The sequence below is a fragment of the Aedes albopictus genome, chromosome 2 (assembly GCF_035046485.1).
Source record: "Aedes albopictus strain Foshan chromosome 2, AalbF5, whole genome shotgun sequence".
NCBI classification, from domain to species: domain Eukaryota; kingdom Metazoa; phylum Arthropoda; class Insecta; order Diptera; family Culicidae; genus Aedes; species Aedes albopictus.
The window spans coordinates 448,238,229-448,482,021 of NC_085137.1; the positions used below are offsets into that span (position 1 = coordinate 448,238,229).

The 243,793-nt window shown below is 42.7% G+C and overlaps 1 protein-coding gene across 1 annotated transcript; it reads left to right on the forward strand.

The window, feature by feature from the left end:
- The first annotated feature begins 103,451 nt into the window (after positions 1 to 103,451).
- LOC109410008 (nascent polypeptide-associated complex subunit alpha, muscle-specific form) lies at positions 103,452 to 243,521 on the forward strand. Its single transcript, XM_029870000.2, has 6 exons — positions 103,452 to 105,338; positions 197,245 to 197,378; positions 230,330 to 239,557; positions 239,618 to 240,005; positions 240,067 to 240,707; positions 241,240 to 243,521. The coding sequence occupies exons 3-6, from the start codon at positions 230,333 to 230,335 to the stop codon at positions 241,549 to 241,551; spliced, it is 10,566 nt and encodes a 3,521-aa protein (XP_029725860.1). The 5' UTR covers positions 103,452 to 105,338; positions 197,245 to 197,378; positions 230,330 to 230,332; the 3' UTR covers positions 241,552 to 243,521.
- Positions 243,522 to 243,793: the final 272 nt, after the last annotated feature.

Consider the following 243,793-nt stretch of genomic DNA (forward strand, 5'->3'; position numbering starts at 1 on the left):
CGGTGGAAAATCTCCGACATATTTCGCATTGGGTATGCGTCTTTCTTTGTGATCGTGTTCACTCGTCTCGAGTCCAAACAAACTCTGATTTTCCTGTTTGCCTTCTTGCAATCGAATCCGCTTAGAGCCTCTTATAGTTGAGCCCTTTGTTCCGAAGTCAGTTCATGTTCCGTCTCGATGTTGTCAATTGCCTCCTGAGGATTTTGAGGCAATTCTAAGGTCGGAATGTCTAGAGTCTCGTCCTCTTCTGGTTGAGATATCCACGTCTGGGATCTTTCTTCGGATGGCTCCACTATCCGAACTGAAAACTGGATCGGCTCGGTTTCCGCTACTAATTCTTTTTCAACTCGAAGATAGTTTATTACCGTTTTCTCCTCCAAATCCGACGTCCATGTTAGCTCTAACTCCTCAATGCGGTTCCTAGACGATATCATCGGCCTTATTTGGAATGCCTTCCAGAAATTCATGCCCAGAATTAATGGTTTTCTAATTTCAGGCACTATCAATGTTGGTACGACCCTCGTTTCATTACCAAGTGTATAGGGAATGTTTACATACCCTAAACACGTATGCTCCGTGTCATCCGCTGTACAAATTTTTATATTGCTCTTAATTATTTTAAAGCCATGTGATTGTATAATGTTAAGAGCGCTCATCACGCTCAACCCCGCACCAGAGTCAAGAAGTGCAACGACTGCGGTCCCTAAAATTTCTACTTTTATGTGCGGACATGAGCTAGGATTGACCCTGACTTCTAGGACAGAATTCTCGAAATGTCCTAAATCATTTTGTCCGGGAATTCGTTCCGACAGCGAGGTGGATGGATTCCCCTTCATGCACCCCGCCTTTAGTTTGTCGAACGATTATTCTGTTGTCTCTGGTTCAAAAATGTATGGTCTCTGTCACAATTCCGTGTGGTCTTTCCTAAGTTTCCACATGCAAAACAAAATATTTGTCTTGGGCCTCTACACTCTCTAAAAATGTGTCCGGTCTTTCGACAATTCCAACATACAACAGTAGAGCTCTTCGTCGCTTGACGTTGTTGTGGCGGTCGATCAGTTGACCCTGACGGTTTCTGCGGTTGTGTTACCTGTTGTTGGTTCCTGGTAGGCGCTAATGGTCTTACAACTCGTTGATTTGACTTCATCGTGTTAACCGCAACATCCTCTTGACTTGAATAATCGCTCTCTACTTCCAGATGATGGAGTTCATTCCCATTACCCTGGCTCGGTCTATAAAATCCGGGATCATTCGCGTCAATCTTGTGATTGATCTCGATCAAATCTTCCAAGTCCTCAATCTCCAATACAGACAATTTTGATCGATAATGAGGGCGCATATTCTCCCAGATTAACTCGAAAAGAGTTCTCGATGAGAAGAGTCGCTGCAGACACTGGTTCAATTTCTCCACTTCAGTCACATAGGCGATGAAGGTCTCGCCCTTTCGTTGCTTTAGCTCCCTTATTTGTGCTCTGATTCCTCGGTCCCTATTCGGATTTCCGTATCTGAAGCGAATTTCATTTTCAAATTTCTTCCAGCTAGTGAGGTGTGCCTCCCTCGTAAACCACCAGTCGTAGGCTTCGCCTTTCAATCGCCGGTGAATGTTCATGAGTAGCTCCTCCTTAGAGACACCCTCGTGTCGTGCCAGTTTCTGAACTCTGCTAAGGAAATCCTCGACTTGGATCGACCTACTGTCCCCTGAAAAAATCAAATCCCAATTCTCAACTCTCGATTTTCGGTACGTTCTCCTACTGAGTTCCGATTCGGTTGACGATTGGGATCGTCTGCGGTTTCTGCCTTGTCGATTATTCCTTCGATCCTTTGATCTGACTGTTCTGCTGTACCTATCTGTATTCCTTTCATCTTCTGACTCACTGTGTATGTACTTCCTTGATCTCTCCTTTGACTTTCCCCTTCTAGGTATCTCAACACTACTTTCTGAACTATACCGCTTGCCCCTCCTTTCATTTTCTCTACTAACACTTCTTCTGTCATATCTACCTTCTTTCTCCCTACTGGTACTTCTCCGTGATCTCCGGCTCTTATTGCGCTCCGGCGGCCGTCTGACCTCCTTACTCCTCTCTAATATCCCTATTTTCCCAACTTCTCTCAGTGCGCTCCGGCGACCGTGCATCACTGCTTCTGCTAGAGTTCGACACTGAACGAGACTTGTGGCTCTTATTACACTTCGGTGGCCCTTCATCAACGCTTAATCTTCCTATGGTTTTACGCGTCTCGATACTATCTGATTGCTTTACTCCACCTTTTTGCCTTGCTTGTTCCAACAACCTGTCCTGTTTCCAAAGGATAAACTCTTTCCATTCTTCCTCTAACTCTTTCTGTTTCTCTCTAGCTTTTTTATCTTCAGTTTCCCTATTTTCATCGTCATTCACTTGACCTTTGCTTTCTTTACTCCCTGATTCTCCTTTACTCTTTTCTGATCCACCCGGATCCTTACCGGACTCCTCTAGCTCCATGAATATTCTCTGCTCGTAAGATTTCAAGATTTCCTCTATCTGCTTACAGACATCTAGCTGCTGCGTTTTCCTCTTCCTCGTTCTCTACGATTGCGCTGTGTGCGCAAATTAGGTAATGTCGAAGTCTTGAAATCAACGCGCGATCGAACCTTTTACTCAAATCTGAAGACAGCGTCTTTATCTTCTCCTCGATATTCCCAATCTCCGCCTTGAAAAAGTGCTTCCCTTTGCAACAAACCTTCGTTACCTTTTCTTCTTTCATTAACCGACGCAAGAATCTTTGCTTATCCTCTATCGTTTCTCTTCGATCGACTATCTGACCTCAAAGTTTGAGGTCAAAATCGACCTCCTCGGCCAGCAGATGCTCTGCTTCCGGTAAAATGTACGGAACACTCATTTTAAGATTATTCCTATTCCAAAACCAACAAAAACTCACCTCTCAATCAACAACAAAGTAATTCACTACAATTCAACAAAACTTACAAGATATCAAATTCAACCTAATAAAAAAAAATCAAATTCAAATCGCTATAAAAATTCAACCTTAAACAAATATAATATTCAGTCTGATATAAATTCAAATTCGACTCACCATAAAACTCAATCCAAGAAACGAACCACGCTATAAATTCAGAGATCTTCAATGTAATACAACGTAATAAAATTCAATGTCGACCGGAAAAGATAAATACAAATTCAAATTAGAAGCTGCAATATTATTTTGAAATTTAATTATTTCAACTGCTAAAATTTCTATACCGATTTTCGATTTTTGACGTTGGGTGCCAAATGTAACCGTTCAATGACTCACACGAGGTTTTGACAAACAAGATGGCTTTAGCGCCACTCTCGCTAGGCGAGAGACCACCTGTCTTTTCTGAATTTGCCCGACTGTTTCTGAGACTATTCCCTCAGGGGACTCGTGAACGGCTATATTAAAACGAAGAATGCCAACGTAACAACCTGTAGGTACGCCAAAACTCCAAATACCTTCCCTGGAACCTGTTTATACCCGAACTTAAACTCACTCAAATCTAACGTACGAAAATGAAGTACAGAAGCCTGAAAGATCAACCTACCAAAACGGAAACGGAGAAAGTTGAACGTAAAAGGGTGAATTCTCAAGGGAAAAGCCCAAAACGGAATCGACTGACACTCTCAGCACTTTAAATTCAATAACTACATTTATTTCTTGAAACTAAACTTATTCGGGTTGAACTTAAAGGTAACGGGGAGCAATAACACTAAGGGAAACGAATCATGGCCATGAACAAAAGTTTCCACGTACCTGCGCAGGTTTTTTGAAGCGGTGCGGTGTCTTGAAGTTCTCCGACGATGTCCTTGCCGCGGAGTTCCCGGCCGATGCCGGCGAAGACGGCTCGCTCTGACGATCTTGGTTCGACGTCCTCGGTAGCGATGGCGACTGTTGGCTTAGCCGCTGTAGCTGCTGCAATGGCGCGCAGTGATCCACGGTGAGCTCGGGTAGGATGGCCGAATTACGGTGCGGAGGAAGTGGTGGCTGGACGGAAGGCCTCCGATTTATTATCCACGAGAGCTTGGCATGGACAAAGTCGTGCTTCCCGGGTTGATCCTCCAAAGGTCAATAGGGACGCGACAGAGCCCAGCGACCCGGCTTCGTGTACTTAGATTCCTGCTAGGCCGAGCGGGGAATGCCACGTCTTCTACTTCCCAAATTCGGACCTGGTCCGGCGTACGCTGATTAGCGACGTACGGGGGACCGAGCTCTCGGACTCTCTCCACCGGGGTTTTTGACGTGTGGTGGAGTCGACGACGGTTTTTGGCGACCGTCGGAGTTGTATCGTTCGACTTTGACGACGAACCTCACTTCTCTCCGTTTAACTGCCTTGAAAGGCGGGCCTTAGCGGACACCCGAGCTCTATTCCGTCCTTCCTGGACGAGGTTGACGCCTGATGACGCCACGGAACCCCGAATTCGACTCCGCTTGTCGAGTTCTCACACTTGCACCAGCCCGTATAATAAAAAGCGCCTAAGCGCTGGAGAAAGTCCAACGCGAATAAGATTTTAAAGTTAAACAACACGAAAACACTAAAATACACTTAATAATTACCTTTTTATCTACTAAAAATAAGTACGTTGTAGAACGTCGCGAATAACGGACCCGCAGACCGGAAACACGTACTAACAAAACTGTAGAGCAACAGAGAAAACGTTTAGAACACTTAAACCAGAGAATACACCATTTCACTGCATTACCTTCGGTACGTGACTCGAAAGGTCCGAGATTCACTATAACTTAGCTTCAAAACTTAATCTTCAAAAAATGCGATCACTTCTACACTCCAGCCTTGTAGCGAACGAAATGACCGAGCTTAAGTCATTTTGTTTAAAAGAAACTTACTCTAACAATCCCCCTATTCATTTAGTAAATTGCGCCAACGAACTATTCGCATGGCGATTGAAATCAGTTGGCGCCTATCTAGGTTCGTCAAGAAGGTGTAATTGAGATACATATTTTCAGGAGCCATTACTGTACTCACTACGTCGTTTATGGCATATGAGTTAGCCGAGACACAAACCAAAAGTCGACATACATAATTTATTGCTAACACAAATCAGTCACGAACAAATTCAGGTTATATTCAGGATTTATATTTAATTCAAAACATTTAGTCAACTTCTAAAAATATTCTAATAAACTAAAACTAAATTAAGCGAATTCAAAAGCATTTTGCTTAAAAAAGAGAAAAACGTCAAAACCGCTTTTCTATCTACTCCATTCAATACAAGCAAATGCAATTCAACTTTTATTTTTCATTTTTATTTGTCAAGTGTGTGAATCAAAACCAACATTATTTTACTTAAAGAAGAGAAAAACGTCAAAACGTTACAGTATGCCAACCTACCTTGCATGAGCCACCGAAAGTTTGCTTCAGGTGTCTGGCTCCAGCACACAACTGCCGTTCCACGCCCCATTGTTCCATGTTATATGAGAATCCCAAATAAAATGGGACAACTATTCGTACACGCTAAACCGCTCAGCACTAAAGTGCATGATTTCCAGACTACACCAAAAATGTGTAACACTTACACATTCACAAAATCAGCTCCTGCGTCTGTAAAATCGTGAAATTCGCAAAAAAAATGTACGGCGATCTAGCTAGGTTTACTAGTGACCTTGGTAAATAAAAAAAATATCGACATTTCGCATCTAGAAGAGTGTACGAGCTGTTTTTGTGAATATGTAACTGTTACACATTTATGGTGTGGTCTGGAAATTATGCACTTATGAGTAGGTCTTACATATTTTAGGTGCTAAGCGGTTTTAGCGTGTAGAACGGCAGGCAAGTCGTGGGACTGTAACGACCCTGGCAGGAGCCCGGTCTTCAAGAAAACCGTAGTGAACAAATCACAGTGCAGGTAACGCAGTTGAACCTGAACCACTGTGACGCAGCACAGCTACTACATTGTCAGGCGGTTCCTGAGTGGGAGGACGGATATCGCTATCACAGCGGACGCATACAGAGTACCAATTGGGACGCAGATGGGTCCAGAAAAAATGCGGCGATATGGACGACGGGTAAATACCCCGTCCAGGAGTTGGTGTCTACTATATCTATGAGCCGTGAGCGAAACTTACTTGGTTTAGACTGCGTCGAGATGGTAGCAATGCTCTCGGGTGCGTGCGATGCGACCATGCCTAGGCGAGTTCACCCTTAGAAATGGGAGGCCACCGGCTTACTAGTGGACCGACGCGATTGCGGACCTGCCCCGCGCCTGCTTAAGGGCTAGGCGGCGGATACAGCGAGCACGATCTGAGGTAGAGCGAAACGAACGCGGGATGGTGTTCGCCACTGCTGAAGTCGCACTGAAGACAGAGATAAGGGCAAGCAAAATGCTTTGTTTTGAGGGTCTCTGTCAGAGTATCAATGCGAAACCGTGGGGTGATTCCTACTGGATCGTGATGGCCAAGACAAGAGGAGTAATGGCTCGTACAGAGCAGTGTCCAGGGATGTTGAAGGGGATCATCGAGGGATTTTTTCCGCGTTACTGGTTGGGGTCACTGATGAGGAATTTGCGGGGATAGCAAACTCCCTTAGCGTAGATAAGGCCCCAGGTCCGCACGGAGTTCTGAGCCTGGCCTTAAAAGTAGCTATTGCAGAGGCTCCAGAGATGTTCAGGTTTTCTATGAAGAAATGCCTGGACGAGGAAGTTTTCCCAGAAGCTTGGAAGAGGCAAAGCCTGGTTCTATTGCCAAAGGTGGGGAAACCACCCGGATCAATACGCTTGATAGACACGGTGGAAAAGGTGCTCGAAAAGATCATCCTCATTAGAATGTTGAGGTTCACCTAGGACGAAACCAGTACGGTTTCCGGAAGGGGTGGTTGACCGTAGACGCTATCTTGTCGGTTACAAAAACTAACGAGAAAGCACTTGAGTGTAAGAGAAGGGGGATTCGCTACTGTGCAGTAGTGACTCTGGAAGTAAGGAATGCGCTAGCTGGTCTGCTATTGCCGATGTGCTCTTGCGTCTGGGGATACCCGAGTACCTGTACAAGATTCTCGGAAGTTACTTCCAGCATCGAGTACTAGTTTACGGCACAGTGGTGGGTCGGAAGTGCTTTCACATAACCTCAGGAGTCCCGCAAGGTTCTATCCTGGGTCCGGTGTAATGAAATGTCATGTACGACGAGGTGTTGAGGTTAGAATACCCAGTGGAAGTGAAGATTGTCGGATTTACTGACGACATTACGCTCGAAGTCTACGGTGAATCGATCGAGGAGGTCAAGTTGACTACCGACCACTCGATCAAGGTTGTAGAGGCGTGGATGGGGTCCCGGAAACTGGAGTTGGGTCATCACAAGACTCACGGCATAAATATCACAAGGCAGGCTAGTCACCTATGTAAATATAAATTTTGGATGTAAACATGTGACGTCGTTCTTATCGTTTTTCACGTAGATCAAATTGGTGTGGAGTACTAGATCGCCTATGAACGATTTGAATTACGTCATCAAAAAACTGTCAGATTTCGGGAATATATCATCGGGAATATATCACCTTCTGTACACCGTGACAAGACTGAGATGACGGTTCAGTCGTCCTCTTTGGGCACGAAACATGGAGCCTATGGGCCCTTGGAGTTTTCGAACGGAAGGTGTTGCGTACCATCTACGGCGGAGTGCAGATGGAAGACGGGACTTGGAGAAGCCGAATGAACCACGAGCTGCATCAGCTGCCGAGAGAACCAACCATCGTCCATACCGCGAAAATCGGGAGGCTACGGTGGACGGGTCACGTCATCAGGATGTAGGATAGCAACCCGACTAAAATAGTTCTGGAGAGTCATCCGACCGGTACAAGAAGACGTGGAACGCAGCGAGCTAGGTGGGTCGACCAAGTGGAGGACGATCTGCGGACCCTACGCAGAGTGCGGAACTGGAGACAAACAGCAATGGACCGAGTGGAATGGAGACGGCTACTATGTACAGCAGAGGTCACCCCGGTCATAGCCTGATCGAACGAATAACAGAACCGTACAGTGCACACCCGCCTGAAACATGAAGCAACAAAGATCGGACTCACGGTGAATGCGTCGAAAACGAAGTATGTACATGCTGGCAGACGGAACCATGAACGACAGAGCAAGCCTGGGCAGCAGTGTTACGATAGACGGGGACACTTTCGAAGTGGTGGAAGACTTCGTCTACCTCGGGTCCGAGTCCTTATTAACAGCAGACAACGTTAGACGCGAAATACAAAGGCGAATCATCAGTGGAAGTTGGGCATACTATGGGCTCCACCAAATGTACCATGTACAAAACGCTGATTAGACCGGTGGTTCTACGGGCATGAGATCTGGACTAGGGTAGTAGACGTATTTTGGCCCGGAGCAGGTATTTTGGCCCACCTTGGGAATTTTGTTAATTTTATCATATAGGTCATATCTACACATCTTAGCAAATTATTATTGGAATTTTGGCAAATTATTCAAACATTCGAAGTGTTTGAACGTCGGGTGCTAAAGAACATCTTTGGCGGTGTGCAGCAGAATGCTGTGTGCCGGCGAAGAATGAATCACGGAGTTTACTGTACTCTACGGTGAGCCTAGCATCGGAAAGGTGGCAAAAACTGGAAGGATACGATGGGTGGGGCATGTTGTGAGAACGCCGGACAACAACCCTACAAAGCTGATGTTTGCAAGAGATCCGGATGGTACAAGAAGACCTAGAGGGCAGTGTGCAAGGTGGGTGGACCATCTGGCAATTTGGGGGAAGCGGCTGAGTATGGAGGACTGCTGCAGTCACGAACCGAGTGTTGTGGCGAAGAATGGTTGATTCAGTTTTATTATGATTGTAATGTAACGCTAAATAAATGAAAATAAAATGAACAAACTTGCTCCAGGAAGAACATTAGATGCAAGTAATGAATATAGCATGGAATCTAGGTGGAGAGAAGTTCCCTATTCCCATAATGTATTCGCCATAAAGATGCCGTAAAGTAAAAACCACAACAATTTCGCTAATCTGGCTCTCAGAACCGTTGAATGTTTATGCTGAAAGCTCACCATCGCGCAACGCTGCACTCAAGGATACAAAAATTGAAGATGACACCGATCTCTCTCTCTCACGCCCGAGTGGCAAACAGCATCAGACCAGACAGACAACAAAGAACATTTGGCGACGTCGGTCGGACTTCGATGGTGACCGCGAGACCACTGCTGCACCGCCGTCATCGTCTCCACCGCCACCACTAATGTTTGTGTGTGAGCTAGGTTATGTCGCCCGTCGAAGCGTGATGATGCGAATCTTCTGGACGTCCGCCCTGGCTTCCGCCATTCATGGCTGTTCGCTCGATCCGGTCCAGTTCTGGCTCACTGGGGGCTGAGGTCGGGGTTGCCGTTTTCGAAGAATGCCTGCCTTCCTCCTATGGGAGGTTGACGGGGCGCCCGTCTGTCTGTATCGTAGTGCTAGTGCGCGGGATCCCAACGACATGCGGGACCACACAAACCGCTCGCACCACTACTATGGAGGCAAGGCAACCAGCCAGTCAGCCAGCCAGCGAGCTAGCAGTTTAGCACACCCATCCATCGTCTGGTCGTCGTTGTCGCCGTCGCCGAGGACAGCGGGTGGGTGGCATGCGAATCTCAATATTCTCGAGCGCGCGCGAGAGTAGAGCAGCATTTCGATTCTTCGCGGAACGGAACGACGAACAAACGAAGCACGAGATGAGGATAAATTGATGTGTGACGCACGGTAGGAGAATATTGTCGTTCACACAAAAACACAGTTAAAGCGAAAAGCGAGCATCATACAACACTGAACAACGGGTTTTTGGGAGGGCTTGTGTGGGGGGCGATGCGGGGACCCAGTCAAGCGAAAACAGATTCTTGACGTCTCGTTCGTCGGCCGGCCGTTTGGTTAATAGTGCTGAATTGGTGGATGGGATTGGGTGTGCGAGCGTGGGGGCGTAAAGAGAGAAGCGAATGACGAATGATATTGCTTCCACGTGTGTTTGTTGAGGCGATAGAAATTTGGGGAAATCTGTATGTTAGTGGAAGCTGGTCATAAGGTTATTAAAGTAGGTAGTTCCATATAATCACATTTTTCAACAGAGGAGAACGCTCAACAGTTATATATCTTCATAATTTTCAAATTATTTGAAAAACATTGGTTTATTTATACACTAAGATCACACAGGTAGCGTGCTGGCTTCTCGGGTGGTTTTACCAATCCCTCTGTCTTCGGAAGGCACGCAAGGTCGAAACCACGTCTTTTTTTTTTCCTTCTTAACAGACACCCTAACAGGAAGGTTAGGGTAGTGTGGGGCTGAGGCCGTCTTCTACTACAAAAGTAAAAGCCAGAACTACTCTCTCCTCGACCCACTAAACATACTCATATGGTCACCAAACCCTACGTCTCTCCGGAACCACCAAGAACGTATTGCTTCAGAGAGGGGCTAGTGCACATCGCACCCTCAAGGTTAGCTGCGTAGCCTGCAGCAACGAACATCGATGTCTCGCTTTGGAGAGTTCATCACGGTAGCATGCTGGCGCTTAGCCACTTTCCCGAGTGTTCCTCGGAAAGCGGGCAGTGTGAATTCCGCCCAACAGTTTTGCAGACATCAAGAATCGATGCCTACGGTCAACCCGATCTGAGCTTCCCGTAAGGAAGGGTATCACTACCCTTCAGGCCCTATCAGATGCACCAGAAGGTTGCTGACAGCAGGGTCTTCACCTGTCCCGACCCTTGCCGGGGACTCCTTTCCAACCGCGTGCTCGGATCCAACCCAGTAGACCGACGCCACGACAGCAACGTCACCAGGACTTCCTCTCCGCGGCCACTTAATCGCTGTAAGAGTCGAATTCGACCGCAGGGCACCGGTATGACCTACGAAGCCGACTCCGAACCCCTGGACCACTTCTTTTACCACATCTGAACTAGCCATTCTCTGAGTCCACGCGCCACCTCCTCTGTAGCACCCATCCTCTGGACAAGATTGTCCGGAGTAGTGTCCTCTCCGCAAATCATGCACACGCTAAGACCGCTCAGCACCTAGAATGTGTAAGACCTACTCATAAGTGCATAATTTCCAGACCACACAAAAATGTGTATCAGTTACACATTCTAAAAAAAACAGCTCGTACACTCTTCTAGATGCGAAATTTCGATTTTTTTTTGTTTACCAAGGTCACTAGTAAACCTAGCTAGATCAACGTACAATTTTTTTTTTGTGAATTTCACGTTTTTGTGGACGCAGAAGCTGATTTTGTGAATGTGCAAGGGTTACACATTTTTGGTGTAGTCTGGAAATTATGCACTTTCGTGCTGATCTGTTTTAGGGTGCAGACACGCATTGTGCGAAAATGCGGGCATACGACCAAAACGAGTTCCGCCGTTTCCTCTAAACCAGCACACATAGGGCATTCAGGAGAATCCGCATGCCCAAAACGGTATAGATACTGTCGGAAGCAACCATGGCCTGAAAGGACCTGTTGGAAATAAAAACACAGGCGAGGCTTTGTTCTCCAAACCCAGGCACTGACTGATATCGCTACCAGCGCAGTGCCTCTCCTTTAGGTATAACATATTTACAATTTATTTCCATTTACCTACCAGTTGATACCTAGCTCTCCACTGAGCTGTGTGATGCACCTCCAAGGATGTACCTACCATTCAACAGGACCTGTGTCAGCTGGAATGTTACTTCCCCATGGCGCCTATTAATCCAACTATCTATCCTTTGACCATAGAGGCCATCCTGGCATTCCTGCGTATGCCTCTTATGCCGCGCATTTCGAAGCACTCCATGTCCTCCCTGATAAGGATGCCGATAGTCACCATACCAGTAATTACGCAGAGCGCGTCGTGTGGCACGGTACAGTACGCGCTCGCAACCCTCAGGCACATCAGCCTGTAAGTACGTTCCAGCTTACTACCTACGGTAGCATTCAGTGCTTAGCGCAGTGCCCCACGCTGGGTCGCCATACCTTAAGTATGGACGTAGCGACACTAGCCAGAAGCTTACGCTACGCTTACTGGCGTACACCGCAGAGCTATTGGACATCATCCGGGACAGTGCCGCAATAGCTGTGGAGGCTCTTTTACAGGCATAATCAACGTGACTACCGGAGGTGCGCTTATCATCAATCATCACGCCCAAAAGTGTTTAACGGAGCGCTTCGACGAGAAAGTGCACTCGCCTACACTGATCACCGCCTCCTTCTCCGACTTCCGGTTGTTCACAACCAGCCTGTTAGTGAATTAGTAAATGATTAAGCTTGCTTATGAGTAAATGAGTGAGTGAGTGAATGACATAGTGAGTAAGTGAGTGTGCAAGTGATAAGTTAGCAAATGAGTTAGTGTGTGAGTGAACCTGTTGAAGAGTGTAGAAGTGGATAGGTGTATGATGTAATGATTACCTCTAAACGTTCGCACCGTCGATTCTGTCCAACACATTTCCTGCAGCGCTACAATACTGGACACACATTCCTTCAGTGTATCGAAAGATATACGGAATCTCCCGATGATATTGTGAGATCAGCGGATCCAATCCACGCATTGATCTTCAAATAAAATCCCTCTTCATTGTTCGGGTCATCCCCAATTGTATCGGTTTGTATGCTCTTGTTGGTTTTCGTTGGTTACCCGATCTTCCCCAAGGTTGCTAGAATCCCAGCCGGTGCCACGCAGAGTTGCGCGGAGTTGCATGGCAAGAGGCTGAAGGACCTTATAAGAGGTCTGAATCCGCGTTGCCAGCCTTTACCGTGTCACGTTGTGCAGTTGTAGTCAATGGGAAACGAGCTCTTCATCAATCACCGAGACTATGACGTCCCATGACGTACTCATAGTCCGAGTTATCGAAACCTGGCTTTGCGTTGAAGTCGCCCATGTTCAGGTATTAGAAGGCCAACTCAAAAGGCAAAATCAAAAATTGTTTATGTTGATCTTGATGTAAAATTTTGAAATCTTATCCACGAGAGTTAACTGTTGACATTGACTGTGAATTTACTGTTTGTCTCGAATCTCGGCAGCATTGGTTGACGCGTTACGTTGGATCATGGTAAGGCTTCGCATCCTTGCACAGAATCTATGACCTTTGAAATTTGTCAAGTAATTTACCATACTCGAGAGAAACACAACATAGTTTTAACCTCATTAAAATTACCTGCATAAAAATCGAAGCTTGAATGGTCCTTCTCAGTTTACCTTCGTTGCCCGTACCAATCTCTGGTTTATATTTAGATTATGTAACCATCGACATTGTACTGCCCAGGGAAGCACACGCGCGAATCACATTCCTCTACCCACAACTCCACCTTCTCCTTTTCCACCGCTTTATCAGCAAAACGTAAATATCCCAACCAACCCAATCCCCCTCGACTTCCGTCTCCCGTGAGATCATTGGGAAAAGCGTGCGAGCATCGTTTTCCAAACTCGAAACTCCCCATCTTCACAAGTTGTTGTGTGTGCTTAGAAGTTGACTGTAATAGAAATTTTCCCTATTCGAAAAAAAAAACATGAACAACGTCAAACTTCCTACAAACAGAGAGCACGGCTCAAACTTGTTTTGATTGCGGCTGTTGAATGAAGCTTCGAAAAATACACTTGAGGAGAAAGACATCAATCGAACAGATCTCGGGCTATCACCCCACTGGCACCCAAAGCAACGATGAGCGCGAAACTGTTTTCCCTCCGTGTCTGCTTCCGACTCTGTGGCAGGCGCGCCGCCGCTCGCTCGCGCTCACAGACAGCAACCAGCGAGCGATTGCCGAACGGACGGACGGACGTCTTGTTTTTCAAGGCCAAATTTTACATCGTTCATTAACAGCTGACGACAAAACTCAGGCAGCTCAGGCAAATGTGTGGCGAGCGGTCGTCGTCTCGTTGAAATCTACTTCTACATACGCCACCACTACGTGCTTCTGTAGGAGTATTGTAGAAACGAGGTGGTACAAAATGCATATACCACATGCAAGGACTAGGAAAAGGAAATAAGTTATTCATTAACTAATAAATGTTCGTAATATCAACTCTGCATAACATTTTACTTGACAATGTTGCTGTGGAAGCCCATTGCTCATTGAAGTCACCGTCATCAACAATGTACAGTACCGACGTCCGCTGGCTAAGTAACCAAATGCCGTTTTCGCTGACATACAGAATTTCGAGGCAGAACTGAGAAGCAGGCTAAGCCCCAGTTGAGGTGGTACATTGAGAAGCAGAAGATATCTTACGAGCACTTCAGTTTTTTTTTCCTTCTCCTAGACGCGAAGTACCACATCACTGCGCTAGAATATGTCATACGGAGAGCTGGGGAGTAATTTCTCAATAGATCTGGTCATTTTGTTTGCTTCCCGTCAGAAGTACACTGCAGTGTTACAATGGACTGGGAAACGTTCTTGTGGGTGAAGGAATCCGTCCTTGTAGTTTTGATACCGGTTGACAAATACGAAGACTTGTGGATGATGTACAACATCTTTCATCCAATATCATCCGTCATTTGAAACAGAGCCATTCATTCAGCACGTTTCGCAACTTTCTCCCCGTTGGATGGTATAGTATCCACCGCACAATATAAAGTTGCAGGAAGCGTGATATGAGACAACAACAACGATGAAGATGCAGACTGACAGGAATCCTTCGGGATGTTTGCGCACTGCTGTTTCGTAGGAAACGCAAACACTCCATGACGCCAACCGCCGATGGCGGGGTGTGTCTCGACTTCGACGTTGTTTACCGGAAAGATGATGCCGTGGAAAGAAAACAATTCCAGCCAACCAGTAGCCCCTAGCGATGGCAAGGTGATCGAATGTTATTTTCCGAAGCTGAAAATGATGCACACTGCTTTGGGCGCTGGACATTTTCTGAGAAACAAATCCCCAGAATTTTCTTTAAACAAACTACTAAAATTACATGCAGATTTACAAATATAATGGATATGAAATAATCTCTGGTGAAATTCGGCAAAAAACTATACAAGGCATCCGTGAGGAAAATTCAGATAGTTTTTCCATTGAAATTTCACGATGAATACCCGTAAATCCAAGTAAGAATTACTAGAGGAGTTTCAGACGGAATCTATGCAACGAATCCCTAGGAAACCCTCGACAAGAATATGTGGAGGAACTTCAGATACAACCATCGTTATAATTTTCAGGATAGATCCGCGGAGAAGTTCAGGGTAAAATTTTGGAAGAAATCCTTTGAGGAATTTCAGTAAGAATTATTGGTAGAATTCCATTAGAAACCGTTTGAATGTATCGCTTGAAAATCTAGAAGAACTCTAAAGAGATTACTGAAAAAAAAAATCAAACGGATTCCTCAGATGAACTCATGGAGAAACTCCTGGATCACAATTAGGAGGTCTCCCTGGAATCCTTCGGGAGAAACTCGTTGAGAAATCCATTATGGGTATCTTGAGGTATTGCAAAAAGTACAGGCAGAGAAACTGAATCATAAGTTCTTGAGGAAATTTCATAATAAATTCTAGGTGAATTTTTAGAAGAACTCAAAAATAAATGCCTTGAAGAGTTTGAGGAGGAATCCGTGATAGAATAGCATGAGGAAACTACAGAAGAATTTTATTGAGAATCTTTAGTGGAACTTTTGGGGATACATACATACATTTATTTGTTCAACATCATTAAGACAAGACATAATCAACAATAGTACGCCATAATACACGGTTCGTGGCTCCCGCTCTCCATCCTCGGTCGCGCCCGATGCTCGCCAAGTCACGCTCCACCTGGTCCGCCCATCGTGCTCTCTGCGCTCCACGCCTTCTTGTGCCAACCGGATCAGTTGCAAACACCAGCTTTGCAGGGTTGTTGTCCGGCATTCTTGCAACATGCCCTGCCCACCGTATCCTTCCGGCTTTGGCCACCTTCTGGATGCTGGGTTCGCCGTAAAGTGCAGCGAGCTCGTAGTTCAAACTTATCCGCCACACACCGTTCTCCTGCACACCACCGAAGATCGTCCTTAGCACGCGTCGCTCGAGTGCTTGCAGGTCCTCCTCGAGCATGGTCCATGTTTCGTGCCCGTAGAGAACCACCGGTCTTATTAGCGTTTTGTATATGGTGCATTTGGTGCGTGGGTGAATCTTTTTCGACCGCAGTTTCTTCTGGAGCCCGTAGTAGGCCCACGCCCGACTTCCACTGATGATGCGCCTCCGAATTTCACGGCTCACGTTGTTGTCAGCCGTCAGTAAGGATCCGAGGTAGACGAATTCCTCCCCCACCTCGAAAGTATCCCCGTCTATCGTAACATTACTACCCAGAGGGATCCGGTCGTGTTCGGTTCCGCCTACCAGCATGTACTTTGTTTTTGAAGCATTCACCACCAGTCCGACCTTTGCTGCTTCGCGTTTCAGGCGAGTGTACAGCTCTGCCACCATTCCAAATATTCTGGCAATAATGTCCATGTCGTCCGCAAAGCATACAAATTGACCGGATTTTGTGAAAATCGTTCCCCGGCTGTTGAGCTTGGCTCGTCGCATCACACCTTCCAGAGCGATGTTGAAGAGTAGGCATGAGAGTCCATAACCTTGCAGCAGTCCCCGGCGAGACTCGAATGAACTGGATAGTTCACCCGAAATCCTTACGCAAATAGGCGCCAACTTAGGGAGGGGGGCAAGTATGGTTTTGCCCACCAATATTTGACAAACTTATTCCCTGGGTTAAAATATTTTTCAGTGCACCTTTTATAGCCAAGATGAGGCGGAAGAAGGTACGACGCCATTGTTATCGCCTTGGTGGTGCGGACGTTAGTATTGGTATCTCTAGAATGTTCTCATTTTGGGCGTTTATCGCATCGATGAACAAGGGGTGATACATCAGCTCGTAGTTGCCGCTCGAACACAGATGGCGCACAATTTCTCCTTCGTGACGTTCACGAACAATAATTATTCTTGGAAAGATGTCCAGTGTACTTGTTTTGCAAAATTATGTAGAACGATGTAATCGCAGGATAGGCTATGAAACCAATCAGAAATTTGCCTCTTCCCCAGGAGACCAGGATCCGGAACGCCCGTGAAAGTGGCCATAGGTTGTTTGTTTATTTTCGACATTTGACACCAGGGTGCATTCGTGTCGCATGGCCATAGGTGCTGAAACAACTACTAATGTTCCTTTTTTTTTTTAATTTACGAAAGATGATGTGTCGCAAGTTGGGTTCTAAAAACATCTTCGCCGACGGAAGAAGGATCCCGGAATGGCCCTGAAAGTGGCCAATGAAGTCCAATAGTTCTGAAATGATTTCTAAAGGATCTATTTTACAAAATCATGAAGAATATTGTGTCGCATAAAAAAATTGTCCGCTTCTCCAGGGGAACCAGGATTCTGGAACGGTCCTGAAAGTGGCCAAAAGTTCTGAAATGACTTCTAATAGACCTTTTTTTGCAAAATCATGAAGAATGATGTGTCGCAAGATGGGTTTCAAAAAACATCTTAAAATTGACCTCTTCCCCGACGGAACCAGGATCCCGGAATGGCTCTGAAATTTGCCAATGTGGTCCATAGGCAGTCAACATGACTTCTAGTCAACTAATTCTAATAAATAATAAAGTTTGATAAGCGGTGAACGTATATAATTCATGTTAAGACTTTTTGCCACCATTTGTATGGAGCCGCATCACTGTGCATTTTGGCGGTTTGATTGCGATTTATTGATTTAAGAATTCAGAAAGAACATGGTCGATCCAGGAACTTGTTGTAATGAAAACTTGGGCTTGCGTGCGAAATGGTCATTGCCAGAGAAAGCTCTCAAGAGAACGTCCAGTGGAACCATTTCGGAAGGTGTCCTATTTTGGGCACTTTTCTGCTATAACTCAGCCAATTCTGAACCAATTGACAAAATTTTTGGAATGCGATGATATACGTGAAGTATTTAGCCGAGTACAAAATTTCAAGTCAATTGGTTTGGAATTGGCTGAGTTATAGCGAAGAGTGCCCAAAATAACGGCCGCTGCCCAAGTGGTTCGCTACCCTACGTAGCTTTTTAGGGGGAGGAAGCGTCTGGGATTGTGTGGCGAGCCATGTATTAGGTATGCGAAAATATGCTACGAGGGGGAAGGGAGGAGTAAAAGATCGATCAAACAATGTTACGTCATTTATGGACGCTCCCCAAACAATAACTGTGGAAGCGCTCAGAGAACAATAACCTGGGAAGCAGTATTTGTCCCAGTGAGGACGTAATGGCAAGAACATAAAAAAATATCCCGTAAGGGATTGGTCGAGCCTTTCAAACTTCATTTTCCCCTTTCGTAAAATCTTTTGCATGGAATCCTGGAAATGTTTGTACGACTATAGTAAGAAATTCGCCATAAACTATCACGTAATTAACGGGCGTAAATTAAATAATATTTTTTTGCCTTACTCGTTCACTTAGTGTACTGGAAAGGCTATATGTTCACTCCAAAAACGACTTTTTGATAGAAGGCCTGGAGGGTCAAGTCACATATACCAATCAACTCAGCTCGACGAATTGAGGTGATGTCTGTGTGTGTGTATGTGTGTATGTGTACAAAAAAACTCACATCACTTTTTGGCAGTAAACCTCAACCGATTTTAATGACCGACGGTTCATTCGACGCGGAATCTGGTCCCTTTGTTTCCTATTGAAAATGGTTCGGATCGGTCCAGCCATTCCGGAGTTATGGCCATTTAGGTGTTCCGGACCAGTACCCTTGGAAGGGGCCATACATAAAAATGTAACAAACACATACATGCGACACATCAAACTGCGGCATTTTGGATAACCTGATGAACAGTTAGCAAGAAAACAGTCTCAGACCATATCTAATCCGGTAGTGTTCCGGAACCGGTTCCGGGTGTCCCGCCGCAAGTGAAAAATATAAAAGTGATTCAAATCCATGCATGCAACACATCAAATTGCGGCAATTTCGATAACCTGATGGACAGTTAGCAAGAAAATAGTCTCAGACCATATTTGAACCGGTTGTGTTCCGGAACCGGCTCCGGATGTCCCGCCGGAAGTGGCCAAATATAAAAGTGAACCAAATCCATGCATGTGACACATCAAACTGCAGCATTTTCGATAACCTGATGAGTAGTTAGCAAGAAAACAGTCTCAGACCATATCTTAACCGGTAGTGCTTCGGAACCGGTTACGGGTGTTCCGCCGGAAGTGGCAGTATATAAAAGTTGACAAAACTTTTGCATACGGTACATCAAATCACGGCTTTTTCGACAACTTGATGACCGGTAATTGAGGAAGTAGGCTTAGACCACATTATAGAATGTCAGTAGTGCCGAAACTAGTTCCGGGTTTCCCTCCGAAAGTGGCTAAATTTAAAATTGAACCAAACCCATGGCTTTTTTGATAACCTAATAAACTTTAGCAAGCAAATAGGCTCAGACTATTTAAGAGACTATCGGTAGTGTTCCGCAACCGGTTCCGGGCCAGAAGTGACACCAAACCCATGCATGCGATAGCTCAATTCACGACTTTTTAGGTAACATGGTGAACAAGAAAATAGACGCAAGCCATATCAGTGTTTTACGGAACCGATTACGGGTGTTCCACCAGAAATGGTCAGATGTAAAAGAGAACCAATACATGCGACATATCAATGACTTGTTCAGTAACAAGATAAACCTAGAGATAAACGGTTAATCAACAAATAATCTCAGACCATATTTGGGAGAACCGGTAGTGTTCCAAAACTGGTGACAAGACAAGTAACGTGTGGAAGTATAAACACTATAGATTCCATAGACTCCATAGACTAGATGAAGACAACTGTAGCCAAACGAACTGTCAGTTCGTGTAGCCAAACGAGCATGACGTCACGATTTCATTAGCGATAATGGATTGCGTGACGTCATATTCGCTCAGTACACTCTAAACTCATCGCAAAACACACTAAAATCGTATTGCTCAACCATGTCTCCACGAGTCTAGGTATCTAGAACTTGTAATAATATTTCGGAATCGGTTGCGGATGTTCCATCGGAAGTGATTTAATAGAAGTGAACCAAAATCACGCATGCGATACATAAAATCGTGGCTTTTTTAAAAAATTTGCCGAACGGTTAGCAAGATAATAGCGTCAGATCACATTAAATTTCGGCTTTTAAGGTAACCCGATGAACAGTTGACAAAAACATAGTCTCAGACCATATTTGAGACAACCGGAATCAGTTGCAGGGGTCCCACCGGAAGTGGTCAAACGCAAAATTTAACAAAACCTATGCAAGCTGCACATCAAATAGCGGAATTATAAAGGCGAACGAAATAAATATCAAAGCAATAAATCAAACTGTGGCTTTTTTGATAGCATGTAAACGTTGGGTAAGATTATAAGATTATATATGCACGAGAACAAAATCGTGACCAAAGCTATGTCTTCAAATCACATTATTTCAGATTCCTACGGTGTAAATGTATGATAGGATGGATCGACGTTTTATGGAAAAAAAAAATAATTTAATCGCATCAACACCTTATCAGTTTTCCAATCTTCAATCTCCTTTCCTTATGCTTCTAAAATTACTGCTCACAATGTGGGTGCGGCTGGTTGAGCCCTCACTTTTCTTATTGCGATTGAAATTTGAATGGAAAAGAAATTCAAGAATTTGAATGCATTTTTCTCATGTTACCCATGATAATAAAATACAGCCTAAAGTGTGCTGCAATAAACATTTGCGAAGATCACAAAGTGATCTGTGATTGTGAATAAAGTTAACCTTCTTCATGCATTAGCTGACGCTCACCCCGCTGCCGTAGTGGATGGAATGGGGTCATAATGACCCCAATACACGACTAGGGTTAAGGTGGTCAAGCAGTCAACTGAGAGATCTGATATTTTTAAGCTCTGTTTAGCTGTTGAACATAACATCGGAATATGTATCATTAATAAGTTTCGAAAATCGATGATGGCTTTGTTAAAATTGTTGCTTTTCTTTATGAAGTGTTTCCAGGATTCAGGAACATTTTGGCTAACGTCGACGAAAAGTTCATGAGTACATATTCGACGAGAAAGACACTATCACCACTAGGTGGATTAAGCTGGGGTTTTTGTAAATGGCAAAACACCAATCCAACAGGTCTGGCAATTCCTCGCAAGGTCGTCCGGCACCAAAACCGGATGGCAGTGAAATTTAAAATGCAAACGAAAACGTACAGTCAATTACATGCATAATAATTACAGTGTGTGTTGGTCTCCTCATAGCTCGTGAATTCCTCACCTTAATGCACACGCGACAAATGACCAAGCACCTCCTGCACTAAATGCATGTGTCAAGCACAATATAATCACCGCTTGCTCTCTTGCCGAACTCATTTCCATCACGGTCACCGTATTTGATTAAAATTCATTTTCCCTACGACGACCCATGGAACTCATTCATGCATTTTCATGACACGCACAATAGTAGGAGCAAACGTTACTCCGGTCACGCAGCATTCTGTTGAAGCCACTGACAGCTTGACACATGGAATCAATGAGTTGCAGGGCAATGTCGTCCCGTAATCCCACACCAATTTAACTGTTAAGCCATATTCAAGTCACGACGGATACCACTGCTTCCACGCATTTTTTCCCGCACAAAATATGCATCGGATGGCACAGTGTTAACTCCTTTTTGAGACCATAGATCGTGAGTTGATTTATCGATGTGCCCATCTGTGGGCCGGAGATGGTTCGAAAAGCCCGATGACGATCCATTCCTCGTCCATTACTCCAAGAAACGTGGAAGGATTGTTTACAAAACATTTCGTACGGGTCTCAGGAATCAAAGCGGTCTCTGGTTCAAATGTCAGTGGGTCACTTTGCCGCGCTGGCAAATTGATGACTTCGTGACAGAAATGACGTTTTCCTCTCTTTCGTACCTCACTCTCCGAACCGGCGTTGGCGAATCATGAGTTGAAACCGTTTCATCGAATCGAAACGTTATTCAATCGGCGCTGATGACATTCGCGAAAGTTTCTGCCATGATTTTGCTTCGCCTCTCTTTCGCGTGCGGCATTTTTATCCGGTCCAATCGTCGCACTTAAATGCAGCTCTTTTTCCGGTCGTTATTTTTTTCTCATTCAGTTTGAACAACTTATTTTTTTTGTACGTGCTGCTGCAACGGCGAGTCTTCATCGATGCTATATATAATCGCCGGCAAGGAGAAAGTTTCTCGGCCCCTCTGTGCCTCGACTCGGCAACCACCGTCCGTCGCCACGGCTTGCAGGGACGTGCGAGGCCACTCACAGCACCTAGTGCAACGGGCGATCGTGAAAGTCGTCGTCGTTTACGTTCCTCATATGTAGTTTACATTTGGGATGATGTACGTTTAGATAATCCTAAATAAACGTATAAGTATTTTAGTTTTAAGATGGTTCTAAAAACCTACTCTAGTGTATTTGACTAAAAAATGTTACTTGGGTTGTCCCCATTCGGGCTGTTCGAGCCCGTATGAAGTTGATCATCAATCGGAAATAGGTTCGGCTATGCAATCTTATTAATTGGAACAAACTATTTAATTTTGACCAACGTTTCGACACCGGGTTCGGTGTCTTCTTCAGGAAAAAAAACTGGTTGTTGATCATCAATATGATTCTTTTCTCGATCAGCCTAGACAGCCATGTAGTATCCGTAGCGGTTGTCTCAATTGGCTGAGAATAACACTACGGACCACCTATTCCGGTGGTAAAAGTCCACTAAACAGGTGAACCCTAATCCATGGTGTAATGCGGCTGTATACCTACCATGCCTAGGAATGAATGGCTAGGAGGGGGGAGGGGGGGGGTTGCTCTAATAAAAACCTAACTGCTAACGGAGCCTGTGGAGTACCAGTGCGCCATCTACAGTATTTTGTTCTTATTTCGAAAACCGGAGCAATGGTGCAGTAGAACTTGTGTTTCTCTGAGACAATCAGTTGCCCTTCAGGCTAGGGAGCGTCCATAAATTATGTCACACAAAAATGACCATTTTCACCCCCTCTCCCCATTGTCACACTTTTTGTATGATACCTCTGAAACTTTTGTATGGGATGTCACACTTTACTGAGCCCCCTCCCGCTAAATGCGTGGCGTAATTTATGGACGTTCCCCTAAATAAAGGTGGGATTATGAAGATGTTATTAATTAGTTTAAATTTTCTCCTATCGCAAGCAACACACAGGTTATATAAGAGTTATGACAGCACAAATTTTGGTTGTATAGAAGTTAATTTTACGTAATTCTAACATTGTGCTGGAATAACGTCAAATAAACTTCTATACAACCAAAACTTGCGCTGTCGTAACTAATATATAACATGTGTGTTGCTCGGGATATGGCTTCGCATTATACTAGTTGCACAGTGTATTCCGTGTATCTTCGCCTTTGTCATTTTCCAATCGATACTGATCTGGTGTTTATTGCTGCTATTATTTTCGCTGTGCTGTGATAGTAAAGAGTTTTATTTTTTGCCTAGTTTGGGTAGCGGCTATGGTTAGGAAAACTCAAATCCATCTTCAGCATAAAAGAACAGCAACGATCAATCTTTGCTGACTTATGCAAAATGGTACAGCCCAAGTGGCCTTAGACCAAGAACCTTACCTTCGTAGGGGAAATTTATATCTAAGAAACCTTGTGAACCCGGTATTTGCTACTTTCAGCAAAAATGAAATGACATACTCGCGTGTCATGCCACGAGCCTTTGCGCTTGTCAACAACGCAATCGTTGCTTCACTCGTCTCTGAATTAACCACCATAGATGTATGTGCTGTCACAAGTGAGGTATCCGTTGGTAACCTCAACAGGAAATACGTCTATTGTTCGGTTTATTTACCGCACGATGAACCATCCAAGTCATCGCACACTGTACTTCAGAAGGCCTTCCGCTGATTGATGGCTAATACTCACCATATCATCTGGGGCAGCTCAGGCATTACCTTGAGAGGCTCCAGTTTGATCAATTACTTAAGTAGTACAGATCTTGTATCACTTAATACTTATGACACACATGTGATACAAGAATCACTGTACAATTGCGCTTGAAATGAGTGCCACACTGATAATTCTCTCCATTCAAGACAGTCTTGTTAGAATTTTCTTGACACTGCGTACCGTTGTACGAGAATCACACTCGTATCACATGTCTGTCTGGGGTATAACATAGGCAACTACCCAAGCTTCATGGTATCTGCTAGAGATAAGGAGGCATGTGTCAGATGAAGAATCTTTATCTGATCAACGCTACCTCTTTTTTGAACATTTAAATGTTACTTCGCCAACATTGCGTTTCAGGGATCCTCGGTCAACAAACTGGGATCTTTTTATTGATTTGGTTGCGGCCATATTTCATGGATATTCACCATCCATTGACATTCCAAGTGATTTAGATGATGCCGTTGATACTACAACGACCTTCATCATGGAAGCTTAACCGTTCGTCGAATTTGCTCGAGAAGTTTCTTAAAACTCGGTACCCACCGAGAGACCACCGCTTCATATTGAAGAAGCATACCCTCTACGGTCTGTGAAGACCACAAGAGGAACCCCTGGGTGGAACTCTGATTTGGCAAAGCTCTGGAAACAATGTACAAAGAGTTGGAACAGACGACGTTCGGCTGGTTCGGAGGCTTTCAGGTCGGCTCGCAAGGCCTACAGGAAAGCTCTCCGGTCTGCTGAACGATCCGGCTGGAAAAACCTTTGTACGAATATTTTCAGTTTGAGTGAAGTCAGCCGGTTAAACAAAATTCTTGCGAAATCTAAGGATTTCCAAGTGAACGAACTTCGTTTGCCAAATGGCGATCTGACTTCCTCTGATGAGGAAGTTTTGTAATGTTTATTCAGTATACACATTCCCGGATGTGTACTGCCCTTCTACGCTCAATTGTCCCATGTTATATGGGAATCCCATATAACATGGGACAACTATGCGTAGAACGGCAGTGTAGATGTTTCATCTTTGGATGAACCTGATGTCTTCTCGTGTAGTTTAGTTAAGATTCTCTGGCTTCGGCTCGGAGTATCATAACTATAGGATATATTGAGTGGGCACTAAAAAGCTTTGCTCCTTTCAAATATCCTTGAGCATATCCTATTTTGCTTCAGAAAGGATTTGTTTATTTCAAACATGTTTTCAATAAAGTACTCGTTTGCAGTTTTGCTACAGGGTATATTCCTAAATTCGTGCGGGATATTACTATAAAGTTTATTTCGAAAGTGGGTCATGTGTCGTAAGAAGAAGCAAAGAGTTTCAGACCTATCAGTTTGACCTCTTTTCTTCTGAAATGCTTAGAACGCATTGTGGATCATCACATCCGTGATGTTCATCTGGCCAGCGTGCCTCTTCATGTGAACCAACATGCCTACCAATCTGGCAAATCCACGGTGACTTTTTTTACATAAGGTTGCTTACGACATCGAGAATGCATACACGCAAAAGCAATCCTGCTTGGGTGTTTTCTTAGATATCGAAGGTGCCTTTGACAACGTGCCTGTCGATGCCATATTGGAAGCCATACGGAGTCATGGTATATCTCCAATGATTTCCAATTGGATTCACCAAATGCTCAAAAACCGACATTTCTTCTCGACATTGCGTCAAGCAGTGATTAGAAAATTGAGTGATTGTGGATGCCCCCAAGGGGGAGTCTTGATACCGCTTTTGTGGAATCTCGTAGCAATTACGCTATTGAGGCAACTCAATAATAGCGGTTTTTCTACTTATGGTTTTGCCAACCTAACACCCAATAAACATTTTGGTCTGTATAATTTGTGTTATACACTACTATATAAGAACCAATTCAATCGTATAAACTGCACAAAACTGCTATATACGTACCAAAGTGGAGGCCATATACATACTTCTGATGATGTTTCGCGATTTCATATGATCATCATTACGATGTCCCGTATAATCGATCGAAAGAATAAAATACGACTTCGGGTAATATGTAATACGATGTCCGAAATTAGCTATAAAAATAGTTGACACCTAGCCTAGAACACGTCACCTCGAGATTGTGAGTCTAAGCCTATACCATTGTTCTAACTGATCTGTCTTGAGATGAGCACAAATTTTGGCCAATATAAGCTAAAGCTTTCTCAACCACCCATGAAACTTGCCTTTGTCTTCCTACATGAGTGCAGATATGAAGAATGGGCTGCAATTTTTTCTAAGTCATTGCGATTTCATTTATCACAATGCTGTACTGATATATAGTATACCTAATGATGAGTTGTCAATTTATATAGGTACAACTCGTAGCGAGTTGGATTAGCACTTATTACGACATGTTTTGTTTACAACATCAGTCCCGCGTCGTCGTCGTCACAGGAAAAGTTTACTGTTCATGAAGGAGTAATTGTGAGACAAATGTCTTCTTTCGGTAACTAGGTATGAACACTTTTATAGATTGCCCGAATATCATTATTGTTATTGGCAAACAGAATGGTTCCAGTCCCAAAATATAATCAGCAGCCGGCGGTGATGAGTAAGGCAAGTAGGTTGCGTTTTTCATTTTGCATCGTTGCGGTGCCGAAATTCATTAAGTCATTACGATTCCAACCAAACTTTACTAACATTATATATGACTTGTAAGCGTATGCAAACAGTGACGACTTCAATTAGCGCGATTTATGACTTGCTTTATACACAACAATGTTACTCCAACATAAATCGCAGCAACGATTAATATACAATTGGACTTGACATTATTTATCACAACATTCAACGGTTTTTACGATTTTGATTTCTGACAGAGTGATACACGATTTTGAATGCACTTCCCATTACGATCTGTGGTTTACTGGGCACTGGTAGTTGGTATAAGCATCAGCACCGTTTTAGACCTGATGAAAAGCGCTCTTCGTTGAGGGTTAGTGTCGCCAATATGGCCTTTCGGTTAATCCGAGTAAAACATCTATTGTTCTTTTTACGGAAAGGCGAAACCGTGATGGCGTTCGACCTTTGCGTCTCTTTGATTCTGAAATCGATGTGACTGAACAGGTAAAGTACGTTGGAGTTATTCTTGATTCCAAGCTGGACACCTCCCATTGAGTTCAGAATCAAGAAAGCTTGTATGGCCTTCGGGCAATGCCGGTGAACCTTTGGTACAACTTGGGGTCTAAAAGCCAAGTATATCAAATTGATTAACGCAACTTTTTCAACCATTGCATTGGTTTATGGATGTCTTGTGTGGCGACAAAAGGGCAAAGTAAGAACATTCCAATCAAAATTAGTCAATCTCCAAAAAAGTGCTTAATGGCAATGTCTAAAGCGGTCCCCTCAATTCCCAAGGCAATGCTCGAAACTCTCTTTGGCGTTGCTCCACTACACATTTATCTCAAACAAGAAGCACTTTCTTGCACTTACCGCTTATTGGTACTCGGTTTACTAGAGGAACCTCCTCTGAACCGCAAGTCAACACACAACTGGTTGTTTTCTTCTTCTTCTTTATGGCTCGACGTTCGCATTTGAACTTCACCTGCCTCTCTTCAACTTAGTGTTCTTTTGAGCACTTTCACAGTTATTAATTGAAGGGCTTCTCTTTGCCTGTCATTGCATGAATTTGTACATTGTTTGGCAAGTACAATGATACACTATGCTCAGGGAATTGAGAAAATTGTCCCGACCGGAACGGGAATCGAACCCGCCGTCTCCGGATTGGCGATCCATAGCCTCAACCACTAGGCTAACTGGAGACCCAACTGGATGTTTCTATCTTTGGTGAATTTGAACAAAGTTGTTCTTTCTCCAAGTGATCTTACAATTGCACGAAGATCCCTTCTCGGGAAGAGTCGCGAGAAGTATTTCAGACGGAATTGTATGTTGCATTGATGGCTCCCTTCTCAAAGGTCGAGCTGAAGCTGGTGTCTACTCTCGTGAGCTACGGTTACATCAGTCTTGGTAGACACTACTGTATCGTTTTTCAGGCCGAAATCTTTGCTCTTTTGTGTGGAGTGCATTCAGCACATCAGCAACACGATATGGGCAAAGTCACATACATCTGTTTAGATATCCAGGCTGCTATTAAAGCAGTTGCTTCTTTAGGTCGATGTTAGTTAGCGTTTGTCGAACTCAAATCGAATTCAGCAAACGCTGTTCACCTTGTATGAGTCTTGGTCATTCTTCCATCGCTGGAAATGAATTGGCTGATGAGTTAGCTGGCACTGGAGCATCACATGACTCTGAGCCAGCTATTCCGATATCGACGTTTTGGGTAGAGCTTCAGATTCACACCTGGGCTGCCATTCAGCAAAAAACAATACTGGAATAGTTTGGAGTCAGTCGACAAACAAAATTGTATTGTTCTGAGCCACCTCCAAGGGTGGCGAAGTATCTTACAAATCTGTCAAAGCAGAGTTGCAGCATGCTGGTCAAAGCATTGACTGGCCAGTGACTGCCGACTCAGCTATTACATGCACACTTAGAAATTCTGAAATTCGCACGAAACGGAATCACCAAAGAACGTAAATGTTTTCAAGACTATGAATCATAATTTGGACTCAATTTTACGTGCATCATGTAAGTGCTGGTTGGTTGCGTTAGATGTCAACAAATCCGTTTCACCAGAAAAGTAGAAGCAGTATCACGTTCATCAGCCACCTTCTAACTCGGTGAAATAGCCGAGAGGTAAGAGATGTGGCTCACGATCAGGAGATCCGGTGTTCGAATCCATGCATGGCATTATTTTACTTTTCTATGTTTTATCTGTCAAATCGATTTTAGCGATTGCTAGACGCTAAGAAAAAATAAGTTTTATTTTGGGGTGTCTTGAAAGACGTAAATTTACATGTTTCAACCTCTAAATTTGTGTTTTTGGAGATGCTCGTATATGTCAGGTTCAGCACATTTAAAATTACATGATATTTTCTAGGTGTGTATCTAAAACTTCAATATCGTTTGGAAATAGGAGATGGTAATTACACTACATTCAAGTTACCTCTACTTGATTTGAATAATAAATATTACTTATTTTCTTAAAAATAATATCGAGTGAAGTTAAACGTTTTTTAAAGCTCATCATATAAGTCATAAACTGTTCAAATTTCATTGCAATCTGTTCATCGAATTCGGAGATATAACAGTTCAAAGTTGGCTATCGGTTAATTATGCCTTTTTGTAGAATCCCTCTAACTTCTTGTACAATATCCCGATCTTTCCCAAATTTGGAACATTGATACACAACTACAACTAGTTAACCAACTTACAGTGGGAATTTTAGATTTTTTTGATGTACTTTCCGAAAAGTTACGTATAACTGCACTGCCCATAACTGCATAACAGTCACATTCGACAAAAGTAGGCCTTGTACAAAATGGAGTTTAAAGTTTGCAACATGCGCTAGTATGAAGACGATACGAAATTTCAAAAATTTGTCAATAATTTAAAATTCATCCTTTTGCAATGAAATTTTCTATAGCTCTTCTTGTATGCTGGACGAATAGTTAAAAAAATAATCAGACCAAAATATGATTGATATTACGCTTTGACACCAGTGTGTATTTCCAGTGTGACTGTTATGCGGTTACATTCATTAATTTTAGCCAATGAGACAAAACGACTTGGTATTTGTTTCACATTTTGCAGAACAAACTTAAAAAGTTCATTTGGGTGGATGAAAGTACTGATGATTGGGAGATGATCCCCGGTATTAACTCAATATTGGCAAAAAATGCAAATGTTACAATTATGCAGTTAGGGTAAAAGGGTATAATGCGCCCCACCGGGGCAAAACGCCCCTCTTCATTTTCTAGCGATTCAAGCGCTTTTCGCATGCGTGATCGATTAGAAATCTCAAATATTGAAGAATTATTGCCATTAAGCTGGTCCGTTAGTGGATTGGTACAGAAAAGCAATAAAAATATCAAAAAGTCTGAAATCGAAGCTTTTGGCGTAATATTTTACCCCTTGTGAGCTGACTTCATTGTAAACGAAGCTAGTTCTGTTCGCTTGTGTTACTTTGCAACTTTTATGCAGTTAAACACTTGATGAAAGACCCTCCTAGGATAAGCATGTGGTGGAATTATCCCCTGGGGCAGTTTTATCACGGGGCTGGAACGTTTTCAAAAAACGTTTCAAAGCTTCCATAGCCACCTCTCCAAAGGCAAAGTTCGCATGCAACACTTCTCTAACTTTAGTAACAACGATTTGCAGTGAACAATAGATGTAATAAGACGCCAGTTGCAGATATATTGCCATTTCTGCTTAGGGGGGCATATTATACCTGTTTACCCTATGGACAGTGCAGCTGTAGCTTGTTGACCAGTTTTTGAAAAGTGAAAATTTAGCCTGTCCCGATCATTCTGTCTATCGAGGGGTCTGAAGTTTTTAGAGTTTTGCTTCTAATAACACAAGTTTACAAAATAAAATGAAAGTCGTGAACTTCTGTCAACGACCAAAATTTTTGAAGCACAATTTAGTGCTGATTTCGAAATCGACCTTCAAAAAATTTAAAGTAGAACAGTTTTTGAGTTTTAGCTCAATATCGAGTTTTACAACTTTTCAAAATATGTAATTTACTAAAATTCAAATATATTGCGTTTTGTTCAACCAATTTTAAATCTTTTTCCATAAATTGAAGGCTGAATACAATACCATTCGATCATCTGAATATAGGTTTTGCGTCAGATTGATGAAATTCAAGATATTGACGATTTTTAGGGACAATCTTCTTAAATTTAAGCAAAATTTCCAAATTTTTTTGAAGAAATGTATTTTTTTAATAAGAAAAAAACAACTTAAAAATTCTTTCTCGACGTTTATTTGACATATCATATGTAGGCGAGTTACAGTAAAATTTTCAGCTCAATCGGAGCATTGGTTACGGAGAATGAGATTTTTGAAGTGAGCGACTTTGCTTAAAAATAGAACAAAAATCGATTTCAAATCATCAACCTTGTATGGAAAGTCGAAAAAATTTCCGCTCTACTGTAATTTTTTTCTTTCGCGTTTTCGAACTCAGGGCATGATTCTACACCAAAAATGATCATCAGCTTACCGAGTTCAAAAATGTTGTAAACTAGTGTAACAACTGAATCTTCATCGTTGCTAGTGAATCTCCCGTAGTTCGTATTTTCATGAATTTGTTCGTAATTTTTTCTCAACTGTAGCTTGACATTTTTCGGGAGAGCAATGTGCGCAATTTATCCTAGAGTTTGTTGCTGGTTACTTTGTATGATAATCAGCTTACCCTAACATGAGGAATGGGGGCTGTTGTGAACTGCAGTTGTTCTGCATAGAAAGTTATCAGAAATAAACCCTTCCTTCCTTGTCAGCATACGAACATACGACTCAAAGTTTATACCAGGATTGGATATTCATTCCTCCAGTGTGTCTAGGTGATAAGAACTACTGGGTAAGGTCAAAGATATTTCAAAAACTGTCTTTCCTTTCTTAAGGCATACGAAGATTTGACGGTTTTGAATGCGTTATCATTCAGTAATATGTAGGTAAAAAAGAAGGTAAATCTTTTTACAACAAAAAACTCCAGTCTAACCTAGCCCATGGTGCAGCTACCGTACACCACGTGTCAACACTTCTCCGATGTGATGACTCAAACCCAGACTGGCACAACAATGGAAGAATTGTTCTCCCGACTGAACTTTGAATAACATTAGCACGCGTAGTTTACCCCGTTACAGAGTGTGTACTGTTACTGTCATATACCCGGCTGGAATGCCTCCACCAGACGCAACGAAGTGAGAGGCCCGTCGCCACAGTAGTGCGGAAAAGCGTAGAATGCGGAAACCGGTGTAAGCTTGCCTCAAACCCAGACCACATCGAGCGCTCACTGCGGACGGACTTATGCGGACGGATGCGGAAGGAGCTCGTCTACCGGTGCGCGAGGTGGAATAAATTAATAATTTGCCTAGTGGCTCCACTGGAATGGGGTGGGGCGGTAGCAGGGCGACGGTTCCATTTCGCGAACATGACGCCGCCACCAGCGCTGTATAGGAATAGTTTTGAATATTTTCACACGCATTCACGCAATCCGTCGCCGGTTGTCGGTCTGTCGGTCGGTCGTAGTCACACACGACCGGCGGCGGTCCCAGCAGGAGCCGTCGACGAAGACGACGACTGCGACGAGGCGACGGACGCGCACCGTTTGTTTGGATGCGGTTGTTCATCAGGTCTGGTTTGGTTTGGGGTGGGCCGGGCCAGGCCGGGCGGATTTGTTAATGGCGTGAACTGACCTAGATTCCGGTTTTGCCATGATGCGGGCTCGACGCGCGGCGAAAATGAGGTTAATTGGTAGAAAGAACCATCTGACGTGTGACGCCACACATTATCGCGAAGATTGTTGACGATGTGCGAATATTCGCGGAAGGATTTGTGTCGACTTGTATTCGAAGATTACAGATTAACTCACGGTGTGCTGAGACACAAATTTCATAGATTTTTTCTAAATCTTATAGTTTTAATGCAATGAGTTGCAAAACGATGACTTTTTCAGAACGAGCGCTAAATCAAATTTGAACTATTGTGCAACAATAATGACAATGTCGCAACCTGCATCTATTGCGACAATCCACCCAATGCGACAAGGTTTGTGTATATATTTCCAAACCAATTTTCGAGGAATAACTGCAGGTCCGTGAACATTATATCAGTGTTGAAGAACCACCATCCCACAGTGTTGATTTTGGCTCATGACCGACCGACCATCGATCAGACTAAGGCCTGAGTTGCCTCTGCTGTACAGTGTACATAGTAGCCGTCTCCATTCTACTCGGTCCATGGCTGTGTGTCTCCAGTTCCGCACTCTGCGTAGGGTTCGCAGATCGTCCTTTACTTGATTCGACATCCTGATGACGTGATCCGCCAACCGTAGCCTCCCGATTTCCGCGGTGTGAACGATGGTTGGTTCTATCAGCTGCTGATGCAGCTCGTGGTGCATTCGCCTTCTCCAATTCCCGTCTTCCATCCGCATTCCGCCGTAGATGGTACGCAGCACCTTCCGTTCGAAAACTCCGAGGGCACGTTGGTCCTGTGCACGTAGAGTTCATGCTTCGTGCCCATAGATGACTACCGATCTAGTCAGCGTTTTGTAGATAGTTAACTTCATGTTACGGCGAACTTGATTCGATCGTAGAGTTCTGCGGAGTCCAAACTAAGCCCGATTTCCTGCCACAATGCGCCTCTGAATTTCTCTTCTGATGTCGTGGCCGGCGGTCACCAGTGAGCCCAAGTACACGAATTCTTCAACCGCCTCGATTTCATCACCATCGATAGAAATTCGGGGTGGCGGGCGTGGTGATTCTTCCCTGGAACTCTTTGCCATCATGTACTTTGTCTTTAACACATTAATGACTAATCCGATTCGCCTAGCTTCATTATTTAGTCGGATGTACGTTTCGGCCAAATTTCAAAGCCAAATCTCAAATTTACGAGCTACAGTATCGATATCATCAGCGAAACCAAGCAGCTGAACGGACTTCGTGAAACTCGTACCACTCGTGTTAATCCCCGCTCTCCTTATTACACCCTCTAACGCAATGTTGAACAGCAAGCACGAAAGACCTATGCCGTAACCCTCTGCGAGATTCTAAGGAGCTCGAGAGTGTCCCTGATATTCAAACTACGCTCATCACTCGATCCATCGTCGCCTTGATCAATCGTATCAGTTTATCCGGGAATGCGTATTCATGCATAATTTGCCACACCTGTTCTCGATCGATTGTATCACACGCCGATTTGAAACCGATGAACAAGTGAATAGTGGGCACGTTGTATTCGCGGCATTTCTGCCAATTGGTTACGACTGTTCTTGGTGTATTTTTAGGATTTTTCTGGCTTTTCAGTCCGATTGTGAGATCAAAAACAATCTTATGTTCTCTTACTCCGACGTTTCGATCCGTATCGGATCTTTGAGAAAGATCCGATACGGATCGAAACGTCGGAGTAAGAGAACATAAGATTGTTTTTGATCTCACAATCGGACTGAAAAGCCAGAAAAATCCTAAAAATTCGCGGCATTTCTGCAACACCTGGCGGATGGCGAACATCTGGTCGGTTGTAGCGCGTTTACCGATGAATTCAGCCTGATATTGCCCACGAACGCTCTTGCAATCGGTGATAGACGGTGGCATAAGTTTTGAGAGAGTATCTTGTAGGTAGCTCGACCGCGCGATATTTCCCGCAATCCAACTTGTCGCCCTTTTTTGTAGATTTCACACGCGATACCTTCCATTCATCCCTCCGGTAAAACTTCCACCTCCCAAATCTTGGTAATGACCCAGTGTAGTGCTCTCACCAGTGCTTCTTCCGCGTATTTTAGAAGATCGCTTGATAGTTGATCTGCTCCAGCGGCATTGTTGTTTTTTAACCGGCCAACCTCCTCCTCAATCTCTTGGTGGTCAGGGTCCGGAAGCCTTTCGTCCTGTGCACATACTCCAAGAACTGTTACCACGCCATGCAACGTCGCCATTGAGGTGCTCATCGTAATGCTGCCACCACCTCTCGACCACCTCACGCTCGCTCGTCAGAATATTCCCGTGATTATCTCGGTACATGTCGGCTTGTGGCACAAAGCCTCTGCGCGAGCAGTTCAGCTTCTCGTAGAACTTTCGTGTGTCCTTAGTGCGGTAAGCTCTTCCATCGCTACGCGATCTCGTTCTTCCTGCTGGCGCTTCTTCATCCGGAAGTCTGAGTTCTGCCTGTTCCGCGTCTGTCAATAACGTGCCTCATTCGCTCTCGTACGGTGTTGCAGCATTCTCGCCCATGCTGCATTCTTCTCGTTTTTCAACGGTTCACATTCGCCGTCGTGCCAGTCGTTTCTGTGATTCGGAGTCACGAAGCCTAGTACTGTAGGCGAAGTACTACCTATGGCGGATCGGATGTCCCTCCAGCCATCTTCAAATGTAGCTGCGCCAAGCTGCTCTTCCGTTGGTAAGGCCGCTAGCTGCTGCGCGTAGTCTTGAGCCACTTCTACGTTACGCAGCTACTCGATGTTGAACCGCGGCGTTTGACTTCGACTGGTGGTAGTGACTGTCGAAAGTTTTGAGCGCATGCATACAGCGACTAAGTGATCCGAATCTATATTCGCACTGCGGTATGTGCGGACATTGGTCATATCCGAGAAGAATTTACTGTCGATTAGAACGTAGTCGATTTGGTTTTCTGTTTGATGGTTGGGTGATCTCCAGGTGGCTTTGTGGATATCTTTGTGGGGGAAGAAGGTGCTTAAGCATCCGGACTGCCATACCATGGGAGGCTGCAAAGTTTACGCATCGCTGGCCGTTATCATTCGATACGGCGTGCAGGCTGTTTCACCCGATTACCGGTCTGTACATTTCCTCCCTTCCTACCTGCGCGTTCATGTCGCCAACAACGATTTTCACGTCACGCGGCGAGCAACCGTCCTATGTTTGCTCTAACTGCGCGTAGAACGCTTCTTTCTCGTCATCAGGTCTCCCTTCGTGTGGGCAGTGGATGTTAATGATGCTGTAGTTGAAGAAACGGCCCTTAACTCTCAACATACACATCCTTGCGTTGATCGGCTGCCACCCGATCACACGTTGTCGCATCTTGCCCTATAAATCCTGTTCCCAGTTCATTGGTGGTGCCACAGCTTTGGTAGAAGGTAGCCGCTCGATGCCCGCTTTTCCACATTTTCTGTCCAGTCCAACAAAGTTCCTGCAACGCCACGATGTCGAAGTTGCGGGGATGTAGTTCATCGTAGATTATCCTGTCACATCCAGCGAAACCTTGTGACTTGCAATTCCATGTTCCAAGTTTCCAATCGTACCTAGTCCTTATTTCGTCGCGTGGGTCTTTGCCGATTGTATCGAGTCGTATTTTCTCCTATGTTATTCGCAATGGGAATTTTTACGGGTGGCTTATTGGGCCTACGCCAACACTCCTGTCTCGCCGGAGGGCCATCGTGCCAGTTCTGTTTAACGTCCCAACCAACACTGGGACGATCACGCTGATGGGGCTACCACCTTGGATCTAGATGGGCGTGGTGCAGCATTTCTTACTCATCCGCTGGATGCCAGAACAGACGCTGCTTGAGTCGCACCTCCTTGGTGAACAGACGCTCTAGACGTACCTCCTCAATCTAGCTGAAGTCAGAAGGACAACAGTGCCCTGGCTACACTGCCAGCTAAGCACACAACTCTTAGCTGGCGGTCTTTGTCATCGCTTGACCCGTGGAAGCATGAGGTTGGAACTTGTGAGGACCAGAGCTATGTTGGACGCTCTCCTCAGGAGCCGTTCATAAACCACGTAAACTTTTTGGGGGGAGGGGGGGTTTAGCCAAAGTCTACGCTTCATACAAATTTTCAAATTTTTGTATGGACACAAGTGTACGAGGGGGGATGGGGGGGGGTCTGAGATGGTCAAATTTTGGTCTACGTGGCTTATGAACAGCCCCTTATCGGCTCACCGTTTTGCAGCCCATTCCTCAAGGATTTTTCCGAAAACCCTTCAGAATTCTTTCAGAAATCACATCCAGATATATTTCTTGTCGTTTCTCCAGGAATATATCAAGATATTCTTCATGGTATATAGAACATTCTCTACATTTCAGGCATTCTTTTTTAGATTCATTCGAAAACTTTAATTTCGTTAGAAGCTTAGTTTGGTGATTCCTTCAAGAATTCCTTCAGATATGTTTTAAATTTCTGCTGAACTCCCTCCAAAAGTTCCTTAAGAAAATGTTTCAGAACTTCTCCAGAAGTATCTCCAGAAATTCTTCGTGATTCAAAACATCCTCTTAGAATCCCTTCCGTCATTTATGTATAGATTTATTCAAGAACTCCTCCAAAACCTTTGTCTGTAGATTCTGTTCGGAATCCTGTAGAAATTATATCAAGGATTACATCAGAAGTTTCTGTGAGCTTCACTCCAAAAATTCCTCTAGAGTGTTCCTTAGCAATCTCTTCAGCGATTTTCATAAGAGACTTCTCCAGGATTTTTCCCTTGATTTTCTCCAACAGTTTTTACGACATTCTTCTAGAGCTATTCTCAAGGTTCTCCCAGAAACTTCTCCAAAGATTACTTCCTTTTTTTTTTGGTTTTTATTTCTGTGTATTTTAACTAATGCTAATTCTACACTTGTCAAGTTGAGGAAAAGAGACACAGAGAGGGGCCTTCCCAATCTTAATATTAGGGGAAGGATGACCCGGAAGGGGTCCCTTTCGAGCCCAACCATGGGGTCTCGCCATTTCGTCTTATCACTTATGAATTCCTCTCAAAGAATTCCTCCAGGTATTTTCCAAAGAATTCTGCATTAACTGCTCCAAAAATTACTTCAGAAATTGCTTCAGAGAATTGTGTTCCGGAATCTCTTATGGATTTTTTTTTCATTAAATCTACAGAGGTATCTTGAGGAATTCCTTTAGAAATTCCATGAGGGAACCCTTGATTTTTTCCCAGAAGATGTTTCTGAAGGAACATTAGCAGCATTAGCAGTACCAAAAATAAAAATTCCACAAAATTTCTTCAGTCACCCCTGACAAAATTTGGCAAGGGACTTCTGGAGTAGCCCTGGAAGTACATATTTACGAAAACATTACTGATAGTTTTTTTTAAGCTCTAGATGAATTTCTGAAAAAGAATCAATGAAAAAAAAACACTTGTTCATTTATTCATTCATAGAATAAACCACAAACTACTGAAGAAGTCTCTGGAAATATTTCTAGAGAAATTTCTGAGGAAGTTCCAGAAAGAATACATGGAGGAATGTCTGGAAGAATCCTTGAAGATTTTTTTTGAATAATTTCTGTAGAAATCTTTGGAGATATTCCTTAAAAAAATACCCTGGAGGAATATCTGAAAGAATCATATTGAAATTCATGAAGAAATCCAAGAACATGTTGCTGAAGGAATTCCTTAAGGTATACATGGAAAAACTGCTTGAGTAACCTAGAATGTATTCAGAAATACTAAGAAGAATTCTCTAGGAATCCCCTAGGAATCCCTCATCAAAATCCATTAATTTTCTGATAAAAATATCCGAGGAATTCCACTAGAATTTTTCAAGCTATTTCTGCTGGGGTTCCTTCAGAAACTGTTTCCGATTATTCCCAGAGCTTTTTTTTCAGGAATTCGTCCGCAGATTTCTTCAGGAATTTTATTCGAAATTGTATCAGATTTTATTAACAATTTCTTCTAACAACACCTCTAAGTATTTCTTCGGAGATTGGAATACGGCTTCCTTCATGAATTACTCAAGAGACTTATCCGAGAATGAGATTTCTCTGATGGAGTTTTCAGCGGTGCCTCTAGGAATTCCCCGGGTAGAGGAGAATATCTAAATCATATCTCAAATCGAACATTGTTTGCTGTCATAGCTCGATGTGATTTTGATGTGTTATTCAAAAATCTAATGAATATCGCACGAATAACTCAAAGTGATATGATATCAGTTTTTGTTCTGGTCGAAACAGCTGAAACTTTGATTATAAGAACAAGTTTAGCTCTTCTGCACGAAATGGAACACATACACCCATAGAGATGGCTCAATGTTAGTGAAATGTCATGTGCCCCTTTCTGAGCTGTGGAAACGAAGAATCGCATGCGTTTATCCCCATGTATTCCACAACAATGAGCGACTGTTGAGTGTGAGTGGTAAGCATTGCCGCCTGTGAATCTTAAGGTCGTAAATTCGATGCCGGAAGCTGACATTTTTTTTTTAGAAAAAAAAGATAAATCTTGTCTGCTATTGTTTTGAACTTGAAATATCTTAACGAGCTATTATTGAGTAGTTCACCACATTAGATTTAGCTTTTATTTCTGATCGTTTACCTCCCCAGGTAACCACTAAGCATTTGAATAAGCCGTGTATCAGCCCGTATTACGCATTTAAACTGCTTGCTGCCCTACATAAGCAGTTCGAATGCATAGCTGCCTTGAGTTAGCATAAGCTATGCTGCTCAAAAGCTTTCGGCTGTTAATTAGCATTTCAACTGCTTGAAGTGGTTTCACTTGGGAGCATACAGAATGCTTTTCAACTGCTCTTTAAATGCTAGGAGCAAAAAGGTTGGGAGATATGTTACGCATTTGGCAACACATTTAGTCTCTCTCTTACAGAGCTTATGCTTCTGTTTACAAATTTGTGCATCTTATTTGTTTCTTCATTTTCCCCTACTCATCCAAAAGCACCAAAGAAAACATTACTGCAGCTGGATTGGATTGGGAACTTGTCCATCAAAAAATCACCAATTATTTTTCATTTCGTCGGAAAATATGTGCCGAATAGGTGGATGCTTTGGTGGATCATAGGATTGTTTGAAAGAGGGAAGAAACAATCATATTCTACACATATTAAAAGAAGGGATCGTAATGTTCTACCACAATGAAATATCTCAATGAAAACAAGTTTTGGATGATGAATCTGAAGCTGTTATCGAATCATTGTTTATATTGGCGATTAAATCAAGGCACGCCACCGGGACAGCTTTAGCATCGTGGATCAGAAGCAACAGTATCCGAAGCAGATATGCTTAATCAATCTCCGGATCGCAAGTTCAAGCCTACATCACTACAAAAATCAGTAAAAAAGTACCACCTAGCACCGGCTGGAATATGGAAGGACGATGAAGCGGGGAAGTAGGCTGAGAGCAGACATCAATCTATTTTTGTTTTTTTTTTGCTCGACGAGGCGTTACGCTTCTTTGACATTTCGTCACGACGCGACGTTCCTGGAGGGAGAGCACTAAGACAGCCCGTTATTTTGCCAAAACCTGCTGTGAGGTAGCACTATAGGCGCATGTACGGCTAATTAGCATTAAGGACATAGTTGCTGGGGTTACAAAATGGCAGCGAGTATGGCCGCCACTCTCTCTCTTATACCTCTCTCCTCTCACCCTAGTCAACGAGTAGCGCGGAAGTAAACAAATTCTCAAAATTATACGTGCTAACCTTCTCAAAATGCACTTAGGTTGCTACTGGTGGTAGACAACTATATTTTTCGTCCGTCGGGAAGTACTACTTTGCATTTTTCACAGTCTTTTCACGATTTCGTGCCAAAATGTAGCACACACTGCACTTTTTTTTCTTCGCCTAGTGCGTCCCACCTTTTTTAAACCATTTTTTAGCAGTCTTCCAAACAATACAGCACTGTAATAAATTGATCGATTACGTGAAATTGTCCTCACTTTCGCCTGATCTACCGTTTATCGCGAAAAACTTACGCGTTTTCCACTTTTGTGGTCGAAAACCCGGATCAATTTACATCGCGGTTCGCTAAAACGGAAAAGCGTACCGTTAAACTGAGTGGTATTGTTCAACGTACGGTGAAATTGATTAAACCGCAGTTCATGTTTATCACGAAACAAGGCTGTTATTTTGTTAATCTTTTTAACTATTTTACATATCATACTGCCAATGTAATCTCAATAGATAACAGAACAATCGTTCGCTGTTTAGGAGTTGAAATTACATCAAATAATGTCACCCCATAACACGGTAGTTTTCTACGGTCAGAGAGAAAAAGTACGAGAGAAGAGAGGAGAGAGTTGTCATCAAAAACGTAAATAAAGTGGTGCACAATGGGATAATTGGTAAAAACATTGGGCAAAGTAGGAATTTAAATAAATTTTAAAATGTTTTATAAGAACAAATTGTGTTGGTGGGCATATTCAAGAAATCAAATGTGTGCCAAAATTCAAAGGTAAAACTGCTATTTTACTACATCTTATTTTGGAATGTTTTTGTTAGTTTATTTGACCAAGTCATACTGCACTGTGCGCCGTCTGTCTTGTTTGTTTTGAGTGGGTGGTTGAAAGGGTTATTAGAGCGGGAGCCAAGCTTATTATTTTGATCTCGAGTAACCTTCACCTTCACCTTCACCTTGTCGTTAAGGCTACTATAATGCTGAAGGAATGCTATTTTAAATGCTTACTGTTTACTTGGGTCTTATATCAATCAAACCAATATTAGTTTTTGCTCTTCAGTAATTCAATCAATAATAACTAAATATGCTATTCATCAGATTTTCCCACCTACTCGGGCTTCCACAGAGATTCCTTCAAAGATTTTCCCAGAATTCATGAATTGTGCTTACTTTTGGGATGAACGTGCTTTTTCGTTTACTGGCATCTCTCCAAGACCCCACCGGGGTCCACTATAGGATTAAGTACAAATATCGTGGTACCTATAGTGGACCCTCCATTTGATTTCCATGTTATCTGCCTCGACGCCGATGGCGCCTGTAGTGGACCCTCCTGAATGTGCGTATAGTGGAACCTTTCGAGTGTTAGCATTCATTAAATAATTAAAATAACAGAATTGTGTGGCCATTATTCTACCGTCTGCAGCATATTTGTCCCATGTTCTATGGGAATCCCTATTAACATGGGACAACTATGCTGCACACGGCAGTATTGGGCAATTTGTTTGCCAGGAACTGCTGCCTAGCAATGTAATTGATGTTCCCCCGTTGGAAGTTGCCTGGAAACAGTTGATTTGGGCATTTATATTTGAGTTTTTCTGTAGGGGGTCCACTATAGGCGCAGGGTCCATTACTAGCACACAATTGGGTTGTTTAGTGAATAAAATATTGTTATTTTCTAGAGCCTAATGAATCGAAAGAGCTCATTTTTCTGAGTATAACGTGATTTTATTGAATTCTAATACCAAGGTTGCGACCATTCATTTGCAAAGGTTTACATTCATTTGCTATTATCTCAGTTCAGAAGCATGATATCGAAAAATAATGTATGGATGAATTTAACCTTGTAGTTTTAACTGAAAGTTTGCCGAATAATATTGGGTTCGCAAATGCATACCAAAGTCGTGAGCGAGCTGTGAAGGCAACTTTCCACAGCGTGAATGAAATTTACATTCACCGCGTGAAGAGTTGCCTTCACAGCTCGCTCACGACTTTGGTATACGTTAGCGATCCCAGATAAAATTACAAGGTTAAATTCATCCATACATTGTTTTTCGATAGCATGCTTCTGAACTGACATAATAGCAAATGAATGTAAATCTTTGCAAATGAATGGTTGAAACCTTGTCTAATACCTTTGTTTTGATGGTTAAATTAACAAAACAGTTTAATTTTCGTGGATAGAATGACAGTTCAATCGATAAAGTGACAGTTTGACCCGAACAAAAAAATTTCCCCATACTAACTTAAAATGCATTTTAAAAATACTGCCCATATTCGCATAGTCGATGTAAGCACCACTGTACTTTTCAGCATACTTTTGGAATTTTTACAATGAATAAATATAAAGTTTAAGTTTTTTCCGCGTTGACATCTAACTAAGGGTTAGATCTTGCGATCTTTTGAATAAAACTGGTCACAAATCAGGCCAAACATTTCAATAGGTCCTATCTGCATTTGAGAGGCTCTCTTTGTTCGCTTTCTCTTTCAATTATTACAATGTATTGGTACACTTTTCAACTATTTTTGTAATACAAATCAAAAGACGATTGTTTTGACCATCGTTCAATGCAAGGAGACAATCATAATACAAATAAACAGCTGAGATATTAACGAAAGAGAGGGAAACCAAAGAGAGCCTCTCTTCTGCAGATAGGACCTTTAGACATGTTTGGCCTGAAATATGCACACGCGTTAGATATTGGCTTTGGTATGGTGGTATTGCCAATGGTGGTTACATCAACTATGCGAATATGGGCAGAATAGTTCCCGGACTCCAAAAGTTATGAAATTTTGGATTTCGACTTATTTTTGGACGCAGAATCCGATCATGAAATAATCCGGATACCCCTAAAGAACCCAATTCCTGAGTCAGTTACATTGGAAGTTTAAAAACAAATGGTTATGAGAATTCCTTTACTTTACTTGGGATGCAATTTGCTACATAAACAACAATTCTCAGCACACCGTGAACTGGATCGTGGATCGAACAGTTCCCCAATACAGGGTTACGCGATAGCGGTACAATCGCGCCAACTTAAAATTAGAATGTCTACCGAAAGATGATGGTGGCCTGACGTCAATGACGCAGATTGTTTGTTTTTGTTGTTATCAGGATTATTGAGTGAATCCACAAAGTGAAAACATTCCTTTGTAGTCTTGTCTAGATTGAAAGAAAAGAAGGCATCTATTCTTTCGTCACCATGGTCAAGGATCTTCAAGTCCAGAGGTAATAAATAAGCGTGCCAACAAAAGTTTCCAGTCATATGCCCTGCAACTTACCTACCAACAAGTAGCAACTGTATCTAGGTGTAGCTCGGTAGATTGTACGTACAGACTTCTCCACATTCTCCTGCATTCTCTTTTTCTCCCGTCTCATCGTTGCCGGTCTCCGTCGGTCGGTCGTCTCGCCATGCCCCGCCATGACCAAGCGTCGGTGATGTCTGATCGTTGCTTGGACGTTCAGCAGCGCACACAGTTGGCCAAGTGTTTGTGTTAACTTTATTTACACACCCCTGCTGAGCGTGGTCTACTGCGCTGCCGCCCACCCCTGCGCTCATACCATCCATCGCCCGCCACCTTTGATAGTCGTGACGCGGATGATGACTATTCAGACTTGGTTTCACTGCTTTATTTCACGGTAAATATGCTTGTGTATTTTTTAGCTGTGCCGTTTTTGTTGTTGTTGTTGTTGTTGGTGCAGAATGCAATATAAAATAATAGTCCTGTTCAATGACGGAGGTTGAACTTGCTCGAACTAGCTCGGAGTTGCTCCATCCTGCTCTTACCCATTTGTTGACGAATGGGTAAGAGCAGGATGCAGCAACTCCGAGCTAGTTCGAGCATGTTCAACCTCAGTCATTGAACAGGACTAATAATGCTTGTTGGTTGTGGGATCGGTGCATGTCGCGCCGAGACGGGTCGTTTACTGCAGGTTTTCAAGTTCAATATGCAAATTTCGCAATTATTTCAATTACATGAAATGTTGAGAAATTGTGGAGTCACTTCAGTGGCTAGTTATTGGGAGCTCTCTACGCTCGGGTAATGAGTAGGGAATTGAGATGAGTTGGTCGGGACGGTACGATGGTGTTCTACTATTTCAAAGTTTCGTACGAATATTTTGAACAAATGCTTCTTCGTTTATAAATAGCACCTCTTGAGATTCACGACCAGGTATTCTCTAGAACCTTTTTAGTACCATAAGTAGGACTCATGTAGTAAATGGTGAGTTTTCAGCAAAACATAGTTAAAATTTCGATCTAAAAGCAGAAGAGACAGAGGCTGAAATAGCGGAGTGGACAGAGAATACGAGAAGACGGACTTGACAGAGATGACACCAAATAACAGAGAGTACTGAGAACACAGAGAATACAGAGATTTCGAGGATAGAAGTGATGATTGCTATCATTCTCCCACGGCAGACCGTTGAGTACTCTGCCTCTGTACAAGTTCATACTGGGACATCTGACTATTTTTTGGAAACGGCTGTATGGCAGAGGGTTCACTTTGATGTGTCGTGTGTGGATGCCAGGCATATGGTGATAGATTGTATGTTGATTATTTCTGGACATGATGTGGCATAGTTTAGTTGTATAACTTGTAGGCGCTCTAGCGTGCGCAGCCTTTTCTTTTTTCTCACTCACTATCGTAAACAAACACGCGAAAGAAACAGATAATGGAGAGGGCACTTTGCCCCCTCTTTTATCTCGCTCTTACTTGCGTTCAACAAAAAGAACGAACGAGAAAAAAGAAAAGGCTGCGCACGCAAGTGTGTAGGCGTGTTATGATATATGGACACTATGCAGTGACACTGGAAAAAAGGAAAACGTCGTTTTTAAACAGTTTTGGATCTAGAAATGGCTGTAAACATATGAATTTTCATAACATGAGATGAGAAGAGAGCGAAACAATAGAGGTAAAGATACAAAGTAGGAGGAAAGGGATGCATCAAGGATTAAACTAGTAACCTTACTTTTCTGCATAAGAATCAGATGACACAGCAACTAAAGCAGCGAATTTGTTTATGGGAAAATTAAATAAGATAGCGAAAACAAGGAACACAGAAACATATGAGAAGCATAGGCGCCAACTTAGGGGGGCAAGCATGGTTTTGCCCCCCTCAATATTTGAAGATTTGTCGATTTTCCCATACAAAAAATCAGAAAAACCAGGCTTTGCCCCCCAATAATTTGACCAAGTTGGCGCGTCTGATGAGAAGTGATAATAATGATAACAGAAATCCATTTCGTGGCACCAGAATTCATATCGTTTATCTAGCTTTAGATGTTTGGGCCTCAAACTCTTTAAAATAGCCACAATCTTGAATTTTGAGCCACCATCTTGGATTCAAGACCGCCGTATTGGATATTCTGGTTGCCATTTTTGGACTCCAAACATCTTCTTCATACCAAATATACACATGTTGCATGGTTTCAGTTAATAAAACTCCATCAATGAGACGCCATCTTGAATTTGGAGCCGCCATCTTGGAAATTTGGCCACCATTTTTGGACTCAAGACATCTTCCCCATACTAAATATATTCATATTGCATGGTTTTAGAGCCTTAAACAGCATTAGACAGTCGCCATCTTAAATTTGGAGCCACCATCTTGGAATTAAAACCGCCATCTTGGATATTTTGGTCATCATTTTTGGACTCCGGACATCTGGACATGGTTATAGAGCCTAAAACATCATTAAACAGCCGCTATATTGATTTTGGAGCCGCTCTCTTGGATTTTAGACCACCATATTGGAAATTCTGGTCACCATTTTTGGACTCCAGACATCTTCCCCATACAAATTTACCCATATTGCTTGGTTTTAGAGACTAAAACTCTATTAAACAGCCGTCATCTTGAATTTTGGGCCGACATCGTGGAATTTCTGGTCTCCAGTGTTGATTTACACACAAAATTTGTCAACCATGATTTGTCGCATGATAAAGGGCCAAACACAATGACAACGGCAAAACGGAACGGAACGACAGGAACGGCAAGCACGGAATGTACTAAAACTGCCGTTGCCGTTGTGCCGTTCCGCTTTGCCGTTCCCAGCTCACAATGAGAACGGAAAAATCTTATGTAAATGAATGTTTGCTTGTTATTTATTTTGATTTGCTCGGTTTAAAAAATACAACCGCACAAATTCGCATTCTGGTATTTCTCCTGGAATTCATTCTGAGGTTTTTCCAGGTGATCCCCATGAGACATTCCTAGGAGTTCCTACTGGGATTCTTGCAAAATTCCTTCTGAGATTCCTCTAGGAGTTCCTTCAAAGATTCGTCCAGGAGTTCCTTCCAGGATTTCACCAGAAGCTCTTTCTGGGATTTCTCCAGAAGTTTCTTCTGGAATTCCTCCAGGAGTACCTTCTAAGATTCCTATAGGAGTTCCTTCCAGAATTCCTCCAGGAGTTCTTTCTGGGATTCCTCCAGAAGTTCCTTTTGGGATTCATTCAGGAGATTCTTCCAGGAATCCTCCATGAGTTCCGCCCGGGATTCCTCCAAGAATTCCTTCCAGGATTCCTCCAGGAGTTCCTTCTGGGATTTCTTCTGGAGTTCCTTCCTGAATTCATGCTCGGAAGGCCTCCAGAAGTACCTGCTGAGATTTCTCCAGGAGTTCCTTTTGAGATTTTTCCAGGAGATCCTTCCGAGATTCCTCCAGGAGTTCCTTCTAAGATTCCTCCAGGAGTTCCTTCCAGGGTTCCTCCTGGAGTTCCTTCCAGAATTATTCCAGGAGTTTTTTTTGGATTTCACCAGGAGTTTATTCTGGAATTTCTCCAAGAGTTCCTTCCTGAATTCCTTCGGAAATGCCTTTCGAAATACCTCCAAGATATTTCTTTCTAGAATTCCTCCAGATGTTCCTTTTGGAGTATCCTGCAGGATTCCTTCAGGAGTTCTTTCTGGAATTCCTCCAGGAGTACGTTATGGGATTCCTCCGGGAGTTATTTCTGGGAATCCTTCAGAGTTCCTTCCGGGATTCATCCAGGAGTGCCTTCCGAAATTCCTCAAGGAGTTGCTTCTGAGATTCCTCCAGGAGTTCCTTTTGGGATTCATCCAAGAGTTTCTTCCAGGATTCCTCCAGAAGTTCCGTCCGGGATTTCTCCAGGAGTTCCTTCTGAGTTTCCTTTAAAAGTCGCCTCCGAGATTCCTCCAAGAGTTCCTTCCAGAACTCCTCCAGGGGTTTTTTGGGATTTCTCCAGGAGTTCCTCCCGGAATTCTTCCAGGAGTTCCTTCTGGATTTTCTCGGAAGTTTCTTCTGGGATTCCTCCAGGAGTTCCTTCTAAGATACCTACAGGAGTTCCTTCCAGAATTCCTCCAGGAGTTCCTTGCGGGATTCATCCAGGAGTTCCTTTCGAAATTCCTCCAGGTATTCCTTTTGAGATTCCTCCATGAGATCCGTCCGGGATTTCTTCAGGAGTTCCTTCTGAGTTTTCTTTAGAAGTCTCCTCCGACATTCCTCAAGAAGTTCCTTCCAGAATTCCTCCAGGGGTTTTGTTCGGGGATTCAATTCAATTAAATTCACTTTATAAGTTTTTCAGTCGTTGGCTGGTTCATCTCATAGGACTATTGTTCGGGGAATCCTCCCGGAATTTTTCCAGCAGTTCCTTCTGAAATTCTCCAGATTTTTTTTCTGGGATTCCTCCAGGAGTTCCACCTGGGATTCTTTTAGAATCGTTTTCGAGGTTTCTCCAGAAATTTCTTCCGGGATTTTTCCAGAAGTTCTTTCTGGGATTCCCCCAGGAGTTCCTTTCGGGATTCCTCCAGGAGTTCCTTCGGTGATTCATCCAGGAGCTCCTTCCCGGATTCCTCCGGAAGTTCTTTCTGGGTTCCTCCAGGAGTTCCTTCGAAGATTCGTCTAGGAATTCCTTCCGGTATTCCTCCAGTTGTTCCTTCAGAGAGTAGTTTTTTCTGGGATTTCTTCTGGAGTTCCTTCCTGAATTCCTGCAGGAATATCTTCCGTGATTCATCCAGGAGTTCCTCCCAGGATTCCTCCAGAAGTTCTTTCCTAAATTCCTCCAGGAAATCTTTCTGAAATGCTTCCAGGTATTCCTTCCTGAATTCCTTTGGAATGTCCTTTCGAGATGCCTCTGGGAGTTCATTCTGGGATTCCTCCAGAAGTTTCTTCCGGGAGTTCCTTCTAGGATTCCTCCAGGAGTTCCTAAATTTCTTCCTAAATTTCTCCATTATTCCTGCTGAGATGCCTCCAGGAGTTCCTTTTGAGATTCCTCCAGGAGTTTCTTTCGAGATTCCTCCAGGAATGCTTTCCGGAATTCCTCAGAAGTTTCTTCCGGGGTTCTTCCGGAAGTGCCTGCTGGGATTCTTCCAGGAGTTCTTTCAGAAATTCCTCCAGGAGTTCCTTCAAGGGTTCCTCCTGGAGTTCCTTCCAGGATTAGTCCAGGAGTTTTATCTGGGATTCCTCCAGGAGTTCCTTCTCCAATTTCTACAGGAATTCCTTCTAAGATTCCTACAGGAGTCTACCTGAGGAAGTTGTTTCTGAGTTTTCTCCATGAGTTTCTTCCGGGATTCATCCAGGAGCCCGTTCTGGGATTCCTTCAGGAATCATATCCTGGATTACTCCAAGAGTTCCCTCCGAGATTAAACAAGGAGTTTCTTCTGGAATTTCTTCAGGAGTTCCTTCTGGGATTTCTTCAGGAGTTCCTTTTGGGGTTCCTCCAGGAATCCCTTCCAATGTTCCTCCAGGAGTTCCATCTGGCAATTCTCCAGGAGTTCCTTGTGGGATTCATCCAGTAGTTTCCCCTGGAATTCCTTCAGGAGTCTTTTCCAAGGTTCATCAAGGAGTTCCTTCCGGAAATCCTTTCAAAATTCAACCAAGAGTTTCTTCTAGGATTTACTGAGGAGATCCTCCCGAGATAAAAAAAACAGCATTTTTTTCTGGTATTCCTCCAGAAAGGAATCCCGGAAGGAATTCCTGAAGGAATCCCGGAAGGAATTCCTGAAGGAATCCCTGAAGGGATTCCTGAAGGAATCCCGGAAGGAATTCCTGAAGGAATCCCGGAAAGAATTCCTGAAGGAATCCCGGAAGGAATTCCTGAAAGAATCCCGGAAGGAATTCCTGAAGGAATCCCGGAAGGAATTCCTGAAGGAATCCCGAAAGGAATTCCTGAAAGAATCCCGGAAGGAATTCCTGAAGGAATCCCGGAAGGAATTCCTGAAGGAATCCCGGAAGGAATTCCTGAAGGAATCCCGGAAGGAATTCCTGAAGGAATCCCGGAAGGAATTCCTGAAGGAATCCCGGAAGGAATTCCTGAAGGAATCCCGGAAGGAATTCCTGAAGGAATCCCGGAAGGAATTCCTGAAGGAATCCCGGAAGGAATTCCTGAAGGAATCCCGGAAGGAATTCCTGAAGGAATCCTGGAAGGAATTCCTGAAGGAATCCCGGAAGGAATTCCTGAAGGAATCCCGGAAGGAATTCCTGAAGGAATCACGGAAGGAATTCCTGAAGGAATCCCGGAAGGAATTCCTGAAGGAATCCCGGAAGGAATTCCTGAAGGAATCCTGGAAGGAATTCCTGAAGGAATCCCGGAAGGAATTCCTGAAGGAATCCCGGAAGGAATTCCTGAAGGAATCCCGGAAGGAATTCCTGAAGGAATCCCGGAAGGAATTCCTGAAGGAATCCCGGAAGGAATTCCTGAAGGAATCCCGGAAGGAATTCCTGAAGGAATCCCGGAAGGAATTCCTGAAGGAATCCCGGAAGGAATTCCTGAAGGAATCCCGGAAGGAATTCCTGAAGGAATCCCGGAAGGAATCGAATTCGAACCAGTTTTACAAGCAGTTTGGTTCGCAATTCTGCCGCTAGGTGACGGTAGTGACCATGAAAAAATGAGCATTTCTTACTAGTTCTATCTCGTGATCCTGATGAGATAGAAAGTCAAAGTTGTTAGTAAGGTCATGGACATCATAATTACAAGCAGTTTGGTTCACATTTCATCAAGCAGATTATGAAGTGAATCAGACCTGAATCACTTGAATATCAAGTGAATCAGGATTCAATCATTTGAATATAAAGTGAATCAGCCCTGAGTCACTAGAACAAAAAGTGAACCAGAGCTTAATTACTTGAATATCAAGTGAATCAGACCTGAACCTATTGAATTAAAATGGCTTAGACCTGAATCATTAGAATATGAAATGAATCAGACTGAATCACTTGAATATGAAGTGAATCAGACCTGAATCACTTGAATATTAAGTGAATGGAATCTGAATTACTTGAACATGAAATGAATCAGACCTGAATCCCTTTATAACAAGTGAATCAGCTCTGAATCACTTGAACATGAAGTGAACCAGAGCTGAATTACTTGAATATCAAGTGCATCAGACCTGAATCACTTAGATTAAAATGTTTCAGACCTGAATCATTAGAACATGAAATGAATCAGACTGAATCACTTGAATATGAAGTGAATCAGACCTCAATCACTTGAATATTAAGTGAATGGAATCTGAATCACTTGAACATGAAATTAATCAGACCTGAATCACGTGAATATGAAGTGAATCAGAACTGAATCACTTTGATTAAAATGACTCAGATCTGAATCAATTGACTATGAAGTGAATGGAACCTGAATCAATTGAATATGAAGTGAATAAGAAGTGAATCACTTGAATTTGAAGTGAATCCGACCTGAATTACTTGAACATGAAATGAATCAGACCTGAATTACTTGAATATGAAGTGAATCAGAAATGAATCACTTGGATTAAAATGACTCAGACCTGAATCACTTGAATATGAAGTAAATAAGCCTGAATCACTTGAATATGAAGTGAATTAGACCTGAATCACTTCAATATGAAGTGAATCAGACATTAACCTCTTAAATATGGAGTGAATTAGACCTGAATCACTTGAACATGAAGTGAATCAGACCTGAATTTATTGAATATGAAGTGAATCAGACTTGAATCACTTGCACATCAAGTGAATCCGGCCTCAATTTTTTGGATTAAAATGTCTCAGATCTCAATCACTTGAACATGAAGTGAATCAGACCTGAACCTATTGAATATGAAGTGTATCCGACCTGCATCAGCATTGAATCACTTGAACATGAAATGAATCAGACCTGCATCACTTGAATATGAAGTGAATCAGACCTAAATCACTTGATTATGAAGTGAGTCGGATCTGAATCACTTGAATATCATGAATATTAAGTGAATCAGATTTGAATCTCTTGAATATGAAGTGAATCAGACCTGAACCACTTGAATTTAAATGACTCAGACCTACCGTATGCGTGATAATGTTTGCACCATCGTACAAATAAGGTACCCATATCACCTGTACACACAATGTCTTGGTTTTTATTGCATATACGTAAGCTCTAACTCATATCACAGTAGGTTGCGGGTAAAAAAATTCGATTTCTTAAGTTTAAAATTTGCACCATGAAGGGGTAGCAGCGGTAGTCGGGAGTTGTCCACGCGCAAATGTTAAAAAAGACATTTCAGGAGTGTTCAGGAGAACCGTAAAACAGTCTTAGACCGAAAAAAAGCAAGGGCAACTATTTCCGAAGGTGTCCACTGGTCGTCCAAGGTTAACATGGATTAAGAAAGCTATCGCTGCCACCAAAAATAAGATTTGGGTGAATTATATGCGCTCAATGAGAAAAATGGCAAAGAAACGCGAAATCAGCGACTTAACGGCATGGCATATCGAAAAGGAAAATTACGGTGGCCTTTATGATCCTTCGACCATAGAAAAAAAACTTACATTATTACCAATGGCATCCAGGAGCTACGAGTAGCGCCATATAAGAAAGTCTTGAATTTGGCCGAACGCAACCTCCGTTTTTTTCGATTTCCGAAAAACTATCGATCCGTATCAAATTCCAGAATCAATAGTTATTATCTGAGACGAGACTCGCGAAGAGAAAAAAAGCAACGTCAAGTGCAGCCCAACTGAGCTGTCAGTTGTAGCCCGTTTGATTACGTTACCTAAAATGAGTAAAGTATTGCTATCCGAGATAAATTCTGAAGCCAAAATTCACTCCGAGCAGCATTTTCTTCTCCTATACTGTCAAAAATTAATTGAAAACAAAATATGCCAATGATTACTTAGCTTGGCGATTGTGGGCGATGCAAAATTTTACCTCAACATGATTTTGTGCGTGAATGGGATTCAGTCACACTGCATGTGAGGTGATGCGGTCACGTACGTGTTTGAACCACCAGCCCAAAACATAATGTCAACACAGATAGGAAGAAGAAAAAAATAACAAAGTGGAGAAAAAGAAGACCGTCTTCGCGAGTCTCGTCTCAGGTTATTATAACTTTTGTTTGTGTGCCACTAGACTGGGTCAACAAAGTCGATTTTTCGGAACAAAGCTTTTTCGATTCATTTTAGCGTCCAAAACAACTGTACAAAATTTGGGAGCGATTGGTTGCTTCCCTGTATTTCGCTTTGTGATTGAAATATGTATGGAATTTAGTATGGGAAAACGTGCTTTTTTGCATTTTTCTCATAAATTGAAATTTTTCGTCTAAAACGATCTAACCAATGACGTTAAAGTATCCAGCTTTTTACGCTATGATGAGGGGTGATCCAATTTTGACAAATCTTGCCTACAGCCCTTGCAGCATCAGAGGTCATCAGAGTAGCCAAAAATTTCAGTTCAACGGCAGTAGAATGTCAAAAATTTTCACCGTTGTTGTTTGCCAGTCTTTCCTTGATTTTTTTTTTTTTTTTTGTATTAATCAAATAAACGCATTTTCATCAATTTTAGATTCGTGGTTGTCGCCACCATTACATTGGTAATACCGAATTCAATGGAACATATCATGAAGATAAAGGGAGGACCAAATGATTTTTTTTTTCAATGATCGCAACATCATCTACCCACACGACGGCAGATTGAACATTCTCTGCATTAAACGAATAAAAGATGTTGTAGTTATTCTTAAATCTTGAAGCGTGAAACCATGTGAAACTCGTCCTTTTTTTAATTCCGAGTTCCCAGTGGAAGAATTCAGAATTGATGCAGGCCAATGCAATTAGGCCAAATACCTTCTGGAACAGTGAAGTAGCGGAAAAGGGCAATTATTTTTTTTTACTGAGGGAACGCTAATATATTTGATACACAACTAGATACACAATTATTTTGGATATTTTATTACCTATTCGTCACTCGGACAAAATGATTATGTTAGAGAATTTCAATATTCAACATCCTAAATCCAATTTATGTATTTATGTAATTAGAACAAGAGAAAAAGTCGTTCCAATGTTGTAGGACTTCACTACCAATTACTATATTCCACAAGGATCTCATGTAGAATACTGATTCGGTAAGATAGAGAGAACGACACCAGGAATTAATAAATCGATCAAAGATTTCAAAAGGTCACCATGCCAGAGCCAAATGTACAGAATGTGTTTGTTGCCAACCAAGTTGGGATTGCTGTGGGTTGATAAAGTTCTGACCATTGGTACAAAATAATTCGGCTTTTCGGCGTCCTCTGCGTTTTCAATTCCTTTTGTTCCGGTATTACAAATAATGGCGGCTATCATGTACCTAAAATTAAAGAAAATGCTGCTAAATATTCAATTTAAACATAAACACTGAAGGAAAAACATGAAAACATCAACAGTGAAAATTTTTTACATTCTACTGCCGTTGAACTGAAATTTTAGGCTACTCTGATGACCTCTGATGCTGCAAGGGCTGTCGGCAAGATTTGTCAAAATTGAATCACCCCTCATCATAGCGTAAAAAGCTGGATAGCCTAGGATATGCCGACAAACTTTGCCGAAGACCGCAAAGTGATCCGACACTTGTGAAAAATGTTATAACGTACAGATTGCCCAGTGGTGCTTAACATTTAACATGTAAAGGAATAACATCAATAATAAAATCTCAATTTTTGGCCTAAGTTACCAAGCGAATAACTTTTTTCACAAGCATCGGATCACTTTGCGGTCTTCGGCAAAGTTTTTCGGTATATCCTAGGCAATACTTTAACGTCATTGGTTAGATCGTTTTAGACGAAAAATTTCAATTTATGAGAAAAATGCAAAAAAGCTCGTTTTCCCATACTAATTTCCATATAAATTTCAATCGCAATGCGGAATACGGGGACGTAACCAATCGCTCCCAAATTTTGCACAGTTTTTTTGGACGCTACCATAGGTTGGAAAAGCTTTGTTCCGGGTTGATACGATTAAATTTAAAGTTTCTCCATACAACGTTGACCCACTCTTCTACACCATTATGCAATGTCAAAATAAAAAAATAAATTCAAAAATTGTTAATCTTGACTTTGACACTACCACGGATACTTTTCGACATTTGCGCGTGGACAAATCACGAGCTAGGTTGCCACTTAGTCATTATGCAAGTGTAAAACTAAGAAAATCAACACTTTTTATTCACAGCCTACTAGGATATGAGTAATAGCTGCAATGCCTGCAAATAAAACCAATACATTGTCTTCACAAGTCAAACTGGAATTTTATTTGACGATGGTGCAAACATTATCACGCATACGGTAAATCAATTGAATATGAAGTGATTGGGCCCTGAATCACTTCAACATGAAATGAATCAGACCTGAATCTCTTGAATATCTAGTGAATCAGACCCGAATCACTCGGATTAAAATGACATACACCTGAATCACATAAACATTAACATTAAGTGAATCAGACCTAAAGCTATTGAATGTGAAGTCGATAAACTGCTTGTCATTATGATGTCCATGACCTTCCGAACAACTTTGCCGAAGACTTGAACTTTCTATCTCATCAGGATCACGAGATAGAACTAGTTAAGAATGCTCATTTTCCTATGCTCACTAGTGTCACCAAGCGGCAGAATTGCGAATCAAACTGCTTGCCATTATGATGTCTTTTACCTTCCGAATAACTTTGCTGAAGACTGTTCCTTTGCATATTTTCAGAAATTTGAGATATATCAGAACACATGTAGTTGATTTGAGGTGATGCTGAACTTTTCAAAGTGATGCAATATTCAACTGAGTGTTGCAGTACTTTTTCAAATGAGTCCGTACTTATGACGGGTAGTGTACATCTTTGAGGACACAACAACGTAAAACTAATTTAGCGTCTAGCAATCGCTAGAACCGATTCGTCAGATAAAACAAATAATAGTTAAATCTTGGCGTGTATGGATTCGAACTCATGTCTGCTGATTGTGAAGCATATCATTTACCTCTCGGCTATTTCACTGAGTTAGGAGGTGGCTGATGAATATGATACTGATTTTACATTTCTGATGAAATGGATTTGTTGACATCTAACGCAACCAACCAGTACTTACATGATGCGCGTAAAATTGGGTAAAATTTGTGATTCAGTCTTGAAAATGTTTACGTTCTTTGATAATTCTGTCTCGAGCAAATTTCAGAATTTTTAGGTGTGTAGAAGAGAGAGAGGAAATGATGAAGAACACAGACGTATAGGGCACTGCACTGTTTTGATTTTGTATGGGATTAGACGTTTCTTGGCCTTGTTGTTTACAAAATTTCTGTAAGAGTGAAACAGAAGAAGAGAATATCATGCAGTGCCCTATAGGCGGAGATGAAAGAGAAAACTTAGAAGATATGAAAATAAAGAAGACAGCGAAAACAAAGAAGGCCGAAAAATGAGAGAGAGAGAACAGAGGATAGAGAAATTGGAAAATTCAAAGAAAATAAAGTAGATAGAGAAGACAAAGAAGGCAGAGAAATTAGGGAAATAGAGAAGTAAAATGACAAAGTACAGAAGTAAGTAGTAGAGTACTGAAATAAATGAATATAGAGAAGACACAGAGAGAAGGAAAGTTTAGAAGACAGAAAACACAAAGGTCATCACGTTAACACCTTATACATGAAAATTGTGCAAAAGGCTTCAAAGTAGTAAGGTCAGTTCAGTAGATACTGTAATCTCATATTTTCCTCAAAAAGTGAATCAGTTTCAAATCACCAGTTTCGTCCGCTTCGCCAGTCCACATCATTCATACTCGATAACGATAAAACGTAACTTCCTGAATCGTGAAACACCGCTTAGGGTCGTAACATCCGAAAACAAGTCCACTTCGTTACAGAAACAGGTTGCTCAAGGGTTGAAAAACTCGTTTGCAGCCTCACCTCACTATCTAAAGGAGGCATAGAGGGACCGCAATATTATGACAACTTGCTTCCAGTCTATTACATCAAGTAAAGTAAGTAGCCAAACTCGCCTCACTCGGCTTGGCTTGGCTTGACTCGGCTGGTTGGAATGAACGAACGAGAAAGACAAGAAGTAGAAATTGCACAGCCAACGCTGATTTCTCTTTGCGCCGCGTCGCGTCCTACCGCACGCGCACTACTGCCTTGTGCATCTAAGCTTCCTCGCCTTCCTAATAGGAATATGGCAGGGAGAGCCTCTCGCGAGTCGCGACAGTGTACGCGCACTGCGATAAGTCATTTTCAAGTTGGACTTGACCAAAACAGACGACGAAAGCAAAAGGCTGGCAGGCGGCACTAGGGTGGCCCACATTTGGCCAACAACTGAAATTTGAAACTAATATCATTTTTCGTAATTCGAAAAGATTTCCATCCTGGGCGATTGCCGGCCATCACCTTGAACTGTGACCAGCTCAAATTTCTGGCGACTTCCTTTATTTGCTCAATAGCGCTGTTATGAGCCTCTGGGTCTGCCTTTGCTGCGATGTCCTTATGGGTTCCAATCCAGCGCTTGCTTGCAGATTTCGTTTATATCCCTACGTAGAGTGTGGCCGACCCACCTCCCTTTTTGCTCCCGAATTTCTGTCGCTATTGGCTTTCGATGACATCGACGATGGAGCTTCTCGTTGGAGATCCAATTGTGAGGCCACCATGCACCACGTATTATATACCGCAGCCGCAGGCATCTATTGATGATGACCTGCAGCCGTTAAGCGTTCTCCATTGATACACACCAGGTTTCACTGGCGCAGCACAGCAGCACAGATTTCACGTTCGAGTTGAAAATTCGCATTTTTGTGCGTCGACTAATCTGATTGTTTTTCCATACATTTCTTAAACTCGCAAAGGCAGCCCTCGGCTTTTTGATCGGTGCACCTATGTTGATCATGGTGCCACCATCGGCCACCATTTGGCTACCAAGATATTGGAAGCTTTCAAAATGCTCTACTGCTTGCCCAGCTACCGTGAAGCTGGAAGGGTTGACCGTGTTTACATCCAAGGATTTGGTCTTGTTGACGTTGATGGTAAGACCTGCCGCTGAGGAGCGATTGGCAAGATCATCGAACTTAATTTTCATATCAGAGCGCTGATGAGCTAGGAGAGCAACGTCATCAGCCAGTTCGAAGTCATTTAGGTGTTACATAGGAATGGGCTGCCACAACAACCCACGATTTGGTTCACAGTCAATTGCACCTACTCGTCGATTACGATGAGGAACAGTGGCGGTGCTAGGATACATCCTTGCCTCACTCCAGCAACGACTCGGATGGGATCGAACAAAACACCGTTGTGCAGTACTCTTCACAAAAATGCTCTGTACTGTGCTTCAATAAGGCCGATGAGTTTCTCTGGAAGACCCTTGCGCCTGAGGACTTCCTACATGTTTCCGTGATTGAGACGGTCGAAAGCTTTTTTGTAATCAATGAACACTACGTAGAGAGATTCTTGGAATTCATTGATTTGCTCCAAGATAGAGCGGAGCGTAACAATATGATCCACACAGGATCGTCCGGCACGGAATCCTGCTTGCTGCCGCCGGAGAGTTGCGTCAATCTTCTCCTGTATCCGATTGAGGATCACTTTTCATAGGACTTTGAGAACGATGCACTGCAATATGATACCTCGTCAATTATCGCATACAGTTGGGCACCTTCACAAAGACGCCTTGTATCCAGTCGGCCGGAAATGTCGCGGTTTTCCATATGTTGCAGCATAAAAGATGCAGCAGTTGTGCAGATACTACCGCATCAGCTTTGAGCATCTCATCTGATATGCGATCGACCCCCGGGGCTCTGTTCGATTTCATGCTACGAATGGGAGTTTCTATCTTTTGGAATGATAAACATTCGTTATTGACATGGGTAATGCGTCGAATCCTTGGCGGATCATGCTGAGGTGTTGGTGGCGTGGCTGGTAATTATAAAAGGTTCTCAAAGTGCACGAACCAGTGTTTCAACTAGTCAGTCAGCTGGGTCGTTCAGCGGACGGACAATATTCATCGCATATGATGATATTTTTGAACTTGTTACGACGTATCAGGTAAAGTCATAAAATGATGATGATGATGATATTGTTCTATGTACCATCTATTGTAGCAAGGCAGCTGCCTATAGCACTGGAATAATCTGAAAAGCGATTTGATCAAGATTGTGCTGTTGTTAGTGGTCAGTCATTCTCCTGTATGAAGGGCCAAACAGGGTTGTGCGGACCCGCAAGCAGAGACACTTGCGCGAAACCCGCGTCAGGAGAAAAGAATCTCCTTCCAGAAGAAAGTTCTCACGAACAACTGCAAAATCAAGCCCTCGATTGTCAGAATACTCCCAATAGATGGGGTCGAAGAGCCCGCCCTCAATCCACGAAATGTTAACAACAAGGAGGAGGCAGTACCAAGCTCCTGTCCAAATCGTTTCAATCGGGTGCCCTGATGGTCACTCCCTTTCCCAATATATGATGAGATATGTATATGTAATGTATGTCAGTGTGAGTTATGTGTATGTTCTGTTATACATTTGTTTGAAAAACAATCATAATCATGATTAATAAGCATTTATAAACAAAACATTCACCTGATTACTCCTGAAATAAAATGTGGATTAGCAACAGAACATTAAAAAAAGCACATCAAATCTCGATCCTGGAATGTCTGCTCACCACTGATCGGCCACTTTAGGCATGAAAACATTAACAAGATCGAAATTTGATGTGGTGGTAGATCTTACACCGCAACGCACCATTCTAAGGTGATCTACCCACGTTACGGGGCACGTATCAGGTAAAGTCATAAAAGAACACAAATTAACTTTTATTTGGTATGAGTACATCGTAGTAGATGATATTCTGATGTTTTATTACGATGAACTTTACTTATTTTCAAAAGCGTGCAAGTAAACCCGCAAAGCGTCAAATCAATTTGCATAATTGCGTACTGTGATGATTATACGACTTTGCTTGGTACTTTTCGTATTGTGTCTGTTTAACACGCATTGGTGTACGGATAGAAGCGCAGAAAAGTACAAATAAACTCGTTAAAGTGTGCATACAAACTCGCATAAGCTAGAAGTGTTTATGTTGACATAATGCGATTTTCTATGTGATAACAATGAAAGAGTTGCTGATGGACTATAGATGCAGTGCCAAAATGCTACAAGAAAGTGACCAGCCGTAATTATGGTTACAAAGTCATCATTATTTGTTTTGTTGGCTTGATAATCAACAATGGGAGGTACTAGCCAGAGAGGGGTAGTGAAAACTGTGAGGGAAATGGTGCTTCATAGTTTTCACTCCAGGTAGTCTGCCAAACGCGCGCAGCGCAGGTGAACCAAGTCCATTCCAACAAACACTGAGGTGAGTTAGAATATCATGATGAATAATCAGCTTGTTTCATAAGTAGCGTTTGGTGTTAAGTGTGAAGTGTGGCTCAACAATCCAAAGGTAATTAGTTCGATATCGAGCTGACAAGAATTGTTATTTTTTTCGAATATTACTAAGTCGTATAAGATGCTGAATATCGTCGCAATAGTGCTCACGGTGCATCGCATAAGATATCGCTTCAAGTCATATAACGTTATTATTGTTCCGTCAATGTGCGTATAGCGCCTCCACTTTTGTACGCATAGGGCACTTTTACTGCATCTTATGCGATGTAACTTTAACGCATAAAAGTACGTATAACATGAACATAAACTACATTGTACGTGTAAATTGGTAGTCTGGGCAAAACTGTCCAAACTTGTCTTTCACGGGCGTAGTATCTTAGTTCCTCAAAGGCGACGTGAAAAATTGTAGAGATGACGGTTGTCGCCGGTGTTTGCGGCTTTCTCGCATTCGTCGGATAGGGAGTCCGCCCACACACTTTTGTCTCGTCTACATAAGCATTTCACTTCCTTCTCACGGCTGTGGCTCCTCGTGTTTTCGCTCGCTCTATCGCGGCTTTGATGTTCCTTCGCCAGGTATCATCTGTGATTCACTGTTTTTTTCCGGGTACGTAGCTTACCCAAATATGTTATTCTCGCCCGTGGCGATGAAGGCGTTCTTGATGGCGCTCCATTGATCTTCTACGCTTTCACCTTCCGGAATATCCGCAGCACGATTCTCTAGCTCCTTGACGATGGACCTTTTACCGCTGCGTATTCCAGTCGGCGGTGCCCGATTTTCTCCTCCTTACAATGGATCTTTGTGCAGCTGGATCCCGCCGACGCAATGTTTGTTCGCACATTAAGAAGGCTCCGTCTCCATTTTCAGCTGATGCAGATGCGGAAGTTTTGATTTTTCGTGACGCCATCACGGAAATCCCATGTCACTTCGTGCACTGATCGATGAGGAAAGAACGGTCCATGTCATTATCGCTATGAAACTCTGCAAACAGCTCTCCGTTCTCGCCCACTTCTCTGAGACCATGAGGTGTTCATATTCCGAGTTGTCGGAACCAACCTTCGCGTTGCAGTCGCCCTAGAGCAGTATTCAGTTGGCTGTTAAAGTTCTCTTTGTCTTGCATTTCGGCAGCATCGGTTGGCGCCTGGTAAAGGTTTTGACCCCGTGTTCTGAGTCTGGCTACAATTATCCTCTCATTGATAGGCTCCCACTTCATGAGTGCAGCGTGGGCGTCAGTGTTGAGCAGGAAATCAACGCCACGGTGACGTGTTCACCTCGCAGGCCAGAGTATAGCAGAATTTGATTCGACGCCAATCTGTGTTCTCAAAGTTCGGCCAACGAACTTCTATCAATCCTAAGCTTCATACAGCTTCCTCATTGGCTAGTTGTGCCAGTTTACCCGGCTGGGTTAGGGTTAGTACATATCAGGTATCATCAGGGACCCTCTCGAGTCCCTTCAAATCTCGCAGAGGGTTGCGGCAAGGTGATGGTCTTTCGTGCTTGCTGTTCAACATTGCTATAGAGGGTTTAATTTGGAGAGCGGGGATAAACCCGAGAGGAACGATTTTCACGAAGTCCGTTCAGCTGCTTGGTTTCGCTGATGATATTGATATTATTGCTCGTAAATTTGAGACGATGGCGAACACGTACATCCGACTAAAGAGTGAAGCCAGGCGAATCGGATTGATTATTAATGTGTCGAAGATAAAGTACATGATGGCAAAGGGCTCCAGGGAGGAATCACCGCGCCCGCCACCCCGAATTTCTATCGACGGTGATGAAATCGAGGCGGTTGAAGAATTCGTGCAGTTGGGCTCCCTGGTGACCGCCGATAACGACACCAGCAGAGAAATTCAGAGGCGCATTGTGGCAGGAAATCGTGCTTACTTTGGACTCCGCAGAATTCTACGATCGAATAAAGTTCGCCGTAACATGAAGTTAACTATCTACAAAACGCTGATTAGACAGGTCGTCCTCTTGGGCACGAAACAAGGAATCTCCGTGCAGAGGACCAACGCGCCCTTGGAGTTTTCGAACGGAAGGTGTTGCGTACCATCTACGGTGGAATGCAGATGGAAGACGGGGCTTGGAGAAGGCGAATGAACCACGATCTGCATCAGCTGCTGCGAGAACCAACCATTTTCCATACCGCAAAAATCGGGAGGCTGCGGTGGGCGGGTCACGTCATCAGGATGTCGGATAGCAACCCGACTAAAATGGTTCTCGAGAGTCATCCGACCGGTACAAGAAGACGTGGAGCGCAGCGAGCTAGGTGGATTGACCAAGTGGAGGACGATCTTCGGACCTTACGCAGAGTGAGGAACTGGAGACAAACTGCCATGGACCGAGTGGAATGGAGACGGCTACTATGTACAGCAGAGGCCACCTCGGCCTTAGTCAGATCGGTAAGGTAAGTAAGGTATCTCCAGTAGGTCGGCTCCAGTGGCACTTTCTCCTCCATTTGGGAAATTTGGGCTATTAGTACATTCCAAGTTCTAATTCTTGTCCGTAGTTTCGCGCTCAGAGGCGTTGCCGTTGAATCAGTTCGTAATCTTTCATTTTTGATTTCTGTAACGATTTTTGGGTTTCGGAAACAGTAGGTTGTTGGCTGAAGGTCCTCTATCCACCGTGGTGGGGCTTCCAGCTTTAGTATAGCTTCGGGTAGAGAAGCATTGAAACTCAGCCGCTGGATTCCAGAGCAGATGCTGTTTGAGCCGCACCTCCTTGGTAAACAGACGCTCGGAACGCACCTCTTCAATCTAGCTGAAGTCAGAAGGACAACAGTGCACAAGCTGCATTATCAGCTAAATATATAAATCTCTTAGCTGGCGGTCTTTGTCATCGCTTGACCCGTGGATGCATGAGATAGGAACTTGTGAGGACCACAGCAATGTTGGTGGTTTCTTTTCGTCTCACCATTTTGAAGCTTACTGAAAGTCAATGCCTTGAAAATGCCGTCACATTTATTTTTCATGAAACTCCGAGACCATTCCCATCCTTAACTAATGGCATTCCATCAATCACATGCTCGGACTCAGGAGAAAGAGTTGTTCCGGAAAATTTCCTATTAGCTCGGACCACTCTAATGCGCCTGATACCAGAGAGCATCTCGTCGGGAAAAGATAGTGGTGCAGAGATGGTGGTGGTGGTGCGGAAGTTGTTCACGAGAGACGATCAGAGCAACAGCGCAGCGCGAGCGTTCGCTCGCCCCGTCGGTGTCGGTCGCGCGAGCTCACTATCTCTGGCTATAGCAAGAGCCAAACAAGTTTTCTTCCGCGCCGCGCATCCGCGCGTTTGCTCGTGCGCTGCGCCGCTACCTAGAAGCGCAGCAGCAGCAGCGGCGTGGTGTGGCGCTCTCGGCCGGCCGTCGTCGTTGCTCACTTTGATTCAAGTTCTTGTGTGTTGTTTTTTGATCATTCCCCATTCCTTACCAAGAAGAGGCCAAGAGCCCAGAGCATTTAAATTTTAAAATGGACCACTCTTCGGCATCGGATTCAATGTTTGGGGTGGTGGTATAGGTGAACGGGAACGGCTATGCTTCAGTCAGCGTAGTTGGGGATTCGATCTTCGTTCGGTGTTGGTAAGTGGGCACTTGAGGAATAAAACTGGTACCAAGGCATTTTTGCACGGCCTGAATGCTGTGTCCTCGAGTTTCGACGCAAAGCTGCGACCTATTTACCGGTAATGGACCAGCATTACATGAAAATCGTGATGGCAGAACAAGTTTGTATTATTTTGTCTGCTGGAGAAGAATCTCGTTATAATGTATGGGAATTTCAATTAAAATATTTGCATCTACCTACATATTGGGTAAAACCTTGGGTAAAGCTCAACCAATCTATGTGATGAGAATTTCATAAATTTTCCATTTTGCACAAAATGTCAGTAAAAGCATATAGCTGGAAGCCCACGTAGTCGTAGTGATGCTGATAGATATACAGCTTTCTAGGGTGATTGCACCTACTGGGATAGAAGTTCAGAAAAATTGTTGTTTTCCAAACCAGCGCTTGTTGTGGCTGGTATTACCACTTAAGTTCTTAGCATTGTATTTGTCAAGCATCCGGGGAGTTGAGGTCATTTCCCTAGGGTAGTGGATTGGTGTCAGACTCTGCAAATCAACTGAAAATGCACATGCTGACAGAAGGAAACAAGAGAAGAATATTGAGAACCTTATCGAATGGCAACGACCACAGCGACGAAGAGAAGATGCGGTTGGGAAGTCGGAACTGTTCCTCTATCAATTTCATCTGGAACACCCTCAAACTCCCCGATGCACTTGAGGATCATGGGTTTGGCATCGCAGCGTTACAGAATTAGACGAACAGAATTACCATGACCAAATATTACGACTTGCTGTCGTCTTAAACGCAACCAAGCATCCGGATAAATCTCTCCTGGAGAAACGAATAAGTTCTTTGACGACTACGGTAGTGGCAGTGGAGGTACTTTGGCTCGGGCATGTATTTGGCCCACCTAGGGAGCTTTAATACCTTTATCATATAAACTTAATCTTGATAAACTTTTATTGTTTTTTTGTGAACGATCCCTCAAAATAGTTTTTTCGTTATATGTATCTTTTTCTGGGGATTTTTGGTAATTTTCGTGTGTTCTACAAAGTTGTTCTTTGTTATGAAACACACCTTCTTCTGCTTTTTTATCATTGGAATAGCGCTCTAGGTGGAACAGAGCCTGCAGCTCAACTTGAGAAAACGTAAATAGATTTTCTCAATGAGTCTTTGGAGAAATCCCTAGTGGAATCATGGAACATTATAGAAATACCTGGAATTATAATAGGTCTCCTCCAGAATTTATTGAAGGAATTCCCCTTGCAATAACAACCACTAGCGTAGGCAGCCTTTTCTTTTTTTCATTTATTCTTTTTGATAAACACTAAGAAAAGCGGGATGAAGGAGAGGGCTAGTCTCCCTCTTCCATCTGTCGCTGTCTTGTGCTTATTTAGGAAAGTGAGAAGCATGCCAACGCTAGTATTTACAGCTGAGATTCCTTCAAAACTTACTGCTGTGATTCCTTCAAGGATTTCTACGAGGATTACTACAAAAATGTTCTAAGAATGTTCCCAGTAATTCCTATTGGAAATCACCTTGACCTTCTTTTAGAAATTCTTACTGGTATTATTACTTCAGGAATATTGCTGGGATTTATTTATAAATTTCTGGTAGAAACCAACAGGAACTTTTGCTGGAATTACGCAGGTATCTCTCGCAACAGATCATCCTGGAGTTCTTTCAGCTGAAGATACTTGAAAAATCCCAGCAGTAATTCCTTGAGAAGTCCTAGTAGTAATATCTGTTGCTATTCTAAGACATAGTCCTGAAGGAATACTTGAAGAAATCTCTGGAGACATAGCAAGAGGATTTTCTATAGGACCCCTTAGATAAATCTCTGGAGGAATCCTTGTAAGGATATGTAAAGGAACTATTGCAGACACCTTTGAAGCAATCCCAACAAGAATATTTAAAATAAGGCCATCATGCATTTGTTGAAGAATTTCTCTTGGATTGTCTTCGGAATGACTGTTGGGTTCCTCTAGGAATTGCTACTGGGATTGCTGATACCATCCAGGATTCTTCCAGGGAGTCCACTTGAGGTTCCTCCAGGAATTCTTCCTGTGATTTGTCAAGTGACTTCTCCAAGTATTTTTTCATGAATTCCTCCACGGATTTTTCTAAAAAATCCTGCAAAAGTTCTTCCAGTGGTTTCTCTATAGATACTTTCAGAAATTGCTCTCGAAATTCCTTCATAAATTCCGCCTCTAGTTCCAATGATTACTTTATAAATTATTCTTCAGATTGCTCCTGCAATTTTTGCAAGGATACTTCCAAAAACTCTTCTGGCATTTTCACTAAAAATTCTTGCTGGGATTCCTCCAGTGATACCAGTATGGATTTCTTTAGAAACTAAGTACTCCTACATGGAATCCTCTTCAGATTATTTTGGGAACTACTGCTGGGATTGCTACTGGAGTGCTGCTGGGATTCTTCTATAAATTTCAGACTGCAATCCTTCAGGATTTTTTCTGAGTTTCCCACCTGCAGGAAATCATCCAGGAATTCCTGGAAGATTCTCAACAGTAATAATTGGAGATGCTGAAAATGCATGAAATTTATCAAGAATTCGAAAAAAGTCAGTACGAGTTCATGAAGGAATCTCAGCAGCAATGACTGGAATACAATAAGAAATTCCTAGAGTTATCTTTCACAAATTCTCTGAAGGATTCATAGCAGAAAGATATTCCAGAGATTCCCTTGAGGAATCCCAGGAAGAGTTTTCAGAGACACCCCAGCAGGCTTCTAAAATTATTTGAGAAATCCTCTTGGAATTCCTCTAGAAATGTCTGATGGGTTCTCCTGGAAATTTCTGGAATATCTCCAAGGATTTCTCCTAGGATTCCTCCGCAGATTGCTCCGGTCATCCTTTTAGGGATTTTCCCAAGGATTCCTCCAATAATTTCTTTCTGAATAACCTTAGAAATTCCTGCACGGATTCATTCATGAACTTCTACCAGGATTTTTCCAAGTATTTTTTCTTAAGATTTCTCAAGCACTTCTAGATGATATTTCTGCAGTTTTTGCTCTTGGGAATCCTCCTGAAGTATTTCTAGCCGGAATTGGTGGAAGAATTCCAGCAACACTTCTTGTAGGATTGCCACCACGAAAGCCTGAAAAAAACCACAGTACCATTTCAGGACCAATTTCAACAGGAATTCTTAAAGAAATTTGAAGAGGATTTAGAGAATACGAAGAGAAATTCAAAGAAAATCACTAGAGGAATTCGGCAAAAAAAAACCCTGGGTGAGTTTGTGAAGAAATTATTTGATAATTTCGAAAGAAATTCCTGTTGGAAACATATGAAGTAATCTTGGTGGAAACTCAGCACGCATTCTTGAGTAATCTCCAAGGTGAATTTTTGGAGGTACCTTTTAAACATCCCTGTAGCAATCACAGAATGAACTTCTGCAGGAATCATTCACTCACTCATGTATCCTGAGCACCTCTAGGGGTACATCGGGCAACGTAAAAGATCTCTATCCTGGACTGCTGCTGGCGTCAGCCTTGACCTAGACCCAGGTCAGGTTCGCCTTCTTTGATTTGCTTGTTGAGGTATCGTCGCCGCGGGCCCCTGGATCTGTCTCTGCTGCGATGTCCTGCCGGATTCCAATCCAGCGCTTGCTTGCAGATTTCGTCTCCGTTCTTTCGTGGTGTGTGGTCGACTTCCTCCATTTACGTTCTCGAATTTCTGGTGATATCGGTTTTCAACGACATCGTCGATGGAGCTCAGTACTCGAAATCTAGTTGAGAGGCCACCAGGCCCGAATTATAAACCGCAGACATCGGTTGATGAAAATCTGTAGCTTTTGGTATGGTCTCTGCTGACACGCACCACGTTTCGCTGGCGTACAACAACATAGATTTCACGTTGGAATTGAAAATTCGAGTTTTGATGCGTCGACTGATGTGATTGGATCTCCATATATTTCGTAGATTCGGAAAAGCAGTCGTAGCCGTCTTGATCCGTGTTGATAGCCAACGATTTGGTCTTGCTGACGACGTTGATGGTAGACCCGCCGTAGAGGAGCGTTCGGTCTGCATGTTAGAGCGTCGTTGGTCTAGTATGCTCCATTGCAATGGACTGCCAAACTAGCCTACGATTTGGTAAACGGTCAATCGCCCCCACCATAATCTTGTCGATTACGATGAGAAGAAGTAGCGGTGATAGTACCAAACTACCCGGATGGGGTCCGACAATGCTCCGTTTTGCAGGACTCTGCATGTAAAAGCGTCGTACTACGCTTCCATGAGGTTGACGATTTTATTCGAAACTCCTTTGCGTCTCAGGGCGCCCCACAGATTATCGTGGCTCAGACGATCGAAAGCTTTTTTGTACTCAATGAACACCAAAAAGAGGAACTCTTGGAATTCGTTAACCTGCTCCAGTATAATATGGAGCGTGACAATATATATAACTATAGTTAACACCAGATCTTCCGGTACGGAACCCTCTTGCTGCTGCCAGAGAGCCGTGTCTATTTTCTCCTGTATCCGATTCAGGATAACTTTGGCACTGAACTTTAAGAACAACACACAATGAATCAATGCAGAAATCACGGCAGGTATCCTAGAAGATTTCCTAGAGGAATTCCTGAAGGAACTCTTGCAAAAATCCACCAAAAATATCAAGAGGAACTCTTGGGAAAATGAAGAAATCTTTGGATAACGTCTCAAGGAATTCCTGCTGAAATGCTGAAATTCTTGCTGAGATTGCTCCAGAAGTATGTCCACGTTATCATATACAAATTCATTCTGTGATTTCTCCAAGGATTTCTATAGATATTTCCAATGATTTTTCCAGATTTCTCTCTTTAGGAATTTCGCTTGAAATACTACTGGAAATCTCTGAAGGACTCACAGCAAAAAAATTTTAATAAATATCTGGAGGATTCACAGCAGCACTTTTGTAGGAATCTCAGTTGTAAATATACAAGACAAGAAACTTGCCCTCTCCTTCATCCCGCTTTTCTTAGTGTTTATCAAAAAGAATTAATGAAAAAAAGAAAAGGCTGCATACGCTAGTGGTTGTTATTGCAAGGGGAATTCCTTCAATAAATTCTGGAGGAGACCTATTATAATTCCAGGTATTTCTATAATGTTCCATGATTCTACCAGGGATTTCTCCAAAGACTCATTGAGAAAATCTATTTACGTTTTCTCAAGTTGAGATGCAGACTCTGTTCCACCTAGAGCGCTATTCCAATGATAAAAAAGCAGAAGAAGGTGTGTTTCATAACAAAGAACAACTTTGTAGAACACACGAAAATTACCAAAAATCCCCAGAAAAAGATACATATAACGAAAAAACTATTTTGAGGGGTCGTTCACAAAAAACGACACATATCTCTTATAATTAAGCAAATAAGGTAATAGTTTGTTCGGCAAACTTACCAACAATACATTTTTCTACAACTTTGCAGAAGAATCCAACACTCTATCTTCATTTCTGAAAAAAGTGAATTTCTGTCGCACTTTTAGGTGGATTAATCACAAGAGTGAAAATCTCAAAATAAAGGGTTCAGTATATAGAACAAATTCTTCTAAGACACTATACCGCTAAAGTCAATACATAGAGCTGCAAAAAATGGGTTATGGTTGTGTACCCCAGTATACAGTATGTGGCAGGTTCCTACGAAGATTATGTCCGGTGGCCACATCCGGTAGTTCCTAAACGGTCAAAAACTGTGTGGAAACAATGTTTGGTTGCAGAGATATAAGTTTTAGTGAAAATAGAGTGAGTTTAATAGCGAATCATAATGAAAAACACTCTGTGTACCGAAAAACAGCCCTTTTTATACGAATCTGACCCAGTGACCCACCGGAATAACTCCGGCCATAGGGACCATTCCGACGTTCTCTGTCCACTTTTACAAACTAGACATATGTACGAGTGTACTGTCAAAAAATTATTCAAATCCGTTGTGTATTCGCTGAACGGCGACATTTTTAGTTCATATGCGCTGACTCAGGCCGATACGGGTTAAGAGTCGCTCCAGAGTTGAAACGCTAAAGGCATGGCAAATCAAGATTCGACGGTTTGTGTATGATATGTTATCCCATGCCATCGAATGCTCGGAATTGCTTAACGAAGTCTGGTTTCACGCTCCCATCAGGCAGCTCCGTCAATGTCAACTGCTTGCAGTTAGGCTGTCTACAACTAAACCTTGCAGCCAATCCTGCATCGTCGAATATTTCACAGTCAAATCCGAATGTTGAGCTGCGACGGAATCCAGTACCAGAACTCCATTCCGTGACCATTCTTTTTAATTTGCATTAAACGTAAGCCGTCAATTTTCAATTTAACGTAAACCAATCAAAACAAATATTCGAATCGGTCTAGAAGTAGGTACATCAGAGTAATGTCCACCGTGATCTCAGATTGAAGAACAGCCACCATTTAGCTTGCCAAAATACAATCTTGAATCTCTATCCGTGGCACAGTCACCTGGTCAACGTGTGATCTATCTTAATATTGATGAACCATATAGATTACGCAGGCATTCTGCCGTGTGCAGCACAGTTGTCCCATGTTCTATGGGAATCCCTATTTACAAAGGAAAACTGTTGGCAGCATAGACCTTGTCACTCGCGTCGCAAAAAGCGTGTGTCTTCACATTCCCAAAGAATGGCATCGCTGGATAGTAGTACCGCGATAGTCAAACTTCTGTGATTCTCCTAGTTTCGTGACAGGACGGCCTCATCTTGGATCAGGCCGTTAGGAACTTCTTCATCGCATCCAGGCTGCATTCGCCACAGTTATTGGAAGTGTGACTATTTGAAAACCGGGCAAGGTCTCAGTAACAAGAGACCCCTTGAGCTGGGTTTCAAGGTCGGCTTGCTACCGGGTAAGCTGAGGGGCTACGCGAACAAGAAGTGTAGTGTACAGTCACCTGTCTAGGACTATTGTGGAGAAAGGACTTCAAATGCTTTTAGGGTAATCTAAGGTTTTATTTATTAAACTGGTCTATTGTGGTTTTAAGGGTTAGATCGGGTTTATTGAGCTCTACCTCTACTACTATCATTCTGTGTGGGAGAACTATTTATTGGGTTACGTACCGATACACTGCTACTGCTTGCTGCTGACGATCTTGAGGAGTCCTGCGAGCGCTCGCTGTTGCTGCTGACGGGACGATGAATTGTTTCGGTGATCAGGTGGTAACGGTGTTAACAAACACGACAGTTGTGATGTCTGACGTGTGCTGTCTGTCCTCTGACCGCGCGATAGGCGTCCTCCTTCTTTGATGGCAATGACATGGCTCATGACGGTAGGGGAAAAGCTCCTTGTCGTTTAAGGGAATTGCCCGAGCTTGTATCTCTTCCACTGTAGTGATCAGGATGATCGGAGGTGATGGAAATCCTTGACTTTTTAGGCGAAGCAGACTTCCGAGACTACTTTGCCGAAACGTGTGCTTGCTGGATGGACACGCCACACCAGCCAAGATGGCGAAAATAGCGACACAGAAACACTACCCCCATTGGCACAACAGTCCCATGTGAATAGGAATCCCTGCAAACATGGGACTGTTATGCGAATAGAGGCAGAAAAGGTCCTTGGAGAGTTTGGGAGGGATTAGCTAACCATACTATATTCTCAATTTAGTTGAAAATCGGAGTTTTCGACTAGCGAAGTTGGATTTTTCTCCAAATCCAAGCGTTGGACCTAACTTCGGAAGTGGTGCGCTGTATAGTAAACCTGGTCCGCTATACAGCGCACCACTTCCGAAGTAAGGTGTAACGCACGGATTTGGAGAAAACTCCAACTTCACTGGTCGAAAATTCCGGGTTTCAACTGCACGGAGAATACATCTAGTCAATAGGTTTCACTTTGTTATGTTTAAGCGCACAGCATACATGTCGATATATAGTTCATCTCCCAATTTTGTCGGTTACCATTCACTTTTAATCTTTAAGAACACTTCAAATTGCGATCTTGAGCACACGAACGCCGTTCTATTAGTGAAGCAAATAGCGCTTCTTACAAGTTTTTCTCCCCTCTCCATTTTCCTTGATTCCTTCGTTGGGGGGTTATTACCACCTGTTTAGTGCAATACGTCCCCTGGCCTACTTACATGTTGTACCCACAGCTTGTATGCAACATTACACCCTAGTTTTATACAGTTTTACAATATGGAGCAACGAAGGTAATCCTCTTCATTTGGGCTCGTATCAAAGGAGCAACAAAATCCGGACCCTTTTCAGTGGCAGATCATTCAGACAAACCCGTGCAACGTTGGCATGTCGCCCAACAGCCAAGCGGAACTTTTCATCGGTCTCTACGCTGAAATGTAGCAGATACCAGGTTCGGTGTTACAGATAGCCCTTCACGATCCAGTTGTCTAGCATACCCTTTGTCGACGTAGTCTAGTCATGTATCATCCTACCGATCAACGAAATCAATACTTGAATAAATCTTCTTCTCAATGATTTGGATGAGACGAAGGGCTTGAAGTTTGCTATACGGAAAGACGAAGTCGTTGTACTTGTAAATCTGACCGACCTCGAAGCGTTCACAACGCCTTATAATGGTACGGCGCATGATGTTCTGTACCCACTGCGCACTGGTCTTCACAGGCCATTTTCACCGACTGGCCTGGTATTCCGAAATCTTCTACCATGTATGTACATTTGCATCACCAGATCGTAAACTCGATGTCATTGTTGTCGGAGCACAGGAACAGCTACAGGTAGTTCGATTCATTACCGGCTGGGTCAACTACGCCATGAATTGTCCATCCCAGGGGTCCCAGGTGACATCGTGTCAGTTGCAAGCACTCAAGGGAGTAATGCATCGTCTTCTTTGGCACAATCAGACCTGCGTTATTCGAACCAAATCAGCATACAGGTACATGCATTTTGTATAACACTCAGTTTGCCTTTATCCTGCAATGGATACAGTTGTTTCAGCTTAGCTATATCAAATTACATCGTGGGAAATACGATGATCGTTAATATCGCCTGCATGTTGTTCACGTTGTATTTCGTTTGCTCCTGGACTGGAAATGCTGAAAGAAAACATCATCAGTTCGTCTTCCTTATGCAGGATCCCATTCGTCCAACGAGAGCTACAAGTTTTTGAAGTCCAATACTGTCCTGAACTACGAATTCCTTGTGGGTTTGTGGGTATTGACCAATTTGTGGTGGGTCTTCTTGTAGATGGAGCACTTCACCTCGGACTTGCCGGATAATAATCTAGCAAAGATTGTGTTCGCAAGAACTCCGGATGATACAAGACGTGGAGTGCACCGGACTGATGGTCTGATCAACATCGAACGAGGGCGAATGAGACGCGTTATAGACAGGCGCGGAACATGCAGAATCCAGTCCAGGAGGAAGAAGCACCAGAAGGAAGAACGAGATCGCGAAGCGATGGAAGAGCTATACTTCGTTAAGGACACACATACGTTCTACAAGAAGCTGAACCGCTCGTGCAGGGCCTTTGTGCCACAAGCCGACATGCGCCGAGACTATCAAGGAAATCTTCTTACGAGCGAACTGGAAGCGATGGAGAAGTGGCGACAGCATCCTCACGACATAGTTGTAAGCACCGAAGGTGGCATGGTAATAGAACTAGGAGTACGTGGGGAGGTTGAAAGACTTCCGGCCCCTGACCTCCAAGCGATTGAGGAGGGGGTTGGCCGGTTGAAAACAACAAATCCGCTAGAGCAGATCAACTACCAAGCGAGCTTTTAAAATAGGTGGAGATGCACTGGTGTGAGCATTAAACTACGTAATTACCAATCTTAGGGATAGAGCAGTATTACCAGAGGAATTGATGGAAGGTGTCGTGTGTCCCATCCACAAAAAAGGGGACAAGATTGCGGGAACTACCGCGCGATCACAATAGTGAGCGATGCCTACAAAATACTCTCTCAAATTTAATTTCTCCGTCTATCACCGATTGCAAGAGAGTTCATGAGGCAATATCAGGCTAGATTCATGAGTGAACGCTACAACGAATTAGATGTTTGCCCGCCATGTGTTGCAGAAATGCTGCGAGTACACACTTTGCTTGTTAGTTCATCGATTTTAAATCGGCTTATGACACAATCAATCAAGATCAGCTATGGCAGATCATGCACGAATACGACTTCCCAGATAAACTGACACGATTGGTCAAGGTGACGATGGATCGAGTGATTTGCGTAGTTCGAGTATCAGGGACTCTCTAGAGTTCCTTCGAATCGCGAAGAGGTTTACGGCAAGGGGATAACGTAATCAAAGTGTGACGTAAGTTATGTACACACTTAGTTTCATTCACCGAGCTCTGCTGTGCGGATCTCGGTTTCTGAATTTTAACCGAGACTCAGCTAACAAACTAGAAGGTTGCTTGGCAACGAGGCATGTTATACTGATTTTTAGCATTTATTAGCTGAGATCTCATGGAAACATTTAGCTGACTACTCGGCTGTGCAAATCTCGGCAAATGTAAACCGAGATTCGGCATTATAAATTAAGTGTGTACGTTCCCTAAATAATGAGGCAAATCAGATTGGTTATTCATTGATGTGTCGAAGACAAAGGAAATGATGACAGGGGCTCTAGAGAGGATTCAACATACCCGCCACCCCGAATCTCTAACGACTATGCGGATATCTAGGCGGTACTTGGGTTCACTAGTGATCGCCGACAACGTCACCAGCTGAGAGATTCAGAAACGTATTGTGGAAGGGATTCGAGCTTACATTAGACTGCGCAGAACAAAGTTCGAACCACATCGTCTACGTCGCGAAAATCTGAAGACTACAGTGTACAAGTCACGTCATTAAGATGTCGGATAGCAATCTGATAAAAATGGTTCTCGAGAGCAATTCAACCGGTGCAAGAAGAAGCTGGGTGGGTCGATCGAGTGGAGGACGATTTGAGGATCCTTTGCAGAGTACTGGAACTAGACCGAGTCGAATGGAGACGACTCCTACGTACGGCAGAGGACATTCAAGCCTTAGTCTGACCGGTAAGGTATGGTAAGGACGTTTCCGAAGTTGGAGAGAAACAGCAGTGAACCGAAATGTGTATAGTGGGATTTTAAACTCAGCTGTATTATCTGTGTGCTACTACATAAATGAAATGAATATGCGTTAAATGTGTACATATTTTTCATTTAGAGTTCACCACAACCAATTAACAGTAATACGCAATGCTATATGTACAGATTAGGTCATTCTGTAGAAAGCCATGCATATTGAAGACTGAGAAAATCTCCCCAAGTTATTCCACACAGCCTCCAGAGATACCTCTAATCCGGTTTGATTTCCGTCTGTGAAGCCACAAACCAACGACGATACCGGAATCGGCAAGTAATGATAGATCTGCCAACAGAGAATGATGCTCATAAAATAAACTTCCCCTAGAAAAGCGATAAAAAGCCCAAGTTATCCACGAGCGAACCGAGTAATGTAGAGTGGAAACCCCCCCCCCTTCTTCCCTCACCTGACCCACGTCCAAACCAACCTTGGTGTGGATCAAAACGAGTTTCTTTGAAGCATTGAAGAGGAAAATTGAAAGCAACAGCAAAAGTAGCACCAGTTCACCTATCACATCACGAAGAGCCGGGTGAAAAGAAGCAAAGCAAACCAGAGACAGAGAGAGAGAGCGGAAAACAGCGTTTTGATATAAAAATTATAACTGTATATTCACAGAGAAAAACGAGTTGAATGCGCTCTCAGGCCCCCGATCACATGAGGTTCCTACTGCTACTCGGGTCTTCCTTTCAATCCACTTGAAGTTATAATCAACCACCTTCTGCGGTAGTAGTCCGAATCGTCTGAACAGGATTCATAGCTTCATCTAAGGTGGAAAAGAGGCGCTCTCCGCCCTCCCTCACCAGATCAATTACTCCTCACAAAACTTCACTCCTCCCCTAGTTGCAGTGACTCAGAGGATTTTAGCAGTGCAGGCGCTCCAAACTCGCTTGCACTTGTTTGAACTTGCTTGTTGGATCCAAACGACGACGACTTCAATACACAGGCAAATGCGGTGGTGAAATTGCATCAAACACCAACCAAACACAAACCAAAAGCCGAAAGAAGCAAGAAATTGTATCGTTCGTTCGTCTATTTCTTCTCTTCTACCTATAGGTATATGGTGAGGTTGATGGTGGAACGTGTGCGTGTGCAGCAATAATAATCGGAGCTGTGCATTTGCTTATGTAACTCACGCAACGATTTTTTTCTGCCCATAGACTCGGTGTCTGCGGTAAATGAACAACTGCATTAGAAAGAAAGTTGGAATTTGACGAGTATTCGTTTTGGTCAATATTTTAACATAATTTAGCAAACAAATTGCCACCATAATAAAACCAAAATAAAATTATCTTGGTTACATGACGGTCCTCAATACATCTTGAAAACAACTCGGTCTTGAAATTGTTGCTCGGACGATCTTCCACAGACCGCAAACTATCGTACTTAGAGGGTCTTAGAAATCGTCACTTGATGTCGTCACAGTGGACACTGATGAGCTGGGATGTGACCTTATTCTTCATTTATCAACGAGGTGAGGTGGGGTGTACGGATACAGAGGCCTAGAAAAATAATAGGATTCAGTAGTCGGGAACTGTGACCCTCTCCGACGCCCACGAAAGACAAGAGACGGCTTTCCCTACTTAACCCTCAACCGTTGCCATTGACGCCAAGTTCTGATATGAGGCATCCGTAGTCCGAACCTTTTCAGATACTCTTCTCCATGCCGTAGGAATGAATTCAACCCAGTAGGTTAACGCCACGGCGACGGCATACAAAGGAGTCTTCCGCGTAGACAACTTTACGATAGAAGAAGTATGGAGTACTACCACAGGGCACATAACTGCGCAGCTGACTTCCGAATTTAGAGACCATCTTTAAGTTGCGATAGCTGATGAAACAGCGTTCCAGTCATAAAAATCACTACACATTCTACGACCAAGATTGCCTGCTGAAAAAGCTGGAAGTCGCACTACTTGAGGCTGCCGTATGAAGTTTGAGATTCTAGGACTGAGCGAAGTCCGTTGGCCAAACTTTTGAGAACACAGATTGGTGGATTGGCGTCGGGCCAAATTCTGCTATACTCTGATCTACGAGATAAACACGCTCCTCGCCACCATAGAGTTGATTTCCTGCTCAGCGCTCATGTCCACGCTGCGCTCATGAAGTGGAAAACTATTAATGGGAGAATAATTGTAGCCAGATTCAGAACACGGGTTCGGAATCTTACCATTATCCAATGTTACGAGCCAAGCGATGCTGACGAATTTCAAGACAAAGAGAACTTTTACAGTCAACTATATGCTATCGTATATAAGGTTCCAAAAGGTGATATCTAGATCATCATGGCGACTTCAACGTGAAGGTTGGTTCCGTCAACACGGGCTATGAGCACGTGATGGAGATGGGACACCATGGTCTCGGAGAAATTAGCGAGTACGAAGAACTGTTTGCAGAGTTTTGTGGCAACAATGACATGGTGATTGGGGGATCGTTCTTCCCTCATTTACCAGTGCACAAAGTGACATGGGTTTCCCGTCACGGATAATCAAATCGACCACATCTGCACCAGCCGGAAATAGCGACGGAGCCTTCTTGACGTGCAGTGGAACAAACGTAGCGCCGACATTGCGACCGACCATCATCCCCTAATCGGCGATATCCGGATGCGCATTGCGAGGATCCTTCTACAGGAGGAGAAAATCGGGCGCCGGTCCAATACACGCCGACTGGAAGACGCTGCGATGAAAAGGTCCTTCGTCGAGGAGCAGGAGAACCGTGCTGCGGATATTCCGGAAAGTGGAAGCGTTGCAGATCAATGGTGCGCCTTCAAGAAGGCTTTCATCGCCACCGGCGAGAATAATTTGGGCGAGTTATGCAACCGGAGTAAGCAGTGGATCACAGATGACACCTAGAGGAGCGAAGGAATGCCAAAGCCGCGATAGAGCGAGCATAAAAACACGAGGATCCAAAGCCGGGCTACGGGCTACGACAACGCTATTAGGAACTCGAGAAGCACGTGAAGCGCAAATGCAGGCTGGACAACCTTGCCAACAAAGGCGAGAAAGCCACAAGTACCGGCGATATTTGTCTCTCTCCTCTACGATGTCTCACGTCGCCTTAGTGGGACTAAGATGAATGTTACGATGCCTGTGAAAGATACATCTGGACAGCTGTTGATCAGCTGAACGCTAGTTTGAGCACTTTGAAAACCTTTTCCAAGTCTTGACCACGCCATCAACACCTCAGCATGATCCGCCAAGGGTTCGACCCATTACCTGTGTCAACACCGACGCTTTATCAGTGCAGGAGATAGAATCAGCCTGTATCTGTGATCTTCGAGGGACTCTCTCCACGTCATAATCCTTGTCTTTTGTGTTTTTTCGATGAGGAACTTGCGGGTAATGCAAAGCCCCTTAGCATAGGTAAGACCCTTGGTCCGGCCGGACCTCCAAACCTGGCCTTAAAAGTCGTTATTGCAGAGGCTCTTGGGATGTTCAGATCTGCTGTATATCATTGCCTGGATATGGGAGTGTTCCCAGAGGTTTGAAAACGACAGAGCCTGGTACTATTTCCAAAGAAGGGGAAACCACCAGGAGACCCGTCGGCATATAGACAAATATGCTTGATACACGCTAAGAAAATGTTACTCTAAAATGAGTAAGATTCACACAAAACTGAGCTAAACTGGAACAGCTCAAAAAATGAGTAAATTGCATTTCCAGCGATAGCGCTGGCCCAAGTGCAAAAATCCAACTGGTTTAAGCCGTATAATATTCTTCGCATCATCAAGAATATTATACGGCTTAAACTGATGAGATTTTCGCACTTGGGCCAGCGCTATCGCTGGAAAAAAATTTACTCAATTTTGAGTTGTCCCACTTTAGCTCGAAAATGAGTGAACTTTCTGACCGTGTAGACACGGGGAATGTGCTCGAGAAGATCTTGATGCATACTGACGGTGTAAATGGTTTCCAGTTCAGCTTCCGGAAGGAGAGGTCGACCGTAGACGCTATCTTGTTGGTTACAAAGACCGCCGACATTGCACTACAGCGTAAGAGGAGCAGTAGTGACCTTGGATGTAAGAAACGATTTGAATAGTGACAGTCAAACGACTATTACCGATGCATTTCTGTGTCTGGGGATACCCGAGTACTTGTACACGATTCTCGGAAGTTACTTCCGGAATAAAGTACTAGTTTACGACCACAGAGGTGGGTCGGAAGTGCTTTCACATAACCTCAGGTGTCCCACAAGGTTCCATTCTGGGCCCGGTGTTATGTATCATGTACGACGAGGTGTTGAGTCCAAAGTCATCAATTCTTAGTGCTTCCGGAATGTGAGTGCTGTGTGAGTATATCGGTATATAGGCGAGTATGCGGGTGCTCCTGATGAAATTGAGAGATCTGCAGCTCCACGTACCTAGCTTCTAATCACAAGACTCTCTTCGTCGATGGGGTCTTCGTCATCGCTGCCTGTGGTTTTACTACTTGCTCGCAGTCCATGGCACCAATCCAAGAAAGGAAGGAAGGAACTGGGGTTGCCTTCCCGGATACTACGGTTTTTGCATCGGCGATTCCTTAAATTTCAGCAACAAAAAGCTATATGTATATGGTGGTCACTGTATGATTCGTAACAACGTGAAGTATGTAGTATTAGTACTTGTGACTTCTAGTTCACATCAGAAAATCAACTACTAATCTGGATAAACGATGATTTCAACTGTGTTTATCTAACATTTCATGCAGTCATAAGTAGAATGCTGCATTTATAGCGGGAAACTTTCCGTTTAAAAGGGTCAAAGTCGCCATAATCAAAGTGTTTTGAAATGTTGTTACTCTGATCCAATCCAACATGGCCGCACATTCGCCAGTCCACCAGCAGGCCCGCACATGTTTTCATTATCACCAACAACCGCACAGCGTGTGGGGCACATAACTACATACAGCCAAGACAAGACATCCAGCTAGTGAGCTAGCCAGCCAGCCAGCAGTTGTTGTTATGGTGTTACATCACTGACGTACAACAGACGTGCTCGGGTAATACTCGGTGGGTGCTACCAGCACTGGTAAAATACGCCGCGCATAAATACATGAGACGATGCGTGTGAGTTTCGCATGGTAATTCCATGTGGATCACCTTGCGCAGCCAATCCACCCGAAGCTCATTACAACGAAAATGGGGCTTTCGAAGCGAAAATTATTCAACCAGAAAAGAAGGAAAATCGGCGCTGCACTCGTCCGCCGCGGCGTCGTTTTCATTCAATCCCGCATGCCATGCCCCATCTGGCCTAGCGTCCGTCACGTCGCGTCGGTCTGCCATTGCTGGCCTCTGGCTTGCCGGTGCGATGTGACCGAATGCAGCGCAGCTAGAAAGAAGGAGGCCATACCGTACCAACAACCAGTTTCCAAATGCCCAAAGTAGGCCACGCTTCACCTTTTCCTCCTTTTCTCTCGCTCGAGCGAGCGAGAGTCGACTTGGATTCGACGATTCGAACGACGATTGTGACTTTGTATTGACGATGTGTGTTGCTGGCTGCTTATGCTCAATGTATTCAGTCGGAGGTGATGCGGTTTTGTTTGTTTACATTATTAATTTTCATACTGAATTACAGTTCCTACCTAACCAGGCTACAGACAACGGGACAATGCGGCGCTATGTGTAAACAATGTTTTTGCGGTTGTTTTTCTGTTATTGTTTGTCTAGTTTGCAGGTTTTATCTTTCTGACGGAGTTGTTGATTCATCCAAGTAGGCTCTCTAATCTGTTTGAAGGAAGATTGACCTTGTGGTATGAAAACAGAGGACTGTTATGGTCTTCTTGTTTTCTTACCCCGCATTAAAATTATGCTGCTGTGTTGAAAGATAGGTTGTCAGCTTGAGCCCTACGCTTGAGCCGCTGTTATGCTGGCTACGAAAACATTGCATTGGTGGAATAGGGATGCCAGTTCCTTGTATGAAAACGGTCTGAATATGACGACTATGAGTTAATTATTTATGTATGTAGTTCGTAATACATTTTATGCTTAATATTTTTACGATTTTTGCTTGTCAAAAATACAACGTTTTCAGTCGTTCACATGCAAAATTTCAGTATTGGAAATAAGGCTACGTTCATATTCATTTCAATAATATGAGAGCAATTCCATGGAGGCGCATGGTTGTTTATTGATATCCTTAACTTGAGAGTCATAGAATGAAATTTAGAATCAACACATGCCGACTGGAAGACGCTGCGATGAAAAGGTCCATCGTCGAAGAGCTGTTTTTGTCTTGATAATGAAAATCGGTCTGTTTGGTTGAACCAGGGATGCCAGGTGAAATTTTCAAATGTCTTCCCAAGGCACGTTAAAATGTCTTCACATGTCTTCACATCCCATATTGTGGCTTTAATATAAAATTAATGTTAGAAGTCAAAATTTATCTCACCTATAAAATGAAGGAATATACCGTGAGGTCATCCAGCAATAATGCATGGTTCTCTCCAGAATTTCCATGGCAATTTTAAGGAGTTTTCCCGAAAATTCCTAACCAAGTTCCTCGGATTTATTTTCACGTGTTCTCAAAAAATCCGGGAATTTCTCTAGGAATTCCTTTGCGAATTCCTCGGAAATTCTCCCAGGAAGCCCTTGCGAATACCTTCAGAAGATCCCTGAGAATTCATCGTGGAGTTTCTCGGGAATTCCCCCAGATCATCCTCGGAAATTCCTCCAAGTGGTCCTCGAGAATTTCCCCAGGAGTTCCTCGCGAATTCCTGCAGAAGATACTCAGCAAATCCTCCTGCAGATATTCGGCAGTTCCTCCAAAAGATCCTCAGGAATTCTGCCAGAAGATCCTCGAGAACTCCTCCAGGAGTTCCACCGGAGTTCTTTCATAAGTTTTCCGAGAATTTCTTCAGGAGTTGAGTTTCCTAAGAATTCTCCCAGGAATTCTTCTACAAGTTTATCCAGGAGTTCCTCGGAAAATTCTACAGGAGTTCCTCGGAAATTCCTCCAGGACTTCCTTGAGAACTCCTCCACAAGCTCTTCGGGAATTACTCAAGGATCTCTTAGGGAATTCCTCCACGAGATCTTCGGGAACTTCTCTAGGAGTTCATCGGGGATTCATCTACACGCAAAACAAGAAAAGCTACCAAAAATTGAGATATGCCTCTTCTACCAATTTAGGGTTTGGGTACTAGTAGTGGACCCCCTAAGCCATCGAAATTTACTTCTGCTGCTTTTTAGCTATGTTAAGGCAGTGGATTGTTCCAAAGTGGATTCTTTTAATAAGTTTCACGTCCCCTCTTTATGTTACGACCGTCAAACATACAACATTAATAACTATTTCCAGTGAAATACGCATTTGAAAATACGCATCGATGTTGCCTATAATGGACACCACCGGGGTCCATTATAGGATTGTTTACAAATATCTCGGCGCCTATAGTGGACCCCCCATTTGATTTCCATGTTAGCTGTCACGCCACCGACGGTGCCTATAGTGGACCCTCCCTAAGTGTGCGTATAGTGGACCCTTTTGAGTGTTTACATTCATTAAATAGTTAAAATAACCGATTGTTGCGGCCACTGGGTTATTTGTTTACCAGGAACTGCTGTGTAGCAATGTAATTGATGTTCCTCCGGTGGAAGTTGCCTGGAAATAGTTGATTTGGGCATTTATATTTGAGTTTTTCTGAAGGGGGTCCACTATAGGCGCAGGGTCCACTACTAGCACACAACCCCTATGTATTAAAAACATACAGAAAATGTGATAAATCATAATCCATTCGTTGTATTAAGATGCGCTACACGGTTCCATAGCTTCCATACCACTACACACAAACACCTCCATTCAAACCCGAGAAGTTGAACCGGGTTGCGTCTAAAAATAACTTTCGCTTCGCTGCTGAGCTTCGCGTCCTATTGTCTACATGGAATTTTCCACTTGCAAACAGCAACCTGCTGGATACGGGCTTTTCAGTGCACAATGGGTCTAGAGTCCTATTTACGAAGACAAAAATGTTTCTGCCAAGTTCTGTCATTTCTTTTTTTTTCATTATTGTGAAATGATTACGGCCAATCAAGTGTGGCTTATCCAAAAATCTGCTGATTAATTATTCTCTATACAATATCAGAATGTTTTACAAAGTTATAGCAAATTTACAAAAATAAAACATTCGATTGATTTGATTGATTTGTCTTCATTAAAGAGACTTTCAGCCCTTGGATAAAACATTCGAATCATTAGAACTTTTCGAAAAGTTTTCAATAAATTGCAACTTTTTTGCCTTTGGTCATATTTTAGTCGAGTCCAACGATACATGAAGACCAATACATTAGTCACAAACTTTCAAAATTATTTAATTCGGTTCGCTTAGTCCTAAGGTACAGTAATTTGATAAACGGAAGTCAAAAACTAGATATAGATAGAAGGGCTTTAATTTCGTGTAAAGTTGAATAATCAATCAAGCCCAAATTTGCACCAATTAAATCAAACTCGTTGAGGAACAAGTAATCAAAATTTGAATAGTTTTGGTGGACTTTATAAAAGGATACAACTTGCTAAAAATGTTTTAGGCAATTTTTAAAACTTAGCATGCTTTTGTATGTACCACTAGGCAGTGCTAGAGGTCAAGCAAATTTTAAATTTAATATATCTCAGAATTCTGGTCACTTCAAAGTTGGTGACTTTGACAATGTTGTTTGGTAGGTCAAGGGCTTACAGTTAATGGTCCACTTGTTTCGAAATTTTGCCACAAGGAAGCGCATGTTACACATTTGCAAAATTATGGAAATGAATGTTTTTTTTATCGTAAAGCAATCAAAAAGCTGTAATTTAGTTTTCTTTGGACATATTAAAGTCAAGCCAAAGGTTTTTCAAAGAGCTATATATTAGTCATAAATGTGCAAAATTTCATTTCTTTCGGTTCACTTAATCCAGAGATATAGCAGTTTAACGAAGAACACTCAAATATGAAACATTTTACTAGAGTCGCTCCAACTTCATGTAAAACTATCCAATCGAGCTCAAATTTGTACCATTTATAGCTAATTAGTAGTTGCACAACAATTTGAGATACAATTTGAGAATATTCCCTACACATTATAGAAAGTTACAGGTTGCTGAATATATTCGAGATAATAAGTAAAAGATACATGCTTCTACTAATTTGCAACTAATTTGCCGTCTACTGGCAGAATCCTGAACCAATCAGCTAATCAACTGAAACGCCTTAATAAACCAAACAACATTGCCGAAGAAACCAACTTTCTAAGTAATCAGAGTTCTGAGATCTATGGAATATAATAATTAATTTATCGTCAGCGCTACCTAGTGGTGGAATTTTGAATCAAACGGCCCATCACCAGTAAAACCTTGGCTGGCCTTACAACTTTGCCAAGTATACCGAATATTTAAGTAATCATGGTGCTAAGATGTACGGTATGGAAATTTCACTAGTGCTTCGTCTTGCTGTCTGTGATATCTGTCATACCAGAGACAAACAGACGTAACACTGATGAAATGTTTATACCAAATATCTCATCATCCTGATTACTTAGAGAGTTGGTGTCTTCGGTAATATTATTTGGCTGGTCAAAAACTAACAAATGATGAGCCGTTTGATTCAAGATTCCACCACAAGGCAGCGCTAGTGAGCAAAAAAATATTATATTCCATATATCTCAGGACTCAGATCACTTAGAAGGTTGATGTCTTCGGCGATGTTGTTAGGTTGGTTACGGCCGCTCAGTTGATTAGCTGATTGGTTCAAGGTTCTCTCAGTAGGCGGCGCTAGTTACGAATTAATTGAAGCATGCAACTTTTATTTATTATTTCAAATATATTCAGCAAGCTGTAACTTTTTTAATAATGCACCAAATATTCTCAAATTTTTCCTGCCAGTTACACAACTAGTTAGCTATAAACGGTACAAATTTGGGCTCGATTGGATAACTTTACATAAAATTGGAGCAACTCTAATAAAGTAGTTCATATTTGAGTGTTCTTCGTTTAATTGCTATATCTCTGGATCAAGTGAACCGAACGAAATGCGACATTGCACAATTATAACTAATTCATAGCTCTTTGAAAAACCTTTGACTTGACTTAGACACGTTCAAAGAAAACAAACTAACAGCTGGTTGATTACTTCACGAAAAAATATCAATCATTTGAATGATTTTGCAAATGTGTAACTAGCGCCGCCTAGTGGACCATTAACTGTAAGCCCTTGACAACGTTGTCGAAGACACCAACTTTCTAAGTGGTGAGAGTCCTGAGATATATGAAATTTAAAATTTGCCGTTTATTGGTGGAATTTCTAATCAAACGATCCATCACCATCCATCATGGCATCGCAAATAAAATTATTAGAAAGCAGATTTTTGAATCAGTTTAACCAGACGAACCACCCTAACATAACAATAATAGGGAATAGGGTCAACAATTGAAAATAAACTTTCTAAAACACAATATGTGTCTAAAAACTTAAAGCTGAAGCTTAAACAGTTTTGTCTTCGCAAATACGGCTCTGGACCCATTGTGCAGTGTGGCGGCTGTATCGCTTCCATCACCAAGCCACGTTTGTGTTGATGATGATGGCTTTCAGCCTCTTGTCTAATCATGTGCAGTTATAGCCGTGCTGGTTAGAGCGCAGAATACCGTGTATCACCATGATAGTGTCTCGGTTCGATTCCCGCTGTCGCCCGTATTTCTTTTTAAACATGTATTGGTATTCGATGCCGCCGCTGCTGCCATGATCAGTCTAAAAATAGAACAAATAATGAGAAACCAGTGCGACAGAGCACACGCACACATGCGAAATTTTCCTTTTCAAGATTCTAGGAAGCCAATACAATTTTTGGTATACTGCCACCTACCAATTTTTGTATTTGCAAGGCCCTAATACAATATTTGTATATGTTTCATACCCAACTGTATTAGAATCTGCCAATCTCAGGTTGCGTGTAGGAGCTCTTTAGGAATTCCACCAGAAGATCCAGGAGTTTCTCGAGAATTCATCCAGGAGATCCTTGGAGAATCTCCAGGAAGTCCTCGGCAGTTGTTACAGAAGTTCCTTGGAAATTTTGTTCGAAGTTCCTCGGGATTTTTCCAGAAGTTTATCGGGAATTCCTCCAGAATCTCATCGGGAATCCCTTCATAGATTCAGTGATAAGTTTGTCGGAAAATCCCCCCGTAGATCCTCGGGAATTCCTCCAGGAATTCATCAGAAACTCCTCCAGGCAATCTTCAGGAATTCTAACATAATTCCTTATGAAGTTCCTTGAGAATTTCTCCAAAAGTTCTTCGGGATTTCCTCTAAAGGTTGACAAGGATTCCTTCAGAAGTTTCCCGAGAATCCTCTAATAGCTCCTCGGCATTTTTCCAGAAGTTTTCCGGAAATTCCTCCAGGATTTCCTTGTCAATTCTTCCAGGAGTTCGTCGGAAATTCCTACAGGAGTTTCTCGGGAATTCCTCTAGGAGGTCGAATCGAATCGAGAATTCTTCCAGGAGTTTTGGAAATTCCTGCAGGAGAACCTCGGGAGTTCCTCCAGGATATTCTCGTAAATTCCTCCAGGAGTTGCTCGGGAATTACTCTAGGAGTTCCTCGGAAATTCCTCCCGGAGCTAATCGATTATTCTTCCAGGAGTTCCACGAGAACTCTTTCAGATGATCATCGAAAAATCCTCCGGGAGTTTGTCGGAAATTCCCTCATGAGATCCATGGAGGAAATTGACAAGAATCCTCAACAATTCCTCCAGGAGTTCCTTTAGAATTCATCCAAGGATCCTCAGGAATTCCTTCAAGAGATCCTCCGGAAATTCTACAAGAGATCCACGGTAAATTCCATCCGGGAGTTCTTCGGGAATTCTTGCAGGAGTTCCTCGGGAATTTTTCAGAAGATAATCGAGGATTCCTTCAGGAATTCCTTAAAAAGTTTCTCGGGAAAACATCCTGGAGTTCCTTGGGAACTCCTCTTGGGATTCTTCGGGAATATTCTGAGGAGTAACATGCTTCTTGGTAATCCTTCAAAGAATCTAGAAATGAGTTGCGGTCTTCGGCAACATTCATCATTGAGATCTGAATAATTCAATTTAACTTTGACATTATGACTTTTTCCATGTGTGAATGCTCCACAGGGTGGAGAACATTTTTTGAAAATTCTCCATAGTAATTCCCATACACACCTATTTTGCCTTAGGGCCACCATTAAATGCCCATCGAAATGGCTGAAAATTTGACAGGACTCTAGCTTTGCACCAAGGATTGTAATGAACATATGGGAGCTTTGAATTTTAAACATATTTGAAGTCTGAACTGCCCTAACGTACATATTACAGTGGAATGATTTATTTAACGGCTATAGGGCACTGCATTGTTTTGATTTTGTATGGGATTTTGACGTTTTTTGGCCTTGTTGTTTACAAAATTTCTGTAAGATTGAAAGAGATGGAGAGAATTTCATGCAGTGACCAATAAACAATTTTTGATTGCTAGGGCTGAGATGAATCGCAGGATTACTATACATATTCAATACTCCTTCCTAGTGCGAGATTCCTACAGATTGTCGTAGTTTTGCTTGTCTATAAATGTCCATCGTAAATCCGTCCGCAGGTTGATGCTTCGTGGGGATGTACCGTCAAGGCGCCATTCACCGTGGGGGCTCCGTTCACCGTGTGCCTTCGAATATTTTTTCATTATTTCCATATTATGATTGAATGATATGACAATTTCCCTTCAATTTCACCAATACAATGTTATATTGGTGAAATTGAAGGGAAATTGTCATATCATTCAATCATAATATGGAAATAATGAAAAAATATTCGAAGGCACACGGTGAATGGCGCCTTGACGGTACTCCAGCTTCACGTTGTACTGTTCAAGGCATGAACATAATGGTAAAGAATACTTGTACGTTAAGAGCCGTTTCTTCAACTACAGCATCATCAACGTCCACTGCCCACACGAAGGGAGACCCGATGACGAGAAAGAAGCGTTCTACGCGCAGTTAGAGCAAACATACGATGGTTGCTCGCCGCGTGACGTGAAAATCGTTGTCGGCGACATGAATGCGCAGGTAGGAAGGGAGGAAATGTACAGACCGGTAATCGGGCGAAACAGCCTGCACGCCGTATCGAATGATAACGGCCAGCGATGCGTAAACTTTGCAGCCTCCCGTGGTATGGTAGTCCGAAGCACCTTCTTCCCCCGCAAAGATATCCACAAAGCCACCTGGAGATCACCCGACCAACAAACAGAAAATCAAATCGACCACGTTATAATCGACGGTAGTTCTTCTCGAATATAACCAATGTCCGCACATACCGCAGTGCGAATATAGATTCGGATCACTACTTAGTCGCTGTATGCATGCGCTCAAATCTTTCGACAGTTATCACCACGCGTCGAAGTCAAACGCCGCGGCTCAACATCGAGCAGCTGCGTAACGTAGAAGTGGCTGAAGACTACGCGCAGCAGTTAGCAGTGACCCTACCAATGGAAGAGCAGCTCGGCGCAGCTACACTTGAAGATGGCTGGAGGGACATCCGAGCCGCCATAGGTAGTACCTCGGCTACAGCACTAGGCTTCGCGACTCCGAATCACAGAAACGACTGGTACGACGGCGAATGTGAACCGTTGAAAAACGAGAAGAATGCAGCATGGGCGAGAGTGTTGCAACACCGTACGAGAGCGAATGAGGCACGTTACAGACAGGCGCGGAACAGGCAGAACTCAGTCTTCCGGATGAAGAAGCGCCAGCAGGAAGAACGAGATCGCGAAGCGATGGAAGAGCTGTACCGCGCTAACGACACACAAAAGTTCTACGAGCAGGTGAACCACTCGCGCAGAGGCTTTGTGCCTCAAGCCGACATGTGCCGAGATAATCACGGGAATATTCTCACGAGCGAAAGTGAGGTGGTCGAGAGATGGCGGCAGCATTGCGATGAGCACCTCAATGGCGACGTTGCAAGTACCGAAGGTGGCGTGGTAACAGATCTAGGCGTATATGCACAGGACGAAAGACTTCCGGCCCCTGACCTCCAAGAGATTGAGGAGGTTGGCCGGTTGAAAAACAACAAAGCCGCTGGAGCAGATCAACTACCAAGCGAGCTTCTAAAATTCGGTGGAGAAGCACTGGTGAGAGCAATACACTGGGTCATTACCAAGATTTGGGAGGAGGAAGTATTACCGGAGGAATGGGTGGAAGGTATTGTGTGTCCCATGTACAAAAAGGGCGACAAGTTGGATTGCGGGAGCTATCGCGCGATCACACTACTGAGCGCTGTCTACCAGGTAGTCTCTCAAATTTAATGCCGCCGTCTATCACCGATTGCAAGAGAGTTCGTGGGGCAATATCAGGCTAGATTCATGGGTGAATGCGCTACAATAGACCAGATGTTCGCCATCCGCCAGGTGTTGTAGTAATGCCGCGAATACAATGTGCCCACCATACATCACTTGTACATCGATTTTAAATCGGCCTATGACACAATCGATCGAGAACAGCTGTGGCCGGATTCCCGGCTAAACCGATAGATTGATCAAGGCGACGATGCGTCGAGTGATGTGCGTAGTTCGAGTATCAGGGACACTTTCGAGTCCCTTCAAATCTCTCAGAGGGTTATGGCAAGATGATGGAAAATCGGTAGGCTACGGTGGGCGGGTCACGTCATCAGGATGTCGGATAGCAACCCGGCTAAAATGGTTCTCGAGAGTCATCCGACCGGTACAAGAAGACGTGGAGCGCAGCGAGCTAGGTGGGTCGACCAAGTGGAGGACGATCTGCGGACCCTTCGCAGAGTGCGGAACTGGAGACACTCAGCCATGGACCGAGTAGACTGGAGATGACTTATACGTACAGCAGAAGACACTCAGGCCTTAGTTTGACCTGTAAGGTAACGTAAAGGTAGGAATCAAATAAAATCAGATAGATATACGTAATGTTTCAAACGATTAATTACGATGCCGTGTAATCAGATGTTTCAATCGTACCCATCCCAACGCAATTCCACTCCACCACCCGATTACGATGTGGGTTGCGTGCCCTCAAAAAGCGACGAATTGTGTCGCACGACCGGTAAGTGACCTAAATTTTCCATCGACGACGACGTAGATTGTAGGAAGGCAGCTTGCACTGCAGTTGAATACCATACTCCGCGCCGTATACAACAGTCGTTTTTATTGGCATACCTACCTCTACACCTCTACTCGTCGGTCCTACTCTTTCAATAGATACATAAACAGTTACAACCGACAGTGGCCCCAAGTCAGGTCCAGCCCCGCCGCCGTGCCGCAAGTCAGTGTCGCGTTATCAAAACCGAGGTCGCTCGTCCGGGTGGGTGTGGTTGGTGCGCGAGTGTGGTGTACCTACTGCTGCTGTCGACTGGAATGGATTTGCTCGAAGGGGCCAAGGCTTTTCTTTCACCGACTGACTTGCTAATAAATTTATTTTGGTGCGAGTTTTGTTATTGCTGCTGCTGCCGGTGAGGTACTTAAATATTATGCTGACTGAGTCGAGCGTTTGTTATGATAGGTGGCGATCGCCGTCTTGACTTGATTTTGGGGTCATGGTTTGCCTAATGAGCAAATATGGATTTATGCGATAGGAAGGAGCTCCGTGTACGGATGTTTGTAAGGCATGGTCGAAATCGGGTGAATGAATTTGGGGCACAAAGAAAGAATCAATGGAATCTCATGAAATTAGTTTTAATTGTGGACACGATGCCTCTGATATTTTTTGTAGAGATTCGACCAGGAAGTTGACTCATTTCTTTGGAGATTACACAAATCTGCTCAACTGACCTGAGCAAGGTAAAAAAAATCAGGTAGTGGAAAACTGGAACCTTCTCCGATGCCAACGGAGGAGAAGGGACTAGTTCCATGACCTAGCCTTAAGCTGTTCTTATTGCCGCCAAGCCTATTGTCTCCCTAGGACTACCAGAAGGCTATGGACTTCGTGACCCACTTTTTAGAAATGCACCAAGGTATGGCGCAGCTTCCTAAGTAGCCTCATCACTCCCTGCCCTCGGAAGGTAGGGCAAGGTCGACACTAGCAAAGGACCTATCAACCGCATAGTACATATTGGTAACCTGCGTAGCCGACTTTCGAATCCAGAAACCACTTTGTGGTTGCGACAGACCTAACCACTCCTGGAGTCCACGTGCCACCTTCCTTGACAGCTTGTCATCGATCATGGCCCCCAGTTGCTTCTGTGAGCACTTGTAGTTGGTCGTGCAGCCGCCTGTGGTGACCTCTGCTTGTTGTTTAGATCTTCGGTTGTGCACCACTGCCATCTCCGTTTTTGGTGCGCGAGTGCCAACTATCTCTACCTCAACCAGTCTTCCACTATGGCGTTGCTGTCAGTATCACTTTCTCTGTCTGCTCACCGGCTCTGCCAACTCTCCCGACTCATTTGAGCCTCAAAACGCCATCATACGCCACGTTCCACAGTACCGGGCTCAGAATGAACCGTTGAGGTATCCCGGGGTTATGTAACTCCTCTTTCCGTCTTTGGTGTCGAAGAGAAGCACCCGGTTCTGAAAGTAGCTCTTCAATATCCGGCAAATGATATCTGAGCGTTTTAGTTGATGGTGGCCCAGCTGACACTGTTGAACGCATTCTTCATGTCCAGAGCAATGAACATGCCAAGGCTAGCCTCGATGACCGTCTTAAGGACAAACGTCTTGAAATCCCACTTCAACAATGCATCAAAACTTCAGACGCACAAATCTCAAGAAGCAAGCTTCAAACAACAATGCATTTTATTATTCTGTTCTTGCTCACTTGTAATAAGCTTAAAATAAGAAGCTCAGGTGCGCTGGTTTTGTTTACGAAGAGATTTGTGCCCTCAAAATCGTGAGTAGGTGCCACAGTCGGCCATTGTGGCGGCCATATTGGGATTCTAACAAGTCTGTCCTTAATGGCTACTGTTGGAATACCATCCGGTCCTGATGCCTTGTTTATTTTGACAGACTTCATTATTGCGATGAGTTCTCGTTTGCGACATCCACGTTCTATATGGCCACGCCTCTTGCGTTAGTCAAGCGGATACTCCATTCGACCGTCCAGGCGTTGAGGGCTACACCGACGACTACGGAATTAAACCCCACTAGTGCGCTGGATAACGAATCTGGCATAAACAAGAACTGATCTATTGGCTACATGGGGACATAGTATCTGCTGTAGTACATCCCGTTGATTATCTCTCTTGGATGTGGACATTTTTTCCCGGTCTGGAAAGAAGGTTCGGCTGTGTCTTGGGCTTTTATGCCTACCTGTCGTATGACTCTTGCTCGCCGTGTGAATCAGACCTTTTGGTGCTGAGTTGCATTTCCTGGCGATGTAGCCATTTCTCCGTACTTCCTTCTAAGTGTAGAATTAGCATTAGTTAAAATACACAGAAATAAAAACCAAAAAAAAAATCCATACTTCCTGCAGAGGTCTCTTTTGGAGCTCACCCGTGGATGCGTGTTGGTTTGAACCCTTGTTCTGTACCTCACATTGCTGTTTAAGGGCAGCTGCAAGCACCTCGGCATCGGTGCTCTCGTCCAGCTTTTTTTATACTACTGTATAGTCACCTCCGCCGTTAAGACTCTTATCTTCACCTTCTCGCCCAGAACTTCTCGTGCTAGTGCCTTGTAGGAGGTGACTGTTTTAACGGCCTCCTTCTACAGCATCACCACCATCTCCCCCATGATCTCCCCTGTCCTGGTGCTACGGATGCTTTTTACATCCCACCTAGCAACGAGCGTCGATTTTCGCCCTTTCGTCCTAAAGACCAGTGCTTCGCTCCTATTGGGCTTGCGGCCTGACTCTTCTTTCTTAAAGTTTTCATTTTCCCTACCGTGATCCAAGAATTCTCTTTCGATTGGCCCGGTTGACTCTTGTTGTTTTTGGGGTTGGCCTCTTGAGGCGTAGTTTCTTTACCTGCTGCTTGTGGGGAGCGAACAAAGATTAATGACATTCCCTTTGGGTGTCCTTCCCCTAGGCAGCGTGGGTGACAGCAAGTATCATGACGAGGTGGGCAGTGTGATGCCAGCTCATTGAAAAGTGGAGCTTTGGCGGAGCAAGTCGCCTGCGTCGCGAGATCCCGTATCATGCCAAGTGATTCTGCTGTAGTTTGCTATATGGCTAGAAACAGATTGTTCCAGTGAGTTACGCAATATTCATACTTCTTGCCCCCGGGGTCCGCACCTCCTCGGCATGTTTCGGCCATACAGCTCGAGTCGGTGTCCTCTCCCCTAAGGCTACGGTAAGCTGCATGGTTTCGTGCGTCATCGTCACATTGTTAGCAAAGAAGAAGCTGTCCGTATGAGTGGTCCGCTTTCCCTTACACGGGGTGGCTGTGCTCCTGCCTTGGGCTAGAAGGTCGTCACTTCCTCCATGTTGTATTGTATGGCACAACTACCGTAGTTTACATGAACAGCACGCCTTCGAGATGTCTAAACTTATCATGCATGATCTAAAGCTGGCTGATCTCCTAGAGCTGGATGGTGCCGATCGGCAGCTATTCCTACAGTAGACAGAAGGAACAGAACGCTGTGAACCAGATTCCAGAGCATACAATCTTCAAATTGCTGGAGCTAAAAACAGAAGCAAGCGATTCGACATTCACGACGTACGATCGGTGAAGGAGCTTAAGTTGCCATCACAAACGTTAGATATGACTAAATTTTCCTAAGCATATCCACATTTCCGAGATCTTCCGATCGACTCCTGCCGAGATGTACGACCACACATACTAATTGGAACCAAGCACGCCCATCTTGGACTCGTCTTGAAAAGTCGAGAGGGAGACTTCGGTTAGCCGATAGCAGTTAAGTCACGGCTGGGCTGGGCTATCTGTGGAGGACAAGACACTGATCGTGGAGCAAACCTGTACCACTACAGTTTCCACATCTGTCCGTGCAGTACCGAACCAGAGTAGACACAAAGCGATGAAGGATTACTTTTTCCTTGATAGCCTTGGAGTCACCAACCCGGACAAATTGTTGTTATCTGTCGAAGGTGAACGGGCTCTAACGATTCCAGAATCGCTTACGCACCGTTTGGAGGATCGGTATGAGTCCGGCCGGCGTACTCTGGCGATATGACGACGCTCGTCTACCGGATAATCGATCCATGGCGCTGCAATGGTTTCAATGATTGAAGAAGCAAATGGATAAATATCCAGAGCTGCATACAATCATGTAAGTAATGAGTGCTTACATCAGCAGATAGGAAATTAACAATGTGTTGCACTGGTGGTATCCAATCCGAACAAACCTGGAAAGGTACGAATAATGCTGGACGCAGTGGCATGCGCTGACGGAACTTCGCTCAATTCGGTTCTTCTCAAAGGGCAACATCTTCTTTATTTTCTCTTCACAATTCTGTTCCAGTTCCGAGAACTGGTGAAATGCTTCACCAGATGTTGATCCGTGCCGAAGATCAATTCAGCCAGTGTTTTTACTGGATGAACGAACGTAGAGAAAGTCAGGTGTATGTCATGTAGGTTATGACTTTCGGAGCAGGCTGCTTCTCAACCACTGTGTCCCACTGTGTCGATGATATGCTGGTTAGAGTGGACGCCGAAGAGCAGCCCATTTGGCTGGCCAAAGACGATCAGAAACTGGATCAGTAACTCGAAGCTGGTACCGGCAGCGCTGTAAGGAGTAGATACCAATGAGAAATGCCTCAACCTATCTTCCGAAATGGCCACAGCGAAGGTTTTAGCATGTGGTGGAAGACGACCGACGACGAAGTGAGATGGAACCGATACGATCCGGCTTTGTCCGGAGGTAAACGTAGGCCAACGAAGCGGAACGTTCTTCACGTTTTAATGACCAACTTCGATCCTCTTGTGCTGATATCCTATTTCTTGTCATATCTAAAGATTCTGCTACAGCAAATCTGAGGATCCGGCATACACACGGTGTACAACATTTAGAAGAACATTTAGATACCTTCCGGAAATCTGACAGTTTTTTGATGACGTAATTTAAATCGTTCAGAGGCGATCTAGTACTCCCCATCAATTTGATCATGTGAAGAACGATAAGAATGACGTCACATGTTTACATCCAAAATCTATGTTTACATCGGTTACTAGCCTGCCTTGTGATATTTATGCCGTGCGGCATACAGTGGGACGACAAAATTGAAGGCGATGCTTACGACAAATGGCTTACTTGGTTGTAGGTGCTTCCACGCGTCGAACAGGTGAGGATTCCACGGTGCTACTACCACAGACAAACAGACATATTACTTAGAAGAAAATTGCTTCAAAAACATCGTTTGGCATCTCACTAGCACCCTCTATAATGCTCAATCCGAAGCATCCATTTGCAGGTGTTGTCTCCCTCGGCTCGATGCAACAATTTTGCAGGTGACGAGTCCCCCGTGCCGTCATCCATTCATAAAACATGAATGAAGGTTCATGATTGAGTCATTCTATGTAAACATTGATCGGCGTCGCGTTCATTTCTTTGCAAAATCGAGGCACAGCAGCGCCACCATGACACATGCGAGCACAGTCCGAACCACACTATATTTTCAAAATGACCGTTAAATCGTGCGATGATTCCGATTTGAGTAGTATGTCTGTTTGTCTGTGCTACTACTCCAAGTACCTCACGAATGAAGTTGACGAAGTACAGTTGCACACGATGGTGGATGCTAACAAGAATGGCGCGGCTACCGTTTGCTACTTCCGTTTTGTCGACGAAGCTTCCTGCTCCATAGTCGCAGCCAAAAGTCGAGTTTCTCCGTCCACGCCGATACCGATCTTATAGCCAGTACGTGGGCTACAGGATTTGCGAAATACTTAAAACATCCGAAATGCATGAATGGCGACGGGTTTCGGGCAAGCAAAATCCTGCCAACGACGCCACAAAGTAGAGTACTCTACCAGAATTGATCATGAAACCACCTAAAAAATCTACAGCGATCGTGGCACAAACTTCGTGGGCGCCAACCGGAAGTAAGTGCAGGTGCACGAAGTAATCAATACGACTTCATACAAGAGTTTACCCTCTTCTCATCCCTTATGTTGGAGATAGTTAGGAGCGGCTGATCCACATCGTTAAGAGCAACTTGGCGATGGTTTGTCCATCGCCATGGCCATCCGACGAAATACTCCGAAACCTGCTGACTGAAGTCGAGAATATCGTAAACAAACAAAATCTCACCTACGTCCCAATAGATGATAGCATTAACGCCGAAGCACTTTTTACTTAGATCATCCAACGGATCGAAGCCACTAGCCAACATCGATGTAAGTAGTGCAGCACTAAGGCAGAACTGGCTAACGTCGCGGATACTTACAAACAAATATTGGGCGTCAGACTACTTGCCGGAGATGCTCCGGAGATCCAAATGGTTTTAGCGGCAAAACCGATTAATGACGGAGATATTGTGATCATCGCAGACCCAAAGATCCCACGCAGCTGTTCGCCGAAAGGAAAGATTATCGAGCCTAGCAGGTGGGAGCTCAGGGAGGTGGAGCAAGCCCCTGTCCAGACACTTCTGCATAGCAGATCTGAACATCCCGGAAGCCACTGCAATGGCTACTTTTAAGAATAAGTCTCGCGTTCAGTATCATACAGGCGTATATACAATGATCGATTTCGTTTCGTCGCGTTTCTCTTTGGATTATTCCGGAAAATACGACCAATATTCGGATGATCTCTCGGTGTATTTCGGCGAAGGACGACTAGGACTAGCATCTAAAACAACAAAATCAACCAAAAATGGTTTATAGGCCAAGTTATCGATGAACCAGAAAATCGATGAACCAGAAAATCGATGAAGAGAAATCGATCATTGTAGATACGCCCGTATGATACTGAGCGCGAGAAGTTTGGAAGTCCAAGCCCGTGGAATTTCCTATGCAATCCCCACCTTTCTCATTGGTGAACCTCCCCACATTAGCAGTCCCAGTTCCCAGCGATCATACGAAAGCATACCAAGGACGAGGATTATGACGCGTAAATAGCCCCTCCCAACCTAATTTCCCTTTTCTCCTTCTCTCCAGAATCTTTGAAAACTGTTAAGTGGGAGTTATTAAACCTCGTGTCATGGTCATCACGACTCTATAGGCATTATCCCACGTATTCGTTTTGGCACTCTGACAGAGACCTTCATTGTAGGCCTTCTGATTTGTTTTATCTCGGTCCTGAGAGCGACCTTGGCAGCTGAAAACCGTCGTTCATCATAGTCCTCATGAGCATGGGCTCGCTGAATCTGTCGTGTATGGATTACAGCACGAATTTATTCTGGCCTGCTTAATCTCACACGAAATTTTCTATGAGAGTAAGCAGGCCAGCATAAATTCGTGCAATGGACCATAGCTAGCCCGTAGCTAGAGTCTACCAATACGGCCTCTTATACCTGAAGTGGACATCCTAGGCATGGTGGAATTTAATGCATGGAGAGCACCGCTACCGACTGAAACAGCTTTCTCATTCTATGGCTCAGGCATTGAAATCGCCTGCTATTAGCACCGGTCTTCACTTTCACTTCACTGTCAGTAATGCTATCATATAGTCCAGCATATACGTGAACTGCTCGATCAATCACCGCGGTGGCGCATAGCAGCTACAAAAGAAGTCCTCGTTAACCTTGACGACCACAAAACCTTCGAAAAATGTAGACATCAACTCCTATTCCGTCCAGATCCGTCGTCCACATCGCTGCCATTTTACCGGTCCCGTCCACAATCTAGTTGTCGTTACCGGCAGATACTCGATATGAGTTCGCTACCGGTCCCTTATTCAGCGACTGCCTGCCACAACAGTTGCTGGGCTGCATCACAGTGGTTCAGGTTTAGCTGCTATACCTGATGTGACTTGTCAGCTGTGCTGGCAGCTGTGGCTTTTCTGAAGGCTTGGCACCTTGGGACTCCCGTTGGGTACTTGCTGTTCGTGGATTTCCGGAACAAATCAAGCATTTGGAAGGGTTCGTGCAGCGTTGTGCCTTATGGCCGTCACCTCCACATCGCCTACAAAGCTTGCTCTTGTTAGGGCCTTACAGTTCAATGACTTGTGTTCAGGTTCCGGACACCTGAAGCAAGCCTCTTGTGGCTCGTGTATGGTCAGTTGGCATACCGACCTCACTTGAGTCTACCTACTTTACCGGATTTGTTTACATACATTTTTTTGTTCAACATCACATTTAAGACAAGACATAATCAACAATAGTACGCCACAATACTCGGTTTGTGGCTGCCGCTCTCCATCCTCGGTCGCGCCCGATGCTCGCCAGGTCACGCTCCACCTGGTCCGCCTATCGTGCTCTCTGCGCTCCACGCCTTCTTGTGCCAACCGGATCAGTTGCCATCACCAGCTTTGCATGATTGTTCTCCGGCATTCTTGCAACTTGCCCTGCCCACCGTATTCTTCCGGCTTTGTCCACCTACTGCATGCTGGGCTCGCCGTAAAGTGCAGCGAGCTCGTGGTTCATCCTTCTCCGCCACACACCGTTCTCCTGCACACCGCCGAAGATCGTCCTTAGCACGCGTCGCTCGAAAACTCCGAGTGCTTGCAGGTCCTCCACGAGCATGGTCCATGTCTCGTGCCCGTAGAGGATCACCGGTCTTATTAGCGTTTTGTACATGGTGCATTTGGTGCGTGGGTGAATCTTTTTCGATCACAGTTTTTTTCTGGAGCCCGTAGTAGGCCCGACTTCCGCTGATGATGCGCCTCCGAATTTCACGGCTCACGTTGTTGTCAGCCGTCAGTAAGGATCCGAGGTAGACGAATTCCTCCACCGAAATTATCTCCGTCTATCGTAACATTACTACCCAGACGGATCCGGTCGTGTTCGGTTCCGCCTACCAGCATGTACTTTGTTTTTGAGGCATTCACCACCAGTCCGACCTTTGCTGCTTCACGTTTCAGGCGGGTGTACAGTACAGCTCTGCCACCATTCCAAATGTTCTGGAAATAATGTCCATGTCGTCCGCAAAGCACACAGATTGTCCGTATTTTGTGGAAATCGGTCCCCGGCTGTTGAGCCCGGCTTGTCGCATCAGATCTTCCAGAAGAGAATGCATGACAGTCCATCACCTTGTCGCAGTCCCCGGCGAGATTCGAATGAACTGGATAGTTCACCCGAAACCCTTACGCAGTTTTGAACACCGTCCCCACGAACTCATTCGTTTTAGGTGACAGACGGCGGAAGATGATCTGGGATAGCACTTTGTAGGCAACATTCAAAATAGTGATCGCCCTGAAGTTCTCACATTCCAAATGATCGCCTCTCTTGTGAATGGGGCAGATTATCCCTTCCTTCCACTCCTTCGGTAGCTGTTCGGTTTCCCAGATCCTGAATATCAGCCGATGCAGATAGGTGGCCAACTTTTCTGGGCCCATTTTGATGAGTTCAGCTGCGATAGCATCCTTACCAGCTGCTTTGTTGGTTTTGAGCTGGTGAATGGCATCCTTAACTTCCCTCAGCGTGGGAGCTGGTTCATTTCCGTCCTCCGCTGCACTGGCGTCGTCGTTCCTTCCGTTGCCGTGGGCTCCCGTACCTACGTTCTCCACGCCGTTCAGGTGCTGATCGAAGTGCTGCTTCCACCTTTCGATCACCTCCCGTCCGTCCGTCAAGAGGCCTTCGTTTCTATCCCTGCACATTTTGGTTCGTGGCACGAAGCCGTTACGGGATAGAGCTTTCGTGTTTCTTGGGAACGGCACAGCAGTCCCATTTCTTCGCACTCCGCTTCTTCCAGGCAGCGCTTTTTCTCCGGAAAGAGACGGGTCTGCTGTTTCCGCTTCTGTTTATAAGGTTCCACGTTCTGTCGAGTCCCTTGCTGCAGCATTACCGCCCTCGCTGCGTTCTTCTCCTCCAAAACCGTTCTGTACTCTTCGTCGAACCATTCGTTCCGTCGATTCCGTTCCACGTACCCGATGGTGCTCTCGGCGGCGTCGTTGATGGCTGCTTTCACTGTACTCCAGCAGTCCTCTAGAGGGGCCTCATTGAGCTCGCCCTCGTCTGGCAACGCGACCTCAAGATTCTGCGCGTATGCTGAGGCGACATCCGATTGTTTCAGTCGCTCTAAGTTGTACCATGGCGGTTGCCGGTACCGTACATTGTTGATGACGGAGAGTTTTGGGCCGGATTTGTTAGCGTGCGCAACAGGTAGCTGTACCAAGGCCACATGTGTTCATGCCGGGTCTTTCCGTAGCCGAACGGCTGCGATGACCACCCGAACCTTACACTGTTGCCGCAATGCTGTTACGAGCTCTTACGCGTCAGTGATCTCGTTTTTCAGAGTCGCTTCTGCTGTTTGAGCCCCCTCGACACTCTTGCCAAGGAAATCATCCGTCAGACACTTGTAGGGTGGTACCCTTGCGCGCTATGTCTCGCTTCAGCTGGAGGATCATTTCGCCTGCAAGGATATGGCTAGTACGCTAGTACTGCGTACGTCGGTTCCAAGATCCGCGAGCTTGGTGTTCAAGACATCCGTGTACTTAAACTTTTCCTTCCATCTTGATGACGAGCTCGTCACCCTTCTCGCGCTTCGAACATGCTTTCCTACCTTCACTTGAACTGGTATGCTTCTGTTCTTCCGACTTTCCTTCATCTATTTTTCCTATCCACTAGGACCTTGGAAGCGTCCCACAGTGGGATCATTCTGAAAAAAGACGATCAAAACCTCTAAGAGCCGTTAGATGACATTTTAGCATATATGTGTCTTTGGAAGATGTGTTCAGAAATATCGTCTGGATTTTTATGCATATTCACTGTATGATAAAACTGTAGGGTGAACCCGAGCAAAAAAATATTTTTTCAAAATATCAGCAAAGTTGTAGAACAAGTAATTTCAAGTATCTTTGCTGAAGACACCATATAGTTTGGACTTCATTTTTTGGGAGAAAATATTAAAGTTTTAAAAACAACCTTAAAATCAGTTTTTTGAACTTTTCCATGATTATATCGTAAAATTTCAACGTGATATGTTCTACAAGTTTGTAGATACTACTAGAATACACTATCTTGCCGAAGTTACCAACTCTGTAAAATTGAAAAATTAATACAAACTGAAAACTCACGAAAACTTTTCGATATTAATATTTGTTAATCCAAATAGTATTCTTGTTGAAATAGTCTACATTTCTAACACTGTGGTTGACTTTACATTGAATATACGACAACAAATATCGCTTTTTAATTTTTTAGATGAGTTGTTAATACCAATCAAAAACTGTGTTTTTTATCTATTTTTTATTGTAATTCTTAATGCATTTGTTTATGTTAAAATACATACATTAATCAATCAACTAAAACAATGATAACTTTTTTTTTTCATTAGCTATGTTAACATTATAACTTCGGTTAAAAACTAAAAATGCCTCTACAAGTTTTGTGTTGAAAATAAAAAAAAATAAAACGAGTGAAACATTGTTACATCACATTGAAATAGCCAGTATCTGTTAGCGATATTCTAGGTTGTAAATCTAACGTCATGATGAAAATTCTTCACAGATATTTTATTGAAATTGATTATGCTGTTTGATACTCTTTAAAATTTATTTTTTCCAGTTTTCAAGAACTGCGTCCGTTAGGTCGATTCCTGTCCATGATTTTCAAAATTTTTTCGTCGTGGACATATTACCTTGGTTCATCCCTTGACAAATCCGCATCAAGATCACGGCTCGATTATGGATACTCTTCCGGAGGAGCCTTTAGTTTTAAGTTTATATTATAACGATTTTTTGAAAAGATAAAAAGGTTTTGTGCCTTTTTGAGAAAGATTTCGTAGATGAGTAAATCACTCAAAGAGCCTTTTCCCTCTTTCAAAATTTCTAGTTCAAAATAAATGACACACACATTTGAAATAGTCTACATTTATTTAACTTATTTTTTTATTCAGAATTACTACTTGGATGAGCTAAAAATAATATCGAAAGGTTGTATGAGATTTGTGAATATTTTCTTTGATTACTATTAAAATAGCTTCAGATATCAAAGTGCCTTATCAGACCCGATTGTTAAGTCAATTTTGGTCTATTCTGGACATAATGAACCATAGAAATTTTGACAGCACGGCTGCCAAAAAATGCCTACTCAAAAAATATTCAATAGTGAGTTTTTACCTCATCTAAAAATTTAAAAAGCGATCTTTTTTGTCGGGTATTCAATGTAAAGTCAACCACAGTGTTAGAAATGTTGACTATTTCAACAAGGATACTATTTTGATTAATGTCGAAAAGTTTTCGTGAGTTTTTAGTTTGTATTAAATGATTTGTATGAAATTTGTGAATATTTTCTTTGAAAAATGACTATTAAAATAGCATCAGAAATCAAAGTGCCTTATCAGACCCGATTGTTAAGTCACTTTTGGTCTATTCTGGACATGATAAAGCATTGAAATTTTGATAGCACGACTGCCAAAAAGTGCCTATTCAAAAAATATTCAATAGTGAAAATAGTGAAAAATTTTCAAAAAAAAATCGTTTACTGGAGCAATTTTCAACTTTACAGAATTGGTGTCTTCAGCAAGATAGTGTATTCCAGTAGTACCTACAAACTTGTAGAACATATCACGTTGAAATTTTACGATATAATTATGGAAAAGTTCAAAAAACTGATTTTGAGGTTGTTTTTTAAACTTGCATATATTCTCCCTAAAAATGAAGTCCAAGCTATATGGTGTCTTCAGCAAAGTTACTTGAAATTATTTGTTCTACAACTTTGCTGAAGACATCTACCCTCTAAAAAATTATTTTGAAAAAATATTTTTTTGCTCGGGTTCACCCTACAGTTTTACCATACAGTGAATATGCATAAAAATAGAGAAGATTTTTCTAAACATCTCTTCCAAAGACACCTATGTGCTAAAATGTTTTATTATTATTATTATTATTAATTTATTTTAAGGACCCTTTAACTGATGCTAAAATGTCATCTAACGGCTCTTAGAGGTTTTGATCGTCTTTTTTCAGAATGATCCCACTGTGCGTCCTCCCCCAGACCCGCCCTAACCTGTGGTGGCTGAGGAGGGACCTAACCGCCTGTTCTCTCTGATCAGGGAAGGGTCAGCCTTTTAAGGTCTATCCTTTCCAGGTCACTGGATGCCCGGCTTGGGTCGGACTTACCGGCATGACTGCCCTTCATTTTCGGGATTAACAACCTACTGGCTTTGTGACCACCGCATGATAGCTTCTCATCTGATGGCTGCCTCACACGCTTCTGCCATGAGTTGATCATGGCACGGTCCTCCTTGGCCGCTATCATTGACATAAGAGGTCCGATATGGGCCTGCTTGAGATCCTTGCTCATGTTCGACTTCGAGGACGCAAAGTTAATGATTGAATCAAGCTGCTGCACACTCACCACCATTGCAAAGAGCCCATCTCTATTATTATTGATGGCCTTCATCAAGCACGGCCGTCCATGACCTCTCCCGACATATGGCAGCTACCTCCTCCTGTCTTCTCGCTTTCTTTAAAGGTGACCTGGCTAACCCAGTTCTTGCGAAGGACCTTACCTCCCCAAGCTCGTGGTTCATCGTTCACTGCCACATATCGTTGTGCTCCACGCTGCCAAAGATCGTCCTTAGAAGTTGTCGCTCGATCAAGACTCCAAGCGCTCGCAAGTCTCCCTCGAATCAGCACCGATTAAATCCAGAATATCCTGATTGGATCGTTGGAATTCTTAAGTCTCTGCAACAACTGCTTGATTCCATTCATTGGGAAAACATAGAAGTCTAATACCTACTTTGAATTATATCAGCTTTTATAGTTGTATCCAATTAATCAATATCAATTTTAGCGTTCTGCAGTAGACATATCCATATACTTGCCACATGTTCACTTACCTGACTCAACAGGTGCGTTTACAGCGCCAGTAATGTAACGGCGTGATACTGTGACGAACCATTTTGCTTTATTTTCAATGCCAAAATAATTGACCCAATTTAGCTGTCGTCATTGATAGTCTGTCGTGCGTCCATCCAACCATCCACCCATCCATCCTCCGTGCAAACAGAACCAGTACGAGTGAAAAACGGCAGTCATCGAAAAGAGTTTGATTCTCTACCGAAAAGCAGCCCTCATTCATGACAGTGCAGCTTTAAAATGTTGGGTGATAAGCTGCGGTGGTGAGAACGCGCCAGGGAAAGAGAGAACCGGAGAGAAATCCCGGTTTCCCTTTAATAGCTATGGTAATTGATACGGCGGCGACGGCAACGACAGCCACAGAGCGGTTCCCTTCCCTTCGTCAACCTGTTCCTGAAAGTGCGGAAAAAATAAAGTTACATACGTTCGGATTTCACTGCCAGGGAATTGTGCCGAAAACAATCGTTCAACTAAATAATCCCTGCTCTGCTCGGTCGAGAGCGGTGCTTCTGCACCAACCGGAGACTACGACGTCGAAAGATTATCCATTACAAAATATTTATAATTGCCATCACATAACAGTGAGTTGAAGATTGAAGGCAACAGCGGGTGCACAAACAATAACAACAACTAGTCGATTGGTGAGTACTTAGTTGGTCGGAATCGCGAGAGCGAGAGCAGTTCTCGCGAAATCATTCACACATCGGCGCTCGCTACACGAAACAAAGAGCTGCCACGCACACTAGACGGAGCATACGGTGAGAGTATAGTACCTTCGGGAGCGGTCGGGTCTCTCTCGGTGTTCTTTCGCTCTCAGCCGAATGCGATCGCGGGGGCTCGTGCAACCAGACGACTCTCGCTCGCTGTCAGTCGTCCAGCAGTAGTCGAGCGGTTCGCACGTAGTGTCACGGCTCGCGTCTCGTGTCCGTGTACAATACAATCAATACATACATAGCGCGTTGTATATGTGTGTTCTTCATTCGGTCGCCCTTGGAAATAGTGATTGAGAAAAAAGTTTTTTTTTGCTTGCTTTTGTACACACAGTGCTGTGAATGTTTCGAAGTAGGAGGAGGTGAAGCAAAAGGTAGAAGACGAATGTGAAGAAGAAGCAACAGAAAGCAAAATACGAAAGAAGTGCTTTTGTGTGGCGAACAAGGTTGTCGGTGTGTCCGTGGTGTTGCACCATCAAGGAAGAGGTGAAAAGTTACTGAAAAATTTCTATCCGTGCAAGCTCAAAAGTGAACATCGGCAATTGTAGCAGTGCGGTTTTCTCGCGTAAACTGCCGTATCGTGATACAGTTAGTTCGCAAGCCGTGGGGACCAATCAGAAGAGGATCTTGGCCCATGCTTGGCAATCCGACACATGAGGAGCATTGTGATTGTGACAAAACGCGTTAACCGATCGTGATTTGAATGCTCAATGAAGCAGTGATATGCTGGTAGTGCGAAGCAGTAACCGAGAGACGATTACGAAACCAAATAAGCAATTCAGGTTTCTAGCGAAACCCTGAAGTTTCGTACGCGTGTGGGTCGTTAAGCTACCAACTTTCTCCAACAAACCGTACGTAGATATCCGATTCCGGCTGCACACCGGAGCCTGGCAGCCGAGCTGGGTGTCGATTTTCTCACCCGATCGCCCTCGGTTCGGTTTGCACAAGAAGAAACAAAGGAAAGTTGCCCCCGAAGGAGTAGAAAACGGAACAAACCGATGAAACCGACGACAAGAGTGTTGCAAGAAAAGTTCCACGCGTACATGTGAGAAGTGCAGCTCTCGACGGCGGCAAGTGGCAAGTGTGCGTTTCCGTCGCTGCGTCGGTGTTGGTGCAGAAGTGTTTGCGACGGTGCGTTGGTGGTGGTGACTGGGCACCAGAGAAGCGATTGACGGCTGCTTTCCATTGTTTCTCACAATCCGAAAAATAAAAGAAGTGTAGACGCTGCTGAACCATAGAAGAATCCGAAAGAAACCTTCAGTGAAATGGGGATGAATTATTGTGCAATTACTGCCGGCGGTCTTGGCCATCAATCTCGGGCCTAAACTGTGCCTCGGTCCGTTCGAAACGTTTCTTCCTCCCGCCTCAGCAGTGTCAGTGAATGTGTGCCCCAAGTGCTTTTGCGAAAGAAACATCCGCTGTTCCGTGATTTATTGTTATACTCGTGCCAAGGTGCAATCCGCGATTGTTGTTTTACGAAGAATCGACCCGAAAACCTAGAATGATGTTGCTGCCGCGGCCGATGGTCGTTGATGCGTTCCGTTGTTCTGATTGGATTACAACAACGACAGTAGCGCTAGCGCTACGCCCTCCTGTGTGCAATATGGATTAAGTAGGTGCTATTTTTAGTGTCACTTCAGTGTCGTCGTCGTCGTCTTCGTCTGCTTTGCGACCGCAACTGTCGTCGTTTTCGTCGCCACAGTGAATGTGTGAATGTGATGACCCCATTCTTGGGCACCAGCCACTTTGGTCTGCAACTTTTTACGTTTTTTTTTGGATTACCACAATCACCGTTACAATCATCCCGATATTATCATCGATCGTTGAGTGATATCCGTCGTTCCATGCTGAATACGTTAAGTTTGTGAAGTGAAGTGACCCAAATCGAACCCAGGATTACCCGTGACTAGAGTTAACGGTGATTGCAACTGATAACTGCAAAAGCAACAACAACAAATGTAGTTATAAAGAGAAGCTGTTCAAAAGAAAAGGTGAGTGAGTTTTCGTCAGTTGAAGATTTATCGAGGCACGTGTGCGGAATGCCCCCTGCCAAGCGCCTTATGAGACAGTGAGTGCAGTGAGGAAAATTCGTGTCAGCGGGGATAACCCCGGGGTGGCTGAATGACGAACGTTGGAAGATTCGTTTGAAATTGTTTTGCGGCGTATTGTTATCGACAATTGGAATTGAGTGCAATGAATAGGATGACGTTTTGGGGAATTAATATTTCAAGGTGAATGCACGGAACGCGTGTTGTGTTTGGCTTGCACTTGTTTTTGTAAGCAGTGTAGTGTGTCGCCATAAGTTTTATGATAAGGGACCAGTGAATAGATAATTTCTGTTACTTATTCTTTCTTAAAAATAGCTCTTTGAGACATAGTGATTATTCACAGAGAGAAGAATGAAAGAAGATAAAGATATCCCGTCGGCTGTTGTTAATACTGCAGACCTTCAGACATTATTCCAAAAAACACTTTCTGTTCTGAATACTGGAATACTTTGTATTGTTTGCTGGATATGGATGCGTCTAGTATTGGTGAAATGTGTAAATGTTTTTTATTATTGTCTGGAGTGTTGCATGTGATAATAAAGTATCGTTGATACATTAAATGAATACAGTTGTTAAATAATCATCACAAAGAAGATATTTTCATCGACGATAAAAAAGTTGAATTCATGCATGTTTTGTTTCAGTTTCGGTGCTAAATATTAAATCTCTTGCAAAAAAAAAGGTTGAAATTATTCTTATTTGAAGATTTCAGTCGATGTTTGCCCATAGTTGTTTGCGTACTGTATTGTTTAGTACGTGTTTTTGGTCATCATCGACAGTTTAGTGATTTTGGTGGCATTTATTATCGGATAGGTAGATCTATTATGTTTTGCACGATGACGTCGCGAATGAACGTAGGTCCATTCTTGTTCTTCCTATACTCTTAACTCCCCCCCCACCAAATTTCGACAGTTTCTGGTGTTTTGATGCTTCCCATTCGTTGTCGTTGTTTTTACTTCTCAGGGAGAAAATTTAGGTTAAATTTCTATGCAAAACTCAATAGATGGACCTTGCAGAGATACACAACCTTTGAAATAGAAGTTGCCGGCCCCATATAGTTTAGCCGGTATACAATCAACTTAAAACCAAGAAAATACTTGATTTCCACTAAGATCCATGACCTTTTCCTACTGCTCTATGCTACGTAGGAATGGCATAAGATTTTTCAAGCCATGATGGAAGGATCTCAGTTAGGATGTCACATCAGAAAAACTAAAGTAGTTTAAGATTCCAATCACAACGAATGAGATGTTTTATTTGGAAGTGGGGTTTTGACAATAAGTGAGACGGAATTGTAGGTATAACTAGAGGTATACGAACAGTTAGTGTTTTGGTATCCCTGGATAAACGTTTGGACGTCATATTGGAGTTAACCACAGAAACGATTGATGAAAACTTAAGCCCGAGTAGGTGGAAAAATCTGCTGAATAGCATATTCAGTTATGATTGATTGAATTACTGAAGAGCAAAAACTGATATTGGTTTGATTGATATAAGAGGTAAAAGAACAGAAATAATAGCAAAATCTAATATGGTGAACTACTTAATAATAGCTCGTTAAGATATTACAAGATCAAAACAATAGCAGACAAGATTTGTCACATTTTTCTAGAAAAAAAAAATAAAAAATGGCAGCATCCAGCATCGAACCTGAGACCTTAGGATTTACAGGCGGCGATGCTTACCACTCAACTGTGGCTCGCTGTTGTAAATGACATGGGAATAAGAGCATGCGGTTCTTCGTACTCACAGCTCAGAAAGGGACACATGGCATTCCACTAACATTGAGCCATCTCTATGGGTGTATGTGTTCCATTTCGTACAGAAGAGCTAAATTTGTTCTTATGTAGAAATTTTCAGCTATTTCGACAAGAACAACAACTGATATCATACCACTTTGAGCTATTCGTGAGATATTCACTAGATTTTTGAATAACTCATCAAAATCACATCGAGCTATGACAGCAAAAAGTGTTCGATTTGAGATATGATTTAGATATTCTCGTCTACCCGGGTCAATCTTTTTTTCGACATCATAACAAGATGCATAAATGCTCGTCCAGAAATTTCGTAACGCTGTATGAAGCTGAACCTGTACCATAGCCGTACAGTAATGAACAATCTTTTTCTACTTTACATCCAACAACCGGCAATTCAGGAACAAAGGCGAACCTGTGCCGTTGTAACTTATTTCTCTACAACCACCATCCGTATAAACTTGTTGTATTTCACAGTGTGCCATCGGCGAGTGAATTTCTCGCCTTTGCCACGTTAACTAGAAAGAATAGAAGCTCCCCATATAGGGTGACTGAGTATTTTCGAAAGTTTCGGCTTCTTCGTCATGATAGTTTTTTTGGCCTTGGACGTATAATTCAGTTTGGTAGAGAACTTTTCGAGGACAACTTTGAGACTATTTGTATGCAAGAGGACGCCCAAAGAGCAACTCTTAGTATTGTGAGGTACAACTGACACAATCGTGAAAGAGTTATACCGATAGTGTAAAGAGAATAAATAGTAGAGCCTGCAGACTTCGTGCGTCGTTATTTCAGAATAGTATGGATGACCTAGATCGCCAACTGAACATCGCAAAGTTATAATAATTGTATTCTGTGGCTTTGAGGATAGCGTAGAATATATTGCGCGAGCATTCGCTACAATTAAAATGTGATAAAATATACAGATTTTGCTATCCATACTTTAAATCACCATAAAGTTCATTTGTATACCAGTGGACGCACACATAACAGCACAAAGAAATAAAAAAAAATATCTGAATTCGGCTCCGTTATGCCTGTTGGCGCTTGAGCCTCAAACAAATGATTAAGTAAAAAAAACAGCACAAAGAGATATTCTTAATGTTATGAGGAACAACATAAAAGGTAGAGAAAGAATTACACCGATAGAGTAGAAACAAACAAGAGTAGAGCTTGTAGTCCTTGAAGGTCTGATTCCACAATAGTTTGGATGACCACCAGCAGTATAGACTACATTCCACGAATATTCATTACAATTAGAGCAGAATACAGTACATATGTAGATATTGTAATCCAAACTCAAAGTGCATTGGAGGCCATTTGTATTTCATGGAATGTGCAACTACCACAGTATCGAGTTGCTCGTAATATTGTGAGATCTGATGGTCATCAACGTGACTAAATTTCTTGAACAGAGTGTAAAGAAATGATGGTCAATCCTGTAGATCTTGAAAATAAATCAATTCCAGGGTAGTTTGGATGGCCTAGATCACCCAATTCATGCACTATGAATTTTCTAGCGGTGCTTTGAGGCTGCTTGAATACCATAGACTATGATCTGCGACCAAACAACGTGTATAAATTTTGGTTGAGTATGCTTGATTAATGACATATGAGGGGGTTAGAAGCAAAGGGGTGTAAGGGACAAAACCCCACTTTTGAGTAAATGAGGTTTAAAGTTTTTCATCAATTTTTCATCCCATACAAAATGTATGGAATTTCAAAATCAACCCAATTTTCTACGATTTATTGCAATTTTTCTAAACATCGTAAAAATATTCTTAAAAAAGTTCCTGAAAGCTTGAAATCTGAAGAATTTTTTTATATGCTCAGCTCAAAATCGACAAAATGGTCACTTACACCCCTTTGATTCTGGGCCCCTCATATACTAACGGAGTAGGTACTTACGGAGGCATAGTTCTGGGATGAAACCTGTTACAGATTATGATGGGTAGTTATACATTACATGTCAAGGGTCAGTGAAAACTGTTGATGATTAGCAAAACAGTGTAATTTGAGTAAAAACATGTAGAATTCATAAAAAAAATATAAAAAAGGAACGTGTTTTCAGCTACCAGCAAAAGGGGAGTATTCAAAGGGGGAGGTAGCATATGTTTTTCAGCCACTGATTCTTTCCGGAAACTCCTTGCACGGATTGTTCCAGAAATTGCGTCAGGAAATCCTCCAGGATTCTTCCTATGTTTTTTTCCAACGATTCCCTTAGGGATTGCTTCCGGGTTTTTTCGTGGATTATTCCCGAGATGCCATCCTCTAGAATTCTCCAGAATTCCTTCATTGTTATCTCCCGGGTTTTCTTCGTTGATTTTTACTACTTGTGAGACAATGAATAAAAGAACGTCTAGTTCGGTAAGAGCTTGAACAAGTAATGAAAATTTATTCTAATTGATTACTCCTGCTAAACAATCAGGTTGCTAGGGTTGCTTAGGGTAGTGAACTACATACAAAGGGTAACTACGTTTCTCAACACTCCTCCTTAGTTTACTATCCCTAAATATCTTCGAAATGCTTCATGCTTCTGCTTCGGTAGAACCTTGGTGAAGCCATCCGCGGGTTGCTGCTGCGTTGGGATGTAGTGCAACGCAACATCTCCTCTCTCCAGACTATCTTTCACGAAATGGTATCGTATCGAAACGTGCTTGGTCTTCGGGTTGAATCCTTCGTTTTGTGCTATACATATCGCGGATTGGTTGTCACAGAAAATGGGAATCGTTCGTTGACCTTCTATCTCCTGCAACAGCTGCTTCCACCATAGTGCCTCTTGCGTTGTCCGGGAAAGTGCCACAAATTCCGCCTCGCACGACGACAATGCTACGGACGGCTGCCGCTTGACATTCCAGGACACGGCTCCTCCCATCGTGCTGAAGATGTAGCCCGTTGTCGACTTCCTATTTGTCGGATCTCCTCCCCAATCCGCGTCTGTGTATCCGGTGAACTGAGGATCGCCGGCTCTGTTGTACTCCAAACGATGATCGATAGTGCCCTTCAAATACCGCATAATTCGTTTTGTTGCTTCCCAATGGCGACGACCGGGGTTTCCGCTAAACTGGCTGACCTTGTTCACCGCCAAAAATATGTCCGGTCGTGTTCCTTGAGCCAAGTAGGTCAGGCATCCAACTGCTTCCTTATAGGGAACGTTCCGCATCACTTGAATCTCCTCTTCAGTACGTGCAGACATTGAATCATCCAGTTGTTCTCCGGGATCTGCAGGGGTTGCTACAGGTCTACAATTCTCCATATTGAACCGCTTCAGAACTTCTTCGATGTATTGTTGCTGGTCGAGATGTAGTGTGCCTCCTTTCCGGTCCCGAGTGACTCGCAGTCCCAAGCATAACTTCGCCGCTCCAAGGTCCTTCATTTGAAAACGACTGTTCAGGAACTCCTTCAGCTTCTTCTTCAAGTCCGGGTTGTTGGTGAAGATCAACAGGTCATCAACATAGATTGTCACGAAGATCATTTCTTTCTTGCTAATCTTGAAGTACAAACACGAGTCCACTCTGGAACGAGTAAGTCCAAACTGCCGCATCGCTTCATCCAGTTGTCTATTCCACACCCTGCTTGATTGCTTTAATCCATACAGCGCCTTCCTTAGCTTGCAAACCTTGGTGGCATCGTTCACGTACCCTTCCGGCTGCTCCATGAAGATGGTTTCTTCCTTCAGGTCGGACTGGAGAAACGCCGTGACGGCGTCCATTTGCTCAACGTCTAGGTCGTGCTGCACTGCGAGAGCCATCAGATAACGTATCGTCGAGTATCTTACCACCGGTGAGTACACCTCCGCATAATCAATACCCGGCCGCTGTGAACAGCCTTTCACCACCAGCCTGGCCTTGTTTCGGGAAATTTCTCCATCCGCTCCACGTTTTGTCTTGAAGATCCATTTGTTGCGTATGGCCTTCCTTCCTTTGGGCAAGTCGGTCAATTCCCACGTGTTGTTGCTTTCCAGCGCTTTCAACTCCTCGTTCATTGCAGCAATCCAGCGCTCTCGGTCTGGCCGGTTGACTGCTTCGTCGTAGGTTAATGGATCACCCATCACGTTTGAAGACTGGGAATGGGGGGAATCATCAGGGACAGAAGAACTATAACAAACATAATCGCGGTACTTGCCTGGAAACCTGCGCTCCCGACCGCTGTGCGTCGACCCTTGCTGCTCATCAGCTGGTCTTGTGGATTGCGGCGGGAGCGCATCGTGAAGCTCAGCATCGACGAACTCATCATCACTGGAATCAGCTTCCGGACGCAACGAGAACATTTGAACGTCATCAGTTGAAGCGCTTGGATTTTCTCCACGTGGCACGCTGGATACCCCTTCGGTTGGTTCAGTACACTCGATCCACGATTGAAGTTCCATGAAACTGACCTCTTCCGTTTGCTGTTCGCCAATCGCCGAAGACTTCCCTTCATTGATGATCCGTACGTCTCGGCTTGTCACGATGCTGCTATCGCTTGGATTGAAAATTCGGTAACCTTTCGACTTCTCCGCATACCCGACAAAGATTCCTTCAACGGTTTTCGGGTCGAACTTCCGTCGCTTCTGCTTGGGGACGTGTATCATAGCCAATGAACCGAAAATCTTGAGATGCTGCAACGTTGGTTTTCTGCCACTCCATACCTCTTCTGGTGTTTTTGCTTCTAACGATCTTGCGGGACTCCTATTTACCAGATATGCTGCGGTTGAAACTGCTTCTGCCCAGAACTTCTTTGGTAGCTTGGAATCATTCAGCATGCACCTTGCCTTTTCTACGAGCGTCCGATTCATGCGCTCGGCCACACCGTTCTGCTGAGGAGTGTACGGACACGTCGTTTGATGGATTATTCCGTCTCTCCGCATGCATGCTTCCATCGCCGCATTAACGAACTCGGTGCCATTGTCAGACCTCAAAATCTTCAACTTTCTTCCGGTCTGCCGTTCCGCCATGGATTTGAAATTCTCGAACACATCTTTGACACCGCTCTTCGACATCAGGAAGTATGCGAAGACCTTCCAACTGGCATCATCCACGAATGTTAAAATGTAACGGCTACCGCCAATCGAAGGTTCCTCTATCGGTCCACAGAGATCCGTGTGCACCAAATCCAACAGTCCGTCCGCTTTCGTTATGCTGGATTGAAAAGGGTCACGAGCTTGCTTCCCTGTAGCACAGGTCACACAGTCGAATGCCGCTTCCTTCCGAAGATCCAAATCGTTAACCATGGTTGCGAGTTTCTTCATGCCTTGCTGATTCAAGTGTCCTAGCCGCCTGTGCCAGATTTCCGCTTCTGTTGTCAACAAGGATGTTTCCGGTTTCTTGCAGTTGAGTCGATACAAACCATCCATCTCGGTTCCTGAGGCTATCACTTCTCCATCTTCATCGTAGACTTCACAGGAATCTGCCTTGAACGTCACCGTCAATCCTTTTCGGCAAATCTTACTTACTGATAGGAGGTTGGCCGCCAAATCCGGGACATGCAGTACCTCCTGCACTTCGATGGGTCCTTCTTGCAATTCGAGCTTCACTAAACCTTTCGTTGTAGACATGATGCATTGGTTGTTCGCCGTGTCGATCGGATGGGCGAAAACTTCCTGCTTCGTGAAATTCTCCTCGCTTCTGGTCATGTGGGAGCTTGCCGCCGAGTCGAAATACCATTCGTCCGCGCCGCCCTTGCCAACGGCCAACATCGCGCACAAAGCCTTGTTCTTCGGTTTCGGATGAGCACTTGATTTCTGTTTCTGGGGGCACTCAGCTGCAAAGTGTCCGAGCTTGCTGCAGTTGTAACACGTCTTGTCCTTCTTGTCCGCTACTGCCTTGGTTCTCCTGTGCTTGTGCTTCGTGTATAGTGCACCTTCACTTCCGGAGCTTGAAATCGGCCATTTGACGTCCTGCAGTATTTTCGCTTTGACCGTGTCTGCAGTCAACGCCAAGCCGGACGCCTGAAGTCCCATGACCATCGGATGATAATACTCTGGGAGCCCCTTCATTAACAACGAGGCCAGCCACTGGTCATTCACCTCAAACCCTATCTCGCTGAGATCGTTGGCCGTAGTCACCAGGATGTCCACGTAATCCTCCACGGTACTGTGGTTCTCCAGCTTCACCGAAGTCAACCGGTCCAGCAATCCAAATCTTCGTATCAGCCCGTCGTCTTGAAATGCCTTCCGGAGTTTCTCCCATGCGTCTTGAGCACTGGTCGCAGTTTGGACGAGACTGAAGTTGTTCTTCTCCAACGTTAAACAAATCGTTGCCAGCGCACGATCACTGGCTTCCGGATCAACTTGCTGGCCCTCCGCGGGATGGACAGCTCTCCACGTTCCTTCTCTGATGAGAATCATCTTCATTGAAAACGCCCACGAGGAGTAGTTTTGACGACCCTTGAGTTTTTCGATCGCCGGAAGATTCACTGCATTCCCGTAGGCACGAACTACACCGCCGGTTCGCACACCGTCTCCTGATCCAGCCGCCAAGTCGCCTCCGGATCCGGTTGCACCGCTTCTAGTCGTATTCGTCCTACTGCTGCCTGGACCGCTTCCGCTCGAACTCTGTCTTTCTACGTCCCTCGGAATCATGGCTTCTTTCTTCAACGAACAAACTTGTCTTGATGAACAGGAACAACGATTACTTCAAGCTATGGCCACGTCTCTGGGCCCATAACCACTTGTGAGACAATGAATAAAAGAACGTCTAGTTCGGTAAGAGCTTGAACAAGTAATGAAAATTTATTCTAATTGATTACTCCTGCTAAACAATCAGGTTGCTAGGGTTGCTTAGGGTAGTGAACTACATACAAAGGGTAACTACGTTTCTCAACATTACTGGGTTTCCTCCCAAGAATTATTCCAATATTTTCTCAACGGTTCTTCCCGGGACTCCTTAAGGGGTTTCTCCCAGGAGTAATTCCGGAATTCTTACAGGCATTCCTCCGGAGATTCATTTAGTAATTCCGCTGAAGAAGACTCGAATCGGAGTTGAAACGTCGGGACATATGTAAAACATTCGTTCTGATTCCCCAAGACTGCAGCGCCAATAAAAGCAGCTAAAATTTAGTAATTCCTTCAGGATTTCTTCAGGGATGCTCCCGGAGATCATTCACGGAAGTATTGCTGGGATTCCTACAGGATATTCAAAGGGACTCCTTTTGTGGTTCTTCCAGGGATTACTCCATAGATTCGTATAGTGGTTCCTCTAGGAATTGTTACCAGGATTCCTACATAGATTCCTGTCTTTATTCACCGAGATTCCTTCATGCACTTCCCCCGAACTGTCTTCGTGAATACCTTCTAGAATTCTTCCGGGAGTCAATCCCAAGATTCCTTCATCGAGTTCTCTCGGGATTCCTTTTAGCATTTCTCCCCGGGTTCCATCCGGCATATATTTTAGGTATTCCTCTAGAGATTCATTGAAGGATACCTTCGGGGTTTTCTTCTACATTCTTTCTGACTGGATTTCGCCTGGAATTTCTCCCGAGATTCTTTCAGGGAATTCTTCCGAGATTATTTCAGCGATTTTTCCAGTAATCCTTTCGGAATTCCTCCAGTGATTCTTCCAAGGATCCCTCTCAGGATTCCTCCCTAGACATTTCCAGGGATTCCTTCCGGAATTCGAGAGTTTTCAGAAATTTATCTGGGATAAGGACATCTTCTGAGAATCAGGAATTACTCCAGGATTATTTCATGGATAGATCCCGGAACTCCTTCAAGGCTTTCTGTCGAAATTCTTTCTGCAATTCCTTCTGTGCATTATCCGGGGATTCCTCCCGGCACTCGTTCTAAGATTCCTCCGGGGTTTTTTTTCTGAGACTGAATTCCTCCCGATTATATTCCCGGGCTTCCTGCGAAGATTACTTCATGTGGGAGAGAAGACGATTCTTCGATAGCGATAGCTTTTGGGATATCTTTAGTAACTCTTTTGCATTATACCCTTTTACCGAATCTATGCTCACGTTCTCGTAATTATAGATTCTGTTAATTTAATGTTTCGTTAAATTACGTCGATTAGGATTCAAATTGTTTTATATTTGGGTCTTTAAAAGCTGTCCGAATGAGTGTATTTTATGGAAAAAAAAGCTGAGAAAAGAAAACCCCGAAACGCGGTTACAAGGAATGTTTTCCCAATTATCGAAAAACGATATTTTTTACATAAAACATTAATAGATGATGAAGTTTATGAAAGCAAACATCATATTTTACAACAATTCTGGCGATCGATTTGAATAGGTCAATTCTACATAGGAATCACAGCAATCTTAGGACCAGGGATGGAAACACTCACTTGCAAAGAGTTACACTAACTTGCTATTTTCTCAGCTCAGAAGCGTTCAATCAAGAAACGATGTATGGACGACTTTTGCCTTGTGGTTTTGTCTAAAACTTTGTCGAATAGAGTAGAGGTCCTCACGAATCCCAAAGTCGTGACAGAGCTGTGAAAGCGACTTTCCACGAGGTGAGTGTAATTTACATTCACCTCATGGAGAGTTGCCTTCGCAGCTCACTCACGAATTCGGTTTACGTGTGCGACCCCTACTCTATTCGGCAAACTTTTAGGCAATATCTCAAGGCAAAAGTCGTCCATACATCGTTTTTTGATTGCACGCTTCTGAGCTGAGAAAACTGCAAGTGAGTGTAACTCTTTGCAAGTGAGTGTTCCCATCCTTGCTTAGGACCTATTTAAAACGAACGCCTGAATTAGAAGATACTGTTTAACATATCGATTGTATAACAGACAATGCGGCTATAGAAAATGAAGAAGAAATTTATAGGCTGCCAGGCAGTGCTGAAAATGTAATTTCGACACATCCTGAACCTGAAAATATGGTATATGAAAAACTTGTGCGGCTAGATCGGTTCTACAAGAAAGTCACGGAAAACCGCTTTATCTTCAATATTTAACGTAAATGTCATCGACTACCTTCCAAAAATATGTTATTTGATATTCGTCATGAATATCAATAGGACAGATCCGTGAAGTACTAGATTTGTAGTAATGAGCTGAATTTTAGTATGGTGAGAAGGTCAATTCTCCGTTTCTGCAATGAAATGGTGCAAAAAGCGTGGGTATTATGATTCCTTGCCTAATTTGATGCTGTTTGAGCAAAACTTTGGGCAACAATGTTGTTGTTTTCTCCATTTCTTGCAACATAAACAACATAGTTATCCAAAGTTTTGCTCAAACAGAATCAAATCAGGCAAGGAATCATAATACCCACGCTTTTTGCACCATTTCATTGCAGAAACGGAGAATTGACCTTCTCACCATACTAAAATTCAGCTCATTACTACAAATCTAGTACTACACCGAACGTGCCCCATTGGCATTTTTCGAAAATAGTCGATGGCATTGATCTTAAATATAGAAGTGAGAGCGGTTTTTTCGTGACTTTCTTGTAGAACTGGTCTAGCCGCACAAGTTTTCCATATACCATATTTTCAGGTTCAGCTTCTGAATTGAGGTGATTGAATCTAGATAGGGGAACGGAACCCATCTTCAGCGTACCAAAAACAAAGCTAATAAGCGCTATTTGTTTTGTTTTGTATTTTTTGTTAAGAGTGAGCATGTATGATAACAAAAAGAACGGAAACAATTGGAGCTTAAGGTGAAACATCAAGAAATCCCATTGCAATTTTTATCCTGGCTTCGCTCACTTACATAAAGAGGTAACTTTTCCAAATTGAGCGCATTTGTTCACGAATTTTTAAGATTGGTGCTCTTGAAAACGTAAGTAGGGGTCCACGTCGGCCATTGTGACTACCATATTTGAATTCTTTGATGTTTCACCTTAAATTGTTTGCTTTTGGAATATGATGAACATGGTATCATAGGCTAAAGAAGGGTGCACATACCCTACGTCGAAATGACATTTTCAGCACTGCTGCCAGGTAATTTCCCTGACACCCTTGAAACCCTCTTACCTACACGGTAAAAAATCTGCACTCTGATATGAACTGATTGGCACTTGAATTCGCACTACTGTCTAATCTGTTTGTTATCAATTAAATATCATTCGAAAAAGAACATTAAATGCCTCTTCAATTTTAATGGAAATTCACTTCAATTCGTTGTTGACAATGTTTTGATTTCAAACCTAAAATAAAAAAAAAAGCGTTCACCACACCCGGATTCGATACCAGGACCTTGAGATTCACAATCATCTGTTTCCCCACTACACTACTTCATATCTGTTAGAGAGGTGCGTATCGAAGCGAAACACTTTCTACCACCTGTCATCTATATTTACTTTCATGTCCAAAGCAGTCATTACCAAACCAATAGCTTTTCACTTTGGATCGTACTGCTTTATACAGTAGTGCAAATCGAAGTGATTTTCAGTTAATTCCTCTGGTGGGTTTGTTTTGGTTCTGAAATCAACAGTGACATTGCATTGCAATTTCAAAGGAAAAACATTGGGGATCATGTTGATTGGGATGTTGAATAGTTAATGGATTTTTCCCTTACATCGAGCGTGCAGATTTTTTACCGTGTACGCATATGGACAACAGCAGTCACTTGAGTTCACTCGCAGTAACAAATCGGAAATATCCGATAGACCGCGCCGTCGTCGGCCTTCGTCCCGGACAGGGGTATGGGAACGCGGTTTGGTAGCCAGCTCTGAATTAAACGAGCTTACGGCAATTTCCGGGCCACCCATTTATTGGACAGGTGATTGAGTGAATACCGTGTGTGCACTCGGACGGGATCTATTGTTCACCGACACCGACTCCGACGACGACGATGACGACGAAAACACCACCGCTGTCGGAAGTTACGGCAAAACTTTTCCGATCCCACCACCACCAAACCAACCAAGTTGGTTGATATTTGCATCTCTGCGCGCGACGCACTAAGGGGCGTTTGGCCAATCTTTCTGGCCAATATTATTTTCAAGGGATTTTCACATATCTAATTCACAATCAGCATTGGAACACAACATAAACGACATCTGAATGCAATTTGCATGATTTTCACAACTACAAATGTCAAAATGGCATTAAATAATCGATATAATAAAGGAAGTCTTTTACTTTCTTAAGAAATTGCCTACCTTTAGGCGTAAATCAAGGTTTAGAGAAATGTAATGATCAAATAACTCCAAAAGTACATTACCTGTAAGAATTTTGACAACAAACTCGAGTTTAGAGGCGCTGCATTTAACTTGTCAGGGTATTTTTTACATAAACGAACATTGTTTATTAAACACATTTCTTATTTAAAAATACTAAAGTTTTTTTCTGATAGATTCTTGCGTTAGTTCAACAAGTTCTGATTAAATCAGTACTTGTTTTAATAATATGAAACGTGTAACTTTCACTTGTATGCAATGACCCTTGGAAAAAGTTGATAGGTATGATCAATGTCACCTTTTATGGCGATGACTTTGGTAACGCGAGAGAAAATTTTACGCATATTTTACGTAATAACTATCAAAAATCGTAATGGGTTTCAAAACTATAAGTAAAGAACTCCATCTCAAAATTGTTTTCATGGAAAAGAATTTAATTTAGTCTTTTTAAGCCAAAAAATAAATTCGTAGATGTGTTTTCCTTTTTAAGAGTTTTAACCTGTTCTACAATCCTATTTCAAATAATTTCTCAATTATAAGACATTCATTTTTGGTAAACTAAACAAAATAGAATAAAAATATGGCCTTGAAACGGTTAACTGAATGGGTTTTGATAAAGTAGAACTAAATTTCAAAAAATCAGATGGCTAATAAGACTGTTATACGCCTTAAAGTATGCAATGGCCCTGAAATTACGATTTATTCAATAGCTTTCATTCAGAAAAACGTTGATTACTCAAAAGTACACACTTTTATCCAGCTGGGTTTTCTATTAAGCTCAAATAGGATGTGAAAGCGTGTGTTATGGGTAGTCTCGGCACAGCAATCGCCAGCAATCAAAAACTGCAGATGTTTCTTTGTTTGTTTTCACCTAAGGGAGCCCCAAAGTATGAAACTATTTAAAAAATTGCAGACATGGATTATTTTATCAACTTGTTGCAACATTCGTGGTATGTTTTGTCTATTGAAACTGATTTTGCGGTTAAAAACTGAAAAGTTTTTAGTTTACTTATGGCCAGCTAGATTGGCCAAACGCCCCTTAGTGCGGCGGTGCGCTGGTGAACCCTCACCTCTGTCGGGGTGCACCGGTGCACGGTCGCGGAGGACGTACTTGACAGGCAGACACCGCCACGCCGCGCCGGAGGACGGACGGAAGAGCGGCAAAAGTTTATGCTAGCAGCAATTCACTTGGCATATGATGTTGCCAGTTTGTGGTGCCTTTTTATGGCCGTCGTTCTTGCTGGATGGAGGGCAACAACTCGGCCTCGTTTTCATGTTATTATTTACACAACCGCATCTACCTATATGTAGGTAGGTAGATACCTAGCATTTGGGTTGTACGATTTTTTGTTTGCGAAATTTGCCCTCTTCACTCTTCAGACATCGCCGACGGTCGGTCGATTGTCGTCGGCCTCGTTGGGTGTTCCTTTCCTGAGCGCAGTCGGGGACCTGAATCGAGGCTGAATGGAAATGTGTGGGACGCCCAGTGCACCGCCGCAAAGCGTAGTCTCAGACCGTTCAAAAGAACAAACACACGACCGTTTTTGGGGGTTGCTTGCCAAAATAGTGCTTGATAAGCACGACTGCTTGTTTTCGGATGGTCGGCCATATGGTCGCTATCAGTAGTGGCATTCGTCACAGCTGCGTATTTCACCTTCTTTCTGCCCTGTCTGGGGAATTGTTTGTGGCAGCAAGACTCGTCTATCTTGACTACCTACAGGAAACGAAGGCGAGGGAATTGAAAGAATGGGAAATGTCAAGGACATTTCCGAGTTTCTATAGCCTCTATACCTGACCAGGTGCTGTAGGCTCAAGTGTATTAACCGGATGGGAACTAGACTGAATTTCAGCCTGGTAAGTGTGCTGCGTTCAAGACGTGCAAAAGGGTCGTCGAAGGCAATTCTAAACTTATTACTACCAACAACGTTTTCAAGGTTTCAATAGATCACTACACAGCTCCTTCACTAATTCGTTCTTAAATAAAGAACACAATAAGATCAGCAGCTGTTGAATTTGACTGGTGTTGAGAAGTGACGCACTGGAACCTTCATTAAGGTGGAATCTGTTATGGTAAGTGGCTGTCCATTAATAACGTAAGGGCTTATGGGGGGGAAGGAGGAGGGGTTTGAGAAATCTTACGCGTCATACAACATGTTTTGGATTCTCATACAAAAAATCATACAACGAGAGGGGTATCGAGAAAGAGAAATTCTCTTACGTAGTAATGGACAGCCCCGAGCCATTTACGAAACTATAACATTATTGATATTGGTATTCATGCGTTCTTTCATAAAATCGGCTCGTAAAATGGACTAATTTTAATGAGCAACCTGCATTAAGGTAAGGGAACGTCTATAAACGACGTCACGCTTTGAAGGGGAAAGGGAATAGCAAAGTGTATCGAGCCATGCAACAATTTTAGAGGTCTCATACAAAAAGTGTGACACAGGGAGGGAGGTACGATGAAACATAAACCTTTTCTTGCCTGACGTAATTTTTGGACGTTCTCTAACATCACCTAATAGATATTTCATTGTTTTCACAGAAGTTATAATACTTAGGTGCTGTTCAACAAAAAACACATGGTCTCATTTTTGTGCATCTCAGACCACCTTCTCTCCCCGAAGTGATATTACATCACATTGCCCTCCTACTCGTAGACTTTCGTGTTTCGGAAAATTTCATGAACTGTAGTCATTGGCCCTTCATAGAGTCTACGTCGTTTATAAATAGACGAACCCTTATGGTGAGGTTTATGGAGGGTTTACGGGAAGTTGTAGGGCATTTACTTTAGTTATGTTTGAGCTGGAGCAGGAGGGTGCCTAAGGCATTCCATAACTAGTGATCATTTGAAGTACAATGAACTAGGAATTTAGGGAAACAAAATCTATGAACGTGAGCGTAGACTCGGTAAAAGGGTAGACCGCAGGAAAGTTACTAAAGATATACTAAATGCAAAAAAAACGAACGAAAACTTGAAGGAGAAATGGTAAAAGGAATCCCGGGAGGACTTGAATTCTGGGAGTGATTCCTGTAAGAATTCTAGAAGGAATTCACGAAGGAAACGTAGGAGAAGTACCTGAAGGAATCTTGATAAATTAGCACAAGAATCTCTGAAGGCATCCTGGCAACAATTCCTGAAGGGATTGCCATACGAATCTTGGAGTAATCCCTGTAAGAATATCAACAGGAGTCCCTTTGAATATTCTGGGGGAATCCCAAAAAGAAGTTCTTGAGTAATCTCCAAGAGAATCACGGAAGAATTCCAGAAAGAATTCCTAAATTAATCACAGGAGAAATACCTGAGAGAATTCTGCAATTAGTCCCGGGAGAAACCCCTCAAGGCGTCATGGGAAAAATTTCTTAAGCAATCCCAGGAAGAACCTTTGAGAGAATATCTAAATGGGTCTTGGGAGCAGTATCTAAAGAAACACGGTTAAAATCAATGAAAATTTCCCAGAGGAGTCTCTGATTAAAGTTCAGAACAAATCCCTGAGAGATTTTCGGATCAAAACCCAGAAACATGGAAGAACACCTGACGCAATCTCGGGAATAATCCAAATCTCCTAAGAAATCCCGAGATGAATCAATAACGCAATCCCTGAAGGAAGAAGTTCCCGGAAGGAATCAATTAAAGAATCCTAAAGTTCTATCGAAATTACAGAAATAAAATCGTGGAGGAATCTCTGAAGAAAACCCTGCAAGCATCAATGGGTGAATCCCAAACCGAATCCCTGGAAACTGCTGGAAGAAAGCCTTCACTGAAAGACGGCTTGTAGTAATGACCAGCATATAAATGTTTTCAAATTTACCATGGAAAAACACGATTATCAGTCGGTCGGCAGTCGCCATCTTTATGCCGCACGATTCAGTATCTTTCTACCAGCGAGGCAAGACGTGTGTTGGCTCATCGCGATGCATCTGTTGCCGGAGAATTGACCTTCTCACCATACTAAAATTCAGCTCATTACTATACATCTAGTACTTCACCGATCTGTCCTATTAATGAGCCCCCGATTCTATGACGTTTCCCGGAAAATCATTTTCCGGAAAGACATTTTCCGGAAAGACATTTTCCGGAAAACATTTCCCGGAATGACCCATTTCCCGGAAACCCATTTTCCAGAATGTCCCATTTCCCGGAAACCCGTTTTCCGGAATGGAATATTTCCCGGAAAACTGTTATCACTATTCCCAGACTCATTTAATTTCAACGTTTTTATGAATGCATAATAACTGACTCATTTTGGTTGGTTTTCGTTGAAGAATTTAAGCAGGGTTTTCAGCGTTATTTCTAAATCTTCGAAAATAAATTAAATAATATTATCAGTTATGATGCCAACAGTTTTATCACTACAGCTTGAATGAACAGCCATTGTTTAATGTAGGAAAATTTTCAATGACAATTCTAGCAGCTAAAATTCCAAAAGATAACATTGGAAAGAAAACAAAAACAAAATAACAATATTCGATAAAATGGTAGTAGTTGCATTTTGCGCATAGTTTGTAACCAGTATACTATTGGTTAAAAGTTTCCATACTATTTGCGAGCTCTTTAGGCGGGTTGCAGATAAGTCAATATTAGAAATAAAAAAGTCGGCTCGTCTTTTGACAACACTTCTGAAACCTACACATCAGACGCGAACAAAAAAAAACAAAAAAATAAAACGTTGAAATGAAAAAAAAATGAGAGACTAAATTAAAAAAATGGGGAAGTCAAAACATGAAAACTATTTCAAAGAAGAGTATACTGTTTTAAATTTATCTGTAGCACTCACCCTCTTATAACTTCTTATTGTTTCTCTCATATGTTCTTTGCCTATTTGATACTAAACCTCTAAAACTGTAAATAACAAGAGGTTAACTTCAACTTTTTGCCTAACGCTTTGGTGTGGCTTATTAGATCGAAAATACATCTGGCCACATTATTACTATGCCAAATTGTCATTTGGCTAGATTGAAACGAAAGCGATCGAAAAACAGGCCTCGAAAGAACAGCCTATTGCTTGAAGAAGAGAAAATCTCTAAAGGTGCAATTGACAGTTAAACAACTCTGTAACAGGCTAACTTGAAAAAACAACACATTTTTAAGAGAAGGAAAAATATCAGATAGAATTAATAGTTAGGCCGCCAATCAAATACGCAACTTTGTAACTAGAAAGAACAGCCTACTAAATGAAGAAGGGCAAATCTCCTATATAGAATGCACCAAGTGCCAATAAAACACATGTTGGTTACCATGTGTTTTATTGACACTTGCTGCTTTCTATATAGGAAATTTGCCCTTCTTCATTTGATAGGCTGTTCTTTCTAGTACAACGTTGCGTATTTGATTGGCGGCCAAACTATTAACGTTATCTGATATTTTTCCTTTTCTTAAAATGTGTTGTTCTTTCAGGTCGAAAGAACAACCCATTTTTAAAGAAGGCACAACACCAGATGGAATTAATAAATTGGGCGCGAATCAATTCTGTAACGTTACATCGTTAGAAAGAACAGCCTGTAAATTGAAGAAGGGCAAATCTCCTATGCAGTTAGCAGTTCAACTATATAAATGCACCTAGAACAGCCTTTGACGAAATGGAAGAACAATTTGTTATTGAAAATCCAGTCAAAATATATCCATTTGGCTCAACGATGCTGGCTCTACTTTGTTTAGTAAACTGAAACGAGAATCTGAGTTTCATTCGTTTATTAAGTTCTACCATCTTGAAAAAAAAAATATGAAAAAGTTTATGGCTCGATTTTCTGGAAATTGATCATCAACTGATAAAATAAGTCGTAATAAGAAACAAAAAACAAGATCATATTTAAAGATTCTAAAATATCTTCTGAGGTTTTAGGTTTTCCTAGACCTGCCTTTCCGGGAAATTAGGCATTCCGGGAAATGGAGCATTCCGGAAAATGGTTTTCCGGGAAATGCGTTATTCCGGAAAATGTCTTTCCGGGAAATGGGGTATCCGGGAAATGATTTCCGGGAAATGTCTTTCCGGGTAATAGTATAGAACCATGAGCCCCCTTTTTGTTGCGAATGTATTGTTGAAAGTACTTCCAATAATCTTGAAAACATTCAGGCACAATAAACACATAATCAGCTAACTTCTGTAAATTTCTGAAAATTCATGCAAATAAACAAAGGCATTCAAACGTTAAAAATATGCCTACATCACACATGCAAAACACGAATACTATTTACATACAAAAGCTCACCCAAATCAACACTGACAGCTTCTAAACCAGTTGATCAAAATTGATGAAATTTCGCAAGAAAGTGTCTGCTTGGAGTGGAGTCATAACTGCTCTTGAAATTTCATCATTATCTTTGCTGTACAGTCCAAAGTACCGGAAAGAACCATCTGTCTAGCAGATGAAAATTAATCATGACTGTTCAAAATGCTTGAATAAACGACTTTTTGTTTTTCAGTTACAGTTAAGACTAATGTACCGATTTTAATGAACTTTGGCACATATGATGAACATACATCAAAGAGTTTTAGTATTTTTTTCTTTTTTTTTTTGGTCAAATTTACCGATTTACTCTAGAGTAACAGCCGCATTTTTCTGTGTCCCGATTTTTGCGGATACAGACTTTATTAGGCAATATCTAGAGAAACCCCTGAAATAATCCTCGAAGGGTTTTTTGAGGAATCTTTAGAACAACACTTGAAGGGATGCCATGAGAAATCCTGAATGAAATACGGGGAGGGATTCCAGGAGAAATCCAGGGATGAATCACTACAGGATTGTCGAAGGAATTACAAGATGAAACCTTGCAGGAATCTTAGGAGAAATCCATAGAGAACTATCTGGAGGTATTACTGAATATATATTAAAAGATAAATCTCAACGGGAGGCCTGGTATGTGAACCAAGATGTCAACGAAAATATTGTTACATTTTGAAAGAGTTTGGAAAATATCCTGACCAGAGATGGGAACATTCACTTGCAAAGAGTTACACTCACTTGCTCGGAAGCATGCTTTAAAAACAGAAATAGTGTATGAAGGCTTTTACCTGGTAGATTTATATAAAAGTATACCAAAGTTGTGACAGAGCTACGTCCACCTCCTTCACTTTCGTTTTCGTTCACCACCTTCACAGCTACCTCTCGACTTTGGCATGCATGTGCGACACATGCTTTATTCGGGAAATTTTCAGACAAAACCACAAGGTAAAAGTCCTCCATACATCATTCCTTGTTAGCACGCTTCTAAGCTGAGAAAACAGCAAGTGAGTGTTCCCATCCCTTGTTAGGATATCTTAAAAACAAAAAGTTCCTGTACAGATCCAAACACTCTCAGCATGAACTAATTCCTTCGCGTTTATCACTTTTGAAGAAGAATATTATTCTAGGAGCTCCTGGCGAAACTCATTGCTAGATTTATCATGTAAATATGCTCCAATTAATGTGCTACCCAGCTATTCCAGTGTCTCAACATTCTAAGGCACAATATGTTTGGCCGAACGCCATTTGGCCGAATACCGATTGATCGAATTATGATCCGAAGAATTCAGAGGAAGTTTTTGGCATTTTAACTGCCAATATGATCATCAGAAATATTTCCTTCTTTTAATCATAGCCTATACTTTCTAGTTTTGCCATCCAAGGATTAGTTGGCGTTGAAACTGCCAATGTTTCATCGAAGATTTTGCTTATTTGAATCATAGGCTGTTTTTTAGAATTATACTGATGTGGAGAACAATAGTATGTTCACTTATGTGCATCATTCATTGTTCATCCAAATTGTATTCAGCCAATTGACATTCGGCCAAATAACTTGCTCGGTCAAATGTCGTTTGGCCAAATGGCCCGAATCGTTCTGTGGTAAACCCTTTCCAAAACTTCCAGCCGAGGTCACTAGATGTAATCCTGAAAGAAAAATAGGATTTATTCCGGTGTGACTTCTTTATTATTAAATCCTTTAGGTATTTTGTGGGGAAACTTCTGGAAAAACTCTTTGAAAAATTCCAGGTATATTATCTTAATGATTTATTGTAGAGTTTCTAAACAAAACTCCATAGAAAATTTAACGCAAAGCTGAAAAGCGCAGGTGGCTCTTTTCTAAAACAGCTATTTTTGCACCGAAGGATTAGTTACTTATGATACAAATGTATGACTTTTGCAATTATTACAGAATTTGGCAACATTCACACAATGTATTGACCAGAAATAAGGTATTTTTGCTTCCAAAATTTTTCGTTACATAACCTCACATTGAATTACCCATAAGAATCCAGCTTTTTACGCTACGATGAGGGGTGATTCAACTTTGACAATTCTTGCCGACAGCCCTTGCAGCATCAGAGCTCATCAGAGTAGCCGAAAATTTCAGTTCAATTCCAGCAAAATGTCAAAAATTTTCATCTTGAATGTTTGTAAGTGTTTTTGTGTGAAATATATTAAAGGTTTTTCTTATAATTTTAGGTTTGTGATGGCCGCCAGCCTATGTAAAATACAATACATGGAATAGAACATGCAGAGAAAGGAAATAACGAGTTGACGCCGAAATACCAAAAAGTTTTGGTTCCGTAATTTCATTAGTTCACCTTAAACCCAACCCGCTCGGCAATATAAACTTTTTCCTGTATTAAAAAAAATGTTGCAGTTATTTAAAACATTGGCCTACCAAACTAGTTTTCTTTAATGCCTGAGATTTCCAGTAGAAAAATAGGAATTAGATATATTGAATTGGTCAGTTAGATTGAAACAGTGAAGTTGCGGAGAGAACACAATGCTAAATGATGCACCCAATAAATTTGGAAATTTTATTTTAAATTGCGTCATGTTGATGGATAATATAATATAATATAATTTTCAATAAGTACCTACACAACTTAAAATATCTCCGGAAATTGGACCTCCGAAACCCATACTAAATTTCCTAGGAGTCTGCATCAACTATCGATATCATACTCGGATCTCGTATTTAATGCGTATTCGCAAGGATAGCGAGAACGACACAAGGAATTAAAAAAAAAATCGTCCAAGGATTTTGCTGACACAGAGTAAACGTAACAAGTGTAGGGATTATTTTTATCGACGAGCGGGTTGGGTTTTTGGTGAATTGATGCAGTTGCAGTCATTAAAACTACAAAGTCATTTGGCGTTACTCCATCCACTAGTGATTTCCTTCCTCTGTATGTTTTACTGGTTGCGATACAAATAATGGCGGCCATCACAAACCTAAAATTATAGAAAAAGCTTTTATTAAAATCATACACAAACACTTGAAAGGACAACGTGAAAATTTTTGACATTTTGCTGGAGTTGAACTGAAATTTTCGGCTACTCTGATGAGATCTGATGCTGCAAGGGCTGTCGGCAAGAATTGTCAAAACGGGATCACCCCTCGTCATAGCGTAAAAAGCTGGATATCTGAAAAATATCCCTGAAGAAGCGAGTGGGTTGTAGAAACGAAGTGTCAAAATGACACCTTAAATTCTTGCAGAAAAATCGCTAAAAATACCAAACAGAATTAATCCGTGCCCTTATTCAAGAATTCTACCCATGTATTGTCATCAATGCATACTTCTAGGAAGTGCTACAAGAAGAACTCTTCCAAGAGGATTTCAGGCATTGCTTTAACGATGTAACTAAAAATACTAGATGTATAATCCAGAATTCCTAGCAGAAATTCTTCTCAAAATTTCAGCAGATTTCGAACAGAACACTAAAAAAAACATTCCGGAATTCATTTCAGGAATTTTTCACCATAAGAAACGTTCATTGGGTTTATCAAACTTAACCTAGGATTTCTTCAAAACTACTCCCTCCCCCGTATCTATTTCAAGGATTCATCTTGAAATATAGGGATAAATGCTTCCCAGAATATCTCAAGTTTCACCTTCAGAATGTCTTTTACGAATTTGTTTCGAAATTCTCTTATGATTCAGTTCATGGTGTTCATTAGAAATTTATCTGGAAACTTCTGCCCTAAGTTTTACCAAAACTTTATTCAAATTTATCGAAGGAATTTTCAAGCAATTAAAAAAAAATCCTCCTGATGGTATATTTGATGGAAGAGATTATTTGCTCAAATTTCTTAAATAGTTATTAGACATGATTCTATGAAGATATGTATATTTTTAACCATAAAGCATAATTAAAGGTAACCCGAGCAGATAAGAATAGCAATTGAATGACATATCATGGTCCTTCTTCTTCTTCTTCTTTGTGGTTCTACGTCCCCACTGGGACTTGGCCTGCCTCGCTTCAACTTAGTGTTCTTTGAGCACTTCCACAGTTATTAATTGAAGGATTTCCTTTGCCTGCCATTGCATGAATTTGTATATTGTGAGGCAAGTACAGTGATACACTATGCCCAGGGAGTCGAGAAAATTTTCCCGACTGGAACGGAAATCGAACCCGCGTCTCCGGATTGGCGATCTATAGCATTAACGACTAGGCTAACTGGAGACATTTCATGGTATTAACCTTCTAATAACCAAATTTTAGATTTTGATCTAAATATCATTTTTCGTCATCTAAAATCGATTTAAACATGTTTTGGAAGATGATTCTTTTTAATTCTCGATTTCGTGAATTTCAGTTTTTGATTTTTCTAATTTTTATTTTTGAACATCCCCACACTTTTATATTTTTCCTGGAAGCCTATTTGGGGTACGGATTTTTTGGAATGAAAACATTTTGAGATTTTATGATTATTGTTGAAATATTTTTATTTTTATTTTTTTTTTTCATATAAAATTTTATTTTCCGTGTAATTTTAAGGAAAATAATTTTAGAGTGTATTCGATCCCCTAAAACTATTAAACAAGGATAGAATGGTTTGGGAAAAATTTAAAATATGTTAATTGTAGCGATTCAATACAAAATAAACAATGACTTCTAAAAGGTGACCAAAACATCAATTTTTCAATGATTTTTAAAAAATGTAAATACGCTTTAAAATACTTCAAAAACCATTTTGAGATATACAAAACAGTCCTAAATATCAGCCAAAAATATAAAAATTTTGATTTCCCACGAAACAAAAATTACAAAAATGCTCAAATTATACCCCGTCTAAAGGCGGGGTTGGGTATTAGAGGGTTAACCTCAAATACTATCATACCTCGACATGCCCTACGGTATTTATAAGATATTCTCTTCTGCTCGGGAATCCGTATAACTAAACATTTCACCAGCCTTTCACAACAAAAATACCGATTGTTTGTCACGTTCAATATTCCCTATCAATAATATCTGTTACATGCAGTTTTGATACCATTCCTCGCTCATAAATTTTAATGAAACTAATACTAACAAGTGATGCTTTGCCAAAACCTAAAAAAAATCAAATAAAACCAATGAGTAAAGTGAAGAAACACATTAAAGTGCTGGTAACCCCTATCAAAAAACCTAGCTACGTCAACGTGCGCTATAAAGCGCGGTGAACGCACCCCTCGCGGTCAATCCCCATATACTGTCTCCGCCGGAGGACGGACGCATGAAACGATCCACGACCCTCTTCACCGCGCCACGTAGCCGCGCCGCCAACAGCTTAAACAGTCATCGTCACCATCACCACATAGAAGTTCAGAGCCGTGCGTCGTCGTGCATTGGCCGAGCAATGACGGACGGGGACGAGTTTGGAATCGCGATACCTATTTAGCTAGAATGACTGTCCTGTCCTGTCCAGAGAACTTCATCCCGCCCGGCTTTTTAGAGTACATGAGGTAGCGGCCGGCGGCGGTCAGTGGTGAAATAACAAGTCGCCGCGGGACGACGAGAGACAATGAACGAAACTGGTTGTCCTTGAATGTCGCGCGTTAATCGTGAGCTCCGCGCTGCTTGCTACTCGTTCGCTCAATTGCAAGCAGCCATTCGCGGATTGCCGATCAAATGATGAATGATTTCCCATTTAGTAAAAGGTGCGTTCGTGGCGGGTGGACCTGGACAGGGTAGAAGTTCATGGTCACCACAGTCACTGAAGAAAAGTAAGGGAGGGGTTTCCAAGGCTGACTGATGCTGTGATCTGTGTGGTCACTGTTTGGGATGACTGTTCTCGGAAGTGACGTCATTCCGAACATCTTTGAGCCCACGAATAGACCAATAATAGTTAAGCGGAGGATTTTCCGAAAACTGTTGTCAGCAAGACATGATGAAGGTTTCGAGGAAAAAGAAGGGAAATTATTTATAATGGCGTCGGAGCGGTGTGTCAGATCCCAGAAGGGTACGCCATTCCCCGAAATGGTATCAATGTCGACGTAGTAGATTTTCAGAAAATCGGGTTTCCACCTACAACATGGCCGGTGCTGCGGTGGGATGATGGTTGACTGCCAAATAACCAATCACTTAGAATCTGCTTTTTTGATCTTTGTTTGGCTTCTGGGAAAGTGTGCTAGCGCAAATGGTTTCGGTTTGTAGAATGAGTGGGTTTTGTTGACCTAGGGGAGCTTATGCATTTTCGGCAGTTTTGTTTTCTTCATCATGGGGGGGCTTCTTGAAACCTGTTGAACTCAAAGTTGGTCTCGAATGTTTTCCAACCAAGCTGAATAATACGACCAAGTTTCACGCAATTTGGTCTACAAAAACGACTCATAACGAAGAGAGCAAACCTGTCGATAATACTCATAGTTACTCTATATTCTGTTCTTTGCTTTATTACGGGTATACTAGAATCTCTTTTCATGACCGTTGCTCCGCTTGTTTTTAAGTGAAGTCGGTTTTTATGTGAAGATATAGTATATTATGAAGAGGCATAAATTTAAACCCATAAGGTATAAATTCACTTCGTCATATGCGCTAATTCCCGTCATATCAGATGGAAAATGACCAATAATCAGAGATATTCCAACTTGCTTTTACCAACGACACATTAGATTAAAGCAAAAAGATGTAGACTATCGATACCAGCTTCTTTAGCTCTGGAAATCGAATAAACCAAAGCAGCGGCTAGCCGAATTGTTCTTCGTCACCGTTCAAATTTCACTTCGCGTCAGATTCACTTGTTGGACTTACCTGCAATTCACACTCCCCAGTGCTCTGTGGCACTTCAAAGCTGGATTTCACTGCTGCAGAATGCAGTAAAAGCAGCTCAGTTAATCAAATAAATTGCTTTTTTCCGTCGGTTAATAGTAAACAACAAGTTGTCTTCGTCCCAGGGAATATGCAGGCAAATGTGTTCGTGGATATTGTTCACTGTTGATTGTATGTACTTCCAGAGAGTTTTGAAACTGGACATCTAAGAACCGAAGGAGACGAAGAATTGCGAAGAAGAGCGGTAGGTAAGATGACCATTGATTGAATTCAGGTTGCATTCTGTTGCGAAGTTGATAATCGCACCCTGTCTAGTAAATCCAGTAGACGTGGGTTTCATAATGCGCATGAATTAAAAACGATCGAATTTTGTGCATAAAATTAGGAATTTTATGAGGAAACTTAGTCCACAAGAACAGGTCTTGCTCCAAGGAGATTTCCAGGAACTTCCCAGGGAGCCCAAAAGAAGGGGTTTCATGGGGTCTTTGGGAGATTTCGGGGAGCCTTAGGGACGTTTTAAAGGGTCTCAAAGGGTTCCAGGAAAGTTCCAGAGTGTCTCAGGGGCGTTTCAGGGGGTACCAAGAGATCTAAAAGGGTGATTCGAAAACGTCCTAAGAAATCTTAGGAGCATGCCAATGGGATCCTAGGGGGTTTCAAGAGGTACCAAGAAGTTTCAGGTACGCTCAAAGGGTTTTAGGCGGATTCTAGAGGACCTCAGGGATCCTTCAAGGAGCTCAAAGAGTTCCAGGGATGTTCCAGAGGAACTCAGAGGCGTTTCAGAGGGTATCGCGTTTGGGGTGTTTCTGGAGCTACCAGGTGATCTCACAGACGTTTAAAGAGGCTCACAGAGTGTGTTGGTAGGTTCCATGAGGTCTCAAGAGCATTTCAGGGGGTCTCAAAATTGTCTCTGGGGGTTTCAGCGGTGTTTCAGGTAGACTCAGGGGGCTCCAGTGGGGCTAAGGGACATTAAGAAAGGTCTCAAGGAGATCATTCATGGAAGTTCCATGGAAGCCTCAACGGTATTTCGAAGGGTCGCAGCAAGTTCCAGGGAAGCTCCTCAGAGTCTCAGTGACGTTTCAAGAGGGTGCAGGGAGTACCAGTCTATCTTGACACCCCCTGGCAGCCCCTTGAAACACCCCTGCTGTGTAAATGTGGAATTAGCTTTAAGTTAAAATACACATTAATAAAAACAAAAAAAAAACCCTGAGGTCTTCTGTTATGCCTCTGAAACCCATTGGGCTCCTCTTGAATCGCCCCTGAGATCTCCTGGTAGCCCCTGAAATTTCCCTGAGACCCTCTGAAACACCCTTGAGACGACCTTTGGACCCCTTTCAACGTCTCTGAGATCTCATAATACCCCATGAAACCCTATGGGTTCCCCTCGAAATGCCCCTGAACTCTTCTGGAACCACTTAAAACTCCTGAGACCCTCTGAAATGCCCCTGAAATGCCATCGGACCTGTTGAAGGCGTCTGAAAACAACTTGAAACGTCCCCGAGATCTCCAGGTATCCTCTAAAATCCGCTTAGACCACTTGAAACGCCCCTGAGATCTCCCGGTACCCCTCCGTGGAATCTCATGATACCTCCTTGAAACGCCCCTGAGATATCCGGTAGCCTCTGAAACTTCCCGAAAACCACAGAGAATAGACATCCAGGCTAGAACAATTTTCATTTAGAAAATTGTGCAAGGATTTGAATCTTTACTTGAGTAAGGATGCAAACCAATGCACGATAAAACCACGAGCGTCGTCGCCAAACACCATATGGGAACTTGCACGCTGACGTCATCATTATCTCCTCCTCTTTCTTTCCTTCGGCGTCGGTCTTTAAGGCGATACTGGAAGCATTTCCTCATTTCCTCCTCCTCCACATCCTCATCCAAAATTGGTTTTCGTGCACATGTAGAGCATGGATCAAGGTATCTTCTGAATTTTTTTGTGGTGGAAAAAGTTTTCCATTTTTGCAGAAACCATTCTTTTGTGAAATTTTATTCAAAAATGGTTTCTTCAAAAACGAAAAACATTTTCCACCACGAAAAAAAAAAATCAGGAGATACCTTGATCCATACTCTACATGTGCACGAAAACCGATTTTGAAAATATTGCTTCATTATTTTATAAAAAATCAAAAACCAAAAAGTGAGGAAATGGATCCAGTTTCGCCTTAAAGCCGTCCTTGCCCTCAAAAAAAAAAAGAAATTTAATGTTTGCAAACCGTATGGGAAGTCGATGAGATTATGTTTTTGCTGCAAGCCTCTATTGCCACAGTCTGTGGTGAATTGAAACATATCAAGTGGTGTATTACATCAGTATGAGAAACTAATCGATTGCAGCGTCACGCTATTGCCACTTGTGTTGCCGATGAAATATTCCTCACACAAAATTCAGATTGGACTTGGATGTCTGTTCTCTGTGCTGAAACGCTCCTAAAACGTTCATAAGACCCTCTAGATCTCCCCTGGAATCCCTTGAAGCGCCCCTGAGGCCACATGGAGCCCTCTGGGACCTTCTTAAATGCAACTGAAACCTCATCGGAGCCCCTTGAAGGCTCCTGAATAACCCTTGAAACGTCCTTGAGACCTCCAGGTTTTCCTCTGAAACCCGATGGAACTTCAAATAAATAGAACACCTCTGAGATCTCCTGGTTCTTTCCCCCTGAAACCCAAGGGGAATTCTGCTTCCCTGAAGCCCCAACTGAACTCCCTTGAGACTCTCTCTCAGCAATTCACCAGTATCAATAAGAAGAGGTTAAAAATTGTCTTCTATACGGTGACACTTTTTTAACAGATTGTGGAATCGGTTTAACATCGCGCAGTAGCTATTGCAAACCTTCATCTGCAAGAGCCGATCCCTACTTCTCTACGTCTCTTTTCTGCTCTTCACCTTTCGCTGTGGTATTCATGTTTGAGGCAGCTTTCAGGTGAGTTTCAGTGGTACCTACTTCAAGACGCATCCGAAGTTTTCATAGGGGTTCTCGGAAGTATCAGGAAGATTCGCAAGTTTCCAGGCTTTCCGAACCGTTCCAAGTTCTTTCACAGGGGGTTTCATTTGGGTGTAAAACCATCATGTGTCCGACAAACTTTTTGTTTTTTTCTACACCGTGCTTTTTAAAATGGTGCTGGTACCCGGGTACCCTGTCGGCCACATAAGGGTTAATGTGGTTCAGGGTTTTTTTTAGGAGAAGTTTAGAGAGATTTATAAGTATTTCAAGGCGTTCCAAGACGTTTCATGAAATTTAAAAGGGTGCAGTTGAGTTTAAGGGAAGACCATGGATCCCAAGTAACATTTTGCCAACCAGTAGTTCCTGTGGTGGTTTTAAAAACCGTTATAAAACCTAATATCTTTTTTTTGTTTTATGATCGTTCCAAGAACCTCTTCTAGCCTATTTGAGTAAACAAGGTTAATAGGGATGTCTTTTATCAGGACGGTTTTTATCAGGGATTTCAAGATTTTTTACAACATTTCAAGAGGGCTTAAGGGGTTTGAGAAGAGTTCAATGGAATTCCACGGAGGCCTAAAGGGAGTTTCTTGTGGGTTTGATTGCTTTTTACAGGATGTTTCAGGCGATTTCAGGGGACCTCAGCAAGGCATAATGTAATTGTAAGAGTGGGGCAAGTTTGAAGGGGAGTGGGCTTGACGTTAATCAAACTTAGGCTGAAAATTCACGATGTTCTCATGGCGGATTTGTGAGGGGTTTCAATGCGTTTCATGAGCTTTCAAGGAGGTCTCATCTGGTTTCAGGACATTTCGAGGGCTTCTGTAACGTTTAAGCGAAGTCTACGGTGAACTTAGGGGGTTTACTCAACTGATCTAATGCGTTTAAGTCGTTTTGAGAGCCTTCAGGTGTTTCAGTAGAGTTTTCTGAGGGGTTCGAGGCGCTTCAATGCGTTCCAGGGGATTTCAAGGAATGAGTACAAACCGTACTCGTCACTCAACAGGACATCACCCATTACGCATGTACCACATTTAGCTTCGAAGATCAATACTCAGGCGAAGTCTTGGATCCCTTAGACCTAACTTTAACAATTAGGTAATAGAGATATCCAAATATAATTTGCCTAAACGGATTTTACCTGGAGGTCCTAGTATATGATACATTATTATTATTATCAAAATAATTCGTACCAAAAGCTTTTACCCGGTAAATACTTTACTTTTCTTCAGCAGTTTCCTCGGGCTATGCGTTTTGGAAATGATGTTTTCTTAACTGTTTGTTAAGCATTTGACAGGTAATCTATAATAAGAAACAATTGCTTTCTAATTATTTGCTTCTGAAGATTTCTGCTCCTGAAATGTGTGTACACATTTTAAACATGAATTCCAAGATTTTTCACTTCGAGAGTGCTCTTCCATACCAGCACAAGTCAACATGCCAACGGGCTCCCCAAAATGAGGTCAGCCGTTCTGTTATTTCGTATTAAAGTGTCTTTCGTCCAACCTGCCTCGAACCCCCAGAATTCCGTCCGTCCGTCGTTTAGCTCCGCTGGCTGTTGCCGAGTTGCCGATCGTCTTCTTCATGAGCTGGTCCGTCACATGGCCACCACTAACCAAACAGCGCAGCGTCAAACAGCGTTCGATGCGATGCACTTCATGTCCGGAGCGAGCACGCAGAGCATTTTATATTGGTCTATGTGCGCTCACTCGCTCACTACTGTGGGACTGTGGTTGTGCAACACGACGCTCGTGAAATCAGGGTTGCTGTGTTCGCCCGCACTGCACCGCCACCACCGCCGGCCATATCCCAACTACTTCACAGCTATCTTTACTGCATCAGCACACCGACGAACACTTCGGCTCACCGCACCGCACCGTGTGCCATGGCTTGCTGCGATGCGATGCGAGCGAACCAATGGACGAAGCGCGAAGAAGAAATTGGATTTCTTTCAACCATCCATCGGAATCGATTCGCTACACTTTTTCTGGCGTTCGCTCACATGTGGTCGGCAAATGTGAATTTTCTCGAAGAAGGAAAAAACGGAACGACGGTTCCTACCTACTACTTACCCACCACGTATAATAATCCGATTGACGGCCTCCTGAGGTCGGTCGATCAGGCGGGACACTGATTGATTCGCTGGCTGGCTGGAGAGAACAATGCGAACACGTTTTTCGAATTCAAAAAATTCTACGAAGTTCGGACTTTGACGGGTTAGCGAGCGAGCGAGGGCGAGGCAAGCAAGGTTCGTAAACTTTTAGAAAGGTCAACACTGTGCACAATGTAGGTAGGAGCTGGAAGGGGACCCAGTCAGACGACGGGTCAGACAAAGTCTTGATCGAAGGCGGCGACGACGATGACAACGACAGCCGCGCGGAGCGATAATCTCTGTGGGTCGTCGTCAATCAATTTTGCAGTGCAGTGTGGTGTGTCCTTTTCTTTCAGGAATGAATAGCGAACCATCGCCGTCCGCTCCGATGCCTGCGGCAACGTTTTGTTGGATCCGGGCAGTCTTCACTCGAAACCGGTTGCGGTGTGACGCAGACGGGAAAGGGACTGAATTGAAGGACTGGTCCCGGGACAAGTGAAAGAGATTCTTTTTTAAATGACGGTCGATTGACGACTGTCTGGGTCTGCTTCTGAAAAAAGGGGTGGAGAAATGAGGGGAATGAGAAGGGAGTAGTTATTCACTTGGACTCGTTTCAATGGGGATAAATTGTTTTGATATACGATACGACAGCTATGTGAAAGTCTACGGTGCATGGGAACTGTAGTATGTAGAGCCAGACAGGCTCAACTATGTTTTAGGAATTGAAATACAGTGTAAATCACGCTGCTGCTGAATTAGCGACATTCATTTCAGAATTTATGGCTTTGTTCCGCGCCTCCACATAACCTCACTCGTGGAGCTAACGTTCGCACGTGTCCCCACCGAACGTGATTGTCCGGTTTCAAACTCGAACTCACACCACTCGAGGAAGGCAAAACAAGTCAACGTATAAGTAGGTGGCTAGGTATAGATAGATAGGGAGAAACATTGAAATTGTTTTCAAAGCGTGCCAACGGAACCAGAACTAACTGCTGCCGCCTCGAACAAACAATCTGACGACTACGGCGACGAGTAGGTTGTTTGTAGATTGATTGGTCCTACCAAGTTCAACGGCTTCCTCTCCTGATGCGGCGCACTATCGCACCTTCTTCCTACAAGTACTCTAATTACATTGTCCCTGAACAAGGTTTTCGGGTGCGTTACGTACACTTATCAACTTTCTGTGTTCACGTCTTTAATGCGTAGTAAGCTGTATTGGTAAACAAGAAATCTGCATCAGTAGCAGCAGCACCGCTTGACTGCTCGTCGGACAAACGCTGTAAGCCACAATGTAATCAACAGACAACGCAGTTTAACTTCACTAATCCCACGGCGGCGACTGGCAGTCATCATCACATTACATTACAATAGTAAACAATTTGTCAGAGTTTGTTTCTTATCAGTCATTTGCTCACTCTTGACTCGATGACGCGTATACCTACACATTGTCGGTGAAATATGTCGACCACGGTTTCCATACCATCCATCAAGTAAACACCGACTTTGTATTGCTGCCCAGTAGGCGAACTCTAAACTTAGGGGCACAGAGTAGGCAAGATAGGTACTAAATTTAGCTCTCACGCTCGGGATACTGAGTTCTTGGTTTCGTTTGCGGCAAAGCAAGGTGATTAAAAATGCATATGAAAAGGGGCAAGTCATCTTAAATCTTGAGCTTTATATACTAGCCTACTTTTCAATAAGTTCGTAGCTCCAACTGCATTCTAAACAGAAGGTAATGTTTGGAGCATTTTACGACGTCTTCCCTTGAAACATCGTGGATCTACGGTGATCGATTCAAAAGGCCAAGGCAATACCTACTCAATCAGGACAATGAGGAAGCGTTTATTGGTTGCCATTTATCACGGTTGGCTTGTGCAGAGTGCGGTAAGATGCATGCATGTTTGTATTGCGCCGCGCCTGCTTTTCCCTTTCATCGATTCCGAAGTGCTGCGGTACGACGTCAAGAAGTACCTATACGTTTTCTTTATGCAAACAACAAATCGAAAGTAAACATCACATGACTTGCGGTGTTGTTGTTGTAGCCCTTGGTGACATGTACCGTTGGGAAGTAATTTAGTACTAGTAGTGCATAACTATTATTCACGAGTTGAGAAGCATAAACTTGGTCATACTTGGCTAACCATCGATCATCACCCCCGAATGTTTGATGGAGCGCTTCGTGCCTGCCCTTATCACCGAGTGCTGTTCCGACTTACGGTTGTTCACAACAACCATCTCAGTTTTGTGGAGAGCCCATTCCAGATTACTGGAGCTCACATCCACTTCTCACCAATCGCGATCGAGTGGACATCTTCAGCTTCAACTCTTCAAGGAATTCACTGTAGATCTCTAGCGTAACATCGTCAGCGAAGACGACGATGGATGGTCATTGGTCACGTCCACTGGGAACTTCAAACTCATCACATCGTCGGACATGACATATCATAACACCGGACCCAGGATGGAACCGTGCGGAGCTTCTGAGGTTGTGCGAAATGTTTTCCGGCCGACATCTGTATCGTATACGAGTACTCGATTCTGATAGAAGCTGCTGATAATCTTGTTCAGGTTATCGATCGGGTATCCCTAGGTCTGTCAATAGTTCCCCAACTGACTTTATAAGACGTAAATCGTTGGAAGCAACTACTGTTCAGTAGTAGCGAATTACCCTCTTTTTACGCTGGAGAGCTATCTCGACGTAGGTGGCGTCTACGGTCCGGAAGTCGAACTAATTGCCAGAAACACCACATACACCCTCTGTCTATCTCAGCTGGCTCTGGAGCACCTTTTCCGCCGTGTTGAGGAAGCATATTGATCTATATGTCGGTGAGTTACCTGGGTGGTTCTTCCGCCTTTGGCAGTAGGACCAAGCTCTGTTGCTTTCAAACCTCCAGGAAGACTCCCGCGTTCATACTTCATATTCCCTCAACATATCTGCATAGCATATCTGATCAACACGGCGTATAATGATTACTTTTTAGACCAGGTTTGAAATTCCATCCAGACCTGGGGCCTTACCTACGCCTATTCGGGTAATTATATGGCAAGAGACCCTGTTTGATCCTCTTCAAAATCTCTGGGGGCTGCTCGATGGAAGTCCTCACGACCCTGGAGGCGTCACTCCACGGGTATGCATTGGCACTCCGACACAGACTCTCACAGCAGACCTGTTCATTTGCACTTGTTTCGCGAATTTGGCAAATGCAAACGGTAGTCCGGCTTCTCATCAGTTACTGGATGATGGAAGACCAACTTGATCACTGGTGTTATGCCAGTAGTCGAGCTCTCCATTGCTACTTGGAATGTCACTAATCGGGTTGCATGGCTGTAGTGACCATTTCCCTATTCCCTTGTCGCAGGCCGTAGAATGCCGTCTACCGCGCCAAGGCTTTGGTAGAGTGTTGATATGGAAGACTGGGACGGCTCCTCTCGAGATACCTGTTGCCAACTCCTCGACGAAGTGAAGTACGTTGATCCGTGAGGACGCTGATTGTCTCATCCAGAGGGTAGACGGTAAAGGCGGTCTGAAAAGAGTACCAGGGTAGAATACGGAGGTTTACCGGGTTATCAAACTTAGGCACATGTACTCGCAAGAGTCTTTTGTAAGGTTGGCACCCGATGACCCAGCAAGGCTTAGTAAGCTGAAAGAATTTCAACTTGCGCATGCCAGCGTCAAGAAGGTCCTCTGGAATGCCCAAATAAAAGCTCGTGGGCTGACTTCACAGCGAAGATCATTGATACCACAATGGGTAAAGCTGCCAGTGGTAAGAACAGACACGCGGAAAAGTTGAGGACAGCTTCACCAATCATGTGAGTACGGTCGCAATTTTATCGGATCTTTCATACATGTCAAGTCATTGACTTGACGACGAGAGCGTCCTTAGTCTGGCAATAGACTACAGTAAGGATTTCAGTCTGAACGAGCTCAATTGGGCCCTTAGCCATGGCACTGCACATGCTGCGGGTCCTGATGATACCGGGTTTCCTATCCTTAGAAAATTCAACCACAGAGAAACAGACGTAACGCTTAGAACAAATTCCATTAAAAACATCGTCACAAAAGCGTAACCGCCCAGTGCTAAATGTATTGCGGTTGGCCGGGCCATCACTAGGTGGCGGTATTGAGCAAACGTCAAACAGGAGTAAAAACGATGTCAGCGTCGCGAGTGGTCAATTGACCAACTACCAAACATTTGAATCATTCCTCGTCGTGCACTATAACGAGACAGTTGTGCTTTCCCGTGCTCCTTCAGTTTCGCGATTCGGTAGAGTTTTTTCTCCACGCATTAAAGCGTGGAGTTTTTTATATCAAACGGTTTCCTATCGAAGTCGAGATCGAAGTTTCTCACCAGAAGCAAATCGGGTTCCACACTTGGAAGCGCTAGCCCTGGCCTAGCCCCACGCATCAACGAGAAGGCATCGAGGGATTCATTCACCGAAGCCAAAACCGTGCCTGCATCAAACCGCATCCATACGACACACGACGACGACGACGACGACGACGACAACGCCGGTAACGACAAAGCGTAAAGGTCGACGACAGCGGTCACCAACAAGCACCTATCTACATATAGGTACACATCGGCTGTGAACAGATAAGTTGCGTATTTTGTTTCTTTTCTGCCGCGCTATTGTTCCCCAGTCCACCGCCTAGTTCGCCGTGATAATTTAATTTTCGATGGTACAGTAGTTCCGACTGTAGTACGGATTTCACGGACCATTTTCATCACATTTTTTTTTTGTACATATATTTTTTTTTGAGTTGCTATCCTCCTTTTTCTTTGTTTTTTTTTGTTTTTTTTTTAATATTTTCTCATACTAAAATAGTATTTAAGTAACCCATTTGAATTGGTTTTTTTTTAGTTGCTATCCTTTTTCTTCATATTTTTTTTTCTTCTTATATCCCTTATTCCCCGATTTACAGCAGCTGTCATGGGTATTTTTTTGATTTGACTCCTTTTTGCTTCGCCGCACTCTTATCACAGTGGTTCAAAAACCTTTTTCTTTGGATTTATTTTCGCTTTTTCTTGACTTGGTTGTTTCTCGACGTTGGGCTACTGGATGAATTCAGGTAGAACCACGTCTTCGAATTAGTGCTTGTTTTTTTTTTTTTTAGTTGCTATCCTTCTCTTTCTTTATTTTTTTTTTCTTTTTTTTATATTTTCTTATATTAGTATTTAAGTACGTATTTGAACTGGCTTTTTTTTTTTTAGTTGCTATCCCTTTCCTTCTTTTTTTTTTTTCGTTTTTTCCCGGCTCAACTTGATATTGTTTTACAACATCTGGTTTCGGTTAGGTTTGTTCTTTTATTGGTTGTAGTTCATACTCAGCTTAGTTGATTCCATTACTTGTTTCCCTGCGGTAGAATAAAGTAGGCCCGCATGGAAACAAATGACACCGATGGGGGTTCGTCGGATCTCGTAATTTCATCCGATGACGAGACGGTCCCTGGTTTGTCCACTAACTTAATAGTGCAAACTCAGATCTCTGATACCATGGAGACTGGCGATAATCAAAATGATCCAGGGGTTTCTCAAGTACTCCGTTGTGCTGTTTCTTCCGGAATTGTTCCAATTAGTTCTCTGGTGAATGAAACACGGTCTCAGCCCATGGTGAAAAATCTCTTGGTTACAAATTTTTGTCCGCCTGGCAATTCATCTCAACCCCCTGTATTCTCGTCTACCCCTGGATCTTCTCCTAACCTGGCGAGCCCCCGCCCGAAAGTTTACCCACCCGGATCTAAGGGCCCCTTTCTGGTTTTCTTTCGGCCCAAACCGAATGGAAAAAAGTTAAATAAATTACAAATCGAAAAAGATCTGGCAAAATCGTTTCGAAGCATCCTTGAGATAGACTCACCCAGCCGCGATAAATTGCGTGTCACTGTTAGTGATCGCGAAGAAGCGAACAGGATTGTTGCCTTTGAGCTTTTTTTGCGGGAGTACAGAACTTATCTTCCTAGTCACGAGGTAGAGTGTTACGGAGTGGTCACCGAAGATAATTTAACTTGTGCCACCATCATGACTGGAGCTGGCGGGTTTAAAAATCGTGCCGTCCCGCTAGTTCCGGTACTTGATGCCGTACAAATGAACAAGGCACATCCTGACGGCACAAAAACGTCGTCCAATTCTTACCGGGTGACCTTTTCCGGCTCCGCTTTACCGAGCGTTCTCGTGATTGGGCTCCTTCGACTACCTGTTCGTCTCTACGAACCGAAGGTAATGCACTGCGCTAAATGCCAGCAGTTGGGCCACACCGCACTTTACTGTAGCAACAAACCACGTTGCAGTATGTGCGGTGAACAACATGCGGAGGGCTCCTGCAATATGGAGCCAAAATGTGCCACTTGTGGCGAATCTCCACCCCATGAGCTCAGTGCATGCCCGAAGTACGTAGAGCGGGAGAAACGTAATATACACTCTCTAAAACAGCGATCGAGGCGATCTTACGCAGAAATGTTGAAAAAGATCGCTCCGGTTGCTGTTTCATCAGCCCATCCTACTACTAGTAACAACATCTTCGCATCCCTGCCGGCAGATGATCAAGGCTCTGACTGTGAGGGAGGCGAGGAGTACCAAATAATTGAAACAGGAACAAAAAGGAAGCGAGCTGTTGCAAAACGGCACATGCAACAGCAAGCTTCTCAAAACGCTCCTGTTACTCAACCTGCTCAGCGAATCCCTCTGGCAAAATCAAGTAGTAGCGGAAGTACCAAAAAGGTACCACCTCCAGGCTTTAAATTTTCGTCTGGAGACTTTCCGTTACTTCCGGGTGCATCTAAAACCCCAGTTGCTCCAGTTTTTCGCCCAGAAAACCAACAAAATCGTCATCAGGAACATCGACAGAATCCAGTCGACGCTTCCGGAAAACTGACTCTCTCTGGGTTAGTGGATATCATCTTCGAAACGTTTAAAATTTCTCCAGCTATAAGAAGTTTGATAACCATGGCACTTCCTTTTGTGAGACCTCTTCTGAAGCAACTGACTTCAACATGGCCGATTCTTGAATCTATCATATCTTTCGATGGCTAATTTGTCCAGTGAGGTCGGAGGTATGATTGAAGTCCTACAGTGGAATTGTAGAAGCTTAATTAGAAATATGGATGCGTTCAAATTTTTAGTCCACAACACATGCTGTGACATATTCGCCCTTAGTGAAACATGGCTAACTTCCGATAAAGATGTCTCTTTCCACGATTTTAATATTATTCGTTGTGATCGAGGGGATGGATATGGAGGGGTGATCTTGGGGATCAAAAAGCTCCATTCCTTTTATAGAATTGATTTCCCCCCGATGAACGACACTGAAATAGTTGCATGTCATGTTACTATACAAGGTAAAAGTTTCAGTATAGCCAGTGTGTACATACCGCCCAGTGCTAGAGTATCTCGAAGAGATCTTGCGGAAATATGCTCTGCTATGCCTGCGCCTTGGTTGATCCTAGGAGATTTTAATGCACACGGAACAGCCTGGGGGTCTCCGAAGGACGACAATCGCGCAACCCTGATATATGACCTCTGCGACTATTTCAATTTGACAATTTTGAACTCCGGGGAAGCAACGCGAATTAAACCTCCAGATCCTCCAAGCATGTTAGACCTCTCAATATGTTCGAATTCCCTATCATTGGATTGCACGTGGAATGTAATTCAGGATCCCCATGGTAGTGATCATCTGCCAATCAAAATTTCAGTTACCAATTCGTGTCAGGCTCGCCAGATCGACGTCGCGTATGACCTCACGAAGCATATTGACTGGAGTAAGTATGCTGAGTTGGTCTCCGAAGGCGAGCAGTCGGTTGACGTTCTTCCACCGCAGGAAGAATACCAGTTTCTGTCTGGGTTAATCGTCGATAGTGCTCTCAAAGCGCAGCGTAGACCGGTTCCGGGAACTTCGATACGTCGAAGACCCCCCACACTGTGGTGGGATGAAGAATGTACCGGAGCCTATCGTGAAAGATCCGCCGCGTTTAAAAAATATCGGAAGCGCGGTACACGGGAGAACTACAAGCGGTATTCCTCTCTTGACGAGATATTCAAGAACCTCGTAAAGGCGAAAAAACGTGGTTATTGGAGGAATTTCGTCAACGGCTTATCGCGGGAGACGTCAATGCGGACTCTCTGGACGGTAGGAAGAAGAATGCGCAACGCGGTATCGGTTAATGAGGATCGAGAAAGCTCGCCTCGATGGATTTTCGAATTCGCAAAGAAAGTCTGTCCGGATTCGGTCCAAGTGCAATCGAATATTCGTCGTTATCCACCCGAAAGGAATGCGATGGATTTACCTTTTTCGATGTTAGAGTTCTCACTCGCGCTTCTGTCATGTAACAACTCTGCCCCAGGAATGGATAGAATAAAGTTCAACTTGCTTAAAAGCCTCCCAGACGTCGCAAAGAGGCGCTTGTTGAATTTATTCAATCTATTCTTGGAGAGCAACACTGTTCCGGATGACTGGAGACGAGTGAGGGTTATTGCCATCCAAAAGCCCGGAAAGCCCGCGTCGGATCACAACTCGTACCGTCCTATTGCGATGTTGTCGTGCTTACGGAAGCTGCTAGAGAAGATGATTCTCCATCGGCTCGACAAATGGGTTGAATCGAACGGCCTTCTATCAGATACTCAATTTGGTTTCCGCAGGTGCAAGGGAACGAGCGATTGTCTGGCGCTGCTTTCTTCAGAGATTCAACTGGCCTACGCTCAAAAAGAGCAAATGGGCTCCGTATTCTTGGATATTAAGGGGGCTTTTGATGCAGTTTGCGTTGATGTCCTTTCAGACAAACTCCACGAGTGTGGACTTTCTCCGATTTTAAACAACTACTTGTACAATTTGTTGTCTGAGAAGCACATGTTTTTCTCTCATGGAACCTCGGCAACTTCACGAATTAGTTACATGGGTCTCCCCCAGGGCTCATGTTTAAGCCCCCTTCTTTACAACTTTTACGTCAGAGACATTGACGAATGTCTCGTGGAAAATTGCACGCTACGACAGTTTGCGGACGACGCCGTGGTTTCTGTCACCGGACCAGAGGCGGAAGATCTGCAAGGACCATTGCAAGATACTCTGGACAATTTGTCTGCTTGGGCTGTAAAGCTGGGTATCGAATTCTCCCCGGAGAAATCTGAGTTAGTTGTCTTTTCTAGGAAGCGTGATCCAGCAGATCTAGAGCTTCAATTTTTGGGTAAGGGACTCACTCAAGCTCTTTCGCATATGTATCTAGGGGTCTGGTTCGACTCTAAAACTACCTGGGGAAAGCACATTAATTATCTGTATCAGAAGTGCCAACAACGAATCAACTTCATGCGTACACTTACCGGAACATGGTGGGGAGCCCACCCGGAAGATCTGATAAAGCTTTATCGGACAACGATACTGTCGGTTCTCGAATACGGTAGCTTTTGCTTTCAGTCCGCCGCGAAAACACAAATCCTGAAGCTTGAGCGTATTCAGTATCGTTGTCTTCGGATCGCGTTAGGCTGCATGAACTCGACGCACACAATGAGTTTGGAGGTACTAGCAGCAGTACTCCCTTTATCAGATCGTTTCGTGGAATTGTCGCTAAGGTTCCTCATCCGCTGTGAGGTGCTGAATCCATTGGTAATTGAAAATTTTGAAAAGCTTATCGAACGACTTCATCAAACAAAATTTATGACAGTGTACTACTCGTACATGACTCTGGAGGTTAACCCTTCCTTGAATGTTCTCAACCGCGATTGCTTCCCAGACTTCTCCAATTCCACTATAGGTTTTGATCTGACCATGAAGCAAGAAATCCGTGGAATCCCAGATCCGCTCCGATCGGAGCACATCCCAAAAATTTTTGCAAGCAAGTTTGGTCATGTCAGTTGCGACAGGAGATTTTTCACTGACGGCTCAAAAACAAATGATTCCACTGGATTTGGTGTATTTAACGAGCTTCATAGCGCCGCCCATAAACTTCAAAGTCCTTGCTCAGTATATGTCGCAGAATTGGCGGCTATACACTACGCATTAGAGCGAATTGCCTCTCTTCCCTCTGATCAATATTTCATTTTTACGGATAGTCTCAGTTCAATTGAGGCTATTCGTTCAATGAGGCCGGTGAAGCACTCCACGTATTTCCTAAGCGAAATTCGATCAAGTCTGAGTGCTTTATCGAATCAAGCATATAATATCACCTTGGTTTGGGTCCCTTCGCATTGCTCGATCCCGGGCAATGAGAAAGCGGACTTGCTCGCCAAGGTGGGCGCTATAGAAGGCGATATTTATGATCGTCATATCTTTACTATTACTTTAGAGCTTTTAGTAGAACTTGTTACTTCAGACTCTAGTTTAATTTAAAATTTAAATTTTCTTTTGCAAAAGTAAAGTATTAGTGAAGTGTTTTTAAATTAAACTAGAGTCTGATCGTCATATCGCCTTCAATGAATTTTTTTCAATTGCTCGTCAGCATGCCTTGGTCAGTTGGCAACAAAAATGGGATGCAGGGGAATTGGGCAGGTGGTTGCATTCAATTCTCCCACAGGTATCGAAGACGTCATGGTTCAAGGGGTTGGACGTAGGTCGAGATTTTATCAAGATAATGTGTCGACTTATGTCCAATCACTACTCTCTGGGCTCGCATTTCTATCGAATAGGGCTCACAGACAGCAATCGCTGTAGCTGTGGTGCAGGCTATCAAGATATCAACCATGTTGTGTGGGAATGCCCAGAATACGGTATTGCCAGATCCGATTTATGTGCATCCCTCAGGACCCGAGGAAAACCAGAAAAGGAAGACATTAGAGATGTGTTGGGTAGACTTGATCTTGAGTACATGAAGCTTGTGTACGACTTTCTAAAACAAGCTGAAGTCTTTGTATGATACCCCCGACTTGTTGTTCCACTTGTCCACCTCGTGTCTTTATTTGATATCCCAGTCTTGTTGCTCCACTTGTCCACCTCGCATCCCTTCGAAAATCGTTTGTTTGTATCGTTACAGGTTGTTCGTCCACTCTACGTTTGACCAGCAGCAATACGCCACATCATGCTGCCAAGTGTCAACGAAAAGCCTCTATCATCCTATCCTTTCCTCAAATATTTTGTTCCCCCTAACCTCGACCAAACCGCGAGTTTTACGGTTCCCCAAAACTAACATAGTTTATAAGTCAAAAACATTAAATTGTAAACAGTTTTAATTGAATTCGGCTCCGTTATGCCTGTTGGCGCATGAGCCTCAAATAAATGATTAAGTAAAAAAAAAAAAAAACATTTGAATCAACCGTTAAAAAGGTGATCGATGAGTAGCGGCTGGAGTGTGACGTCTGTTTCTCTGTGACTCAACTCTACCTTATCGGTCGGTTCGTTTTCCTTGACCCCATGAACCTTTTACCTATTGTAGTTATCATCGTACATCAGTTATTTAAGTTATTCTTATCTCTAAAGAGGAAAAGGACGATACGCTGACGGAGGGTTAAGGACCAATAACTTTACTTCAGGTATCAGTAGGACATCTCCAGAAGCACGTTTTCCTTTATTAGAGATAACCTTATCTAGTTGCATGGGGAAGACACATCAGAGCTTGAAATTATGACTTTCTTTTCCCATCTTGATTGTCATTTGGAAAAAGTGTCGAGTGAGAACCCACACGTAGATGTAGTCTCATCTCCAAAGCCTACGACATGACATGGAGGAGACTCCCTATATTGACAACTCTCAAAAGATGGGATATCCAAGGGCGTATATTCAGCTGTGTAGCCAACTTCCTGCATAGCCGCAGTTTTCAAGTTTCAAGCTCAGGAGATGTCTCTTACACGAGGTTGCTCGTGAATGGCATCCCGCAAGGGTCTGTCATCGCGATTAACTCAGTCTTTGTACCTACGTCGATGGTATGACCGTATAGGGCACTGCACTGTTTTGATTGTGTATGGGATTTTGACGTTTCTTGGCCTTGTTGTTTACAAAATTTCCGTAAGAGTGAAAGAGAAGGAGAGAATTTCATGCAGTGTCCTATAGTATGCTTTGACAAGTATGCTAGGCGAGTGATGATCAAAATGCAATAAGCGATTCAATGTGTGTTGGAATGGGTAGACATCGTAGACTTCAAGATTTCCCATGTGAAATCCAACCTGATGCATGTCAGCACCGATTACCTTTATTAAACACGCCAAGGAAGTTCCACAAAAATCAACGCCAAGTTGAACGTCCTCCGGGTTCTAAATGGACTTTGACCAAAGTCGTTAGGGCAATATGTAACCCTAGGATACTTTACGAATCTAAATTGTGGAGCAAAGATAACATCGCTGCACTAAATATTGAGTTGTTTAGAACCGGCCCAGCAGCTTTCAAGACTTAACCCGTAGCTTCTCCAATGATGGAGTGGGGACGTCGTCATATTTCCAGAATCCCCTCAAGAGCATGGGAAAGTCGGAAACCGGCGGCCGACTGAAGTGCAACGGAACTCTAACATAGCCTTTGTCTAGACGCCTGAACACGCAGGCATTTCAGACAATGAGGCTGCCGACGTGCTAGCAAATCAGGCGCGTCATGTTCCGGAGGAGAGAGCTTTGGTTCCTCTCTGTGACGGAATTCGCTGGATTAGACAGACCTCGACTGCCCATAACTGCATAACAGTCACATTCGACAAAAGTAGGCGTTGTACAAAATGGAGTTTAAAGTTTGCAACATGCGCTAGTATGGAGACGATACGAAATTTCAAAAATTTGTCAATAATTTAAAATTCATCTTTTTGCAATGAAATTTTCTACAGCTCTTCTTGTATGCAGGACGAATAGTTTAAAAAATAATCAGACCAAAATATGATTGATATTACGCATTGACAACAGTGTGTATTTCCAGTGTGACTGTTATGCGGTTACATTCATAAATTTTAGCCAATGAGACAACACGACTTGGTATTTGTTTCACATTTTGCAGTACAAACTTAAAAAATTCATTTGGGTTGATGAAAGTACTGATGATTGGGAGATGATCCCCGGTATTAACTCAATATTGGCAAAAAATGCAAATGTTACAATTATGCAGTTATGGGCAGTCGAGGTATACGTTGAATTCTAGCTGGCAATACAACCGGGAAACCTTTTATCCGCAGGATGAAGAACGCCAAACAAAAGAGTGGAGAGTTGATGAAAATTGTGCAATTCAGAAGTTTCAAGAAGAAGAAAAGAAGATCAGCACGTACGGAGCGCAGAACCCGGCGTAGACGAAAAGTATTGGCAAACGGTCGTAACACTGAGGAAGCTGTTTCAAAGCTGATTATTGGGGATCTAAGACGTTATCTAGTGCTCTATGAAGCTAGAGGTAGAGGGCAAGTTTAAGGGGGGTCGCTAGTTACGATATATGAGATATCGTACTACGACATAGTGCTTGGTAAGGCAGTACCAAGACGTTTGGTTCATCAAGCATTGAAATTGAACCTTGAATAAATGACGATGGCCTTTATCAGCATGAGCTATAAGGTTAATGAGAGGAAAGGAATTGCAATGAATTCTAGTTTTCGAGAGTGTAGAACACGAACTTCAGATAATCAAGAAATCTAAGGAATAAGTGTAAGAGAGGGACCCACCACTTTTTGCCGACCTAGAAGCAATGAATGGATTTTCTTAATTCAAAATGACGTTAATATAAGTAGCCACAGCTACTCCTCATCAGTACATGCTCACTGCATCCGTGGGTGTCCGTAGCCTTGACTGTAGATAGACTCGGTGCCCTTTGAATAGTTTGAATCCATCAGTAAGCCGGTGGTATCCCTGTGACGGTGATTTTCCTAGGCATGGTATCATTGTATACACGTGAAAGCATCGTTACCAATTAGTTACCATTAGACCGAGTCAGTTTCACTCACGGCGGCCTGCACAAATACCTTGTCTTTGAAGTATGATGTCTTCCACCTGCTTATCCCTTCTTCCGCTAATTGCCGGATCCACTAGATACCGTTCTGGTTAAAATTACTCTTTGTACCGACATTAGACAGATGGACAACGACCATGGCCAGTGCCTCTAGCAGAATTTGATAGCTTCTTCATTTAACTGCCAAGACGCTGAAGTCTTCCGCTATTACCACCAGGGAGGGAGCAGACACGTCAAACTCGAACGAACTACGCTAACCTATCGTGTATCGAGTGGATCGACTCAATCAACACAATGTGAAATCGTAAGCCATCCTATTCGGCAACACAAACAAATTTCCAAGCAAAATTCGACTAAGACACAAGTTGCGATACTGATGGATACCTGTAGATACTAACACACTCACAAAAGATGAGCATTAAGCATTCATAGCCGCTTGCGGTTCTTCTGATTACCACCGGTCGTCGCCCTGTTAACAGCTGGGTAATTCTCGCTGAGACCGGCCCACTACTTGCACCTTGTCTTCAAAAATGTTTAGAATGCCGATTTTCTGAAAGCTCTCCCTAAAAAAGTAAGAAAAATGCATTTGGTTACTCAAATTGATGGACCCCCCGTTAGTTTGAACCACAACAATTTTTGCAGACCCCTCGATTTTGGTCAAATGGTGGCTTATTTAAACCGTTATAACTCGAAAATTTCTCCAAAAACCACCTCAAAACGAATTGTCGTGGAAAAGAGGAAAGATAGAGCTACTATTTACAATAATAAAAAGTTGGGTCGGCCATATTGATTTTGGCCGCTATCTTGGATTTTTATACAAAAACATGTTTTTCACCATGAGGGCAACCACCGATTTTCAAAATCTTTGCTTCACTTGAAAGCTGAAACATTTATACATAACATATAAAAAATTAGAGATGTCTTTTTCTTCTTTCAAAAGTTATCTGCCGTTTTGTAAATCATGCCACTTTTGCGCACTGGGCCCAGTGCCGGCCGTTTACATAAATTCAGCGTTATTTCGCAGTATTTACGAACACGAATTTAAATTCTGAGTCCACTAATGGAAAGCTGAAGGTTTAAGCTTTTCAAAACACTATAAAAGTTATGAAAGCAATGCCCGCATCATTGAGAAACGGTCCAAAACGGAAACGAACCTCCGATTTGGCCAAATTTTGCGGCACGCGCCTTCGTTTATACATGCAGGCGTAAACTCGGATGCTGTTGCATGTCGTTGCCGGTGCGCATGGAAATGTATGGAGAAAACGTGGCTTAATTTACAAAACTGCAGATAACTTTTGATAGGAAAAAAAGACATCTCTAATTTTTTGATGTGTTATGTATAAATGCCTCAGCTTTCAAATGATGTAAAAATTTTGAAAGTCGGTGGTTGCCCTCATGGTGAAAAAAATGTTTTGGTATAAACATCCAAGATGGCGGCCAAAATCAATATGGCCGACCCAACTTTTTATTATTGTAAATAGTAGCTCTATCTTTCTTCTTTTCAACAACAACTCGTTTTGAGGTGGTTTTTGGAGAAACTTTCGAGTTATAACGGTTTAAATGAGCCACCATTTGACCAAAATCGAGGGGCATGCAAACATTGTTGTGGCTCTAACTAACGGGGGGTCCATCAATTTAAGTAACCAAATGCATTTTTCTTACTTTTTAAGCGAGGGTTTTCAGAAAATCGGCAACTTAAACATTTTTGAAGACAAGGTGTAAATAGTGGGCCGGTCTCAGCGAGAGTTGCCCAGAGGTTATGTCGTGAAAATTTGGAAGCTCGAAAGGGAAATACCATTTCTCCATCAGTTTAATCATCAATTTTTTGGTAAATTCATCGATAAAATGAATTTTTCTACCCCGATCCCACATTAAATTTTATCTGGAACGACTCAATCACTTAAATACGAAATGGGATTTCACAAAACTTAACCTCACTTTAGGAGGCCAATAGGATTGCACTTCATGGGTCTTTATTCTGCCAGAACCCTATAAATGAGCATTAATGTAAGGCGAATATTTACAAGTCAAATTGAAACATATAACGCAAAGAACTCACGAATGTTACATTCAGAACACATTAAACAATTATTTTATCTTATTATTGTAACAAATATTTATACCCGTAACACCACCTGAACTTCGCACTGTTGACGCAGTGCAGTGACGAGTTCTTTCGCGTCTGTAATCTCATCCTGGTTTTCTAAATGGTATAGTAGTAATAGGGGCCGTTCATAAACCACGTAGACTTTTCGGGGGGAGGGGAGGGGTGTCTGGCCAAAGTCTACGCTCCAAACAAATTTTAAATTTTTTGTATGAACGAAAGTCTACGAGGGGGGAGGGGGAGGTCTGAGATCTAATCTAATCTAATCTAATCTAATCTAACACATACGCAGCCAGTACAAGAAAGCATCCTGGAAAATAATCGGGTTAGATTACGCCCGATTATTTTTCTTGTCAGTATTGATGCTTGCAGCATATCAGAGATATGACACAAGCGTCAAAGCGGCCAGGCCTACTGCGTAGCGTTTACCGCAAAGATGATCCGTTGAAATGTTTCGAATTCATTGCATTTTTCTTCAACTTCGAATCACTTCATGAATCTACAGGGGAGGAAGGATGCGTGGACATACCGTACCAAACGCTCCGATATATGATAAATTATATTGTTGTATGTATATGATAATGAGAATAAAGTTAAACAAGTATCATGAAACATTCTCACCAAAATTTGAATAACGCATCGTTGGATCAGCTTAAGGAGGGTGGCTTTCTCTGCTACAGTGATGTCCAGTTGCTAAATCTTGAGGATTGGTTTCATTTGGGTCGCAAAATTCACCACTTTTGACCCAAATAGCACTTGACAGCAGTATGTCTGCATTTGTTCTCGAAATTCTCTTGGTGGAACACGTGTTTTCACAATTAACACAAAGTTAACCCATATTTCACAAAAAATGCAGCTGGTAGTCCAGCACTTCATAGTACAAATTATGCGGAGCATTCCAAGCGAAGCTGGTGGCATAGTACGAAACACCTCAACAACAGAATACAAGTACACCCGGCACTTAGGCGTTTAAGATAACGGAACTTGCAGTTTTGCGTGCGGCGGACATATGAGCACTCAAATTTCCAATTCATTTTTCACACAAAGAAAAATCGCAACGGAAAAGTCGAACAATTTCCCGAAGGATCCGTAAACAGCATTCCACATTTTTTTACTTTGCCCTTTTCCTTTTTTTTCTTTATGGCGTCCACCAAAAATTTCACCACCTCACAAAACTTCCCGCGCGTCGTGATCACACTCGATCCACTTCCGCTGGAGCCCGGATCGGCCCTCCCACCGGAAGGACGACACTTTGACGGTACTTTCCGAAATAATCCACCGAATCGAATTTTAAGGACACGAAAAAAGACCGCAAGCACTACGTTTCACTTATTACGAAGTTTAAAACAAGGTTTCACTAGAAAACAGTACCCGTACTCGAAAACTCTTGGCCAAATAAAAAAATTGACGGGCGCGAGAAAAACCTTGACAGAAAAATTCAAACGTCCTTCCAGGCAGGTTTTACTATTTTTGCGTATTTTTTTTGCATGAGCGGTTATTGGAACACATAAAATTGACTGCAACTTTTTTGGGCCCAATAGGCCTTTTCAGCTGACAGGTCTAAGGGGGAGGGGGAGGTCTGAGATGACCAAAATTTGGTCTACGTGGTTTATGAACCATTCTTACCGTTAAACGGTAAGACCAAGTAACATACATACTTGTCACAGAAGAGTTACTTCTTGGACAAGAATGCCAACTTATTTGGTAAAGTGTCTTTAATAAAATATAATAATAATAACAGAAGAGTTACGGAGGCGCAGGTTTTTGTCGTGCAGAAGTCACTGTGAGTTACTTCCAAAAAACAGACACCTTCTTGCTAGAAGTAAGTGACAGTGACTTATGCGCAACAAAAACCTGCGCCGCCGTTACTCTTGTGAGAGAAGTGTGTTACTTGGGAGAGCCCTCACCTCAACTTCATTGCCAAGAATTTCCTTCGTCAGACTTTTGCAGCCGGGCCCCATGTACGTGCTGTCCTGCTTAAGCTCAAGGATCATTCCACTATACTACGAGTACGTCTGATACTATACGTATGTTGGCTGCCAGATCTTTGAGCTTAGCAACACTTCATCACCTTCAGGATCTTTATATACTTGGACCTGCCGATCTCGATGACAAAAGCTTGTCTTGCTTACTGGCGATTGCTCTACATAAACTTCTTCAGTCTGTCCCGTATGGTTTAAGGCAGGGTTCCTGATTTCCACTTTTCATCTTCTTCCACATTCGAAGACAGTCAGCAGCGAACGGTTGTCGCTTTAGTTCGTGTGTAGGGGAGGAAGGGGTAACCCCGTCACCTTAAGCATTTGGATTTTTCAAAATAAATGTAAGACGAAAATTGATATTTTCAGTACGCAGAATATTTGATTCATTAGTTTTTTATAAGACTTGTGCATTAGAATTGTCAAATTATGTTAATTCTGGCGAACAATGCACATAACACAACCATAATAAATATTGATGTTTTTAATTCAGTGCGGGTAAGACCGTCACCCCTATGGGGTAAGTCCGTCATATATATTTTTATATTGATACACTTGAAGATTTCAATTTTAAAATATTGTCATTACATTTCTGAAGTGCAGTGATGGTTTGCCAATCATTCTACAGTCGATACTCTTGTAAAATCACTGATCGGGGGGCGCAATTGGAATCCGATTAATAGGAGACTAAGCTTATGGGATTTGGGCTTTTTAGGGGTGTGGCTAATTATCCCGGGTGTGTTAAAAAATAGCGCAATACTTTCTTCGGAAAAGTTTTAGGGTTTGAAAAGATCTACCATTTAGATTTTGGTTCATATGATTAGTTGGTGACTTGGTCGCCAGAGGCGCCACCAACAGTTTGATGTTAAATTTCACTACAGGAACCATATTAGGTTGTCAAGCAAACGTTACGATATGCAACAGCTCAAGACCCTGATAATTGGAAATAGTGTCTTCTGAGAAATTATTGGATACACTAATAAGGGGCCGTCCATATACCACGTGGACAACTTGGAGGGGAGAGGGGGTTCGAGAAAAGTCCACGCTTGTCCACGGAGAGGGGGGTGGGGGTTCGTCAAATGTCCACGTGGACAACCTTAACATAAGAATTAAGAAACAAAGATTTATTTACAAAGGAAATAAATTATGTCGCCTTGTTGATGAGATTTTCTTCAATAACAGTCCTTTACCTTTTATATTATTATACATTGTTTTCTAGTTGGACGTGACTTCTTCAAGGAAAAAAAATCATGGTATTGACTCATCGACTAATTTGTTCTACATTATCACAACTTCTAATTCCTTACTTTTTTCATCGAGGAATAATCCGGAGATATAAAATGGAGTGTAGACCATGCAAATGTTGGTGTTTCAGTCAGAAAGTTTTCATTAAAGTTCTGTGTGGATTTCTCGAAGTTTCAAAATACATGTTAAGATTTGCAGGTTTATCTCAAACACTTTTTTTGGAGCTTCCTTTAAAATTTAAGAAGTTTCCACAGGTTATTGAACTCAAAATCTCAGCAATATAATTTAGTTTCGACTACTCTATGCATTTTTGAAAAATTACTGTAATTCTTGTTTTTATAAGATACTGAGAAATATATTCTTATCTCAACAAAAATCTAAGAAAAAAATACTCTATCTTAAGTTAAGTTAAGATTCTTAACAGAACAAAACATTTTATAAAATACCGTCTTCAACCACAGATTGAATAGACTGAGCGATCCCTAACATTAGGCGATGGACATCACACGAAACACCAAATGATCCAGTGGGGAATTTTCAGTTTGACGAAAAATTTTCACCGACTGGAGCGGGAATCGAACCCACACTCCCACAAACATTAAGCTCAATTAAAAACAATGTTGAAAACTTGTAGCTACCTATTTTGTTCCTCTTTGAGAAAGCCTTTAAAATGAAGTCACTCAAAAAGTTTTCTTCCTGTTATTTTTTTATTTTTTGTTTGTATTTTATATAAATCTATAGAATATTTGTTATTCATAAAGTTATTAATTATAGGTATATAAGGCAATGTTTACGAAGAAAAAAAAAACAACATTATTCAAAAAATAAAATTAAAATAAATTTTACGTTTATTTTAGAAATATTAAAAATAAACTTTTTTTTATGTCCACGTGGACATAGTGGGAGGGGGGTAGGGGTCAATGAAAAGTCCACGCTTGTCCACGGAGAGGGGGGAGGGGGTCAAAAACTATGAATTTTCTGTCCACGTGGTATATGGACGGCCCCTAACTTACAGATGATGAGTTACGAAGTTCGAAATTCCTCCACTGGGCGGCGCTAGTGAGCATGTAAATTTCCCAAACCTCATATCTCAGAATCCAATGATTTGGTGTCTTCGGCAAAGTTGATCTGTATGACATAGACTTACATAAAACGGGACACGTGTTTCGGAATTCTGCAACTAGGCGGCGCTAGTGAATTTGCAATCGCTGAAAAAATAATCCACAAATTATGCCCTCAGAATGTCCAGAAGGAACAGGAAGAGTCCAAGCAGGAACTCCTGGAGAAATCCTAGTAGATTTAGAAATACTGAAAGAAGCCTTAGAAAAAAATCTCGCAGGATTCCCAGGAGAAACCCATATGGGGTCGTCCATAAATGACGTAGCATTTTTTTGACGATTTTTGACACCCCTTCCACCCCTCGTAGTCTATTTTCCAATACGTAATACATAGCTCGTAGCATAATTCGAGACTCCAACTCAGCCCCCCCCCCATAAAATGCTACGTCATTTATGGGCGACCCCTATAGAAATTTCCCTGGTTGGTCATTAGAAATGCCTAACCAGTTCAATAAACATCCGGTGATCCGAAGGGCATGACGGTGTTACCCCCGCCGAAGAGTGACGGGCTTACCCGAAAAGGCCACTTTTCTTAAATTACACCGTAATTTCTGAATAATTGTTGAAACTGACCATTCAATGAATCTTGGCACTAAAGAATAGTACAGATGAGAATACATAATTGATGAAAGTTAGTTTTTGCACTTCTGTTGTATTCCAGAAGCTAAATTCTACCGACGAAATATTACATCCGACGTTGGTACAATGACGCGTGCGTTTGTTTTGTTTATTTTCTTCGTGTTTGACAGGTCAATTTTGGTATCATTTGTCTCGAAAGAGTAAAAATGGTAAAAACAAAAAGGCGTGTGGCCGGAAAGCTAATAAATATCTGTTTTCTGGTAAAATCATTGGGGTGACGGGCTTACCCACCCTGACGGTGTTACCCGCTTTTCCCCTATGTTTGTCAGCGACGACAACAAACTCCGGCGAATGGTGGGAAGCCACATTTGGAAATGACTCATTCGTCCACATTCGCATCGCAAGCGAATACGATTCGTGAGTGAGGCGATTGATATTGTGCAGACGAATCTTTGATGTTTTAGAATTATTTTCTTTGTTAATCTAGCATTTCAGCAACAATACAGTAAAAATGTATGCATTACATGCAGAAATTCTCTTCTACTTATGATAATAGCCGCTTCGATCGCTCACCAGCATTCTTCACCATTCGCCATTCATTCATTCGCTTGCGATCCAAACTGCGACGAATGGCAACGAATATTCATGTCAAGCAGCTGGCTCATCGCTTCCCACTGGTGATGGGGTTGCGTGTTTGATCACGACGATCCGCTTGCTGCATCTTTCTCGATTCGCTTCAGCAAAGAGGAATGAATATGAATGGAGTGAGGCGAATATACCGATCCTTGGTTTAAGGGACGCCCTCCCTCAAATCCACAAAGTCGCAGCCCCCTGTTTGCTTCAATTGAGGAAAATCCGGCCTCTTTGGACCAATTCTTCCCCACTATCTGGGGCAACTAGCTGAAACCCAACTCACGGGATTTATTGGCCCTATGGTTTCGGGGTTGACACCATTCTGGTCTTGTGGCTATCATTAGCCTGGGGTTACGTAGGCTATGCGTTTCAATCAACAAGGGTCAATTTAAAAAATGTTTAAATTAGAAGCGGTCAAACCAGCGAAGGTAGACGGTGCTAACTGGTGCAGACTCACCGCTAGTTGATGAGCTCACATGAAATACCATCTTTGCAAAGCAGTCTTTTCGCTTTAAACTTAATGAACTCAACCATATTACTCATAGTGAGTCATCACAAAATCACTCCGAGAAAAAAAAAAATCCCGTTACATATCCTCCCAACTCACCCCAGTAACTGGCTATCATTTTCCGCCTCAATGTCAAGGCCAATGGCTCCTTGTTCCAGCCTGACGCGAAGCCAATGTTATAACTACTCCACTGCTGATGACTGTCGTAAGTATATGTGGCCCAATATATCGAAGCGAACTTTGCGCTGTCTGACTGGGAGATTTCCACCTCCGCCTATACCAACACAACCACAAGGACCTCGCCACCGCCGCCGCTGCACACCGGCACCGCCCCGACCTCGTGACCACACTCAGGAGGAAAAGAAACCAACTACCCCTACACGCCACCACGAAGCAACGGATCTTGCTGAATCATTTTCCGATTCAGTGCCACAAACGTTCCGTTGCTGTTGGCTGCTGAGCGAGCAGATTTTTCGCATTGGTAGCACCGCACCAGAAACAAGCGGTATTTAATGCACATAACTTGGTGGTGGTTCAACGCGAGGAAGAACGGGTACAAATGGATGGAAAGCTCCTGAGACGAGCCGACAGAATACCGGTTCAGCGGAGCCCCACGTACCTACCTAGATAGGTTAAATGGTGCGGAAGATTGTTTCCCCCGCTACACAGTGGGACGAAATCAAAAAAAGTGGGACATGGGTATTTACTCAGAAACGATTGAATTTAGCGTTATGTGGTCTTCTACAATGTTTCTCCATTTTACAAGTACTTTATTTTGATGTAATAAAATTTCACTTAAGGGTGGTATACACTTTTTTATTTTACGTCAAAATTGAAAAATGTTTAAGAAAACATTGTAGAAAATGTATTTAGAAGAAACTTTGTCGAAGACCGAAAAATTCTATTTCGCAGTTTAACAAAGTTATAGGGCAAAAATGGTGTATATGTCCCTTAATATCGATTTTTCGAAATATCTTTTTAGAATGAATTTTCCCAGTTTTCCAATGTTCAGCAAAGTTGTAGATACTGCAAAAATACACATTTTTTTCTGAAGACAGCAAATGGCTATCTTTTCGTTTAAAAGACTTAGGAATGTTTTTCTTACTTTTTTATATCAACTTTAGGGGGATAGATCTTAAAGAATAGCGGCTATTAGCAGCTAATTTCTACGTTATGTTTTGCATGAACTTACACCCTTTCGATACATATGCAAATCGCAACGGGATCGAGCGGGATTCACTACACCTTTTCAATAGGACAGATCGGTGAAGTACTAGATTTGTAGTAATGAGCTGAATTTTAGTATGGTGAGAAGGCCAATTCTTCGTTCGAAGTGGTGCAAAAAGCGTGGGTATTATGATTCCTTGTCTAATTTGATGCTGTTTGAGCAAAACTTTGGGCAACAGTGTTGTTGTTTTCTCCATTTCTTGCAACATAAACAACATAGTTATCCAAAGTTTTGTTCAAACAGCATCAAATTAGGCAACGAATCATAATACCCACGCTTTTTGTACCATTTCATTGCAGAAACAGACAACTGACTTTCTCACCATACTAAAATTCAGCTCATTACTACAAATCTAGTACTACACCGAACGTGCCCCATTTATGTATCGTAAGATTTTAACACAAATGCCCCACTTAACTAACAGTATGTTTAAAAGATTTTTTCAAAACATTTTTTTTAAATTTTGTCTTTCATAAGTAAATTTGAAGATGCATAGAAATACACTACCCGGCATAAGTATAGACCTACAAAAATTATTGCAGCAATATTGCATCACATTGGCTGACCTCGATATCTCCAAACCCTGAGGACTTTACATAGATGCTGTCTTCAGCAAAGCCCAAATAAGCAACAACTTTTCTAGAGGCGGCATTTTTGTACGTGGTCTGGTTTTAGATATATCGAGGTCAGTCAGAGTGTGTCAGAGTGTAATTTTTGCAAGTGATTTCAAACCAATACAATATTTAATATTCAAAGGTCAGAGTTGTTTACTGTTTACCCAACAAACATTATTGCTGTACAACAACTGAATAAACCGCTCTTAAGCTAGATTTTTAAAATTTTAGCTGAATAAGCTGATAATCAGCTACCATTGTTACTTGAGTAGTTAAAGGTTGATTTGAAGGAGAAAAGTGATGCATACACACATACCTTTGTTTGTTCAACATCACATTTAAGACACGACATAATCAACAATGGTACGCCACAATACTCGATTTGTGGCTGCCGATCTTCGGTTGCGCCCAATGCTCGCTAGGTCACGCTCCACCTGGCCCGCCCATCGTGCTCTACACCTTCTTGTGCCAACCGCGGTAGTAGAAAAAATATTATCTCCAAATTACAATTTTTTTTTATTTTGTCTTTTATTCCTATGATGTTTTTCACATAATCGAGCTCTGCAATCTGGTCTATTTGATAAAATCGTGTATTTTTGAGCATCTACAAATTTGCAGATCAAAGGCAAAATAAAAAAATCGAAAAAATCTTTTAAACATACTGTTTGTTAAGTGGGGTATTTGTGTTAAAATCTTACGATACATAAATTGAAAAAGTGTAGTGAATCCCGCTCGATCCCGTTGTGATTTGCATATGTATCGAAAGGGTGTAAATTCATGCAAAACATAACGTGGAAATTAGCTGCTAATAACCGCTATTCTGTATGATCTATCCCCCTAAAGTTGATATAAAAAAGTAAGAAAAACATTCCTAAGTCTTTTAAACGAAAAGATAGCCATTTGCTGTCTTCAGAAAAAATGTGTAGTTTTGCAGTATCTACAACTTTGCTGAACATTGGAAAACCGGGAAAATTCATTCTAAAAAGATATTTCGAAAAATCGATATTAAGGGACATATACACCATTTTTGCCCTATAACTTTGTTAAACTGCGAGATAGAATTTTTCGGTCTTCGACAAAGTTTCTTCTAAATACATTATCTACAATGTTTTCTTAAACATTTTTCAATTTTGACGTAAAATAAAAAAGTTAATTTTTTTATCTAAGTGTATACCACCCTTAAGTGAAATTTTATTACATCAAAATAAAGTACTTGTAAAATGGAGAAACATTGTAGAAGACCACATAACGCTAAATCTAATAGTTTCTGAGTAAATACCCATGTCCCACTTTTTTTGATTTCGTCCCACTGTGCGCTACTGGGGTTTTCTCTAAACGCTCATCAGCTAGCTTACACACCGACCGACCGCGAGTTGAATGAAAACGAACGATGATAATAAAGCTGTAAGACGAACGAACGAGGAAAAACTGAATTTAATAATGCTCCCCGCATAATTGCTAATGTATGCGATCAACTGTTTCCGGATTGTTACCATTCTTTGCGCTCTGCTGATACGCACATAGCTGAAGCTTTAGCTAGATATGTACAGTGGCGGACGAAATATTGTCAACAATTGTCTTGAAATAAAACAATTCCTTAAATAGGAGATAGCAGAATTTGGAGCCGTTTCTCTTGTAGTCAACCATTTGCGAAGTCATACAGTTCAATATTGTTACATCGAGTTCGCTGTAACAAATGACCTCCATCGCTTTCAACACAATTCTCCATCGAATTGTAAAATCGTAGGTTGTTGTTCTTATTCTTTATGGCTCTACGTCCCCACTGGGACTTGGCCTGCCTCGCTTCAACTAAGTGTTCTTTTAGCATTTTCACAGTTATTAATTGAAGGGCTATCTTTGCCTGCCATTGCATGAATTTGTATATTGTGAGGCAAACACAATGATACACTATGCCCAGGGAGTCAAGAAAATTTTCTCGACCGGAACGGGAATCGAACCCGCCGTCTCCGGATTGGCGATCCATAGCCTTAACCACTAGGCTAACTGGAGACCCGTAGGTTGTCTACAGTATGGAACTTGCTCATAATATTCCGTGCAAGAAATTGTTTTATGTTAAATCGAATGAAATTAAATGGAAATTTAAATGTTGTAATATCTCGCGTGTTGCTCCTTGAGTCCTTGTGAATGTCTTGTATTTACAGAAAGTGTAGTTTTCAGAATTTCTTCCTGTGTAGTTTTTTGACTATACATACATACATACATACATACATACATACATACATACATACATACATACATACATACATACATACATACATACATACATACATACATATATACATACATACATACATACATACATACATACATACATACATACATTTATTTGTTCAACATCATTAAGACAAGACATAATCAACTATAGTACGCCACAATACTCGGTTTGTGGCTGCCGCTCTCCATCCTCGGTCGCGCCCAATAATGCTCGCCAGGTCCACCTGGTCCGCCCATCGTGCTCTCTGCGCTCCATGCCTTCTTGTGCCAACTGGATCAATTGCAAACACCAGCTTTGCAGGGTTATTGTCTGGCATTCTTGCAACATGCCCTGCCCACCGTATCCTTCCGGCGGGCGGCGGCGGCGATGAAGCCGGTTTGATAACTTCCCACGAACTCATTCGTTTTAGGTGACAGACGACGGAAGATGATCTGGGATAGCACTTTGTAGACAGCATTCAAAATAGTGATCGCCCTGAAGTTCTCACATTCCAAATGGTCGCCTTTCTTGTGAATGGGGCAGATTACTCCTTCCTTCCACTCCTCCGGTAGCTGTTCGGTTTCCCAGATCCTGACTATCAGTCGATGCAGACAGGTGGCTGAGTGTTCTGGGCCCATCTTGATGAGTTCAGCTGCGATACCATCCTTACCAGCTGCTTTGTTGGTTTTGAACTGGTGAATGACATCCTTAACTTTCCTCAGCGTGGGTGTTGCTTCATTTCCGTCCTCCGCTGCACTGGCGTCGGCGTTTCCTCCGTTGCCGTGGGCTCCCATGCCTACGTTCTCCACGCCGTTCAGGTGCTGATCGAAGTGCTGCTTCCACCTTTCGATCACCTCATGTCCGTCCGTCAAGAGGCCTCCGTCTTTATCCCTGCATATTTCGGCTCGCGGCACGAAGCCGTTGCGGGATGTGTTGAGCTTCTGATAGAATTTCCGTGTTTCTTGGGAACGGCACAGCAGTTTCATTTCTTCACACTCCGCTTCTTCCAGGCGGCGCTTTTTCTCCCGAAAGGAGTGGGTCTGCTGTTCCCGCTTCTGTCGAGTCCCTTGCTGCAGCATTACCGCCCTCGCTGCGTTCTTCTCCTCCAAAACCGTTCTGCACTCTTCGTTGAACCATTCGTTCCGTCGATTCCGTTCCACGTACCCGATGAACCAGCACATAACACGTGACACTTACACACACAGATTTGTAAAGGTTAGGGCAATATATCGTTGACCAATTGTACCACACTATTTTCCTTTATTACACCCCCACATATCCGAGGTCTGATTAACCTTGAGACCAGAGAGAGGTGCTCCAGATCGCGCTAGCCAGGAAAAGAGGTTGTTGTAGAACCCGGCCTCACACGACAAGCCGTTGCTCTGCCAAGCTTGCCGAGGTTCCGGATTTTTACCCATGAGTTTTTTTTGGACAATTCCTGCTGGGAATCCTCCTGTGATTCATGGACAATTCCTAATAGTAATTGTTGGAGAAATCCACGCTAATATGCTTGAGAAATGCCAGCAAGAGTTTCTTCGGAAATCCTCGAAGAAATATCTGCTGATTCCCTGAGAGAAATTAAAAAAAAATCATTGAAGAAAACTCTAGAGAAATTACAAGAGGCATCCTTGGGGGAATCACAGGAAATACAGTATGCGGCAGGAAAAAATGCGAAAGTGTTTTTCAACTTCAAACCTCATTTTCGTCCATTTGACATTAACCAATCTATGTTTCAACGTTCCATGATCTATAATAGGCTAGTTTTCTGAAAAGTTAATTGAAAAATTTCCCATTTTGGTCACTAACCTTTACAGGGCGGCGCCTGAAGATGAAGACAACCAGAATTTTCAAACCGCAGAAAATCGCACAGGTCGCTAAATTTCGCATCTGATAAAACAAAATTTTTGATTTTCTCTACAATATCATCAAATATATGTACTTATTTCATCTGCTATGTGAAACTACATGGCTCTGAATCAGTGTGGTCTGGTTGTTCATCGAATTTGAGCTAATTTTGTTACTGTTATAGTCATTTTGTTTAATGACCATTGGGCGCGCAGTTTATTGATATCCGCTAATTAGGCCTACATTATCACATGTTAAACATCAAATGTGTTCATTTTTATTTTTCAGTGCTAGAATATAGATATTGACTGATACACTGTCATGAAAAAATAGTCATATATATCCCATATTTAGCGTGTAATAGTGCCTTGAACTTTTCGCATTTTTTCCTGCCGCACCCTGTATATGTAAAAGAATACTTGCAGAAACCTCTTTTAGAACTTTTTTTTTGTGGAATTTCAAGAGGATTTTTATAAAAAAAAAATCTCTCGGATTGACTCCAGAAATATTTTATGATTCTGTAGAAATTCCTGCTGTGATTGCTGAAGAAACACTTTCAAGGATTCCTCCAGGAATAACTACTAGGACTCGCCCTCGGAGTCCACTTGAAGTTCTTCCTGTGATTTGTCCAGAGATTTCTCTAAGAATTTCTTCACGAATTCTTCCGAAGATTTTTTCAAGAATTCCCGGATGCTTTTTATATTGATGAATTTTAAACTAATGTTACATCCAAGAATACTTTCAAAATTCTGAGAGTTTTCCAAGGATTGCTCCAAGAATTTCTCTTGAGATTCCTTCATGAATTTCTGTAAGGATTCGTCCAATAACTCTTCTGGCTCCTCCTCTCCTCTTCTTGGCGTAACGTCCTCACTGGGACAAAGCCTGCTTCTCAGCTTAGTGTTCAATGAGCACTTCCACAGTTTATAACTGACAGCTTCCTCTGCCAATGACCATTTTGCATGTGTATATCGTGTGGCAGGCACGAAGATACTCTATGCCCAAGGAAGTCAAGGAAATTTCCTTTTACGAAAAGATCCTGGACCGACCGGGAATCGAACCCGTCACCCTCAGCATGGTCATGCTGAATACCCGTGCGTTTACCGCCTCGGCTATATGGGCCCTCTTCTGGCATTACCACTAGGAATTCTTGCTGAAATTACTCCTGCTGTAATTTATTCGTGGATTTCTTGCTGAGAATCCTTTCGAGATTATTTTAGGAACTACTGCTGGGCTAGGTCCAGCACTACTACTGGGATTCCTGTAGACATTTCTGGCAGTAACACTTCCTGTTTTTTCTGGGTTTCTCAAGGAACTCCTGGAAGACTCTCAAGAGTAATAGTTGTGGATATTCCTGCTGAAAAAACTTGAGAAATCTCAACAAAAAATCTCGAAGAAATTCTTGTGGGATCTACTGAAGGAAACCCAGCAGTAAATACTGGAATACAAAGAGCAATTTCTAGAAGAATAGTTAAAGAAATTTTTGTAGGCTTAATAGCAGAAATTCCTGCAACAACAAGAGGACTCTCTTGAGGAGTCCCGAGAGTAATCCCTGAAGGAACTTTCGATAAAAAAAAACCCACCAGGCATCCCTAGAGCAATTGTTGGAGAAATCTAATATATTAGCAGTTATTGCTCTTAGGAGTCCTTCAGGAATTCCTGGAGAGTTTCCCGCAGAAATCGTTTGAAGAATCCCAGCAAGACTTCTTGGAGGATTCCCACTACGAATGCCTGGAGAAATACCGGCAGCATTTCAAAAGAAATTCCAACAGAAATTCTCAAACGTGTGGGTTTTCAGTATGGTTTCGAAGAGAAATTCCTAAAAGGATCATTAGAGGATTTCAGAAGATACTCTAGCTCTGTTTGAATTTCTGGAGGAATGCAGAAATAATTTACAGCAGGGATAGCTGGATGAATCCCATAAAGAATAATTGGAGAAATCACAACAAAAGTTTCATTTCTAGAGGTAATCCCAGAACAATTCTTGGATAAATTCCGAAAGGAATTTTGGAGGAATCCTTGGGAAAATTTCTGGAAGAACCACATAAGAGATTTTTTAATGGAAGCCGGTAGACACTGTTGGAAAGTTTTCAAAATAAATTGTGGCGATTTTTTTAAACTCCTGCAGAAATTACAGATGGAACTTCTGCAGGAATCTCAGAGGATTCCCAGAGAAATTCTTGAATTCCTTGGAGAAATGCCAAAAAGATCTCTTGGAAAAATCCTCTTGGAATTCCTCCACAAATGCCCGAAGGGAAATTCTTGCTGAGATAGCCCAGAGCTTTCTCCTGGTATTTTTCCTAAGTACCATTTGAATGACCGATAAGTTTTGTGGAGGTTGTGAGAATCGTCATAAAACCTAATACCTTTTATTTTGGTTTTATAAAGGTTTTGGGAACCTCTCCTTGTCTATTCGACTCCTATGATTTCTACAAGGATTGCTATAGAAATTCTTCACACGATTTTTTTAGATTTCTTTCTTTAGGAGTTTCTCTTCGAACGCCAGCAGAAATTCATGCCAGATATTGCAACTTTGATTTCTTCAGGAAATCCTGCAGGGATTTCTTCAATAGTTGGTCTCAGATGTCCTACGAGACCCTGTCCTACTTGAAGGATTCTCAAAAGGAATTTCCTGAGGAACTGCAGCAAGACTTCTTGGGATACATATTAGTATCCACGATATTATTAGATTAGCGCTAGATCGTCTTGTGAAAAGAACTGAACAAGCATTGCGAACTACAGCTTTTCTCGATCCTCCAAATATTCTTGTGTTTTACTTTATCACAAGCAGGTAGAACTGACTTCTCTTTATTGATACACGAAAATCCATCTTTCTTCTAAACCGTGCTTAAGTTTTTAATGGCTGTTTCGCCCATTTCACATGTTGGCTTAGAACAACACTCTTAGAAAAAATCATGTGAATTTTAGTTCTCTTGGATGCACATAAAAGGAGGGGCTCGTTTGACACAAATTTACGCCTTCTATCACAAATAAAGTCGAGCTAGCAATCGCTAAAGCCGAAGCGAGAGATAAAACATATGTAAGTAAAATAATGAACTGGATTTCGAACTCGGGTCCGTAGATTGAGAGGCACGCTCTATACCTCTCGGTTGTATCACCGAGCTGTGTGATAAACGATAAATGTAAAACTGCTTCTACCTATTTGGTCAGATAGGTTTGTTGACATCTTGTGCAACCAACTCGAACTTACATGATGGATGTGAAATTGAGTCAAATTTGCCATTTAGTCATGAAATGTTTACCTTCGTTTATGGTTTACGTCACGTGTAAATTCCTAATTTTTTAAGACTGAATGGTTTTCATATTTTCATAGGTAGATGGTAGGTCTTCTTGTTTTGTCCGTCACTGTACGTGCGTATGAAGCCTCATAGACTCATCAATGGAAGGTAAAAGAAAAACGCCAGCAGCCAAAGCGGAGAGCATGCAATCGTGATGGTAGAAATCCGGTTACCCCATTCAAAAGCTCACTCCGCCGCACTCTTGAAACTTTGCTTGCGATCCCCAAGCCTGGCTGTCGATCTCCAATGCTCCAACCAACAACAGTTGTGGCGAGGTGTAGGTATTGGTGTTATCAAGCACCACACAAACCATCTCAGCCAGGGCCGGATTTACAAATGTGGGGGCCCGGGGCCACAGTGTTGCGGGGGCCCTTTTTAGAGGAGATATTTTTTTTTGTTCATGTAACATAGAAAAAAAATGTAAAAAATATTAATCATTCTTGCAAATAAATATCATTAAGAAATTTTAATGTCGTTGTGAAAAAAATGAATCTAGAACAATAAGCAGAACTAGGAAAAATGTTAATATCCATTAAATTTATTTATTAGATTCCATGCCTACTTAAAATTCATGTCAAAGTTCCTAGAGAAACTGCAAGAAGAATTCAAAGGTAAAATGTTCAAAAAATTTCTAGTAAAATTTGTAGCACAATCGGTGGTGCCGTTTTTGCGAAATCCAGAAAGAACTTCTAATGAATCAGTGCTGCAATCTGGAGAAGCTGCTGGTCGATCACCATAAAGAATGAACACTTAACAATAACATGTTTTAACACGACCTCTCCTAGTTCTGGCGGCTTCCCAAAAGAATTTTCCACAAAACTTCAAAAATTAAAGAGTAAATTTTTATAAGAAATGATGAAGAAATTTCAAAGGGAACCCATGATAAGTTGCTGATAGATTTTCTGATTTTATTTTCAATAGAATTTTCAATTAAATATCTCGAAAATCTTTGGTGGAAATGTCTGAGTCAATTCCTCCAAAAATTTACTTAAAGGAGCTGTCAATTTATTACGTAAGGAAATTTTCACGATTTCCCTCCCTTGTAAGATGTTTTGTATTAGAACCAGTATATTTTTGTATGACGCGTAAGATTTCTAAAAACCCCTTCTTCTCCATAAACCCTTACTTAATTAATGAACAGTCACTTCAGTCAGCGAATCTCTCATCCTGAAAACAGCGTACTGATACTCTTCAAAACAATCAGAAACTCTTCGAAAATTCATGCTAGATTTCAACAGTTTTGATGATCTACAATTTGAGTTAGTCGAAAGCTGTCCAAGTAAAATAAAACTCTAGAGTACCCAAATAGAAACTTTTAAGGAAGAGGAGTTCGACTAAAATTTTGTATTACGTGGGTTTCGGCTTCTCAGTCATGAATTTTGCGTCGACTACTTGGTTATCTTCGCCTACGTTTCGAAGGCCCCATCCCGGGTCGAAACGTAGGCGAAGATAACCAAGTAGTCGACGCAAAATTCATGACTGAGAAGCCGAAACCCACGTAATAGAAACTTTTAAGTTTTGAGAAAAAAAACCATTACTCCAACTCTATGAGAAATTGTTTAAGATATTTCCAAAAGCCTTAGACAAAAAAAACAAACAAATATAGCAGGAACTCTATAGAATTAAATCGAAGATTTTCTTAAGCAATTGCATAAAAAAAAGTAAATGATAGTAAGTTTTGGAGGAAAATTTCATTATTTCATAAATATCTGGACAAATAGTTGCAGTCTTTCTCAAAAGAATCACAACATAATCCATAAATCTTGCCAGTAGACAGTAATTTGAAGTTCTAATGACATAACTCAAATCAAGTTTCTTGCACTATTATTTGCACATGCTTCACATTTTTTTTTTTCGTGAAGTGGAATTTTGTGGGGGCCCCTAAAATGTGGGGGCCCGGGGCCCTGGCCCCCCTGGCCCCCCTCTAAATCCGGCACTGATCTCAGCACACAGCACATCGTGGAGCCCCGTGACCAAGATCAGCGCCGCGACTAACTTATGATTTCTGGGGAATGAACGCGATACGTTGTACACGGTAGTGGGAGGTATCTCGTCTTCTATTTGGATTGGAAACTCTCGAGAGAAGATCGATGGGGACAGCCAGCGTACTAAACTAGATTGTCGTCGTCGTTGTCGCTTGTCGTTGCTATTCTTCGGAAAATTTATGTGCATTTTAGAGCGATTGACGACGACGACGGTTAACTAGCTATATAGATGTGGTGACGCCATCTCGGTGGTCAGGAGGAACTACTAACTGCCGCAGGTTTTACTCCATATTCATGAGGGTGACGATGGTGGTGCTGGCGTGTAGCAGTAGTGAGACATTTGATCCGTGACTGTGTTACGAATTTCGCTCGAACAACCCATTGATTGTATCATCATTATCTGAATTGTTCCTCGATTGGAAGTAGTAACTGTCAGTGGTTTGATTTCTCACGTGGAAGTATTAGGTGTCTTATCTGAAGCATTTTCACCATGAGAAATTCCAATATCCGCTATCTGCAGGCCTAATATAGAACTTCGTCGATGAATCCGTAATCCAAGTCAACTTTATGATACAGTAAATTCAGCAGAAATCAAGTTCCAGTTGGGTGCAAAATCCACAATCGCTGCTATTGTTAGCCCACATTCTGTGAAACGCCTGTTGCCCCATCAGCGCAAAAATAGGAACCAATTCAAGTCGAAAACCCGTCGCCACCTCAAGCCAAATTCCTCAAGCAAACGGAGCGCTCGATTTCTCGGTGGATATGTATCACCTTGCAAGCGCTGGCTGCTGGGTAATCATAATCGAAACCTTTCGACCCAGTTGGGTTCGCTTACCAGGCGCGTTTGAGCTTGCTTGTGTTGCTTCCTCTAGCTAGGTGTAAGCCGCGTACACGTAAAATCACGTGTCAGCATTCTCAAATTACGGGTTCGTCGCCGGAGCTACCTCACTATAGTAGGTATACCATCAGCTGCACGAGTTGATGATTACGAAATTTCTCGGTCGGCTCGATTTGCAAGAATGTTGATGACGCAACGATAAAGAGAGAGTGTGGTTGCGAGTCGTGTGTGGAGGTCCACAGGCACAGGAAAGAGCAAAGTCTTGACTAATACGTGCGTGAATGTCTGGAAGAGATTGATATCGTTTCTTTCGGTAGGTTGTCCAGCCAATAAGAAGACTCGAGAGTGAAAGTCGCACTGACTGACTGACTGGTTGAAGCCAGTGAAGTCCACTTGCGTTTTGGGTCCGTCCGTCCGGACGGAGAGATCGTCTGTGGGGAGTTTTTGCAGCAATTAAGATGTCTATCGGTACACATCGGAGCTACACATGTGGCCTAGCATGTGGCTGGTATTTAACGTCGACTATGGCGACTTAGTAAAGACAACCTACGTCTGGTGACGTCTATTTCTCTACAGTGTAATTAAAGAGACTAAAATGTCAATCTTAGGTTTAGATAGTTGAAGTTGTAAACTTTCGGGTATTTAGCAAGCATACTGAGGGTCTCAAGGTGTCAAATGTCGATTCTGTCAGTTAATATTCTTGTACCGACTTTTCGAACCCTCTAAGCCTAATATCCTCTGTGAATGAGTGTAATCAGTTATTGTACTATTTAATACAGCCCTATTTTGCTTATCCTTTGACAGATACGCGTATTTCGACTACCACTTGATATCTTCCTCAGTGTCAGTTATCCACTGTTAATAGTTGTGGCAGTCCTCAAAGAACACTAAGCTGAAAAGCAAATTCTATCCTTATTGGGACGATACGCCAAGATGAATATAACGATGAAGAAGATCATTTAGTACAGAGTCTCACGGTCTTGTATGACACAAACTGAATGGATAAATGACCACTTTTTTTTTCTTGCTATTGTCAATGATACTCAGGAGGGCAATAAAAAATCAGCGAATAAGAAATAAATAGCAACGGTAATTAATGGTTTTCTTTTTATTCTTCTCCTTACAGGTATGTATGCTTGTTGACGTGGCTCGGTGACCCTTGGAGAATCAATTCCCTACATAGGTAGATGAAGACCTACAGGATGATGTCATGGTGAGATGCGATTGTTGAAATCAGAACTGAAGAGATAGACTAAGTTGTACATAGTGAGGTGGGGTACCCGGCTACCTTTTTTGATTTCAGTTCTCTATATTTTAATGGTTATTGAGAGAAGGAAGTTGAAGCTCTGCTAGATCTAAGAACTAAAAAATATCTATTAATTGGATTGATCAAATTTTAAACTGAGGAAGGGTAAGAGGATGGGCTGCTGATATTTTAATACTTGGAATGCCGGCACATTACCCGGATATCCAGGAAATTGAACTGATTGAATTGAACTCCATCGGTTTTATAAAGGTTTGACTCACTAACTCAGAAATTCATTATCCGTCGAGAAAATATTCGGTTGGACCGGCCTGATTTATTGGATTGGGACTTTCAGGAACATGTCTTCAAACCATATTGATATACACATTGTTAAAATTGGGATACCTTATCTCAGACACCTCGGGAAGCGTATTTTGTAATCACAGCTGCAAAGTAAACAGTGCATTATATTGCACAAAAACATAGACCAGAAAATCCGAGTTTTCGGCTCCCACGATGATCATACTGGTACTACTAAGTATTAAGCGCACAAATCTCATGAAAAACAATAGCAACGCACCTGATTTTCTTATTTTTTAGAGGTTCATCAAGAGGTTATTTCTGGAATTTCTGGATCTTCTTCAGAACTTTCTCAAGATATTGCTCAAAAAATTTATCTTGGAACTAGTCCACTGATTTCTTCAGAAATTACTCCTGGGGGATTCTTTAGGAAATTCGTTCAAAGATTTCTACAGAAGTTCGTGTATGTATTTCTTGAAACATTGCAGAAAAAATCCGCCCAGGAATATTATCAAGAACTTACTCCAGAAATTTATCTTTGGAATTTCTCCAGGAATTTATCTAAATATTTCTTAAGATAATCTTCTTGGAATTTATCCAGGGGTATTCTCAGAAATTGCTCCAAAGATGTATTATGGCATTCCTCAAGAAAACCTCAGAAGATTTTACTCTAGAGGGGTTTCCAGCACGGTGTCCACGGCAGAACCATTTTAATACAAAAAAATCAGTGTCCCTAAGTCACTCACCAAATGAAAGTTTTTTCTCTCCCCGGTTGGGGAAATTAAGCCACTACGTTGAACTTCAAATGAAAGTTGGTGCTAAGAGCGAAATGTTTTATCGGGGGTTATTTTTCCATACAAGTTTCGGGTAAAAGTACTCAAAACATGGGTATTTTTCGGAAATTTGTTCTTGAAATCACGAAAAAATAAAATTTGTCTAGACCCCCCATAGAACATAATTGTTTGATGTGTTCTAAATGTAGCATTCGTGAATTCTTTGTGTTGTATGTTTCAATTTGACTTGTAAATATTCTTCAATTTTAATGCACAATCAATACAATCCAGGATTGAGTGATGGATCCAAACCAATACATGGAACCTAGTCATCCTGTGATCGGAAGAAGTTATTCATCGGGATAACAAGGCACATTTATGTTTTGTGTTGTGTCAATTGGTAATGTCTCTTGTATGTGCATTTGTAAGGTTCTATATGTCGTGATATGAAGATTCTTTGCTATAATTAATCTATTAATCTATATATATAAAAATGCAGTGGCATACGTGGGACCGCGCATAACTTGCGAACGGGTGGTCCGATTTGGGTCGTCTAAGTTTTGTTCTGTTAGTTTTCACCCAAGGAAGGTTTATGAGGCCTAAAACATGGGAAAATAGATAGTTTTTGAAAATCGGGTTTTCATACATTTTGAACGGGGACTTGGGCGCTTGGCTAGGGACTTGAAACATCAAAAATCGTAGTAAGCAAGACAAAGTTTGCCGGGTACAGCTAGTTTCTTTTATTTTTGTAACACACCGTGCCAGAAGTTCCTGCAGGTATTCCTCCAGGGATTGCTCATGATTTATTCAAACCTAAGATTCCTAGAGGGAAAATTTAGGGATTCTTTCAGAATTTTTTCAAAGATTTTCATAACAATTCCAGCAGAAATTATTCAAGAAATTCTTCTATGAATACCTGCGAAGGCTTATCTGTTCATCAATGTAGTCTTTCAAAGAATCCTCAAAAAGGGGGGGGGGGGGGAGAATATGCTTTTCTCTATGTACTAATCCGTTCAGAAATTGTTTAAGGAATTCTTCTAAGAATATCTTCAGAGGTATCGCCAGGGTATCCAAAAGTTCTTCCAAGGATTCTTAACGAAAATCCTTCAGGGATTCCGCAAAAAATATTGAGGACTTTTTCAAGAATTCCAAAAGTCGAGCACTTGACACTGAAGAAGTCTGTAAGTCACAGACGAAATAGGCCTATCTGTCCGAAGATAAGCACAGTAGTAGAATTAAAAGGAATTTGCTCGTCCTTTCTAGTTTTTCTTTAAAAGAGTTATTCACTTTTTATTTTCTTTTGCAAAAGTGAAGTATTAGTGAAGTGTTTTTAAATTAAACTAGAGTCTGAAGTAACAAGTTCTACTAAAAGCTCTAAAGTAATAGTAAAGATTCCAAAAGTATTTTTTTCTGCAATTTCTGCAGTGATTTCAACAGACATTCCTTCTGAAGTTGCTTTACGGATTTCTACAGAAATTTGTCAAGCAATTTTTTCTATAGCATTACTTTCAGATCTCTTCCAGAAGATTATTTTGTTTTTTTTTTCTGCGAGTGTTATATTGAAGATTTTTAAAACAATATTCCCCGATGCATTTTTCAGGAATTTCAGGTATCTTCAGAAATTGCTTCAGGAAGTTTTGCTCAGGAATCTTTCCAAAACAATATCAAGAATATCTTTTAGGAATCTCTTTAGACAATCCTCCAGTGATATCTAAAGCCTGTATCCGCAATAATCGGGACACAGAAATACAGCTATTACTCTGCAATAGACGCATGATTTCTTTTCAAATTTGGCTTAATAACATCTTAAGATGTGTTCATTTTACCTACAAAATTTCATGTGAATTGATGCAGTACTTTTTGTTGTAGCAATGAAAGAGTAGAATGTGCGCCATTGAATTTTGTACAGCGCCTAGTTTTGCTTGTCAGCGCTGTAACTTTTGAATTTGAAAAAGGAAATGGCTAAAATTTTGAACACAAACCTCTCAAACTACATTTGTTGCATGTGCAAAATTTCGAAAAAATCGATGCACTAACAACAATCTTATAGTCGAAACATGTATTGGGACTGAACCTGATTTTGGCCCCTCAGACAGCAATTAGTCAGCACCCTTTATTGTTTCGATTGTACTATGGAAAGTACTATACCAATAATCATCAAATTTTGTATGCATAATATACACATAATCAACTACCTTCTGTGAAAATTTCATGGAAATTGGCAGAGAAATTCAAAAGTTATGAATAGGCAAACATCGCACATGAAAAACACGAAAAAATTTCACTAAAACTCACCCTTATCAACACCTGTAACTTTCAACCTAATTGATCAACGTTGATGAAATTTTGCAAGAAAGTGTCTCTGTAAGTATCATAACTGCTAACGAAATTTCATAATTATCTTCACAGTACTTTGAACTGTGGCGCAAAAAAACCATCTATTATGCGAATGAAAATTGTTCAAGATTGTACAAAATGCTTAAAACCACGTCTGTTTGTTTTTCATCCACAGTTAAAAGTAATGCATCGATTTTTATGAAATTTGGCACAAATAATAAACATACACCAAAGAGTTCTCAGTCAATTATTTGGCCAATTTTACCGATTCATTAAAGAGCTGCAGCCGTACTTCTGTGTCCCGATTATTGCGGATACAGGCTTTATACCTTTTGAATAGCCTTCCCGGATTTATTACAAGATTCCTTGCATAAAGACTGCCCGAGAAAGCATGGACGCACCTAGTCTTCAGTTGTCTGGGACTGATCAATGGTTTTTGTTTCTGGCTTCGTTTTGATTGTTTCTGCTTACTATAGGATCGACAATTCAAACGTTCTTTGCCACGATGAACATAAGAATTTTAAATGGTAACTTTTTTGGTCATATCCCGCTCTGTGTAAGAAGGTTTTTTCTTGTGCTCAATTGCCATCATTGAATGTTTATCCAAACAAGAGTTAGCCGGATCTTTATTTTTTCCCAAATTTTTGCCTATTCTCAAACGTGTTATCTCGACCGTGTTTGGTGATAGCTGCTTGCATGGTTTTCTAACTTACTCGCTTCATATTTTGCTCATTTCCTAAGTGACCTTTCAAGCACTGTACATCATTTGTGCACATTTTTTCGACGATGTTCCGTTGAAAGTTCATGTGTTTTGAAACAAACTGTCGGAATCGCATAAACCGGTATACAAATGCAGAGAAGATAGGTTAACAAACAGGATGTAGCCTTCAAAATGAACTAGTAATCAATCATTTCGAAATTTCAGTATTATCTTATTGCGTCCATGCTTTCTGGGGCGGTCTTTATGTTTCACGGCATTGTACAAAGAATCATCCAGAACTCCTAAATTTCGACCGATTTCGCCTGTAGTTTTTCACAGGGAAGATTTCTTTCCACGACTTTTTCGAGGCGAATTGCTCCCAGAGTTCCTTGCGATATTTCTCCAGCATTTTCTCGATCTTTTTCTCTAATAAAAATCGTGGGGTTCTCAATGCTTTTCCTAGGCTTTCTTTAAAAAAAAAAAAAAAAAAAAAAAAAAAAAAAAAAATTGTTTAGAAAGAGACGAACCAGCCAAGGGCTGAAAGTCTCTCAAATAAAGCTAAATCAATCAATCAATAAAAAAAATTTCACGATTTTTTGCAAGTGTTTCTCCCAAAGGTTTTCTCGATATTGCTCCTCAAGTCCCCGAAGGAACACTCACGGGATTTCCCGTAGATTTCAGGAGCTTTCGCTCAGAGTTTGCTACCGGATTTTTTTTTTTTCAAAGTATTGCTCCCGGCATGACTTTCCTTTTTTCGGACTTATCCTGGACAATTATTTCTTCCGCACTTCAGAAATCTAACTGCAGATTCTTGCTTCATTTTTGCTTGATAGTTTTTTAAGACTTTCTTCATAGTTGCTTCCTAAATTTCTTGCGGTAATCTTCCCAAGATTTCTCCTATAGATTTTTCGGGGATTACTACCAGTGCTAGAATTTCTGCCAAAACTTGACCTGGGTGTATCTTTTGGAATTTCTGTAATATGTTTACTCCCGGAGTTCTCACTGGAACTTTTCCAGGAATGCCTTTTGGGATGATTCAATTCTGGAGGAATATCGGAATCCTAGTGAAATCTTGCGGAGAACTCTACGGAAAACAAATCAGGATGAAATTCGGAATAAATTCAAAAAAAAAAAAACTTATGGGGTAGTTTTTTTATTCTTCATCCACTTAACCTAATTTACAGCTCTTTTGTCCACTAGCGATTCCAATTGGAAGCTGAACTTATACTTTGTACAGCGCCTAAATGTATTCTATTCTAATTCTACTATATCGAACTGGTTGCCGTCGCGCTGCTTTCGCTTTCTACTCTATCATGGTAGAATGATGAGCACGAGGATGTTGATGTGTGGCTGTTGCTTGTTCCTTTTTTTTCCAGTCCGACTGGGGGTCCATTATGAGTTGCCGTTCGCTGAAGTCCATGGGCTCAGAAGAGGGTCAGTGTCAGCTGCTCTCAGGGGGAAAGAACAACTGACGAAAGTTCCGTGGATGGGAACGTACCCATGACCATCTGCTTATGAAGTAAACATGTGACCAATTGCGCCACGGGTTCCTGCTTTTGGGGGTTGTTCCAGGTGAAATTATTGGGAATTTTCTGGGAGAAGTTCCGAAGACTTGTAAGAGAAATCTTCGAAGTCACTAGGAAGGAAATCCCGCTTAATTCTTTGAGAGAAACCCTTGGAAGAACTTCCATTGAAATCTTGCAAACTTTACCGGAAACTAGAAATAAAAAAAACCGTGATTGAACTTCAGGGTAATCTGGATCTGGAGCTTTAGGGGAGAATCAGGAAGGAATCTTGAGAAGCACTCCTGCAGAAATACTGGGGGAAGCTATAAGAAACACTTAGAAATTCCAGAAAAAATCCAAAAAGATCTCTGACAGTGAATCCGGGAATTCCTCGGGCGGGGAGAAACTCCCGGAAAAATCCAGAGACCAAAAAACTCTATAGCAAAGAATTGGCGTAGAGATTTATTAAGGCCTTAGGAATTTCTCCCGAATTTTTTTTTCGAGGATTTCTTCAGGTATTTTTTTTATTTTATTTTTTTGAATTTCCTAAGGATTGCTCCCGGGATCCCAAGATTTTATAGCGTATTTCTTAAAACATTCGTTTAGGAATTTCTAATGGATTTTTCTAGACAATCCTCCCGTAAATCCTACCAAGATCCCTTCCGGGATTTATCCCGATAATCCTCGTGGGATTTGTCCTAGGGTTCCTTCGGAAATGCTTCTTCCAATTGCGTCCGATATTTTTTATTTTTGCCGTGGTTAGGAAAGAATAAGATGAAATATTTAATATTCAACTGATATAAGGATATGTACTCCCAGAATTATCTTTCGAAATTCCTCCCAGGAACTTCACCAGCCATTCCTCCAAGGATTCTTTCAGGAATTCTTCTTGGCCTCTTTACCCCGGAATTTTTTCTATGATATTTTCTGAAATTTTCTTTTGAGATTTCTTCAGGGTTTTTTTTTCTGAAATTCTCCAAGCATTTCTTTCGACATTCTCACCAAAACTAGTCCTGAGATTCCTCCAGGAATGTATTCGGGATTTATCACATTACTCCTCTATGGATTCCTCCGTTTTTTTTCAGAATGCTGTCAGGTATTCATTCCGAAGTTCTCCCCGGTATTCATCCAGCAGTTATACAGCTTTTGCTTGAGATTACTTCTACGAGTATTTCCACTAGAGATTCCTACAGGCAACAAGGAATCTTCTCAGGGATTTTTCACTTTTTCTTCTGCGGATTTCAAAAATAATTGCAGAAGCCTTGATTATTGGTTCTAAATTTTGTTTTCCATGTCCATTCCTAAGTCCATGTGTCCATGAGATGAGGGGCAGTGGACGCATTAAGTATTTGTTTTCTACATATGATATGAAAATAGCACATGAAATCTTCGCTTTCGAATCGAATAAGTTTTGAAGGATGCTTTCAGACTTGACCCTGCTTTTACCAAGAATCATGAGCATGAGCATTGGTGACCGTACACTTTGTAGTTGTTACTCCGTGATGAACCTGAGCTAGCGAGATTGCATAGAGAACCGATAGGCTTGGGGCTTGGGATTCACCACCATCCTCAATGTACACGTTTAGAGAGCTCAAACTTCATTGGGTCAATAACGACGCTGGCCACATCCTTACGGTCAACCGGGGAAGGGAAGGAATGTTAGTTCAACAACTGTTGCTACTATAGCTACTATGCTCTATAGATGTTGTATGTACTACTGAACCCTCCAAAGCTGTCACGATAAAGAGTATTGTTAGTAGGTTGGGATTTATAGTTGCATAGATAAGGGACTCACTATAGTAAGCGATGCAATCCATGCAACCGTGAGCATTTACACAGTGTTGTACACACAAATGTGTCACGTCACAATTTGGAAGAATGTGAATAACTGACACTGAGGAAGATTACAAGTGGTAGTCGAAATACGCGTATCTGTCAAAGGATAAGCAAAACAGGGCGGAATTCAAAGGTACGAAACTGATTACAATCATTCGAAAATTAGCTAAGTTATTTTTCAAGTTCACAAAATTATTCGATTGAAGCAATGCTTGATATTTGCAACAACATGATTTTACAAACAGATCCGTTATTATCCTCGTAAGAACTAATCAGATTTTCAACCAACAATCAACTGATTTTTTCTTTCGGTGTAGAGCCACTGCTAAATAAAAACCAAAGTGGAAGAGAAATTGGGTGAAAGTTTTCAATGAAGCTCAGCTCAGGCGCACTTGACAGTTACTAGATTACATATACCTATGCCATCGACTTCATGTGGTAAGCGAAGACGACTACCAACGATTGACAGAGACCCCGCAACTGGTTACGCGATGGAATTTTTATGAGAAGTTGGTTACGTTTTGTCACGATCTTCCTCAACCAGGTTGGTGAAGTTTGCGTTGATCGTTCGTCCCGGTTAGAGCGAGAATTCATTGTCTTGGGTACTTAGGTCAGTGAGGCAATCTAGGGTATGACGTATGAGTAGTACCTTTCTTCAGTCTGTGCTTCTGTCTTATCCTATCCCAAAAACAGACGATTGAAGCCCTGATTGTTTGAGTTCTTTATGTTATTTTGTAAGCTCACTATCACGAAAAATACAAAAAAAAAAAACAAAAACCAAAGAAAACATCGTTTATTGGCTTTGTTTTAGATGGAATGAAAATGGGACTACTTAGCTTAAGATGGGTTTCGTTCCCCAAGTTGCGATTTCAAGTCACTTGACTTCTATGCCAAGTAATCGAAATGTAAAGCTGTAACAATTATCTCATCAAGAAAAAGTAATAGTTATTATTAGCTTTATTAAGGAGATTTTCAGCCCGGGGCAGTTTCATCTACAAAGTAAATGTTTATCTAATTAGTTACTGCACAAACGTTGGTTGTCATGATTCGTTCACTTTTAAAACTAAATCCGATTTCGTAACATTGACTCTACCGTCATCATATTCCCCACAACGTACAATGCTCCGCACTGCCTCCGGCAACCGTACTCTAATTAAAATTCTTCAACTTTCCGTTTTTTTCTTCCTCCTTTCTGGTTCTTCCCAAACACAAGTCACGATCACGCTACACGCGCTCAGATATGTACACGATCAACCATCGAACCGGTACGACGTCGTCGAACCCCCCCGCGAAAGATACTTGACCCGAAAATCGACTCGAAGTAAAACCCCTTCTGGAAAGAGAGCGAAACTCGTGGCTGTGTAATCAAACGAACCAGAAATTACAGAATCGAAAAAAAGAAGTTAATCTCTTTCCGTAAAGCAGAAAAAAAGAAACCCGCCAGGGAATGTTTGGTTTTGCTTTGTACCACGATGACGCCCCCGACTGAAGAAGGGAATGGTCGTGCTATGCCGTGGAAACAACAACCAAAAAAAAAAAACAAAATCATAAATTTCAAACCGGCTTCGGAGACGGAGGAATCCGCGACGACGACGCACCACCAGACTGACTTGGAAGTAGGTACCAACCAACTTACAAGAAGTATCGAAACCAGTTTTTCTCTCGTGTTCGATCTTGCCCGATCTTGCCTCGTCGAATTTATGGGATCGAGCCGGGTTGCTACTCTCGGAATTTGATAGGCATGACTATCAGGGAGTAACACAGGCGAGGCAATTCGGTATAATGACCTTTCGAGGATAAAAACTGTTTTCGTGAAATTAGACTATTGAACACTATTGTCTTGACCCATGAATATGACGAAACAAGAGTTATTCATCAGAAATTAATTATTTTTATGCTACGTTTACGTTTACAATATCCAGCATAAACTTACTCATCAAAGTGTTAACTAATCTTAGCGAAGAATCAAAGTGCTGCTTCCACCTTTCAATCATTTTGCGTCCTTTCGACAATACAGGCCCGTTCTTATTCATGCACATTTTGGCTCACGATACAAAGTCGTGGCGAGATGCGATCATTTTCTGGTAGAAGTTCTGCACGTGTTCTTCTGTATACAGTATCCAATGGTGGAAAAAGGAATTTCAGAGGTAAATACAATAGAGTTAATAAACTATAGAGGACGAATGTCGCTGCTGTTCCCTTTGTTCTCGTTCGCAAACATCCCGGGTATCTATCTGTCAAACTGCATACTTTTTCGCTTTGACAATTATATCCCTCCCTATCTTCGCCAGCACGAGATGTTGCGGCGGCGACGCCAGCGACATTCTCCCTCTATAGTTTATTACCTCTATTGTAAATACTGATGGAGTTTCGGTAGGGATTTCTAGTGCAGTATTAGAGGTAGTTTTGAAAGATCTACTAAACAATTTCAAAAACCGGTCTATGTTCGTTGAAAATTTGTCAATTGAAAACATTATTTGCCTTCAAATGACAAGTTTTCTGCAGGAAACCTGTTAAGATTCCTGCTGGCTTCGTTAATTCGTCCCTCCATTGAGCTGAGACTATCTGTGAAAATGAACAAGTGAACAGAGGGAAAAGATACAGTTCGCTCTAATATAAAAAAAACAATGCGTAGTGTATCGCCGATAAAACAATAGAATTGCTAATCTCAGTCAATGCTTAACACAACTTTTATGCAGAATTCATGCTAATTGATTTACTTATTTTGTTTTGCTACTGAAATGTTCTGTACATTTTCCACATGCTCGGTTGGATCTATTTGAGATTCTTCGCTGTCCGATGATTCCGAAATTTTGTACAACTGGAGAGTTCTCTAAGCAAATCATCTTTTTTGAACAGAATTTCTTCGTATTCTTGCCTCGTGTTTTCGTTAAATCTTTGTCTATTGATTGATGCCAGATGCCACTGGGTCTGCTGTTTCTTCTTGGCCCATGGAGTTTAAAGTTTTATGCAATGTTTTTTTTTTGTTTTCAGTCTTTAAAGCAGCTTTAACGACTATTGCTTTTACATTTCGACGTTTCGACGTATATTTCGTCTTCTTCAGGATTTTTTTATAGTGTGTAAACAATTTTGGAAAATTATAATTAATTTAGGCTAGTTTTTTAAATTTTGGTGACTAGTGTAGTGCAACTTACAGAGGCTTCGTTTTGTTGTTAGTCGTACTACACTAGTCACCAAAATTTAAAAATGTAGCCTAAATTAATTATAATTTTCCGAAATTGTTTTACACGATATATAAATTCCTGAAGAAGACGAGATATACGTCAAAACGTCGAAAAGTAGAAGCAATAGTCGTTTAAGCTGCTTTCAAGACTGAAAGAGCCGAAAATCTACGAAACAAATTAGCAATCACAGTCGAAAGCATCCAATATGTTTGAGGCAATGTGTATTAAATGATTTCATCTTCTTTTGCGCCCTGTGCATGATCTGGTGAATTCTACACTTTTTTGTAATAGAACGGTGCCAAAAAATGCCATTTGTCAGATGAACTTGTTTTCGGTCTGTAGGCTTTTGGGTCAGCTCAATGTCGCCATTATGCAGATGCCCAAGTATCTAATCCTCCATTTTCAAGTTTCTTCTACTTCTTTGAAAACATTTTTTTTAGAATTCTTTCGGCAGTTTCTTTCTGGCAATTTCTGAAGGTTTCTCTGAGGCAATTTCTGAAGAATTTTTTTTTGGAAGCAGCATCTAGATGGATGCCTAGGGTATCACCCAGGAGAATACCTGAAGAAACCCTTTAAATACTCTCATTATTCTCCTAAAAAATCATGATTGACTTATGGAGGAACTCGGCAAGTTATTCCAAGGAAAAAAATGAGAAGCCTTTGGATAGATCCTTGGGAAAACCCGTAGTAAAAAATCAGAAGAGATTTCAAAAAAAACTGTCTGCAGAAACCACAGACAATGACACTGGAGTGGCGTAGCCAAAAATTGCCCCTGAGAGGGGTTTGCAACGGTCAATGATACCTTTTTTGATTTTACACTTACACTTTGTAAACAGTAATGAGCAATTGTATTCGTCATTTGAAAATAGCGGCGCAGGCGAAAAATTAGTTCGTCGCAAAGCGCTTAATACTAAAAATTTGTTCCACAAATTTAGGCTCTGGGGGGGAGGGGAGGAGGGGGTGTCCCCCCGTGGCTGCGCCAATGACACTGGTGATTTTTTTTTGAAGAAATCCTTCAATAAAGTTCTGAGAAATCCCTGGAGGATTTTCTGAAGGAATCCTTGGAAGAACTCTTGGAAATACTTCTGAAAGATTCTCTTATACAATTTCTGAAAGAATTCGTACACAACAATTTCTAAACTACTACCTGGAGAAATTTCTTAAGGCAATACTGCACAAATAATAAAAAAAATCCTCGAGAAATTCTATAGAGAACCTTTGAAGATATAAAAAAATAAATGTTTGAAGGAATTTTTGAAATAATACCTCGAAGAATCTTCTGAAAGTATTCATAGAAACATAAACTAGAAAAATTTCATGGAGAACGCTATTGAATAGATTTTGAAGTAATTTCTGCTGGGATTGAAGTAATTTCTGCTGCAATTGTCTGATAGAATTCCCGAAGTAAGGTCTGAATAAATGTTAAACAATTCCTGGAGGAATATCGAAAGATACTATTAAAGAAACCCTTGGAGTACAAAGAATTCCTTGAGAATTTTCTAGAGGAATTTCCAAATAAATGCCCAACAAATTCCCTGAATAAATGGAATAAAACTTAAAGAAACCTCTAGAAAGATTCAAGGAATGGTTTCTGAAAAAGTTTCTGTAATAAAAAAATCATAATTTCTGAAAGAACCTCCGAATCTTTGACAATTTTTTTTTTCAAGAATTGCATCTTTTGAAGAAACATTTGGAGAAATTCCTGCAGAATCCCCAGGAGAAAATCCTATAGAATTTCTAGAGAATTTTCGGAGAAAATTCAAAGAAAAACTCTGGGCAAAAGTATGGACAATATTTCAGGAATTCCGTCAGAAATGTTTGAAGAAATTCATGAAAGAATAAAAGCATGTACTTTTGCAGCAATGCTAGAATGAATCTCATATAGAATCACATCGCTAATCTCAAGAGGAATTGTAGAAGAAATTTCAGAGGAACCCCGTAGACCAGCTCCTAGATCTTTTGAGAAATTTCTTGAGAAACTGCTGAAGAAGTGCCAATAAAAATTCACTGACATCCATGGACAGAGATGCATTTTGAAGGGTGTAGAGGATTTTTAAGAAATCCTGCGAGAATCTTCTTCTGTTAACATGCCAGATTATTTTTGATCAATCCTCAAGGAATCCCCTAAGAAAATTCTAGCGGTGTTCGTGGAAGTAATTCTCAAGAAGTTTCGTAAAAAATTAAAAAAATCAAAAATTAATAATCCAAGGAAGGGTTTTCCCGGGTATTTAACATGCTGAGGGAATTCTTCAAGAAAATCATCCAGAAATTCCTCTAAAAATGCCTCCAGCGAAACTTCCAGGATTTTTTCTTGTCATTCCTCAAAGAAATCCTCCAGGGATTCCTCCAAGAATTCCTTCAGGAATTTCTTCAAGAATTCTTTTAGGGATTCCTCCAGGAATGCCTTCAGTGATTCCTCCTAGGATTCCTTTATGGATTCCTTCAAGATTTTTTCAGGGATTTCTCCAGGAATTTATTCAGGAATTTCTCCAAGAATTTCTTCAGGGATTTTCCAAGAAATTTCTACATGGATTTCGCCAGGAATTTCTTCAGGGATTTCTCCAAGAATTTCTTCAGGGATTTCTCCTGAATTCGTCTAGGGATTCCTCCAGGTGATCTTAAAAGGATTCCTCCAAAAGTTTCTTCAGAGATTCCTTCAGGAATTCCTTCAGGGATTCTTCTTAGAATGCTTTTATATCTTTTATAGAATTCTCTCCAAGAATTTCTTCAGAGATTTCGCCAGCGATTCCTCTAGGGATTCCCCCAGGAGTTTTTTTAAGATTCCTCCATGAGTTTTTTCAAGGATTTCTCCAGGAATTTCTTCAGGGATTTCTCCAATAATATATTCAGGGATTTCTCAAGAAATTCCTTCAGGGATTTCTCCAAGAATTTATTCAGGGATTTTTCCAGGAGATCCTCCAGGGATTCCTCCAAGAATTCCTTCAGGGATTCCTCCAGGAGTTCCTTATGGATTCTAACAGGAGTTCCTTCGAGGATTTCTCCAGCAATTTCATCAGTGATTTCTCAAGGATTTTTTCCAGAGATTTTTTCAGGAAATTTGGGTTTGGCCATGCCTCCATTAGTCGAAATAAGTCTATTGTGTTTATGAAAGCATAAAAAAATAAACTGGCATATCTGTGCATGACGAACCTTGCAAGGTTGTTATCTGGAAAACAAACTGCATTGTTTACATTCCCAATTGGCTTTAAAGCGAACGCAAAGCCCGGTTCTCTCTCGGCTTTTCGGTCTCTCTGGTTTCTAACGTATCAGACTTTAGCATCCGATCCGCAGAGCGACCTTCGATCGCGCGAAGAACTGCACACTCTCCAGCTGCACGCTGTTAAAAACGACTCTGAATGGGAATTTAGCGCGCGCGTTGGCGTCAACGCAGCAGCAGCTTCGCACCATGCGACGATTTGGCACACAATATGCATTCCCGTCGTATTCTAAACGTGCGGAATAGTGGCTCAATGTCACCCTGCTTTGGCCCAATGACACTCCGCACGACGGTATCTTAAATCTAATCAAAATAGAGAAAAGAAAATCCCAAAGGAATTACCGAAAAAATTTTATGAAAAAAGACTTCAAATATTTCGATGAAATGTCTCAAATAATTGCAGAATAATCTTCTCAAGAAATTGTTGAAGCAGTTCTCAAAATTGTACCAATAGAATATCCAAATATATTTGCTAAAAAAAGGTTTGTAGATACATATTCTCATATATAATACCCAAAACATCATAAAGAAAAAAAATGGAAAAACAAATGGAACAGTTCAGTTTAAACTAGAAATCAGTTTGTCGCTATAGTAAACTGAAAAATCGGTTGATTTGAACTAGAATTTAATTGTGTTTACAATTTATTTTTCTGCGTGTATGGGAAATGTCTCGGAATTTCACGAAAAAATATTATGACATTTATCGATTTCCATCACTTCTAGTGTAAATTTCCGTCCGTTCACATCACCAATCCATAATGGTGATAGTTATGGAAAATCAATGATGTCGTCGATAATCATTTCACACTAGGGACGGATAAATTAGTGTTATTTGCCATTTTAATGACATTTCCCATTCCTGCTCCTGGAGCGTCCTTGGAACCCCATGAATCGTCCGAAAATACCAATGGAACGCCTCTAAAACCCCTTGGGATTCCCTGAAAAACTCTTGAAACACGTCTGAAATACCATGGAATGCCCCTAAAACCCTTTTGAAAGCCCCTGAGGTCTCTGAAATAGCCATGACGCCACTGAAACTCCTTTAAACCCCCTGGAACGCTCCTGAAATCCTCTGAAACTCCATGGTGGAATAGCCATGAAATCCCCTGAGACTTCCTGAATCACCACTGGAATACTACTGAAACCTCCCGGAAAGCCTCTGAAACCTTTGAAGTCCTATAGAACCCCATAAAAACCTAAAAAAAAACTCTGAAACGTCCCTGAAACTTCCAGAGACACCTTTGAATGCCTCTGAAACGCTGTCAAAACACCCTAGAATACCCTCTGGAACGCAATTGGGATCCCCTGAAAGCGAACGTCGTTGAAGTTGAATCTCTCTGAAAACTTCTGGAACACCCTTGGGAACACTTAAGATCTTTGGGTCAATCAGAGATTATTGCCCTAGAGGTAAAGTCTCTATAGACAAAAAAAAAACGCTGGGTAAACTCCCTGAAACCCCTTGGAACACCGCTGGAACGCGTGGTTCAGTCTTTTAGAAGATGAAGCAAAGTTCTCTAGAAGACTAAACCACGCGTACCAAGCAAACACAGAAGCTATCTTGATGAATCGGTGTTACGAAAATAAACGTAAACGAAACAAATGGACCCGACACATCTCGAACGGTCAAGCCCAGAACACAATTGACCATCCTGCCCATCTCACCGAGGTTGAAACGTCAATGTCCATCGCATCCATGTCGGTGCGGCGGTGGTCGGGTTAGATTTGCGTGATAGAATCCAATTATCTACCGTCACGTAACACAGTTTGTGGTGAAGATCTCAATCCAAAACGTAGTGGGTTGGGTTGTTAGGTTGGTAATGTAACATGATCATCACCATCGCATCGTTTGTGATTGTCGTCATCAATGGCGGACGACGTTGATGCTAAGAGCATTACGTCATAAAGTTAAAAACTGGAGCGGAGTGGATTTCCGGATGGCGTGATTCGGAAGTGTAACACCTATAAAAAAAGCTAGAAGTATAGTAGGTGTAATGTACGTTAGATTGTTCATTCAAATGCGGAAAGTACCTACATAGAACCTAACCGCGCGTGTGTGTTTCGTTTCACGTTCACGTTGACAGGGTCGTTGTCGTCTCCGGTGGTGGCAAGTCCATTGACTTCATTTACATTGTTTGGCTTAGCGTGCGAAAAGTTCGCTGACAGTGATGCGTCAAAGCTGCGGAAAGCGTGGGCTGGGATCAGTTGTTTGTAGGTACCTATATAGTACATATCAGTACCAAATTTTGAAAACGACGTAAAATCAATGCTACACCATTGATTATACGTCGTTTTCAAAATTTGTTACTGATATAACCTAGCTGTGACTCAATACAGAATATTTGGCTGATCAACGAATACAATAACTTTTATGGCAAGTCAATGATAACCTAAATAGTTAGTCTGTGGATTCAAATAAAAATATAGGTAAAATAAAAATAAATAAAGAAAGAAAAAAGAAACTGAACAAAATAAAATATATTAAATGGTAACAAAAAATAACAAAGTAGAAGAATTTAAAAAGCAAGAGATTGAACAAAATCAAACTTAATGAAATGAAATAAAAAATAATAATTATAATTCCTAGAATTTCTACCCGAAGCGCAGGTAACCTAGAATAAAGATACACTCACGTGTTCTATTTTGTTCGGATCTGATCTGCATCCACCTCACCGGTTGCGCGGGCAACAGGAACAGCTGCAAAATGCCATCGATCCGTTAGAATAATAATTATGACTGCAAATCCTACCACACTAACAATCAGATACAATACAGAACAGAATCATTGCAAAAACCTTCACCATTCAATGAAGAGCAGCAGCTCCAGCAGCACCACCAGCTAGAGCACCACATGATGGATTGTGATGATACAATTAAGAAAGAGTTCTCCTGGCAACTGAGCGGGTACCATCTGCTACCCACCGCTGCCCGCCGCATACCACACAATACCAACCCTGCTATGGTGAAGTGTCGGTCGGACGTTATGTGCGGTGGGATGTTCGGGGAGGTACAACCAGTTCCGTTGGTTGAACCCGTTCCCAGCCAGAGCCATTCAACACGCAACCGAGCTCCGATCGGAACAGCTCTTTTGTACCTACCCCCACACTGACTGTGCCTATAGCCTACTGTGTGTGGTGGAAGGTTGTGCCTGATGCCGCACCGCCGACGCCGGCTCGGTTGCTAAGCTATTGATGCGTTGCTGGATGGCTGGCTGGAGGTTGCCAATGACGACGACGATTCATGCCATAATGCAAGCAGCGCCAGAGAAAGGAAAACAGGAAAAGCCTGATTCAATAACTGTTTTATTCCCGGCAAGTTCCGGGGGATGTTCGGAGAATGTGGGTGCTACTAGGTCGGTGAGTGCATTTTTCCACTTTTGTGGACGCTGTTCGATAATAAAGTTTTAGTTCGCAACTGTTGTCAATGTGTGAATTCTTTTTATAGTCAGTGTACAAAAAATCAAGTACATTGGTGTCCAAAATTCAGAACTGACTTTGTTATAGCAAACAAAAAAAATCATGATACCAGAAATCATATCATTTATTTGGCTTTTGATGTTTGAGCCGTAAACTCCAAAAAAAAGCCATCATTTTGAATTTTGAACCGCCATTTCTCCTATACCAAATATACCCAAATTGCATGGTTTTGGAGCCAAAAACTCCATTTATTAGTCGCCATATTGAATTTGGGGCCGCCATCTTTAATTTTAGACCACCATCCTGGGTATTTTGGTCGCCATTTTCGGTTTCCAGCCATCTTCCTCATACCAAATATACCCATATTGCATGGTTTTGGAGCCTACAACTTCATTAAACAGCCGCCATTTTGAATTCTCAGCCACCATCTTGGGTTTTAGACCGCCATCTTGGATATTCTGGTCACCATTTTTGGCTTGGGTTTGGAGCCTGAAACACCATTAAACAGCCACCATCTCGAATATGGAGCCGCCATTTTTTATATTAGACCGCCTTCTTGGATATTCTGGTCGCAATTTTTTGTCTCTAGACATCTTCCCCGTACCAAATATACCCATATTAAGGTAAGAAATCAAACTTTGAACTAGTCAAATTATAATCTTAATTTGAACCATTTCGAAATTCATTAAAACGACGTACTATTTAGGCAAATATTGTCCCGAAAAAGATGTTAAACAGCTTTCCGTAATATAACCTGATAACATGGACTTTAAAAGCATTGAAAAACGCGTTTTTGTCATGGAAAACAGGCAATTGAAAAATCACTGTGATTTCACCCATTTCCCCCCAGAGAAAGCACATTTTCGGTGCACTCGTACAGCTCATGCATTGTATCACACGCAATATGTGAACACGTCAAATGAAAGCTTATTTATCGTAGAATCGACCAACCGAATAATATTCCGCATTATTTGTCATAAAATTATCAAATTTAAGTAATTCTTACTTGGAGAATGTTATCTTAAGTTGAACCATTTGTAATCTAAATTTGAACTAGTAAACGGGGGCGAGCTTCCAGTGTTGGCCAGCAGACTGCGCTAGTGGTTGTTTTGTTTACACTTGGGGGATGAAAAATTCCAAATTTAGTTTCCAAGTTCCTGAAGAGTTTAGAAAATTATTAGTTAAAATTCCACTGCCTAACGAAAAATAGTTACGGGAATTAGCAAATCCATGTGTTTTTCTATTGTTCAGCACGAAATTGGCTGTTGTGGGAGATGCTCGAGCTGCTGCCGCCAGTAGTTCAAATTAAGATTAAAATTGGTTCAAATTATGATTACGATACACTCAAACCTCCATTTAGGTAGGATCCATTTAGGTAAAATCTATTTAGGTCCCTCCATTTAGGTAACGTTACCTAAATGGAGTTTGATTGTGTTCAGATCAGTTGGAGTACTTGAGATTAGGTATAAGGTTGGTTTACGGGAAAGAAGTAGTGTGTGGTGTTAAGGGGATATGGGGGAGGGGAGGAGGGATGCAATGTTGAGATATGCCCCCTAAACACCCCTCCCCCCTTCCATGCAGTGTTGAAAAGTGTCAGTATCCGGCGTCATTTCCAGCTAAAATTGAGATAAGCAACCATCCTTCCATCATTCAATTGATATGTATAAGCTCCAGCATTGATGACGTCAAACCCGACATCAACCTATCATTTACCTGTTTTTATTTTGGCCACGAAACCCAACATAGACCCAACAGTTGTTCAATGTTGGTCCAACATGCGATAAAAATTGACCCGACTTTGACCCGACATTCAATTATTTTTCAGTCTGGCGGAATTTTGCAAGGTTTTTCTAGAGGTTTTTCGTGTTTCGTGCCGAGTTAGTCATTTGAATGACAATTCTGATCTAAGACTCTCCAAAACCCCGAAAACGCCCCTGAAGCCCCTCCCCTCCTGAAACCCATCCCCTCCTGAAACTCCTTGGAAGCCATCTGAAACTCCGGATGACCTCCTTTTAATCTCCTAGTAGCTCTCCCTTCTTAAACTTCTTTGCAACCTTGTACTCCATTTAGGTAATAAACTGAATCCATTTAGGTAATGAATCCATTTAGGTAAAAATTCTATTTAGGCAGTCCCGACCCATTACCTAAATGGAGGTTTTGGTGTAGTTCAAATTAAGATTAAAATCATTGTTGACGAATAATCAAATTTTTCAATGAAACTCGGTGCAAATACAAACTTTTCACCACTTAACAGAAAGCTTATACCCGTGGCTTTCATGTACATAAGATTTTGCCGTAGTAAATTATTTCCATGTGGGAGAAAAAATCACTCAAAATTTGCGCTACTTCGGAAAGCCGCAATTTGGTTAAATAGCCGCCATATTGAATTTGGAACCGCCATCTTGGATTTTAGACCACAATTTTGAATATAGTAGTTTAATGTGCCGCATGATAGGGCTTGGTTCAGTTTTATACACGGTCAGTTCAATCTGTGCTGGTCCAGATCACTAAAATGGTCATAAATGGTCATGGAGTGATCGGGTTTCTCGGTATAGACCATCAGCCTTGACAGAATGCTCCATTCCAACAGTTTTCTGGCGGTGTCCAGAAAACAGATAGGTCTGTATGCCGACGGGTCGCTAGCCTAGCGATGCCAATTGACTCTCCGGGTTTGGGCAGTAGGACCAATCTTTGTCTTTTCCACCTCTCCGGAAATTGGTCTCTGTTTAGGCAAACCTGCATAGCCATTCTGAACATGTCAGGGCTAGCTTCGAAGCCCATCTTCATGGCTACTATCGGGATTCTGTCCGGACCCGAAGCCTTGTTCAACTTAAGCGACTTCCCGACTAGAAAATTATATCAAGATTATATCATATTGTGTTATCATGTTATAATATTTTTCAATAACTTATTGTGTTATAAACTAGATGCAGGATGATGTTAAAATAACTAAAATTGTAACCAAAACCACACTGGTCTTATCAAGATAATAACCTATTTTGTTATAATCAGATCAAAATTATAACAGAATGTGATATGAATATTAGCTACAGGATTTCTAGTTTCTATCAAAATGTGATACAATTTTGAAACGTTATTGTCCAAATGTCGAAAAATCAAAACTAAATTATATTACAATGAGTTATCAAACAACATTTATAACATAATGTGTTATAATTGAGCTATAGTATTTAAAAATCACCAATGCTGTTGAACATGATTATATCACAATGAGTTATAAATATCATGGTTTGTTATAATTATGTTATGTTTTTGTTTGAACTTTCTAGTCGGGTTCGCTATTGCAATGAGTTCGTCGTTCGTCACCGGGGTGACCTCGCTATGGCCGGTTTGACCTTAGGGAACGGCGGCCCATGGTCTTGTTTCGTGGCATGGGAACAGCGTTTCCACGATCTTTTGCAACATTTCGGGGGAGCCACCTTGTAGGCCTCGCTTCGTTTTATTCCACCCTCATCGGTGCAAGCTCTTCACATCCTCCTTCTAGCTTTTAAGCAAGATGCGTGGAGTCCTGCGGTTTCTGGACACCACCAGTATACCGGTTCTCGTCCATTTCTGGGTAGGGATCGCCTCGGCATTATGGCGTCACATGCACGGCTTAGGGTTCCGACTAGATCATCGCTGGATAGATCGTCGGTGTTATCCTCTATAAGCAATCGCTCCACAAATGACGGCTTATCGGAGCGCGAGGCTTGGCGCGAGGTTAGCCATCCCCGATGGCCATCCCCGAATCGCCAGATGGTCACTGTGCGAGTATCCGTTGTCGACACTCCAGTCCGAGCTAGGATTTAGACCCGGCCTCCAGAGGGTCACATCAATGATGGATTCTGCATCGTTCCTACTGTAGTTTTTCTGTCACCTTCGTTCGCGACATCCACGTTCAGTCTAGCCATAGCCTCGAGTAGAGCCCAGCCTTTCGCGTTAGTCAATCGGCTACCGACCACTCAATCGCCCAGGCGTTGAAGTCTCCACCGATGTCCACGGGACTCAATCCCACTAGTGCGCTTGATAGCGAATCCAGCATAGACGAGAACAGGTCTATCGGCCACCAGGGAGGGGTATAAAAACTGCAGTAGTACACCCCGTTGATCATCGCTATTGCGAAGCCCCCGTGTGACGTGAACATTATTTCCTGGACCGGAAAACGACCGGTTGCACAGATCGCTGCTAGCTTGGCCTTATCCGCTGTTAAGTTCCCGTTACCAGGAGGGATGCGGTATGGGTCCGCTAGTAGGTTGATGTCTGTACTTGACTCCGAAACTGACTGCCAGGTTAGCTGTGCAACCTGCACTATCGTCGGTTGGTTCGACCTCCTCGCGTGCCTGGACATTTAGGCCCGCCTTTCGTGTGACCCTTGTTCGCCGTGAAAATTAGACATATTGGTGCCGACGTGCACTCCCTAGCGATGTGGCCTCCTACTCCGCACTTCCTGTAGAATTTGCTTCTGTCGGGGCCTTTACACGCCCACGACTTGTGTCCTTGCTCGAAGCACTTGAAACACGCCTCTGGAGGCGCGTACATGCTGAGCGGTCACACTGAACAGCCTACTTTGATCTTGCCGACTGTAGTCGCCTACGCTGGGAGCTTGATCGTGACGATCTGCATGCCTGCCGGACCCTTTCGCAGGCGGATCGATGCACTTGGTGTATCTACCTCGCACTGCTGCTTGAGTGCAGCTACGAGCTCCTATTCGTCGGTGATCTCGTCCAGGTATTTACACAGGAGAGTCGCATCGCATCACCTGCAGTTTTCGCCCAATACCTCCTGAGCTAGTGCCTTGTAGGGGCCCCCTACTAGGGGGTGCCCTTCTTGACCATCTCCTTCTTCAGCACTAGCATCATCTCTCCAGTCCTGGAGCGCCGAATGTTTTTACATCCGCGTCCAGCGGTGAGAGGCGATTTCCGCCTCGCATGGTCCTCAGCACTTTGGCGTATGTATCCACCTCAGTTTTGAAGACCAGCAGTTTTGAAGACTTTCTTCTTTCCAACTGTAATCCAAGGGTTCTTTGGTCCGGTTGGCTACCCCTTCTCTTATGGTTGGCCTCTTGGGGTTTGGTTTCCCTACCCCTTGCGCGTTTCGTAACCGGCAGCCTGGTTACTCACGCTGGCCGTTCCTTTCATCTTCTTCTTTGGCTTTCGCCCGCTTCTGTAGGACGCTTCTTGGGCCGCGTCTCCTCGGCAGGTTTCAACCATGGAGCACGAGCCGTAGGGTGGTTTGACCGCTCCGCTACGGCTCCGGCGAGATGCATGCGTTGCCGCCAAAGAGGAAGCTGTCCGTTTGAGTGGTTGCGGTTCAACGCCCGCGTGAGGTCCGTGGTAGTCACCTGCACTTCCTCGGCCTATGCTGCGCCGTCTCGTTCTCTTCCCGTTGAACCTCCTGGCGCCTGCTCGCTGATGGGGACACCAGCTCCTCGTAGTGGCGATCTCGCAGTCCTCCTCGTGCGAACGGGTTCAACGCCGTTCCCTCTGCCTCTCCATTCTCGATCACATTATTGTTCATGGATTTAGTAGTAGTTATTATTTCTCGTGGGTCCCCTTAGGCCCGCTATTCCTCACTGCAAATGAAGAAGTCGCCAATGATCCTGGTGGTTATCTATGCAAGCAAGGAGACTACCCGAGGGTTGGGACAGGTCCTTATGGGGACTGAGCTCAGAGCCGGATCAGCCATAATCAGGAGTGTTCATCTGAAACTACTTCCACTCAGTTAGTTGCCTACGCTGGGCACAGGTCAGGAACGTATTTTAAGGCCACACCACGGTTTTATGGGACGGAAGACAGCGCCGACATTAGCACATCCACCGTTTCAAGAGGATGGAATGCCGTCGCTACCAGCTCACTTCTGCGTAGTTACCTAAGCGTGTACCAATTACAAAGCAAGATCAGGATGCCATAATCTGGAACTTACTGGCATCGTTCTTGATGTGCCCGAGGCACTCCTTGCTGGGCTGTTACACTTTGGAAGCGGTGCCGTACCGCTTGTGCAGAGTTGCTTCCGGATGTGTGGAATTTCTGAAGAGGCCTAGGAGAGCCCCACTGCTGGGCTCCTACCACGCCTTGGCTTATTCTTCTTGATCAACCCGTATGTCCCAAAGAGGTATAATTTTGAAAAAAGCTGGCAGAAACTCAATTTTTGAACATGTCTTATATGGGATACAATATATTGAGCATTCATCCGTAATACCAGGAGCACTAACTGGCATTTAAATAATTTGGAAATATTGATTTTGTTAACAAGACACAAAATCAATATGTCCAAATTGCACTGAAGCACTGAATAGCTGCTGATGGAAAAAATGCTAATTTTTTGATAAAGAATACAAACAACCACTACAAAGTAATACAATTGCTTTCAAAAGTTTATTTGTAAGTTCTTGTGTATATGAGACATCTGCAATGGAGCAATAGATCAAAATAACACTTTTGGCTTCAAAATTGACTTCACATGTTATAAGTACGATAAATTCTTACAGTTCGACTTCAAAGTGTCTCACAAATCGCTCCCCGCTATTCCCCGCGGGGAGATTCCGTTCAAATGCTCGTTTATGTATCCAGAATCGGTTTAAGAAAAATGCAACTGCCAAGAGCTGCCAAAACAATAGCGCCATGATGATATGTGTATAGTAAGATTGTATGAAAAACATCAATTTTGTTCGGATGTTGTTCGAATAAATCGTCAAAAAATTTTCATTTAAAATCAAATTGAGCGCTAAATCATGTTCTAATACATTCATATAGGGTAGGGGAAGGTGGGGTAATATGCACCCCCTAAGCAAACGTGGTGCTATAGCTAAGATTAAGATGATTTTATGGGTGTCTTGCGTTTTGAAAGTTAGTTTACTTAGTTGACTAAGAGACGCCAACTTTTGGTTCGCGTGATATTAGTTTTACTGAATCAAATTAACAATTAACAAAAAAGTGTTACGTTTTGGGTTCTGAAAAACTGTTGGGGGCAAAACGCACCTTGAGGTGGGGCAATACGACCTCTGGCATTTTCTGCTTTGGATTCTAATGAAATACCAGGCGGCTCCATCTTACTATTTACGGCAGCAAATGGAAGGAGTAGGAGGCGGATGGTAGTTAATAGGTTGATTCCATATAATCAGCGCTCAATTGCTTAAATTGCGTGCGCTTTAAATTAGACAATCTTTCCAAAGGTGGAAAATCATCGTTTTTCACGCTTTTCATTCGAATATTCTTTGCATTGTTGGGCTTGTCCGGCTCAGTTTTACGTCTAGTTTGCTTGCATCGAATGAAACTTCACTTATATAATGAAATAACGTGAGGGCTTTTTGCACCGTGGGTGCGTATTACCCCAGGTTACCCTTAAACTAGCAGACTACTATGATTTGGCATTTTTTGCCAGGTATTTTCAAATCTGGACCACTGTGTGTTTTGGTGCTCGGTAACCTCTTGGTGTCGAAGGTGGGAAATCCACACTGGTGTGTGGATATGTTTTGCTTAGAAAAGAATCCTAGGCTCCCACCTGACTCGCAGAAGGTGTTCGTCAAGACCCTGGACTCATGTCCCTGCAGGCCCAAAGAGGGCCACCATGTGGTCCGGTTCCCCCTTTCAATAACAACACCGATTTGTATGTAGGATTGAAACAATAACCTTCCACCACTTAATAATACAGTTGGCTCCATTCATGTACCTTCTTCTAGCTACCTATATTGATCTAAACAAAATGCTGATTTCGTGACCTACTTGGTGTGATGCCCCAAGAAAATGGGCATCACGAGATGGTATCGATGGACCTGTAGTCGGTTACCTGCACTGCCCTAACAAGAATGCAGCCGGTCTGTCGGTAGTACCTAGTCCGTCCCACCGCGCACCGGTGGAACTCAAACCAACCGACCACTAAGCAGAATGAGTTATGGGAAATATTTCCTCGATTGTTTTCTTTGATTTACATTTTTGAGGTTATGAAACCGGTTGGTAGAGTGTGCGGCTGCCGCCGCCCGCCACCCGTGAGCTAAGCCGGTACACCGGAATGCTAATGGCTGTTGAATGGGTCGTCGGTTAAATGGATCGAGCCGGAATGATTGTGAGGTAATTTATTTTCTCTGTTCGAATTATTAAGTGGTAATGGCGGAACAGATGGGAAACTAGTGTTTTGGGGTTGAGTGTTGTGTAGAAATAACTTTGAAAGATGTACCGTGGCTTTAGAAGACGGTCCCGGAGTTATTTTGATAAGCTAGGTGTTTTTTTTTTATTTTAGTAGCTGGAGCTTGGATAACCTCCAACTAAAATATTATAAGAATAAATGTTTTCTTTGCATAAATACATTTTCACAAACAATTTTCCACAAATTTGCCCTAGAAACCAGAAGTTTGGGTATGCCTTATCTTCAAGCTTGTTCAGAGTATAAATAAAATAAATCTCCGAAATCATTCAGAAGTTCAGATAAAGTTACGAGAAGCATCTTAAGCAGCTTTCAAGCTGCTTAAGAGGCTTATGTAGTTTATGCGTCATGCTAATGATTTTCCTTTTCTTTTCATCCTTTCAGGATAGCAATCAACCGCCAACAATCACACCGAACCAACAGCTAACACAAATGTCGCGAAAGTACCAACACGTGCAAGTTAATCTCACCGAAGGCAGCACCAGCTAGGGCACTGCACCGACACAAACCAGAAATAGGTGAGTCATTACCGTGGTTTCCGATGGTGGAATTGTGGAAAATTGGTGTATAATACGGCATTGTTAGACGAAATGGTTGATGATGCATTCGCTCGCCCATCGTGGCATCGTGAAATCCACTGAATCTGCACGAATTCATAGATGTCTGCTCTCTGTGACAGTCAAAGTAAGATGGACTTGTATGAGAAAATGAGCTATCGATGTTGAAATTTGAGTTTTGGTTAGACATATCAAAATTATTTCAAAATCATCCACCGTCGCCTGACAACACCCGGTGTGGCGGCGCCCAGCAAAAAGGTGCTAATTGAAATTCATTCCCAGAAATGGATGACCGTCGGTCGTTGTGCCCAATCGCTCACTCACTCATCGGGAAACAACTTGCTAAAGCTTCATCATTAATTTTCATTATTCGCCGCCGGCGTCACCAAGTTTTTTCAAGGATTTCGGATCTGAACCGCTGCTCTGGCGCTGCTGCTACGCTACCGGGAATGGAAATTATGCTGCGTAGATCTCATTTCTGGGAAACGGTCTGCCCTGGAGCTTCATTACCATCTAGAGGACAACGGAACGGACACCGCTACATTACATTGTAGTCAAGGCCGACGCGGTTGGATGGTGGTTCAACGAACAGGAAGCCTTCTGGGAAATATCACCCCAATTCGATTGAAAGTGAGGCTTCGCATTATGGAAGGAATAGGGGCAAACATTTCCAGAAATTTTCACTTGCCGAGAATAACGTTTTTCACAATTCGTCATCAAACAGCGCAAAACATTCCCGAGCACGAGCTCCTAGCTGAGGTTCATAAATATTGAACGCACGCAGTGCCGTGTCCTAGAATATTTCGCAAATGTATCTACACATGCATTGTCAACCTTCAATAAAATTTTCCCTATTCTGTGCACGTCGTCGCAAATCGCCATCGTCGTCTATGGGTTTTACTTCCACCCTCCCAGCCAGCAGCCCTCCCAGATCTCAGATGACCGTGAATGAAATACATTGTCGTTGCTGGCCTGGCACATGGAATAAAGCTTGCCTCAAGGTTTACCTCCTGCTTGCGTGCACTTACCCACTCCACTGTGCTAGACCTTCAACGTTCAATCGGAAATGCTGGTGAAACCGTTTCGTCGTTGGCATCGATGAGAGTACAGAGATAGAGAAGTTGCTGAATGCTCCAAAATACATTATTTGCTTAGGTAATATCTCGTAGATGCCTGGATCGCTTCCCGTAGAAGCTATTAAAACTTTTAATCAAAGCTTTCGAAGCTTTGGGTAGAAGCTTGGGAAATCTTCCCATTGAAGCTAAGAATGCATCCCCTAGAACAGTGATTCCCAAAGTGGGCGAAATCGCCCCCTTGGGGGCGAAAATAACTACAAAGGGGGCGAAAATATTAAAATTAGAAATTGGGGGGCGAAAAATCCAACAAGGGGGCGATTTACCAAAAAATCATTTCAATTAGAGTGATTTTGGGTATTTTTTGACAGTGTCGGTCTCTTCGTAAAGAGGGGGTTTTGTCATTAGAATTGTCTGAAACTTGGTCAAATAAATCAGCTTGATTAGAAAAATGTTGATGTGAATTTCGGATTCAACAGGCTTAGTATATCACTCCATGACGAATAGAACACAGCTACCAAAGAGTAGAATAAGTTCCCCTTCAAGGGGCTCTATTATTTTCAGAAGGATTCATTTAAAAAAACCTAATCTGAACTCAAGTGCATCTATTTTGGAGAATTTGGTTATGTGCTTTTCCTGAGTTATCAGCCATTAAGTGAAAGCTCGTCAGATCTCGTTTAAAATAATAGTTATTAAGTTGTACTTAATACTCGAAAACATGTTTGAAATTTTAACGTTTATGTAGTAAGAAAATATCTAACACTTTTTGTTATCTGGTATTTTTTTTAAATGAACTAATTACAGAAATCACACTTGTTGATGATCACAAGTTTGCAACAACATGGTTTGATATCATGAAAAGAACAAATAAAAATAAAGAAATACGAAACTCGTCTATCCTTGATTTGTCTCAGATGTGAATTGAAAATGCGTTTTTTTGTAGCTTTCATACATTCCAAAATATAGGCAAGCTTTAAAATACTTTCAATTTTACCAGTTTTTCAAGCTTCCTGTATTTTGAGATTTTTTTGATAGAATTTTAAACAAAAAATTTTAAATTTCATTTCAGATTCTTATGCCTTTCTCTTTCTTCGATTTTACAAATATCCCGTTATAAGAAGTTGATATCCAAGAGGACATTTTACGCCTACACTACTTGAAAGTTTTTTGTTTTATTATTTGGCATATTTATTACGGAATTATCTAATTTTGGATAAAGTTTTGATTGTCATTTCGAACTATTGGAGTTTCTTTGAGCAAACCAAGACGACTTACAAAGTTAAATCCTAATACTCTACCTTCAACTATTCCTACTTCGCCTTTTGAAAATAACTATATTTAGAAGTTACATTTCCTCAAAATTCTACCAAAAATATGGTTCTGAATGCTATTTATTCACGATTATATAGTGTGTGACGATGGTTATTATCGGCAGGTTTGTTCTCTTCGTCATGGTTTTTTTTTGTCGGCCAAATTGCCTGTAGCTTGGTTATATAATTCAGATAGGTTGGGAAGGATTTGAGCCTAACTCTTAGTTCAATGGCGTTAAAAAAAACAAGACTTAGAGAAGACAGTTGCCGAAAATACACAATTTCCCCGAATATGAATTTGAAACAGAAAGTTGAATGAGAATGTGATAATTTTTTTTGGGTGCGTGGAAACATTAAAAAAAACCCAATAAATACAGTGAAATTTTGACCTACAAAATAGACAGAATTTGTAGATTTTAACGCAATTCCAAAATTTTGAATCTTATATTAAAAAATTGAAACTTAGGGGGGCGAAAATATTTTCCAACGGCTTCAAGGGGGCGATTGCTCCGACAAGTTTGGGAACCATTGTCCTAGAAGATTGAAAAGTTTCCCCTTGGACATGGAAAGCATCTCATAGGAACTTGGAAAGCATTTACTCTAAGCTTGTACAGCTTCTCCTCGAAGCTTAGAATGCTTCTCCCAGTAGCTTGGAAAGTTTCTCCTACTAGCGTGGGAAGCTTATCCCAGAAGCTTAGAAAGCTTCTCTCAGAAGCTTGGAAAGCTTCTCCCAGAAGATTGGAAGACTTCTCCTAGTAGCATATCACAGAAGCTTGGAAAGCTTCTTCCAGAAACTCATAAAGCTTCTCCCAAAAGCTTTTTAAACAAACATACCGGAAGCCTATAAAGCTTCTCCTGGAAGCTTGGAAAGCTTCTTCCAGGAGATTGGAAAGCTTCTCCCAGGAGATAGGAAAGCTTCTCTCAGAAGCATGGAAAGTTTGTCCCAGAGGCTTGGAAAGCTTCTCCAGAAGCTTGGAAAACTCTTCCCAGAAGCTTGAAAAGCATCTCCCAGAAGCTTAGAAAACTTCTCCAGAAGCTTGGAAAACTTCTCCCAGAGACTTGGAAAACTTCTCCAGAAGCTTGGAAAGCTTCTCGCAGAGGCTTGGGAAGCGTCTACCAGAAGCTTGGAATGCTTCTACTAGAAACTTGAAATGCTTCCACTAGAAGTTTGGAATGCTTCTACTAGAAGCTTGGAAAGCTTCTACTAGAAGCTTGAAAAATTTCACCAGAGGCTTGGAAAGCGTCTGCCAAAGGCTTGGAAAGCTACTACCAAAAGCATGTAAAGCTTCTACCAGAAGCTTTGAAAGCTTCGTCCAGAAGCTTGGATAGCCTTTCCCAGAAGGTAGGAAAGCCTTTATCAGTAGATTGGAAAGCTTTTACCAGAAACTTGGAAAGCTTCTACCAGAAGCTTGAAAAGCTTGTGCTAGAAACTTGGAAAGCTTCTACTAGAAGCTTGGAAAGCTTGTACTAGATGCTTGGAAAGCTTGTACTAGAAGCTTGGAAAGCTTCTTCTAGAAGCTTGGAAAGCTTCTATTAGAAGCTTGGACAGCTTCTACTAGAAGCTTGGAAAGCTTCTCCCAGAAGCTTGGAAAACTTCTCCAAGAAGCTTGGAAAGCTCCTACAAGAAGCTGGTACGCTTCTCTCTGGGAACTTGGAAAGCATTTAGGAGAAGCTTGAAATGCTTCTTCTAGTAGCATGGAAAGCTTCTACCAGAGGCTTTGAAAAATTCTACCAGAAGCTACTACCAAAAGCAAGTAAAGCTTCTAGCAGAAGCTTTGAAAGATTCGTCCAGAAACTTGGATAGCATCCCATAGGAGCTTGGAAAGCATTTTCTCTAAGCTTGTAAAGCTTCTCCTCGAAGCTTAAAATGCTTCTCCCAATTGCTTGGAAAGTTTCTCCTATTAAAGTGGGAAGCTCATCCCAGACGCTTGGAAAGCTTCTCCCAGAAGATTGGAATACTTCTCCCAGAAGCTTGTAAAGCTTCTCCCAGAAGTTTGAAAAGCTTCTCCCAGAAACTTGAAAGGATCTGCCAGAAGCTTTGAAAACTTCTCCCAGAAACTTGGAAAGCTTTTTGGAGAAGCTTGAATTGCTTCTCCTAGTAGCATGGAAAGCATATCACAGAAGCTTGAAAAGCTTTTTTCAGAAACTCATAGCTTCTTCCAAAAGCTTTCCAAACAAGCATACAAAGCTTCTCACAGAATCTTGGAAAGTTTCTCCCGGAAGCCTTGAAAGCTTCTCCTGGAAGCTTGGAAAGCTTCTCCCAGGAGATTTGGAAGCTTCTCCCAGGAGCTTGGAAAACTTCTCCTGGAAACTTGGAAAGCTTCTCACAGAAGCTTGGAAAGGTTCTCCCAGAAGCTTGGAAAGTTTCTCCCACATGCTTGGAAAACTTCCCAGAAGCTTGGAAATCATTCTCCCAGAAGCTTGGAAAACTTCTCCAGAAGCTTGGAAATCTTCTCCAGAAGCTTGGAAAACTTCTCCAGAAGCTTGGAAAACTTCTCCAGAAGCTTGGAAAACTCCTCCCAGAAGCTTGGAAAACTTCTCCAGAAGCTTGCAAAACTCCTCCCAGAAGCTTGGAAAGCTTCGTCCAGAAGCTTGGGAAGCTTCTGATGAAAGCGTGGAATGCTTGTACTAGAAGCTTGGAATGCTTCTACTAGAAGCTTGGAAATCTTCTATAAGAAGCTTGAAAAACTCTACCAGAGGCTTGGAAAGCTGCTACCAGAGGCTTGGAAAACATCTACTATAGGCATGGAAAGCTACTACCAAAAGCACGGAAAGCTTCAACCAGAAGCTTGAATAGCCTCTGCCAGAAGGTAGGAAAGCCTTTATCAGAAGGTTGGAAAGCTTCTACCAGAAGCTTGAAATGCTTCTACCAGTAGCTTGGAAAGCATCTTCCAGAGGCTTGGAAAGCTTCTCCAAGAAGCTTGTAAAGCTTCTCCTAGAAGCTTGGGAAGCATCTCCCAAAAGCTTGGTAAGCTTCTCTGTGGGAGTTCAGAAAGATTCTTCCAAAAACTTGAAAAAGTTCTTCCAGAAACTTGGAAAGTTTCATCAAGAAACTTGGAAAGCTGCTCCAAGAAGCTTCAAAAGCTTCTTCTAGAAGCTTGGAAAACTTCTTCTAGAAGCTTGGAAAGTTTCTCTCAGAAGCTTAGAAAGCTTCTCCCAGAAGTTTGGAAAGCTTGTCCCAGAAGCTTGGAAAGCTTCTCCCAGAAGCTTGGAAAGCTTCTCCCAGAAGTTTCGAATATTTTTTCTAGAAGCTTGGAAAGCTTCCTGTTTTTGCATATCTTTTCTCTGATGCAGGTAGAGCTTCCCGTAAATGATTTCGATAGAACCGGATAGAGTTTTAAATAGAAGCTTACAGAGCTTCTCGTAGAAATCTCAAAGAGATCCTTGAAAGCAGCTTCGAGAGGTTCCCATTGAAGCTGGCAGAGCTGCTCATAGAAAGAACATTGTTTCTTGTAGGGAGCTCGTAGAGCTCCTCGTTGGAAGCTTGCAGAATTTCTTGTAGTAAGTGTTTCTCGTAGATGGTTGCCGAGCTTCTCTTGAAAGCTTTCACAGCTTCTCGTAGAAGCTTGTCCCAAGTATCAAAACTAGCCGAATAACAGTTTCTTAAGCTATAGTTTGCTTTAGGGGGGTTTGTTCCACTCTTGTACAACAAAAATGTTGGTTAGGTAGAGCTTTTCGAATAAGTTTGAAGAGGTTCTCATAAAAACTTAATGTGACCTTAGGTAAATTAAAGGTCAGGTAAAGATACTTCTTCAGAAAGCACCGAAGAGTTTGTTTTGCAAGCTCCGATTATTCGATCTTATACTGTACGCTTCAAAGGGCCCATCATATGACCCTCGAAAGTTGTATCCTGAAAGCTTGGAAGAGGCTTATTTTGGGATCTTTTTTTGAAAGCTTCAAAAAGGCGTTATTATTTTGGAAGCTTAGAAGAACATCCCCTGAAAACTTCAAAAAGACGTCTCCTGAAACCTTTGAAGAAGTTTTTTTGGGAAGCTTCGAAAAAAGGCTTATTCGGCAAACTACGATACAGCTTGTATTGGAAGCTATACAGCGGATCCTCCTGGAAGCTTTGCAGAGGCTTCTCGAGGAGGTTTCTACCTAAAAGGTTGAAGAGGCTTCTCCGGGAAGCTGCGAAGATGCTTCACATGCACGCCCTGGACTGTCTTAACACTCAGTAGCTGAGATATCTAATAGACTACTAAAAGAAATGTCCATCTCCACTAACCTCGTCTGGGCCATTGGTGTAATCCAAGGTATAAAGACCAATTGGCAATAGCTACACACTCAAAACAGATTTGCGGGCTCGGCAAAATCGCGCACAGCCGTCCGCTCAGCAAAATCTTTAACTAGTATCTCAGCAAAAAGTGACGTTTGTTAGCTGACTCTCAGCAAAACGATTGCCGACTATCAGCAATGAACTGTCAAAATTGCTGAGATCCCGGCAAAATAGTTGTTTGCTGATTGCTCGGCTGTGCGAATCTCGGCAAAAGTTTGAAAAAATGCTGATATCCCGGCAATCTGAATTAAGTGTGTAAGGTCATCCATATCATCAAAATAGTTTAGAGAGTTGTTCTTCAGATCTCGAAACGAAGTAACGGATGCACCTCAGAGTATGTAAATTCTATGACCTGGTATTGCACACTTGTTCGCAGATCGTAGTCCTGCCATAGATTATCCAAACCATTCTGAAGTTTGGGCCGTCAGATCAGCGATGATACCAAAATGTGGAGATCGTTGCTGCTTTAACGTACTCCTTGAATGTTTCGATGTATCGAGGAGTAGATAATGAGTCCCAATCTATATGAGAACGGCCAGGAGTTTCTTTCAGCTCAGTTTTGATTACGCTTTGAACTAAGAATTCATCAAGAATAAGTCATGAGTACTTAGAACGTGGTATTATATCCAGAGTTCATTAAAAGCTTCAAAAAGGCGTCTCCTGACAGCTTTGAAGAAACTTTTTTGAGAAACTTTAAGGAGGCTTATCCAGAAAACTGCGAAGAGGCTGTGAACCTTTCAACACAGGGGATTTTCTTGGAAGCTTCACTGAGGTTTCTCTCGAAAAGGTTGAAGAGGCTTCTCCAGAACGCTTCGAAGAGTAACTGAGATTATACAAGACTATTAAAAGGATTTTCCACCTGTACTGACCTTGACCTGGGTAATAGATGTGATCCAAGGTATGAAGACCAATTTCAAGACCATTATTGGTAATATCCAACGTCATCCAAAACAGTTTAGAGTGAATTCCTTTAGATCTATATTCGAAACAAAGTATCGGCTGTATCTCGGACTAGGTAGAACACACTCTTATATCATCGTATTGCACGCTTGTTCACAGATCGTAGTCACGTCCTAGATTATCCAAAACATTAGGAAGTTTGGACCTTCAGATCTACATTGATAGAAAAAAGTTTCGAGTTTATCGCTGCTTTAACGCGCTCCTGAAACGTTGCCTATTTTCGACGATTAGACAACGAGTTCAGCTCTATGTATTTGAGATCGGTCGGGAGTCGCTGTCAGTTCAGTTTGGATAAAATTTTGAACTATGAATTCAACAAGAGTAAGTCATTGAGCGTGGTGTTATATTCAGAATCCCCTGGAAGCTTCAAAAAGTCATGTCTGGACAGCATTGAAGAAGCCTTTTTTGTTCAGGGTTCTCCTCAATGCTCCAGAGAAGCTTATCCTGGATACTACGAAAAGGCTTCTCTTGGAAGATTCACAGAGGATTCTCTTGGAAGCTACGCAGAAGCTTCAGAGTGCCCTTCTGTACTAAACTCATTCGGGTTATTGATGAGATCCAAGGCATTAAGACCAATTGCTAGACCATTGGCAATATCCGAGGTCATCCAAAATAGTTTAGAGTGTAGTTCCTTAGATCTACCAGGTCCTCGAAACGAAATATCGGGTCCATCTCAAGCTAGGTTGAATACACTCTTAAATCATCGTATCGCACACTCGTTTGAAGGTAGTAAGCACGACCTAGAATAGACTATCCAAAACATTCTGAAGTTTGGTCCTTCATATCTAGACCGCAGCTTTACGCACATCTTCCATTTCTTGTTCTCGCCTTAGTCCAACTCTGTCTGAATCTATTTGAGATCAGCCGGGAATAACTTTCAGCGCAGTCAGGACTAAGTTTCGAACCAAGAATTCACTAGAACTATTTCAAGAGTTAAAAGAACGTGTTACCATCAGAATCAATAGCCTACCATAAACTAGAGTTGACTCTGTTTGGTAGCTGAGACACAAAGTAAACTATTTATAAGCCAAAAGAAAAAGCCAACAAAGAAAAGTAAAACGCCAAGCAAGAGTCCGCAAATTTAGGTCAACGACCTTGACAAATCGTTTCAAGTTCTGTCTGGTTTCAGCTCGAAAGGGGCAGCTGTGGCACGGGGCACGACGATGGTAGATATAAGCGTGGAGGGAGGGTGAATCAGCAAAACAGGCAAACGACGACGACGACGATTGCTATAAACAGGCGATGGCGACCAGTAGTGGTGGTGGGACTGCTTGACTGACTGCACTGACGTCATTTTTGTGGAAAGGAGAAGTTTGGGGGTGTGTGTGTGAGTGTGTGCGTTCGCGTGGTTATCAATGACAGGTGATGTTTGTTTATGGGTTCTGTCTCGGGGAGCGATGTGATTGACGGTTGTCACATGATCCCTGAATGGAATTGGCAGGGGTTTGAAAAGGGAAGTTATATTGGTTTTTGGGGATATTTCGACTTGATTGGCTCACGGGTTTGGGCTTGGGAAGGGCAGTTATATTGTTTTTTGAGGAAATTTCGACTTGATTGGCTCATACTATTTTTTTTCTTATTTGTACTCTGGCTACCTCCGAAGCTTCCTGGAAGCTCCGAAATGCTTTCATGGAAGTTCGTTTTACTTAAGATACTTCTCTTGGAAGCTTCGAAGAGGCTTCTCTCGGAAGCTTCGAAGAGGCTTCTCCCGGAAGCTTCGAAGAGGCTTCTCCCGGAAGCTTCGAAGAGGCTTCTCCCGGAAGCTTCGAAGAGGCTTCTCCCGGAAGCTTCGAAGAGGCTTCTCCCAGGAAGCTTCGAAGAGGCTTCTCCAGGAAGCTTCGAAGAGGTTTCTCCCAGGAAGCTTCGAAGAGGCTTCTCCCAGGAAGCTTCGAAGAGGCTTCTCCCAGGAAGCTTCGAAGAGGCTTCTCCCAGGAAGCTTCGAAGAGGCTTCTCCCAGGAAGCTTCGAAGAGGCTTCTCCCAGGAAGCTTCGAAGAGGCTTCTCCCAGGAAGCTTCGAAGAGGCTTCTCCCAGGAAGCTTCGAAGAGGCTTCTCCCAGGAAGCTTCGAAGAGGCTTCTCCCAGGAAGCTTCGAAGAGGCTTCTCCCAGGAAGCTTCGAAGAGGCTTCTCCCAGGAAGCTTCGAAGAGGCTTCTCCCAGGAAGCTTCGAAGAGGCTTCTCCCAGGAAGCTTCGAAGAGGCTTCTCCCAGGAAGCTTCGAAGAGGCTTCTCCCAGGAAGCTTCGAAGAGGCTTCTCCCAGGAAGCTTCGAAGAGGCTTCTCCCAGGAAGCTTCGAAGAGGCTTCTCCCAGGAAGCTTCGAAGAGGCTTCTCCCAGGAAGCTTCGAAGAGGCTTCTCCCAGGAAGCTTCGAAGAGGCTTCTCCCAGGAAGCTTCGAAGAGGCTTCTCCCAGGAAGCTTCGAAGAGGCTTCTCCCAGGAAGCTTCGAAGAGGCTTCTCCCAGGAAGCTTCGAAGAGGCTTCTCCCAGGAAGCTTCGAAGAGGCTTCTCCCAGGAAGCTTCGAAGAGGCTTCTCCCAGGAAGCTTCGAAGAGGCTTCTCCCAGGAAGCTTCGAAGAGGCTTCTCCCAGGAAGCTTCGAAGAGGCTTCTCCCAGGAAGCTTCGAAGAGGCTTCTCCCAGGAAGCTTCGAAGAGGCTTCTCCCAGGAAGCTTCGAAGAGGCTTCTCCCAGGAAGCTTCGAAGAGGCTTCTCCCAGGAAGCTTCGAAGAGGCTTCTCCCAGGAAGCTTCGAAGAGGCTTCTCCCAGGAAGCTTCGAAGAGGCTTCTCCCAGGAAGCTTCGAAGAGGCTTCTCCCAGGAAGCTTCGAAGAGGCTTCTCCCAGGAAGCTTCGAAGAGGCTTCTCCCAGGAAGCTTCGAAGAGGCTTCTCCCAGGAAGCTTCGAAGAGGCTTCTCCCAGGAAGCTTCGAAGAGGCTTCTCCCAGGAAGCTTCGAAGAGGCTTCTCCCAGGAAGCTTCGAAGAGGCTTCTCCCAGGAAGCTTCGAAGAGGCTTCTCCCAGGAAGCTTCGAAGAGGCTTCTCCCAGGAAGCTTCGAAGAGGCTTCTCCCAGGAAGCTTCGAAGAGGCTTCTCCCAGGAAGCTTCGAAGAGGCTTCTCCCAGGAAGCTTCGAAGAGGCTTCTCCCAGGAAGCTTCGAAGAGGCTTCTCCCAGGAAGCTTCGAAGAGGCTTCTCCCAGGAAGCTTCGAAGAGGCTTCTCCCAGGAAGCTTCGAAGAGGCTTCTCCCAGGAAGCTTCGAAGAGGCTTCTCCCAGGAAGCTTCGAAGAGGCTTCTCCCAGGAAGCTTCGAAGAGGCTTCTCCCAGGAAGCTTCGAAGAGGCTTCTCCCAGGAAGCTTCGAAGAGGCTTCTCTCGGAAGCTTCGAAGAGGCTTCTCCCGGAAGCTTCGAAGAGGCTTCTCCCGGAAGCTTCGAAGAGGCTTCTCTCGGAAGCTTCGAAGAGGCTTCTCTCGGAAGCTTCGAAGAGGCTTCTCCCGGAAGCTTCGAAGAGGCTTCTCCCGGAAGCTTCGAAGAGGCTTCTCCCGGAAGCTTCGAAGAGACTTCTCCCGGAAGCTTCGAAGAGGCTTCTCCCGGAAGCTTCGAAGAGGCTTCTCCCGGAAGCTTCGAAGAGACTTCTCCTGGAAGCTTTGAAGAGGCTTCTCCTGGAAGCTTCCAAGAGGCTTCTCCTGGAAGCTTCTCCTAGAAGCTTCAAATTGGTTTCTCTTGAAAGCTTCCAAAAAGCTTCTCATGAAAGCTACGAAAACGGTTCTCCCAGGAAACATGGAAGTGACTTTTTCTAGAATTTTACTAGGAAGCGTGGAAGAGGCTTATTTTGGAAGTTTATATACTAAGAAGCTAAGAAGAAAGTTCTTTTGAAAGTTTCGTAAAAGATTCTCAAGGATGGTTTCTCCTGATTTCCTAGAAACTTTTTCTGCAAAGGCCTTTCCACGGATGATACGATAAGCGTTTTCTGTAAGTTTCTTCTGGAAGCTAAAAGAGGCATTTTTCTATTTTTATGTCCCCTCATGTCAGCTGATTAGCAATCACGTAGCATCTGAAGACTGTCTAAACTGAGTTATCAGTCTTTCAAATCTCAATCCCAGCTGAATACGTGCATTTCCATCCACCAGCTGATGTGCTTCCAATTATCCATCACGAACAAGGGGGTTTCTTTCCAGAGAGTTAAAATTGTGCTCTTCCTCCTCCGCAACTGCACACTCGTAAGTGTGCCCGTTACCTGCGCTCGAAGGCTTATCTTATCAGGGACAAGCGTGCTACCATTTAATTATTCGCTTCACTGATTTCTCACGTTTCATACACACAACGGAGCCTTGCACATGGTACGGCGTACTGCTCCCCAGCTTCTGATTCTACGGTTGAAATAGAGAAGAGACCATCTCGTCAGTCTCCGCGTTGCATTGATATGAGTTACACTCTCAGATCGGAAAACCGATTGATAACAACTGATTCTGATAACGAACACACGCCCCACGACCGGGGGCTACTCCCCCACAGCAGTCTAGCCTTGACCTTTATCAGCTGACTTGGGCAAAAAATAGACCGCGCTTCGCCAATCGCCATCACCGCTAAAGGGAACGAAGGTGTGAGTGTGTAGTTGTGCGCCTTGGAATATCTCATTCCGTTTGTTTGCGATCACTCATCCCACGCGCGCGTGCTATTCCTGTGCACTATTTGCACAATATAATCAAAGGTGGCCTCGACCGGGTGAAGCCGTGTCGACGGGTACCTACGCTGAATAAATTAGCAGCAGTTCTATCAGCGCTTCTTCCGCGCGCTCTCCACGCGCGCGGGCCACTATCTGCTGGAAGCCGGCCAAGTCGATGAGCTGCGAGGCGAGATGTATTGAAGGTACGCTTCGTCGTCGTCATCTGCATATTACAGTTCATGCATTTATAGCCGCGGCGAGCGCTATTCGATCGTGACCCGTCCCGTGTTCAAGTGGTGCGATTCGGTTTTGCTTTTTTTGTTCTACCAATACGGGTCGTCGCGATAGAACCGGTTCCTGAAGGATTTCGGTTCACTGCCTCTTTAGCGACGGGGTCGATGGCGAGGCGACCAGTCCGTCAGTGTTGCCAAGTTTCTCCCCTAACAAATGATTAAATTTCAAGGGCAACACCTCGATCAACAAGTGCTGGCTGACTGACACCCGCGGTCTTCTTCACCATCGTAGCTCGTCCACACTCGTCCAACCTTGAAGAATCCGGATCGTGTTACTCTTCTTTTGTTGTTGTTCCCTAATTCGAAATCAAGCTTAGTCTCAGGTAGAGAAATAGGTATGTAGGGGATAAGCGCGACGCGACGTTAAACGACTCTTCCACGCAAGAGCGGAAAGTTCGGATAAGTATCAGTCGCTGCGCGACTTCTTCGTCGCAGTATTCCTACGACCAACCGGTTGATTCGTCGACGACCTCGATCCTTTTTCTCGCAGTTAGGTACCTATACCTCCTAATGTCAGCTCCGCGCCTGCCTGCCAGCCAGAAAACCTAAAATTTATTTTTCATCTTTTTTTAGACTTCTCCGCTTTTCGGTCGGTCTTCGTGCGCTCTGCAGTGCTCCTCTACCGTGCATGCACCGCCTACTTCCCGTCCTTCTCGGATCTACTTCTCCTCGTTGCACACGAGCACTGAGCTGCCCCGTTCCCGTTGTCTCTCGCCCTATCGCAAGCGCTGGCTGGCTGGTTGCTGATGCGCCTGAATTAGAGGTCAATGATCTTTGGCGCTGCACTTTTTCCCCCTCGTCGTGTCTGCGGTCGTTTCTCTCCCTCTCCATCCACCCATTCTGTGGCTGTGGCAGTGGCTTGATGAAGGCTAAACGGTCGGTGTTGCTGGCTGATGGCGAATGCTGCACTTCGTCGAAGCTCGTCATTCTTCCTCTCTGCTTTCCTAATTGCAATTTTCGGTGGCTATATCCATCAGCACCGCGCAAGCTAAACAAACTTGATATCCTATATGAAGTGCAGTGCCAAATTTGGACATTCTCGTACCTAAGAGTTTCAATTATGTGGGCAGAGGTTTACTTCGTTCTATGAGCTAATTCCCGTCATATCAGATGGAAGATAACCAATAATTAATGATATCCAAACTTTCCTTTGCCAATGACTCATTATTGCGCATTTAGTTCGCCACTGGACTGCGCACTTAGTCTTCATAAGTGCGAAAACGTAAATAAAAGTGTGCGATTGCATCAAATCAAGTTGATGTCTTCGGCGCACTATTTCTATGATTTATGCTGAATAAGTGCTCCGAACACACCGACTTGATTTGTTGCAATCGCGCACTTTTATTTACGTTTTCGCACTCTTGAAAACTCGTGCGATAGTCCAGTAGTGAACTAAATGCGCTATATATGGAAGCAAACATATGTAGACTGTCAATAACCAGACTCCATAGCAGTGGAATCGAATAAGTACGCAAAATCTCACGTTTCAATTTCAGACCATTTACGACTTCACATTTTTTCCCGTTTTGCGTATGCCGAAGGCAACTGCACCAAAGCAATAGCTAGCCGAATTATTCTTCATCACCATTCAATTTTCACTTATCCAGATTCACTTATTGAACTGACCTTTAATTCACAACTCCACAAAAGCTCTGTGACTGTGACACTTTAAAGTTGGATTTCACCAAGGAGAATACATTTTACTAAGGTGGCGCAGATAAACATTGCAAACCACTGGTTGTCTCTTCCATTCTTCTGGTGTTCTTATGGAACTGAAATAGTGACGTCACTATTTCAGTTGCATAAGAACACAAGAAGAGTGGAAGAGACAACCAGTGGTTTGCAATGTTTATCTGCGCCACCTTAGTAAAATGTATTCTCCTTGGGATTTCACTGCTGCAGCATGCAGTAAAAGCTGCTCAATTATTGAAATATATTGTAAACAATAACTTGTCTTCGTCCCAGGAAATATGCAGGCAAATGTGTGCGTGGATTTTCTGCATACGAAACATCTGGTTTCACAACCACAGAGAGAAATATTCCTTCATTGCACTGTGTTGGTGTTTAATGATCTGATGGGCAAAACTATTATCAGCTCAACAAAAATATTAACAGAAACATTTTGGTCGTTCTTTGAAAGCTACATTTATCTCAATTTAAAAGCTTTTTGTTGTATTTAATTTGAACACATGATTTGATTAGATTTGTGAAGAATTTGACCGACTTTTCGAATTCACGACTACGGCCAAATCATAATTTTTGATAACCGTCACGTAGAAGGTGTACCCGGAATTGAATTCAGGCTGTGCCCGAAATAGACGCAAACTTGACGAAAACAAAATTCGAGGGACAATTATTGGAATATGCTTAGAAATCGATTCATAATATATTCCGTAATACCTCTGAGGTTTTCTCCCGAACTTATCCCGGATTATTCCTTGTAAGTATTTCTAACTGAATTTCTCCATGTAATTCAACCGCAATTCCATTTTTGAATTGCTACTTACTTACTGACTTCTTCCTGCGATTTCTCCCGCATTTTATCTTTAAATTCCTTGAGGTTTGTTGGAGCTTCTTCGTAGACTTGTCCAGGAGTTTCCCCTGTGTGGTGTGGGCCAGCCTATTGTTCGGGCCAGCCTATAGAGTCACTGACATTGCTGTATAGGGCACTGCATTGCTTTGATTTTGTATGGGATTTTGACGTTTCTTGGCCTTGTTGTTTACACAATTTCTGTAAGAGTGAAAGAGAAAGAGAGAATTTCATGCAGTGTCCTATTGGTGACAGCCTTCACTCCATCGAGAGAGCCAGTCGGTTCTATGCAGTCGAGCATGCAGTTCTATGCAGTCGAGGTGGTCGGTCGCGCGCAGCATGCTGGGTGATTGCTTGGAGTTATCCGCAATTTCCACATCCCCCAAAACACTAAAGTTCCTTCTGGAATTTTTCGGCGATCTTCCTGGGATTTCTGAGAGTTGTTCATGAGATTTGTAGCAGAGTTCCTACCCGAATTTCTGCAAGATTTTTAGCGGGGTTTCTGCAAGAACTCTTCCCGATATATCTTCTAGTTTTTCTCGGGCGATTTCTTCCAGAAACCCTATCAAAATTCGCCTAAAATGCCTTGTAGATATCCATTTGTGTTTTTTCCTCAAAACTTTCCAGCACAGTCTCCAGGGATTTTTTCGGTACTTCAGAAGCATTTCTTTTCCGAGTTTATGTTAGAGTTACTCACCAGGTTCTCCAGTAGTTCCTGTGGAAGTTTTTCTTAAAAACTTTGCAGACTTCTAGGGATTCGTAAGCTTGGTCTTAAGAAATAGCAATGAAGAGTCAGAGAGAGGCTTTTTCATGAGTTTCGGATGGATCTCAGGGGGTTTCAGAAGGTTTAACTAAAATTTTAGGGAGTTCCATGAAATTTGTTTTTGTTGGAACACACACACACATAAGCTTTTAGGAGGCTCAGGGGGTTCCGGAGGACTTTTAAAGGAGTTTTAGGGGAGTTTCAAGGAGGTTATATGGGCTTAAGGCACTGACCGTAAACAACGTAGACTCGTTTTTTGGCCATCTCAGACCCCTTCGCCCTGCACCCCTCGTATGTTTTTGTACACTCAAAGCTTTCAAAATTTGTATGGATCATAGGGCTTGGTCCGACCCCCTCCCACCTAGGAGTCTACGTAGTTCATGGACAGGCCCTGACGGGTTTCAGATGTTTTATTCAATTTTAAGGTTTCAGTTTAAAGACAAGGTATTTGAAGTACGTAGCTCCAATTTTCTCGAACATAAATCTAGAGAACCGTCAATCGTATCTGGCTGAAATTTTAACTTGATGCTAGCTTCCGTACAGTAAACATTGTAAAAAGAGTTACATTTTCAGCTAGATTTGTTTGACGGTTCTCTAGATTTGTGTCCGAGAAAATATGAGCTGTGTACTCCAAATATCTTGTCCTTAGGGCATGGAGAGAATTTAAGAGTTGTTGAGAGGGTTTCAGGGGGTTTCAGCAGCTTCCAGGTGGTTTTTAGAGACATTTTGAGGGGTTCCAGGGAGTTTCGGGGGTATGAAGCGTATCAAAGCTAGTCTCAGGAAGTTCCCGGGATTGCAGTTGGTTTGAGAGGATATTCTGGAACGCTTCATGGGGTCTCATGGGGGCTTTAAGTGTGCTCAGTAAGATTCAAAAAGAATAATAGGGCTTTCAGCGGGTTTCTCGGGTGTTTCAGGTAGATTTTAGGGGAGCTCATGGGTATCTAATGGGGTCTCAGGGGCGTATCAGAGAATCTTAAGGGGGCTCAAGGGGACTCAAGGGGGCTCAAGGGGAATTCAGTGGGTTGCAAGGGCTCTATAGGATTTCAGGGGGTTTCTAGAGATTTCGAGGTATTTCGAGAGAATTTCAGGGGCATCCATGAAGTGTCAGCTCTTCAGGGAGTCTCAGGTTGATTCAGGAATTTCAGGGGATGCTAGAGAATTTAGGATGGTTCAGAGGGATTCATGTTTATTAGGAGAATTCAGGTACGACGTTACTTACCTTACCGGTCAGACTAAGGTCTGATTGACCTCTGCTGACATGGTAGTCGTCTCCATTTTACTCGATCCATGGCTGTGTGTCACCAGTTCCGCATTCTGCGTCCTTCGATCGTCCTCCATTTGATCGACCCACCTAGCACACTGCGCACTACGTCTTCTTGTACCGGTAGGATGACTCTCGAGAACCATTTTAGTCTTTAGAGCGGTCAAAACTAAAGCATGTTTTCTACGCTCGACGTTGCGATTGTATATTCAATCTTCTTCAAGAGTTCTATAACAGAATTGGGCTGAGTTACATTAATAAAGATACACATAATCACATTTGCTTATGGTTAGTTCTTGGTCTGGTGGATTGTTTTTGATAATTTTCGTCAAGCTTTTGGAGTTCATCAATTCCCTAAAATTATTTTTCAAAACGAACACATTAGACATCTCACAATATTCAAAATATAACATTCACTAACTATTTTACTGGACAAAACGGAAAAACTTGGCAACGGTTCACTACTTTGTCTTGTTTCTCACTATTGTAACTATTTTACGTTTTCAACCGTCATTTTGTAATACTATTCTATAGAAGTGGGTCAAATATTGAATACAAGTTTAGTGGGTTAAATTATCTATTGTGTGTCATTGTCAGTAGTGTTCGTCAGATTATTACTTGCCTGTCTATCTACATGATTTGTTTTGATTTTTGTCTTTAGTGTATGTAAAATTCCTGCATATCAGTCACAGTCGCTTCGTTTGTTTACTGTTTTTCGGTGTTGATGATATGCCACACTTCTAAAACAGGGAGAGTGGAGCACTGTCGATGTGAATCCAGTATCTCCATACGGTCCAAAGCGAAGCGATGGTTGTTGTCGGCCGAATGCAGTAGGAGAGACCGATTTCATAGCTGTTGTAGTTCGAGTCGTTGTTGTTTTCGTTGATGTCATTCATAAGTTTGTCGCTCTTATGGTGTCCCAGTCTCTTCTTCAAACAAGTGTTTGTGAGGCCAACGTAGCTGGCATCGCAGTCTTCACAGGGGATCCTGTATATCACATTGTTGCGAAGCTCCGATGGGATGCGATACTTGGTTTGCGTAAACAGGCTCTTAATGGTAAATTCATTCCTTGTTGCTAGTCTTGTGTTTGGATAGTCAGCTTTGAAAACTTTAGCCAATCGACCACTAAGCATGTTAACGTGTACCATGGGTTTGTAGATGACCTCACCATTGTTGGTAGTGTTAGCTCTACTCGCTGTTGTAGAGTGTTGATTGATGAGGCAATGTCGTAGGGATCTCGGATAGTGTTTTTTTTTTGAAGATGTTGGTCAATAATGTTGTTTATGGATGTCTAGGGGAGATTCATACTTAGCATCCTAACCCGTTTCATGAAGTTGGTAACCATATTGATCTTCATATGCAACGGGTGGCTGGACAAGTAATCCAAGAAACGGCATCGATGCCATTGGTTTACAGTACCATTCCGTTTTTATGGACTGATCTGGTAGACGAATAAGGACCATGTCCAAATATGGAAGCCGATTGTCTTGTTCTATCTCAAAAGCGAACTGTATGTTCGGGTTGTAATTATTGAACACATTCAGTTCTTCTAACACCCTATCTACCGGTAGAGCTAGTATGAGATCATCTACATACTTTTTTATGACCGGGAACGGAAAGTTGATTTTAGCCATCACGCTGTTCATCAACAATTCCATGACCATATCTGAAATCGTGGGAGATAAAGGGTTACCCATTGCTGTTCTGACCGCTCTAAAGACTGAAAGCCGAAAAAGTCTCCTGGTACAAACTCCCAACAGTCGAAAACATCCAAGTGAACCATTTTAGTCGGGATGCTATCCGACATCCTGTTGACATGACTCGCCCACCGTAGCCTCCTGAACGATGGTTGATACTCTCAGCAGCTGATGCAGCTTGTGGTTCAGTCGCCTTCTCCAACTCCCGTCTTCCTTCTGCACTCCGCCGTAGATGGTCCGCAGCACCTTCCGTTCGAAAACTCCGAGGGTGAGTTAGTCCTCTACACGTAGAGTCCATAATTCGTGCCCATAGAGGACTACCGGTCTAATCAGCATTTTGTAGATAGTTAACTTCATGTGACGGCGAACTTTGTTCGATCGTAGAGTTCGACTCTGAATTTCTCTGCTAGTGTCGTTGTCGGAGGTCATCATTGAGCCCAAGTACACGAATTTTTCAACCGCCTCGATCTCATCACCGTCGATAATAATTCGGGGTGGCAGACGCGGTGATTCCTCCATGGGGCACTTTGCCATCATGTACATTCTCTTCGACACAATAATGACTAATCTGATTCGCCTAGCTCCAATCTTTAGTCGGATGTACGTTTCCGACATCGTTTCAAATTTACGATCTATAATGTCCATATCATCAGCGAAACCAAACAGCTGAACGGACTTCGTGAAAATCGTTCCACTCGTGATTATCCCCGCTCTGCTTATTGCACCCTCTAAAGCAATGTTGAACAGCAAGCACCTTGCCGTAACTCTCTGCGTGTTTCGAAAGGACTCGAGAATGTCACTGATACTGGAATTACGCACATCACTGAATTGATCAATCGTTTCAGTTTGTCCGGGAATCCGTATTCGTGCATAACGACGTTTAAGGTCCTGAATCGCTATGAAATTCACCTTACACTTCTTGAAACGCCTTTAAAAGGGCTTTTAACTCTGTAAAACACATCTAAAACCCCATAAAATCTCCCTGGAATGTCCCTGAAGCGCACCTAAAAGTCGTTGAAACACCCCAGAAACCTTCTGCTTTTGGGGTCCCCTGAAACCTTGAGTTAAGCCGTAAAATTTGAACAGGAAACTCGTTACCGACTTGCGATTTTCCGTGTCGGATGGCCAGTCGGCGTCCACGAATCTCACATATGGTTTGCTGTCTACATTTTTCTTGATCTGTAGTCCACCATGGTAGCGGTCCCTTTGAGGTACCAAACAACCCACTTCAGTGCTTGACAATGAATTCCGTTGAGAATTGCTGGAATCTGCCAAGTTAGTTGACCGGGTAGCGCAAATCCGGACGAACGCAGAGCATCTGATGCATTAGACTGCCCAGCCACTCCCGATACGGTTAATTTAAGGTCTCTACACTTCGGATTGAAAGCGAGTCTCATCCTCAGGTTATTTTCACTTCGTCGCAGTATTTCATGTCGAACTCATCGGAAAGGCTGCCTTTCAGCTTTTCAGTTGTTCGAATGTTCCGTCGCCTTCATGTTTCGCCACGTAGAGACAGACAATAGTCGTAGTTAGACTTGCGGAATTCCAGTTTCTGTAGAGTTGCGTTAAACATCTCGTTCCAGAAACGTGATGCCCGTATAGAGATCTCTGAAGCTTACGCACGCTGTCTGGTTTCGTCCTTACACCCTGTAGTACTTCCATTCCCGAGTACAAATATTCCTTTAGCACTCCGTAGAGGAATGCCGTCTTAACGTTCATATGATATACCGCAACAGCCAGCATAACGCGCACGATATTCAGCTTGGCTAACGATGCGAACGTTTCCTCGAAATCGATACCAGGACGTGGCAGGAAACCTTCAACCACCAGTCACGCCTTATGCCGAACCAAACGACCGCTCTCATCCTTCCTGAGCCGGAGACCATTTCGTTGAGGTCAGCTTCAGGCCGGCGAGACACGCCGTCAGCTTGTAACATCAATGCTCTTTATTGAACGGAGCTCTACCTATACGGCCTGATTCCAGAGGTTGCGGTCATCACAGGTACTAATTTCATCATACGTCTCAGGAGTGTCTGAAGAAGAGTTAGGGCTTCCGTTCGCTGCGCCTTTCAGACTGCTCGCCTCTATGGCTGGAAGAGAAGTTCAGATATTGCGAAGGGAGCGCGGGGTTGGCTGGTTACGCTACTTCTCCCTTGTCGGTGACATCCTTTCGGATAGAACTTTATCTTCATGGTCGAGTGGCTCTACCGGAAAAGATTACCCATCAGATTGATCTGCTTTCTCTGGATTTCGAATGGTTGGTTCTTCCGTCTTCCCCCCCTCTTGCTCGTAGATCAAGGGTACCACCAGTACTTCTTGCGCACAATCTCTTTGGCACGATCGTTGACACGCGAAAAAAAGTTTTCTTCGAACTTGACGTTAGGAGTAATCACGATTGTCCTTACGTCCTGGTCCCACAGCCGCACAGTGGAGCACCTAGTACATCAAAACTGATCAAAATTATTTTCACGCATTTTCGCAACCCAAATGCAACCCAAATTAGTAATGAAACGTATTTCATATTTTTTTATTTCGTCATTAGGGTGACCAATTTTATGATTGTAAAAGTCAAGATTTTTCGAAACTAAATTTTTTCAAAAAATCACAACTTTTGAACCAGTTGACCGATTTTAAATTTCTTTTTTTTGCTTGAAAGCTGTTGAGTTCTTGTTTTCAGCAAAAATACGTTCAGAGGGCCAAATAGTGTTTTAAGGCAAATAATATCATATAATAATATAATTATCACGATTTTTTCAAAGTGTTGCAACTTTTGAAATCGGAAACATCCGGAAGGTTTTCTTTCTGCATTTGAAAGAGGAACAATAGTTTTATCATACACTAAAAGCAGATTTTCCGGAAACAGCCGGAAAATCAACTTATTTCATTTTGAATGTACGGTAAAGAATTCCATTAAATATTTTTTTCAATATTTTCATATATTGTATGTAAATTCAACGTCAATTTGTTTGGGTTTCAAATTAACAGAATAACAACATTAACCTTCTTTAACAAACTGCATCGTTGAATTGATTGACTATCAATTTCATTCACTTTGTACGGTCAAAACTAGCACGCGCTGTGAGTTATATCAAAGAAAACGGCTAAACTTCAGCTTCACTAAACCTCTTCTGATAAGCGTAAACAAAACATTTGGACACTGCTTAGCTGTCAAACGATTACACGATAACTACACTTAGCAAAAACACAACAGAAAACCCAATTACTTCATTTTGAGTTTTTCCACTTATGATCAGGTTTTGATGTGATTTACTCCAATGTGAGCCGGTAGCCATAAAACGCATAACTGATCATGATCAGTTATCGACTTTTCGCGTCGAGCTTCTTTCTTGACTCGGTATCCAGACATAGGCATATCCAAAAATATCCAAAAATACACGCCTTCTTCTTACTTGGATTCCTAAAACATCATAGTTCAGCAGGTGTAACCATAGATCAAAGTTGGCCTAACGTTGCTTGGAATCGCCGAGATTGGGCTTCGGTTAATCAGGAACACGGTCAAATTAACAGCTTTTTACCAGAACAATTGTGGAGCATGGTACATACGTACTTTTTCAATAAGGGTCTTGTTAAGTCTCTCCTATTTGCCGAGGTGAGCAAGCTACAGTTGACTCGACTTAAATTCCTTTCGCCTTGTAGAAGGTCTTCTGACTGGTGGAGAATTACTCACATCCCATGGAGAAAAGACTGCACAGTAAGCTATGAAATTTTCTTGCAACAAGCCGGTGTTGCCATCTCTACAAATTCTTTGAATTTTTCAAAACGATTCTTCGATTTCTTCCTCATCAGGTACACCACAATGAAATGAGAGTGATCATCAATAAACGAGACGAGATAGCGATGTCCTCCTTCCCATGATGCAGTCTCGATCGGCACACGCTCATCCGAGAGTATACGCTCCAACGATCGAGTCGTCCTATCTTGTTCACCATTGAACGGGTCCCGGCCCTGTTTTCCCAAGCCACATACATCGCAGAGCTTGATCTTCTCCGGCTAGAAGCACAACAGCGTAGCGTAGAGGTTTCCCCACATATGCGCCTTCGCAATCGTCTCTCCGTCCTTCTTCAGTGTTACATACATTGTGTTGATTTTTCAACCATCGTCAGCTTCTTCACGGACATAAGATTGTCCCTGAGAGACGGAACATATAGCCCAAGTAACATATTGATGACCAATTAGTCTTAAAGAGGGTTTGAGAACCGTCTTAAAGCATAAACCTTTTGTTTTGGTTTTATGATGGTTCTATGAACTTTTTCTAGCCTCTACGCGTTCGTGTTCCTCCGGCAATCCTTCTTTCTATGGCCAGTGGCCACGATTGACATGTTGAACTTATTGCTTACCGGCAGACTTCCTGGTGAACGTATCTTCGAGAACCTTTCACATTTTTGTTTGTCCGAGATAAGGTTCACCAGCAGGGATTTCGTCTTACAGTCTATATGTCCTTGAACTTGGCTGCTTTATCAACTTCTGCTGGAACATCCTTGATGACTGCGTCCCACACCTTCGAGTCTTCCAAATAGACTTGCTGTCGTCCATAACTTCTTGAATATGGTGAAACTTCATTATGTGACTTCATGGAGGCAAAAATTAAACAATTCCGTATACTTCGGTTGCTGTGATGTGTGAACCTTAGCCGTCATTGAGTGCTAGATTTCTAACCATTTCCATTCATGGACATCCACTAGCGTGCGCAGGGTTCTTGCTTAGGGGGGGCACTATAATAATGGTGCAATATATGTATGATCATGGTGCAAAATAGAATTTTGGTGTTACACGCAATATGAATTCCCAAGTAGGGGTTTCAACATGTTGTGGTGCTAACATCGCCAAGTACTTCATATTGGGATTCTGGAGAAGGCTTCGAATGGTGATAATTTCAAGGCAATGCGAAATTTTAATATGAAGTCATTATCTCGACTCTTATAAAATTTTATAAACGTATCAAATACAATGGAGAATATCGAAAAAAATATCAATTGTAGATAAAAAAAATATTGTCGTTGTGAAAGAATTTTGATCCTGGACAATTACTGAGGCTAGAATTGGAGAATGTCAGAATTGCTAGATAGAACATTTTGATCGGAATCCTTGTTGCAATCTACGGAGATTCCTCCAGGATTCCTCCAAAGATTCGTGCATGAGTTCCTCCAGTAATGCCCCCAAAAAATCTTCCAATAATTCATTCAGAAATTCCTCCAGGAGGTCTTATATATTTCTCCTGAAATTCCTAAAATAATTCCTCCAGGAATTCTCTCAGAAAATACTCCAGGAATTCTTCCAAAATTACCTCCTGAAATTTCTTTTAGGAATAATCCTCTAGGAATGTCTGCCAGAATTCTTCCAATATTTCCTCCAGGGATTCCTCTAGGAATTGCTCCACGCAATCCCCCAGAAAATCCTAAAGGAATTTCTGAAGAATCTCTTCCTGAAATTCCTCAAAAAAAATCCTCCAGGAGTTCCTTCAGAAAATTATCCAGGAAATTCTCAACGAATTTCTTCAGGAATTCCTTTAAAGACTCATCCATAAATTATTTCAAAAAATCCTTCTAAAATTCCTCCAGAAATTCCTTCAGAAATTTCTCGAAAAATAACGCTAGAAATTCCTACAGGAAATCCAAAAAAAATCCTCCAAGAATTCCTCATGAAATTCCTCCAGGGATTTTTCCAGAAAATCCTCTAGGAATTTCTGCCAGAATTTCTCCAGAGAATCCTAAAAGAATGTCTCCCGGAACTCTTCTGAAAATTTCGCGAGGAATCTCTACAGGAAATCCTCTACAGATTCTTCCAGTAATTTCTCCAGGATTTTTTCCAGGATTTTTTTTCAGATATTCCTTTAGAAATTCCTCGAGGGGTTCCTTTAGACATTTCTCCAGTAAATACTCCTAAAATTCCTCCAGAGACCTCTCCTGACATTTTTCTAGGAAAAATCCTGAAAGTCTGTCTGTCAGAATTCCTCCAATATTTCCTCCACGGATGCTTCCATAATATGCTAAAGGAATTTCTCGCGGAGTTCTTCCAGGTATTGCTCGAGAAATTTCTCCAAGGATTTGTCAATGGATTCCTCCAGGAAATTCTCAAACAATTTCATCAGAAATTCCTCCAGGGATCCATCCATTTCTTCAGAAATTCCACAAAAAATTCTCCAGAAATTCCACCAGGAATTCCTCCAGTAATTCCTCCAGGCATTCCTCTCGAAAATTCTCTAGAAATTTCTGTCTGAGTTCCTCTAGAATGTCTCCCGGAACCCTTCCAAGAATTCCTCGGGTAATTCCGCAAGAATACACGAATTCCTCCAGTAATTTCTTCAGGATTTTTTTCCAGCAATTTATCCAAGAGTTCCTGCAGGAATTCATTCATATATTTCTTCAGAAATTCCTCAAAAAGTTCCTCCAGATATTCCTTCAGAATTTGCTCGAGTAGTTCCTTCAGACATTCCTCCAGAATTTCATCAGAGATGCCTCCAGGGATTTCTCCCCGAAATTCATCCATGGACTCCACCAGAAAATTCTAAAGTAATTTCACCCGAAACTCTTCCAGGAGTTCCTCGAATAATTCCGCGAGAAATTCCACCAGAGAATCCTCCACGGAATCCCATAGGAATTTCTTCAGGATTTTTCCAGAAATTTCTTCAGGAATTCCTCCAGGGATGCAATAATGAATGTCTTCAGAAATTCCTCCAAATATTCCTTCAGAAATTCCTCGAAAAGTTCCTTCAGACGTTCCTCCATTATTTTTTCCAGGAAGCCTAATATATTTCACCAGAAATTCCTCAAATAATTCCTCTGGTAAATACTCCAATAATTCCTCCAGATTCCTCCTGAAATTTTCTTTTAGGAATGACTGTCAGAATTCTTACAATATTTCTTCTAGGGATTCCTCCAAGAATTGACCCTCGGATTCTCCAGATAATCCTAAATGAATTTTTAACGGAACTCTTCCAGGAATTCCTCCTAGAATTCCTTGAAAAAATCCCTCATGGATTCCTCTAGGAAATTCTCAAGGCATTTCTTCAGGAATTCCTCCGAGGATTCATCCATCAATTTCTTCAGAAATTCCGCAAAAATTCCTCCGGGAATTCTCTCAGAAACTTCTTAAGGAAGAGCGCCAGAAATTCTACCAGGAACTCCTCCAGGGATTCTTCTTAAAAATTCTCTGGGAATTTTCACCAGAACTACAGGGATTTCTCCTTGCATTCCTCAAATAATTTCCCCAGAACTTTTTCTATGAGTTTCTCAAGGAGTTCCTGCAGGGATCCGTTAAAAAATTTCTTCAGATATTAAAAAATAATCCTGCAGAAATTCCTTCAGAAATTCTTCGAGGAGTTCCTTCAGAAATTTCTCCATGAAGCCTCATATATTTCTCCAGAATTTCTCCAAATAATTCCTCCAGGAATTCCTCCAATAAATACTCCAGAAATTTCTTCAGAATTACCTCCAGGAATTCCTCCAGAGATTCCTCATGAAATTTCTTCTAGAAAAAATCCTCTAGAAATGTCTGCCAGAATTTCTTCAATATTTCCTCCAGGGATTCTTCAAGGAATTGCGCTACAGATTTCTCCAGAGAATCCTAAAAGAATTTTTCCCGGAACTCTTCCAGGAATTCCTCCTGGAATTTCTCGAGCAATGCTTCCATGGATTCCTCCAGGAAATTCTACAGGAAATTTTCAAGGACTTCGTCAGGGATTCATTCCTTCAACGATTTATTCATGAATTTCTTCAAAAATTCATCCAGAAATACCTCCAGGAATTACTCCAGAAAATCCTCTAGGAATTTCTGTCAGAATTCCTACAGAGAATCTTAAAGGAATGTCTCTCGGAACCCTTCCGAGAATTCCATCAGGGATACCTCCATGGATTCCTCCAGGAATTCTCCAGGATTTTTTTCAGGAATTCCTTCAGAAATTCCTCCCTCCATGGATTCCACCAGAAATTTCTCAAGACATTCTTCCAGGGATTTTTCCAGAATATCCTCCACATAATCCTGTGGGCTTCGTGGCCGAGCGGTTAGCGGTGTCAGTCGTTTAGGTGTCTCGTAAGCCTCGGAGTGTGGGTTCGATTCCCGCTCCAGTCGGGGGAAACTTTTCGTCGGACGAAAAGTTCTCCACTGGGCCACTGGGTATATGTGTTAATTGTCCGTTGTCAAATGTTAGTATTGTTCAGTCTGTAGAGGCCGCAAGGTCGAAGACGGTATGTAATTGTCTAAATCAATATCTCCCAGAACTCTTCCAGGAATTCCTTCAGGGATACTTTCATGGAATCCCCATGAAATACCTCCAGGAATTGCTGCCGGAATTCCTACAGAAAATTTTCTTATATGCAAATATGGATTCCTTCAGGAATTTCTCCAGAGATTCCTCAAGAAAATCATTCAGGAATTTCTTCAGCAATGTTTCGCAAAAAGTATCTCAAAGAATTCTTTCAGGAATTCCTCTAGAAACTCTCCATTATTCCTGCTAATATTTCTTCGATAATTCCATCTTGAATATCTCCGGGAATTTCTACAGAGATTCCTCCAGGAATTTCTGCAAGGACTCCTAAAATATTCCTGCTCGGATTTCTCCAGAAAATCCTGAAGAAATTTCTCCCGGAACTCTTCCAGGAATTCTTCGAGAAATTTCTCCAGGGATTTCTACAGAAATTTTTTCAGGATTTTTTTTTCTGGAATTTTTCAAGGAATCTTTCCAGAAATTTCTCCTGGGACAACTATAAAAAATTCTCTATTAATTGCTCCAGAAAACATCTAAAAAGTTTTTCATGGATTCCTTCTTGAATTTATCCACGGATTTCTCCAGAAAAAAAACTTCTCCTGGAACTGTACCAGGAATTCCTCGGAAAATTTCTTCAGGTATTCCTCCATGGATTTCGCCAGGAATTCCTCCAGGGATTCATCAATGAATTTCTTCAGATATTCCTCAAAAATCCCTCTTGGAATTATTTTGCTTGAGGAGTTCCTTTAATCATTCCTCCAGAAAGCAGCAAATACTTTTCCAGAAATTTTTCAACGAATTGCTTCAGGAAATCCTCCAGAAATTCTTCCAGGAATTCCTGCATTTTCTTAGGCATTTCTCCAGAAAAACCTCTAGGGATCTTTCCAGAAGTTTCTCTAGTAATTCTCCAGGGATTCATCCTGGAAGTCCTTTACGGATTCCTTCACGAATTCCTCCTAGGATTACAGCAGGGATTTTCCCAGGAATTTTCCAAAGCTTTCTCTAGGATTTCCTCTATGAATGTCTCCAGAGATTCCTCCAAGTATTCTTACTGAAAATCCTCCAGAAATTCTTCCAATGATTCTTGAAAGAATGCCTCCAGAAATTCCTCCAAGAATTTTCCACGGATTCTTCCAAAAATTCCTTCAGGAATGCCTCCACTGATTCCTCCAGAAATCGCTCCACAAAATCCTCCAGAGATTTCTCCAGTAATTTCTGCAAAGATTCGTCATTGAATTCCTCGAGTAATTCTTCCACAAATTTATGCAGGAATTTTTCCAAAAAATCTTTCAGGAATTCCTCCAGCAATTCATCCTGGAATTCCTCCATGAGTTATTTCATGGATTCCTTCATGGATTCCTTCTGTTACCCCTCCAGTGTTTCATCCTGTAATTCCTTCACGGATTCCTTCAGGAATTCCTCCAGGGATTACATCAGGGATTTCTCCAGGAATTTCTCATAGCTTCCTCCAGGAACTCTTCGAGAAACTTCTCCAAATGTCCCTCCAGAAATTTCCTCAGGGATTCCTGCAGAAATTCCTCCGGACATTCTTCCAGAAGTTCTTCCAGGAATTCTTGCAAGGAAACCTCCAGGCGTTCTTCCAAGGATTCCTTCAGGAATGCCTTCAGAGATTCCTCCAGAAATTTTTCCAGGGTTTCTTCCAGGAGAGCCTCCAGAGTTTACTCCAGGAAATCCTCCAGGGGTTCGTCAATGAGCCACTGCTGGAACTCTTCCAGAAATTTGTCCAGGAGTTTTTCGAAATATTTCTCCAGAAATTCCTTCATGAATTCTTTCACGAATTCCTCTAGGGATTCCCCCAGGAAATTCGTCAAGGATTCCTTTAGGAATGCCTCCAGGGTATTCCTTCAATATTTTTTCCAGAAATTCCTTTAGTAGTTCCTCCTGCAAATACTACAGGAATTTCTCTAGACTCCTCTTCCAGTTTTTGAAAGCTTCGTTCAAAAATTCTTTCAAGCACTTCTTTAGTAATGCCTTCAGGGATTCCTCCAGAAAGTTCTTCAAGGATTCCTCTTGAAATTCCTCCAGGGATTTCTTCTGGAATGCCTTCACGGATTCCTCCAGATATTTCTCGAGCTGGTAAAGTGATTCTCAAAATGATCCACGGAATGCTGTTTTGATGCGCGAATCGCAAAATGGTATATAAAATTCAATTGTTGATGATACAATGAACACCAACGTGCATAGAATTTTGAAAAGGTGTGTGATGTGAGTATAGTACATTATATACCTTAATGATCAAGGGTGCGTCGAGATAGTGCATGCGTGGCAAGTAATTGCAATTTGATTTATAGAATGCTAAGATAAAACATGAGATTTGGAGATAGTGTAAACATAAAAATGTTGGTGCTGCGTAAAAATCAAATTGCGTGCGGCAATAAAGGTGCATGATGTCACCGTGGTGTATAGGATCTACTGATAACACTGAGTTCATTGGTATGGTGCATTGAATGCTGATATGGAGCATGTCATTCAAAGATGGTACTTTATGTCAGTATGATGCATTGGAGTTGATATCGTACAAGAAATGCTATATCGATTTACGAAACTTCATACAATAATAATGGTGCAATAGAACGCCACGATTATGCAATAAAAGCTTTAGTAATGCAAGAAATGTAACGATGGTGCATGATTTCGCAATTAGACACATGTTTGATTCCAAGATGGTGCCTAGATGATTCTGTGAACATCATGGTGGTGCATGAAATGAATGATGTCAGTATGGTGCATTAGCTTCACCATGATTCTGTTATACTCGTCATGTTCCATATTGAGGTGCACTTGCAATTCGTGCAAAGGTGCAGGAAACTCAATGTGGCACAGAAATCAATATGGTACAGGTACGTGGAATACTATTTTGTATGCGAAATGCCAAAATGGTGCATCAAATTCAAATGTAAACCAGTGTGCTGCATTAGTTGTCACCGTTATTCGAAGATTAACAACATGTTGCATGGTTAGGTGCACGAATTGCAAAAATGGTGCATAGAATACAAAATAAAAATATTTTATGTGATGTTCACAACATAATGGTGCATCAGATGCAAAGATAAAATGAACGCTGAAATGGTGCTTGGAAAGCTTTGATGGAGCATGAAATTCAATGATGGTGCATATCAGTATGATGCATTAGATTCCTAGTTGATTAAAAGATAGTGCATGAGAACAGCATAATGCGTGAATACCTAGATCATTCTGTGGACGCTTTGAAGAAGATGCATGATGTTAGTGTGCTGTATTAGTTGTCACCGTTATTCAGCGACACTCGACATTGTGTATGGCTAGGTGCACGAATTGCATAAATGGTGCTTGGAATTCAATGTGGTGCCGAAGTCATCATGATTTACGTACATGGATTACAGTTTTGGAATACGAAATGCCAAAATGGTGCATGATTCTGAGAACATCATGGTTGTGCATGAGATTCTAAGAAATTGTATGTATCAGTGGTGCATTTGTTGCCACCATGATTCATTGATTCTCATCATTGCGTGGTTAGATTCAAGGTGCAAGAATTGCTAAAATGGTGCGTAGAATTTAATGTGGTGCGGAAGTCAACATGGATCAGGTGCATGGAGTACAATTAGGTGTACGATATGGCAAAATGGAGCTTATGAAATTCAAATTTGAATTAAACGCTTAGATGACGCGTGAGATGGTGCTTAGATATTTATGTGATCATCATGGTGGTGCATGGAATACAAAGGAGCTACATGATGTCTGTATGGTGCATTAGTTTTAGTTATAACTGAATACTCAACAAATTCCATATGTAGGTGCACGAATTGCAAAAATGGTGCAGGAAACTCAATGCGGCACATAGTCCAGGTACAAGGAATGCTATTTTGTATGCGAAATGTCAAAATGGTGCATCAAATTCACTTGTGAATCACATCATAATGGTGCATGAGATGCCACCTTTTTACAAAGCTTATCAACATGTTGCATGGTCAGATGCACGAATTGCAAAAATGGTGCATAGCATACAAAAAATGTATTATATGTGATGCTCACGGCATTACGGTGATTTAGATGTCTAGATGATATGATAAACGCTGAAATGGTGCTTGAAGAGCTGTGATGGTGCATGAAATTTCATGATGGTGCATATCAGTATGAGGTATTAGATACTTAATTGATAAAAAGACATTTCATGCGATCATCATAATACCTAGATCATTCTGTGGACATCATGATGGTGCATTGAAAGAAGGTGCATGATGTTAGTGTGCTGATACTCGTTATTTTGTATGGCTAGGTGCACGAATTGCAAAAATGGTGCTTAGAATTCATTGTTGTGCCGAAGTCACCATGGTTGACGTACATGGAATACAGTTTTGGAATACGAAATGCCAAAATGGTGCATGTTTTTCAAATGTGGCGCTGACATCACTGATTAGTTAGAAGATGGTGCGTGAGATAAGCCTAGATGATTCTGAGAACATCATGGTTGTGCATGAGATACTAAGAAATTGTATGTGTCAATGGTGCACCATAGCTCAGTGATTTTCAACATTGCGCAAGAATTGCAAAAATGGTGCATAGAATTTTTCATAGAAGGGGGGGCAAGTGCCCCCCCTTGCCCCCCCCCTGTGCACGCTAGTGTGGACATCACTAATAAATAGGTAATGTGCGTTAACTATGACAATCTAATAAATATGTACTATTGTTGATAAACAGTTTTATCCTTATTCTGATTTTCAAAGATTAACAGGGACAACATTTTTCTGCAACAACCATACCGCCGCTACCATGCACATTTGCAGTGTTCCGATGTCTCAGCAGCTCTTCGCGTGAAATTCATGAACGCAGTGATGCATCCTCGTCGTTCGTTTCCTCCGCACTCGTCGATGATCAAAATGTCGACAACGACGACGACGCCATCAGCCGCCCCAACTTACGGACGGTGTATACGGCAGTTTATTTTCGTTTAGCAATTTTTCTGCGCCTTTTCTCCCTGTCTCGCTTTATTTTTTCGACGGCGACGGCTGACGTGTGATAGGAGACGAACGGGGCGGTGCAACACGCAGCCGATGCTCGGTCGCGGTCAGTGTCCTCCTGAATTTCTCATTTTTGAAATTCAAATTTATCGCGTTGACTTGCGTTTCCGATACCTATACGTGATCTTGAACGCTTCGCTTGAAATATCTAGTAGGTAACAACTGGCGAGCGCACTTTGGAACGGGCAGGGCCTACTTCCTATAGGTGTTTTCTAATTCTACCTAACGCCACAGAGTAGGGCGCTTAGCGTAGTCATTTCCCATGCACACTTGATTGAATACGAAAAACGCAGCATTCCGCAGAACGGTAGCACGGACGCCCGCCGCAGCCTGCTGCTCGCTTGCATTCGTGGGTGGGTAGCGGACGGCAGCGAGACATTTGCAATATGGGTCTCGGGAAGTCGAGCGAATGAGAACGTGGGGTGACGGCGACCAGGGCGGGATGTCCGACGGACGACGCCAACGGGGAAGCGCTTGTTTGTTTATCATTCGTTAGCTCGCGCGCGGTCTGTTTGGGGCTGTGCTGTGCGACGTAGAATGTGCTTGGCTTTGTTTTTCGTTTCTTCGCTGTGCTATTTGTAGCGCTTCTGTAGCCTATGAAGTGGTATTAGTGGCAGGCAATCGCGAGTCGCGACTTGTGTAGTAGATAGATGCGACGCGCTGCCTCGCGTCAATTATTTTTATCGCCATTTCGAGGCAACCACGATTGACTCGGTTGATTGAACTTGTAATGTCACAGCCGAGTGCCGTCAAGCATCGAGAGGGGTGTTCTGGTCTGGATCCACGTGGTCGCATGGTTTTGTTATGATGGATGGTATTTACTAACGGCAGTTCTTATTTCTCTTTTATCTATTCACAGATCATGGAATCAGCACAAGAGGCAGCGTCGCCGCAAGATCAGTCGCAACCAGCGACTGATCCTTTAGCGATTGGCGACAGCTCCGACCAGCAAGAACCAAGTTCCACGGGAATGGAACCCACTTCTATTACGGAGTCACAGTCAAGCAAAGAGGCTGAACCTGTTCAACCACCAGATACGTCTGGACTAGACAATGCCGAGCCGCAGGCCATCGATACTCAACCACCGGTTGCCCAAAGCCCTCCTGTTGAACTGTCTTCGGCAGAAATGGTGACGGTCAACACTCTAGATAATGTAATGAAATCACCTACTCAGGAGCCAATGATAGATCCACTGGCCCCCTGTGAACCTCTGCCGGCAGTGGTGGAAGAATGTCAGACAACGGGACCTGCGAAGGTTCCGACACCGCCCGAGGAAGAACCACTCATCCCCAGGGAGGACAAACCTGATCCGGCACCTCAGGAAACCATCGGTAGTGTAAGCAGTAGTGATAAGGAGGCAGATTTGGTTCAACAGAAACAGACAACCGAAGAAGATGCCTCAGTCAATGCTCAACCAACTTCATCAGATAATCAAACGGAGCCCGCAACGGAACCTCCGCAGCAAACTAATTCTTCAAACGAGGTTCCCTCAAGTAGTAACAATAGCAGTAGTACTAGTAACAGTAACAGTTTTACCGCTGGCAGCAGCAGTAGTAGTGGTAGCAACCTCGGCATCCGGAATGCCGTCACTAGTGATAATAGTCTAAAGATAAACGGTATTAGTGATCTTAGCATACTCGATGTTACCCAAGGTAACGACGATGAGATTGAAGTGAAAGTCGAAGGTGGCAGTCTTATGCACAAGGTGATAAAGTTTTCCCTTTTAAACGGGATGCAGGACAGTAGTAAGCGACTTGAGAATAGTCGGTTGATAATGAGTGGCGTTGGTAGTAACCCTACCATTGAGAAGACACTGGCGTCGACTTCGTCGCTCGGTCGAACTGCTCTCGGTGGAGGACCTTTGAGGCAAAGTGATAAAGCAAAGGAAGAAGGTTTCAAAGGTGGTGGTAGCAGTTCGTTCGACAGTTCCAAGACTACACCGCCGGCTTGTTCCAATGTTCGGCCTCCATCCGTGGGGCCAAGCTCATCTCCGAGCAGCTCCAACAGCAACAGTTGTGACAGTGGAAGTAATGCAAACAATAGTGACAGCTCTGAATCAAAACCGAATCGGACAGAAGAGCCTAGTGAACAAATGGCACATTCCGTAGATAGTAGTAACGTCAACAGTGGCACCAATGTTGAGAGCGTTCGAGAAGAAAGTGTCAGTGATACCTATAGCAAAAGTGCGTCGTTAGACTTTCGAGAATGGCCTCCAACTAGCACGGGTTCAACGGTTCCTGCATCTACATCTAGCAGTCCCACTGCTCCTGCCCCTACGACTACGGCTGTGGCAGTCAGTACTGCTTCTTCTTTCGATGTATCAAATGCCAACAAGGAGACTGAACAACCTACAAACACAAATAATGCTGCCCCTGTAGCGAAACGCCCCAAAGCGATGTATTATGCAGAGTTGCCAGACTTTAGTAAACCGATATTCTCTGCTCCAAGTCTGACGTCCAGCACTCCATCATCCACCACAACTGGTAGAGACCGCAACAATACTGCTCAGCCTGCCAAAAGCCTAAGTCAACTGCAGATGAAGACGCCTGACTTCAGCCGAATTATTGGTCCACAATCCAGTTCGGCAGGCAGCCCTCCCACATCTACAGCTCCGGCAGCTTCAGCGCCAGTATCAACGACAACTTCAAGATCTCACGAACTTCAGATCGCCAATCCCGACTTCTCCAAAAGTTTCGCACCCAATCAGCATCCATCGATGCCCACAACTTCTTTCGCTTCGTCTTCCAGGCCTGATGAGCGGTCCAATTATATAAACCCCACATCGTTTGCCGAAATTAGCAAGCAGCGAAATTACATAAGTGATCTACAGTTGAAACATCCGTCCTTTCCTGAAGGCCCAACGTCACAACCTGGAGTTGTGAAAGCACCGTCATCCAGCCTTCCTCCGCAAGGACCTTCGAATCTCAACAGCTATAGAATTGAAAAACCTGCAACCGCGTCAAAACCGTACCCACCAAGTCTGTACCGTCAAGAGCCTCCCGCTCAAGTACAGCTGGAAGAACCCAAAGCACACGTAATCCATAAGGCAGCGGGTAACCAGGAAACCTCGAAACCCTGGAACCCTGCTCTGGAATACTCCCCTAAATCGTACAACCAACCAAATGAAAAGGAGCGGTATCCCCATCCCTACCCAACTGGACCTAAAGGGCCCACACCTCTGCCCAATGAACCTCCTGCTCAATCTTACCCTGGATATTCACCATATCCACCTAGTAGCAAAAGCAGTAAAGATCAAACTCCAACCTCCGTGCCGGTAACGCACCCAGGTGGCATCATCGTCAACAATATCAAGACGTACTATCCTGAACCACATCAACCGTTGCCCAAATCGAAAGACCTGGAGTTTCGATTAGAACACAAAGAAAAGCAACTCCGCCAAGAGGGCACAATCATTACACTAAAGACTAATGACAGCCGTCCAGCGACCAGCAATCCACCGGCAGCTCAAAACCCACAATACCCTCCCCAACCGTACCAGGCTTCTCGGTCACGGCCACCTGCCACGGAACGCCGCAACGAGACCCAGGAAATCCTGTACCGAGACTTCAAGCTCAAACAATCGTACGAGATGCCACCGCAGTCTTCCCTACGGATGCCGCCATCCTCCAGACAACAAGAGGAGTCTCGACCTCACGTTAGTCAAGACCATACCACACTTCCACGGGACCGATCACCGTACGATCCGTACTATCGGGGACCACAGCCAGTTCCTCAAAATCCAACGGCTTCTAAGTACTACCCTCCCCTCGAGCATCACAAGCAGTCCGTTAGTCCAGCTCCGTCTGCTACTCCATCGCCCACTCCGATGCATGCGCAAAACCGTAGCCCTGCCCCAATCCCTGGCAAACCACTTCAACACGGACTTGGCAGCGGCATGATGCACCCACCCTCGAACTGGCCCAATCAAAGCCGTGCAATTCCTAGTCCTCATGGAAGCTCTACATCATCGCCTTCATCAGCACCACCCTCGATCAGTCCGAACCACTTCGTACAACAAAAGAACTCACCTAGTCCGGTTCACTCCTACGGACCTCAACCAGGTCCAAGTCACGCCTACAAATCACCCAGTCCGTCATCATCCTCCTCACCTGCACCTTATACGGGGCAACCATCACAATCCGGTGCCGTGACCAAGTACACACAGTACTATCCATGCGGAAACGGTGAACGCGTAGTAAGCATCGAGATCAATAAAGACACCTACAAACCTGGCCACAAAGAATTGGACTACAACATGGAGCAGAAGTTCGCTGAAGTCTGCCAGGCACACGAAATGAAAGAAAAGCAAGCTAAAGCTGCGGTTAAGATTACCGAACCCCAAAGGTCACAACCCTACCCCAGTGGGTCGGCAGAGTACTCCTACAGGCAAGCTCCCTATAAACAAGTGGATAACAGGCCTCAGGAAGCATACCGAGATGAATATGGACGATCTCGAACTATTCCAACATCAGCAACTCACGCTCAAGCACCACGATATCCACCACAGGAGAATCCCAACTATGGACAGTATTATCAACAGCGTCTAGGCTCCGATGTGGAAATACGCAAGTCACAAGATCCTCCACAGCCTTACAAAACCTCCTCTAGTCGGGATCCTTCGCCAGCTCAACGGTATGGGTCTAACGAATCACTGTATCATCACCACTCAAAACAACCCGGTTACCCTCCAGCGCACCCTTCAAGTTCTAAGGCACCACCGCAGCACCATCCCATGTACCCCTCGGCAGGGAATGAACCTCCGGGACCGTCGTCCCAATACGGCTCTGTGGCAAAAAGCTCCTATCCAAGTTCACCGTACGAGCGACCGCCGGAGAATCCATCTGTGATAAGCAATACCTACAGCCAAGAACGCGGTTCATCGAGTAGACCTTCGTATCCTGAATCGCGGCAACATGCACCTGTAGATCTATATCCTGCCGCAGGTCATCCATATCAACCTGCGATTCCACCTGCCAAATCAGCTTCCTCGCATCCCTATCCGCATCTACCGGGTCAGGCCCCACCGGTACCCCCCACCAGCAGAGATAACCGAGGTCCCTCTGCCTGGCGGTATCAACAGCAGCAACAGCAACAGCAACAACCACAAATTCCACCTCAACAACCCGGATCTTCAGCCTACGGTCATGATCGGCATCATCCACCCGTTCGTGATGAACGGCAAAATCCTGTCATTCAAGCACCGGTCAATAAGAACATCCCTGTCAAAGTGATAGCAACGGTCAACACACCGCCGGTTGCTCCATCTTCGACGACGATAGCACCAGCTACAAGCACCACCAAACGAGAATCTCCGCTTGATCTTTCGGTAAAAACAGTCAAAACTAAGGCCGATTCTACCGGATGCGACGACTATGGTCACAGCAGTAGAGGTCGTGACACTCTCCCCAAAGTGAACTTCAATCCGAACTTCAAGAAGCACATTCCCAGTATACCAGAGCGACCACCTCAGGATACTCGGAAACCACCTCAACCTGTTCAACCACCACAACCGTACCATCCTCACATGGCCAGAGAACCTCAACCAATTCCACAGCATCACCCACAAATGCATGCTGCTGGACCGTCGTCTAAGCCTTCTCCAGCGATGCCTCCTCATCCTGATCATCGGCAAATGCCCGTAATCGGATCGGCAATTCCTCCGGGTTATGACAAGAAGACAGACGCCTACATGTCTGCCAACTACCGAGCTGTTGGTGGTCCTGCTGAAAACATTAGAGACGCACGATATCTACCAGATAACCGATATCCTCCTCAACAGCCGAGACCTGATCTTCAAGATCAACAAGCATACAGAGGACCACCGCCAGGTGGGTCTTCCTACCCACCACGGTTACCACCTGGAGCACCAATGCCTCCACATCAGTATCCAAATGTTCCTCCAAAATCGGAGCCATTCTATCCCGGTGGTGTCAAGCCACCCACCTCTGCCTCAAGTAGAAGTGTGTATTACCCACCGCATGAAGTGGCACGCAGCAGTAAGAACCCTCCGGGAATGCCCAAGCTCTCGATGGATGATCCTCGAATTGAAGATCGTAAGTTTGTCGAAAGCATGCTCAAAAAGCAAGCCTCTCCTTCAGCTGAGGTTATTGCTGATCTACAGGCAGGAAAATTCTCCACTAGAATACCAAGTACTCTGGCTCCGGCCAAGAAACGTCCTGCAGAGGCTATTCCAAAGACATCCCCACCAAAAGCACCTCGCCTTGAGGAACCCAATCTGCATCGGCCGTACGAGAATAGCTATCGATACCCGTCACAACCTGGTCCTGCTGCTCCAAGGGACTACTATCCGGCTCCGGTCAAGCTTGAACCAGCAAGTCCACAACCTGCCGGAATTTATTATGCCGAAAAACGTTCCGAGATGCCTTCAATAACCCGAGGTGTGCTGAACAGTCCTCAAAGCCAACCGCCATCATCCATGGCAAACCACTCGGTGCTGCAACCTAATACTCAGCAGAGTTCTCATACCTCAGTCATCACAAGCTACCATCCACCCAGCAGTAGACCGGAAGTTCCACGGGTACGAGAAGAATCTCCAAATCAGAGAGACTACCGGCAACAACCCCCCTACGGTCAACCAGATGATCGTCTGTTCTATCCGAAGCCGGAGCCCTTTCGTCACGGCCACGGTGATTCAAAGTACTTTGGATCATCGTTAGATAAAACCTCCCCAGCCTCAATGAATGCTGTTCAGCCGACCAACAACAACCAGCATCAGCAACCGCCAACAGTGGTCATGCAGTCTCATATACAATACGGTGGCCAGAAACTACCTCCACAACCACCATTATCATCATCTCAATCGTCAATTCAACACTATAAACGACCGGAAGTCCTTCAAAGTCCTTCACGGCCTGATTACTACAACCTACCAAACCATGCACAATCCAAGCCAACCATAATGGAAAATCACCACAGTAGATCCTACGAGAATCTACCGCGTTTGATCAGCGATCCTCCCAAGCTAAGTCCTGAATATAGATCTACACCTCCGCACCAAAGCTCCAGTCAGGAATCTCTCAACAAAAGCTCTCCAGCCCCGTCCCCACAGCATCGCGGCGCAGATCAATCCGTAATCTCCAAGCTACGGACAAGTCTCGAACAGAAGGAACGCATCAATCAACTCCGCAAGCAAACCAGTTCGGAAATGTCAGAGGAGGATTCCAAGCCCCAGGAAATGAGTTCCTTTCCGCCGTCTCACTTTCGCTCCAAAGGCGCCATGAAAGCTTACACTCCGATCCCAAACTTTGACATGCCAAACTCGGCCGCCTCTCAATCAACGCAGCCCCCTCCCCCACCACCGCCAGCACAGGCAGTCGGATCACCGCGGCCACCCAGCCCAATCAAGTCCGAACCGGTGGAGATCCCAAAGGAGCCAATTGAACCTCCGGCCGAGATCGAGGGAACCTCTGCGCTCGATATCCTTGACTGGGGGAGCGCCTGCAACGAATTCGTTGAACAACTGCAAACGGGCAAAAAGCGAGGGCGGCGGAAAAGAGGGATCGCCGCCAAACGTGACTCCGATCAGTTAACGGGACTGGCCGACGAGGGGTTTAGAGTTGATCTGCCCGGAGTGGCCAACAGTTCCCTGTCGGAAGTTCCCCAAGAAGTACTTAAAAATGCCTCTTTGGAAATTGGAGAACCCGACAGCACCAGCGATGAGGACAAACCACTGCATTTGCTCAAACAACAGTACAGTTCTACGGGGGAATTGAAGGAGGAGCAACTGCAAGTTATACAAAATCTGACGAAAGAGAAACAATCGGAGAAGATAGCAAGAAATATGCGGGAGAAGCAGCGATTGGAACAGGAACAGAAGCACGAAGCCAAACTGGGGCGCTGTAGCAGCTCGGAAGACGAGCCCGACACGAAGCGATTGGTACAGCGATCGAAGATGCGGGCGAGGAAGTTGCGCAATAGGTTGAGTGTGCCGCTTAAATCGTCCGATGTGAACACGGATGAAGAAGATGAAGAGGAAGAAGAGCAAGACCAAGCAAGAGATTTGAGAAAGCGGAAACGTTTGGATCAGACCACGTCCGAATCGGAAGCGGGGAGTAATGCCAAAAGGATGAACCGTTGTCAAACGCAGGTGAAGCAAGAGAATGGAACCGAATTAAGTTCGGATGAAGACGAATCAAAGTCTCCGGGAAAGAAGGATGCTGCAACACCAGAGGTGAAAAAAGAAGCTCAACAAGGTGCTCGTTCTGACAGCGAGTCGAACGATGTTAAGACAAAGGAATCGGTAAGCGGCAAGAAAAATTGTGAGGCTGATGATGTATCGAGTGACAATGAATCGGAGAAAGATACGAAAGAAGTGAAGGAAGGTGAATCTAAAAAGGCTGTGAAGACTAGGACTTCTTCAAGGTCCAGGGCGGTAGAAGAGCCGTCGGATAGTGAGGAGTCAGCTGTTGAAGAGGAAACAATGACTCGTTCGAAGAGCAAGCTAGAGTTGGAGAAGCGTCGATCAAACAGCAAGGTGTTACGCAATGATAAGATCGTAGGGAATTTTGTAAGAGAGCGGAAAAAGTCGGAGAATATAACACCACAGAAGGGTAAGAAAGTGAATGCAAAACTGGAAGCCAGCAAGAAGAGAATCTTGGACAGCGATTCAGACTCAAAAACTATAGGTACAAGGAAGCGTACCAGGAAGACGTCAAAGCTGCAAACCACATCCGGCTCGGAAAGCTCCGAGGAAAGCGACGTGGAAACGGTATCGGAACGCTTGCGTTCAAGGAAACAGAAGACATCGGAAACATCAGCTCCTTCGTCTGCTTCGAAACGAGGTACTAGTCAGGACAATCGTACACCTGCCAAAGGTGCTATCGACAAAAAGTACGTTAAGCAAGAGCAAAAGAAACGAGGTCGCCAGAAGAAAACATCACAGGATTGTGCATCAGCCAATACCAGCGAGAACTTTTACCCCGGTTGGGAGAAAGAATTATATGAGTTCAAGCGGTCGCTCAAAGTTCCACCGGAGTTGATCACGATCGGAGGAAAACAGTATGTTCACAGAATATCAGCATCTTTGCCAGACTTGGATTCCCATCACAGTGATGAGTCTGAGACGTTCTCGGAGATTGTGAAGAAGATCAACCAGAAGGATAGTTCAAAGAGTAAAAAGGTCAAAACCAAAGCAGCCTCGAAGCAAGGTCAGAAAAGTAACCAAAAATCTAAGGAAGAACAAGAAGAGCAGAAGAAAGTGGAAGGCAACAAGAAGTTCACATCGATCATCGAAATACTGCACGAACGGATTCTGCGACACGCCAAACAAGCCAAGGCAAAAAAGTCCAAGAACAAAGATGACAAAGAAGTGCTGAAACCAAAGCCGGAGCTGGAACTGCTCCCTACGCCTGGCGCTGAAAGTGAAGCTCTGTTCAACCGAAAGAAGAAGTCTCTTTTTGATACGGCCATTTTCAAATCAAGAACCCGAACAGGACAGAAGGTGATGCAGTGTAGAGAGATCATCCGAGAAGTTTTTGGTGGTGATGACGAGCGACCTCAATCGGCACCACCGTTGGCATGCGTTCAGGAACTGAAGAACCTGACGTACGATGAAATGTACAACGAAATGTTGACAAAGAGTTCGAACGTGGCCGAGGAGATGTTTCGCGCTCAAAAGAAAGCCGAAGAGGAACGAGCAGTGGCGTCAGGGTCCGGTCAATGCGGATCGGGGAGCAAGGTGAAAATCGAAGACCTGGATGACGAAACTCAGGATAGTGTGCTGCTGAAGGATTCTGAGCGGATAACCGAGGAAAACGATACGCCATCGGTTGTTTCGGAACGGGACTTGGCAACGCCGGTGTCGTTCAAAGGTATTGGGAAGAAGAAGACGCACAAAAGCCGTCGCAAGGGGAGTTCTGGTTTCGACTACATTCGGAAGAAGAAGAAGCCAGTGGTGAACAATGGCGAGAATAGCACTCCAGTTGTTCCCAAGAAGAAAGTCGTGTCGGTTTTCGAGAACCTCGAATCAAAGGACGAGTCGCACATCAGCAAGGAAATACGGAGTTGGGTACTGAACAAAGGAGTTGGCGAGAGTGTTATGCACAGAGCGGCAAGACTAGGTTATACGGTAGGTAGCGCAGATGTTTCGAAGAGTTCAGAGGTACTGAAAAGATTTGTTTTGTTGCAGGACGTCATCGTGTACTGTTTGGAGCGATTGGAGATGGATCCGGACACGAAGGATAATGCAGGATACACTCCATTGCATGAAGCATGTGCCAAAGGACATCTGGATATCTGCCATTACCTGCTGCAGTACGGTGCAAGTCATTCTGAGCCTGCACCTTCCGGAATGCGTCCTCTTCACGAGGCTGTGGAAAACTCCTTCATCGAAGTTGTTCGACTGTTGTTAGCATTCGGTGCTGATCCGTTACTCGCAACCTACGCCGGTCAGACACCGATTCAACTCGCAGAGAACAACGAGATGGAGCTGTTTCTGAAGAACCACCTGTACGACATTCAAAGTACCAACCCAAACAAGACGGGATGGAAGCTAGATGGACCGTGGAAAACTCATGGTTTGTATTATTTCGTGGAGAAAAAAACAAAGCAGTTGCTAATGCTTCAACTTCTTTTTAGATCCCGAAGAAAGTGGATGTGACATATTGGCCGATATTCCAGGGTTCTTCGAAGATGACAATTTCCACAACACATCTACTGTCACGGAGCGATCGTCACTTAGCAATTCCACGAATTCTTCCGATACGCTGGACAGTAGACAATCTTCTTTGAACCTTCCACCTCCGCCACCACTTGCTTCTCCGGCTCTTCCGCCACCGCAAGTTCAGCAGCCCATCCCGAAGAAGTGCGACTCTAACTCCAACATCATGAACTTCGAGGTCAAGATGGAATACAAGGACTGTGCCGTGGTGTTGAACGACATCCACGACCGGAGCGAACCTAAGCGTAACGGAAACAACAATAACGATCCGCTATCCACGTATGTTAACGGGCAGCTTCAATCGGTGGAAGTCAAGAGGGAACCGAGCGAAACTGTCATCCCCAATGGAGGTAGTGAACAAACGGGGCTATTCATGAACAGTGACTGTGAGGACGAGGACGGAGATGATGGTGAATTCGTGTTCGAGTACGAAGAAGCCGAGCGGCCGCTGCCACCGCTGTATCTGCTCAAGGACGAGGCCGTCGGAGACAAGTGGGTGCTGATGACGGATTTATGCAACATTTTGAAGCTGAAATCGAAGGAAGCCGTCATGCGACAGGTGAGTGCGGGAGATGTTGGGTAGTAAAAGAGAGGGGAGGCCTGCCGTGTTTGCAGGGAAAGTATCCGACAGCAAGTCGCCGATGCTGGTGCCAACAAGTATTCAAGGCAAACACAAGTGCCAGCTTGTTTCCGTGGCGTGCAAGCAAGTTTATGCGGCTTGTGTTGGTATTGATTCAACTACTCGAGGCTTGTGTCAGCACTTCTGAGAGGCTTGGATCAGCAGGTCTCTGATTCTCAGCAAGTCTTATGCCAGTAGGTCTCCGAAGGATTGTGCCAAACAAGCATTCGAAGCTAGTGCAGGCAAGTTTTCGAGGATTGTGTAGGAAAGTCTCGGAGGCTTGTGCATGCAAGTCTCTAAGACTTGTGCTGGCAAGTCTTAGAGCTACTACCAGCACGTTTGTAAGGCTTGTGCCTGAAACTTGTACCAGAAAGTATCTGGTAACCGGGGTATAGTATCTCATAGTTTTTCCATAAGTTACCTGACGAAAAAAAATGCCATTAGTTCCAGAATTAACCCTTATTTCTTTCAGATCTGCTCCAATACGCCTGTGAATTCGACCACACCAAGCTCCATTGGAACGCCAGCCAACACTGCAACTGTCAATTCGACGAACGTAACCACCATCACGGCAACACCGAACGGAACAACCAACGGTAGCACAGCCAACCGGGAATTGATTCGAGAGCTCAAAATCGAAGACTTCCTGTCCAGGGCCAGTTGCCTTCAGTTGCTTTACGCCGGCGAGAAGCTCAACATCAACTCGAACAAGGTTGTACTGGTGAAGTACAACGAGAACGTCCGTAATCTGCTCGCGGTGAAGACGCTGATGACCAAAATCTAATTTGAAAATGAATGAAGAGACAAAGGAACGACTGACTGAAGAAGCTGGATGAGGGACAAAGAACCGTAACAAACGAACAAGAGAATATGCCTTAAATACGTAGAAGGAATGGGAAAGGGTTAGAATGAAAGGAACCAGAAAAGGTGATACAGAGATAGAGAATCTGGCAACCAGAAGACTTGAATTGCAACAGAAATAAAGCAGAAACGGAACAAATCTTGCTCAGGTTACGATATGATTCTACGGCATGAACGCCACAGAGTCAGAAATTACAGTGTTCTCTGCGCTTTTCATTTGCCTCCTTTTTTGTACGAACATGAATTTGGTTAATAAACACGCAATTCTGTCGTGCATTGGTAAGCCTAATTTTGGGTACAGAAAACCCATATTGGAGACTGAGTAGAAGTAACAGACACATACACACATGCAACTAAACCAAGAAACAATAGAAGACTCACTGAACAGAACAGAACTGAATGCCGGAACTCGCGCAAACGCAGAAAAAAACCGTGCCTTCCGTACCGTGGCAACGGCAATTTTTTTTTAATGGACTGCTTTGATCAATCGGTGTTGCAGTCAGTAGCAGGCTGTGCGTTTGCCAAGGGCAACCACGAGCAGAACATCACACTCACACCAACGTACTTTGTAATCGTCCGTTTTAGTAGTTGATTTACTAGCATTTTTGAATGTGTTTTTCTACTCCTAATTGAGATTCTGAAAACATGAAATTTTCGATGAAAATCAGCGCAGAAGAATGGTAGTCTATCGATTCGTGTTTTGTTTAGTTTTGCAGATTTTTTTTTAGTTAGACAGAAAACATTATCGTTTAAGTGTTAGTTATGAGAATTGCAAGTGCGTCAACATATCTGTTTCCGTTTCCTTCTTGTTTAGTGTGATTATCGCTTTGCAGCAAAATATTTATTTTTAGTTCAAATTTGTTTGTATTAAGTTGATTATGGTTAACCTAATTTTTACTCTAGATAGTATTATTGTAGCAGCAGTGTGTACATTTTGTGTATTTTATGATTGAATGTTATGTAGATAAAACACTTGCACATTATTGCTTTTTTTTTAATGAATCACAACTTGTTTAACTCAAAACAACTGAAGTAAATTTGAGGAAAACGAAACTTCCGAATCCGTTGGACGGCAATCCAATCGTAACTGCGTAACTATGAACTATATAAAAAAAACTCTATGTATTTGTGCACTAAGTGCAGACCTCCAAGCGAAAGAGTACTAATTCTACACATACTCTGATTGTTGTCAGTTTTACAAAGGGTTCGTTTGGACATCCGTGCAGCCAACTGTATGTAGAATGAAATTCACTAGATAAGACGATAAACTGTTCCACCATCAGTTGCGAATCAAAAGTTTTGAAAAACAAAACGACATAATAATATATATAGGAAAGGATGATGGTTTCACAGAAATAAAAAAGGAACATCAACTCACATCAGGTAGTAAGAAGTTACAAAAAATGGTAAACAAAAAGAGGTGACGGATAGATAAGTAGGAAAGCAACCGACAGAGAGTGACACGTACCGGAATGTTTTGTGCAATCGGCTTTAACTCAAATTTAATTAGTTATTTTTATATTATTTTAATCATTAAACTTAGACCAACTGCATACACCCATACACTTTTGATTGAGACACTTTGTCGGATTATTAGTTTTGTGGTAAATAGGTAAAAACAACCCCCCCTAATGTCGATATATGAAAGCGAAGTTAAGCATGGTTTAGCAAGCACTACTTGCCTGTATATTCTGTGTAGATTGGTTTATGAAAGTTGACTTAGAAACAAAATACACGAAAAACAAGAAAATGTGATTTTCGCTTAATATACAACACTTTATTGATCAAAGGCAAAAATGAATAATATTTGATGACTAACGTGAGAGAAAAACATAGGAAAAGTATATTATTATGTAGAGTAGAATAAAACTCAACATTGAATGATAAATGTGATGTGACTGTTAATGACGTTTTGTATTCATCCGAAATTTTCCAGAGGAATCGACGCACGGAAGGTGGTTTCCAAACTTTATCTACACTCATCATCGAACCAATCGTTTCATCCCATCTACTCCGTTCCACGTGTGCTTTCCGGTGTATCGTCGATATCTGCTTTGACAGTGACAGTAATATCGAAAAGTGCCGTTCATTAATTTGATAATGGTCGTATGGCAGGCTGTGTTGGAAAGGAAGTTCACGGCTGATCGGTAATCATACTCGTGGAT

Coding starts and splice junctions, on each gene's coding strand:
- LOC109410008 (XM_029870000.2), top strand. CDS start 230,333: ATGGAATCAGCACAAGAGGCAGCGTCGCCGCAAGATCAGTCGCAACCA. Junction 239,558..239,617: donor CGGCAAGACTAGGTTATACG/GTAGGTAGCGCA, acceptor GTTTTGTTGCAG/GACGTCATCGTGTACTGTTT. Junction 240,708..241,239: donor AGGAAGCCGTCATGCGACAG/GTGAGTGCGGGA, acceptor TATTTCTTTCAG/ATCTGCTCCAATACGCCTGT.